This window comes from Marmota flaviventris, chromosome 4 (assembly GCF_047511675.1).
Source record: "Marmota flaviventris isolate mMarFla1 chromosome 4, mMarFla1.hap1, whole genome shotgun sequence".
NCBI classification, from domain to species: domain Eukaryota; kingdom Metazoa; phylum Chordata; class Mammalia; order Rodentia; family Sciuridae; genus Marmota; species Marmota flaviventris.
In genome coordinates this window covers 82,667,401-82,934,385 of record NC_092501.1, presented here as the reverse complement: position 1 = coordinate 82,934,385, position 266,985 = coordinate 82,667,401, and the positions used below count along the sequence as shown (strand labels likewise).

Below are 266,985 nucleotides of genomic sequence, written 5' to 3'. Positions count from 1 at the left end.
TAGAAGCACCTCTGTTAATAAAGATCTTGCTGCTATTCTCTGGGTCTCTGAAGTAATTAAGCATGCCATCTCTTACTGCTGAATGTATGGATTATACCATGAACCAAGCTACTGCAAATTTAAGATGCAAGTAGACTTGCACAACCCCCGCCTCTCACACACACCTGGAAAAAAAAAAAAAAAAAAAAAAAAAAACCATGTATTTTAGCCAAATAAGCTGAAATAACATTTGTCTCCACTTTTTATTTTTATGCCTCAAATTACAGATTATTCTTCTGTGCAAGAGATGTTTTTGAGCCTGATTTTCCAAGCTTAGCCACCCTAAGAACCAAGTGAGATAATTTAGTGAAATCTCTAAGAAACCAAATAAGTTCCTTTGTTTAAGCACATTTTTTGCTTCTTTCATTTATTCATAGGAATACATGATCTTACATGTTTGTATCAAGGGACAGAATAAATCATAATAAAAGCAATAGTTTCATTTAAAAATTGTTGTAGTGGATACAGAGCATGAGAAAACATATAAGATAAGCACTCTTTCATACTTTTTTCTCCCAATCATGGCTAGTTACTGAAGTTTGTATTATCTTTTATTATTATTTCCAACATAACTTCCAATGTATAATTTAACTTGCAAAATAACATTAATAATAAACCTTAGGTATTTGGGGATTTTTTTTTACTCCATCATGACCTTTGCAAGGTGTCTTTTTAAATGGCAATGGTAAAGGCATACAATTTTTCAAATAGTGAAGTACAGGTCCTACTGAAAATTCATTATAAGCTAGAACTATATTAATAAGTATATATTGAACAAAGTGAAAGTTCTAAAAGCAAGAACTGGTAAAGGTATGAGGTGGACACTACTCCTGCTGGTTGAGTCTCTCTTTTTATGTACTTGAGTGGTGGGCACCCATGCATATAAATATATTTATTACATAAATACAGCTTTGCACTTTCAAATACACATGAATACACTCCCAAATATGCTGATACATGTATACGTAAATATACATGACTAAATCTAAGCTATTTCCATATGAGAGCAGAGATGACCTTGTTTTCCTGACTACAAATTATGTTCCTGAGCAAAATGAAAGTGGAAGTGAGTCTCCAAGGAGGACAGTTTAAAGAAAACTTGGGACAAAAAAAAATTTTTAAAAAGGTGAATTCCTAAGTCAAACCAAGGAAAGGAAGCTCAAAGCACAAAGATAGGGACATTTTCTCCAATTTGTGGGCAAAAAGTTTATAGAAATGTGAGATCTGAGGGGAACAGAGGGACATTTGAGCTCCTAGGGGGTTTTCAGCTTTGGGAAAATGGGAAGCAGACCCCTGGGCAGGTGCAGCATCACTCCAGGAGGCTGTGCAGAAACAAAGAAGGAACTGGAGAGTGCCCAGCACTCCGGGTAGATACACAGACTTGGCCAAGCAGCAACAGCAAGCAGCTGATGCAGACTGAGTAAATTCCATGGGGGGCAGCAAGGACCTAGAGAATGCATAAGTTCAGATGTGTTTTGGGGAAGCAATCTCAACCTCTATGATAGCTAATTTTATGTCAGCTGGACTGACTACAGGGTGCCCAAATACTGGCCTGAACATTATTCTGATGATGTCTGTGTGAGGGTGTTAAGACTGAGTAAAGCAGATTGCCTTTCCCAGTGTGAGTGGGCCTCATCTAATCTGTTGAAAATCTAAATACAACAAAAGACTGAGAAAAGGAGAACTGTTTTTGAGTTGAGACATCAGTCTTCTACTGCCTTCAGGATTGGATTTGGACTAGAACTCATGCCACAGGCTTACCTGGGTCTCCAACTGGCCAACTTCAGGCCTTAGGTCTTCTCAGCCTCTATAACCACAGGGCCAGTTCTTTACAATAAACCTCTTTTTTCCTCCCTCCCTCCTTCTACTCCTGTTCCTCCTCCTCTTTCCCCCTTTGTATCTATGTCTGCGTGTATACATATCTTATACAAATTGTTTCCCTGAGGAATTCTGAATCAGTTATGACATATTTTATCACATTATTATCTATACTTTTGTAAACTTTTTAAATTATGCTAATAATGCAGGAATATATGCTTCTCTAGAAAGTATCTAAAAATTAGAAACAGATACAATCCCATCTGTTATCACCCTGAAACCTACTTCCCTCCCTTTCTCCAGCAATAACTGAGATTCATTCCTGCTATGTTAAGTGATATTTTTCCAGTAGAAAAATTATTGACTGGAAATCACTGAGAATACAAATTCTCTCTCTCCCTCACTCTCTTTAAAGAGAACCACTGGAAATGTTAAGAACTTAATAAAAAAACAGGGCAAAAAAGAGCTTCAGGTGAGATGCTGGAAATACTTACCTCAGTAACCCTAGATTAATTCATGCAGGTTTTTTTAATAGAAGGAAAATGCAGTGAAAGATTTGGGCTTAAATGACCAGTTGATATACTATTTTGAAGTGAAGGAAGGAAGGAAAATAGAACAGAAGGGAAGGAAGAGAGAAATTCACATTCCTGAGGTTTCCTCCATATAAGGCAAATCTCTGCTGATAATGATTAATTACTTTTTTTCTAAATGCAGTTTTTTTTTTTTGCCCCACATTGATAATTTAAGGCATTTAAGGAAAAAAGGATGGACTGTCTGTCATGTGTGGCTCATTAACAGTTTATTAGGAGATGGATGTTTGAAAAAAAATCTAAAACATTTAAAAAAGCCTGTCTAAAAAGTTTCACAGAGTAGAATTCATTCCTAAGACACAGACATACTCAAGGCCTTCATGTGTGTTTTAATTCCTTCTTCACATGTTGTAGTGTAGCCACATGGTTATCATTTCATTGGATGCATCTGGTGCTCTGATTGTTCTGAAATAGTAATCTGGTAATGAAAGAATAAGTGTAGCTTCAAAAATGCCAGATGTACTCCTAAGGGCCCCCATGCCCAGGGAGATTCTTTCTGGCTTCTTGTCCAGGGCATAGTCCTTGAGACCAGGACTTTTAGGGCTTTTTACCTAGTCATATGGCACATGACCAAATCAATGACTTCACAATTCTATGAAATATCAAGTAGAGAGGAATTTCTTCACATATATGGGAGATAAGTCAAAGATGAATTACCTGAATACCAGTGGCAGAGAAATCCCTAGTTATAGAGAGTCTTCTGCTTTTACAGTATCTGCAGAGAAATTTATAGGTCACACTTGGATAATCAAGTCATAATCTGTTATGTGTTTTCCTTCCTGCAAGAGAAGTCTCTAGAGGCTCTAAAGGAGACCATTTGTATTAGACAGCTTCATGTGACTATAATGAAATACCTGAGGCAAGTAACTTGTAAAATGAAAAGGTTTATATTATTGTTTTGAAGATTTTAATCCAAGATCAGGCAGCCTCCATTGCCTTGGGCCTCTGGGAAGGGTGGCATATCATGGCAGGAATGCCTGATGGAGCTAACGACTTACATCATGATCCAGGAAAACAGAAAGACTGAGAGTGAAATCCCACAATCCCCCCTTGAGAGCATGTGCCCAATGACCTAAGGACCTCCCAAAGATTCCACCACCTCCAGTAATGCCCTCTGGGGACTAAGATGACACAATGAGGGGGTATACTTATCCAAACCACAGTACTACCCTTGCTCTCTCTGTTTCCCAAACTCAGGCAAATGTGTCTTATGACAAGTTTGAGCACAGAATTTCTTAAACACTATCTGGAAGCCAGATTATTTTCCAACTTATATAATTTTCAAAGTATTCATTAGAATATATAATTATTTGGGGATTATGATAATGACACGCCTGGACAGGAGAAATAGTGTCAAGTCCTTTGTCTCAATTCCAGAACATTACAAAGGATTTGGTGAGATGAAGAACTCTCCTCTTGAGAAATCTACAGAGCTGGGGAGAGGATCCCTTAATGGTTGAACCTAAACATTATATTACATATAATATTTATATAATATATAATATTTCCTAAACATTAATTCCATATATTATTATATATTATAATTATATAATTTATAATATATATAATATTTCCTAAACATTAATTCCATATAATATATTATTATATATTATATTTATATATATATAATTTCCTAAACATTAATCCCAGGCTGAGAATCAGGCCCATCTATTCAATGACTGAAGAACCATGTAGCAAGAGAGACAGCAACAAAATAGTCCCTGTCCTGGGGGGAATGATAGTCATGTGCATAAACAGACACAGAAAACTTGATCCCCTTGCTATCACATGTGCATCACTCAGGGCCTGGTGCACAGCAGGTGCTCAGAGTGCAATGGAGGCAGGACAGAAAAAGGCAGATGGTGCATGCATATGTGTGTATGACGTAGGGGCCAAGAAAGGTTTAAGGAAGGATTCATGCAGATAAAGTCTGAGTGGTATTTTGAGCATGCTGGCTTTAGAGTCAAGCCAGTCTGTTTCAAATTTTGACTGCAACTCATTAGCTATGTGGTTGTGAACAAATTCCTGAATTTTTTGATAGAATTTTTTACAGTTTTATTCATGCATTTTAATTATACAGAATGATTAGTTTCATGGTGGCAAGCAAATAAAATACCTTCACCATATGCAGCCTCTCTTGCCATATACTCTCCCTGCTCCCAATGACCCACTTTTAAGAATATATATATATTTTTTAAAGAGAGAGTGAGAAACACAGAGAGAGAGAGAGATAGTGAGAGAGAATTTTTTTTAATATTTATTTATTTTTTTTAGTTTTCGGCGGGCACAACATCTTTGTTTGTATGTGGTGCTGAGGATCGAACCTGGGCCGCACGCATGCCAGGCAAGCGTGCTACCGCTTGAGCCACATCCCCAGCCCCTAAAAATATATATTTTTTAATTGTTAGTGGATCTTAATTTTTATTTCTTATATGCAGTGCTGAGAATCAAATCCAGCACTTCACACATGCTAGGCAAGCGCTGTACCACTGATCTACAATCCCAGACATACTGCCTCGCTTTTTTTTTTTTTTTTTCTTTTTCTTTTTGGTACCAGGAATTGAACCAGGAAGCACTTAGCTGCTGAGCCACATCCCCAGGCCTTGCCTTTTTATTTTTATTTTTTTATTTTGAGATAGGATCTCACTAAGTTGCTTAGGGTCTTGCTACTTTTTTCTTTTCTAATAGTCTCCTGGTTACTTTCATGTAATTGTTTCTCCCACTAGATTCCACATACGTGGGAAAACATGTAACACTTGTATTTCTGAGTCTGGCTTATCTTGTTTAACATTATGATCTCCAGTTCCATCCATTTTCCTGAAAATTACATGATAAATTCCAGAATATTTCTAAACCTCAGTTTTCTTATCTTTAAAATGGGATTGATAATATCTACTTTGAAGAATTCCTCTAAGAAATGAGATAATAGCGATCATGCATGCCTGTAATCCCAGTGGCTTGGGAGGCTGAGGTAGGAGGATTCCAAGTTCAAAGCCATCCTCAGCAACTTAGTGAGGCTCTAAGCAACTTAACGAGAACCTGTCTCAGAATAAAAAATAAAAAGGGCTGGGGATGGGGATAGGGCTCAGTGGTTAAGTGTCCCTGGTTCAATCTCTTGTACCAAAAAAAAAAAAAAAAAAAGGAAGAAAACAACATATGTTAAACCCTTAACATGTGTGTGCCTGGTACACTGGGTAAATAGAGGTGATTATTATTATTTGAAAGAAAGGTGAGCTTAGGCAACTACAAGTAACTTAATAAGGGTGGAATGGGCCACATGTGTACGATTCAAGGGAGAAGAAGCTGGAAGGGCAGGATCACCTTTTAAAGGGCCTTACAGATTAGGATTTAAGCTCTGGTAAATCCCAAGAGAGCCAGTAAAGAGCTTAAGTAGGATAGAAGAGAAGGGTGGGGAAGAGAGGAAGGGAAGAAGTCTACTTTTCTCAGTATATATTGATGTATATATATATGGTCAACATACCTACTTGCTGTAGAGTCCTCGCATGATTGAAAGAGAGACCATGAGTTCAGAAATCCTTACTTTCTAAACCATTGACAGTGGAATGAGATCTTGCATACTTTAATTAACTTTAACAAAAAGAGGCACTTTCTGCTAAGTTTAGATGCTTAGTTTAAGCCCACAGGAAGCAGGTCTGGAGTTAGGCACACAGTAGGCTCCAATTAGGCTCTTTTACTCACTCCCATTTTCCCACTTGCTACCAAAAAAATACATGAACACATTTATGTACTATTTTCAAGTTTTCTGTCATTTTCTGAGGTGAATAAAGAAAATCTGAGAACACAAGTACCGATCCTAAGTTGGAAGAGAACTTGTGAAAATAGGAATTCTCTACCTATCAGCCCTTGAATCCTGGAAGAGTTACTGTTCTTCAGTTTTTCCATCTGTCAAGTCGGGGTGATATCACCTATCCTCATTAGGGTTGTTGTGACTAGTGATAGAACTGCTCGGGTTGCCTGACACCATAGAGGGCATTAAATAAATGGTAACTAAGCAGGCTGCTGCTTCTCTTGAACTGGATAGTGATGGTAAAAGAGATCCTAACACCTATCAAAGAGGTCTCAGAAATGGGAACTCCAGAAAAAAAAGTAGCCCCTAAACACATCCCTCTGTCTGTCTCTTAAAAAAAACAAAAACCAAATCAAACAAAACAACAATAAAAGCCCAACTTCATTCAAGGTCTGTTCTGCACAATTTCAAAATAGGCAAATTTTATTTTTCACTTTCACTATCCTTAGCTTTAAAAATCTTAAGGTTAAACATACATAGCATAACACTTATCATTTAAACATTTAAGTTTACAGTTGAGTGTGTTAAGTACATTTACACTGATGTACATCCAACATCCAAAATTCTTCATCACACCCAACAGAAACTCTCTCTTTCTCTCCTGTGGAACCAATGGTCCTGATGCTTTCACTTTTACTCAACACATACCATCAGGAAAGGGGAGAGCTGAGAATCATTAACACATTGGTGCAAATGTGCTTACTGTGTTATTTCTAAATGAGAGTTTCTGCATTTTAAAATTAAGACCAAAGGGAAAGGAATACAAGGATGTGATGTGAATATTAAATTGTCCAGTTTCCAGCTGAGGTCCCTGAGTGTGATGCCATGGAGGCCTAGGGACCTCCAAGAGCATCTCAGAGCTATGGAGATCTTTGCCCAAAAGCACAACTTTGCTCCTATCAGACTAGAACTTCTTCATCTTATGTGCCAATTCCAAAATCAGCCCATGTTAACCATTACACACATATAGGAAATATAAAAATTAATCATACATGCATATCAAACTACTATCATTTAGTTTTCCACTGGGAGGGAAAACTCTTATACTAGAGAAGTCTTTTTCAGTTCAAATTATGGTTCAAGACAAACTCCAGCACACATTTTCACAGCTTCTTGTTCAGTTCTAATCCTCCTGCTGTGGATTTACTAACATTTCTATTATCTTTTTCTTATGACAGGCTGCTGCTCTGCCTTGCCACATCTGCCAATTCATTCTCCTCTTGTTAGTAGTTAACCAACATGATTACATTATTACCTGAAATGCAATCATCCTACAGGGAAAGACATGCAACCTAGCAAGTAATTTTTCTTCCTAAAAATCATATACACTGTATTCTCAGAAGCTGTTAATAAACTACAAGGATTCTTTATTGCTCAATGGAATATCACATTTATCCAGTGGTAATGTTACAGTTTCAGCCTGTCACATCCAGTGACCCAAACTGATGCTTTCTCTTTGCAGTGCCTTTCATATCCCTCTCCATTACTCCTAATCTAACCAGTCTTGCTGGGGTTGGTATCAGGAAAATGATGGATAAACATCAAGTCTGGAAGAATGTGGGAACTATAGCCAAGGTTAGTTATTGAGTGTTGGGGTGACAGGCAAGAAGCTGGGGATGGGGCAGGGGGCTGGAGGAGGAGTAGAGAATGGTTGTAGGAGGGATGGAATGCCAGAATGGTGGACCCAAATTCAGAAAGTGATGTAAAAATGGGAGGGGAGAAACCAGAGACCAAAGTGGGAAATAGGAAGGGGGAAATTTAAATAGTTTCTTCTGACTGCTTTAAATACTTAAAGGTAAGACTTTTATGGTGTTTAAAAATATCTTCTTCAGGGGGCTATGTGTGTAGCTTAGTAGTAGAGCATGTGTGAGTCCCTGGGTTCAATCTCCAGCACAAGAAAATATTTCAAATAAGTAACTAAACAAATAAATAAAGAAAATTTCCCTTAAACCAGTTGAAATCAGGTACTGAAGGTGGGATGGTGGCATTAAATTACAAAAACAAAACAAAACTTCCCTGGTGGTGATAAGAAAGTTGCCAGAATTAACCATTGCTTCAGCCCTTCTCTACACATGCACATCCATCTACTACACTACTTCTAGATAAGTCTTCATGAGTCTGATGCTTTAGAACCCTTCAGTGCTTGCTGGCATCTCTCTTATTGCTTTGCTGGGGTTTCTGCCATGTCTTTGGACACAGTTGGGTATCACTTGGTTAACTTCTGCATTATGAGGGTAAGGGCCAGGTATAGGTGTTAGAAGGAAATGAGGTATCTGGGAGGCATGAAAGCAGACACAAATGAAAACCCTGTGCAGGGATTGGAGGTATCCTGTAAAACAGGGGTAGGGCTATTCTGAGATTCTAGTACATAGAAGACCATAGTCATGGGCTTGCAGTCTAGGGAATGGTGCCCTGGAAGGAATGATTGTCAAGGGTCGGGGAGCAATGAGAACAAGACATAACATCAATCCCTGCCTGCATCCTGCTCCATCTCGAATTTTCATACTAAGCCCTCAGAAAACTACAATTCATGCCCCTTCTCCCAAGGCCACAGGATCTGCCCAGGCATGTAGCAATTAATGTGGCCCCATGATCAGTGGGGTTGGAACACTGCTTGGTTATTAGACCCTCAAGAACCAGATGGTTATATACTCAATCTCCAAAAGCTAGGCCACCTGTCCAGGCTCTGGAGAACACTGGAGTCTGGGCCTGTTTTCTGCTTTCCTGCAGTTCCACTTCTGCATTGTCTGGATGCACTTAGATGACTTACCTCTGTGCCTGTCCCTCCAATCCCTCTCCTCTACTCTTCTGAGGCCAGGTCTTAGCATTAGTTCCTGACAGGGCCCTTCTTGGATCCTGCCAGTAGCTTAGAGTTCAGTTGGATTAGCCATGGCCCCTCTAGTCCTAGGTGGACAAGATTTATATTTGGGAAACTTTCTCCAAGGCCATAGCCTCTGCTTCTACTTCATCCTGTGCTTGGTCAAGTCCAAGGCTTTCATCCATAGTTCAGATTCCAAATAACCCTCCCTTTACTCGCACACTTCACAGCTGGCCTAATATGATTCCCTGTTAGGAGACAAAACTTAGAAGGAACTGTTTAAAATTAGACCATAGATAAAGATTTTGTGACATGGAGAAGTGTTTGTGTTGTGCTAAGTGGAAAAGGCAGATTGCAAGATAGTTTATGTTTGTATGTGTTCAGTCCAAGTAGGTGCACACACGAAGACAGCTTGGAAGGACATTTGGCAATGTATTTACTGTGTTTTCTCTGGGAGATGGAATTATGGAAGTCTTTTAATTGTCTTCTTTTTATTTATCACTATCATCGAATTATTCTACAGTAAATTACTACTGCTTTTTAATAAGAAAAACAATAAAAAGAAGTTGTTAATTTTACAAATATACAATGTAAGATATCTCTAGGTTTCCCAGTTCCCAGAAACAAAGAAGAGGTCCAACTGAGAGCATGGGCCCAAGAGTGGAGTCAGATTTAGCAGCAAGAGGTTGTAGACAAGTGCCAGAGTGTTGGTTCAAGCTCCAGAGGATAGGGGAAGATACTTAAGACTTTAACTTTAAGCAGCTTGCTTGAGTTTGCATTCCAGCCACAATTAATAGCTGTGCTACCCAGGGAAAGTTGCTTCACCTTTCTATGCCTTGTTTTTTTGATATGAAAAAAATGGAACAGGGCTGTTTTATGGATAATCTCATAGGAATATTTTGAGGATTAAACGGATCTTATTATGTAAGCAGCACTTTGAATGCTGACTGGTTCACAGTAAGTAGTCAAGCAGCTATTATAGGAAAAGGCAAGCAGGACTGGGTAGAGAGCTTACTCAGCCCTCAGCACTCTCAGCCTAAGCCCTTTTGGGTTCCCTCTTTCTACATCCCTGAAGTCCACCCATTCTTTCAACTCCATCTCAAATGCCATATGCTCTATTTAAGCCTTTGTTTTCTGAGACTCCAATCAGGAGAAGTATAACTTTTCTCTGAATCTATCTGTCACTATGTACATTTTGCCTGGTCCTGAACATACCAGGTATACACCTTCTCTGCAATTGTGCACTTGTCTCATTCCCTCTGTGGAGCCACTCATGAGGGAACTGTATTGTTCTTTACATGCTCTGGAATATGATAATTACTTGAGTTGAATCACATGTTTTCAAGATGATTCATTTGCCTTTAAAAAAAACTGAAATATCCACCTAGGTACCTTCAGCATGCTAGGATTTATTGCTATAATGGAACTGTGTTTAACTTATTGTTTTATATGCATAAGGAAGATTAATTGCACACTTAAAATTATGATCTTTGGTTATATGTGAAGGCTAAATGTGGTAATGAGTACAAATCTTAATACTTTTGTTATTTGCCAAGTGGGTTCAAAATAAGATTGTAGGTTGTTTGAATAAAACAATATCTGGCCACAAACTAGCAAATGTTTGTAATGGCATTTCATTTGCCAATTTTAATGTGAGGAGCTGTGTGAAGCTGTGCTTTTGGCCTGCAGTCAGCAGCATTATATTTGGAGTAGGAAAATGCTAAACTTGCTAGAGTTTTGTTTTGTATTTACCTCTTGAATGTCTTGGCAAATAAACTATAAATAGTTTGTTATTCTCCATCTAAACCATTCTCCCTTTTCAATTTTTTTTAATTCTATTTGCTAGAGAACCACAGAATCTTAATTGTGGTACTGCATTAAAATCTGTCAGTGAGAAGTGGCCAGAGTAATAAGCACCTATTCACATAAGGCTATATGTTTAGACACATATATTGAAGTGACTTATCTGAAAATGAGGGTTCAATGCCATGTACCTAACACATTTTATCTGGGTTAAACAGCACTCTGCATCACCTCTTGCCTGAATCCCACTATAAATTTATTAGCAAGTACCACTTTGCCCTGGGCATGGAACAGGTACTCAATAAATGCTTACTGATTGATTGATTATGTTGTGACTTTTATTAATGTCACTTTTTGAAAGGCAGTGAATGGAGCATACAAAATAGTGTCTACATGTAAGGAGACTGCAGTTTTAATGCGCCAAAGGATTTATGAACATGAGCTAAAATGTAGGAGTATGTAAATTAGGCAAAGAAAATTAAAGTGTGATGGCAGGCACTGCAGGCTTTGGGACATGGTGGCCTGTTGGTGTCTATGTTGAAATGCTGAATCGTATTTCAGAGCAGCAGGATGTTGGGGTGATGTGGAAGTGGTGGGAATGTGTCTGCTCTGACTCTGACCCCTGAGTCTTTGTTTATCCATAAGCATTTTTTGCTTTTCTACTTGGCTGTTGGGCTTCCTCTGCACAAGAGGGAGGGAGTCAAGCACAGACGGATGGATAGATATCTGCTAAGTTTGAAAATAAACCTTTAAAACTGGGAAAAAATGTGGGTAAAAATGGGTAAAGATCTGGGGAATTAAAATGTATTGTTTATTGATTGTGAAAGGCTTTTAGCTTTCCTTATAATTCCTAAAATAAAATGAGTATAATTTAAAAAGAAAAAAATGACATCCTTTTGAATGATTTAAATAAGTATCACTATTAGTATGGCCATACCTTGTGATGATGTGGGGAGAGTAACAGATCATTGCTGTTAAATTTCAGAATAGTAGGCAAAGGAAGAGAGGAGGAAAGTGGACCAATGGTGAGAAGAAGGGACAATACTTTAATTAGCATTTCATTATCACTCCCAAATGTCTGTGAACATAAGTTTTATGTCATTTGCCTTAAGTTTATCTGAAGAACCAGAAGTGCAGAAAGATTGTGGGGCATTACTAGCTTCCCCTGCCTCAGCTTGACCTCTCCTGGTCTCCACTGGAAATTTAGTGGGAAACTGCTTTTAGCAGAGCTTCACTGCAATAATCAATAAGTCATTAGCTGTGGTTATATTTAAAACTACAAGAATCCAATCTTTTAAGATCCTGACAATTGTTATTGACATATAGGCAGTCCCTCAAAAAATCATTAAGAAACAATAATTCCAGATCTGAGGGTGGATGGATGGTGATGGATGGATGGATGGATAGAAGTTTTGTGTCTATGAATGCCTAGATGTCATTGCTCCCTTCCAATAACATGATTATTAAATTTTTTATTTGTTTTAATTAGTTATACATGACAATACAATAACTTTGACATATCATACATTTGAATCAGATGGGATATAATTTCTCATTTTTCTGAGTGTACAGGTTGCAGAATCATATTGGTCATGCAATCACATATATACACCAGTAATCTTAAGACTCCTAAGCCAGGTCAGAAATTAAATCCTGATGGGGATATCTAGGAGCTGTCTTGCCAAGTAATAAGGCAAAAAAGAGAGTGAGAGAAAAGAGTAATATTAAGAATGGATTCAATATATGAGGTGATTTTTAGCTTTTGATTTTCTTTTCAAAATGGGAACCATTAATAGTTACATTCTTACCCACTCTTCATCCTTAAAAGGCTTCTCTGAGTATATAAGATGCATAATGAGAGGGAAGCCTTGAATTATTTTTATACCATGGATTAGGGGAAAATCTTAAAGTGTTGTTGGTGGGCCAGCAGTTGTGCTTTTCCTTCAGCTCTCTCCTTTTGGCACAGGAAGGGGGGTCAGTAAAAACAGGACCCACAAGGATGCTTTCTACTATTATCAAGAGAGTTAAATGAATCTCAAATCTCATCAAAAACACCAAAATGTGACTACTAATAATAGAAATGAAGCTTAGAGCTAATTAGTTTCAATACGTCTAAGGAATGTCATAACACAAGTTGTTTTTTCACCATCTACATAACAAGAATCAGAGTGAACCATTGTTTAGTAGCAAGTAAACAAGTGGACTGCAGGATAGCACTTGGTTAAGTGAGCTGATGAATGAGATGCCCTAAACTTGTTAAGGTGAAGTCCACACTGTGGACCAGGGGGTTCCTGCCACATTATGGACATCCAGTGAAGCTACACACTGCCTGTTTGCATTTCACAAGGACAAACCTGTCTATGCACAGATTCCAGCCAGTGTATGCTAAGCAATCTGTCTTCCACTGACAAGGGGAAACCACTGAAGGGCATTTCCTCAGGCTGGATAGGTTACCCCTAGATGTGTGAATTAGAGACACAAAGCACCCCTGAGTTCAGGCACCAGATGAAAAGCATCCAGATTGTCAGAGATAGGATATGCATTGCTGGAGGCGAAAGGCACAGCATTGCTCTCAGCATTACATTTCTCTTCATTCCTGACTCTCTGCTGCTCTGAAGAATGGGATGGACATGAAGGAAGACAGAGACAACTCAGGACTTGGTTCAGACCTCTGCCACTGCTTCCTTTTTGTTGGTCTTCTTTCATTCTCTTCCATTTTAATAAAGAAGTTGAAGTTTTCTTCACAGGTTTAGCTGTGTGCCTCAAGATTATGTGAGAGCATACTATGTAGTTTTCATTGTCCCTTTTCATATTTTTAATCTTTCCCCTTTCTTAGTTTGAACATGCTTAGATTTATTTTCTTTACAATGTTTTCCTGTGTAATTCCCTCGATTTTTACTTTTGAGTTGCTAAGTCACCATAATGCAGTTTAGCTTTTATATATTTTTATTACAGTAAATTTACCTTTTTATTTTCCTCCTTTATATTTTCTACTTTTGTTTTAATGTCTTACTTTTCTAGAATTTTATCTCTTTTATCCTAAATTGTGTTTATTCTATTTTATTATTTAAACTTTTAAAAAAATTAATCTTAATGTACTTATTGTCTTACTTAAAATGTTTCCTTGACCAGGTGACTTGAAAGACTTGAGGCAGGAAGAATACAAGTTAGAGGCCAGCCTCAGCAACTTAGGGAGACCTCATCCCCAAATGAAAAATAGAAAGAGATGGGATAAAGCACCCTGCATTCAATCTCTAATACTGTAAAAAAAAATTGATGTTTTAAAGTACCATTAATTAATTGTAACTTGTAGATTTATCTTCCCCTTGACTGACTACCTTCACTTCTATGCTTTTCTTTCTTTTCATATTTTATTTACTTGGTGATTTAATTTTAAACATCATACATACTTTACGATTTTATTTGGGGGATCTCAAGCATCAGGTAGGACATGGTGAGCGGAGCCAGATACAAGGCATAAAGGAAAAGGTAGCACAGGGCATCTGGAAATAGCATCCTGCTAGAAGATCCAGGTGAATAATATTGAAGCAAACAGATGTGTGATAAAATAGATGTGGGATAAAAAGTGGATATTAACAATGATCAATAAAAATGAGATTATATGTACTCTTTCTGGTCTTCTGTCTTTTCAAAGTCTTTTACAAATGTATTGCTTTTGTAATAATTGGAAGAAAAATAAAAACAAAAGTAAGAGACAATGACAAAAAAACTGTACCTTATCTCAGCTGGATGTGGCTTGCTGGTTCCTGTGTGTGACCTTGATTTATTTCCACAAAGACATGGAAGAAGCCTGCACTGCAGAGGAGCTGCAGGCCGGGTTCCTTAAGGTTTTCCTTAAGCCATCCTGTCCTCTCAATCAAGCTATGACTCCTTCCTTCCCTCCCTTCCCCTCCCACATTCCCTCCTTTTCTTCTTTCTTTTTTTTTAATATTTATTTTTTAGTTGTAGATGGACACAACATTTTTATTTTATTTATTTATCTTTATGTGGTGTTGAGGATGGAACCCAGGGCCTCGCAAGTGCTAGGTGAGCACTCTACCACTGAGCCAGAACCTCAGCCCCTTCTTTTCTTCTTTCCTTCCTTTGTTGTTGCTGTACTTCAGGCTGGCCTTAAACTTGTGATTCTCCTGCCTCAGCATCCCAGTAGTGGGGATTACAGGCTTGCACCACCATACTCAGCTCAAGCATATGATTTTCAAGTATAGTTCTCCCTAAATCGTTACTTATCAAAACTCCTGTCTGCAAAATCACTTACAAGTGAAAGTGAGGGTGAACGCTATATCCCACGGGCTGCTTTTTCTTCAGAGCATCTGGATTCTTTAATAGTTACTGACAGTCATGTTTTCTTCTCTGGGTTGGTAGCTCAGTACAACATAGGTGACCTGCTTTGAATTATATTCATGACTTCAGCATTATTTCACAAATGTCCAACCTATGTTTGTTTTTTCTTTGGTTCCTTTACTAAGTTTTATTGAATATATTTCATGAAACACACTTATTGAATATATATTATGTATGGAAAAAATAAATTTTATTGAATATAATCTGTCTCAGTTTAACCTCTCATTCCTATTTCTGTATAGTCTTTCCATAACTTTCTCCTAATCTCACCAAAATACCCTCTCTGTTTCTCTCTTTAGTCCACTTTCTCTCTCTCCCTTTCTCTTGGGGCTGTCTATCCAGAATGATTAATGAGACTTACCTGAATTTATGGCATTTTCTTCATGCCTTGGCCTTCCTGATTTCCACCCATTATTGAGGTGTGAACTTTGAATTTCCTCAAGAAGACTTCATCAATTAGTTTTCTTTTCTTCTACTTTTTGCTTACACTGTTTCTCCCTGCTCTCACAGAACCCTCTAGGATATTGTGTATCCAAATTGCAGTTTCCTGTTTGCTTCTCTTGAAGCCCACTTTGAAACCAGGGACAAGGCATAACTTAGAAACTAGTGAGAGTACTTTCAGAGACATGGGGCCTTGTTTTGTTGAATTAATATACTCTATGTAGATTTTAATCTAGTAATTCAATTAGACAATAATGGCCATGAGTGAAATTGCCTAAATCATTTCTCCTGCAGAGTAAGGTTTCACTCTATTAATATATGTCAGGATGAATATTTTATGTTGATATGGTTTGATCTTATGTTAAATTTTGTAAAGAGATGCAGTTCAGGTTTTCAGATTCTAAAAAGGAAACCTCTACATTGATATATTTTTGACTGTGGCATTTCTATCTTTTCATTTATATAGCATGCAATAAATTTCTTTAGTATTCACTACAAAATTTTGGATTTTCTTCAAATTTGCTTCTTCTCCTGTTTATAATAACCTCATCCTCTTCCTCAGAAACTTTAAAACTTGAAAAAATATCTGACATTTTAAGCTTCTTTTCTTCATACATCTAATGGCCATATCCCCTAGATTGCCACTGGGATGACATATTCCATTTCTGCACTTTCTTTCCCTTTTGTTTGCCAGTTTTTTCAGTTGAGGCTTTAACTACCTATTACTTGTTTAAGAACTCTATAACTCTTCTTCCTGCCTTTTGTGTTAGTCAGCTTTCTGGTACTATAACAAAATACCCAAGATAGTCAACTTATAAAGAGAAAAGATGATTTTGGCTCAAATTTTAGAAAGTTTAAGTCCATTGTCCTGTTGACCCTGTTGCTTTGGGGCCTGTGGTAAGGAAGCACATTACAGAAGGAACTCTTGGTGTAGCAAAACCACTTACCTCATGTCAGAGGAGAGAGAGAGAGAGAGAGAGAGAGAGAGAGAGAGAGAGAGAGAGAGAGAGAGAGAGAACCAGAGAGACAGACACATGGTGGGTGGGGGAGGAAGGGACCAGGGTCTCATGATCCTTTTGGGGAACACCTTCAATGACCTGAAGACCTCCCATCAGGTCCCACCTCTTTGTTTCTAGAACTTCCCAACAGCAACATGATGGAAACAAGTCTTTACCACATGGATCTTTTGGGGATACTTAAGATCTAAACTATAGCACCTTCTATCTCTTTTGTCCAATGCACTATACTTGTAAGACAGAACTCATCACACAGCAACTCATTTCACTCTTCTTTCCATTCAGCTGAGCCTGATCTGAGGGCTTTATATACTTTGTTGGATGGATAAACTACCTTCAGAGGCTCCTTGTTGTACATGCAATTATATCAGAATTTTCTTTTAAGATATTGATAACCCTTGTGCAGTTAAGCCCTAACCTCTTCTTTCTTCTCCTCCACAACTTTGTTCAGCTTTCCCCCAGCTCTCCAACTTCTCCTGAACAATGCCATTTCTTGTACTGGAATGCCCTTGTGTAGCCATAACTGCTTGGCAAAATGAGATCTAATCTCTTCAGGGTTCAATTTGAATGCTACCTTTTCCATGGTTCCACTGGGATAGAGATATTGTCCCTCTCTATGAAGCTCTGGTGGAATTTAACTTATAATCTACGTTTGTCCTAGAACTCACTATGTTTTTTTTTTGTTGTTGTTGTTGTTTTCTTGACTTACAATTGTTGCATTTGATCACAAGCTTGAGTTTCCCTCCTTGCTGTGGGGGTTCTGCTTGATGGCAGAAAGAATTATTTTACTTAGTTTGGCATTACACAGAGCACCTAGCAGCCTATTTCCCCTTTTATAAATGTTTTCTAAATATAATTAACACTTTGTAATAACAAAAAAAGCCTTGATATTCTCTTCTGGGTAGGTACAGCTAGTGGATCTAAACTGAGGATTGCTAACTTGAATCCATCCTATCAAGAGGGACTCAAACTGGGAACTAAGTAGTTAGGAATATTTGTTAAAATATAAATCCTCTGTGATCCCAGGCAAGTCATTTCATTTCCTTATGTCTTAGATGACTCATCTGTTAATTACCATCTATTCAAGGACTTTTCTAAGGAAAAATAAATTTCAAAAAATATCTCTTTACATGTTATAGAAAAGGCCATTGCATAGTATAACCCATGTGGTATATAAACTTGGAATGGTTAATAAGGCAAAAAACTCAGGCTCCTGTGGTCAAGGGGAACTCTGATAATGAAAGCAAGTTTTTCAGGCAGCATCCATCTGAGAGTTATTTTCTTCCTGCCAAAAGCTCGGGTGGCTTATATAACTCTACTTCACCACAGTACAGAGATAAAAGCCAGTCCTAGGCAACTGCAGCAGGTAATTTTGCAGAGTATGCATTGCAAGAGAGAGTTGTACATTTCTTTTAGGAGCAAATTAGGATTAGTAATAACACAAGCAATAAAATGAAGACTCCATAGTTTAATAGCTGAATTGGAGCAATAACTCTTCAATTTTTTTAACAATATAAAAACAAGGTACATGTGTGTATTAAAAAGAACTCTACGTCCCAGAGGAAGATGAACAATTTGGAGGAGGGTCTGTATGGGGCCAATATAAGGTCATTGCCCTTAGATACATCAGGCTACAGGGTATAATTTTTAAAAATAATTCTTTATTGGGAAATACAGGCTCATCATATAATCTATTTGCCATTTGTTCAAATATATACAGCAACTTTATTTGGCCTTATATGCTCTGATTCAGTCATTTCCAGGTAACCCTTTGGTACTGTTTGTAAAATACCAACTTAACACCTTTCCTTCACATAGTTTTGTCAGTCAGATTTCCAACACTATAATACTTATTTAGCTTATGAAGCGAAAAGGCTTATTTTGGCTCACAGTCTGTAATAGGTTAAATCCAATTGCTCTGGGCCTGTGGTGAGGTGTCAAGTCATGGTGGGAACACAGTGGAGCAAAACTCCTTATCTCATGGCCAAGAAGACACAGAGAGCAAAGAAGCCTGGTTCTTGGAAAAAGCCTGGTTCCCACAATTGCTTTTGAAAGCATGTCCCTTATCACCTGAAGACCTCCCTCTAAACCCCACCTCTTAAGTTTCAACTACCTTCTAATATTGCCATCCTGGGGACTAAGCCTATAACACATGGGCTTTTGGGGACATTTAAGGTTCAAATTATAGCAGTCATAAAGGTAACATATCTTATAAATGAACAAATGCAGTGTGGGGGGAGGTGAAGAAGAGAAATACTTCATATTTATTGGTTACTACATAGTTAATTTTATGCTTATTTTGTACAAGAAAAATGGGAGTTGGTGGCATTGGAGATATTAAGTTACTTTCCCAAGTAAGCCATGGAAGATCCAGGTTGGGTTAATTGGAGATACTCTCTGTATCCCATCTCCTGCCTCCCAATATTCTGGGGTCCAGAGGAAGCAATGAGTGGTGTCTAATTATGGTCTGTGTTCGTCTTGTTGTAGTAGAAGCCAGTAAACTTAGATTCAGCAGTTGGGCATGGTGGCATGCATCTATAATCATAAGTTGTGGGACTGAGGTAAGATATTTGCTTGAGCCTGTGAGTTTGATGCCAGCCAGGGCAATATCAGGACTATCTCAAAAATGAAAAAAAACAAACAAAAAAATGAAAGAAAACTAAACAACAACAACAAAAAATAAACAGGCCAAACTTAGTGGCATATGCCTATAAATCCCAGCAGCTCAGAGCCTGAGGCAGGCAGATTAAGAGTTCAAAGCAAGCCTCAGCAACTTATCGAGGGCCTAAGCAATTTAGTGAGAAATGTTTTAAAAAAGGGGTAGACTTTGGCTTAGTGTTTGAGTGCCCCTTTGCTTAATTCCCAGTACAAATAACAACAACAACAATAACAAATCAGAAAAGGAACCTAAAGGACAGGAAAGAAAGAAGTTGCATTGTACCCAGTGGGGCTGGGCAATGTGGGAGCAGGAACAGGTAGCAAGCATTGGCCAGTGTACATGGAACATCATGCACTGCTGGCCAACAGTCACATGGGGGTACATTAACTTTTCCTGAGACCATCATCATCATCGTTATGACCTTCTTGGGGGATGAAAACCTGTTCACATTCTCACCAAGGAAATTTCTAAGTCTGATGCCTTGGAGTCCTGTTTTTAAGTGTTATTTGAATTGCTTGGACATCAGTTATTCCTAGGGTATCATGAAAATTCATTCAAAAAATGTGAACTGGATGCATAGTATGTTAAGGAATAGGTATTCAAGATTGATATGAAATAGTTTCTTCTTTAAGGAATTCACAGTCTGGTAGGGGACAATGGAGTAATAGTGGCAATAAAGACATTAGAAATAGCTCAGGAGAAGTAACAGAGGTGGACATGAGTAACTGAGCCCAGGAAGGTTCCAGAGAATAGTGGAATTTGAGCTCTGTGGTGAATGTTGAGCTTCCCAGTTGAGGAAGGAAGGGAAATCAATAGATAGAAAATGTACAAGGCATATGGGGAGATAGTTAGTGGTATAGGGTACATTGGTAAAACTGTGTATAACAGATTATTATTAAGGACTTCACTTATCTTGTAGACAGTGGGAACTTCCTCTGAAGACTTATGAACATGGGACAGATGCAAGCAGATCTATATTTTAAAAATAACCCATCACATGGTGTGAACATGGAATGAAAGAAGATGAAAGCTTGTTAATTTGTTAGAAATACTGTCACAACACAGAAAGTGAAGACAGTGACCTTGGTTAGGTAATGGTAATGAGAAAGGAGAGTGGGAAAAAAGGAGACAAGAATTGACCATGTACTTGTCAGAATATTGTGCATATTTCGTTCTGCTCTTTAAACAAGAATAGTGATTTTTATGGTTGTCCTCCTGGGTCATTGTAAAAAAACAGGTTGGCTATTAAAATATCTTCTCTGGGTATCATTGGTAAAATAACAGTTTCTCTGAGTTTATCTGTAAAATGGGCATAAGAACACATGTCCAGTAGATGCTATTGTGTTATTTGGCTTTTTATTGCTATAACTGAAATACCTGACATAAACTACTTAAAAGAGGAAGTATTTATTTTTGCTTATAGTTGCAGAGGTTCAGTCCATGCTCACCTGCATCCAAGGTAGAAAAATCATGGAGAAGGGCATGGCAGAGGGAAGCTACTCACCTCATGGCTGCCTAGAAGCAGAGGAGAAAATGAGGAAAGGCCCCAGGGATAAAATACTTCCTCCAAGTAGGATCCCTACTTATAGTTTCTGACACCTCCCACTAATGTCACTGCATTATTAACCCATCAATGGATTAATTCACTGACAAGGTCAGAGCCCCATCTCTGAATATTGCTGTCCTGGGAACCAAGACTTCAACACATGAATCTTTGGGTGATAATTCATATCAAAACCATAACTGTAATGAAGGATAAATATGACCAGCAGACTATACTCTTTTTCACATAGTGAATTCTCAATAAATGTTTGTTATTTTCACTATTAGCTGCTTCACTCATAGCTGTTCAGCTGCCATAATTTTCCTCACCCAATAGTGTTGATATCAATATACTGCCCTGCTTTCATGAGGCAGTTTAAAATTAAAATTTTAGATGTAATTCCGTATGTTTCTGGGGAAGACTTTATTCTTATGAGATGTGGGTATGGATAAGGGCATATTTATATTACTCTAATGTGAAGACAAAAAAAAAAAAAGAAAGCTAGAGTAAGTGAAGTGTGTTTATAAAGATTTTTGTATGGAGCTAAGTTATTTCCTGAGAGCTAAGGTAGTTGTAGACATTATTTCATTTCATTCTGGAACAAGTACAAATGAACATGTCAAAAATGATGACAATGAATATATTTTATAATTTGATATCTTACATATTCTAATTCAATTCTTTTAATTAGTAATCATGCTTTGTTCTTTAGTTTCCCCAAAGTGTGATTAAACTCAGTTCTTAATGCAAAACAGTTTGTAATTTTTATATAATATGACATGCTATTAAGTAAAAGGAATGACTACTAAGGACTACATAATGACAAAAGAGAACATAAGCAAATTACTGAGTAAACATTTAATTTATAAAGTGTCTTGAAAAAGTTATTGTCATCACTATCAGATTCCAAGTCAAGACACCAGAGCTGCCTAAATTTTAACTTTGGATATTTAAACAAGATTTTGACCAGGCAAGGAACAAAACAAATATGGCACAGTTCAAGAGGTTTTAGAAATGTCATGGTGAAGATCTTATTAGGATTTTACTTTAAACCTGTGCATTTATCATAATAGTGTTTGATAGCTGCATCCTACTCACTCATGGTCCCAAGTATGGCTGCAGCAAATGCTGCATATGCATGATTTCTTGGAGTGCTAATGGTCTCTCATATCATCAGAATTTCTCCATACTGTGATACCGTGGCTCTACCTGCACTGCTCCCAAATTTAGTTTTGCTACTATAACTCAAGGGAATAAGGGCATTATCTATCAGGTTGGTCAAGTTTTTGCAGGAAAAACAATAATAAAAGAGGGAGTTGTAGCAAGGTTTTAAATAATTGCAGGTAGCTGGTCTCCATGGTTTCAATTATAGGTCCTACATGGCTATTCTTAAATACTAATCAAGAAACTTTTGCTCTTGGAAATACATGTGGAAGTATTAAGGGTTAAGTATTTTGCTGTTTGTAATATACCTTCAAGTGGTTCTGTTAAAAATGTGGAAAGCAGGAGAAGAGAAACATTGAGACAGGGAGGAAGGGAAGGTGAAGGTGAAGTGTGAGATGTTAGATGTGTGTATGTGTGTATGGTGTATGTGTGTGGTGTATGTGTATGTGTGAGAGAGAGTGAGAGCAAGAGAAAGTGTGTGTGTGTGTGTGTGTGTGTGTGTGTGTGAGAGAGAGAGAGAGAGAGAGAGAGAGAGAGAGAAAGAGAGAGACAGACAGAGTGGGAGGAAGCCAGTGCAGCCATGATTGTAGTAGAATGTATACAATGGTAAACCAAGATAAAAAGCTTATAGATATTCACTGTACCAATTCTTTCAATTTTTCTTCATGTTCAAACATTTTAAACATAAAAATCTTTATAGAAACTTCTTTAAAAAGTATAAGTGATGAAGAAATTTTAAAGATTTACTGTAGCTCACAAGAATTTGTGAACACAACAGAAGTCCATAAATTACAAATAAAGCAAAGAAGACCTCTCATTAAAAACAGAAAAGGAAAATTTCTCTTAATTATGTTAATATGGTTCCTATTGGCTTGTTTGTTGTAAATGATTAAGGAATTCTATTTTTTTCGCAGTTTTGCAATATAATAGAGCAGGTAGTATAGAGTTCAATATATCATTCCTCCCTCTTGGTTTTTCCTATTATAAACATCTTGCATTAGTGTAGTTCACTTTTTACAATTAATGAACCAATGTAGATGTATTTTTATTAACTAAAATCCATGGTTTACATTGGAGTTCTCTCTCTATTTTGTCCATTATATGAGCTATTATAAATGTATGACATGTTTTCACCCTTATAGCATCACACAGAGTATTTTCATGCCCTAAATCTTGTGATCCATTTTTCCATTTCTCCTTCCTTGTCTTCCCCTTCCCCCAGGTAACTAAAGATCTCTTTATCATCTTCATATTTTTGCCTTTTCCAGAATGTCATAATTTGGCATCATAAAATATGTAGCCTTTCAAATAGGCTTCTTTTAAGAGAATGCATTTAAGGTTCCTTCATGTCTTTTTGTGGCCTGATAGCTCATGTTTTTTCAATCACTAAATGATATTCTATTGTATGGATGTACCAGTTTGTTTATCCATTCACTTAGTGAAGAACATCTTAGTTTTTTCCAGTCATTAGTGTTAATGAATAAACATTCAGATGTAAGTTTATGAGTAGAAAAATGTTTTCAACTTTCTTGGCTTTCCTAAGACGGCAGAATAGAGAAGATTGCATTCCTGGCTGCTCCGTGGAATGAAACCAAGAAAGCAGACAGGAAGCTTCTGCACAAAGTGCGTGGAAAAAAGGGAGGCTTTTCTGGGATTTAATAATGGACATTCGGCCTGCCAGGTAGGGGAAGGGTGACCACCGACAGAAAAGGCCCAGTGGCCCGCGGCGGGACAGAGCTTCCAATCACTCCTGCAAGGTGGGCCTGCGACCCACCGGCAGAAGAGGAGCAGCCGCCTGCTGAGAGGCTGAGCCGCCCCCTCCCCCTGCGCCGGCATAGTAGAGGGAACTGTGACCAAACACAGAGCAGGCCCAGCGGCCTGCTGAGGGGCAGAGCCGCCCCCCACCCCCCTCGCCTGCCAGGTAGGGGAAGGGGGACCACCGACAGAAAAGGCCCAGTGGCCCGCGGCGGGACAGAGCTTCCAATCACTCCTGCAAGGTAGGCGGGCCTGCGACCCACTGGCAGAAGAGGAGCAGCGGCCTGCTGAGAGGCAGAGCCGCCCCCTCCCCCCCGCGCCTGCAAGGTAGTTGGAACTGTGACCACTATCAGAACAGGTCAGACCTGCAACCGAGAGACAGAACAGGCCCAGTGGCCTGAGGAAGGGTAGAGCCGCCCCCCCCCACGCCTGCAAAGTAGGCAGACCTGCGACCCACTGGCAGTACAGCCCCAGAGGCCTGCAGAGGGGCAGTGCCGCTGCCTGCGCCTGCAAAGTAGGCAGAACTGCGACCACCGACAGAACAAGCCTAGCGGCCCGCAGAGGGACAGAGCCGCCGCCCGCGCCTGCAAGGTCGGCGGACCTGCTACCGACTGGCAGAGCAGGCCCAGCGGCCTGCCGGCGTGGTAGGCACATTGCCCCAATTGGAGGAGGGGCAGAGCCGCCGCCCGCGCCTGCGAGGGAGACTTTGCAACTATACAAGACCAATATAAATATATAGGGGGAAAATTCAATAGCACAACAGTTTCACCAAGTAGAAAGGAACGCGAACAGTATGAAGAGACAAGGAAAGAAAGGACCACAAGCATTGCAGGTCAACTCAACGTTAGAAGAGGTAATAGCTGCAGCTGATGGAATGTCAGATAAAGAATTCAGGATATACATGCTTCAGATGATCTGGAGTCTCAAGGAAGACATCAGACAGCAAAATCAGACAATGAAAGATCACTTCAACAATGAATTACATAAACAAATCCAAGAAGCAAAAGATCAACTATACAGGGAAATAGAGGTTATAAAAAACAAACAAACAGAAATCCTAGAAATGCAGGAAGCAATAAGCCAACTTAAAAACTCAATTGAGAATACTACCAGCAGAGTAGAACACTTAGAAGACAGAACATCAGACAATGAAGATAAAGTATTTCAACTTGAAAAGAACATAGACAGCTCAGCAAGACTGTTAAGAAACCATGAGCAGAACATCCAAGAAATATGGGATAACATCAAGAGACCAAATTTAAGAGTCATTGGGATACAGGAAGGAACAGAGTTTCAAACCAAAGGAATGAGCAATCTATTCAATGAAATAATACGAGAAAACTTCCCAGACTTGAAGAATGAGACAGAACCCCAAATCCTAGAAGCCTACAGGACGCCGAATGTGCAAAATCATAAGAGACCCACACCTAGACACATTATAATGAAGATGCCCAACATACAGAATAAGGAGAGAATTTTAAAAGCTACAAGAGAAAGGAAGCAGATCACATTTAGGGGTAAGCCAATCAGGATAACAGCTGATCTTTCAACACAGACTCTGAAAGCTAGAAGATCCTGGAATAACATATTTCAAACACTGAAAGAAAATGGGTTCCAACCAAGAATTGTGTTTCCAGCGAAATTAAGCTTCAGGATGGAAGATGAAATTAAAACCTTCCACGATAAACAAAAGTAAAAGAATTTGCAGCTAGAAAACCATCTCTTCAAAACATCCTTGGCAAAACATTACAGGAAGAGGAAATGGAAAATAACAATGAAAACCAACAATGGGAGGTAGGACACTAAAGGGGGGAAAATAATCAAAGTGGAAAACAAACCATGTTTAGTAACATAAATAAACAAATATGGCTGGAAGAACAACCCATATCTCAATAATAACCCTAAATGTTAATGGCTTAAACTCACCAATCAAGAGACACAGGCTAGTAGAATGGATCACAAAACAAGACCCAACAATATGCTGCCTACAGGAGACGCATTTGATAGGAAAAGACATACATAGGCTGAAGGTGAAAGGTTGGGAAAAATCATATCACTCATATGGACTTCGGAAACAAGCAGGAGTATCCATACTCATATCAAATAAAATAGATTTCAAGCCAAAGTTAATCAAAAGGGATAAAGAGGGACACTACATAGTGCTCAAGGGAACCATACACCAACAAGACATAACAATCATAAATATATATGCCCCAAACAATGGTGCAGCTATGTTCATCAAACAAACTCTTCTCAAGTTCAAGAGTCTAATAGACCACCATACAATAATCATGGGAGACTTCAACACACCTCTATCACCACTGGACAGATCTTCCAAACAAAAGTTGAATAAGGAAACTATAGAACTCAATAACACAATTAATAACCTAGACCTAATTGACATATATAGAATATACCACCCAACATCAAGCAGTTACACTTTTTTCTCAGCAGCACATGGATCCTTCTCAAAAATAGATCATATATTATGTCACAGGGAAACTCTTAGACAATATAAAGGAGTAGAGATAATACCATGCATCCTATCTGATCATAATGGAATGGAACTGAAAATCAACGATAAAAGAAGGAAGGAAAAAGAATACATCACTTGGAGAATGAACAATAGGTTACTGAATGATCAATGGGTTATAGAAGACATCAAGGAGGAAATTAAAAAATTCTTAGAGATTAATGAAAACACAGACACAACATATCGGAATCTATGGGACACATTGAAAGCAGTTCTAAGAGGAAAATTCATTGCTTGGAGTTCATTCCTTAAAAAAAGAAAAAACCAACAAATAAATGATCTCATACTTCATCTCAAAATCCTAGAAAAAGAAGAGCAAAACAACAGCAAAAGAAGTAGAAGGCAAGAAATAATTAAAATCAGAGCTGAAATTAATGAAATCGAAACAAAAGAAACAATTGAAAAAATTGACAAAACTAAAAGTTGGTTCTTTGAAAAAATAAACAAAATCGACAGACCCTTAGCCATGCTAGCGAAGAGAAGAAGAGAGAGAACTCAAATCACTAACATACGGGATGAAAGAGGCAATATCACAACAGACACTTCAGAAATACAGAAGATAATCAAAAATTATTTTGAATCCTTATACTCCAATAAATTAGAAGATAGTGAAGGCATAGATAAATTTCTTAAGTCATATGATCTGCTCAGATTGAGTCAGGAGGATATAGACAACCTAAACAGACCAATATCAATTGAGGAAATAGAAGAAACCATCAAAAGACTACCAACTAAGAAAAGCCCAGGACCGGATGGGTATACAGCAGAGTTTTACAAAACCTTTAAAGAGGAACTAATACCAATACTTTTCAAGCTACTTCGGGAAATAGAAAAAGAGGGAGAACTTCCAAATTCATTCTACGAGGCCAACATCACCCTGATACCTAAACCAGACAAAGACACTTCAAAGAAAGAAAACTACAGACCAATATCTCTAATGAACCTAGATGCAAAAATCCTCAATAAAATTCTGGCCACTCGGATACAAAAACATATCAAAAAAATTGTGCACCATGATCAAGTAGGATTCATCCCTGGGATGCAAGGCTGGTTCAATATACGGAAATCAATAAATGTTATTCACCACATCAATAGACTTAAAAATAAGAACCATATGATCATCTCGATAGATGCGGAAAAAGCATTCGACAAAGTACAGCATCCCTTTATGTTCAAAACTCTAGAAAAACTAGGGATAACAGGAACATACCTCAATATTGTAAAAGCAATCTATGCTAAGCCTCAGGCTAGCATCATTCTGAATGGAGAAAAATTGAAGGCATTCCCTCTAAAATCTGGAACAAGACAGGGATGCCCTCTCTCACCACTTCTGTTCAACATAGTTCTCGAAACACTGGCCAGAGCAATTAGACAGACGAAAGAAATTAAAGGCATCAAAATAGGAAAAGAAGAACTTAAATTATCACTATTTGCAGATGACATGATTCTATACCTAGCAGACCCAAAAGGGTCTACAAAGAAACTATTAGAGCTAATAAATGAATTCAGCAAAGTGGCAGGATATAAAATCAACACGCATAAATCAAAGGCATTCCTGTATATCAGCGACAAATCCTCTGAAATGGAAATGAGGACAACCACTCCATTCACAATATCTTCAAAAAAAATAAAATACTTGGGAATCAACCTAACAAAAGAGGTGAAAGACTTATACAATGAAAACTACAGAACCCTAAAGAGAGAAATAGAAGAAGATCTTAGAAGATGGAAAAATATACCCTGTTCATGGATAGGCAGAACTAACATCATCAAAATGGCGATATTACCAAAAGTTCTCTATTGGTTTAATGCAATGCCAATCAAAATCCCAACGGCATTTCTTGTAGAAATAGAGAAAGCAATCATGAAATTCATATGGAAAAATAAAAGACCCAGAATAGCAAAAACAATGCTAAGCAGGAAGTGTGAATCAGGCGGTATAGTGATACCAGACTTCAAACTATATTACAGAGCAATAGTAACAAAAACAGCATGGTACTGGTACCAAAACAGGCGGGTGGACCAATGGTACAGAATAGAGGACACAGAAACCAATCCACAAAACTACAACTATCTTATATTTGATAAAGGGGCTAAAAGCATGCAATGGAGGAAGGATAGCATCTTCAACAAATGGTGCTGGGAAAACTGGAAATCCATATGCAACAAAATGAAACTGAATCCCTTTCTCTCGCCATGCACAAAAGTTAATTCAAAATGGATCAAGGAGCTTGATATCAAATCAGAGACACGCCGTCTGATAGAAGAAAAAGTTGGCTAAGATCTACATACTGTGGGGTCGGGCTCCAAATTCCTCAATAGGACACCCATAGCACAAAAGTTAATAACTAGAATCAACAAATGGGACTTACTCAAACTAAAAAGTTTTTTCTCAGCAAAAGATACAATAAGAGAGGTAAATAGAGAGCCTACATCCTGGGAACAAATCTTTACTCCTCACACTTCAGATAGAGCCCTAATATCCAGAGTATACAAAGAACTCAAAAAATTAGACAATAAGAGAACAAACAACCCAATCAACAAATGGGCCAAGGACCTGAACAGACACTTCTCAGAGGAGGACATACAATCAATCAACAAGTACATGAAAAAATGCTCACCATCTCTAGCAGTCAGAGAAATGCAAATCAAAACCACCCTAAGATACCATCTCACTCCAGTTAGATTGGCAGCCATTATGAAGTCAAACAACAACAAGTGCTGGCGAGGATGTGGGGAAAAGGGTACACTTGTACATTGCTGGTGGGACTGCAAATTGGTGCAGCCAATTTGGAAAGCAGTATGGAGATTTCTTGGAAAGCTGGGAATGGAGCCACCATTTGACCCAGCTATTCCCCTTCTCGGTCTATTCCCTAAAGACCTAAATAGAGCATGCTACAGGGACACTGCTACATCGATGTTCATAGCAGCACAATTCACAATAGCTAGACTGTGGAACCAAACTACATGCCCTTCAATGGATGAATGGATAAAAAAAATGTGGCATTTATACACAATGGAGTATTACTCTGCATTAAAAAATGACAAAATCATAGAATTTACAGGGAAATGGATGGCTTTAGAGCAGATTATGCTAAGTGAAGCTAGCCAATCCCTAAAAAACAAATGCCAAATGTCTTCTTTGATATAAGGAGAGTAACTAAGAACAGAGTAGGGTCGAAGAGCATGAGAAGAAGATTAACATTAAACAGGGATGAGAGGTGGGAGGGAAAGGGAGAGAGAAGGGAAAATGCATGGAAATGGAAGGAGACCCTCAGAGTTATACAAAAGTACATACAAGAGGAAGTTAGGGGAAGGGGAAAAATAATACAAGGGGGACAAACGAATGTCAGTAGAGGGGGCAGAGAGAGAAGAGGGGAGGTGAGGGGAGGGGAGGGGGGATAGTAGAGGATAGGAAAGGCAGCAGAATACAACAGACACTAGTATGGCAATATGTAAATCAATGGATGTGTAACTGATGTGATTCTGCAATCTGTATATGGGGTAAAAATGGGAGCTCATAACCCACTTGAATCAAATTGTGAAATATGATATATCAAGTACTATGTAATGTTTTGAACAGCCAACAATAAAAAAAAATGGACATTCAAAGCAGATCAGGGACTTAGGTGTTTAAATAAAATAAAATAAGGAAGATATCCCCAATTGTGGTCACTGCCACAATCGGAGGCAACTTCCAGACCAGTGTCTTCACAGGCAAAGTGGAGGGATCAGAAAATGAAAGGAACACACATTTTTAGGAGTCCTGAGGTGTGTCTGGGTACAGAAAGACTAGGGATCAAAGACACTGCCTAAGTCAACTGAAAGTCATGCTGCACAATATCGTTGTGTGGGAAAGAAGCTGTATCTCTACCAGCTTCCTAGGAGCTGGGAAACCAATTCCTGGCAAACCTTAGTTTGGCCCAAAACACAGGCCTGGAAAACCCACCCAGCATGACATAGAGTGTACCTAAGTGACCAGGATAAAATCAAACATGGAGAAGGTTTTACACAGGGGAATACTGGTTGGGGAAACCCACCTGACTCTTCTCCACTGCCTCTAATTCAGCTTGTAGGATAGGCTGGGACAGACATGCCCGGCTGGGATTCAAAAGATAAAGGGGCAGGAGAGATTGAGTTTTGAGACAGAACCAAGAGACCAGGAAATGTGGGGTCCATGGGCGATGGAGGAAACTAAGAATTGGCTCCACCATGGCTCAAATAGAACCCAGGGGAGACCTCTGGGGTGCAGTTTTCTAGCATGAACCAGCTGATGGCCCTAAAGGTGTGCTGATTTAAAATCTTCAGACCAATTGCCATTCAAAAAAGAACCTAGATTCTACCTAGGCTTAAACCCCAACTCCAGGAGCCCCTCCTACAGGCTTTCCTCTCACATTGAGCAACTCTACCCTGAGGGTGGAACAAGTATCACACTCCAGCCCACCTCACATAACAAGCTGAGAATCTTTTGACCTCCAATGGAAATAACTCTTTAACTTTTTGAGATCTTTTTATTTAAATTTTTATATCTTTTTCTTTCTTTTTTTGTTTGTGACCTGAATGCTTCATGGATGCTTATACATGTTCATATTTGTTTTTTCCTCATTTCCAGCATTTTATAAGCCAGTATTTTTCATGGATCAGTGTTTTCAGGAGTAGGATGTTTGATTAGTATATGTCAGCTTTGTCTTATATTCTTTTATTTTTATTTATTTAAATTTTTCCTGTATATATTTTTTCTCTAACTTCTGTTTCACTTCATTTTCTTTCTCTCTTTTTTCCTAATAACCAATCTCTATTGTTCTCTCTTTCATTCTTTCTTTAATTTTTTACTTCTATTTTCTCTCCTCCTCCCTCATAATCATCACATCCTATATCACTTCTGTTTTCTTGCTGTCCACCATTCAAAATTGTAAATCCATTTGCAAACCTTACTGTTTTTACTGAAGGCAATAACTGATTGCATCATTTCTGTTTATTGTGACAATTAACATTGTAGATGTCACAGTGGGAGCTATTTGGTTTAACGTATTTGTTCATGTTGGTTGTTATTATTTGTCTCCCCCCAAATGGTGAGATACTGGAAATCTTTAGGGACACTATAAGTTCACAGGGTAGAAACTCTACTGCCTCAGATCCATACTGTTAGATGGGTAGACACATAAACAACATGAAAAAGCAAGGGAACAGATAGCCCCAAACAAGCCACAATACTTAACAGAATCCATGGATACTACAATGGAAGAAACATCAGAGAAAGAGTTTAGAATGTTCATAATTAAACTGATCTGGGAGGAAAAGGATGATGTATGCAGTGAAATCAGAGAAAACATAGGTAGTAAAAGGTCGCTTCAGTAAAGACATAGGGATTCTGAAAAAAAAATCAAGCAGAAATCCTCAAAATTGAAGGGATCAATAAACCCAGTTAAGAATTCAATGGAAAGCATCATCAGCAGACTAGATCACTTGGAAGACAGAGTTTCAGGAAATGAAGACAAAATATATGATCTTGAAAATGAAGTTGACCATGGAGGAAAAATGTTAAGAGACCATGAACATAAGTTCCAAGAAATATGGGATAACATGAAAAGACCAAATATAAGATTTATTGGGATAGATGAAGGGTCAGAGTATAAACCAAATGAATGCACAATCTTTTCAGTGAAATAATATCAGAAATTTCCCCAAACTTAAGAATGAAATGGAAAATCAAATATGAGAAGCTTATATGAACCCCAAATATACAAAATTATAACACATCCTCACCAAGGCACATTATTATGAAAATGCCTAATATACAGAATAAGGATAGAAATTTTGCCATAGAAAAACAACCAGTCACAGTTAGAAGGAAACCAATATGGATCTCATGTGATTTCTCAACCCAGACCCTCAAAGCTAGGAGGTCTTGGAATATATACCAAGCTCTGAAAAAAAAAAAATGAATGCCAGCCAAGAATTCTATATGCAGCAAAATTTAGCTTCAGAATTGATGACGATATAAAAACCTTCCAAGATAAAAAAAGTTAAAAAAATTCACAATTAGAAAGCCTGTACTACAAAACATAATAAAATATTTCATGAAAAAATGAAAAATAGATTTGAAAACCAGCAAAGGAAGGAAATATACTAGAATCATAGTCAATAAAAGGATAAACTAATTCAAATTAAAAACCAGAAATAAATTAAAATGACAGGGAATAAAAATCATTTATCAATAATAACACTGAATACAAATGGCCTAAACTAATCAATCAAAAGACATAAACTGGCAGGGCTAGGGATGTGGCTCAGTGGTAGAGTATCTGCCTAGCATGTGTGAGGCGCTGGATTTGATCCTCAGCACCACATAATAAATAAATAAATAAACAAACAAACAAATAAATAAATAAATGTATTGTGTCTATCTACAACTAGACAAAATATAAAGAAAAAAAGACAGATTGGCAAATTGGATTAAAAAACAAGACCCAACAGTATGCTGTCTTCAAGAGACTTCACCTCATAGACAACGACACCCACAGACTAAAAGTAAAAGGATGGGAAAAACATATCATCCACATGGATCTTGTAGCCAAGCACGGATCTCCATCCTCATATAGGATAAAGTGGACTTCAAGCTTAAAGTTAATCAGAAGAGACAAAGAAGGTCATTTTGTACTGCGTAAGGGAATTATACATCAACAAGTCATAACTATCATAAATATTTATGCCCCAAACAATGGAGCATCTAGGTATATGATACCAACCCTTCTCAATTTCAAGAATCAAATAGACTTCAGCACAATAATACTGGGTGACTTTAACATGCCTTTCTCATCATTAGTTAGATCCTCCAAACCAAAACTAAATAAAGAAGCTATACAACTAAAAATATAATTAATAATTTAGACATAACAGTCATATATAGAATATTTCCTCCATCAATGACTTTCTTTTTTTAAATAAATAAATTATCAAAATCTCTGGGACACTATGAAGGTAGTTCTAAGAGGAAAGGTCATTGCATTTAGCTCATTTGTTAAAAGAATAGAAAGTCACCAAATAAATAATCTAACATTATATCTCAAAGCCCTAGAAAAAGAAGAACAAATCAACACCAAAAAGCAGAAGACAGGAAATAATTAAAATAAGGGTCAAAATTAATGAAATTTAAACAAACAAAAAGCAGTTTAACAAATCAATGAAACAAAAAGTTGGTTCTTTGAAAAAAATAAGTAAAACTGATAAAACCTTATCCAAGTTGACAAAGAGAAAAACTCAGATTACAGAAATTTGTGATTTAAATATCATCATGAACACTACTGAAATGCAAAAATTAATCCAAAATTATTTTGGAAATTTATACTCCAATAAAAATAGAAAATCTTGAAGACGTGAAGAATTTCTAGACATATAGCCTACCCAGATTGAATAGAGAGGACACAGAAAATTTAAACAAAAGCCTACCACCACCACCAACAACAAAATTCTGGGATCAGATAAATTCTCAGCCGAGTTTTCAACTCATCCTCCTTTAACACTCATCCTCCTCAAATAATTCCATGAAATAGAAAAGAAGCAAATCCTTCCAACTCATTCTATGAAGCTAGTATTATTCTGATAGCAACGCTGGACAAAGACAGGAAAGAAAACTTCAGACCAAAAGAAAACTTCCCTAATGAACATAGATGCAACAATTCTTAATAAAATACTGGCAAATCACATACAAAACATATTAAGTGTGATCAAGTGTGGTTCATTCCAAGGATGCAAGGCTGGTTCAATATATGGAAATGATAAATGTAATTCATCACATCACTAGACTTACAGAAAAGAATCACATGATTATCTCAATGGATGCAGAAAAACATTTGACAAAATTCAGCATACACTCATGTTCAAAACACTAGAAAAACTTGGGAAAGTATGAATATACCTCAACATTGTAAAAGCTATATATGCTAAACCCAAGGCCAACATCATTCTAAATGGAGAAAAATTGAAATCATGCCCTCTAAAAACTGAAACAAAACAGGCATGCCCTCTTTCACCATTTCTGTTCAACACAGTCCTTGAAACTCTTGCCAGAGCAATTAGACCAAAGAAAGAAAATAAAGAGATAACAATAGGAAAAGAAGAGCTCAAATTATCCCTATTTGCTGATGATATGGTTCTATATTTAGAAGACCCAAAAAAACTCCATCAGAAAACTTCTAGAACTCATAAATGAATTTAGCAAAGTAGAAGGGTACAAAATTAACACCCATAAATCAATTGTGTTCCTATACACCAAAGAGGAATCAGCTAAAAGAGACATTAGGAAAACTTCCCATTCACAATAACCTAAAATAAAATAAAATAAAATACGTGGGAATCAATCTAACTACGAGGTGAAAGACCTCCACAAGAAGAACAAATCAACTCCCAAATCAGTAGAAGACAGGAAATAATTACAGAGTTATGAAAACTACAAAACACTAAAGTAAGAAATTAAAGAAGGCCTTAGAAAATGAAAAGGCCTCCCATGTTCTTGGACAGGCAGAATTAATATTGTCATAATATCAAAGGTGCCACACAGATTTAATGCAATTCCTTTTAAAATTCCAATGATATTCTTCACAGAAATAGAAAAAAGCAATCATGAAATTCATTTGGAAATATATGAGGCCCAGAAGAGCTTAAGCAATCTTTCACAAAAAAGCGTAGCAGTATGCATCACAATACCAGACCTTAAATTGTATTACATAGTTATAGTAACAAAAACATCATGATATTGGTACAAAAACAGACAATGGAACAGGATAGAAGACACAGAGTCAAACCCACATAAATATAGTTATCTCATAGTAGACTAAGGGAACATAAACATACATTGGAAAAAAGATAGCCTGTTTAACAAGAGGTGCTTGTAAAACTGTATATCCACATGTAGCAAAATAAAATTAAACCCCTAACTCACCCTGCACAAAATTCAACTCCAAGTGGTTCCAGAGACCCTTTGACTGACAGTAAAAAATGTAGGCCTAATACTACATCATGTCAGTTTAGGGACGTCCTTCCTCAACAAGACTCCTAAAGCACAAGAAGTAAAATCAAGAATCAATAAATGGGATGGACTCAAACTGAAAAGCTTCTTCAGAGCAAAGGAAACAATACAGAATGTGATGATAGTCTACAGAATGGGAGAAAATCTTTACCACATGCATTGAAAATAGAGAATTAATCTCCAGGATGTATAAAGAATTAAAAAAGTTAACACCAAAAAAAAATTTTTTTAAAAAGCCCAATAAGTAAGAGGGCAAAGAACTTAACAGGCACTTCACAGAAAAAAATGTTCAACATCTCTAGCAATTAGAAAATGCAAATCAAAACTACACTGAGATTCCATCTCACTCCATTCAGAATGGCAAGAATATGATAACAATAAATGTTGGTGAGAATGTGGGGGCGGGGAAGGGACACTCAAACATTGCTGGTGGGACTGCAAATTGATGCAACCACTCTGAAAAGCAGTATGGAGATTCCTTTGAAAACTTTTGAGTTGAGCCACCTTGGAATTTGACCCAGTTATTCCACTCCTCAGTTTATATTCAAAGGACTTAAAATCAACATGCTACAGTGACACTGCCACATCAATGTTTACAGTAGGTCAATTCACAATAGCTAAGTTATGGATCCAAGCTAGGTGCCCTTCAACAGATGAATGGATAACAAAAATGTGCCATATATACACAATGGAATATTACTCCGCCATAAAGAAGAATCAAATCATGGCATTTGCTGGTAAATAAATGGAACTGGAGAATATCATGCTAAGTGAAATAAGACAATTCCCAAAAGCAAAGGCCTACTATTCTTTCTCATATATGGATGCTAACACACAATGGGGTGGGTGAAGAATTTAAATTCATTGGATTAGACAGGGGGAAAGAATGGAAGGAAGGGGGGCTAGGAATAAGAGGGGGCGATGGGAATAGGAAAGATGTTAGAATGAATTGGACATCACTGTCCTATGTTCCTATATGAATACATGACCAATGAAACTCCACATCATGTACAATGAGATCCTAGAGTAAGTTATACTCCAGGTATCTATAATATGTGAAAATACACTCTACATTTGTGTATACCTGAAAAGAACAAATGAATAAAAAGGTAAAAAACATTTTCAACTCAATTGGGCAAATATTTAGAAATGTGATTGCTGGGTCCTATGGTAAAACTATACCTGGCTTTATATGAAACTGTCAAACTGTTTTCCAAAGTGATTGCATCTTTCCCAGCGGCAATGAATGAGCGTTCCTATTGCTCTGCATCACTGCCTGCATTTGGCTTGTTTTTTTAGTCCTTAGTAGGTATGTTATGATATTTTATTGTTTCAGTTTGCAATTGCCAAATGACATGTGTTGTTGAGCATATGCTTATTTGTCACCTGTATATCACCTTACCTACTTTTTGAATTGTCGGTTCAGATCTTTTGCTCATTTTAAAATCAGATGGTTAGTTTTTTTATTTTTTTATTTTTTAGGTGTAGATGGACACAATACAATGCCTTTATTTTTATGTGGTGCTGAGGATCGAAACCGGGTCCCGCCGGTGCTAGGCGAGTGCTCTATCACTGAGCCACAATCCCAGCCCAGATGGTTAGTTTTTTCATTGAAAATTCATTGGCATTTTTAAAAAGTAGTTTTTCTCATGAATAAATTAAATAGAGCTCAATCACAAATTCACTTATTAAGTAACTATAGCAGGTGCTACTATTTCCACACCTAGTATCTGCATTCCTCTGTTCTTTTACAAACAAAATCCTGTTTAAAATAGTATTTCTGATTCCTTTGCAGACAGGGATAGTCATGTGACATGGGTCTTGATAATCAGAGACAAAGAGAGGAAAGACTGTTAAATGGGCAGACTTAATTGGCATGAATATTTTTGATCTTTTCCTTTTTGCCTGTCTCCCAATACTGCCCACAGCATTTTCCCTGCATGTGACAAAATGCCTAGAAGAGGAATAGCCATCATCAGAGGTTGAAGGCAAAAGCCCCATGACAAGGACAGTACAGCCAATGGCTAAAAGGAGCCTGAGACTTGGGGCACCATGAAGATGCTGCAGAAGGCCTGGGACTCTCTCCAGTCTTCTTGTTTTGGGAAAAGATGTGCCCCTGATAAGCACTTTAGTCAAGTTTCTAGACAGACAACCAATAAACTCTGATTCATTTACACTTTTTCAAGCTCTAAGGGGGAGACACCCTTCAGTGGTAGGCACTAGCCCCCTAACAAGAATACTCTAAGTAATTTTTATGTAAAGGACTGGTTCATAGGAGCACTATATTTGAAACAATCTTTTATTGTAGACACAATAGTAAGGGTAGAATTCTATGTACTACATGTCTAGTATTGAACTAGCCATTTTGAGGGGAGGAAAGAGGAGTTCAAAATAAGGACCTTACTTTCAGGGAACTGATAATCTAATTGGAGAGGATCTGTAGGAAAAAAACAGGACCATGTGACTAAAAGTTAATAGGGGTGCCAACTAATCCTAGCAGCAATTCATGTAAGGCAGGGTTACTGAGGAAAGGAGGGGCCAGGGAAATGTAACTAGCAACTCTGAAAACACACTCTGGGCATCCCATGGCTTCATATTTTTCAATCAATGACCTAAATACAGACATGGCAGCTATTCCCCTGGGTAAATGAAGAGGAAAGGAAGTAAAGTCATTTTTATTTGAATGTCAATGCATCTTTGAATTCTACTGCAATTTATCATGTATCAATATTTCAAGTACTAGGACATTGTAATCATTCATTAAAATCCTACTTTCCTTATTATCAGTACATTTCATGTTGGTATGATATACAAACTCAGTATATGTCATCTTCAAATAGACCTTTAAAAATCTTTGAAACTGCTGTAGATTAATAGAATGGCATGAGGAGGTGTTTTATTTTTTTCTACTGTCCTTCTGATACTTTGAATTTTGCTATAATTATCAATTGCTACGTATTGCCCCCAGCTTTTACTTTGTAACTAGCTGGAACAGATGTGGACCTTTATCATACCTATCATACCTCTGGTGAAGACAAGAGCAAGATAAGATGAATTAGGTTTTCTTGGATTCTTTCTTGGGATTTGAAATTCTTTTCCTAAGAGTGCTTTTTCATATTGTGATGGTATTTGTAAATAATTTAAAAGACACATGCATGTAAAATAAATATAACATTACTGTAAGATATTTTAAAACTAATTTTCTTCCAGACCTAGGAAAGCATACTTTTTTTTCTTTCTTCCTTGCCTTTCCTCTTTCCTCCTTTTTCTTAAGTCTATTTTTGCCTCAGTCATCTGGCACCACCTGGCTATGTTTCCCTTGGCCAGGGCTTACTTAGGTTGGTAGCTTCAGGAATATATTTTAATAGGTACTGAGGCTTTTCTCATGCAAGGCGGACAGAAATTAGAAATGGGACGAATATAAAAGGAAGAAGAGTCTGCAGAGGGAAAGAGGGGAAGATTTTGAAGGCAGAAGGCTAACAGATTTGGGCAGGGTATAAAGCCAACTGGCAAGAGGGCTAAAATCCTTTCAGGGTTAATTGAAACCTCAACTGGGCAGGATGTGTGACAACCTAGATAGACCTGTTTCCAGGAGCCCTCAAAATTCAGCTAAGATTAGGGAATTGTGGAAACTCAAGGGACTTTATTGGGTACCTGGCAACCAGAGGAAACATAAGGGCACTTGCGGTGAACTCGGCCCAAACTATCCTCACCTTTCCACAAGGAAGAAGATATGGCTAAAAACTCATTCCCAAGCTGAGGACTATGGATGAGAGCCACCTCCTCCGCAATCCCCCGCCCGCCGGCGCCGACGCTCCGCACTCCTACTGGCTCCCCATTGGCCCAGACGCTCGCCAATCCTCATGAAGCGGCCCTGTGAGTGGTCTCTGGTTGGTGGGGCCGGCGCTGAGCCCCCCTCCGGCTCCAGCCGGGCCCCCCGCCGGGAGGGGGCGTGGCCGCGGCCGTGGCCGGGCCGGAGGCGGCGTCGCTCGCGCCGCTGCGTGCGGTGTGTTGCGGGAGGTGGCGCGTGGCGGCCGCGGCGCGGCGGGACGATGGAGCTCCGAGCGCAGCTCCGGCGCCGGCGGTGGGACCGTGGACCGGTGAGTGCGGGCTGCGGCCGGCTGGACTCCCTGGTCCGGGCTGCCCGTTGCTTCTCGGCTCCGGGCCAGGCAGCCTCTTAGGGAGGGGCGGGCGCGGGGCCGGGCCCCCAGCGGCCCCGCGGTCCAGTGAAGTTGCTGCATAGCGCCGCGCGCGCTCCAGCCGGGCGGCGGGGCCCACTGCGGGCCGCGCCTCGCCGGGCCGCCCAGCTGCGTCCTCTTGTCTGGTTCCCGCGTCAGCCGGGGCTTCCCGGCGTAGCGGCCCGGCAGCCCTCCTCTCCCGCGCCCTAGGTCTTCTCCGACCCCCACGATGGTCCATGCGCGTTACCCGAACGCGGGAGAGCTGTCCGCATTCCTGGCCGCAGGTTGCGAACGGGCCTTTACTCGTGACCCACGCACGACGTTCCGGGCCGCTTTGCGTCCCGGACCTTCTCATCCATCCATCCCTCTTGGTTCCGCGTGTGGTTGCTCCTATGTGGCCCAGCCCCCGCGTGCCCACCGCCGATGGGGTCGGGTCCTACTGGACCTCGGCGCGCCCTCGTGGTGCCCTCGTGTGTGGCAGCTATGGGCCTCCTCCCTCGGGCAGTGGGGACTCGAGGTCCCCGGCCTCGGAGGCCAGGCCGTGCTCTCCTTGTGCTGGGAGAGAGGTCGGGGCAGCTAGCCAGTGGCGCGCTGCAGGACTAGAGGAGAGGACTCAGCGACCTGGAACCGCTCGACTTGGATGGATCATCCCCGGGGCTGCCCCTGCGCTGGGAAAGGGCCATGGCGTCTGACCCTCGCGCTGCCTGGGCGAGCTTCAAGGAATGCACAAGGGTTCCCTCTCGTCTTTGGTACTTAGGGGACAATGGCGATTTCCTCTTCGTTTGGCCTTTGCAAGGAATAGTTCCCTAATGATGAGCAGAGTTCTTAATTATTAAGAAACTATGCCAAGGTTTAGGGATGAATGGGAGCATGTCATTTTCTTGGTCGCTATTGGGTGGAATAGGAATCTTTTCTTATTTGAGGGTTAATTTTTAATTTGGTGGTTTACTTCCAGCAATGAATCTGAGTTTTCAAAAACTGAAAATTAGAAAGGCTTGTTTTTGCGTCGGTGCTCTTAAAATTAAATGCAGAATAGAACGTGATATTTTTGACTGTCAGGGAGAGGCTAGCCATTTGATATATTTTGATTTTAAAAGTTAGGTTTATCTAAAACTGTTCAAAGGCCTGCGACTCCATCAAAAACTGAGTTCAAACTATTAGAATTGACTTATTTTTCTGTCACTTCTAGGGTAAATTCTATTGAATTCCAGCTGTTTCTTTTTGTATATCCTTTACCAAACTTTCCTTTTCTATCACTGGAACAATACTGTGATTCTTATAGCTAGTTCTTTTATCTACTTGAGAGGTTAAACAGGACAAAGCTGGTTTGACCTTTCCCAAAGGCACTTTTCAGTGCTTTTCCTTCTCCCAGGGTTCTAATGGCTTCCTTATAGTATTCATTTTTCTTTACTTTTAAAGGATCATTGGAATTAATATTTTTGAAAGTTCTATTTTTTCAAATGTTTAAAGCTCACTAGGTTGGAAAGTTTGGCTGACTTTTTTTTTTTTTTTAATATATTTACCGCCTGAACCAGTATTTTGTGTTCACTTAAACAGTGAGAAGAAGTTTGTTCTAGAACTATCTCTATATAAAAATTACTCTTAAGTTTCCAGTTGATTATGTGAAGTTGCTTGATAGCATTGTTTTATCTGTTTGCTTAAAATGTCTGACCTAATTGTTGATGTGCTACACTAATTGCAAAAATTCTGAAAATAGAAAATAAAAATAATTTTGCCAACATTGTAGCCCCAGTTCATCATCAGTGTGTCTCTGTACACATTTTCCATAGAAACTTGCATGTGGCAAGTAATCTTTTGGCTCTTGGGATCCATATTTATACTACTAAAAGAATTGTTTGTACTCCTGGGCCAGAATTTAGGGTTTTCTTTATATTTCAGGGACTTTTATTTGAAGAACACTCATAGGTTATGTTTTTACCCCGGGAGTGGCTCAGTATTGCTATATAGACCTTAAATTGCTCATCCTCTCTTCTCAGTCCTTTTTCTTTGTACTTCAACTTTTTTATTTTTTTGCTTTGTTTGGGTGTTTGGAATCACATTCTGCTTAGTCTGTACATTTTTCAGGACTGGTCCTTTACCTATGACTGAATTTAATCTGGAAATTCAAACATATTTTACACAGTAATACATAAATAATGCACATTGTAAAATAAACTTAACATTGATAAAGAGAGAAGTGGGGTGAACACATCAGTTTTCTTTCCCCTTCTTATTGTCATCCTAATCCTATATCTTTTTTCAGCCGCAATCGTACTATGAGGTATCCTCCCAGATATTTTTCAATAACTTTTTATATTAAAAAGGCCATGTAGTGAATGCCTAACTAAATACCAGGCACTATTTTAATCACTGAGGTTCTAGAAATAAGAGATTAGAGTATTCAAGATATTCATAACCTACCTCAGTTATTGTACAGTGTGATATGTACCATGATACAGTCCATAATGAGTGAGGGACTGGTGAGCCTCATGTGAATGACCTAATTCATCCATTCACTTGTTTTAATCCTTTGGTACACCTTAATAGTTTGTCATGTGTGCTAGGGTTACAGTGATAAATAGGGCAAACATCTCTGTTGGTCCCTGATGGGCTTGCTGTTCCAGCTCTCAGACCCTCTAACCATTGGTAGCAGTGCTGGCTCTGAAATGGGCCAAGCTACGAGAAGTGTGAGGAGAACCACAGATCTGAGCTTAGGAAATGTTCAGAGAGACCTTGTCTTCCTTGTCTTCTTCCCAGAGGAAGTGTATGAAAAGGAATTGGTGAAAGTCTGGATTGAGGAAAAAGTGTCAGGGAGGTGGCACCTTGGAGCAACTGAAAACAGCACAGATTTAGTGTGGTGGTTCAAGGGCCGAAAAGTGGCAAGAAGTGAGACAGGAGAAAAACTAGAACCATACCATGGAGATGATTCCTGTTATATAGAGTTGGGACTCATCTATGGGCAGTAGAGGATGGTTGAGGAATTCTGAGCCAAAAAAGGACAAGGTTAGATATGCCCTTTGGGCAATGAATTAGAAGGGGGAAGGCTAGAAGGAGGGATTTGAGAGGGTAGGGTGGTTGGGACTTGGTGCTTGTTTGAGTGTGTGTGTTGGGGGGCGGCAAGGGAGCTGGGAGAGGAAGGCTTTTAGGGCAGTGCCTGGTTGTCACTGGGTATTTGGGTACTCAGATGGGGACAGCAGTATTTGAGGGGAGAAGGTAATTAAGTGGCAGGCCTGTGGTATATAGAGTGGTGAGTTAGCTACATTAGGGAGTCTAGATATTTGCAGATCTTTGTGCAAGAGAATTATGCAGAATCTAGATATCTGCAGATCTTAGTACAGAATTGAGAATTGTTAGCACCATAGTTCCCAGACTGACTGACGTGCTGAATTGAGCTCACAGGGGACAGAGATATATTTTAAATTGTTGAGGAAAATGCAGTGATAAAATGCAGATCCATCCAATTCTGGGAAAACTACCATCTGAAGTTAAGTTTCTCAACTAGATCATACTCCATTCCTTTTAATGGCCTTATTTCTGTAAAGAGTGGTTTGTGGTTTTTGCTGAACTATGTAAAAATCAGCAGGGAACAGGAAATGAAGGAGGGAGTGTCCAACTTGACTCCAAAATTTGAGAAATTGGGGCTGGGATTGTGGCTCAGCAGTTGAGTGCTAGCCTGGCATGTGTGAAGCCCTGGGTTAGATCCTCAGCACCACATTAAAAAAAGTAAATAAAATAAAGGTATTGTGTCCAACTACAACTAAAAATAAATAAATATTAAAAAAGATTTGAGAAATTGTGCAGTGCTCAACAGTATTTATCATTAATAAATGCTTACCATTACTTAAGAATGAAATAAAAACTCATTTGTTCTCTCAGTTTAAGTGTACTTTTTCCAAATGGTCACTAAATTGTTAGGACATAAATATTTAAGTTGTTAATGCTTTTGTGATTCAATGGGCATTTCTTTTGACTCCAAGACACTCAGGATGCAGTGCACAGAGAAAGCTTCAGAACCCGCCTTTGCCTATAATTATGAGAAGCTGTTCAAGTAGATAGGTTATTCAAGGAGTATGTATACAGTAAAAAAAAAGGAATGGGACAGAATGTTGTTTGAGGAACTCTTGTGTTTGAAAGACAGACACACTGAGGAGGAGGAGATACTCTAGGGAACCTCATCCAGGAGGGAGTGGTTGGCAGCCAGGAGGTCCTTGCTAATATCGCAATGCCAAGGGCAACTTGGCCTCAGTGGCCCTGGTCTGGCTGGGCAACTTGGTAATGGGAACTGTAGCCAGAGGACTAGTTTGGTTTAATAGTGAGTGGGTTCAGGTCAGTAGTAAGTGGGAGTCAGTCAGGGTGTGGAGACAGCTTTGCTCAAGAAATTTGGTGGTGGTAGTTAATGGTGGTTACCAGAAGGGTGGGTAAAGGGGGAGCCTACTTTTTTGTTTTTACATGAAAGGCGTTGAGCATGTTTGAATGTCAGTAGTAAGGAACCAAGAGGTAAAAGGTGTTGGAAAGAGATTCCTCTAGACAGCAATTTAAAGGTTTCCATTGGATTTAGCCCTGAGATATAATTAGTGATCTTGGTGAGAGGTCTTGAGGAGCTTGTTGCTATGATTTGAGAGAAGGAGGTTAAAGGAAGGAAGTCTGTCAGGGCAGGCAGTTTATTCTAAAACTTGATGATGAAGAAGAAGGGCATTTACTAGAGAGGGCATCTGGTGCAGGGTTATTATTATTTTTTTTTTTAAAAAAGCAGTGTCTTTATTAAAAAACATTTTAAGAACAGTTTTTTATTTCTTTCTCCAGAAAGAAGAACTGTTGTCTTAGAACTGTTTGGTCCTTCTCGGGGTTCCTCTGGCCTGGCCTGGCCTTTCCCTGGATGTGCATGCTCCTTTAGGTCATATTGTCCTTGTGGGCTCCAGTTGCTTCTTGCTATTCTGTTTTTCTGAAGAATACTCTTTGACATCAGCGTCAACACCTTTTCAATGCTGGCTTTATTTGTTTTGTGTCAGGACCAGTCCTCCTGTGTTGGTAGCTGCTTCTAGATGAGCATATTTTCCATACTCATGTTTCAGTTTTCCTCTTTGAAGCTAGCCTTACTCTTCCTTCTCTTTCCATGGACCTTTGGAGGTTAGCGTTTTCTTTCTTTGGTGTGTCTGTCTGTCTCTCTCTCTTTGAAAATTTAGACATACCAAACATCCCAAAATGTTTTCTCCTCCTTTGGGTTGAACTTCTAGGCCTTGGCTTTGATCTAAGTATTTGGGATAATTTCTCAACTTAGTGCTTTTGGGAATTTCTCCTGGTGCCTGTTTTAGGGTACCCCCCAGCCTCCTGGAATGGTGGTCTTGAAATTGATCAAAAGATCTCTTGTGTTATATATTCTTGATTTCATCTTTTATTTTACTTTATTTATTTTAGTTTTTTTAAAAAATCTTTATTTTTTAATTGGTGCATTATAATTATACATAATAGAGGGATTGATTGTGCCTTTTATGTACATGCACATAAGTTAATCAGTTTTATTCCCCAATACCTCCACATTCCCTCCTTTCTTTCCCTTATCTCCTAACTCTACTAATTTCCCTTATTATTTTTTTTTAAAATTAGTTCTTTGTAATTATATATAAAAGCAGGATTTATTGTGGTATATTTGCACTTGGACATAGCATAATTTGGTAGATTTTGTTCTCCAGTATTTCATCATGCCCTCTCTTCCCTCCTTCTCTTTTCTCTGTCTCCCTTCTGTTTTCATAAGATCTCCCCAACCCTACTTTTTCCATCTTGCTTTCACATATGAGAGGAAACATTAGATCCTTGACAGATTTCTTTGTCTGCTTTATTTTACTTAGTGTGATGTTCTCCGTTTCCATCCATTTACCAGCAGATGACATCATTAACATTCTTCTTTATGGCTGTTCATGTACCAGGTTTTCATTGTTCATTCATCTGTTGATGGATACCTAGTTTGGTTCCTCACCTTGGCTATTGTGAATGTTTTCATTTAGTTTGTTAGTCATTTTTCTTTCCATTGCTGTGACAAGTATCTCAGGTAATTAATTTATAACGAGAAAAAGTTTATTTGGGCTGACAATGTTTGAGGTTTTAGTCCATGATCAATTGGGCCCATTGCTTTTGTGTCTCTGGCAAGACAACACATCACGGCAGGAACACATGGTGGAGCAAAACTGGTCACCTCATGGCTGGGATGCAAAGGGGAGAAATAAAAAGAGATTAAGGACCCTTTGAAGGCATATCCTTAATGACCTAAAACCTTCCATTATGCCTTATTGCCTAGAAGGTTCCACTGTTTTCCAGTAGCCGTATTCTGGAGACCAAGCCTTTAATGCATGGATTTTTGGGGGGGCGAGGGAGGGGGCTACCCAGGATTGAACCCAGGTGCGCTTAACCACAGAGCCACATTGCTAGCCCTTTTTTTTTTTTTTGTATTTTATTTAGAGGGTCTCACTGAGTTACTTAGGACCTCGCTAAGTTGCTGGACTGGCTTTGAACTTGTGATTCTCCCTGCCTCAGCTTCCCAAGCCACTGGGATTACAGGCGTGCACCACTGCACCTGGCTTCATGCATGAATCTTGGGGACATTCCAGAAGTAAACTATAGCAGTCAGTCCATAAATGTTTGAATGCCTACTATGTCTCAGACACTGTTCTAGTTTCTGGTAATAAGAATGTTTAAACAATCAAGCTTCTGCTCTCAGAAAGCTTGACAGGTTGACTATCCCTTATCCAAAATGCTTGGGACCAGAAGTGTTTTGGATTTTGAAATATATACACATAAAGAGTTCTCTTGGGGATAAGACCCAAGTTTACACACACAATTCATTTGTTTTATATATACCTTATGCACATAGCCTTAAGGTAAGTAACTTCATACAATATTTTAAATAAATTTGTGTGCAAATTTAGAATCCATATGGCCGTATTTTATCAGCTAAGTTTCATGATGGAGAATTTTCTACTTGTGGCCTCATGTTGATGAGGGATGCTGGACCTGTATTCTGATGAACCAAAAAACAGGATAGGTGGTCTTGCTAATTAGTTTAGCCTCCTGGGGGCAGGAACCAGATAGCAGGATGCCTCCTACTTATCAGTGCTTTGTGTTGTTTGTTTTTTTTTCCTGTTTGTCTGATAACCTCTTCTACATTGTGATCATGTAAAGAAAGACCTTTATTTAGGTCTTCACCTTGGTTCACAGTGATAATACTCAGTGCCTTTCCATGGGGGTCTTTCCACAACCTTTGCTATATTTGGATCTTGACTATCTCAGTTTTCTAGCAGTTGAAACCCTGTTGGATTTTTTAAAAGTTGCTCTAGTTCATGCTGAAGATTTTATTGCCTTGCTGCAGCAGTTCCATTTTGGTTCGTCTCACAGAGTCTTCATTGAGGGCGGTAATCCATTTTGTGTACACAGACAGCTCAGTGAAATTATGTTGCAGTATGAAAGCATGGATGCCATTGACTGTGAACTAGAATCCAGGTGGCCATGTATTACCAGTTAAGTGGATGAAATGATGTTCTTTGTCCACAGTAGACACCCAACAATTTTTTTATTGATTGAAAATATCATCTATTTTGACTTACGATTATATAATAATCAGGACATTATCATGACTGTTTAATTTACAAAATCTTGTCTTTTTTCCCTACTAATAATCACAGTTATCTTTTAGCCCCATCAAAAATATACACATGACAAGGTGTTTTTTTTTTTTTCTTTTTCCCTGTTATATAATCCTGTGTTAGAATAATACCTAGACAGGGTTTAACTCTGAACTGGCCTTGTAATTCATTGCTGGGCCACATTCTATCCTGAGTTTAGAGTTCATGTTTATGGAGAAGCTCATGGATTTAAGTTGATTCTTTGATGCATGACATTAACTCTAGTCCACATTGAGGGATGATGATACTCAGCAGAAAGGGGGTAAAGAGATAGCAACTTATGCTTTATGTTTGTATCCTTCAAGATAGGCTGTTAAATAGCTTAGAATGAGGGGGAAGAGCCATATTTCCTATCTCTTCAAAAGCAAGAGCTTACTTTTGGAGAGAAAATTGTAATTTTTCAATATAGAATTCACATCCATTTTCAGTATAAATGGACAAATGCATTGAATGTTATAAACAACCCCAGTAGAATTTAATAACATATCTCCATTCTTAGTTTTCCATAGAATTTGTCTCCATTTTTGTACATCTTTTAGATTTAAGTACTTTGGTTTTTGATTTAAAAATCAGAAATACACAGAAATCCCCTAGTTCCCTAGTTACCTGTCCTCAGATTTTAATTACACAGTGCAAACAATGTTGTTTCACAAAGCTTCAATAAAATTGAATTGTTCTTTGAGATATTCCAAAGAGGAAGATTATTAAAATGTTACTCCTTTTCAAAAGTTGGCAGTGTAATTTATAGTGGTTGCAAGATTTATCAATGATAATGATGTTCATACCTGAGCTGTAATTAAAATTTTCATAGCTTTTCTGCTGTTTGCCCATTGCGTTACATAAGCCTAATTAGTTGACATGTCCAGTTCCCTCTGTACACCCCCCGCCCCAGCCAAAAATAAAAATGTGGAAACCACAGAACTTCAGGACCTTTAGGACATCGTCTGAAACAATTGTATAGGGATTAGGTACTGAAGGGTTTAGGAAAGCTGTGTTACAGGAAGCTACAATTATGGTTACTTTCTCTTCAGACTGGAGTTTAAAAGTTTGTGGTTTTATTTCTTAGTCTGTATGGTTTCTAATGATTGTCAAACTTAATTTTGACAAAATATATTGTCCTGCATTTTGATATTTACTCAGCATTCTTTCCCTGTTTTGGAAAGTGTTATAACTTAGGTCAGTGTATGATAAGTGAGAGTTACAAATAAAGTTTTGTTTAAATGTAATATATACGTATTTATCTAGATGTTTATTGTCTGAGATGATTATGATTTTATTGACCATAATCAGTGAAGGCTTGGCTAGCTTGTCTTTGATTAAGTGAAGACCAGATTTTGCTTCTAGGAAGTACTCATGATAATAAAAAGGCTAAATATAAATAGTGAGATTCAGAAGTATGTGAGGCAAGCATGTGGCCCTGGGTTCCATCCATAGTAGAGCAAAAAAGCAAACAAAGTATATGAAAACCAGGAATAAAAACAGACCTCTAGCTCTAACAAGATTCAAGTCTTCATGCCATAGTCTAGATTCAAGGACTGTTTCTGCAACTGCAAGATTACAGTGACTTGGCAGAAGAAACCTTAGTTGCTCACTTCTGTGAGGTATACATCAGGATCCTCCTGGGATGGGCCTCTGTATGGCTCCTGTAGTCAGCCTTTTTCCACCTTGTGATTCAGCCTTCTATAAGGACTGGGAACTTGCTGGTGGGTGGGGAAGAGTAGAGTCTTGTGGGAGGTTTTTATAGGTTGGCACACATCATCTCTTTTCCCATTGGCTGTGCTAAGATATTTCCTCATTTAATCTACTTTATGCTAGAAATGTAGTATAGCTGTGAACCTCCTGAGGAGAGAGGTCATAAGTACTTGGAACTTGACTGAGTATCCTAGTGGACATAGTGAAAGGGAATCATCCTCAGCTTTATCCTACAGCTTTAACCATCCATAAAAAGCACATCAGTTTCCTTTCCTAAATATCCCCTGATTTTGCACTGTAGTTTGGTATTATAGATGTTAATCCAGAGATGTAGCATAGTTTAATAGCACATAGAGCAGTGGTTTTTCTTTTAATTGATTTTAAAAAAATGACAGTGAAATGCATTATAATTCTTATTACATGTATATAGCACAATTTTTCCTATCTCTGGTTGGATATAAAGTATGTTGACACCAATTCATGTCTTCATACATGTACTTTGGATGATGATATCTATCATATTCCACCATCCTTGCTAATCCCCTGCTCCATCCCTTTCCCTCCCACCCCTCTGCCCTATCTAGAATTCATCTATTCCTTCCATGTTCCCCCTCCCTACCCCACTATGAGTCAGCCTCCTTCTATCAGAGAAAACATTTGACATTTGTTTTTTGGGGATTGGCTAACTCCACTTAGCATTATCTTCTCCAGTGCCATCCATTTACCTGCAAATGCCATGATTTTATTCTCTTTTATTGCTGAGTAAAATTCCATTGGATAAAAAAAATGTGGCATATATATACATTCATCCATTTAAGGGCATGTAGGTTGGCTCCACAGTTTAGCTATTGTGAATTGTGCTGCTATAAACATTGATGTGGCTGTGTCCCTGCAGTATGCTGTTAAGTCTTTTGGGTATAAACTGAGGAGAGGGATAGCTGGGTTAAATGGTGGTTCCATTCCCAGTTTTCCAAGGAATCTTCATACTAGAGCAGTGGTTTTGTAAGGCTTATTATGTAATGTTCTTAAATGAAGTAAAAATGCAACTTAATTAAAGATGGTTATGCAGAGGGTTAAACAAACCTGGTTTATATACCCAATAGTGGAAATAATGAACACATTGCATATCCTTCAGTCATTCAGCAATATAATTGATCTCAAATGGACGATATATGCAAGAGTGATGTTATTATTTCTGATGAGCTCGGAGTACTGGTGTTTTGTGTTGTTAATTAAAGGTAGCTTTAGAGACCAAAGAGGAGAGGTTGATTAATTTGAAGTCAGTATGCTGTGTATCAGGCCTGTTTTAGAGCAGAGGTTAGCAAACTAAAGCCTATGGGCCATACCTAACTTTTTGCTTGATTTTTGTATAAAAACTGTTCAAATACAGACATTCCTGTTTGTTTATGTACTGTGTGTGGCTGTTTCAGGGCTCCAGGGGAGAGGTGAGTATTGGAGATGGAGACCTAATTCACCAAATATAAAATATTTACTATGCTGATTCTTTACAGTGAAAATTCCTGGCCGCTGATTTGGAAGCAGATTTTTTTTTTTTTTTTGCCTTTTCTTATAGGACTCACATTCTCTAGTGGGGCATAAAGCATAAGTAAATAAACAACGCATAAGTATATATAGTAGTAATAACTATAAGGGACTTAAAGCAAGTGAGGGCAGAGAATGTCATAGACTGCTAGTTTAGACAGAATGGTCAGTAAAGGCCTCTCTGAGATGAACTTTAAGCAAAGACATGAATGAAGGTGAAGGAATGAGCTACCAAACATTTTGGGAAAGAGCCTTGTGGGGGAGTATACCTTTCAGGTGCTTGAGTAGCAGCAGGGAGGGCAGTGTGAATATGGGGGTTGAATAATGTCAGGTAGTACTAGGGGACAGATCATGTAGGGCCAGGTAGACTGTGATGACAATTTGGATTTTACTCAGAATCAGATGAAGGCCATTGCAGGGTTTTGATCAAGGAAAGGATATCATTTGATTTTGATTATAAAGCATCGCTAGGACTGTTGTATAGAGGATGGTTTGCAGGGGGCAAGAGTAGAAGGAGGATGTGTACATGTGAGGCATGGCTAGTTGCTGTGGCTATCTGGATGAATCACACATTCCTGTCCTCGAGGGGCTTGTTGGTGTAATAGCATAGTAAAGAGATTATTATAATGTTCTGCCCTTTGTGGAGAAGCAAAGGTTATCTTGAAAGTGAGACTGATCTAAATTGGGAGACAATGCCTCATTGAGAACTTGGAGGGTGCCACTTAAGGCTGATTCTATACCTGAGTTTTGAGATTCTTATTTGCATATGAGCATTTGCCCCAACTATTTGACTGTGAGAATAGGTACTCAGCCAGATCCTCCAAGATTCTGCTAGAGCAGAGATGGTAGTCTTTTAGGTCAGGTGTCAGTGCCTGTGGTGGCTCTGCGGAGTATGAGGAGAGTGATTCTGAAGCAGTGTCTCAGCTCAGTAAGATATAATAGCACAGATACTGATGGAAAGGATGAAATTTACCCTACTTGCCAGAGAGCAGGACCAAGGTATTTTGATTTGAAAAAATCAGTATCACGGGACTATAGAAAAGTCATGGTAATTTGTCTGTGGAATGTAGAACATTGTTGTTTTCCCCTTGTACCCAGTGGTATGAATTAGTTGCAAAATGTACCTCAGTAATTAAATTGGTGTGGTGTCTGGAGTTATGGATATGGCCCAATTAAACTCTGGAGAATGTTTATAAAAGTGATTATATTTTTGAGATAAATGCTATTAAACCATTTTTGATAATAATAATTTGAAACAGTTGCTGCCATTTTTATAAGTGTAGAGGAAGGAGGTCTATTACCTTTCTCTTCTCTAATAGGAAGTCCAAACCATCTAGAAAGAATTTTCATGATTATAATATAGGTTTCAAAAAGAAATGGAGGGAGAAAATAAAATCGCAATTACTCAGGGAGATTTTTATTTTATTTTGTTTTATATTGTCTCTAAAGCTGATAGGACAAAATTTAGTAAGGACTTGAATGCCACAATTAATAAGCTTGCCTGCACTGTCTAGATGCTTCACTTAACAACTGTGACTATACATTAACATGGACATTAACCTAAGCTATCAGCTTCTTGGGGCAAGCAAGTTTCAGTATATTAGAAACTATTGAAATAAAATAGTGTTCTCTAAATTAAACTAATTAAACTAAAATCAATAGCAAAAGGTACCTGGAAAATATTTTCTAAATAACCCATGGTGCAAGAAGATATTACAGTGGGAATTAGAAAATATTTTGGATAGAATTCATATGAAAACATTCTGTATCGGTATTTGTGGAGTAGAGGTGAAGTCATGCTTGGAGGTAAGTTCATAGCATTAAATGCAGATGTTAAGAAGGAGAAAACCATAAACATTTTTAGTGATCTAAGCATTAGTCATAAGAAGTTAGAAAAGAGCAGCAAATTAAATCCAGGGGAAGGAGATGGACATTAACAAAAGGAGAAATTAGTAAACTAGAAAACAGATGTGTAATAGAGAACAACTACGGTGCTAGTCATTCTTTTGAAAAGACTGATGACTTTAATACATTTGGTGAGATTAAAGAATTTCAAAGAGACAGAAGGGCCAAATAACTAATACCAGTGGTGAAAAAAGGGAAAGTCACAAAAGATGTTTTAGGTAGTAAAAGGTATATGAACATTTATACTGATTGATTTTAATTTTAGATTAAACGGATAATTCTTCCAAATTTTAAGTTAAATGTATAAATTCCTCCCTTGAATGTGTTTTAGTTATCCACTTACAATAAATCAATTGTATTTAAGGGTCCCATTCCAGTCCTTTGAGTTTTTAACATAATCAAATTTTAACATAATTTAACATGTTCCCCAAAGTAAAAAATGCACAACAATATTATAGTTTCAGAGGAACTCTTTCTTTGGCTTTCCCCTTTCACCCCCTTGTGTGTAACCAACCATATTGTTTGCTGTTGTCTTTTGTGGGGAGTATTACAGGTATGTTATTTCCTTTTCTTTCAATACCAGAAGATTACATAATAGTATATTATTTTGTATTTTGCATTTTTCACTTCAAAATGAACCCTTAAAATTCCTTTGTACAATTATTAAAGCTTTTCCTTATTAATTAATTAATTAATTTTACAATTGCCTAGTACATTTCCACATAATGGACATAATATAGTTTGTTCACTCATTTTTCTATGTTTGGGCATTTAGGTAGTTTCCAATATTGTGCAATTACAAATAGTATTTTACTGAATAAACTTGTACATGCATATTTTTGTATTGTGGGTTTTAAACTTGGGGGTAAAGTCCTCAAAGTTATATTTCTGTATTGAAGGATAAAAGCATAGGTAATTTTGTTAGAACTGACAAATTCCTCTTCCTAGAGACTGCCCCATTTTGTCCCCCAGGCTCATTCATGTTGTCACAGATGATAGGTTAGTCACCTTTGTCATTGTGACCAAAATACCTGACTGACAAGAACAACTTAGAGGAGGAAAAATTATTTTGGCTTATGATTCCAGAGATTCATTCCGTGGTCTGCCAACTCCGGCTCTGGGCCTGAGGTGAACATCAAGGCTGAAGGGGGTGGAGGAGTGCTTCATCTTTGGAAGCAGAGAGAGAGGAAAGGGAAGGGACAGCAGGGAAGATGAACCCTTTTAAGGACATGCCTCTAGTGAACCACCTCTTCTAGCCACACCCCACTTGCCTCTAGTTACCAAACAGTGCATTTAACTAGGTTACAACTCTGAGTCTAATTATTTCATCTTTGAATATTCATGTATTAATAGGAGTCTTTTGGGACACATCATATCCAAACAGCACCAACAGGATTCCTCCACCTCTTTTTTTTTTTTTGTACCAGGAATTAAACCCAGGGGCACTTAACCACTGAGCCACATCCCCAGCCCTTTTATATTGTATTTGAGACATGGTCTTGCTAAGTTGCCTAGAGCCTCACTAAGTTGCTGAGACTGGCTTTGAATTTGTGATCTTCCTGTCTCAGCCTCCCAAGTTACAGGCTTGTAACTTGCTAGGGTTACAGGCTTGCACCAATGTGCCCAGCCAGGATTTTCCCCTTTTTATGGGAATAGTATTCCATTGTGTATATCACATTTTCTTTATCTATTCTTTTGATGATGTTTCCCTAGGCTGCTTCCATATCTTAGCTGTTGTGAACATGGAACTCAGATATCTCTTCTGTATACTAATTTCATTTCCCTTGGATATATAACCAGAAGTGAGGCTGCTGGATCCATATATAATTCTTCGTTTAGTTTTCTGAGGATCCCCTTACAAACTACATTTTCATGATGTTGTATTAAGTTTTCATCAGTTCACATAGGTTCTCTGTTATCCATACCTTTGCTAGTGTTTGTTATCCTTGTTTTTTTTTTTTTGATAATAGCCCTTTTAACACATGGGCTATTAGTATTAATATGATTTTAATATGCATTTCCCTGGTGGTTAGTGATGACGAGCATTTTTTACAATCTTTTGGCTATTTGCATTCTTTTTGCTATGTAATACTCCATTGGTCTTTTTTTTACCACAGTTCAGCCACTCTCCTTTTAACGAATTATTTCTATTATTTTTAGTTTTTAATATTTGTAATCCTTTTTTTTTTAATTTATATTGTGATGGAAGGATACTGTTAGTGATACTTTTATTTTAAGACTATATTAATGATTTTGTGCACTATAGTGAATTTTTCTGTGAATTTTCAAAATACTGAGTTTATATTTTTATCAGAGTGTAGTGATGAGTATATACCCCTCTCCCAACTACCTTATTGGTTATATTGTTTAGATTATTTACATTTTTGTTTTATCCCTATGAGTCTATTATGTAGATAATTTAATTTTTACTTACTTTTTTCCTCTTGATCTGTTTTGTACTGAGTAATGCATAGGTCTTTCATTTCTAATATTTTTCTGTTTATTTCCCCTTGAATCCACTGTAGTTATATCATTTGGTTCATAGATATTAATAACTTATTTTTCATTATGAAATATAGTTTTTAATGCTTAAAAGTTCATTCATTATGTGTTTGCCTTGAGTTGCAAGTGGTGAGATTAGATATTCTTGTTTGTTATTGATTTTAGGGGGAAGGCATTCATCCTTTCACCATTAGGTGTGATACTAGTAGTAGTAGGATATTTTTTTATGCCCTTTATCAGGTTAATAAGTTTTCCTCTATTCTTGCTCTGTAAGTCTTTAAAAATATATTTTCTGTTTATAATTGACAAATATCAATTGTTTGACACATAATAATTGTACGTATTAATGGGATTTAGGGTGCCATTTCAGTAGATATGTACAATGAGTAATGATCAGGGCAATTGCCATATCCATCACCCCAGACTCTAGCATTTTACACTACTGTCATAAGGTTAATATGGTTGCTGCTTCAGCATCCATTTTAGGCTTTATGTTAGGCTGTGTTTGTTGCTCACTCAAGTCCTGTCACATTTCTTCTACTTTAAACTTCCTCTCATTTAAACTTCCCCTGTTAGTATGTTGCTTGTAATACAGCTTTCTTGTGCTCAATGAGGATGAGCCCAAACCCAACACACCCTACAGCCCTGACTGTGATAAAACCTAACAGGCAAACCATAGTCAGAGCATAAGCTCTCCTCTGTGCATGTGTTTTTTAAACTATCCAATGTAGAACTCCCGAGGAATGTGTAAAGTGTAGCATCACCCCTTGATAAAGACATAGTCCCAGAGATCCTCATCATTTCTGTTTCATGCTCCACCTGTTCCTCATTCAGCTATCCCTGGATCTCTTGTGAGCACCCCTAACCTCTCTTGTACCTAAGAGTAACAATCTAAGAATAACCTTTTTCATTTCATGCATTTTGCCTTTGTTTCCTCAGTGTGTCTTACCTGATGTTATGTACTGTAGTGTTCTCAACATTGTTTAACTTCTTTAATGAACAATAATAATCATGAATCGGTATTGAATTTTAAGAAATGTTTTTTTTGCATTTATTGAGATGGTCATGTGGTTTCATTCTTTATTGATATTATATATTGTATTAATTGACTTTTTGGAGGTTAAACCAACCTTGTATTCCTAAAATGAATTCCACTTGTTTTATGGTGTATATTCTTTCTGTATGTTCCTAGATTTTGTTGGTTAATATTTTGTTGAGGATTTTTTCATTAGTATTGATGAGGGAAACTAAATTGTAGTTTTCTTGTGCTGCTTATAAACTTTGGCATTGGTAAGATTGGCTTCCTGGAATGAATTGGGAAGTGTTTTATCTTTTATTTTCTGGAAAGATTGTGAAGGATGTTTATTCTTTAAATACTCGTCTGTGAAGCCATTTGAACCTAAACTTTTCTATATAGGAAGGTTTTTAATTACTATAATTCAATCTCTTGTTACAGATTTATTAACCCTTTTTCTTTCTTTTCTAGTCAGTTGTTTAAATTTATAATTTCCAGAAATTTTCTTTTTCATTGCCTAGTTTGGTGGCATAATTTAAAAATTCATTATATTTTCTTACAACTCTTGTAAATTTTTTTATTATTGGTAGTGTAGTGATCAGTGTCTCCACCCCTGCCCCCCCCCACCCCATTTTGCCAATTTGTGTCTTTCCTCTCTGTCTGTCTAGCCAAAGATTGGTTTGTCAGTTTTGTTTATCTTAAACCATCTAAGTAGAATTTGACCTTAAAATTTTGGAAAAAAATTATAATTCCTGTAAAAACAGCAAAAAGAGACAAACTAGATTCAATAAAAAAAGTAAAATATTCCAGCAAGAAAAGGGAAAAGAGGGTGTTGAGCAAATTAATTATGGTAATTATATTTTTGTTTACCATTAATTAATTTTGGGATAGTAGACAAATACATTTAAACATTTTAATATTCCATGGCCTGTATAGGTGGGTAATCTTATTTATTCCAGACAAATGTTAAATTGTAGTGCCAGTATAGGAAATAAGATTGAAAATAATAGCATTCTTCTACTAAGAAGATCTTTTTTTTTTTGTTTCCCTCTCCTTTTTGGTGTTTTGCAAAATCTCACATACATTGTAACTTTGTCTAGTTTATTTATTTTTTTGTTGAACTTCATTTTTTGGTGTTGTGGGGAAGAACATGAGTTCAGCATTATGTAGACATGGTATAGACCCTTGCAATTACCCTTTTCCACCAGAAGGTAACATTCCTGCTAGTTAGTGTGAGCATGGATTATGCAAGGGAAACAAATGAATGAGCCCTGTGGGAGGCACATGACCAGTGTTTGCTTCCTCTCTTGATCCCTGTGTCCATCACCCTGTGATCTGGTTGCTTAAGTAACCGAAGATGGTAGCCCAGGTCCTTAGGGTAGAGAAAATGCAAATGTGTCTTCATGCATGGGTGTGCCTTCCTACATCCCCAGGGATCCAGTTACCTTACCTGTCCTTGTGTCCCTGCCCCCCTTGACTTTCATTGGATGGAAATTTCTAGAGTCCCCCCAATAAATGTCCACTCTGAAACGTGCTCATTCTCTCTCACCAGCCTCTAGTGAGATTTCTCACTCTCCCATTTGGGGAGCTTGAGGCCGAGGGCAGAGGAGCCATCCCGGGGCTTGATTTCAAGGTAAATTGTGTCTTCTGTGTTTTATTTTGATGCCTTAGGAATTTCACTCCAGAAACCTATAGTTTAGCTGTCTGCGCGAAGATGTAGATGGCAGAGCCCAGAAAAAAATGAAACTGAAACATAATAAAAAATAGATGATTTACAGGTTGTGACTGTTTATGAAATTTAATGTTGAAAACTGGAAGCACCTGTATTTTTAGTAATTAGCAGTTCTTACTGTGCAGTTTTGGCTTTCTAGTATACATTTTTAAAAATTAAAATACAAGTATGTCCAACGGTTGGTTTTTGTAGTTTTCTTATCTCAGAAATGCTTTTCCTTTTCTCAGAAATGCTTTAGTATAACACAACTTAAAAACACATGTAGTTTTCTGTTTCTCTTAAGATATTCATTAAAAAAAAAAAACTTGAAAGAAACACCTAAATCTAATTGACGATTCTTTCCATGGGCTTTGTACAAAACTAACCAAGCATTAAGTTCATATTTTCTTTCAGGCTTGATTAGCATTCAGTTATTACTTCTGAAGTGTTAGATTTCATATTTTCTGTTTTGTTGCTTGTTGATTGATTTTGGTAGGTGCCTAATTCCAGTATAAACCTCAATTTATTTCTAGTGATTTTGGAATTTCTATTTTTATTTATTTATATTTTAGAGTAGTGTGGATTGAATCCAGGGGCATTCTACCACTGAGCCAAACCCCCAACCCTTTTTATTTTTTTATTTTGAGGCAAGGTCTTACTAAGTTGCTGAGGATGGCCTCAAACTTGTGATCCTCCTGCCTCACTCTCCAAGTTGCTGGGATTATAGCTGTGTACCACTTCACCTGGCTCTGGGATTACTATTTTTGAAGGTGTCTTGCTGTTATTGATTATTGATAAATTGAGGAATCTCAGTGGATAGAATATCTGAATAGATGGAATGGAATTTCTTTTCCTAAACTGAATAGAATTTGATTAAATGAACAATCTCATGAAAGTACTCAAATAAATCAAAAGATTTACCAAATTTCATGAAATTTATGTTCACAGAATTTTTGAGTTAAAAGTTTAATCATTAAATATTTAAAGAGATTGAAATCCAGCAACATTTGAGTTGACCAAAGCATTTTGATCTGTTGCCTTTTCCTCCTCCTCAAAGAATTTTATGGGAAAACATACCCATGTTCGCAAGCCAGGCTTATTTTAGCTGGTGAGCATTTTGTTTAAAATTTTATTTTTAAAAAGGATCAGCTATTGGAAAGAAAGTCATAAATCACTTCTTTTCCGGGGAAGGATTTCCAAATATAAATATTATTAGTGAAGATAATCAGAATTTCTTTTTTTTTAGTTTATTGATTTTATTTGTTTTAAACACATGACAGCAGAATGCATTACAGTTCTTATTACACATATAGAGTACAGTTTTTCATTTCTTTGTATATAGAGTATGTTCATGCTAATTCATGCCTTTATACATGTTTTGTTTTGCATTACAATTCTTATTATACATATATATATCACAATTTTTCATATCTGTTTATATATAAAGTATGTTGACACCCAATTCAGAATTTCTTGACTTAAAAAATTAGCATCTAATAAAGATTCTTTCCTTTACAGTTATTTGCTATAAATTGCTTTGGTATCATCAGAAGAGAAGACATCATTTTAAATATTGAGTACAGAGGAAAATATAGTGAGCCAATATGGACTTACCTCTGTTTGCTGAGATTACTTTCTAATCTTAGATTCAGGAATACAGGCCCTCACTTTGAGCAGTTGATAGTTTGTGGTTTGTAGACACTGAATTCTGTATTAGCTTCCTGTGTAGAAGTTCTGGAACCAAATTTATGGTATATATGAAGCCATGTTTAGACTAAAAGGGATGCTTTTTTTTTTTTTGCATGAATCTCATTTTGAGATTCTTGTTTGATGCTTCTGTTTTCTCTTTTCTTTTTCACTTATTTCCAATGAATGTTTTCTTGCTTTCTCAACATAGCAAGTTATTGTAAATGCAATCATATGTATATAGTGCCTGACTAGACCTATATCCCTGTGTAGGTTTAGACTCTAGATCTGATGGGACAGCCTCATCAGGAGCAGGGGTTTGGGGGCCAGACTGATTGGGGTTCTCATCTTGGCTTTGCTGTTTATTAGCTGTGTGATTTAGGGGATCCTTCTTAACTTTTGTGAGACTTGATTTTCTCATCTAAAAGAGAATGCCTACCCCACAGGCTTATTTTAAGACTACAATTAAGTAAGAGAATGTAAATAATAAATAAAGGACCAACTACTGTATAGATAAAATTGCTCAGCAACTGACAAAGTACAATAGCAATAGCAAGAAAATCCCTAAGAAATCTTCAGTCTCTGTGTGAGCGTGTGTGTGTGTGTTGAGACCACACTTTAGAAAAGAAGGGTCAAAATCCTAGAAACCTTTTTTTTTTTTTAAAGTTATTATGTATCTTCTGGTATGATTGATACCTTGAAAGCATTATTAGTAAGAAAAACAATGACAGGTGCTCTGTTAATGCTAAAAATGGGGGTAGAAGGAAATTAATACTAAGGTAGTAATTTGAAGCCTGGGTCTTTCTTAGTGAAAAGAGAATAATAGCTATGGCAAAGTGGCTTAAACAGAGTTGGCATGGATAATGTATATTAGTTTCCATAGGAATGTGTTTTTGTATAATGTTTATGGTGTTAAGTGTCTTTAATTATATGATCACATTGATGATATTTACAGCATGCTGTAAGGTAACTTTATCAGATGTTCCAGTTCACCTGGGAGCACATTCCAAAGGGAGTTAGTAAAGATGAGAAAGAATGTTTTTATATTCCTTAATGGGTGAGAAATGGAAAGGTTCTCATGGTCACATGACAAGTGAACAGTAAAACTAGTCTGAGAATTGCCGATTCTAGTGTAGGGCTCTTTCTCTTACAGTGTGCTTGTTGTTATTTTGCTTTTGCTCAAAATAGCAGTACTCGCAGATGCAGAGTAGTTTTAGCATTGGCAGGATGGGTGTCAAACTAGAGCCAGTACTCTTTTACTGCTACAGGTGGTGCTCTTCCATTGAAAATTCCTTATTTAATTGAAAGTTGGTTTGAAATTATCAATGTGTTAGTCAAAATAACAAAATACTGAGATAATTAACTTATAAGTAGCTTAGTATGATTTGCACTACAGAAGCAAAGGGTTCCCCATGGATATGATCCATTCTGAAAAGTGCTGCAGGATTACTGTGGAAGTGTTTGGGTTCAGTGCACTGGATCTGTGACATCTGTAAGATTGTACGTATCTGCCTAATGTTTATTTAACCCCCTAAGTTTCAAGTGGACTCCTTTCCCCCCAAAAGCACACAATTGGTTTTGTAGGATTATTGAGATCAAGCAATGATCATAACAAAAACATTGCTTCCTGATGCCTCTTTTTCTCTCGTCATGGATTAGTTATTTAGTAGCATGGGACTAGTAGATTAACAGAATGGTGGCCCCTTTCCTCTTGCTTTTTCTTGGTGGCTAGTGGTTTCTGCTAAAACATCAATGAAAAATCACAGGGTTTTAAGATTTTGATAACTCTGGCAAATGAGGCTTTCTAAAATTCCTGGGAAACATTTAACAAGAATACTTCTCTATAATGCTCGTTTATAAAGTGAAAAGTGTGACTCTAATTGCTAGTACAATGTAGTGAGCACAGTGTAGTGTGCAGACCATAGGATTTGGATTAAAGAATATATTGGTTAAAAAGTCATGTGAGTGGGAGTGCTGTTAAGAATGGTGCTGAGGGAAATTTAATTCATAACCTAGGCAAGAAAGACTTAAAGTTGTTATCATTCGATTACATTGCTTGAGTTTTATGGTTTTTTAAAAGCTTCCCTCCAAGTGATTTGAGATTGCTGAATTTAAATACTATAGAACCTGGATAGAATTATAAGGCCCTGATGGGGCCTCATTCAATACATAGTCTTGATTTTGTTTATGAACTTTTTATAATGAAGTGATAGTCATTTTTTTTCAAATAGTTTAATGTTGGCCTCTATTGTTTTTTAATCTTATTTTTTAAAAAATATTTTTACTAGTTGTTGATGGACCTTTATTTTATTTACTTATTTATATGTGGTGCTGAGATTTGAACCCAGTGCCTCATGCATGCTAGGCAAGTGCTCTACCACTGAGCCACAACCCCAGCCTTTAATCTTATTTTGAAAGACCGTTTCCTTTACGCGATTGTTTTAAAATTTTTTTCTTTGTAAGTCTTTAGTGGTTTCATTTCATGCATTCTTGGTGTATTTGAACTTCTTTTGGTTTAAAGGATGAGGTCAGAACTTAATTTTTTCCACTCCTAATTGTTATCCAGTTGTAGTTATTTAAAATGCTACATCCATTTTTATCCTGAATCTTTATGTTTGTACAAATCGATTTCTACATTTTCTTATGTGTCCCAATATAGATTTATTTATACAGATCATGTTAACACACATGGTATTTTAGTTATGATAGCTTTTTAATGTTTTAATATCTGATAGGGGATGCTCTTTACTCTTTATTCTTCTTTTTCAGATTTGTCTTTGTTTTTCTTTAAGAATTTTAAAGTCAGATTTTCTGGTTCTCAAGAAAATTGTCAGAGATACTTATGAAGTCTTTCCTCCAGTGATGAATTCTTAGTGCCCCGTTTGTATTACAAATCTGGAGATCTAGTTTTAGATTTTGTTCTGACATTGGCTTTGTAATAAAACATTAGACTCATGTTTTATTATTTGTACAGGTGTTTGCAGGTGCTTTAAAAAGAATTACTGTATATTTGCAACTTTTTTTGTCTGTATTTTTATTAGTCACTAGCTAGAGCTATTGTAAAAATCCTTACAATTTTTTAGCACTTTAGAGGGGTACTTATACTTGCAAAAATTGGGAACAGAGTTCCCTGAGCTCATTTTTGTTTTAAAATTCAGTTGTGAATAAATAAAAGGTGATATATCATCAGTCCAATCAAGGATTGAATTTAAATCTTTGTAGCCACTGAAAGGGCTACTCTACCAAGAGAGACTACAGAAATGGTTCTTGGCAAGATCATTTGTCTGTTTCTTTCTTTTCCTCTGAGACCAGTTGGTGTTTTGAAAGGAAGCATATTGTCTAGATTTTCAGAGTTCTCCAAAAACAGGATGAGGGAGTATGTTATTTTTGAAGCATGTAACATGATTGCATCTTCAGCAGAATAAAGTGCTTTGAAAGCTTGAATTCTTTGTGTTGTCATAGTTGGCTATTATGATTGAAATAAGTATCTGTATATCTTCTTCCCTTTCTGAGTGTTCATTGTTAGGCAAGAGCTGCTTTACAGAATGGTTGATGTATAGAAGACAATCAAGGCTGTGATAATTCTCGAAAGACAAACTCTACATTTTGAAGGGCAAATCAAATCTATAGTTTGTATAATTCTGTAGCAGATTGGGAAATGATGGAACAAATGATGAGAGAAAATTGACCTTCAGCTGTTGGTGAATGACAGTCACCATTAAATTGACTTTTTAAAATGAAGAGACCAGAAGTTTTTTTTGTCCTTTAGGAAAATTGCTTTGGGGATTCACTGATTGCCACAGGAACTAAAAACAAAACAGAAAACTTCTAAGAAAAGCCTAATAGCAGTCATATAATTTCATCAAAATAATATCCTTAGGTAGAGGGTAAGATGTTAAAATTGTTGAGTCTGGTTACAATAGTCAGTCTGTTAAGGAACTGAGGAACTGTTAGTAATGTTCTTACGTGAAAATAAGTATGATAATCAGATAAGTTGATATAAATTGTCATTGAAATTAGAAAGAGGAAAGAAGGGAGTTTAGGGAAAACGAGAATATAAATAGAAAACAGTGCTGGAGAATCAATTTAAAAAAATTGAAGTGGAAATCAGTTTACTGAATCGTCAAATGATGTTTATTTTGTACAAAGTAGATAGAAATAGGCTATGCCAGGTTGTGGGGCTCCTTAAAGCATAGCACTTAGTGTACATTTTCACTGCCCCAGAGCATGTGTGACCAGAGAAAATCAGAACCACATAGTGGGATAAACAGTCCTGGGTTTCTAAAGTTACATAGTAGTCCCAATTAGACTTCCTGTATTCTGTTGTCAACACTGATTATCTTTTGGGAAGTGTTCTTTCCTCTAGAGCCTCATTTGGTCTTGTGGCCTCTTTGCATATTTAAAATGCTTAATTGACAGTCTACACTTCCACCAGTAGAGTGTGAGGGTATTTGTGTCCTCAAATCCTGGCCAACAGTGGGATTTTTCACATTTTAATTTTTTTCTTTTTTTTGGTATGGGAACTGAACTCAGGGACACTCGACCATTGAGCCACATCGCCAGCCCTATTTTGTATTTTATTAGAGACAGGGTCTCACTGAGTTGCTTAGCGTCTCACTAAATTGCTGAGGCTGGCTTTGAACTTGTGATCCTCCTGCCTCTGCCTCCCAAGCTGCTGGGATTACGGGCCTGTGCCACCACACCTGGCTTCATGTTTTTATTTTGTTAATCTAATAAATAAAAAGTCATTGAATTTTGGCTCTAATTTGCATTTCTTTATGCTGCATGAGGTTGAACATTTTTTGATGTCTACTTTTCAAATAATTAGTAAATGGATCATTCCTTGGTTCCTTCCTGTTTTTATTGAGCCAATTTGGTGGATTACATAGGGAATCTTATTTTGTGAGACTTACTAGTTTGGAAAAGGTTTTAACTTCCTATAAAGCCTGAAGTTTAATGATAAAAGTAGTTAATTTCAGGATTGGCTAAGGTGGGGTAGAGGGAGCAAGTTCCTGCCTGGAAAGTAATAAGGAAAATGGTCCCTGATAGGTGGGACCTCTTGTTATTGGTAGATATCAAATCTTTGCTACAGATTGAGCCCAGCAGGGATGAACAGTTGTGTGGTGTAGAAAGTGATTTATATATGCAAGCAATAAGGTCCTACTAAGAGAGGACCTTATTACTAGAGATTTCAGTGTGCTGTGGCATGATTGATAAATGTATTTGTATAAGAGGTCTTGCTGTTTTGGCATAGTCGAATGTTAACAATAAAATAGGATACCCTGTTAATAACTTTTAGAAAAACTTTGCCTTTATCTAGTTTTAAAATCTTTTCTTTCTTTACTTCTCCTAAGCCCAACTGAGTTTGAAGATTTACATATGCAAAAACCTTAAAATTAAATTAAAAATAATAGTGTAGTTTGGGATATACCACAACTTCTGCCTTGGAGGGAATGTCCTATATCATGCTTGGATTATCTTGAACACGTAAATATTCTCAGTTTGGCTAAATATAGCTGTAGATTTTTTGGTACTAGAGGTTGAACCCAGGGGCGCTCAACCACTGAGCCACATCCCCAGCCTTTTTTTTTTTTTTTTTTTTTTGTATTTTATTGAAAGATAGGGTCTCACTGAGTTGCTTAGAACCTCTCTAAATTGCTGAGGCTGCCTTTAAACTTTCCATCCTCTTGCTTCAATCCCAGGAGCCACTAGGATTTCAGGACTCCACCACCATGCCCAGCCTATCTGTAGATTTTAATATTAGTGAGCATAATTGTCCTGCTTCTTAACATTGGATTAAAACCAAGACAGTGCTATCTAAGTCATTTTCACTTTCATTTTCATTTTCTTTTGCATTGGTTTCTTTACTGGCTATCCCTCTATTCCTGGACATATGTGAGGGCAAATGAAGGTTCACCTCCTCTAAGATCAGGTGTATGGGAATGGGTGGAAAATATGAACATGCTTTAGCTTTTGTTTGTGTAACTTCCCCTTTGGAACTCATTCTTTTGGGGAAGCTGAAACTGAAGACCCATATCTGAGTAGCATTCTAACAGTATCTCTCATTAATATGCTTTGTGAGTCCTCTGTTTGCAAGGCATTGTCAGGATGTTCTTTGGGTTTGAAGTGTCTATGCTTTTATTTCTATCCTGTTAATTTCTTATCCTTGACCTTCTGTTAAGATAGTTCTTTTTCTTGTTTAATCACGCTCAGGAAAATTTGTGACATTGTTTTTAGTTGTTTCAGTACTAGTGAGATTGCTGTATCTTAATTTCCGTGTAAAGATGTAATATGGCATTTACTTTTGCTTCTGTAATGTTTTTGAATTTTGACCTATTTTATTAAAAAGGGGAAAAATCTAAAAGAAGGTAGAAAATTGTTGCTTGTTCTCTGTATTTTTTTTCCTTTTTCTTTAAATTCCTTTAAATATCCTTCTCCCCATAGATGTCATCTTTAAATGTGGTCTTAAATCAGAGGATACCCTACTCACAGAAAGTAATTTGGGTAAGATTTAAGTGAAGACAGATCTAGTTGATATTGTTAGGTAAGATTATCAAGGAAGGGTGTACAAAGAAGAGGCCTAAATAAAACATCACACACTAGTGTTAGAGGGGGATTGATTCCAGGACCCTCTTGGATGCTCAAGTCCCTTAGGTTATAAACTATGCACATCTGTCCATATACTTTAAGTCATCTCTAGATACTTATAATAATCTAATACAATGTTGAATGCTTTGTATATAGTTGTTATAAGAAAAAAGTCTGTAAATGTTCAATACAGATACAAATTTTTTTTCTGAATATTTTTGACCCGTGGTTGTTGAATCTGCAGATGTGGAACCTGCAGATATAGAAGGTCAGGTATATATCCAAAGCTGGATAATCTTATAATTCTCTAGTTTTTTCTGTATAACCTATTAGAATAAAATGTCACATAAATTTTCCATTCTTTTATCAAGTAGTCATTGAACACCTACTGTATGCCATGCCCACTTCAGGGCACTGGACATGAGTGAACAAAATATTAAAAAAATTCCTGCTGTGCCCTTCCCTCACAGAGCTGAAATTCTCATGGGAGAATAGGCAGTAAAGGAGATAAGTTAGTAAATTATAATGCACACAGATCAGAAAATGGTCGTGCTATTGAAGAAGGAGGCATCATTGAAGAGAGTCAGGAAATTTGGGGTTACAATTTTATTGGAGTAGGGTCAGAGGATGTAATGTTTGAGTAGAGATTTAAAGGAGGTGTGTAGCACAAACCATTTCGAGGTGGGGTGGGTAAAGAAGAACATTCCAGGACAGATGGTAGGAGAAGCAAAGGACTTCTGGTGGTTTCTTTCCATGTAAAGAACAGAGAGGAGGGCTAAAATAGAATAAAGGAGGTAGGAGGGAGAGAGAGAGAGAGAATAAGAGGTAGGGGAGGGAAGGAGGCAGATCTAGTGGCTCTCTTAGGTCATTAGAAGGGTTTTGGCTTCCATGTAGAGTAGGAAAACATGATATTGGAGAGTAAACAGTTGTTGACCAGTTGGAGAACAGGTTAGGATGGAAGCAATATAAGGAAGTGGTTTTATTTTGATCTATTTATAAAGTAAACAGCTAGTAGAATTTGCTGGTGGATCTGATGTAAGGAGAGTGAGGGAGAGAATATATAAATATTCCAGGTTTTTGACATGAGCAGTTAAGATATGTAGTTGCCATGAACTGAGATGGAGAAGCCTTTGAACACCAGATTACAAGTCAGGAGTTGCAAGCTGGGGATGTTAAATTAGGGTGTATGTCAGATATCTGCATGAAGCTGTTGAGTTGGCTGTCGGTGTATAACTTCAGAATTCAAGGTAGTAGTCTGGGCTAAATATGTGAATTTGAGGGTTGTCATTGAAAATGTGACATTTGAAAACTTGAGGCTGGATGAAATCAGGAAGAAAAGAGTGTGGAGAGAGAAGAGAAAGGTCCAGGGCCCAAATTGTGAGAATGTTAGGAACAACTGGTGTTGGTGGCTTAAATCCTTGAGGTACTTCCTTGCATCTCAGTTGGCTTACTGTTGTGTGTTAATCTTAGTACACTCAGCTGTCACTTCAGAATGGACATCTTATTTACTGGAGAACATATTAGGTAGTAATTAAAAGGACATCAGAAGGAAGGGGGATTTGTTTTTCTCATGCTTTTTATATCAGAATAATTCAAATTTTTCTGCGCTTCATTTATTCTCTGTACCAATAAGGTTTGCTGTACTGTAGGTTTTTGTTTGTTTGGGTTTTTTGTTTGTTTTTGTTTTTTTGGAACCAGGAATAGAATTCAGGGGAACTTTATTGCTGAGTCATATTCCTAGCCCTTTTTTATTTTATTTTTTAAATTTTGAGACAGAGTCTTGTTAAGTTGCTTAGGACCTCACTAAGTTGCTGAGGCTGGCTTTGAACTTGTAATCCTTCTACTTCAGCCTCCTGAGCTACTGGAATTATAGTCATGTGCCACTGTACCTGACTGCAGTTTTAATGAAGTTTATGATGTTATCAACCTCTGCAAACTGTTTTATTTAACTGATTAATTGCCAACAATAACATTATTCTGACAATTGACTGTTTAAAATATTTTTTTTAGTTGTCAATGGATCTTTATTTTTTTCAATTTTTTAAAAAAATTATTTATATGTGGTTCTGAGAATCAAACCCACTGCCTCACACATGCTAAGCAAGCACTCTGCCACTGAGCCCCAACTCCAGCCCCACAGTTGACTTTTTAAGAAGATAATTTACATTAATTTGAAACATTTTATTTTCAGGACAGATTCCAGAATATTATATTAGGGGTGTGTGTGTGTGTGTGTGTGTGTGTGTGTGTGTGTTTTGAGTGCATTCTAGTAGGTTTTTTTTCCTTCTTGTAACTGCTGTGACAAAATACCAGAGACTATGTGGCTTAAATAGTAGACATTGCTATGTCAAAATACTGTAGGCTGTGTGGCCTTTTCAAAGAGTGGGAGAAGCCTAAAGTCAAGGCTCTGGCAGAGTTTGGTTCCTGGCAAGGAATCTTCTCCTCACTTGCATATGAATATTTTGACCTCACATGGCCCTTCCTCTGAGAAAATGCAGAGAATAAACTTTGGTACCTCTTCTTCTTCTTATAAGAGCACCAATCCTCTTGGCTTTGACCATTTTAGCCTTAATAAAGGTCCTTTCTCTAACCACAATTATATTAGGAGTTGGAGCTTCAATATATGAATTGGTTTTAGGGGTGAGAGACATAATTCAGTATGTAATACAATATTTTCTTAATTTTTATACCTCTAACAGGATATTCTTATCAGTTTCTTGAGAATTGTATGTTCAGGATTTTATTTATTTATTTACTTAGTTAGTTGTTGTAGTTGGACATAATACCTTTATTTTGTGGTGCTGAGGATGAAACCCAGCGCTTCACATGTGCTAGGCAAGCAGGCTACGACTGAGCCACAACTCCAGCCCTCAGGAAATTTTTTCTAAAAGATAATTTTTTTTTTTGTTGTTTTTGCCTGTGTTTATTAACTATCATTGGGTTATTTTTAAAGGGAGTTTCTGTAGTGTTACACAACTCGGTACAGCAGTTTTTTTTTTTTTTGTTTTGTTTTGTTTTTTGTTTTTGTGCTTTTCTGCAGTTTAGTCTTTTCACAAACATTTAAACAGTCTAACATTTTGCATTTTAGGAATTGATCTTTACATTTCTGTAGCATATTGAGTACTGTTTCTAGGTGATGTTGTGATTTGTGGTTTGAAGGGAGTCCCTACCATGCAGTATATTGGTAGGTTCAACAAATGAATGAACAAATTTAAGAGAGAGAGAGAGAGAGAGAGAGACAGAGAATATGAGAATATAACAAAAATGGAAATGCAACAAACCCCCCAACCTCTCTAAAAAACAATCAATGAATCAATCAGCTTGTTATGGAAGGATCATTTATCTTGTGAATTTTTTACCTGTATGTAGTGTTACTGAGGAGTTGATTTTGGTCCATACCAGCTCCGTGGAAGCATGGGTCTCCCTAAGCATGTTGTTTTTGCCTATTGAGTGGTAAAGGTTGGTTGGGAATGAGAAAGACTAGAGGTTATGAAAGTTCTGCCTCATAACCATGCTGAGGAAAAATTATAAAGGGCCCAAATACTTTTTGTTTCACAACTTCACCTTTATTTTCTAGACTATTTACTAAACCACATGAAGTTTGCTTTGTTTTTAGTTTTTATTTATTTTTTTACTATTAATCATATATTTTATTTCTTTGAAGCCAATTTTAGGTATTTTTATAAAATTGATAATGTTCTCTTATTATATCCTGTTATGTGTGCCTTAGCATTTTCTTTATATAAGATTTTCTTACGGATTTATGTGTTTACTATTTTTTAATCACTTTTCAGTAGAATCCTGTACTCCATAAAAGCTAATGTTTGTTTTTGACTTTTTTTTTTATCCCCAGTACCTAGGTACTAATACATAGTGGGTATTTGTTAAATATTCTTGCATAAATTAAGTACTGTAAATACTGCTTTGTATGCTTTTCCATTTAATATCATAAGAATTTTTTCACATAAATAAAAATATTTAAAAATACTACATAAGTGGTTATGTAACAACTTACTTTATAAAGCTAGTGTGATTTGCTTTAAGTGAATTTTTTGTTTGTCATATTTAATTGTGTGTTTTATATATAAATCTTTATTTCTTTAGGATATGTTATTAGAATTATTAGTTGTAATTATTTAAATAATGTATAGCTCAATATGTTATTGAAAACAAAATTTGTTACAAACAATTTATATTTTTTAAAGTATAAATTTTAAAAGAGCCCTGTTTTCCTAGAATTGGATCCCTAATGATATTTTCCTCTCATTTTGTATTCTCTGCCTTTGGCAATCCATCTATTGCTAGTCTCTTCTAGACCTTTGATTACAGCCTGGGCAGATGATTTGTGATTTCTGCTTAAGGCTCTAGCTCTGCATTTGCTAAATATCTGGGGGTTATTTCTGCATCTCAAGTTCATCATCTCCAAAAAATGTAGTTGTTATCTTTCCATCAAAACCTGCTTCCTACTGCTTTATTTCCTTTTGAGATAAGTGAAGGTAAAATCTTTTCTGCACCCAGGTGGAATTTTGGGAATAGTTCTCAGATCTTCCTCTTTTTCCTTTTATTTTTATGTTCCTTGATGCTGCCTTGGTTTAACTTTCTGACCATCTTTTTCCTGGACTATTTAATTATTGCTTTGTCATGCTTTTTGTGTCACTTTTCTCCAGTGCATCATTCACACTGTGAGTTATCTCCCTAAAACTTACTTTACTAAGTGAATTGTTTCTTCAAATCTTCTCACTTCCTTGTAGTGTGACATCTGAAATTCTTACTTAACAGAGGCTTTGTGTCTTGCCTTTTTACTCCCTACTCCTATTTGCTTTTGTCATTTCCTATGGATTTTTTCCTCCACAGTCCTGGGTATCTTGAATTTTTGGCATTTTATTTATTTGTTGTCTTTCTTTATACTTTGTGACTAAGCTCTGGTCACCCTTTACATAGAATACTGTCCATCATCTTGACTTAACATTCATTTTCAGATTCAAAATGACAATTTTCTTTCTTGTACAACCACCAATATAAGTATTTAGATGACAGTGTCTTTATTATTATTTTTTGTTAATAATTACATAGATTTATGTTAGATTGTATGATTTAGTGTTATTTATCTTTGATTCCATGGTGCTTACAATACTAGTTATTGTAGAATATATATATATATATATATATATATATATATATATATATATATATACACACACACACACACACACACACACACATACATACACATAATATGTATCTCTCACAAATATTAATTGAACTAATGAATATCTCAGTAGAAACATGCTGCACTTTGAGTCTGATGTTCTTCCTTACTTCTTGCTTCTCTCAGGTACTGTTTCCATTCAGTTTGAAGAACTCCAGCATCTTTTGTCATATGGATCTGTTCAGCTTTGGCTTATTGTAAAATGTCTTTATTTTTCCTTTAAAAAGTAAAAATTGAAAACAATAAAAATTAAAAAGTAAACATTGTATTTTAGAATAGTTATTGTCTCATAGGATATTGAAAAAACAAAACATAAAAAAACTCATAGAATTCTAGGAACCTTTTGTCAGCTTCCCCAGTGGTGGCATCTTTTATGGCTTATAGTGTAGTAAAAACTAGGAAGTTGATATCTATCAGTACATTATTGTTAACATCTTAAGGATCTATTTAGCATTTCCTATATTTTAAGATACATCCATGTGTGTTTGTTTGTATAAAGCTCTGTGCGATTTTATCATGTGTATATTTGAATGATTGCCACAAGTGCTGTTTCATTACCACGAAGATCTCCTTCATGCCATTTCTTTGTATTCTTTTCCATCTCGTTCTCTATCCCTGTTCCCTGTTCTCCATTTGTTAGTCATGTCATTTTTCATACAATATGTAACCTTTTAAGATTTACTTATGTTAAGCAAATGCTGGTAGAATTCTTTCCACGTTGGTGTATATATCAGTAGTTCTTTCCTTTTTATTGCTGACTCATGTATACCATTGTGTGGATATAGCAGAGTTTGTCCAGCTATTCACCCAAACAATATTTGCATTGTTTCCAGTATTTTGGTATTATAAATAGAGCTGCTATGAACATTGTGTACAGGATTTTAGATGAATGTTTCCATTTCTCTAGGATAAATACCTGTGAGTATGATCACTGGGTTGAATGGCAAGTGTATGCTTAATTTTATAAGAAACTGATGAGCCATTTTCCAGTAGCCATACCATTTTTTATTTCTAAGCAGCAGTGTTAGGAGTGATTTATTTTCTTTTTATCCTTACCAGAATTGGGTATTGTCTTAATTTTTATTTTAATTGTTCTAACAGAGTAATCATATTTCATCATGGCTTTTATTTGCATTTTCCTTTTGGCTCTGATGATACTGACTACCTTTTTATCTGCTTATTTTACTATTCATCTCTCTTGTTTGGCGAAATGTATCTTGTCTTTTGTATGTTTCATAATTGGATTGTTTGTTTTCATTTTTGTACTTAGTTGTGGGAATTCTTTGTATATACATTTTGCTGGATAAAGAATCCTGTGCAACAGTTGTTTTTCTTTTCCCTCAAAATTTAAACATACCAGACCACTGTATTCTGACTTTGATTATTTTTGACAAAAGGTAGCCTTCTTTAATGTTGCTCTTCTTGCATAATATAAGTAGTATGTCTTTTTTTTCTTCAGATTGCTTTGAAATTTTTCTTTGTCTTTAGTTTTTAGCAGGTTGACTGTGATATGCCTAGATATGGTTTTCTTTGTGTTTTTCTTCCTTGGGGTTGACTGATTTTCTTGGATCTGTGAGTTAATGTCTTTTAGCACATTTGGAAAATTTATAGACATTATTTCTTTGAGTAATATTTCTGCCACACTCTTTTCCTTGTTGGCTTCTGGATTCACCCCCCCCCCCCTTTTTTTTTAATCATAGAACTTTTGTATCCAGGTTTCTGGTAAGCTAATTGAATGTGTTCTTTTATTTTCAAAGTTAAAATTTTTCATTTATAGTTTTTCTGTATGATTTTTAGTTCCTGTTTAATTCTCTTGTAATTCTTTACTTGTTCTTGTTTATCTGCTCATCTTTTCACTAGATTCTTTAGTACACTTATCATAGTTTCATCTATTTTTTAATTGCAATATCAAGGTCAAGTATGAGTCTACCTCTGTTGATTGTTTTCTAATGGATCATGTTTTTATTGTGATTTATTATGTTTTATGGTGTGTCGGATGTTGTATACTAAAGAATAATGAAGGGCTGGGGATGTGGCTCAAGCGGTAGCATGCTCACCTGGCATGTGTGTGGCCCGGGTTTGATCCTCAGCACCATATACAAACAAAGATGTTGTGTCCACTGAAAACTAAAAAATAAATGTTAAAAAAAAAGAATAATAAACTCTGAGGAATATCTACTTCCCCCAAAAGGGCCTGTCTTTTCTTTGTCACCCTGTTAATGTGGAGTTCTGAGCTAGGGCAGAGCTTTGTAGTAATATTAGATACTGGTCACCACTGGCTTTCTATTGCTTTAAGATTGGGATCAGGACTTTGATTTTAATGGAGCTTTGAATCTGAGCCCCAGTAGGACACTGGTGATCTCCTATGCTTAAGAGCCTAGCTGCCATCTTTCTGAAGAGTGGGAGATTCTTTGTTTTATAGCTTGATTACTAGTTTTTTGGACACTGTTGAGTTCTTTACTTTCTAGTCTGTGGTTTTCTCCTGCTCAGGAAATCTCTTTTTGTCCTGTTCTTTAGAGGAATTTCTCTCAGTTCTTCTGACTTCCTCCAGATTTCAGCCAGGGGTGTTCACCGGTGCCAGAGAAAGATGATCTCTCAGTTCTCCTGCCCCATACCTTATGCACTATCCATATGTGTTGCCAGGAAAGACTTGGCAGATGGATGCAGACTTGGCTGTGTGTTAGGGGCTCCTGGTGATTTTAATCCATCATTTTAGCTCACATATGAAGGTTAAAAGTTTGTTATCAGATAAGCTTGTATCTTTTTATCCCTGCCATTGACAGATTCCTTGTTACTCTGCCAGGATTGAAACAGCTATGGATTACTCCTTTCCTCGGAAGATATTGTTGATATCTGATATTTACTTTGTTTAAGTTTCTTTGTGTTCTGAGCTTTAAACCATTCCTGTGTAATCTTATATAAAATGGAGGTTATAGTCACCCCATGAAATTTGATTCATTTGGACAAAGAGGACAGAATATTTCCAAACGTGTCATTTATGAATGAACTGAGCCTTTGCCACTTAGAAGTTTTGTGGTGGTATTCATTTACTGACTCTGGAAGATACTCATTTGTTAGTTGGATGTTTTAATACCCACCTATCCCATCCTCTTTGGGATCTGAAGATTATGTGATATAATGTATACAGAAATACACAGTACACTTCCCACGGCTCTAGTGGCTTGCCTAGAGTTTCTGTAGAGAGATTTTGAAATTTATCTTTTAATAGTGTAATAGAATGGGTACCTGATAATCCCTTTACATTTTAAGAGTTGTCTTTACAGTGAGATTATCTCATTTCAAATAAAAGAAGGACTGGCTAGTGGTTGAAAGTATATTATCTGGAAACATATTTTTGTTTTGTTTTGAATGTCAACTTCATTTTTTCTTCCTGTCCTTGGACAAGGCTCTTGACTCTTCCCTAGTTTCTTCATCTATAAAATGGGAATACTCATAGGGTTGTTATGAGGATTTAGAGAAATATGTTGTACGTAGAGCATGGAAACAGAGTGCCAGGAGCAGTACCATAGGCTCAGCCAGGGGTAGTGACCATGTTCCTCATTTGTTCTCTTTCAAGTGCCTTATGTTGGGGTAGATACAGTCCTGCTTAGCTTTTCAGCTTAGCAAATTCATGCTACAAATCCCAACTAAAAAGATGTTTTAAATAAGAAGCCTTACAGTGCTCATAGGAGCTGGGTTCTCTTCCTTTGTCAGTTGGTAGATATTGGAGATCAGATGTTTCGGTTTCTGTTTTCTCCTTATGCTGGGTCATCAGCAAAGAGGGACAGGAGTTTCTGCTCTGTATCACTTATTATCTTTAGGAAGAAGTAATACCACAGAGAATCAGTGTAACTCCTGCCCAGGTCTTCTGTCCACCTCCCTACTTCTTTCTTTCCTCCTTCCCTTCCTTGTTGGAAGGCTGGTATATATAGTGGAGGGATTGCCTTCTTTGTGACAGGGTAGAGATGACCAGCTTATAGTTCTCTTAGGTTGCGAATGCTGAAGTTTAAAAGGTATGCAGGAGAGAGGGCTGTGATATGTTGAAATCTCACAATTTTGTTGGTTTCTATAATGACGCTTTTGTATTTTTATGTGCAGTAACTCATTCAGATGCTGTGAAATGTATCTTTAAAATTGCTAATCACTTTTATATTATAAAAAGATTTGAGGTCATTAAATTTAAACATTGAGATTAATAAAAATGGTACTAAAATCTGTATTTGTAATACACAATGACATAATTATATATTTTTGGTATCTGAATTATACAGTATTTATTTTAGGAAATTTCCATGGAATTTATTCATCCAGCAGTTGTGAAAGGAGATGGTGAAATAGTGTGTGTGACTTGCTGGGGTGCTTTTTGAGTTCAAGCCTGTTGTCTGTCTTTGTGTAAGTTAGTTGCCATTGTAATTTCTTCAGTGCACTATATAAGTGGAAGGTTCTACAGAGATGAGATCTTCCTTTGGGAGAGACGGCTCCTCAAGATTTTGTAAGAAGAATGCTGTTAAGTAAGGGGAATGATGATGGGTGACAGAATCAGGATCTTGGTGTCTTTGTCCTTCAGGGTTGTCAGATTTGGCTGGTATCTTATACAGAATTCAAGCTATTCACAGACTACTTTGCAAAAGTAAATTAAACTTTAAGAAATAAACCTGAGGACCTCAAACATCAAAAATCTACTATCTGTAATATTCACTTTTCTTTGTCCTTTTGGTAGGTAAATTGGTCATTGTTATCTTTATTATAAAAATAAAAAAAGGAGCAGGGATATCTACTATATCAATCTCTTGTCTAAGCATCCATTACTGTTATTTGTAGATAGACCATTCCTACCTGTGTAACCTCAGAGAGGGAGAAGGGGCATGCCATCTGTGCACATATGGGATGGTATGAGTACTTGGTCCTAGTAATGCTGCTTAGTATGGTAGTTGTCCTTTTTGACATCCCTCCCTGTATCTTCACAGGATTAATGTTTTGCTGTCTGCAGTAGAGCAATATTGACCAAATGCCTCTGCCACCTTGCTGTGTTCCTTACCATGATAGCTCATCATTCCCCATCTTCTCACTCTGGGGGAGATGTTATTGGCTTTATTTTTATAGGTGGGGATTCTGTGGCTCAGACAGTAATAACTGTCCCAAGGCCCAGAGATTTTGGTGGGGGATCCAGGAATGGAACTCAGATCTCTTAAGTCCTGTACCTCTGATCTTTCCCCCTTTTTCATGCAGTCTCTGGTTCACAGAAAATGTTTCCTCCAAGATTATATTGGATGCCACTAATTAAATGATTACTGCCACTCAACTAATCAGAGATGAGATTTAATGCTAGCGATATTTTTGAGTTACTTTCTAGGCAACTAAAGTTTAATGTTCCTTTCTAAGAGGTGATTTTTTTTATTCCTTCTATTTATCTTGTTTTGTGAACTGTAGCATTCTTGTAACATGGTGGTAAGTCATTTAGCTTTCATTACTTTAGATATAGTGTGTGTTAGAGTTTGACTAGAGGCTCAGGAGAATTGAATGTAGACATGTTGTCAGATGTTATTGCTATGTTTGTCAGTCTATTTGAACACAAGAGAGTCCCCTCTGGGTGGAAGTTTATGGACCCATTTGTTATAGTGGCTGTTACTATACTTGATCCTCAGGGAATAAGAAAAAAACACCTGAAGTTAGTTGTTGGGTTGCACATGAAATCTTTATGTCAGGTTTAGTGTTACAGCTTGCTGTGAAATATAGATTGATTCTGGGATATGTAAAAATTGTTATGGTAAGAATGAAAAAAGCCACCTCTGCAGTGCAGCATTAATGTTTTACTATTTTCTTCTGGTATTGTACACATTTCCTAAGTATTTTTGTGAATTTATATAGTACTTTTCTTTATTTTCTTTTGTCCAAATTTCAGAGTCAGCATATTTAATGAAATTAAATACAAATCCTGTTTGGGTTGTGCTCTAAAGCATGGGTATCCAAAAGTTAGCTCACTGCACCATGATATTATAGTAGGGCAGGGCATCTGCCACCATTTCAGAGTATGAGCTTGAAGAAAATAAGGGTCAGAGAGAGGTGAGAGTAACTATCATCAGAACTGTTGTTACATTTATCCTTCTCCTAAAACAGCAGTGGAAGTTTTGCATGCAATAAACAGCATGCTTCCTCTTTTCACCAGTTGTAGAAGGCTCCCCTGAGTAGGTGATGAACTGTTGTACATGTGAGGACAGGTTAGAAAGTCAGGTTTGAGAGTCAAGGTTGGTCTGGCAGATAAAGGTGAGGTTCTGGCACCAGAATAGAAGCCAGGAGATTATTTAGGAATCAAGGTAGTCAAAATAAGTGAATAAAAACATGAGCAGGTACTCCTGAAGCAACATGCAGTCAGAATCCAGGGATGGTATTTAGTAGGTGTGGAAGAGGGGCAGAAACCCAGCCAGTAAGATGTGAGGCAATTTTGACCCAGTTAAGAAATTCTCTTTTTGTAAAAAGCAGAAAGAAAATAACAACAAATCAGAATAAGAAATCCTCTTTTTAGCTTATTTATAAGGGTACATGAAAGAGATTTTCTGGAAGGAGCCAAAGCTAAGAAGGCTATGGCTTGGGTTCTTCATTTTCTTTTTATTGAGGATTGCACCCAGGGATGCTTAACCACTGAGCCACATCCCCAGCTCTGTTTGTATTTTATTTAGAGACAAGATCTCTCTCGCTGAGTTGCTTAGGGCCTCACTGAGTTGCTTAGGGCCTCACTAAGTTGCTGAGACTGACATTGAACTCAAGATCCTCCTTCCTCAGACTCCTAAGGCGCCGGGATTGCAGGCATGCACCACCATGACCAGCTCATGGCTTGGTTTCTGAAGTTAGGGAATGAGACCTTGTCTACTGGACTGCTCATTGACATGTGGCATCATAAACAGAAATCTCTGTGTAGGTTAGTTGCCATTGTAATTTCTTCAGTGCATTATATAAGTGGAGTGCTATAGTCATTTAATCATTGCTGGAAGGTTCTACAGAGATGAGGTCTTCCTTTGGGAGAGACAGCTCCTCAAGATTTTGAAAGAAGAATGCTGTTAAGTAAGGGGAATGATGATGGGTGACAGATTCAGGATATTGGTGTCTTTGTGTTTCAAGGTTGACAGATTTGGCTGGTATCTTATGCAGAATTCAAGCTATTTACAGACTACTTTGCAAAAGTAAATCAAGCTTTAAGAAATAAACCTGAGGACCTCAAACATCAAAAATCTACTATCTGTAATATTCACTTTTCTTTGCCTTTTTGGTAGGTAAATTGGCCATTGTTATCTTTATTGTAAAAATAAAAAAGGAGCTAGGATATCTACTACATCAATCTCTTGTCTAAGCATCCATTACTGTTATTTGGAGATAGACCATTCCTACCTGTGTAACCTCAGAGTGGGAGAAGGGGCATGCCATCTGTACACATATGGGATGGCATGAGCACTTGGTCCTGGTAATGCTGCTAGGTATGGTAGTTGTGCTTTTTGACCTCCCTCCCTGTCTCTTCACAGGATTCATGTTTTACTGTCTGTAGTAGAGCAATATTGACTAAATGCCTCTGCCACCTTGCTGTGTTCCTTACCATGATAGCTCATCATTCCCCATCTTCTCACTCTGGGGGAGATATTATTGGCTTTATTTTTATAGGTGGGGAGATTGCGGCTCAGACAGTAATAACTGTCCCAAGGTCCAGAGCTTTTGGTGGGGGATCCAGGAAAGGAACTAGAATCTCTTAAGTCCTGTACCTCTGATCTTTCCCCTTTTACCATCCAGTCTCTGGTTCACAGAAAATGTTTCCTCCAAGATCATATTGGATGCCACTAATTAAATGATTACTGCCACTCAGCTAATCAGAGATGAGATTTAATGCTAGCGATATTTTTGAGTTACTTTCTAGGCAACTAAAGTTTAATGTTCCTTTCTAGGAGGTGATTTTTTTCCTTGTTTTTATCTTGTTTTGTGAACTGTAGTATTCTTGTAACATGGTGGTAAGCCATTTAGCTTTCATTACTTTAGATATAGTGTGTGTTAGAATTTGACTAGAGGCTCAGGAGAATTGAATGTAGACATGTTGTCAGATGTTATTGCTATGTTTGTCAGTCTATTTGAACACAAGAGAGTCCCCTCTGGGTGGAAGTTTATGGACCCATTTGTTATAGTGGCTGTTACTAAACTTGATCCTCAGGGAATAAGAAAAAAAAACAAAAAACACCTGAAGTTACTTGTTGGATTGCACATGAAATCTTTATGTCAGGTTTAGTGTTATAGTTTGCTGTGAAATATAGATTGATTCTGGAATATGTAAAAATTGTTATGGTAATAATGAAAAAAAAAAACCTCTGCAATGCAGCATTAATGTTTTACTATTTCCTTCTGGTATTGTACACATTTCCTAAGTTTTTTTTGTGAACTTATATAGTACTTTTCTTTATTTTCTTTTGTCCAAATTTCAGAGTCAGCATATTTAATGAAATTAAATAAAAATCCTGATTGGGTTGTGCTCTAACGCATGGGTATCCAAAAGTTAGCTCACTGCGCTGTGGTATTGTAGTAGGCCAGGGCATCTGTCACTTTTCAGAGTGTGAGCCTGAAGAAAATAAGGGTCAAAGAGAGGTGAGAGTAACCATAATTTATTCTTCTCCTAAAACAGCAGTGGAAGTTTTGCATGCAATTAACAGCACACTTTCTTTTCGGACCAGTTGTAGAAGGCTCCCCTGAGTAGGTGATGAACTGTTGTACATGTGAGGACAGGTTAGAAAGTCAGGTTTGAGAGTCAAGGTTGGTCTGGCAGATAAAAGTAAGGTTCTAGCACCAGAATAGAAGCCAGGAGAATATTTAGGAATCAAGGTAGTCAAAATAAGTGAATAAAAACATAAGCGGGTACTCCTGAAGCAACATGCAGTCAGAATCCAGGGATGGTATTTAGTAGGTGTGGAAGAGGGGCAGAAACCCAGCCAGTAAGATGTGAGGCAATTTTGACCCAGTTAAGAAATTCTCTTTTGTAAAATGCAAAAAGAAAACAACAACAAATCAGAATAAGAAATCTTCTTTTTGGCTTATTTATAAGGGTACATGAATGAGATTTTCTGGATGGAGCCAAAGCTAAGAAGGCCATGCCTTGGGTTCTTCATTTTCTTTTTATTGAGGATTGCACCCAGGGATGCTTAACCACTGAGCCACATCCCCAGCCCTTTTTGTATTTTATTTAGAGACAAGGTCTCTCTCACTGAGTTGCTTAGGGCCTCACTAAGTTGCTGAGACTGACACTGAATTCAAGATCCTCCTTCCTCAGACTCCTAAGGCACTGGGATTGCAGGCGTGTACCACCATGCCCAGCTGATGGCTTGGTTTCTGAAGTTAGGGAATGAGACCTTGTCTACTGGACTGCTCGTTGACATGTGGCATCATAAACAGAAATTTAGTGTGTGCCTATTACATACACTGAATTGGCTCTGGACATTACACAAACACAATTCCTGTCCTCTCAGGGATCCTGATTGAATTGAGGAGGCAAAGCATAGGTCTCCAAAGGCTAGCCACAGTATACAGCAGCATAAGTTGGCTGGCACATGGGTGATATTCCTTCTATAGAAGTTTGTAGGGAGGGGTGATTCACCCAGGCTAGGAGATGGTCCCACCAACAACTAAAAAAGATAGAGGGAGTGTTTGGGTCCACTTTTTTGTTGCTGCAAATAAAAGATCTGCCCAGAACAATTTTAGGGAAGGAAAAGTTTATTTAGGAGTGCCTGGTTTCAGAGGTCTCAATCCCCAGACAGCAGACCCTGTTCCTCAAGGCTCAAGGTGAGGAAGAGTGTGGAAGAGGGATGCAGCTGACATGATGATCAGGAAGCAGAGAGAGCTCAAGCTCCACTTGCCAGATACAAATATATACTCCAAAGCCACCTCCCCACAATGCCCCATCTGCTCCTGCCACACTCCCTTCAGTTATCACTAAATCCCATCAGGTGATTAATTCACTGATTGGGTTAGGGCTCCCATAACTCAATCATTTCTTCTCTGAACATTCTTGCATTGTCTCACATGTGACCTTTTGGCGGACACCTTACATCCAAACCATAATTGGGAGTCAAAGATGGAGTTGACTTTTGATACGTGAATGTCTCCCACCTTTACTTGGCTATATGATTTTTTTGAATGAGTCTTTTCTTTCTATGAGCCTGTTTCCTAAATTTTTAGGTGGTTAAAGTGATTTCTGTCTTGTTGGAGTCAGGGTTGTTGTGGATTAAATGAGATGATTTATGTGAAGGCTTTTTGTAAATGGCACTGTGGATTCAAATGTAAGTTGTTATTAATAATTTGTCATTTGCAATGAAGAGCCTGTTGTATAACAGCTTTAATTCATTCATCATATGCAAATGAGGTGATACTCTTGCAATCAAAGGTGTTTAATGAAGGTCATGATTAGAAATAGAGGGAACAAGTCAGGAGACTCTTTTAAGTCAGGTTAGTATATGCCTGAAATTTCACTTATAAATAAACTAATAAATATAATTAGTATTGATAATTAATGTTTAATGTGTCTCTGAAGTGTTTTACAGTTTTTGATTAATAAAAAAGAGGAAATGTATTTGAAGAGTATGTTACTGAGCAGTGAAACACTAAGAGACCACTTAGTAACAAAATTACATGATGTGTCTCATTCTGTATTCTAAAACACACTATTTTTAGCATCTCTTTGAATCAGGGATGAATTCCAGTTATAGGATTCAGTAATTAAAGCAGAGAAAAATAGATTAGGCAAGGAAATCTTTTCACTTGGGTTGGATCTGTTTCAAGATTTAATCTGTTACCTTTAAGGGTGTCCCTGATAGACATTGGTTTGTAGTCTTTTTGGGGTCAAGAGTAACAGAAGATCAGCCAAGGACAGTGTGTCCCACTTTTAAAAATGGGGAGTTTTAAAAAAATTTGAAATTTTGGAATCTTCTAGCTGGTAAACTTGTTGTATATGTTTTCTACACAATTCTGGACAGAGGATCAAGGACCCTCTAGCCTCACCTTGCTTTTCCTGTTCATGAGCCCTGTTCATCACTTTCTGTCCACCTTGTAAAATGTCCAGTTCTCTGTCTGCTCCTACTACCCTGCCTGCCCCTTTCTTTTCTGCAGTGTTCAGGCTGCCTCTGAGTATTCCAAAGAAAATGGCTTATTGATGCCAAGTGGTGCTAGTCCACATTTGTATTTAATGATTGTGGATTGTTCCGGAATGTTGCTTAAAAGTTTTTTTTTTTACTTGATTCTAGACAGCAGTCTTTCCTCAAGCTGAAAGCCTTATTTTACCATAAACAAGTTGTTATTATTTTATCTTTTTATACCCATTGCAAAGAAGCTCATTAACTGTATGGTTGAAAGGAAACAACTGTTCTGTTGACTCAAATTCTCATGCATATTATGCATATTGCCTGTGCAGCATTTAAAAGTGGTGGTCACAGAGCAAGCATGAAATCATTGTGTACAAGGCATGTCTAGCTTTCTCTGGTTGAAGTAGGTGAGGAACACACGTCATGATTTATTTTATTACCTAGGCATTGGGGAAATTCATTTATTTGATAAAAGTTTTTTTTTTTCCTTTAATATTATCTATGTACCAAGAAAGAAGGAGAATAAGAGAAAATAATAAGAGAGAATTGTTATAGTGAAAAGTTGGATTTTCAGCAATTTCGTTCTTTTTGTTGTGGTAATCAATAAATGAGCAAATTTAAGACTAGAACAAAACCTGAACTTGTGAAATCATCTTGGTTCTACGTTTTTCCTGTGCTTATTTGTTTTGTTCTGGGCCACACTGATCAGGAAATTACTGTAAACTCCTGTCTGTGTAAAGGCCTGGAATGACATGGTAGTTTCCTACTCTGGCATATCGCATGATCTGGTGGGCTAAGCCCCAGGGGCAGGTGGGGTAGTGTCATCATATTGCCAAGATCAACTCTTCCAGTACATTATTAGCTCGTAATAATACTTCTCCCAGTCTCATCTTTGTAGTTAGGGAAACTTCGGTTTAAATCAACTGCCTTAAGTCTCCTACTGTGTAAGCAGAGAAGCCAGCATGACTTGGAGTCTGGCTCAAGAGTCTGTAGCATTCTGTGGTGGGCACAGAGAAGGGGAAAAGTGGTAGCTACCAGGGTAGCTTGAGCAGTATCTTGCAGCAGAAATTACCATTGAGTTTCACTAGTTAGAAAGGGGCTAAGGCCTAGCAGTGGATACAGAAAATGCCAGCATTGGGCAGGCTGAGGGTAGGGTGTTCTGATGAAAAGTAGGGGGAACCTGTCTTAGAAAGGTAACTGGCAAGTGGAAGTAATGCCCCTATATCTTGTTCCCAGGAATTGCGTATTGTTGCCCCATAGTGCTACAGGACAGGGTGTGTCACATGTGGTGGCAGTGTGAAGAGATGAAAATAAAATTAGTCAGACATTCACTGAGGGAGAGATGGGTCAGGGCAGAGAGAGACTGAGAAGGGTGAGGGCTTTTCCTGCAGGCCTGTGTGGTAAGTGTGGCTCTGAGCAGCATCTTATGGGACCAGCTGGAGAGCACTGGGCACCTTCAGCCCTGCCTCAGATCCCAGGAAACTGGTAAAGTTGTAGGGCTCCACATACTCTTGGAGATCAAGAAGTGCTGGTTTGAAGTTATAAGGATGTAGGCTTTCACTGAGTACAAAGGAAGCCTTATTTCAGATAGTGACGTTTAATGACTGTGGCTACAGATCATGAACTTCCTCTGCCTCCACAGTGTTCAAGCAGAAGTAGGTGGGCTGTTATGGAGGGGAGCCCTCACTACATGGGGTGTATGGTTCTCAGTCTCTTTCACTACATGACATTGCTTCAGTCAAATATATGAGCCTGTGCATTTCCTTGGGGATGGATGGACAATACAAGCACTATTTTAAGAGCAAGCTCTGCATCTGTCACTTGATAGCACTGTATTTACATGGTGATGAGCATTTATCTTTACATTAACTTTGCATAATCTGTGCATCTGAAAGGACAGAAATTAGTCTCTTGGTGTCACTGTTCTACATGCAAATTTTAGATCTTTCTTGTTTATTGCAGATGGAATCAGTCTCTGCATGCCTGTTCCTGACCTCGCACTTCACACACTCAGGTCTGTGTGGTATCTTCCTGTACATAGCTTCATCTTTGTGAGAGTCATGGCTACATTCTGCAGCATAGTAGGAGGCTGGTGTCAAAGAGCAGAATTATAACAAATTTAAAGATCTAACTGGATTTTATTTGTGATTCTAGAATCAGGCAACATTTCATTGTATAAAGACAAAATGACTGTTTTCATGAGCTGAGCAGAGGAGGCAGTCTTATGGACAAAAGTGGGTTGAAGACTATAGAAATAAGAACGGAAGAATGGGTTGATTGCTTCAGTTACTTTCCTTGTAGAGTTAAAACAGATGGAACTTTATTTTATCGTGCCAGCCCAAGTAAACTGGGCCTTTTTTGATTGGTTTCTGTGAATCTGTATTTAGAAAACTGGAACATTTCAGAGTTCAGTTTGATCACATGGCACCTAGCATGAGTGACTCAGTTCTCAGATTCTCATTTGGTTTGATAAGCTGGAGCCTACTGTAGGAGCTCAGTTCAAAATAATGATCTCCCATAAATTTTGTTTAACACTACTAAACATTTGAATGAATCAGTGCCCAGAACTTTATCTGGGCTATTAGATTATCTGTCCAGGAACTGTTAACCCAAAGATATGAGGCAGTCATAATACATCTTTGCAGAGTTATATTACATCAGGAATTGATTGCCCTTTCTTCACATCTTTCCTAGGCATTTATTGTTCTTTAAATGAAAGAGGAAGAAAATGTTGTTGACCCTTGTATTTAGGTCTGTGATAGGCAAGTTTTAAATGCATAAAATACTCAAAACTGGGAGAATTATGTGGTTTTATTAATAAAATAAAAGTGCACATAGTGGTTTAGTAAATGTCAGCTAACATTTTTATTTTAATTGATAGTGGTGTTCCTTCTGTTACTTATTTTATTTGTATTTGTGTTTGTTTGCCACTAATTAAATAAAGGGTTCTAAGGGCAAGGACCTTGACTTATTACTTAGGATTGTTTTTGACTCACTTTCTCTTAAAAGTTTATGTATGTGTTGATTAGGGTGGTGGGGTCTGTTACATGTCTTCATGTGGCTCTGCTGTAAAGATTCAGGACTGTTCTTGGAATGGGAAGTTGAAGCTAAGATAATCAAAGAGGGGTGGGGTGGGGGAATTGCTGTTATTTGTGCTACTCATATGCTTTATACCAAAATTTTGTATTTAACATTTTAATGAGATATGTTTCTCTGAAGCTCATAGTGGCTACATGTTCTATACAGTTTGAGAGTCTTGTAAGTAAATAGAACTTAATGTGTGAATAGTTAGGGTTTGAAGAGAATGTAGAATTTGAGCCTGGTTAAAGAGGTGGTGCTAGGGAATGAAGTACGGAACAGTCTTTCTATATAGAGCCTGTGTAAACTCTGTATGTGCTAGCTTCTGATTTCTGGAAAATTCAGAGGCTTAAGAGAGATGGCAAGGACCAAAATAGTAAACAAATCCAAATACAATCAGATTAGGAGAATATCGGCAGATTAACAGTCCTTTTGACACTACCTATTCTCAGGTTAAACGTTTTCACATCACAAGATTCTTTATTTCATATTGACTCTAAATGTAGTGGATAAGTAAGACTATGGGCTTATTACTAGGGAAAACCTTAATATCATTGACCTTGTAAAATGCCTTCTAGAACAAAATTAAATATTTTATGAGAAAAATTCAGTTGTCTTTTGTGTCACTGTGCAGAGAAACATAACCAGAAAGTAATTTGTATGCTTTGGAGGCGAATAGTCTGTAATGTAATTGAAATTTCCTGAACTCATGTTATTATTACAAACTGTCTGGTCCTCCTTCCACCTTATTTTTAGAATTTTTTTTTTAATCAGGTGGTATTATCCTGGCTTGACTTTGGTCTATGGTTGTTCCCTAAATTATGATTTAAGGTTAGGGTTAGTTGATAGCATTGTGCAAAAAATATAAGTACATCTTTGGTGGGATTTTTGAGGGAGGGTTTCCTTAAAGATAAGTTTGTTCCTTCGTTCATTCTTCTAATCAACAAATAGCTAGAAGGGAGGTGGGCATTCCTGTCTGATAGAGCATCATAAACACAAGACCAATTTGGAAATTACAGGGCAGGTGTGTTCTTGCTCCATAGGGGGGCACTGCCAGCAAAATATAGAGATTAAACCACAGATGTGAATAGAATTGGAATGATGGTGTTTCATCGAAATGTGCACCTCTGAGCTGGCAGTATTGCACCTCTTAATAGAGATGTTGTGTTTAATACTTTATAGCCTTGACCTATAACTTCAAAGGACTGATGCTTGTCACTTGGCAATGAGGCTACACACTTAAAAAGGGAAGTTAAATTCTTCAAGACCTTTGTGTTGCCTGACTTAGGTATGTTAGCAGCTGGATAAGAAAGGGGAGGGGAGCATCTTTATTTATCCAAAAGGAGACAGCCCAGTATAGTTAAAAACAGTGACTCTAGTTGGACAAACTTGCCCCGACACTTATTTATCCCCCTGGCTGTGTGATCCTGGGCAAATCACCTTCTGGTCCCCAAGTTCTTCATTTTTAATGGAAGAACTTGCCTCTCAAGACTTAAGTTAAATGTATGTGAAATATTAGTATTATGATTGATCCTGACTACAGCATTTACCAAATAATAGCTAATAACAAAAGTAATAATTCTAATAATAATAACAATCCAATAACAATAATAATAATCTAATAATATTATGTATTTATTATTATATTATAATATTATAATAATCTAATAATAATAATAACAACAACAACAACAACAAAAGTAATAATGGAAGAATTCCTAAACATCCAGAAAACATAGCCGGTGTTGAACACTTTCCTCACTCTTAGGCACTGTTAGCTAGTTGTAGCCACATTAGCTAGATAAAACCATCTCTAAAATAGGTTTTAATAGGGCTTATAGTGCTGGTTACTTTCAGAATCATCAAATCAGATCATCTGATTGATGGAAGACAAATGAGGCCTGAGTAATCTAAGACCGAGTATTATTCTGTATTTATAAATAAGGTGATGATTTAATGCAGATTACCTAGGGAAGAGGTCACTTTTTTCTTTTACTCTGTGTAATCAAGAGCATGCTGTACAGCTGCTCCTAAGTATGAGAAAGAAAGATGTGTGATGCCTTTTGATTTTAAATAAGCAAAATAGGATACGTGTAAAACAGAGTAGAATTGAACAAATGGCATTCTGAATCATCAAGATACTTTTGAAAGGATAGTGGCAGTCTGAACTATGTTCTCAAAATCTGTTGAACTATAAATAATTCATACATGTTCTTATAATTATTTCTAGTAGACTCAGGAGTGTATTAGGCTCTTTTTTTTTTCTCCCTATGGAAATGGCAGTTACTACTTTTTCTTGCCTGGCCTGCCTTTCCCAAACCTCAATCCTCCCTATCCTTAGATTCCCTGAAGCTATTTGACATATTCCCATACATTATTATTAGGCTGTCATGTTATCACTCTTCTGCATCTACCTTATAACATTAAAATTGCTTGCATGTATCTGTCAGTTTTTCTTTTTTAAAAAATATCTTTTATTTATTTATTTTTATGTGGTGCTGAGGATTGAAGCCAGTGCCTTGCACATGCTAGGCAAGCACTCTACCGCTGAGCCACAACCCCAGTCCCCTGTCAGTTATTTTCTTACTCAATTTTGTTTAAAGGGGCTGACTTATACAAGATGCTTGATTAAAGTTTTGCTGAATGAATTAATGCCTATTCACTAAATTTTTCTTATTTGTATTCATTCCAAGTAAACTATAACTCTGAGTAGAAAACCGCACTTTACTGTTCATTACCTAATACTATAGCACATAGTTAAACACTATTTGCCAGATTGCTGCATAACCTGGTTGCTAATATCCAGTATCCTGGAAATATTTTTTTGGGTTCATTCAGCAGTTATAAAATCTTTACTGCTTTATCCTTAGGTGTACTATTAAATATTTATGATATGATCCCCAAGGTGTTTATTAAGTTTAAATCTTATTGTGGGAAAAATTACTACAAAGGCTCTCATCAGGTACAGGTCTTCCATCAGTGATCAATATTTGATTGATTCTGTAGGCAGTAACAAACCCTAAAATGCATGTTGTGGTTGAATAAACGAATTGATTGGTTCAGTTGAATGTACCTATAATATACCTTTAGCTCTTATTAACTATGAGTGCCTGAAGTTAATTTCAGAGTTTATTCCAGGATAGGGAGTTGAAATTATATGGGAATTCATATACCATATCAGCTTCTTGCTTAAACCAATTAGAAAAGAACTGGTTCTGGGATTAAGACTCTTGTTAAAATTACTGAAATATAAAATTTTAATTTAAGGCTTTTTTGAAGACTTGAAAGCTTTTGCCTATTGGCATTTAATTTTGTTTTTATTTTTTTCCTTTAGTTTTAATTTTGGTTGCTGTTACTACTGATATCTGAGCCAAAGTGGTGCTGCTAACTGAGGGAATCTCTGCAACCTGTAAGTCAACAATTACATGGTAAGAATGCGTGTCTTTACCTTTAAAGCCATTTCATTTCTATAACATTATAGTTTAGAAATTTTGTTGGAAATAGGATGGCATAAAATAATGTTTTTGAATATTTACTATTCAATTTTAACATATTTTAATATAATAACATAATATTTTAGAGCTTTTTATCCTAATCGATAATTAGGACATTAAAAGAGAAAATATATAACTTGATATATTTGTTTCATGTTAATTTTTTATGGCCTAGTAAACTGAGATCTCATTTACTTTCCTATGTTCGTTGCTAGTTTGCTTTTTCTTTTCTGCAGTTTAGCCAATTATTTGTTGTCTGAATCTTGCTAATAATGAATCTGTTTTAGAAGTGAAGATTTGGGCTGGGGATATGGCTCAAGTGGCATGCGTGCGGCCCGGGTTCGATCCTCAGCACCACATACAAAGATGTTGTGTCCGCCGAAAACTAAAAAATAAATATCAAAAAATTCTCTCTTTCTCTCTCTCTCTCTCTCTCTCTCAAAAAAAAAAAAAAAGTCAAGATTTAAAAACAAACTAGTCAATTTTACTTTAATTCACTCTGAACTGAGGTTGTGGTAATTCCAACTATAGCTAAAATGAGATTTTTTAAAAATTATTTGTGGATTTCATTGATCTATATTGCTGTATTAATTTATTTTATTTATTTATTGTACCAGTAATTGAACCAGGGGCGCTTAACCACTGAGCCACATCCCAAGCCTTTTCTTATTTTTTATTTTGAGATGAGGTCTCAACAGGTTGATTAGGGCCTTGATAAATTGCTGACGCTGGCTTTGGACTTGGGATTCTTCACCCTTACCTCCCAAGTCACTGATTACAGGTGTGCACATCCACACCCAGCTATATTGCTCCATCTTTGAGAGCAATATCTTTGAGATATAATTGAGGAGTAATGAGACATTTGAGAATAGTAGGGCAAGTCATTCCCTTCAGCTCCAACTTCTCCATGTGCAAAATAATATCATTTGTCTTGCCTACATATAGAGTTGTAGTAATCAAATGAGATGCTACATGTGGAATACTTTTATTTTTTTTTCTTTTTAAAGTGAAGGGAACGAATAACAAGTCTTTTGTTTTGAGACAGTATTGAGAAAAAACATGTTAATAGAAAGGATGCCATACAAGAAGCTGGATGACTCTAATTTGGGCATGTCATTATAGTTATTTAACATAGGAAAATTGAGTTTGATTTCTCTTCTTTCTCTTTAGAGGTAATTTTTTTTTTAAGGAATATATCTATGTTCTCTACTACAGTAGAATTAAGCTAGAAATCAGATTCAGATAATTGGGAAATCCCCAGGTATTTCAAAATAATCATCATATTCTGAAAACTCATAGGCCAAAGAATAAGTCATAAGGGAATAAAAAAAATGAAAATGAAAACACAGCATATCAAAATCTGAGAGATACACCTAAAGGACTACTCTTAGGTGAAATTTATAGTGTTAAATGCTCATATTAGAAAACAAAAGGTTTGAAGCAGTCATCTAAGCTTTTACCTTAAGAAACTAGAAACTAAAGAACAAATTAGACCCAGAAAAAGAAGAGGAAGGAACTGGCAGAGAGTAAAGTCAATGATATGGAAAACAACAACAAAAAATGTGGATTTAAAAAAATTCAGTGAGAGGCTGGGGTTATAATTCAGTGGTAGAGCACTTTCCTAGCACGAGTGAGGTACTGGGTTCGATCCTCAGTACCACATGAAAATAAATAAATAAGGGGCTAGGATTGTCGCTTAGTGGTACAGCGCTCACCTAGAACATGCAAGGCCTTGCGTTTGATCCTCAGCACCACATAAAAACAAATTTGGGGCTGGGGTTGTGGCTCAGTGGTAAAGTGCTCACCTAGCACACGCGAGACGCTGGGTTTGATCCTCAGCACCACATAAAAATAAATAAAATAAAGGTATTGTGTTCATCTATAACTAAAAAATTATATTTAAAAAAGGAGTTTTTTAAAAAAGGTAGTGAAACCAAACTGGTTATTTAATACAGAGTAAAATTGATAAGCCTCTAATCAGACTAATAAGGAACAAAGAAACAGAAAACAGAAATTCCTATTACCAGAAAAGAAAGTGACACATCACTACAGATTCTATAGATATTAAAAGGACAATGAAGGGATATTATCTTGTAATGCATTTGATAACTTAGATAAATGGGCAGATTCCATCAAAGACACAAACTTCCGGGACTGGGGTGGTGCCTCAGTGGTAGAGCTCTTGCCTAGCATGTGTGAGGCACTGAGTTTGATTCTCAGCACCACATATAAAAAAATAAAAAATTATTGGGAGAAAAAAAAAGACACAAACTTCCAAATTGCTGTTAAGAAAACATGGATAAATCTCTATTAAGTAAGTTGAACTTGTACTTTAAAACTCTCCTACAAAGAAAGCTCTAAGCTTACATGGCTTAACTGGTGAATTCTGCCCACCTTTGATACTAGTTAAGCACAAACTCTTCAAAAAAATGGAAGGGAGAGAACATGATGTTATTTTAGAAGACCAGTATTACCCTGATACAAAAAAAGATGTTATTTAATAAAATATTAGTAAATTGAATACAGTTAATGTTACTAAACTAAGTCTAGCTGCTCACCTAACAGCAGGGTAGTTAAGTCAAGAGACAAAGTGTTAACGCAAGGAAAGTGAATTTATTTTGAAAGTCAGCTAAAGGAGAAGATAGAAGACTCTTGTCACAAAGCCCATCTGTATAGAAGCTGATTTAGGGTGCTTTTTGCAGGTGGTTTATAGGTATCTTCCCATAGAGGGTGAGCCAGATACTTGCTATCTGATCCTTCTTGCCTAGTCATGAAATGTTTTTAAGTTCTTCAGATCTCAAAAACAGAGATCATTTTTTCCTCAGGCTAATTCTGTCACCAATTATTTATGTGTTACACATTGTATAAGCTAGAGGCTGGGTAGTTTCCTAAAGGCCATCTTGTTCATTGCCAAATTCCCAATAATGAAAGAAAACATCCTTAATGCTTGGTCTCATTAGTTATGTACTACAAACTTCTGGTAATGAATGAAACATCCTGAATGCTCAATTTCATTAATATGAAAAGGATAATCCATCCTGGGTAAGTGCCATTTATTTTATAAGTGAAAGATTGGTTCAGTATTTGAAAATTATAGTTCAAAATATTAACAGAATGAACAACAGAATTTTAAAAAACCGTATGGTCATCTTCATATATGCAAGGGAAAAGGCATATAACAATACTCATTATCCATTCATGATAAAGCTTAGAAAGATAGGAATAGAAGGCAAACTCTCAAAAAATTAGAAATAGGAGCTTTCTCAACTTGATATATCAAGATATCTATGTAAAACTGTAGCTAATATTGTAATTATTGGTAAAAGACTAATGCTTTCACCTAACATTAGGTGCAAAGCAAGGGTGGTCACTGTCATTAATATTCAATATAGTACTGTTAATATAATAAAGCAAGAGAAAGAATTGGCATTCTGTTAAGGAAAGAAAAATAATAAACCAAATTCACAATTCACTTAGCAAGGAAGTCTAGGAAATGTTGATTTAGACTTTAAGCTTCATGTAAGGAGGAGCACAGAAGGAGTTGGGAATTGATGCTGAATGCTTCACTTACCAATCAGCCAGGGGTTCTTTTGCTTGGTTTGGATGGAAATCATGAAAAGGTAAAGTGCATCTCCCTTAGTGTTAGCAGCTCTGAGTGTCAGCATCCCTTTACCCTTAGAGTAATCCTATGCTCAAGGTGTTAACAGTTCTCCCAGCCACTCCTGGCAGTGCCTTTGCAACCAGGGTAGTATCCCCTGGCAGCTTTCAGGAGCACATCTAGTGATCAGAGCTAGCAGCTTCTAGCTGTTTTTTCTCACCTCCTCCACAGCTTTCCATTGCTTTCTAGAGCTTTAAGCAGCTTTCTGGCTCTTAGGCATTCTATAGGGCTAGTAGACCTTGTTACCAGCTTTTAATGCAAGCAGTTCAATCTATTTTTTACCCCAAATAGAAATCATGCACAGTAGTAGAACCATCTCAACAAGGCTTTATTGGAAACTGTACTCCAGCATAGGGGGTCCATACACAGGATGCAGGTCTCAGACTGGCCTGATGAGGAAGTTTGCTTTTTAGCCAAACAGGGGTAGTCTCCTGTTGGCTAAACTCAGGCTTTCTGCTTAGTCAGGCCAGCCTGCACAGGTATATTAGGCTCACTTGTTCTGGCTGTTGTGGGCTGGGGAGGTCTCGCTCCTTTTCTGCCAGTATGGGGGCAGCTGAAGGTCGGTGGAGGCATCCAAAGTGGCTACAGGTTGGAGACCTCCTGGGTGACTGAGTGTAGGTTGTCTGAAGCTGCTATAGCTGAAGCCAAATCTCCTGGAGCCACTTTAGGACAGCTGTAGCCTATAGCCATTCTGATGATAGCTGGGTTGGACCACTGAAGAAGTAGTTGCTTGATTGACATCCCCGTGGCTTATGTGGTAGTGGTGGGGCTGAAAGTCTGATGGGACCTCAGGAGCAGTGGCAGCATTCATTATAACCCAGCTAGATGAATCAGCAGCCCCCAATCTCTACCTTACCAAGCCAACCATCTGTCCTGCTTCCAGGGCAGTGACAGTCCAGAGGCTGGGCTACTGTAGCTGTCATTGGAACAGACCCAGTGGGGCATGATGGTTTCCCTGGTAACCAGGAGAGCTGTGACAGCTTTTCTGGCAGTTGCATAATTGGGTTAGATTGTGCTTTCATGGCTAGTCATGCCTCCATTTGATGGACAGGCCCTGTTGCATTTGCAGAAGCTTTGGTGCTAAGTCCTAGTAACTCCCTCTGATGAGAATCCAGGATTGGGGCCATTGATACTAGTTCACCTGGGCTTGGCGGCCCCATCTGTGCCCACCCAGTATGGCCCTATCTGTACCCAACCTAGGGCTGCTGCCTGGTTGTGTACCAGTGTAGCAGCAGCTGCAGTTATGCACAGGGCAAGGACTTAACAGTTGTCAGACAAATACCTGGGTAGTTGTTTACTTCTACCAGCTCAGGGTTTGTCTGTCATTAACAAAAAGTCAAGTCAGAAAGGAAGTTCCTTTGGGGAGGGTCAGTTGCGCTTATTCTTGCTCTCCAGCAGACCCTTCCCACTTTTTTTTTTTAAGATGGACACTATCTATCTTTATTTTATTTATTTTTATGTGATGATGAGGATTGAACCCAGTGCCTCACTTGTGGGAGGCAAGATCTCTACCACTGAGTTGTAACCCCAGCCCCCTCCTGACTTTTGATCTGAATCTGAAAGTCCTAAAAGCACTGCAACATTTTTATCACTGTGGTTTTAAATTGGTATTTCCTTTAAAGTTAAAAGTGGGCATCATCTGGAGGAAAAGTTTCATTTAGCATTTTCTTCTTTATGGTAATATAACTAAGAAAATTGTGTATAGTCCTTCAAAGGTATGCATTGGTTTAAATTCCATTAAATAGCTTTTGCTTTTAACTTAAAAGAGGTTTGCTAAAACAATGTTAAAATGTCCTCTTAAATTGTAAGATGGCAAAAAATTTGTTAAATATATTACAGTCATCATTTAGCTTCAGATGAGTTAAAATTTAATGAAGGTTTTGTAGCTGAGTAGAATGCTTAGAAATTTAAACAAATACATGTTTTAATAATTGTGTGACTTTCTTTCTTTTTTCTTTTTTTGGTACTGGGAATTGAACCCAGAGGAATGTAATCACTGAACCACATCCCCAGTCCTTTTTAATATTTTATTTAGAGACAGGGTCTTACTGAGTTGCTTAGCGCCTTGCTACATTGATGAGGCTGGCTTTGAACTCATGATCCTCCTGCCTCAGCTTCCTGAGCCGTTAGGATTACAGGTGTGTGCCACCACACCTGGGTATGACTTACTTTTTTAATGACATATTATATACCTTACCCTTATTCCAAGAAGATCTTTGCTGCAGAAACAGCATAAGACTTTGATGTTTGATAGAGCTGATTTTGAATATAGGTTCTTTAATTTACTAGTTACATTAATTTGGGTAAGCTATGTAACCTATTTGAGTTTTGTTTCTTTATCTGTTAAATGGGTGCAATACCAGACTAAAGTTGTAGTGAGATATAAATGATACAATGTATATAAAATGTTTATGTGAAATGTTCTCCTATTTCATTATTTAACTAATTCATTACCATTAGCTTTATGATTTACTGACTTTTTATAGTTAGCCCCCTTGAATAATGCTTTTTAATGGTGATCCCACTGTTATTCAGTGGAATTTGTTCAGAAGAATGGGAGCTGATCGGATGCTAAAGTTGGATGTTTGAGAAGAAGTACATAGTTTGTACACTTGACATATTTTATGGTTTAGTATTTCTCTTCCTGCTTTTGATGGCTTAGAGAATTAGGAATATTTATTTAAAATAACCATTTAATTATTTTAAAAACTTTATTTCATGAGTGCAGTTTTAGTTGCTAGAAATTATGCTATCATAAAGCTTTTTGTTATAAAAAACAGAAACTCAAGGTTGGTAGCATTCACACTGGGAACTGCCAAGTGAATTACACAAATTTACTACTTTTTTAACCTTATCCTGTTTTATTTTGTCCATGCATATAAAATTGTAAATTTTTGACCAACATTAATGAACAACAGTGGTGATTTGGGGGTTGGGGTGTAGTTCAGTGGTAGAGCATGTATGTAGCATGTCTAAGGCCCTCATTTTAATCCTACCACTGAAAGAAAAGTCATCTCCTATGATTCAGCTTCATAATTGGGGTATGGTGACAATGTTTTCTTTACCTACTTGGCAAACCGTCCAATTTTGTATTTTATAATTCTTTGTTTTCCTTTGGAATTCAGATTTATTTTGGGTTTTGGATTTTTGGCATTTTGGGTTTTCTTTTGTGATTTACATTGTCAATGTCATTTTCAAGTAATTGATACCCAAAAGTTAGAGAAAAATATGTGATAAATATATCATTCTTAACCAAAAGAGTTAATGCTAATGACAAGACTTATATTTTTATGGTTAACTACCTGATTAAAAACAAAAATTAGATGTTTTTGAGAATTAATTAGATTGGAAGAGGTCATAGGGCTTTATAAGTCTGAATATCTAAATATCTAATAAAAATTGGGAATTTTTCAAATTCTTTGAGGTAAGTATTTTTCAGAAAGTCAGATCTCTCTAGCAAGTGTTAAAATACTTTCAATGGTTTTAGCATTAGAATATTTATTGATGTTTTTTAATTATAAAAATAATGCAGCTCTAGCTAAATTTTGTGTTTGTAAAATGCTTGTTAGTCGTGTTTTTATTATATCTTGAATAAGGAGCTAATGATTTTATTTAAAAGCATTAATCTGACAAATATTTAGTGTACATTGTAAATAATAATAATGTAGAAATGAATCACTTATGAGCTTTTCATATACTTCACAGTATGATTACAGACTGATTATAATGTTGATAAGTAGCTTCTTCCTTTTCCTATGCTATTAATAAGAAAAGGGAGGTAGTTAAAAATTTTAGTTTGTAAGGCAGACATTTATTTTTTAATATGAATACCATATAGTATTTATATTCCACTTTATAACTTTTAGGGGGATTTTAGATGTTTTATCTTATTGCAGACCTTTCAGATAGCCAGATAAATTATTGCTTCTATATTTTAAATAAGGACTTGAGGTTCATCAGGGTCTTAAATAGCTTACCCCAGGCAATTATAGCTCCTGAAGAATCTTGAGGCTTCTTCCTGTATTACCATTTGCTTACTTGACCACTGGGCTGGATTTCCAGGCCTCTTGCAGAAGAGCTGTTTAGGGGTCAGGCTGTTTTAAGACATATATTCTGTAAATTGGTAGAACAAATTCTTTTCAGATGAGGGAATTCTGTATAAAGAGGAAGACTTCTGTTAGGAATTTGGTTAGCATTTCTTTTTATTGTTCTTGTCATATCCTTTAACTGTGGCCCCATGTATGTACTCTTGGAGATGTGCCTAATTGCTAAATTTATCTTTCAGGTTTTTTTTTTTGTATTAAAATCATAATATCTAGTGTGGTGTCTGGCGAATAGTAACCTTTTTACTTGGCCTTCATGTTAGCATGGAAAAATTAAATAAATGTACATTTATCTTCTAATTTTCACTCAGGAATACCTCCACTGATTGAATTTTAAGACTTTTTATTGAGGCATAATTGATTTACAATAAACTGTGCTTATTTAAAATGTACCATTTGATAAGCTTTGAAATGTATATACATTGCCAGTCTGACTAGGGGTCTTTGCTCAGTTAATGACAGAAATCAAGAAAAGGCAAAGTACACAGCTCTTTAGTATTGCCATCTCTGAACTCTTAGAGTTACCAGCTGAGCTTTTGGGCCCTTTTGCTCAATTTGAGATAGAAATGAAGAAAAGGCAAAGCAGTACCACCCAAAAGAGGCTTTTCAGGGGCTTATGCTTTTTGAGCACAAGGAAAACAGTACATGGCATAGGGCTTTGGGACTGGCTTCCTGAGGATGTAGTCAGTGAAGCGTATATAGCCAAAAAGGATGGTCTCACAGAGGCACACAGTCTGTTGTTACACATTTCTACACTTGTTTAGTCGGTTCTTTGCTGTGGGTACCAGGAGTTGTACTTGACATGGTGATCTATTCATGTGCACTTGGCTCCCAAGAGATGATGGAGGTGCTTACTACTGTTATCCCTGGAGGCTGCAGGAAAATCCCTTTATGATTCATGTGCTGGGTCTTAGCAGTGGTAGCAGAAGCTCTCTAAGTAGCAGCAGTTTGGCTTGAAGGGAGACTGTGGAGGGTGAGGGGCTGCCTTCCAGAGTCCATTGTCCAAGCTTGGCTGGACGCAGGTGCACTGGGACTTGTCCAGTTCTGGACAGACATGCTCTGTGGGGCAAAAGGGACTTGTGATCGTTACCTTCCTCTGCACTTGCTGGCACCAGTTGTTGCCACAACTGGTTTCTGAGCAGGAAGATGGTGCCTGTGGTGGTCAGGACCCCACTGCAGGTCCATAGGAAGAACAAACTTTTCCAAAGTGATTGCATGGCATATAAGAGTACCATTTTCTACACATCCTCATCAATATTTGATATGGTCATTATTTTTAAGTTTGGTTATTCTAATAGTTATACAGTGATATCTTGTGACTTTGATTTTCTCTGTGTGAGGACTATTACTGGCATTGAGCATCTTTCATATGTTTATGTGCTGCCTATGTGTCCTCTTTGGAAAAGCATCTGTTCAAAGCTTTTGCTCACTTAAAAAGTAGTTTTTAAAATTGAGCTTTGACAGCTCTTATGTATTTTTGGTATAAGACTATTTCAAGATTTATGATTTTCACTTTTCATTTTATTACCCCCGCCCCCACACCAACCTTCTTACCTCAGAAAGGAATTCTTGGGAGAGAGATGGTTAAAAAAAAAAAGTTAGAATTAACTCCTTGTCTTTTTCTTTCCTATCCTGTCTTTTCTATCCTTTTTTCAGGATATTTGGTCTGCATTCTCTTTTCTTCATGCTAGCTTCTCACCTGACTGTACATGAATTAATCCCTGTGAGAGTTGTCCACTCTTCAAGACACATGTGATCCGAATTAGTGAATGTTTTTGTTTCTTGAGTCTGGGGATGTGCTATTCCAGCTATGATCAGTGTTGACCTAGCTTCCCTGGGCACAGTTGGGCAGTTTAAGCCTAATCTCAAGTACCCTAAAAGCTACTTGTCAGAAGCCAGAACATAGATTCAGATTTAATAATGACAGTGTTGAAGACAACTTATCAACATCCCACAATTAATTTATTAATTGTTGTTTCGTTCTAATTTGATCATACTTACTGTGTAATTTCTATTCTTTGCAATTTGTTGACTTTTTCGTATGCGACCTAATTCATGGTCATATTTTACAACTTTTACTTGCATTTTTAAAAACAATGTGCATTTTCACATTTACTTACAGCACTTAAAAGTAAATATAAACCCTGGTTGTCTTATTTAACTTTTTTTTTTCTTTTTTTGGTATTGTGGAGTAAACCCAGGGATACTTAATCACTGAGCTATATCCACAGGCTTTTATTTATTTATTTGAGACAGTGTCTTGCTAAGTTACGTAGGACCACGCCAAGTTGCTGAGGCTGGCTTTGAACCTGTGGTCCTCCTGCTTCAAGTCTCCCAAGTTACTGGGATTATAGGTGTGTGCCACCATACCTGACTCAACACACTCCCCCACCCCTTTATTGTTTCTGAGAAAAATATGTTGGATCTTCTACAAAGAAGATCATGTAGGTTCATGGTTTTCATTTTTAATGGATTTTTATCCATTAAATGTGAAATGTATTTTTGCTTCGTCTGTTTTGTTGCTTTTCACTTTAATTTTCAATTATGTCTTATATTAATATTGCTGAACCTGTCCCTTCTGTTGTTATTCTGATATATCTTTGTATTCCCTTATTTTTCTCCTTCCCTATTGCTTCATTTTAGATGTGCTCTTGAATACTTTTTTTCCCCTTAGCTTTCAAATGTTTGCATGTTGCTTTCTCTTAATGTAGAGATATTTGGTGTGGTGGGTAAGAACATGGGTTCTAGGTCCAGTCTGCCTGGGTTTGAATTCAGGCTTTGCCACAAACTACCTATGTTCTGTTGGCTATTCTTCATGTGGTACCTCAGTTTATTTTTTCCCTATAAAATGGAAATATTCATAGTTTTTATCTCACTTTGTAAAAATTTAGAGAGTTATTTTATGTAAAATGTTTGGTACTATTTGGCATATTGTTTAAGTCTTATCTATTAATATGTGAATTTACCCACTGACATTTATTATAATAATAAAAATTATTTGGAAGATATACCAAATATCCCAAAATCATAACATAATTATATGATATGATTATATCATAATATCCCCAAATCATAACATAATCATAATCTTATCTATTAATGTGAATTTACCCACTGACATTTATTGTAATAATAAAAAATTATTTGGAAGGCCACTGTTAGTATCCCTCCTTTTTATTTAAAAAATCCTTTTCTTACCCATTATTGTCTTTATTACAGTTTTTTCTTGTAATCATTTGTTATTGATATATCTAATATCTTCTAGTTGTTTGTACTAAATTAAAGCATTATTTATACAATTAATACTTAAATATATTTTTCTTTAGAACCTTGTATAACATAGTTGAGGTTCAAATTCTCCTTGAGTCTTTTGCTTCCACTCACTCCCAGTAGAGATTACTCATTGTTATGATTTTGAGATATTTTATTCCAGAGGTTTGATATGTTTATACACATACATACTACAGGAGTGTGCAATGCTTTTTACTTGATTGTATAGGTTATTCTGAATCTTTTTATTGTCAGTCATCACTCTTTTGGAAATCACCCTATTTTTTTTTCATCTTGTTGCTGCCTTTTCCTGTTGATAGTCATTTCTACTTTTTCAGTATGTCAGTCAGTGTTGCAGTTACCATTCTTGTACATGAATCCTTGTGCACAGTGAGAATGTTACTCTCAGAATAAGAAGTGTAATTGCTAGATCAATAATATGCAGGTGTTTTGTTTTATTAGGTATGGCTCTTTGGAACGCTCTGATTCCCTACAGTTTTTCTAAGACTTCATAGAGCCACACATACATTTTTACTGGTCTGTGAAGGGAAATGCAGTATTTTATTGTTATCTTCTGTCCTGATTTATGAAGGAGATGGGGCGTCATCTTATTTCTTGATTGGGTGTCATGTTTGTTTCTTGGGTGGGACTTGCCTCATTCTTCTGTTATGTTCTACAGCCATGCTTGCTGATGGTCACAGTCTTCTTGTCATATTTTTGGCTGGTGGTTTCATCCTTTGATCTTTTGGGAGTTATTATTCATATTCCTGCAGCATTGTATAGATATTTGAAATATTTTCTTCATCACTACTATGGATTTGAAACCAAAGGGGAAACCTAGACTAGGTATTCTGTTTATTGTCCTTGTTTGTTTTTTCAGTCTGCCAGTTCAGATTATGTAATTTATGAAGTGATTGCCTGTAAGTGAACTATTACCATTCACAGATATATGCTGGCATACATACCATACAAACCCTAATTATAAATGTCCCATTTTAGTTGAGAAATATGCCTAGCATGTGTTAGGTCCCCAAAGAACAGTAGAGTTAGGCATAGTGGTTCATGCTTGTAATTCCAGTGACTCAGAAGGATGAGGCAGGAGTATTGCAAATTCAAGGCTACCCTTAGCAACTTAGCAAAACGCTGTCTGAAAATAAAAACTACTGGTGATGTAGCTCAGTGGTAAAGCATGCCTGGGTTCACTTCCCAGTATAAAATAAAATAAGAGTAGACAAGATGCAGTCCCAAATTGAGGAAAAAAGAGATTATCCTTCCTTGTCCTGGAATTTGTATTTTTTTAATCTTACCCAATACAACAGTGTTTTTCTGTGTCTCCTTAGAGGCTAAGTATCTATCCTAGTCTTATACATACAACTTCTTGTCCAGATGTCAAATGGAATTTGAGTTACCAAGAACCACACTGAATCCTGGTCTGAGTCTGAGAGGTCTAGGTAGACTTCTTCCCTGGCCTGGGAAGTTTTGAGAGTACACAAATATCTGGGTCTGTACAGTGGTTAACCCAGGACCAATCATGTTATAAAAAGCCATATATTGTAAGCACAAGCCAGAATAAAATAGGGGGTCTAAAACTTATGCATAAATCAGCAGCAAAGTAGTATGAGGAGTTCAGGGATCCGACAAAATCATCAGTTTAATAAAATGTCTGATAAAAATGGAAACTTGGAGATATAGACCAACTCTTTCTTTTTTATAATCACAGATGAAATGGTCAGGTACTTAGAGTTAAAAATGGGAGGGACTTTTAGGCATAGAGGGAAGGAGAATGAATAGAAGCATTAATTAGAAATTCATGATTATTTGTATATTGGGACAGTTTTATTTACCTTGACTGCCTTTATATCCTGGTAAGATAGCCTCAGCTTATTGGCATATTTACAAATTGAGCTCTGAGTCATGGTAGGCAGAGCGCCAGTGGAAGTTGAAGACTGGGATTATGATCTGCGAGATTTTGAGTCTCATGGTTTCAGTCTTTGTAAGATAAAGAAATTGGTCTAGATATCCAGGGTTCCATTTATCTTTCAAAGTATTTGGCTTTCTCTGGGTGGTTAAAACACAATAGGAAAATAGTTCCTGGTAAAACTATCTTACACTGTACTGTAACTTATTTATCTTTGTCTCTCACTAAACCATTAACTCCTCGAGGAGAGGAATTTCTTTTTACTATTTTCATCTGTTTATGCTTTTTTATTTCTACCAGCTTGAGCAGTGCTTGAAGAGTAAGTGAATCCACTATGGTAGTTTCTGAAATTCAGTTGAATATATGACTGAAAGAGGGGTGGGGGGAAGCATAACAAAACTAGAGTGAACCCAGGAAAGCAAATATATTTTTAGAAGGGAAAACAAGCCCACTCTAATTAAGAAGCTTGCACAATGTCATGCAGTATTAGGGCAGAACTAGAACTAGACCCTAGATCCCCCAGTTCTGTATCCAGTGTTGTTTAATGGAACCTTTCTGTCTCTAACCCCACAGAAACATACAAATCACAGTCCAAATTGCAAGAGTAACATTTATCTCCATGAAATTATTCTGATTAAATTTCTGTGATAAGTCTTTTCCCCTTCCTCCCAAATGATAATAATGTGGCTCTATAAGATAAATGAACACTTTGGGAGTTCAGAAAGCCCAAGCCCTTGTTTTGGCAGTGGGAATGTAATGTAATTAGTGACTGTCTGCTTGGAAATGTCAGTAGGCACTTGACTTCTTGCAGGGTAGCATTAAACTGAGGTAGGCTGAGGCAGTCTTTGCCCTTGAAAATAAAAAGGCACAGTAAAATGGAAAGGCAGAGGAACTGTTCAGCCAGGATCATGTTACTCTACATGGGCATTTGCACAGGACTACTTCTGCCTGAATGACTTTTATTCTGAGGTGAGCACAAGTAAATCTGATTAAAAAGTCAAACATCTGTGGCCATTTAGTTCTCTATGTATAATGTAGTCTGTATTGCCTGATTTAGCTCTCCCATGTGCTATACTCTTAATTGCCTGGCACACAGCAATCAGAGCAAAGGTTACTGGCACATTGGGAATAGAAAAGACAGAATCATTAATAATCATTAATAATCATTCTGCTAACTGTGGATTCTAAAAATTTGCAGGGCAGGCTTTGTGACTGTGTAGTGGAGAAGAAATATGCATCACAGATCTATTCAGTTGATCTTATACACTCATCCATTTCTAGCTGTTAGTAAAACAATTTTGAAACATGTCACAATAATTTAATGAAGTTGATAGGTTACTGCAACCCTTTCTGCAATGGCAGAGGATCACAGACGTGGGTTTCAATTTAGTTTATTCAGCCCATTGCAGTACAGTTTATGTGTGAAAACTCTTATCTGTGCTAATCTAGCAGTGGTATTTTTTTTAAACAGTTTGCTCACTTTGGGGTCTGCACACATGAAAACTGAATATACTCGGTGTTCACACATCAAGAATGCCAGTTTGCTGTTTTTTTTTTCTTCGTGAATATAATTAGCACTTTAAAGTCTTAAAAGAAAAAGCTGGTATGTTAATTTTGTTCTTACTGTGATGGCAGAGTGTTTCTCTTACAATTAGGATGTAAAAAATTTGGGACAGAACATTGCTTTTATTGAAAAAAAAAAGCCAGATGATCCTCAAAGTAATAATATTTCTTAAATCTCCAGAAATGACAACCCCTCCTGAGGAGATATAGGACATTTGGCTGTTTCACTGAATAGCAGAGCACAAGAAAAACATGTGACCACTATAGAAATGAGTAAGAAGGTATCAGTTGAAATTTTAGTGAAATAATGAATTCTTACAGATTGAATGTTGGCTTATACTCAGTTTAGAGTAAGTGGGAACTTCAGATACAAGGGCAATTTGCACCTACAGGATCTTTTCTACAGGCCTCCTTTGGGCAGGATATTTATAGGAAAGATTAGGGGCAAGCTTGGACAGAATGGCCATGATGGTTCAGCTCTGCAGAAGGGTATAATCAGCTGCCATTGAGGTCAGACATGATGTAAAGTCTGCTTACTGAGAGGCTTATCTTCTATGACATAAAAGTTACTGGGAAGACACAAACCTTGTAGCCCATAGGACCCAGCAACAGTCTACTGTTTTGAGATGAAACAAATAATAAGCAGCAGACTCAGAAATGCCTTAGATATGGGAACTATCAGACATGAACTTTAAAATCACTATGATTAGTATGATAAAGAATGTTGGAAAAGTGAACAACATGCATGAACTTATGGAAAATATCAACAGAGAGATGAAAACCAAAAATTCTTTTTTAAATTTGGATGAAGCCAGGCCTGGTGGTGTACGCCTGTAATCCCAGTGACTTGGGAGGCTGAGGCAGGAGGATTACAAGTTTGAAGCAAGTCTCAGCAATTTAATGAGGCCCTAGGCAACTTAGTTGCCTACAAAGAGGGTTGGGGAGGTAGCTCAGTGGTAAAATACCTGTGGGTTCAGTCACCATTCTCCTCCCCTCCAGAAATGTTAAATGGAAACTACTGCATTGGATTTATCAACAAACTTAGATTTAGCTGAAGGAAGAATCAACTTATTAAAGCTAAATCAACAGAACATAAAAAGAAATAAAGCATTAAAAGAACTGAGAGGAAAGTTTAAAAATAAGGGAGAAAAAAGAGGGAAGACAGAATAGAGCCTCTTAGAGCTGTGGAGCTGTATCAGTACTCTAATATGAATATAATTTGAAACCTAGAAGTAAAAGAATTGTCCAGAAGAAATTCCTGAAGGGACAGTTGCTGCAAATTATCCAAAAATTAATAAAATACAGTAAGCAACTAATAAAAGACAAATAGATCCATGTATCTCAGAGAATCTGAGTGGGGTTAACAACAACAAAAATGAACTTCCCCAATTCTAGAAACACCAGAGTCAAGCTGCAGAAATACTAGAGATATAGGAGTCTTTATGGCAGGTGCTAGCTGTAATTTAAGCCAATAACATTACAGATATAAGAAAAGAGCAGACTTCTTGTCAGAGATTATGAAGTCATGAAACAGCGGAACAACATCTTTACCAAAAGACTAAGGGATGGGGTTGGGGGGGACACATTAAACACAATGCAAAGTTTCATACCCATCAAAGTATCCTTCAAAAATAGCACAAAATAAAGAACTTTGCAGACAATAAATAACTGAGGGAATTTACTGTCAGGAAATCTACACTCTAGGAAATGTTAAAGGATGCTTAGGCAAAGGATTGTGAAATGGCAGTTTGGATCCACACAAAGAAATGAAGGAACTATGAAATGGTGAAACTTAAGTTAAATGCAAGTCATATTGATGCAAACCAGGTACCCCTCACCATAATTGTAACATACAAGCTTCTCCAGGAACCCCCACCATAATTAAGCTTCTTGTCATCAAGATCTTACAAGGGGTATCAGTGGGATTTCACAGGAGTTCTGTGGAGAGCTCAATGTGGTTTGAAGCTTCCTCTTTCTTATAAATGCCAGGTTTGCAGACAAAAGATATGCAGATTCTGTCTCAAAGAGAGCTTGTTATAAAAAAATTTACTATCTCTGTTTTTAAATTTTTTTTGTAGTTTTAGGTGGACAGAATGCCTTTATTTTATTTTATTTATTTTTATATGGTGCTGAGGATCAAACCCAGTGCCTTATGCATGCTAGGCAAGTGCTCTGCTGCTAAGCTATAGCCCCAGCCCCCCATCTCTGTTTTCCTTGGCAAAAACGTTTGAAACCTCTGTCTGACCTGAAATATGGGACAAAGAGTAACTGTAATATACCCACCCACTGTCACGTAACCACTCCATAGAGTATAAATCTAAAAGAATTTCCAGACCTGGGGTGCAGAGAATTTTAGGCCTTAGCCCCTCTGGACTGCTACAGTGTAATTAAACCTGCTTCATGAAAATTCCTCTGGTATCCAGCCTCATCTGTCCTACATCAATAATTTCACTTATTTTTAATTAATTCAAATGGTAATTAATATTCAAAAACAGTAACTATTTATTATGGGTTTATAATATAAGAAGTAAAATATATGGTAGCATAATACCAAACATGGAGGGAGAAAATAAAAATATAATGTGTGTATTAGTAAGGATTCTCGAGAACAAAAGAACCAATAGGATATATAGTTATTTATAATGGGAATTGTCTCATATGATTTATGCAAGCCAAGGAGTCCCATAACTAACCTGAGGTGAGAAGGCGGTTGTTGGTCTAAGCCTTGTAGTTTGAAGGTCTGAGGGCCAGGAGCTTCAGTGTCTGAGGGCAGGAGAAGATGGTTGTCTCATGTCAAGAAGAGAGAATTTATCCTTCTTTCACCTTTTTGATGTATTTGAGCTCTCAAAGAATTGGATGATGACCACCCACTATTGGTGAAGGCATATCTTCTTATACTGTTCTGATTTCAGTGTTGCTCTCCCCATATACCCACACACACATTCACCTGTAAGTAACAGCTTATCAGTCATGTGTGAACCCCTTAAATCTACCAAGTTGGCATATAAAATTAATCACCAAACTCAAATTATGCTAGTAGTTCAGTATCATTTGAGGGTAGATGTGACAAGTTAAAAATGTTGATTTTAAATTCTAAGGAGCCACTTTGGGAAAAAAAAAAGTGAAGAAAAGTCATAAAGTGACATCATGAAAATAAATAAATAAATAAGGCAGAAAAATAGCTTTTGGAACAAAGAACAGATGGCCTTAATAAAGAACCAATAGCAAAATGAAAGGTTCAAATTCAGTTGTATTAATAATTACATTGAATGTTAATGACATAAGTACTCCAGATAAAAGTTAGAGATTAGAAGATTGGATTGCTATCTCAATTAAACTTAATTGAAATATAAGATTAAAATAAAGAAAAAGTTATACACTACAAACACCAATCAAAAGGACTGATTATATTAATATCAAAGTAGACTTCAGGATAAGAATTACTATCAGAGTAAGTGGGACATCACCTCATTATAGTGGGATTCTTTCACATAATCTTAAGTGTGTGGATACTTCAAAAACAGAGCTTGGAATACATAAACAGAAACTGCTAGAACTTAGAGAAGTTGATGAATACACAATTATTATTGACATCTTCATCTATTCTCTTAATAATTCATAGAATATGCACCCTGAATATGAATTAAGGACCTAGAAGATATCAGTGACACTGTCAGCAAAACGAAATGCATATTCTCTTGAAGGGCATGTGGAATTCATCAAGATTTTCTGGGCCATAAAGCAAATCTCAGCAGATTTAAAATAATTTAAATCATACAAAGCATGTCCTTTAAACACAATGAAATTAAAATGATAGTCAGTAACAGTAATATATTTGTAAAAAATCACTGATTATTTGGGTTACCAAGATGAACAACATATCACAGGATCTTCTGGATGGTTCATTGTGGACAAGAGTAGACATGGAAAAGGACATTTAGAGAACTTCATACTGTTATAAACATCTTAGATACATGTTGGATTTTTTTTAACCTTTTCAGGGAAAAACAGTTGCAATTAAATCATGCTATAATAGAATTGAAAAGTTTCACTCCTGGGATTTTTAAAAAAGGATAAATAGCCAGGTGCAGGGTCACATGCCTATAATCTCTGTGGCTCAAAAGGCTGAGGCAGGAAGATAGCGAATTCAAAGCTAGCCTCAGCAAAGTAGTGAGGCCTTGGACAAGTCAGTAAGATCCTATCTCTAAATAAAATATAAAAAAGGACTGGGGATGTGGCTCAGTAGTTAAGTGCCCCTGGGTTCAATACCTGGTATCAAAAGAAAAAAAAAAGGATAAATAAATTATTGGGAGATAGGATAGTTGACTTAGAAGTAGAAAGCACATTGATATTATTTTCATATTCTGTAATCATTTGACTTTAATTATAAGAGTATCACTTGGAGAAGTGAAATGCCAATCTTTAGGCAGTTAGTTGCATAACACATAACATTAAAGGAAAAATTTGGGTTTAATTGTGCAATAAGAATTACAGGGAAAATATTAGTATTTTGTTTTAGTAATGAATGATATTAATTAAATTAGTAACATCAGTGTCTTTTTAAAATTTTTTTTGTTTGGTTTTTTAGTTGTAGATGGACACAATACCTTTATTTAGTATTTTTTATGTGGTGCTGGGATTGAGCCCAGTGCCTCAGGCGTGCTCTACCACTGAGCCACAACCCCAGCCCAATATCAGTGTCTTATAGTGAACATTTTTCTTGGCCCAGCACACATTTTCTTTTGTGCGGGATCAGGGAAAATACTGGAGATTGTACCCAGAGGCACTCTACCATTGGGCTACATTGCCACTTCTTTTTATTTTTTATTTTGAGACTGAATATCATGGCTTCAAACTTGAGATCTTTCTGCTTCAGCTTCCTGAGTAGCTGGCATTACAAGCATGCACTATGATGCTGGACCTAGCACCCATTTTCATATGAGTGTCTCCATAACCTATAAAGAAGATAGATGTGTAAGTGATATTACTCAGAGGGATTTGTTGGGGGTATTTTGAGTAGACATTTTCTGATTTATATTCAACACTGTCTACCACATTTTCTGTGACTAATATCCTCAATATCTTTCTCATTCTCTGTTCGTTACCTTTTCTTCTTTAAGGTTTTTTGCCTATACTGAGTCAACTATTGATATGTGTCACTATTTCTTCATTCAGAATACATTTCATGAGACTGTAACTTGTGGTGGTTGTTCTAGTAAGGAAGAGATGGCAAGAACCAAAGCTAGAAATTCTTCAGATTCCTCCCAAGTGACAATAAAAATTAGCTATTCAAGTTACTATAAATACATGAATATTGGATAAAGTATATCAAAATATATGTGTGTATCTGAGTATATTTTAAAACATTGCCATTCTTAAAAAAAATCAGGATGCTGATCCATAATATGCTGGGGGGTGGGGATAGGAGGATTAAATGAACTTTAGATAGGGCAAAGGGGAAAAGGGCAAAGGGGAAAATGGGAGGGCGGGGAAAGGAGGGGATTAGGGGTTGGAAAGATGGTGGAATGTGATGCTTATCATTACCCTAAGTACATGTAAGACACAAAGGATGTGACTCTACTTTGTGTACAACCAGAGATATGAAAAAGTGTGCTCTATATGGGTAGTATAAGTTGTAATGCATTCTGTTGTCATATACAACAAATCAAAATTTAAAATTAATTAATTAATTAAGGAAAAAACAGCAATCTGTCCATAGGTGTTAGGAGCTAAAGGAGTAGAAGGGATGCATACTGAACTGGGACTGGAAAGCAGGGTCATACAGAAATGGGTGTTGGAGCAACCTAAGGCAGTGAGCTAGTATTGAGTCCTTAGAATAAATGCTGGGATTTTTAAAGGGAAAGCTGAATAGGAAAAAATGTGCTCAGCAACCTAGAGAAATAACTTGGCCATTTGCTGCCTGGGACTCCAAATAGTAAGAAACAAACAAGCACCCCGCCCCCGGGAAAAAAAAAGAGTTTTTAAAGGAGAAATGAGAAACTCAACTCTGTGCCAGAGTCTCTGAAGATGAAAACAAAATTGTTCTGTGAGAAAGCCTTCATTAAAAAGGTACAGAGAACATGAGAAAGGGTATATTATTTATTAGGTACTTATTATTTATTAGGTCATTTAGGAAGTATCAGCAAATGCAGTCCCTATCTCATATGCCAACATGTGCAATACACACACACACACACACACACACAGACAGCAAGTACCGGAGTAAGTTATCTTAGTCCTTTCAGGAGCAGACTCCAAGGTGTGTAAGGGTAGCCAAACATCTGTGTTCCTCCCTGCTGCTTCTTACCCTTTTGTGTGATAGCAGCCCTGAAGCCTCTTGCTGGTCAGAGTCAGTTTCCTCTGCCATTATCGGACTCATTTTCATTTTCTATCCCTTGGTAAAATGAGTCCAAGTGTCATGGCATCATCCAGAATTCACAGTTCAGTGGGACCCTTTTGCTTTTTTCCCTGACAAGAATGAGCCATGTTTGAGAACCCCCAGTCTGCAAAATCCAGTAATGCTGGACTGGGAACCACAGAGTACCCTGGTGGGCTGTTGGCAGTAATGGCAAGTGGGATCATTCCTGTTTCCACCCCTCAGCTCCTAAACCCATCTACACTTCTTGGGGGACACAGTGCCATATGTACTGCATCCATCCTTTCAGGGTGCCTTTTAGCTGGTGTTTAGTGTGTCTTGAGGCAGCCTCAGCTTTTATTGATCCAGTTTGCTTCTGGATGGTCTTAGGCCTTATATGGACATTGGCTCATACCGTGATGGTTTCTGTCAGCTTTGCATGACTGTAACAAATAACTGAGATAAGGAGAAAAGTTTATTTTGGCTTATGGTTTTTTAGTTTCAGTCCATGGTTGGTTGACCCATTGTTTTGGGGCCTGTTGTGAGGTAGCACATCATGGCAAGAGCATGTATTGGAAGAAATTGCTCACTTCATGACAGCCAGGAAACAAAAAGAAGGGGTTAGGTCCCAATATTCTCTTCAGAGGCATGCCCTTAGTTATCAGACTTCTTCCACTAAGCCCTACTTCCTAAAGGTTTCACCACTATCCAATAGGTCTTTAGCATATGGGCCTTTGGGGCACACCTACCAAACCATAGCACAATCCCACTCCCAACCCTTTTCTTTTCTAAGGTGGGTCAGATGTTATGTGTGTGAATCCATCAGGTCAGTTCTGAGGATACCAGTGAAACTCAGGTTGGAAATTTTGTCTACATTTTTGTTTAGTGGGGATTAATTTGTCCTATAGAAGTCTTTACACTAGTCAGACTCTCGAATTTTGACCCATCTGCCTTTTATGAAGTTTCCTATTTCCTACCTCATAGTCCCCTGGCCACACAACTAGGCTGTTGGTCACTGCTCAGGCATCTATACAGGTCTTCAGCTCCAGATACTTCTCTGTAGGCCCAAAGTGGATACATTAGTTACTCTCTACAGCACCCTACCTATTGTAAAGATTTTCCCTTATTGTCTCCAAGAACCTTTCTGAATGCTGCTGTACTAGTACCCCAGTTGTTTTTGATAGGTACCTACATGCCATTCTCACTCATCTGAAAACCAAGCTTGGACTTTTCTTACTTTTCTAACTAGATGTGTGGGGCCTATACCACCCCTCTGGGTAGGAGAGGGGGCACAGTAGCAGTACTCATGTGACTTACTTGTGGCCCACATTTCTATTCTGTTTTGATCACAGATGTTCCATTTTTATGTCATGATAGATTTCTGCTGGTTCAAATTAATAGCTTGACAGAACTCAGTTAATTATGGAGAGCCTTGGATGCCTATGTCCTTGTATTCTGTGGTCTCTGGGGTCCCAGTAATACAACTGTTTTTTTTCAATGGCCTGTAATTCTCTGAGAGGGTGGCAGAATCCCAGTGGCATCATGATTCTCCTGGTGGAGTTCACCACAAATTCCATACTGTGTCTTTTCTCTCCTTTGCACCATACAGAATCTGCTGGATCATATAGCCCCCACCTGTCTGCCTGAACCTGCTATAGGGGCCACTCTCCAGGTCCCACTCAAAGCTGACAGTGTGTGGGCCAGAGTAGTAATGCCAGGTGTATTGTTCCCAGAACAGATAATGGGCTTTCTTCTTAGTAGTACTGAGTACATGATGCATAATTTGTTTTTTGTTTAATAGGAGGTATCCCAATGTGCTTCTGAGTACTTAGTCCCTCAAACTTTACTATAGTTGCCAGATCCTGAATCTTCATAGTGTTATTTGCCAACCTCTGTAGCCATGTACCACCAAGGCTTCAGCATACCAGCCACCATGGGCTTGTCTCATCAACATGATGTTGATAAATCTCGTTCTTTCTTACATAGCCCATCATTTCCCAAGCTGAGTTATGCTGACATTTGTCCCTTGGTTATGAACATGACATACAGGAAGAAGAGATGTGAGTAGTGCCTTCAGGGGACACCTGTTGCCTTGTAGGGGAGAAGCTTCTGCTGCATCTTGTAGCTCATTCAAGAGCAAGCCAAGAAAGTCCTGGAGGGGGTTGTAGGCAGGTGTTTGGATTTACTAGTGCATGGGCATCCTTTTGGACGTCCTCATATTAGTCTCCAGGCTGCCAGTTTTTCTCTACCAGGGCTCAGCCAGCATACACCTGCTTTGGCTTAGCATGCAAAATTTCCATCTTACTCTCACAGTTCATCTCTTTCTTCAACCCACAGTTCCCCATTGTATCTGCCCTTCCAGTACAGGTCCCTAATAGGACTACTTTGTACCCACCAGTAATGCCCTATGGTTCTTACACTTAGCTTACAGTCTCTCATTATCCTTATGCTGGGTATCAGTACAGTTTTGCAGTTACTACTCAACCTTGCTGTATTTTAGGTCAAAACTCTGAAACTTCTGCAACAAGTGTCTGCACTGTTGTACCTGCTAATGGTACATACTCCTTTCAGCTCACCAACAGTGCACTCTTCAGCAATTGACAGCAATTGAACCATGAAGTGTGCCATGGACTTTTTGGCCGCCATGCCTCAGTCAGGATAGCATTTTCTTACCTACAGTAATATGTGGGCAAGTCTTAATTCCCCATCTTACCACCTACTTCTTCAGATCATTTCTTGGGTCATTTGTGTTTGTCTGGGTCAGAGAAACAAATGCCAAGATGGAATCACAGGTGAAAGGATTTGGTTCTTCTTAATCAAAAGAAAGAATATAGAGTGGGGGCTGAGGAAGCTTAATTGAAAGGAAACACAATGCAAGCCTGGTCCCTTGAAGGAAGAGGGGAGAACACTGAGCAGACCATTCTCTGCTAGTTTGCCATGAGATCTAAAAGGAGACTCCACAAAGCCATGGGAGTCCTTGTTTTTGTCTTTGCCATTTGCTCAATTATTTCACTCTAATTTCTCACAGCAGACTAACTTTATCAATCTATTTCATGTGGCCATAGAGATGTGCATCTTCACTTTTAAAGAAAGCAGCCAGACCACGCTGGACATTGTGGTTCCACTTCTAAATTCCCAGGGAAAGACCCTGGCCCAGTTTCAGATGTGTCTGGAATCTAGTTCACAGTTTTGTGAACCCGATTGTTTCTCACTAAATTGAGACATTTCCCAGAAAAGTGGGAAAAACTTCAGACCTAATACTAATACCTTATACAGACTTTAATAATCCTTAAACTTTTTTTAGCAATCTTTGTTTCATTTTTATAGACTGACTTGGAATAACGATTTTGATGGGTCATAGTTCTTCTAATAAAGGAATGGAGAGGCATGCTCAAGTGTTCATTGGTGAAAATTAGAATAGTTTATTGCATGTTTGTGTTTGTCATTGCAAAGTATTTTCAAGAGCAATGACTGACCCAACATTTTTTCCTTTACCTTGTTCTTGCTCTTCAATTCACTTAAAACTGAATTAGTGTCAGATTAAATTAAGGCTGTCTGGGGAAAAAATACATCTGTGTATGTAAAATACTCCAAGAGTAGTTTTCACACTGAATGGGAAAGACATAAAAAAGCATTGCTAGGTGATTGGAACTTTAAAAATGAGCTGCAAAACCCATTTTCTAAAATGATAGACAGGTGGCATGTCCCCTCTCTGTTGTCATTTGTATTTAGACATGTTATAATAAAGTTATAATAAGAAATGAAAGCTGGGATTATTCAAGGGTGAAATACTGAACAATAATAGGCAGAGTGCTCCAAGTGAAGGCCAAAAAGAAATATGTATGTGTATGTGCTCATGGGTACTCCTGTACTAATGTCTGCTGTTGGGCCGGTTATTTACTGTTTCTAGGAGTTGGTAACTCTGGGAGGGGCAGGCTCTCTCTTCACTGTCAGCAAGACTGAGATATGAAAGTATCAGAAAAAAAGAAGATAAAAGACAGTTACTACAACATTAAGGGACTGAACTTTATAATTTGTGCCCCAATAATATCTTTTTTTTTTTATTGTTGGTTGTTCAAAACATTACATAGTTCTTGATATATCATCTTTCACACTTTGCTTCAAGTGGGTTATGAACTCCCATTTTTAGCCCATATACAGATTGCAGAATCACATCAATTACACATCCATTGATTTACATATTGCCATACTAGTGACTGTCGTGTTCTGCTACCTTTCCTATCCTCTACTTTCCCCCTCCCCTCCCCTCCCCTCCCCTCTTCTCTCTCTACCCCCTCTACTGACCTTCATTTCTCCCCCTTGTATTATTTTTCCCTTTCCCCTCATTTCCTCTTGTATATTCTTTTGTATAACCCTGAGGGTCTCCTTCCATTTCCGTGCAATTTCCCTTTTCTCTCCCTTTCCCTCCCACCTCTCATCTCTGTTTAATGTTAATCTTCTTCTCATGCTCTTCGTCCCTACTCTGTTCTTAGTTACTCTCCTTATATCAAAGAAGACATTTGGCATTTGGTTTTTAGGGATTGGCTAGCTTCACTTAGCATAATCTGCTCTAGTGCCATCCATTTCCCTGCAAATTCTATGATTTTGTCATTTTTTAATGCAGAGTAATACTCCATTGTGTATAAATGCCACATTTTTTTAATCCATTCGTCTATTGAAGGGCATCTGGGTTGGTTCCACAGTCTTGCTATTGTGAATTGAGCTGCTATGAACATCGATGTAGCAGTGTCCCTGTAGCATGCTCTTTTTAGGTCTTTAGGGAATAGACCAAGAAGGGGAATAGGTGGGTCAAATGGTGGCTCCATTCCCAGCTTTCCAAGGAATCTCCATACTGCTTTCCAAATTGGCAGCACCAATTTGCAGTCCCACCAGCAATGTACAAGTGTACCCTTTTCCCCACATCCTCGCCAGCATTTGTTGTTGTTTGACTTCATAATGGCTGCCAATCTTACTGGAGTGAGATGGTATCTTAGGGTGGTTTTGATTTGCATTTCTCTGACTGCTAGAGATGGTGAGCATTTTTTCATGTACTTGTTGATTGATTGTATATCCTCCTCTGAGAAGTGTCTGTTCAGGTCCTTGGCCCTTTTGTTGATTGGGTTATTTGTTTTCTTATTGCTTAATTTTTTGAGTTCTTTGTATACTCTGGATATTAGGGCTCTATCTGAAATGTGAGGAGTAAAGATTTGTTCCCAGAATGTAGGCTCCCTATTTACCTCTCTTATTGTTTCTTTAGCTGAGAAAAAACTTTTTAGTTTGAGTAAGTCCCATTTGTTGATTCTAGTTATTAACTTTTGTGCTATGGGTGTCCTATTGAGGAATTTGGAGCCCGACCCCACCGACTGCAGATCGTAGCCAACATTTTCTTCTCTCAAAAGGCGCGTCTCTGATTTGATATCAAGCTCCTTGATCCATTTTGAATTAACTTTTGTGCATGGCGAGAGAAAGGGATTCAGTTTCATTTTGTTGCATATGGATTTCCAGTTTTCCCAGCACCATTTGTTGAAGATGCTATCCTTCCTCCATTGCATGCTTTTAGCCCCTTTATCAAATATAAGATAGTTGTAGTTTTGTGGATTGGTTTCTGTGTCCTCTATTCTGTACCATTGGTCCACCCGCCTGTTTTGGTACCAGTACCATGCTGTTTTTGTTACTATTGCTCTGTAGTATAGTTTGAAGTCTGGTATCGCTATACCGCCTGATTCACACTTCCTGCTTAGCATTGTTTTTGCTATTCTGGGTCTTTTATTTTTCCATATGAATTTCATGATTGCTTTCTCTATTTCTACAAGAAATGCCGTTGGGATTTTGATTGGCATTGCATTAAACCTATAGAGAACTTTTGGTAATATCGCCATTTTGATGATGTTAGTTCTGCCTCTCCATGAACAGGGTATATTTTTCCATCTTCTAAGATCTTCTTCTATTTCTCTCTTCAGGGTTCTGTAGTTTTCATTGTATAAGTCTTTCACCTCTTTTGTTAGGTTGATTCCCAAGTATTTTATTTTTTTTGAAGATATTTTGAATGGAGTGGTTGTCCTCATTTCCATTTCAGAGGATTTGTCGCTGATATACAAGAATGCCTTTGATTTATGCGTGTTGATTTTATATCCTGCCACTTTGCTGAATTCATTTATTAGCTCTAATAGTTTCCTTGTAGAGCCTTTTGGGTCTGCTAGGTATAGAATCATATCATCTGCAAATAGTGATAATTTAAGTTCTTCTTTTCCTATTTTTATGCCTTTAATTTCTTTCGTCTGTCTAATTGCTCTGGCCAGCGTTTCGAGAACTATGTTGAACAGAAGTGGTGAAAGAGGGCATCCCTGTCTTGTTCCAGATTTTAGAGGGAATGCCTTCAATTTTTCTCCATTCAGAATGATGCTAGCCTGAGGCTTAGCATAGATTGCTTTTACAATATTGAGGTATGTTCCAGTTATCCCTAGTTTTTCTAGAGTTTTGAACATAAAGGGATGCTGTACTTTGTCGAATGCTTTTTCCGCATCTATCAAGATGATCATATGGTTCTTATTTTTAAGTCTATTGATGTGGTGAATAACATATATTGATTTCCGTATATTGAACCAGCCTTGCATCCCAGGGATGAATCCTACTTGATCATGGTGCACAATTTTTTTGATATGTTTTTGTATCCGATTCGCCAGAATTTTATTGAGGATTTTTGCATCTAGGTTCATTAGAGATATTGGTCTGAAGTTTTCATTCTTTGAAGTGTCTTTGTCTGGTTTAGGTATCAGGGTGATGTTGGCCTCGTAGAATGAATTTGGAAGTTCGCCCTCCTTTTCTATTTCCTGAAGTAGCTTGAAAAGTATTGGTATTAGTTCCTCTTTAAAGGTTTTGTAAAATTCTGCTGTATACCCATCCGGTCCTGGGCTTTTCTTAGTTGGTAGTCTTTTGATGGTTTCTTCTATTTCCTCGATTGATATTGGTCTGTTTAGGTTGTCTATATCCTCCTGACTCAATCTGGGCAGATCATATGACTTAAGAAATTTATCGATGCCTTCACTATCTTCTAATTTATTGGAGTATAAGGATTCAAAATAATTTTTGATTATCTTCTGTATTTCTGAAGTGTCTGTTGTGATATTGCCTTTTTCATCCTGTATGCTAATAATTTGAGTTCTCTCTCTTCTTCTCTTCGCTAGCATGGCTGAGGGTCTGTCGATTTTGTTTATTTTTTCAAAGAACCAACTTTTAGTTTTGTCAATTTTTTCAATTGTTTCTTTTGTTTCGATTTCATTAATTTCAGCTCTGATTTTCATTATTTCTTGCCTTCTACTTCTTTTGCTGTTGTTTTGCTCTTCTTTTTCTAGGATTTTGAGATGAAGTATGAGATCATTTATTTGTTGGTTTTTTCTTTTTTTAAGGAATGAACTCCAAGCAATGAATTTTCCTCTTAGAACTGCTTTCAATATGTCCCATAGATTCCGATATGTTGTGTCTGTGTTTTCATTTATCTCTAAGAATTTTTTAATTTCCTCCTTGATGTCTTCTATAACCCATTGATCATTCAGTAACCTATTGTTCATTCTCCAAGTGATGTATGCCTTTTCCTTCCTTCTTTTATCATTGATTTTCAGTTTCATTCCATTATGATCAGATAGGATGCATGGTATTATCTCTACTCCTTTATATTGTCTAAGAGTTGCCCTGTGACATAATATATGATCTATTTTTGAGAAGGATCCATGTGCTGCTGAGAAAAAAGTGTAACTGCTTGATGTTGGGTGGTATATTCTATATATGTCAATTAAGTCTAGGTTATTAATTGTGTTATTGAGTTCTATAGTTTCCTTATTCAACTTTTGTTTGGAAGATCTGTCCAGTGGCGAGAGAGGTGTGTTGAAGTCTCCCATGATTATTGTATGGTGGTCTATTAGACTCTTGAACTTGAGAAGAGTTTGTTTGATGAACATAGCTGCACCATTGTTTGGGGCATATATATTTATGATTGTTATGTCTTGTTGGTGTATGGTTCCCTTAAGCAGTATGTAGTGTCCCTCTTTATCCCTTTTGATTAACTTTGGCTTGAAATCTATTTTATTTGATATGAGTATGGACACTCCTGCTTGTTTCCGAAGTCCATATGAGTGATATGATTTTTCCCAACCTTTCACCTTCAGCCTATGTATGTCTTTTCCTATGAAATGCGTCTCCTGTAGGCAGCATATTGTTGGGTCTTGTTTTGTGATCCATTCTACTAGCCTGTGTCTGTTAATTGGTGAGTTTAAGCCATTAACATTTAGGGTTATTATTGAGATATGGGTTGTTCTTCCAGCCATATTTGTTTATTTCTGTTACTAAACATGGTTTGTTTTCCTCTTTGATTATTTCCCCCCCTTTACTGTCCTACCTCCCACTGTTGGTTTTCATTGTTATTTTCCATTTCCTCTTCCTGTAATGTTTTGCCAAGGATGTTTTGAAGAGATGGTTTTCTAGCTGCAAATTCTTTTAACTTTTGTTTATCGTGGAAGGTTTTAATTTCATCTTCCATCCTGAAGCTTAATTTCGCTGGATACACAATTCTTGGTTGGAACCCATTTTCTTTCAGTGTTTGAAATATGTTATTCCAGGATCTTCTAGCTTTCAGAGTCTGTGTTGAAAGATCAGCTGTTATCCTGATTGGCTTACCCCTAAATGTACTCTGCTTCCTTTCTCTTCCTTTCTCTCCTTATTCTGTATGTTTGTCATCTTCATTATAATGTGTCTAGGTGTGGATCTCTTATAATTTTGCACATTCGGCGTCCTGTAGGCTTCTAGAATTTGGGATTCTGTCTCATTCTTCAAGTCTGGGAAGTTTTCTCGTATTATTTCATTGAATAAATTGCTCATTCCTTTGGTATGGAGTTCTATACCTTCCTGTATCCCAATGACTCTTAAGTTTGGTCTCTTAATGTTATCCCATATTTCTTGGATGTTCTGCTCATGGTTTCTTAACAGTCTTGCTGAGCTGTCTATGTTCTTTTCCAGTTGAAATACTTTGTCTTCATTGTCTGATGTTCTATCTTCTAAGTGTTCTACTCTGCTGGTAGTGTTCTTAATTGAGTTTTTAAGTTGGTTTATTGCTTCCTGCATTTCTAGGATTTCTGTTTGTTTGTTTTTTATAACCTCTATCTCCCTGTATAGTTGATCCTTTGCTTCCTGGATTTGTTTGTGTAATTCCTTGTCGAAGTGATCTTTCATTGTCTGATTTTGCTGTCTAATTTCTTCCCTGATACTCCAGATCATCTGAAGCATATATATCCTGAATTCTTTATCTGACATTCCATCTGCTGCAGCTGTTACCTCTTCTAAAGTTGAGTTGACCTGCATTGCTTGTAGTCCTTTCTTTCCTTGTCTTTTCATACTGCTTGCGTTTCTTTCTTCTTGGTGAAACTGTTGTGTTTTGAAATTTTTCCCCCCCTATATATTTATATTGCTCTTGTATAGTTGAAAAGTCTCCCTTGCAGGTGCGGGCGGGGGCTCTGTTCTGCCCCTACTCCAGTTGGGGTGAAGTGTGTACCACGCTGGCAGGCCGCTGGTCCTGATCCGCTGGTCTGTCGCAGGTCTGCTTACCTTGCCGGCGCGGGCGGCGGCTCTGCCCTGCCCCTCCTACCACGCCCGCAGACCGCTGGGCCTGATCTGCAGGTTGGTCGCAGGTCTGCCTACCTTGCGGGCGCGGGCGTCGGCCCCGCTCCTCCCCTCTGGCTCGACGACAAAGCGAGAGAGACTCGGGTATCTGTGACTCACCCTCCCTACCAGGAGACCAACTGTTTCCGTCGCTGCTGGCACCGATGAAGTTCTCTCCTCGGCCGCTCTCCGATGACATCAGATCTCTGCCATGCTGGCATCCCCTGTTCTATGGCTGAATCCCATTTTCTTCTCTTCCAATAGGGCGGAGCTGTGCCCTCCGAGCCGAGCTTCTGCCCTCTATGTGCTGACAGAAATCCCTGTAATGTGGCTCCTGGGAGTCTCTCAATCCTGTTAGTCCAGAGCCCTTTCACTTATCCGGCCCCTCCCCCTGTTCCTCCTCCCAGCCAGCCAGCCAGGTCCTGTTCACCGGAGGCGGTTCCCCAAGGGTCTGATTACACTTGCAGCCCCACCGCGTGTCCTATATTCCGAACGATGAACACCCTCTCTGTCATTCATCTAAGCCCCAGTGCTGTGGTGGGGTGATCTGGGAACCAACAGTTTAATTTTTCTGGACCCCTTTGGTGGGCACGCCCCCAGAAACTGGCAGCTAAGATCTTGGGTGTCGCCGCTGGTGTTAAGGGGAGGTGGGGATCTGGAATCCCCTCTGCTTCCCTACAGACACGCCCCCGGAGAGATTCCCGAGGTTTCCTGGCTGCTTGTATCTGTAGGGGGTGGGAGTCACACACCTGCTAACGTGGATTCCGCTGGGAAGGAATTCTGTCGGCGGAACTCTGGTGATGTCACCTCTCTGCTATGGCGGGCCCCAGGCTCCTTGCCGGAGTGTCCGAAGGGAGGGGTGGGACTGGTCTGTCTCTGGTTGGTTTCAGCTCCCGGTTCGCTATTTCATGAAGGCTTGGCGAGAGACCTCTTCCTAGAGTCCCTGCACCGCTCCTGCTGCGCTGCGCCTTGGAGGCTATCCGCCCTGACGCGGGGGCCGCCTGCAGGCAGCTGACAGTCGCCGAGTCGCGCGGGCAGCGGCTGGCGGGTCTGGACCTCTGCGCTGCGTGGCGGAGATTCACTCGTCTAGGGCAAACTGTCACCTCCAAAAATCCTACCAATTCCCGGCCGGTCTCTCTTTAGTGGAATTTTGCTAGGAGTTTCTCAGCAGGTCGAATCTAAGCGTATTCATGCGTCTCTCTGACCCCGTTGTTGAGGAGGTACTGAAAGCGCTGCCTCCCCACTCGCCGCCATGTTGGATCCCTCCCCAGTAATATCTTGAGCAAGTGTTTAGGCCAGCACTCATAGCAGCTCTACTAAGCATACTGTGAACCTGCCAGTATTGCCATATTGTTTAGTGAGCAGTCTAGTGGAATAGAGAAAGGGATGTCTTACAGGCAGAAACAAAAGCCTTTGGAAGTGATGAGGTGAGTATCACAGGACATGGACTTGGAGAGATGAATGACAGGAACAGACATTCCCTACTTGGGAATTAGCCTGAGCTAGCTCCCAAGTAAGCCAAAATGACTGGCATATTTGATATTGGGGAGCTACTCAGCTCAGGAGAAAATGGAGGAGAGTATTTAACTTGCTTTGGGGATATATTCTAGACATGTCAGTAGGACATCAGAGTGATTAGTGTGTGAATCTCCAAATAGTTATAGGTCTACAAAAAATAGGAGTGGTAATTGGGGAGAAGCTGTACATTTTGGGTCAGTGCAGAGGTTTAAAAATAGGAGGAGGCAGCAGACATTTAATCCTGAATAAAGGCAGAATAAATGTGGAGGAGGAGAACATTGTACACCAAACTGTCATGAAACCTTTTTGATAAATTGTTTAGAGCATAAAGAAATTGCTTTCTTCATAACAATTTGGAAATTGTTATGGTTTCAATGTGAGTTGTCCCTGAAAAGCTCACATGGGAGAAAATGCAAGATGATTCAAAGGAAAAATGATTGGGTTGTAAGAGTCTTAACCTAATCAGTGAATTCATCCCCTGTCAGGGATTAACTGAGTAGTAACTGAGTTGTAGCATGGGCTGGAGGAGGTGGGAATTAGTGCATGGCTTTGGTGTATATATTTTGTATCTAGAGAATAGAATTTCTCTTTCTACTTCCTGATCACTGTGATGTGAGCTGCTTCCTTCTGCCACCCTCTCCCACCATGATGTTCAGCCTCACCTTGAGCTCAGAGGAATGGAGCGAGCCTTCTATGGACTGTGAACCCTCAAATAAACTCTTCCTCCTCTACAGCTGTTCTGGTCAGATCCTTTAGTCACAGCTGTGAAAAAGCTGACTTAAACAGAAATCGTCTTTTTTGTTGCTTGATTTCCTTCTAGTTCTCATGCACTAGGTCCCTATTGATCTGTTCATTACTTTTCTTTGCTGTGCTTTATGTTTTATTAAGCTTATAATAATCGGTCTTCTTTTTTATCTTTCATGAGGAATCCTAGTTTTCTGGGTTATTTTATTGTGATAAATTATTGTCCAGTTACTTGAAATAAACCTCTGAGAAAGCAGTAACAACACATAATAAATCTTTTTTACACTTTTACTTAGAAACCTCCCTATCTAGAATTTTCATAACACCCTTCCTTGGGTGTGTGTTCTTCTTCCTTTAATGATTTTTGTGTGTTACTGTCTTATAGGTTAGACTTTACCCTCAAACCACAAATGACACACTGTTCTTGTTTTATTATTACAAATGGAATCATTAGCATTATAGAATTAACATATAAGATAAATACAACAGGCTAGGGGATGTATGTAGCTCAGTGGTAGAGTGCTTGCCTAGCATGCATGAGACCCTGGGTTCAATCTCCCCAATCCCCCCAAAAGACAATTAATATACAAAAAAGATACAATTACTATAATTAGTCACTTTTTTAAAGTGTTACTGTATACCAGGCCCTATTCTAAATAACTTATGCATATAGTAGCTGAGAGGTTGGTACCTCCCCATTGTCAGTGGGGGAAATTTTATTATCCCCCATTTTACAGGGAGGCAGCTGAGGCACACAAAGGTAAAGTGATGAGCCATTGGTGATGCACCTCTCAATGGATGAGCCAGTGGTGTGGGAATCTGAAAATGTGGTCATTGTGTTCAACCACCATTCAGCAAACACAAGGAACAAAATAGCAAATAAAGAATTGGGATTCAACTGAACTTTTCCTTGATAAATCTGCTGTTTTTGCCCTCCTCCATTTCATTCCCCATGTTCCCTCTACCACAGACCCTTTTGTGAACTGACTCATGTGCGTCTCTGAGGTTTCAGTTCAGTTAAGTCTAAGAGTGTGTGCCCCTGACTCCTGAGACAGATCAGCACCCTACCCCTACATGGTTTCAGAATCTCCAAGTTACTCTTCATAGCACTGATCAAGTGGAAGGTGAGAGAACCTCAGTGACTTGCTCAGAGTTCTTCTTTCTGCTAGAGTACAGTGCCTTGTGGGAGGTGTCTTATCCACATTCATTCACCATTGCATCCACATCACTTTCCACACCACTGGCTATGAAGTAGGTGCTCAGTATTTAATTCATTTATTGAATGAATGAAGCAAAGGTTAAGAAGAAAGGAGGAAGAAAAGCAAAGATTATATTCTTACTTCATTCCAGGTTCTCTTAAGCGCAGTTTGTCATTCAGTAAATGTACTAGCTAGAAATAGGTTATATTTCACACAACAGAAAACCAGCTGTGGTCACTTTAACAAATAGGATATTAATTTATTTATAACAAGAATTATGGTATTTTAGTGCTACTTTGTTCACTAACACGTGTCATTCAGGTACTAGACCTTTCTTCTGTGTTTCTGTTGCTACAAGTTGGGTGGTGGGATAAGCTTGGCAAAATAAAAAGTACATCCCAGTCAGATATTCTGGTGTTACATGAGGAGTGGGTTTGTTGTTTGAGTAGACGGCTTGAAATTCCATATACCTCCTTAAATAAAAGTTGAGGTTTTATTTTATTTATAACGTACTTTTTGAGGAGAGAGGTGAAAAGGAATCCTGTCATGGTGGACTGGTCTTTCCTGATGTGCCTGTTTTTGTTTGTTTGTTGGTTGGTTGGTTGGTTTTTGTGATTCCAAAGCACTAAAAGCTGATGCCAGCAATTACAGTAGGGAGAAGTCACTTCTCCAATGCCCATGTTTGTAGACCTTTTCTCTTCAAACATTCCCCAGGGAGGAAGCAAGTCTTTGGGTAGAGAGTAAAATTCCTGGCTGCTGCTGATTTGGAAACCAGTGGAGGAGGGAGCTGAGCTCTGTGTGTGTGTGTGTGTGTGTGTGTGTGTATGCGCTTGCGCACATGTGTGTGCGTGTGGGGGTACTGAGGTCCGTCTAGCTCTCCAGTCAGTGTTAGACTTCTATTTAAGACTCCTACCACTCCTACCACTCCTACCACTGTTCCCAGCTATACCTACTGTCCTAAGTTTGCATTCTCTAATCCAGCTTTTCCATAGGTGGAGGAGGGGCAGCCCAGAAATGGAAAAGGATTTCTTTTTTCTTGTAGATATACATGACAGTAAGTGTATTTTGACACATTATACATACATAGCTTATTCTAATTAGGATCCCATTCTTGTGCTTAAACATGATGTGGAGTTTCACTGGTGGTGTATTCATAAATGAACATAGGACAGTTATGTCTTTTATGTTCCTGTCACACCTCTTTCCCTTCATTCCTCCTTTGTCTAAATCAGTGAACTTCTGTTCTTCCCCTCCCTCCTGCCTTGTGTTAAATCCACATACCAAAAGAAAACATTCAACCTTTGGTTTTTTGGGATTGGCTTATTTTACTCATATCCATCCATTTACTGGCAAAAGCCAGTAATTCCATTCTTCTTTATGGCTGAGTAATATTTCATTGTGTATATATATACAAATTTTCTTTATTCATTCATCTGTTGAAGGGCATCTAGGTTGTTTCCCTAGCTTAGCTGTTGTTAATTGAGCTGCTATAAACTATAGTAAGTTGATTTTAAGACCTTTGGGTGTATACTGAGGAGTGGGATAACAGGGTCATGTTTTCTGAGGAATCTCCTTATTGCTTTTCAGAGTGGTTGTACAAATTTGCAGTCCTACTAGCAATGTATGCGTGTGCCTTTTTCCCCATATCTTCTCCAACATTTATTGTTGCTTGTATTCTTGACGGCAGTAGCCGTTCTGACTGCAGTGAGATGAAATTTCATTGTAGTTTTAATTTGCATTTCTCTGATTGCTAGAGATGTTGAACATTTTCACATATATTTGTTGATTGATCTTATAAATTCTTCTAAGAAGTGTCTGGTCAGTTCCTTAGCCCATTTATTGATTGGGTTATTTGGGGAGGGTTTTCGTGTTAAATTTTTTGAGTTCTACGTATATCCTGGAGATTAATGCTCTATCTGAGGTGCATGTGGTAAAGATTTTCTCCCATTCTGTAGGCTTGCTCTTCATGTTCTTAAAGAATGAAGTTCCTAAGCTGACATGATATAGTGTTGGGCCTACATATTCTTCTGTTAGGCACAGGGTCTCTGGTCTAATGCCTAGGTCCTTGATCCACTTTGAGTTTTGTGCAGGGTGAGAGATAGAGGTTAAATTTTATTCTGCTACTTGTGGATATCCAGCAGGAAAAGGATTTCTTAAATGGATTTTTAAAAGCCATTTCTCCTATTTTATTCCACTCCACTCCTGTTTCACAGATACTTAAGTCTTTAGTAGGGAAAGTGGGGAAGTTCTGGAGCTTGGTGGACTTATTTTCTGTCACCCCTTATTTGCAGTCTAGATAAAGCCATTTCTGTCTTATAATCTGGTTATACTTTCTCCATAGTTTTAGAACTATTTCTCCTCTCCTGCTCTTAGTGGTTGTGTTAGTCAGCTTCCTATCATTATAACAAAGTGCTAGAGATAATTAACTTATAAAGGATAAAGTTCTATTTGGCTCAGAGTTTTGGAGGTTCCAGTGCGTGATTGCATGGCCCTGTTGCTTTTTTTTGCCTTTGGCAAGACACCATTCATGACAGAAGCATGTGGTAGAGCTGAACTGCTTACTCATTTCCAGGAAACAGATAGGAGGGGTCAAGGTCTCACACTCCCCTTTAAGGGGATTTCCCCAATGACCTTAAAGATCATTGACCTCTTACTAGGCCTTACCTCTTAATGGTTCCACCATCTCTCAATATCATCCCATAGGGACTAAGACGTTAACACACAGGACTTTAGGGGATGTTTAGGTTCCAAACTATAGCAATACTTGTGGACTTGCCTTTTCTATCCTGTCATCAGAGAGGGAAAGATGTAAAAATGCACTATTCAGTCTCATGCTTTGGTGGAGATTTAGCATGTATTATTTTTCTAGAAAAGGAGAATTATACTATCCATATATCTGAAATCTATAAAATTAATTGAAATAATTAAATATTCACTGCATGTTGCATTTTATCTGTTCTCTCATGTAGAAATAATAGGATAATGAAATTCCTAGGGCAAATTGAATTTTCAAAAGAACTAAAATTCTGTAGATTTTTTAAAATGCAAATATGAGCTTTTCAAAAATTATCTTTTTAATTTTCAGATTGTGAGCCATGCCTTTAGTGAAGAGGAACATTGAACCCCGGCACTTGTGCCGGGGAGCTCTGCCAGAAGGAATTACCAGTGAACTTGAATGTGTAACCAACAGTACTCTTGCTGCAATCATACGCCAGCTAAGCAGTCTGAGTAAGTCACTTCTTTTTTTTTTCTGGTTACTGATGACACATTATTAACTTTAAATTATCAAATTGATTTCAATTCAATAGTTATGGTATTACAGATGTAAAGGAAAGAACCCTTCTCCCTTCACATTTTCCAGTGTGCAACTAATTGTTTTGTCCACTGGGCTTGTGATATCCATCACTATACAATGAAGATATAATGCTACAATTACCAGCTCACAAATTATTAGGTAAGATCAAACATGTAGACTCAAAATAGTGTTAATTTATTAAAGCTTTTTCAAATAGTCTTAATTTTTTTAACTTTAGTAAGTTATTTTGTTGAACTTGAGTGGGAGCAATCATTTTTTTAAAATGTAATAGATTGAAAACTAATTAATACTCGTAATATTTCTGGTACATATGAGGTGCTCACTAAATATTTTTGATTGACTTATGTTCCAAATGAGTCACAGAATAAAATCCAAAGCAGTAAAATTTGCTGGTTTTAACCTACTTAAAATTAAAATGCAGGTATTGGCTTCCATATTGATAAGTTAACTATACATGTACCATATTTATTTTCGTATGTGTAGATTTATGGCAAATACAAGCATAAGGAAGAAAAGACTTTTTATTATTCTAGTTTTGACTGTTAATTTTTAAAACCCAAGAAAGATTCTATTTCCTCAAATATGCATAAAAATGCTTTTCCTTTCAAAGCTTTTTGAAGTTGAACTATTTTTTGCCTAACTTACATTTATATCGTGATCTTGTTTTCTCACTTCATCCCACTCCTTTTCTGTTGAGATGGTTGAGGTAGCATTTCTGGTGACAGGTTTTCACAGTTAAATTTTTCAAAAACTCTGCTAATGACCAGAAAGTCCTTCATGAAATTCCACATACTGGTAGTCTCAAGCATAGGAAGGTTTTTTAAATTTTATTTTGAAGAAGAAATGCTGCAGATAAATATTTCTTTTAAAGAATTGTATTATACTGTGCTATTATTGGTGTATTTTTAGTAGATCTGCATTCATTGACCAAGGAAAAAGTTCAATCCTCAGCACCACATAAAAATAAATAAATAAATAAAGAAAGAAAGATAGATATTGTGCCCAACTACAAGTAAAAATAAATAAATATTAAAAAAGAATGTTTCATGTTACTTTCTATTTTCATAATCATTGAGGTATTTTAAGTTTTAAGACTGCATGAATCTGTTATGTTAAAAGTCTTTTTTTACTGACTGTTCATTCCTATGATAAAGTCAAAACAGAATCTTTAAATTTTCTTGTGCACCTAACCGTTATTCAGTTGGTCCAGATTAAAATGGACTATCTTTTAAGTCTCACTTCTGTGCCCCACAACACCTCGTCCCCATCTTTCAGCATCTACGCTCACACATCAGAGACTCATTTTCAGGTGTGGTGATAGGTGATAGAGAGTTATCTGGATTTCTTGCAAGCAATATACAGAGGCTGGACTTTGTCCTTCTGTACCATCTTAGGAGCCGAGTTTAGGGGAACTTAAGGACCTTCCTTGAGCCTGAATGGTCCTGCCCACCTGAGAATGGCTTGCTTCAAGAGACTCAGGGTGACAAATTGTCTGGCAGTTCTAGGGAAGACAAAACAGATCAGGACTCCAGAAGGAATTTCTTTGCTCTTTTCCAGTAAGGAAGACTAGCAGTTGACATCCTCATTCATCAGGTTATTTTGCTTCTCATCACATTTATTAGGACAATTCAAGAGTCATGAAGATATAAATGACTTTGCATAAGGCAAGAAAAGAATCTGGTTCTGGATGCTAATTAGTCCTCTGTAAAAGCCCTGTAACTAACTACACACCTGTTGGAAAAACTGGGTTTTAAAAAAACATATTGCCATGTTCCCATTACATCCAAATCAGACACCTGACTTCAAGGCTCAGTAATTTGGCAGCAATGGATTCTTAACAGGCTTTACAGAAAACTGAAATTTTTTCAATGAGAATATACTGATTATTGGTATTGAGTTTAGGGATAGTTGTAGAAATGAAAGAGAGGAAATTTGTAACCTGGCAGTCTTACAGTTAAAGGATCAGAGGCTTTCAGAACTTCATCCAGTAAAATAAAAAAAAAATATATCTTTATTAGCTTTCAGATTTTTCTCATTATTTTTGACTATCTAATATGAAAGATCAGAGAAATGGCATGGTGGAGAAAAGCCACATGCTTTTTATTTTTTATTATATTTTTGGTAATTTTGATTAATAGTGTGTCACTTGGTTTCCATCTAGGGGATATTGATATTTTTCTTCAATTAATGACAGTTTAGTGCAGCAATTAACACTAAATCAGGATTGCTTTTTCATCATTTCCTTGATTAATAATCTGAGTGCTCTTACTCCTGTCAGCTAGTTGCTCAATTAAAATTATAGTATATTGCAATCAAATTCTTACAGATATTCTAATGTAATTTTAATATACTTTGCTTTGAAAAGGAGATAAGAAGATAGGACATTTGTGCCAAGGATGACACAAATTATTTTTATACCTCATAGGTTGGTTTTATTACTTTTCTTTGTTCTTGAGATAATAGCTATCTTCCCCTTCTCCTCAAAATATGATGTCACAAAGAAAGCAGTAAGAGCCACACATGCCAAATCCCAGCGGCTCCTCCCTCCGGCTCCTCTGATGCAGGAGGACCAAATGTTCACAGCCAGCTTCAGCAATTTAGCAAGGCCCTAAGCAAGTTAGTGAGGTACTGTTTCAAAATAAAATATATAAGAAAGGGCTGGGCTATGGCTCAGTGGTGAAGTACCTCTAGATACAGTCCCTGGTACAAAAAACAAAACAAGAAAGGAGTAAGAATTAGCATGTCCCTCTCTACACAAAGTTATTGGTTATATTTGATGATATTAATAAGGTGATATAGAAAATTTAATATAAAAATATGCAAAGGAAAAGATGAATAAATTGCAATCATCAGAGAAAATTATTGATAATATTTTATCTGTGTGTATTATATATGCACACACACATACATTTATCTTTATAAAAATGGTATCAAGGTAGAAATGGCATTGTAGCCCATTCACTATATAGTATATATTTTTTATTGATTCTTTTAAGACACAGTTTTTAATAACTGGAGATTATTATATTGATATGCCATATTGTTTAGACATTTTTGTCTCTTTTTTTTTGTTTTCAAATGAAGTTTATTTCAGTCATTTTATAAACTGAACGCATGATGTTGTTGTTTTTTTTTAAGATACAAAATCACAGAGAACAAACAGAAAAGCCTGCTAATAGTTCATAATTCCCCTAACCTAAAATCCCTATTGTTGATATTTTGGGGTTTTTTAATTTGTTTATTTTTTAAAACAATTTTATGAGAATATTTATTTTGCATTTGCATCATATTATTAGTGTACTATTCTGCTTTTGTCACTTGTGGGTTTTTACTTGGTTCAGTCTTTTAATAGAATAGGAATTTGATGAAACTTTGTGGAATCTGATTTGTTTTTTTTTTGTAATTTGTGTATAGTGGGTGTATATGCTGGTGAGATTCATTGCAGTATACTCAAATATATAAATAAGAATGTTAGGTCAGATTCATTTCACCTTCTTTCCCTGTCCATCCCTCCTCCCTTTCCTTCATTCATCCTTGTCTGCTCAACTGGTATTCTCTTCTCTTTTTTTATGCCTCCTTTTTATGTTGGATTAACTCCTGCTTATCAGAGAAAACATTTGACCTTTGACTTTTGGGACTGGCTTATTTCACTTGGCATGATAATCTCCAGTTTCATCCATTTACTAACAAATGCCATGAAGTCATTCTTTATGATTTAGTCTTTTTTTTCTACTCTTGAACATAGAAGTTATTTCTTTGTCAGAGGCAGGGGCACTTATAAATTATTGTATAAAATAGCTGCATATGTTTTGGTTGTTTATGGTGTTTTAATATACTTGTCTTGTATCTTAATAATCCAGACTTCTCATAATGAACAAAAAGAATCTCCAAAAATTGCCTAAAATTCTATAAGTCTTTTAATTTTAAATTTGCCTCTCTTTTTGGAATCATTGCAAAATCGATTTTTCCCTCATTTCCATGTTTGGTGTAATTATATAAATGAGAAAGGAGTCTATTTTCTTCTCCTATACTTTAAAAAGTGATTGTTTTTATTAATTCTCCTGAAGGTACACAATATATTTCATACCAAATTGAATGCTAAATTGACATAAATATTCTTTCTTAAGGGCTCACACTCTTATTTCTTAAGGGTTTGTACTTTGATTTCATAGGCTTGCACTCTCATGCATTTGCTCTTTTTTTGGATCTGAAATTTGGACCTAATTCCATTAAGTGCAGTACTACTGAGAATAGAGGTTTAAATATTTTGAAGGCATGCACTTTATACATTTCTTAGATGTTTTTATCCACAGGATTTTTGTGGGGGGAGGAAAAGGATAAAACACACTTTATAAAGGTTAAAGATCACAAGTGTTTTTCTGTGTAGGTTAAGGCTAAGGGTAAGGGTAAGTTAGGATATTGATATATCTGCACAGAAGTTGATGTAAGAAGCACAACAAGAATTTATGAAGTTTTTTTTAATTATTCTAATTACTTATATATGACACATGGTACACAAATGGAACACAACTTCCCATTCCTCTGGCTGTACATGGTGCAGAGTCACACCAGTCCTATAATCATACCTGTATATAGGGTAATAATGTCTATCATACTTCACCATTTTTTCCCACCCACAGGCCCCCTACCCTCTGCTCACTCCCCTCTGCCAATCCAGAGTTCCTCCATTCTTCCCTACCTGCTCCACCCCCGTTATGGATCAGCACCCGCTTATTAGAGAAAACATTCAGCCTTTGTTTTGGGGGGGTTTGGCTTATTTTGCTTACCATGATATTCTCCAGCTCCATACATTTACCTGCAAATGCCATAATTTCAGTCATCTTTAAGGCTGAGTAATATTCCATTGTGTATATATACCACAGTTGCTTTATCCATTCATCTATTGAAGGGCATCTAGGTTGGTTCCATAGTTTAGCTATTATGAATTGAGCTGCTATGAACATTGATGTGGCCGCATCACTGTAGTATGCTGATTTTAAGTCATTTGGATAAAGACCAAGGGCTGGGATAACTTGGTCAAATGGTGCTTCCATTCTAAGTTTTCTAAGGAATTTCTGTACTGCTTTCCAGAGTGGTTGTACCAATTTGTAGTCCCAACAGCAATGTATGAGTGTATCTTCCCCTGCATCCTCGCTAACACTTATTATTGCTTGTATTCTTGATAATTGCCATTCTGACTGGAGTGATATGAAATCTTTGAGTAGTTTTGATTTTCATTTTTCTGATTGCTAGATAAATTGAACATTTTTCATATATTTGTTGATCAATTGTATATCTTCTTCTGAGAAGTGTGTGTTCAGTACCTTAGCCCATTTATTGATTGGGTTATTTACTTTTTGGTGTTAAGTTTTTTGAGTTCTTTATATATCCTGGAAATTAGTGCTCTATTTGATGTGCATGTAGTAAAGATTTTCTCCCACTCTGTGGGCTGTCTCTTCACATTATTCATTGTTTCTTTTGCTCTTTAGTTTGAACCCATCCCATTTATTAATGCTTGATTTTATTTCTTATGCTTTAGGAGTCTGGTTAAGGAAATCAGGACCCAATCTGACATTATGAAAATTTGGATCTACTTTTTCTTGTATTAGGCGCAGGGGTCTCTGGTCTCATTCCTAGGTCCTTGATCCACTTTGAGTTGAGCGTTGTGTAGGATAAGAGATAATGATTTAATTTCGTTTTGCTGAGCATCGGTTTCCAGTTTTCCCAGCACCATTTGTGGCAGAGGTGATCTTTTTGCCAAGGTATGTTTTCGGCACCTTTGTCTAGTACAAGATAATGGTATATATGTGGGTTTTTCTCTGTGTCTTCTATTCTGTTCCGTTGGTCTATATGTCTATTTTGGTGCCAATACCATGTCATTTTTATTACTATATCTCTGTAGTTTAGTTTAAGGTCTGGTATTCTAATGCCTCCTGCTTCACTCTTCTTGCCAGGGATTACTTTGGCTATTCTGGGTCTCTTATTTTTTCAAATTTATTTCATGATTGCTTTTTCTATTTCTATGAGGAATGTTTTTGGGATTTTAACTGTAATTGCAGTAAATCTGTATAACGTTTATGGTAGTATGGCCATTTTGACAATATTAATTCTTCCAATTCAAGAACATAGGAGATCTTTCCATCTTCTAAGGTCTTCTTCAATTTTTTTCTTTCGTGTTCTGTAGTTTTCATTTTAAAGGTCTTTCACCTCTTGTTAGATTTCTTCCCAAGTTTTTTTTAAGGCTATTGTGCTTAGGGTAGTTTTCCAAATTTCTCTTTTAGTGATGAAACCACTGATGTATAGAAATGCACTTGATTTTTGGGTATTGATTTTATATTCTGATACTTTGCTGAATTCATTTATTAGTTTTAGAAATTTTCTGGTGGATTTTTTGGATCTTCTGAATATAGAATTGTCATCTGTAAATAGTGATAGTTTGAATTCTTCTTTTCCTGTTTGTATCCCTTTTAATTTCTTTCATCTGTCTAATTGCTCTGGATAGAATTTAAAGGACTGTATTGATTAAAAATAGTGAAAGTGGGCATCCCTATCTTGTTCAAGTTTTTAGAGGGAATGCTTTCAGTTTTTCTCCATGTGGAATGATGTTGACTTTGAGCTTAGTATAGATAGCTTTTACAATGTTGAGATGTGTTCCTACTATCTCTAGTCTTTCTAGTGTTTTGAACATGAAGGTGTGCTGTATTTTGTCAAATGCTTTCTCTGTATCTTTTGAGATGATCATATGATTCTTTTCTGTAAGTCTATAGATGTGATAAATTATGTTATTGATTTCCATATGTTGAACCAAGCTTCCATCCCTGGGATGAACCCCACTTGATCATGGTACACTATCTTTTTAGAATGTTTTTGTATACAATTTTCCAGAATTTTATTGAGAATTTGTGCATTTATGTACAGGACATTGGTCTGAAGTTTTCTTTCCTTGATATGTGTTTGTCTGGTTTTGGTATCAGGGTGATACTAGCCTAATGGAATGAGTTTGGAAGAGTTCCCTACTTTTCTATTTCATGGAATGATTTGAGGAGTATTGGTGTTAATTCTTCTTTGAAAGTCTTATAGAACTTGGCTGTGAATCCATCTGGTCCTGGGCTTTTCTTTGTTGGTAGGCTTTTGATGGCATCTTCAATCTCATTTCTTGAAATTGATCTGTTTAATTTGTATACGCCCTCCTGATTCAGTTCTCATTATAATGTGCCTTGGTGTGGATCTGCTCTAATTTTGTACTTTTGGGGTCCTATAAGCCTCTTGTGGTTGATTTTCTATTTCATTATTCATATTTGGGGAATTTTCTGATATTATATCATTGAAAAGATTGTGCATTCCTTTGGTTTGTATCTCTGTGTCTTCATCTGTCCCTATAAATCTTAAAAAGAATTTTTGAAGTTCTAATGCTTCAAGACTTACATAAGTGTTGGCGTTTCTCATGAATAAGGTAGAAGGTTATTGAAGGGAAGGAGGATACACCATATATTTAGGAGACTACAGGTTGAATTTTCCTTGGGAATTCAGAAGTATTTCAGATTTCAGATTTTTTAATATTTGCCTATCCATAATGAGGTAACCTTGGGGATAGCACTAAGTCTAAACAGGAATTTCATTTATGTTTCATATATACATCACCTGCAGGTACGTTTATACAGGTATTTTTAGTACATTTACACTTCAATTATGACCCATCACTTGAAGTCAGCTGTGGACTTTTTCATGTGTGGCATCATTTGGCACTCAAAAAATTTCAGGTTTGGGGGCATTTCAGATTTTCAGATTAATAATTCTCACCCTATTTAAGATAAAAAGACCCATTAGCCATAGAATTGGAGGGCAGTGTAAGATGAGTTCCCCTAGCCTTACGAGAGGTAGGATTATATGGGAACTAGTCAAATCTATTGATCTACCATTTGACCTAGAATATTGGAAATACTTTCTTTGGGGCATTATAGAAATAATTATTAAGTTACTTTTAACTTATCCTTTCCCTGTATAATTTTCAATAAAATAAGTGTTAATCCTGCATTGTTCTTAAGAGCACAAGTTAGAGAGTCAGCCAAACCTGAACCTTTATTCCTGGCGATCACTCTGGTTATGTCATCTATATTCTTTATATTTCATGAGTTTCAAGGCTTATGGTAAAGCATCTCAAGTGATTTATAGATGTTCCTCTAATTGGTTTGATTTACTCTTATCAAAGCATATCACCTAAAACTTTGAGGGAAGATTTTTAAGGTTTACTTTTTTAAAAAAATTTTTACTATAGCCACTGTCATCAGATATATGATTGTAATTATGAGCATCCTAAACTAGTATTCTTCCTTAATGGATGCCCTTTTTATGGGAATAACCATTCACCATTCTCTATCTTTCATATTCTGTACTTCATCTTTTGTCCATCAAGAGAGAGTGAGAGACACACAGAAAGGGAAAAGGGAAAAAGAAGCAGAAACCAAAGATGACCCCATTTTTTGGAATTAACTGATCTGTACTTTAAAATATTTAGCTTTTCTGAGCATGGTGCATGCCTGCAATCTCAGCAGCATGGGAGACTGAGGCAGGAGGATTGAAAGTTCAAAGCCATCTCTAAGCAACTTATGGAGTTCCTGACTCTAAATATAAATAAAAAGGGCTAGCTACTTGGTTGAGTGGATTAAACACCTCTGGATTTAGTCCCTGGTACCAAAAAAATATAAAAATAAATAAAAGGATGTAAGCATATATAAATATTAAAATTTTAAAAGTGTTATATGACATATATGCAATATATACATGTATTTTATATATAATGTTTCGTATATATATTTGCCTTTGAAAAATATATTGAAGGAATTTTCAGTTTCTGGTCTAGCTTTTAAGGGACTTGGAAGTCACTCCTATCATCCAATAAGAGGAAAAAACTGAACAAAATAAAAACACCTTTCTTAGATCATCAGAGAACTATGGTCAAAGGACAAACTGATGCCCCAAATCAGCGAGATGCAGATACAGAGAATCATGCAGAAACTCACACATAGAAGCAAAGGAGGACCATTCCAGGCTGAAAAGTCTGTGCTATGATTGCTGAGTTGTTGGAGACTTAGGACAAATGAGAGATTTAAAAGATCCCAGGGTGCCCAGTCTTTTTTTTAATATTAATTTTTTAAATTTATATATGACAGCGGGATGGATTACAATTCATATCACACATATAGAACACAATTTTTTGTATCTCTGGTTGTATACAAAGTATATTTACACCAATTCATGTCTTCATACATGTACTTTGGATAATGATGACCATCACATACCACCATCATTTCTAACCCCATGCCCCCTCCCTTCCCCTCTCACCCCTCTGCCCTATCTGGAGTTTGTCTATTTCTCCCATGTTCCCCCTCCCTACCCCACTATGAATCAGTCTCCTTATGTCAGAGAAACATTAGGCATTTGTTTTTTTTAGGATTGGCTAACTTCACTTAGCATTATCTCCTCCAACTCCATCCATTTACCTGCAAATGCCATGATTTTATTCTCTTTTATTGCTGAGTAATATTTCATTGTATTATAAAATGCCACATTTTTTTTTCCATTCATCCATTGAAGGGCATCTAGTTTGGTTCCACAGTTTAGCTATTGTGAATTGTGGTGCTATAAACATTGATGTGGCTGTGTACTTGTAATATGCGTTTTTTTTTTTAATTTTTTTTTTTAGTTGTTGATAGACCACATAAAAATAAATAAATAAAATATGCTGTTTTTAAGTCTTTTGGATATAGACTGAGTAGAGGGACAGCTGGGTCAATTAGTGATTCCATTTCCAATTTTCCAAGGAATCTCCATGCTGATTTCCATAATGACTGTACCAATTTACAATCCCACCAGCAGTGTATGAATATACCTTTTCCCCCCACATCCTCGCCAACACTTATTGTTGTTTGTATTCATAATAGCTGCCATTCTGACTGGAGTGAGATGAAATTTTAGAGTAGTTTTGATTTGCATTTCTCTAATTGCTAGCAATGATGAACATTTTTTATATATTTGTTGATTGTGTATCATCTGAGAAATGTTTCTTCAGATCATTGGCCCATTTATTGATTTTTTTTTTTTTGGTGTTTAGCTTTTTGAGTTCTTTATATACCCTAGAGATTAGTGCTCTATCTGATGTATGAGGGGTAAAAATTTGTTCCCAAGATGTAAGCTCTCTATTCACCTCACAAATTGTTTCTTTTGCTAAGAAGAAACTTTTTAGTTTGAGTCCATCCCATTTATTGATTCTTGGTTTTAATTCTTGTACTATAGGAGTCTTTTTAAGGAAGTTGGGGCCTAATCCCACATGACAGAGATTAGGGCCTACTTTTTCTTCCAATAGACGCAGCGTCTCTGGTTTTATTCCTAGGTCCTTGACCATTTTGAGTTGAGTTTTGTGCATGGTGAGAGATAGGGGTTTAATTTCATTTTGTTGCATATGGATTTCCAGTTTTCCCAGCACCATTTCTTAAAGAGGCTCTTTTCTCCAATGCATGTTTTTTGTACCTTTGTCCAAGTATTGTAGTTTTGTCTCTGTGTCCTCTATTCTATACCATTGGTTTACCAATGTATTGGCACTGTACTGGTGCCAATACAGTGCTGTTTTTGTTATTATTGCTCTGTAGTATAGTTTGACGTCTGGTATAGTGATGCCACCTGCTTCACTCTTCCTGCTAAGGATTGTTTTAGCTATTCTGGGTCTCTTATTTTTCCAGATGAATTTCATGACTGCTTTTTTTTTTTTTTTCCTGTGAGGAATGCCATAAGGTTTGATTGGAATTGCATTACATCTGTACAGTGCTTTTGGTAGTATGGTCATTTTGACAATATTAATTTGTCCTATCCACGAGCAAGGTAGATCTTTCCATCTTTTAAGGTCTTTTTTGATTTCTTTTTTTAGGGTTCTATAGTTTTCATTGTATAGATCTTTCAACTCTTTCATTAAGTTAATTCCCAAATATTTTATTTTTTTAAGGCTATTGTAAATGGGACAGTTTTCCTTCTGAGGATTTGTCACTGATATACAGAAATGCCTTTGACTTATGGTGTTGATTTTATATCCTGCTACTTTGCTGAATTCATTGAGTTCATTTACTAGTTCTAGAAGTTTTCTGGTGGAATTTTTTGGGGGTTTTCTAGGTATAGAATCATATCATCAGCAAATAGTGCTAATTTCAGTTCTTCTTTTTCTATGTATATCACTTTAATCTCTTTCATCTGTCTGATTTCTCTGGCCAGTGTTTCCAGACCTATATTAAATAGAAGTGGTGAAAGAGGGCATCCCTGTCTTGTTCCAGTTTTTAGAGGGAATGCCTTCAATTTTTCTCCATTTAGAATTATTTTGGCCTGGGGCTTAGCATAGGTAGCCTTTACGATATTGAGATATGCTCTTGTTATTCCTAATTTTTCTAGTGTTTTGAACACGAAGGGGTGCTGTATTTTGTCAAATGCTTTTTCTGTCTCTATTGAGATGATCCTATAATTCTTATCTTTAAGTCTTTTGATGTGATGAATTACATTTATTGATTTCCACATGTTGAACCACACTTGCATCCCTGGGATGAATCCCACTTGATCGTGGTGCACTATCTCTTTGATATATTTTTGTATTCTAATTTTATTGAGAATTTTTGCATCTATGTTCATTAGAGATATTGGTTTGAAGTTTTCTTTTTTTGATGTATCTTTGCCTGGTTTTGGAATCAGGGTAATATTGGCCTCATAGAATGAGTTTGGAAGTGCTGCCTCTTTTTCTATTTCCTGAAATAAATTGAAAAGCATTGGTATTAGTTCTTCTTTAAAGGTCTTGTAGAACTCGGCCGTGTATCCACTGGGTCCTGGGCTTTTCTTGGTTGGTACACTTCTGGGATGGCATCTTGTATTTTCTTGCTTGAAATTGATCTGTTTAAATTATGTATATCATCCTGATTCAATCTGAGCAAATCATATGTATCTAAAAATTTGTCAATGCCTTCAATATTTTCTATTTTATTGTAGTACAAGTTTTTTTTTTAATTTTTTTATTGTTGGTTGTTCAAAACATTACAAATTTCTTGATATATCATATTTCACACTTTGATTCAAGTGGGTTATGAACTCCCATTTTTACCCCATATACAGATTGCAGAATCACATCAGTTACACATCCATTGATTTACATATTGCCATACTAGTGTCTGTTGTGTTCTGCTGCCTTTCCTATCCTCTACTATCCCCCCTCCCCTCCCCTCCCCTCCCCTCTTCTCTCTCTACCCCCTCTACTGTCATTCATTTCTCCCCCTTGTATTATTTTTCCCTTTCCCCTCACTTCCTCTTGTATGTACTTTTGTATAACCCTGAGGGTCTCCTTCCATTTCCATGCAATTTCCCTTCTCTCTCCCTTTCCCTCCCACCTCTCATCCCTATTTAATGTTAATCTTCTTCTCCTGCTCTTTGTCCCTACTCTGTTCTTAGTTACTCTCCTTATATCAAAGAAGACATTTGGCATTTGTTTTTTAGGGATTGGCTAGCTTCACTTAACATAATCTGCTCTAATGCCATCCATTTCCCTGCAAGTTTTTGAAATAATTTCTGATTATCTTCTGTATTTCTGTAGTGTCTGTTGTGATATTTCCTTTTTCATTACATATGTTAGTAATTTGAGTTTTCTCTCTCCTTCTCTTCATAAGAATGGCTAAGGGCCTGTCAGTTTTATTTATTTTTCAAAGAACCAACTTTTTGTTCTGTCAATTTTTTCAGTGGTTTTTTGTTTGTTTGTTTGTTTCAATTTCATTGATTTCAGCTCTGTTTTTAATTATTTCCTATCTTCTACTGCTTGTGGTGTTGATTTGTTTTTTCTTTTTTCTAGGGCTTTGAGATGTAATGTTAAATCATTTATTCGTTGACTTTTTTCTTCTTTTAAGCTATGAATTCCATGTAATGAACTTTCTTCTTAGAACTGCCTTCGTAGTGTCCCAGAGACTTCGATATGTTGTATCTGTGTTCTCATTCACTTCTAAAATTTTTTAAATCTCCTCCTTGATGTCTTCTGCAACCCATTGTTCATTCCATAGCATATTATTTAGTCTCTAGGTATTGGAGTAGCTTTTATTTCTTATTTTATCATTGATTTCTAATTTCATTCCATTAAGATGTGATAGAATGCAAGGTAGTATCTCTACTTTTTTATATTTGCTAAGAGTTGCTTTGTGGTATAATATATGGTCTGTTTTAGAGAAGGACCCATGTGCTGCTGAAAAGAAAGTGTATCTGCTTGTTGTAGGATGAAATATTCTATATATGTCAAGTAAGTCTCTGTTATTGATTCTATTATTGAGTTTATAGTTTCTTTGTTCAGCTTTTGTTTGGAATATCTATCCAGTCATGAAAGAGGTGTTTTAAAGTCACCCAAAATTATTGTGTGGGTCTGTTTTACTCTTGAACTTGATAAGAATTTGTTTGTTTGAACTTATGCTCTATTGTTTGGGGGATATATATATATATATATATATATATATATATATATATATATATATATATATATATAATTTTCTGATATTATCTCATTGAAGAGATTGTGCATTCCTTTGGTTTGAAACTCTGTGCCTTCCTCTGTCCCAAGAACTCTTAGATTTGGTCTTTTGATGCTGTCCCATAATTCTTGGATGTTCTGTCATCACTGTATGATGAACTTTATTTTCCAGATTGTATATTTTGTCTTCATTATCTGATGTTCTTTCTTCTAAGTGATCTAGTCTGTTGGTTATGCTTTCTATTGAAATGTTTATTTGGTTTAGTGTAGCCTTCATTTGAAGGATGTCTGACTGTTTTTTTCTTTTTCAGAGTCTCTATCTCTTTCCTGAAGTAATATTTTGCTACCTATATTTGTTCTCTTATCTCCTGTTGGAGTGATCATTTTTTTCTTGTATTTGCTCATTTAGGTCATTCTTTAGTTTACAGATTATTTTAATTATGAACCTTCTGAACTCCTTCTCTGACATTTCATCAACTTTGCTGTCCATGGGTTCTGTTATTGTAGTATCCTAGTTTGGGGCACTTTCCTCCCTTGTTTTTTCATATTCTCTATGTGTCTTCCTTTCTTACAGTGTGGATCTTGGACCTAGGTCCCTCGCAGGCTGGTGTGGGCAGATCTGGGCTGTTTCTACCCTCCTGCTACAGTCTGCTGGTCAGAAGGAGTGGTCCCATGCCAGAGGCTGGGCTTCGGCAGGTGTCTGCAGGTTATGAGATGGACCGGGGCTTACTATGAGCCTGGGTCCTGCACAGGCCGGTGTAGGCAGATGAGTGCCTTCTTAGAGGGGATACGAATTGATCTCCCCCTATATGCGATCTGATTCCTCTCTCTCTCTCTCGAAGCTTTTAAGATTCTATCCTTGCTGTATATGCTAGGTATGTTCATTATAATGTGCCTTGGTTTAGATTTGTTGAAACTTTGTACATTTGGTGTCCTGTAAGCCTCTTGTATTAGGTTTTCCAATTCATACTTCATGCTTGGGAAATTTTCTGAGATGCAAATTGGTCTCCCCCTATATATGATCTCATTCCTCTGTCTCGCAGCCTTTTTTGTGGTTCTGTGTGTTTTCCTGTTGGGAGCCTTACCATGTTCTCATGATAAAAGCTGAAAGAAAATACCCCAAGTCTTCAATAGTGAAAGGGGCAAAGCAACCATTTTGAAATAAGCCCAGAACATTTTTTCCTCTTAGCATGTCAGCCCTCAGAAGAAGCTATTTTTATACAGCCTAAGAGATCAAGGTTTTGCTAGAGCTTAACAGTTTTGGGGGAGAGAAATAACCAACTCCAGCCCCCTGTAATCTTCCTGTCTCACCTGAGAGGGAAGAGAAGTGAGACCCAGGGGCCCAGGCTCACTAGAAGACTGAAACCTAACTATAGACTGTAAAACACTTCTCTTTCCCAACAACTTACCAATATATCACTGGTCTGTGTACTCCCGTTTTTGTTTTGTTTTGTTTACCAGTGTGTCATGTCTGGCTTTTATCAAAAAATTACAAAGCATGTTAAATGGCAAAAAACACAGTTTGAAGAGACAAAGCCAAACATCAGAATCAGGGAAGTTCGAATTTTCAGACTTGGAATTTTAAATAACTATGATCATTATGCTATGGGCTGTAAAGAAAATGTAGACAACTTGCTAAGGGTTAAGGAGAGGTAAAGTAATCAATAGAAATGGAAATTCTAAATTAAAAAAATTATTGAAGAGCATGTGAGCAGACAACTTGTATGGGAAAATGTGAATTTCAACAGAAAAAAAATGAAATTATTTTTTAAAATGCTAGACTGGAGAATACTGTATCAGAAAGAAAGAATTCAATTGATGGGTATGGGAACAGACTGCACAGTGATCAGTGAAATTGAAGAGAATTCAATAGAAATTGTTCAGACTGATCATCAACAGAAAGTGAATTTACAAAAATCAGCTTAGAGCCTCCAAAATACAGGTCTAGTACATATGTAATTGGAGCCATGGAAGACAAGAGAGAAAGAATAAAGCAGAAAAAATAATGGATGATAATTCTTGACTCCTGATGATATCTGTCAACCAACAAATATAAGAAGCTTGGCAAATTCCAGAACTTATAAATTATAGAAAAACACATCATAGTAACATAGAACAAAGATAAAGAAAAACATTGGAAGGAGCAAGAGGAAGGATGTATATTGTATATAGGGAGGTGTTATGGTTTGGATGTGAGGTGTCCCCCCCCCCAAAGCTTACCTGTGGGAAACTGTATGATGATGAATTAATCCCCTGATAGGAATTAACTGAGTGGTAACTGAAGGGGCAGGGTGTGGGTAGAGGAGGTGGGAATTGGGGGCATGGCTTTGGGGTAGATATTTGTAACTGGCAAGAGGAGACCTCTCTCTGGTTCCTGATCATCATGAAAGCTGCTTCCCCTTACTACACTCTTCCACCATGGTTCTACCTCACCTGGAGCCCTGAGGAATAGAGCCTGCTGCCGCAGTCTGGCTGGGCACAATCAGGAGCCACTTGTCAAAAGAAACTAACTTTATTTTTAGAACCACACACGCCAAACAAAACAGCCTCTCAGGAAAAACCCTCAGAGCCTCAACTGCCACCACCGGCTTTCCACAAGCCTCTCTCTCCCCCACAAGCTTCTCCCCACCTCCCACAATCCTCCTGCTCTTGAGGCCGATTGGCTGGGTCACGTGGGCGGAGCCAAAAAAGTCCCCCAATGAGCAGCTCCGTGGTCTGAAAGGGCAGGGAAACAGTCCAATGAGCATCACCGCAGAGGAGCCAATCAGCTAGATGTTGCTGGGGCCGAGGAGCCAATCAGCTAGATGTTGCTGGGGCCGCTGTGAGCCAATCATCAGCCGGCAGCTGGAAGTTTGCTGGCAGCTGGAAGTTTGCTGGGGCCCCTTCGGCTGTGGCTCTCAACAGCCTGCTATCTGAGAATTGAGTCCTCTGAAATTGTGAGCCCCCAAATAAACTTGTCCTCTTCTGAAGTTGTTCTGGTTGGGTCTTTTAGTCACAGCAGCAAAAAAGCTGAGTAAGGTAGGAGGAACAGTATTAAGAATGACATCTGATTTTTCCTTAGAAACAGTTGAGACCAGAAAACAATGGATAAAGTCTTGAAGGGGAAAAAAATGTTCTATAATCTCTAATCAATGAAATATCCTTTGAAAATACAAAGAAAATGATGACACATTTTACACAGAATCTGAAAGAATTAGTCTCCCAGTAGACCTTCACTACAAAAAATATATTTAAAAAGTTCTTTAGACCAAAGGGAAATGATACTAGATAGAAATGCAAGAAGGAATAAAGATTATCAAAAAAGTAAATATGGACCTGGGTATGGTGGTACACACCTACAGTCCCAGGGGCTCAGCAGGCTAAGGCAGGAGGATCACGAGTTCAAAGCCAGCCTCAGACCGTAAGCAACTTAGTAAGACCCTCTCTAAATAAAATATATAAAAAGGCTGGGGATGTGGCTTAGTGGTAAAGCGCCCCTGGGTTCAATCCCCAGTATCATAAAAAATAAGTAAATATGGAAATAAATAAAAATATTATTAAAATTTATGTCTATTGTACATATAAGAGACTATTGTTTAAAAGTTATTGTGGAGTTTATAATCTGTGTGACAAGAAACTAAGTGACAATAAGAACTCTGAAGGTACAAGGGAGTGAATGGAATTATACTCTTGTATTTTATATTGTTTGTTAATACTGTATTATTTGAAAGTTGATTGTGATGAGTTAAGGATGCATATTGTAATTTCCAGTAACTATTAAGCATAACATATAAAAGAGATAAAATGGAATCCTAAAATAATTATTTTATTACCCCAGAAGAAGGCAGGAAAGGAGGAACAAGGAACAGAAGGGACAAATAGAAAACAAATGCCCAGGTGATAGAATTAAATCCAGCAATAGGCAATACATTCTTTAAATAGAAACATTTTGACACTCCTCTTAAAAGGCAGAGATTACCAGTCTAAATAAAACAGCAAGACCAAAATATATGTATTTTAAGAATAATGATAGAGACTTAAAGAAAATAATGAGAAAAATATGCCATGTAAATATAAAGCATAAGAAAACTGGTTTGGTGGCGATAAGATAGACTGTAAAAGAGATGAAGGACATTTTGTCACAATAAAAATCAGGAACACTGAACACCAGTCTTAAATATATATGCGTATAATAAGAGGACTCCAAGGGTACATAGAATAAAAGTAAACAGAACTAAGGGAAAAACTAGACAAGCCCAAAATCCTGGTTGGAAATTTTAATGGGAAACCCTCAGTAATTGAAAGCACATGTAGACCATAAATAAATAAATACTTGCATGCATGAATGAATGATGTAGAAGGTTTGAACACTACCAACAATTTAACTTAGTTGATCTGTATATACTGAACTCCCAAACTGTGGAATGCACATTCTTTTAATTTCCCATGGAACTTCACCGATATGGAACATATGCTAGGCTGTAAAAGAATAAGTTTTAAAAAGATTACTATATAGAATGTGATGATAATGGAATAATAATAATAGTTTTAGATAATTCTCAATTATTAGAAAGTCAAGCAGTGTCTTTTTACTCACTGGATCAATGAAGAATTCAAAACAGAAATTAGATATTATTTCTAGTGGTAATTAAGCACAAAATATCAGTGTATTGTGAGATTTAGCTAAATGTTTAGAGGGAAATTTGTAGCTTTAGAGGCTTATATTCGAAAATAAAGATCTAAAATCGTATGCACTTTGTTCATGTGAACTCTTAGTGTTGCTCAACAATACTGATATAATTTCTTAGTTTTGGTATTCTTATCAGAATGCTTATTTCATATCTTCTCCTTAATCCTGTACTACGCCACTCTGATGGCCACTATGCTTATTTTATTGGTAAAATAAAAGCAATCAGGAAATCTTGACATCTGTGTTCTGACATATCAACCCACTATGAGGGCTGTGTACTGGTGTATCCTGCTCACCCTCCTTTAATATGATAACTTGTTCCTACTCCTATCCAAACCATCTCTTCCACTTGAGCACTGGATCCCACCCCCTTGTGCTCACTCTAGGACTACATTTACCTTCCTTCCTTCTTCTCTGCATCTTCCCCCAACCCCCATTTATATATATCCTTCCTATTAAATATAACATGTAGGGAAATCTCCCAGCTTAAACCGAAGATTGTCCTATCCCTGTTGTCCTATTTCTTGCTTCCTTTCACAGCAATAGTCCTTCAAAGAACTATTTATTTCTCCAATATCTCTGCTTTCGTTATTGTCTTTGTCCCAGTTAAAGTTTTATCCTTCCCACTCTTTTGAAACTGTGCTTGTCAACATTATCAGTGCCTTTCAAGTTGCTGACTCTAGCGATCAATTGCAGTCCTATGACTTAATCTGTTAGTAGCAATGGACTATTGATAACTTCCTGCTTTGAAGAGACTTTTTCATCTGGCTTCTGGACTACCTCACTTTGGTGTTTATTGTGCCTTACAGCTATTTGTTATTACTTTCCTTTGTTGGTCTTCCCAACCCCTGTAAGTTGGTGTGCTCCAGAGGTCAGTCATTGAAATTCCTCTCTGCCTGTTCCCATTCAACTAGGCAAGCTCTTCCAATGTCATGGCTTGAAATACCATCTTTATGCTATGACTTCCAAATGTATGTGTTCATTTCTGATCTCTCCCATAGACTTCAAACTCACATATACAGCTACCCATAGCATCTTGGATTTCTAATGGGCATCTCAGATTCAACTTGTCTAAAACTAAATTTATCATTCTTTTCCTTTCCTTTTCCCCAACCCCTCTGTCTTAGCAAATGAGCACTCTACTCTACCAGTTGCTTTTGGATTATCTCTTCTGTCTCTTATAACAGATATCCAATCCAATAGCAAATGAAGTTAGTTATATTCAAAATATTTGCCAATCTGTACACCTGCTGCCTGTCTCACTGCTACTATTCTAGTCTAAGTCACCATCACCTCTCACCTGCTAGTCAGGATCCTCCCAGATGGTCTCTTTACTCCCACTGTAGTCACCCACCCCTCAAAGGGGAGGGCATTTATTTTTCTTCTCCACCACTCACTGGCTTCCAGCCACATTGGCCTCCTTGATATTGCTCAGGCACACCAAGCATGTTTCTGTCTTCTGCCTGGAATATTCTTCCCCTGTATACTCCTATAGAATATCTTCTACCACTCTCTAGTCTCCTACTGTTTTCTTCAGGGTGTTTGTTATCAGCTGTCACATGATCTGTTTAATTGTCCGTTTCCCCCAACTGTAATATGTGCTTCATGAGACTTTGACTGTGTTCACTGCTGTGTTTCTTCTGTCCACTGAGACAATACCTCTCACATACTGTGTGCTTGATGAATGTTTGCTGAATAATTGAGTATGCTTAATAACCAGTGTTCATTCCCTTCTTATAAAATGCTTAGAAAGAATATTGTTGAAATCTATGCAAAATTTTTATGTGGGGGTAATTTGAACATAGATTTCTCAAGCTGGAAACAAGTTCATATGGTATGAATAAGTCCAGAATTGTAACCTTTGCCAGTAATGAATGAGTAAATCACATTTCCCTCAGAATGGTTGCTAATTCAATCCAGAATTATTTTAGTTTAACTACTAATGAACTTGCCATTGAAAGAGTGAGTTAGGATTCTGCTTTTAAAATCTGTCGCTGTTTGCAAAACTGAAGACTATAATTGCAACACTTTATTCTTGTTCATCAAAAAATGCAACTCCTTCCATTTCCTTCCTCTTAGTCACTTGTCAGCTTTCAGCAGCTGGCAAAATATTAATTATACAAGTGTTTAATTTCTGTGTTTCTCTATAAATCAAGAGCTTCCAAGTGGAACTATATAATCAATTGCTTGCTTTTCAAATAGAGCTATGCATTGATAGGAGAGGGTACATGTTACTTATCCTTTTCTGCTTATATAGCATCTAGCAGAGAGTACAGAGAGTTTTTCTCAATAATAGTCACAATGCTTTGCAAATGCTGCTATAACTTTTGCAAGAGGCTGTGGCATACACTCCCATCTTTTTGGAGATCTATGTTCTCCCTCTAAATTAGTCTTCTGTGTAGCTAACGGGGAAAGGATAGGAGATTGTGAGATTGCACTGGAATATATATGTATATATTTATATAAAATATGTAATTAATTATGAATTGTCAAATAGGAAAACAAAAATTAGTTTCACCTGACTATGTCACATATTCAGAAATAAAGAACTAACCACTGGGTATGAAAGCATTTGGAACATGTGCTCATCTGCAAGGCACCCAGCATTTACCAAGAGAGTGTTATAAAACAGCAGTTCTGAAAGATATGACTAGGTGTTTCTAAGCCAGGTCACTTTGAAAGCATGATATGCTAGAATCCTCTTGCAGATTCCCAGCACATACACATATTAGCCTGTTAAAGATTTTGCGATCCCCTAAGGGATAGGAACATGTTTAATCTGTTTAGCTCAGCATTTTCCAAACTTCAAGCAAAGAACATTAGCTGGCAGTGTACTTGTTAACAAGAAGACACTGGTTTAGATCACTGTTTTTGCTCAGTGACAGACAGTTTTTGCTCAGCAAAAGCAATATAGAGGTCAAAAGCTTAACTAATGCCCTCAAAGAGCTTAGGGAAATAAAGACTAGAGTTATGAGAGTCATGGGATTGAGGTAGGATGAGGGTATTGTGGGAGCACAGAGAGGACATCTATTCTTACAGACCCTAGTCTGCATCCTGAAGGGTCAGTTTTAAATTAACCGGGTGATGACTCAGTCAATGCATTTTTATTCATATATTCCAAAATATTTTCTGACAACCTATAATCAAGGTGTTCTGTAGCCACAGGGGATTGATAGAGCAGTGCGCAAAACTGAGGAGAATTCTTGTCTTCATGGATCATATGTTTTAGACAGATGATAAATTGTGAGAACACATAAAAGTACCATACTTGATTGCATGGTAATAAGCACTAAAGAGAAAACTCCAGCAGTGAGGAGATGAGGGAGGGTGTGTGATGATGTATGTGATGAGGTGATACAGTTAGCTAGGGTTGCTAAAAGGTCTCACTTAGAAGATGACATTTGAACATAGAACTGGATGAAGTGAGAGAGCTAAACAGAAATGACCTGGGCAGAAGGAATAGGAAATGCAAAAGACTGGGGAGAAGGAGTACACTGGCATGTCTGAGAAGCAGTGAGGAAGCCAGTGTATAGGAATGGAATGTGCACGCAAAGGGGTATGAGAGATGAGGCCAGGAGAGTAAGTGGAGCCAGATCATGGAGAACTGTATGTCATTTTCTGGTCTTTGGCTTCTAGTCTAAGTGAGATGGCAAGGAACAGAAGGGACTTAAGAATGCAGAAAAGAACCAGGATCTAACTTAAGGTTGATAAGATGACTCTGCTGCTCTATAGGAAGTGATCTGAAGGGGGCATGTGTCTGAGTGAATAATGGGAAGTGAATTCCTTGGCAGTAAGGGATATCCAGGGGAAAAGTGAGTGTGACTTGGATCAGGGCGGGATTCAGGGAGGTGGTGCAGGATGGTCAGGTTCTGGGTCTATTCTGCAAAAGTATGCTTGGGGAGGGTTTGCTGGAGAGTCAACAGATGGGAGAGAACAAGATGAGTCAAGGATGACCCCTAGGGCTGTGGCATGAGTAACAAGAAGGATGCAGTTGTCACTTTTCAAGCATAGAAGATGATGAAAGGAGCAGGCTTGGGAAGGAAAATGAGGAATTCTGTTCTGGAACATGAGTTTGGATTGTTCATTAGACACCCAGGTGATGTTGTTCAGTAGAAGTGTAATATATGAGTGTGCCTTTCAGGCGGAGGGCACCCTGAAATAAAAGTGAGGAGTTATAAGCACTGAGAGAGTATTTGAAGCCATTAGACTGGATTAGATGCCCAAGCGAATGTTGACAGGAAAGGGAGGAGATTGAAATATTTGACATGGAGGTCTATTTTTGTCAGTAGTTTTTTTTTCCCATATTTTTTGGTAGTTGTAGATGGACATAATCCCTTTATTTTATTTGTTTATTTTTATGTGGTGCTGAGGATCGAACCTAGTGTCTCATGCAGAGTCAAGCACTCTGCCACTGAGCTATAGCCCTAGCCCGTCAGTAGTTTTTAAGAGCAAAGTTCTTGGAAATATTGAAACACTAGGTTTAAGCACAAATAACTTTTTTTTTTCTTTTGCCAAATAGCAAAAGAACTTCTATTAAATAAAAGTAAAACGCCAAGACCCTGAGCCGTGGGTTTATATGAATAAGTTTCTAGTCTGGGCAGGGGAGGAAGCTGAGGAGGAGCCAACAGATAGGATTTAGGTGTGAGGCAGGCAAGTGAGCAGACTTGGCAAAGGGGGACATGGCAACCATGGACCAGATAAGGCCCAGAGTTGGCCCTTGACTTAAAAAGGAAGTGGTCTTCTGAGGCAGGAGAACTGTTTCATAGAGTGGTAGGGCAAAAATGCCAGGAAGAATGGGGAAAGGGACTTGGATAGAACATAAGCTTCTCAGTATCATCTGGCAAGTCCTATGACCAAATTTCTGCTTGATATTTGTTCTATCAATACAACATTGTTCTTACAGTCCCTAAACCCATTTGCTTCCTCCCACCATATCTGTGCCTTTTGTGCAAGCCCCCTTGTCAACTACCTTCACTCTCTTTCTTAAACTAATCACTAACATTACAGTGCACACAGTGGCAGCCCAAAATCTAAGCACTTTACCTGCTTTTTCTTTTCTTACAAATCTGCTGTGATTTTAGTCATCTTAAAAATAACTGGAATCTCTCTCACCACCTTATACCCTACTATCAAACTAAATAAACAAGAGCTGGGGTTGTAGCTCATTGGTGAAGTGCTTGCCTAGCACGTGAGAGACATTGTCTTTGATCCTCAGCACCACATAAAAAAAAAAAAAAGAAATAAAAAACATAATGTTTGGGTTGTTATTTGGAATCTTTACTGAAGAAGAAATAGAGAAAGAGGCTGTTAACAGTTCAGAGTAAAGAGGGGAAGAGAGGTTTGTTTCAGTGTAGAATCCTTAATTTTTATGATTTTCTTCTGAAACTTTTAAAATTTTCATCTAAAAATTTTTTTTAGTTGTCAATGGACCTTTATTTTATTTATTTATATGCAGTGCTGAGAATCAAACCCAGGGCCTCACACATGGCTAGGCAAGCGCTCTACCACTGAGCCACAACCCCAGCCCAAATTTTCATTTTTAATAGTGATAAAATATGCATAACTCAAAATTTACCATCTTAATAATTTTTAGGTGTACAGTTCAATACTGTGGGAATGTTCAAATTGTGCAGTAGATCTTGAGAATTTTTTTATCTTGTGGAAGAACTGAACTCTGTTCCCATTAAACAACTCCCATTCCCTTCTTCCCCCAACCCCTAGCAAGTACCATTCTACTTTCTGGTTGTAAGAATTTAACTTCTCTAAGTACTTCATCTGAGTAAAATCACTGTATTTATCTTTTTGTGACTATTTCCCTTGTTATCACGGTTCATCCATGTTGTATCATGTGTCAGAATTTCTGCCTTTTGAATGCTGAATATTTGATTTGTTTATCCTTTCACCTGTTGATGGTCATATGGGTTGCTTCCACCTCTTGGTTGTTGTGACTAACACTTCAATGAACCTAAGTGTACAAGTATTTCTCAAGTCACTGTTTTGGATATGTACCCAGAATTGAAATTGCTGGATCATACTGGTATTCTATGTTTAATGTTTTGAGGATCTGCCATACTCTTCTGTATTTTGTGGCCAAGGAGATTCAGTGAAGTAAATGATAAAAGCATAGAACTAAAAGTTAGTAGACCATGATTTTGTTTCATCTGCTTTTGCCATTTGCCAGTCAGGAGATTTAGAAAGATTACTTTTCTGATCCTCAGTTTAATTACCTGGAAAATGAAAAACAGTAATTCCCTGATAGTCTCTGGGCCTCACTCATTTACTTATTGAAGGAATATGTGTGTTGGAAGCCTTGCTCTAGGACTGGGGCTGCAACATTGAGCAGACAGACAAGGTTCTTGCTCTTTGGAAGTTCACAGTCTGATGGATTTTAGCACTGAGAACAGAAACTGGCTATGAGAGTGCTTAGTAAACAGTAAATCACCAAGAAAATATTAGTGTTATGCTTGCTCCATTGAAGTTTTCTTCTGGAATGTTTGGGTTGTTATTTGAGCAATAAATTGATGGAAAAAGAAAATAAAAAGAAATGATAGGTATCTCTGTCATAGAAGTTAAGTCCTTACATGAAATAGGCAGATATTAAATATTTGTTGAGTGTGTAAGGGAAGGTATTGGGATTTGGAAATTCAGTGTAAGTAGATCTAAGTTTTATGTCTCTTTGTTAAGTCTTCAGAATTGTTAAATCCATTTTAAGAAAAGTTGGGAGTTATATCTAGCACTCAAAGGAACATAGAGTTGACCATACAGAAAAAAATTAACTCAAAATTTAAAATACCCTTTAGAGAGTGTAAAATCACACATCACTGTCTCTAGATTTCCAAATATAAATTAGAAGAACTTAATGCCATTGTAAAGAGCCAACCAGGGCTGGGGTTATAGCTTAGTAGTGCAATGCTGCCTAGCATGTGAGAGGCACTGAGTTTGGTCCCAGCAAGCACCACATAAAAAATAAAATAAAGGCATTGTGTCCATCTAAAACTAAAAATATTTTTTTAAAAAAACAACAGGACCAAATATCTAATGTTTCTCATTGTGAATGAGGTAAATTTAAGGTCAAATATGATTTATTGAATTATTTTGAGGGGTAAAAGGGAAGTTTAGTTCCTGAAATTGTATTTATACTTAAAACATACAAAATGAGAATTTTTTTCTTCCTTAAAGAAGTCACATTTAGCAGGACACAACTTGAGTGATCACGCATGCAGTGATGAAGATTCTGTATTATCTATTTTAGAATTTTGCCACTTTTCATCAACTTTTCAATTATATAAATATCTAATAAATTCCAAAAGTTCTAAGGCCGTGGACTGTGATACTTCATTTTTACACTCATTTGCACAGGACCCTGGGTGTTGACACTAATAAGCACTGGTGTGGCTGTGCCGGGGCAGCTCAACAGCTCCTTAGCAGATGGCTTTCTCCATTTCTTCTCCTCTACAGGCAAACATGCTGAAGACATATTTGGTGAGTTGTTTAATGAGGCTAACAACTTCTACATCAGAGCAAATTCTCTTCAAGACAGAATTGATCGCCTTGCTGTCAAAGTTACCCAGCTGGATTCCACAGTTGAAGAGGGTAGGTAATTGCATGAAAGCAGTGAGCTAGAAGTGATGTTGACAAGACGGTAGTAATTAATTGCATTGTAATTACTACTTTTTCCTTGGGGTAGTATGTTGACATTTCATCTCATCGTTTCCTAGAAGAATAGTGAGGAAAACCCTACAACATTGGGTTAATTAGTGATGAAAAGATTCATGTCTTGTTTATCTCATACACCATGCATTTTCTATTTTATATATATATATATATATATAAATACTACAATTATATATAAACATAGTATTTGTTCTAAAGGATTCTTCAAATATATTCAGTAGTAGAAGTCCTAATATAGGTTAATGGTAGTTATTTTGAAAATACATTCTTGCCTAAAACAGAACCATCCAAAGAGATAGTCCAACCAAGAGGGAGGGTCATAGGTGTATCAAGCCAAAGAGCAAAACCTTTAGCCTAATTGTTAGGATTGATGCTTATGAATAATCTTGGTGATTCTGCCAATTTAAAAAATGTTATTAATCTCAGAAATAGCAGTTACCAAAGGCCTTTAAGCTCAAGTTTTAAAATAACATTAACGAAACACTGTGTAAGTTAACTGAAAATCATTTTGATTATATTTCCTAAAATTGTGGCAGTTGCAATAAAATTTAGGCCATCAGTAATTCCATTTTAAAAATTTCATTTTCAGTATTTTTTGAATGAAAGTCTGAGATTAGACTGGAATAAATTTGCTAAAAAATTGCAAGATACACCATTCATATTTGCTTTGAGAAAAACATTCAAGTTATGAATTATTTTTAGAATTTCTAGATTATTTTAGAATTTCTCTCATTGTTTTAAAATGATCCCAGCATTTGATTTTTGTATTATACCTATTTATAGTAGTATCAATAAAAATAAGCTGTAAATTAAAAAAAAAACATAGTTTATTTGTGAAATTTATCCCTCATTATTTTAAAAAGTATATTTGTTCGTGCTCAAAGGTAAAATTAAATTAGTATCAATATCCATTATGAATGTTCTGACTTTTCCAACAATAGGAAGCTAAAAACATGCTCTTTTAAATCAGATATTTTGAATTTTATTTTCTAGTTAAAAATAAAAATTTAGGGCTGGGGTTATGGCTCAGTGGTAGAGTGCTTGCCTAGCATGTGTGAGGCACTGGATTCAGTTCTCAGCAGCACATATAAATAAGTAAATAAAATAAAGGTCTATCAACAACTAATAAAAATATTAAAAAAATAAAAATTTAAATGGCAATTTTGTCAGTTGAGATAAGGAATTCATAACATCTTAAATCTATTATTTAGTTTTAAAATTGATAGCACAAGTGATTGTTTGGTTTTTTTTTTTTTTTTAATTAGCTTTAGTCGGACACAATACCTTTATTTCATTTATTAATCTTTATGTGGTACTGAGGATTGAACCCAGTGCCTAACACATGCCAGGCAGTATTCTACCACTGAGCTCCAGCCCAGCACAGGTAATTTTTAATATTCAACTTTATTAGGTTTTTATCTTGGCTTTTTGAATTGAAATGATTATGATAAACCTTATGCTGGAAAAGGTTAATCTCTAGATGAAATTTTATGACATTTTATAGTACGTGTCATGTCTTTACAATCCCTTTTCAATTAAGATTTTACCTTATTATTTTCCTTGATATGGATATGAGAGTGGAAGAGATATTTGACTGAAATATAGGAAATATAGCTCACCTTTTTTTTTCTCAGGGGGTGAAGGCTGGAAGATGTTTTAAGTGTCACATAACAACCTGAATTAGTTTCAGTGGCCAAGCTGGTGTGTTAATAGGACCAGTGTACTCTCCACAAAAAGTTTATATCAAGGTCAGATGAGTGAACAAATAAAATGTAAATGCTGTACAGACACAAGAAAGAAATATATCTAGCACTGATATTTTGGCTCCTTTGTATAGTTTTGTTTCATAAGTCAAGCAACTCAATTTCTAGGACTTTATGTTAAGAAACTTTTGTTGTCTTTCCTTAATGTCAGTGTTGTAAAAGCTTAATGTGTTATTTACACTTGTGCGATTTTTGCACAAGTATAAGGTATTATACTTAAACTACTATTAACTGAGGTTTTCCCCTAGGATGCCGAAATCTATGTATTTACATGCCTTTTATACTCATAACTATATTCCCATGTGGTTTCTGAGAAGGACTGTTTAAATAATCTGAAGCTGTACTACTTAGGTCCAGTGAAAAATTTGATCTCTACAGAGGAAGAAAAGCCATAATTTGACCATATTTTAGAGAAAACTGTTACCTCTAAGCGAGGAGGGATGGTCATTTTCTTTAAGCATGGTTTTAAATGAACAATTTAAAAAAACCATCATTTGGTTATTACAGGAGATGTTTACTATAGTGGGTCAATTGATACTTATTCCTAAATGGTTAAAAATTCTGTATAATTTATATATATATATATATATATATATATATATATATATATATATATATATATTCATATTTGTATATAATTTAACTTGGGGGACTTTTCTCTATACAGTGTCACTACAGGACATCAACATGAAAAAAGCTTTCAAAAGTTCCACAGTTCAAGATCAGCAGGTGGTTTCAAAGAACAGCATTCCTAATCCTGTTGCTGACATTTACAACCAGAGTGATAAACCTCCACCTCTGAACATCCTGACACCTTACAGGTATGGCTTCCCACATCCTCAAAGTGTTTTTAGTCATTGTGGATGGAGAGTTAGACAGTGTTGGAAACACACTTATGTACTGGATGTATCCTGGATAGCTCATTTGGGTTAAAAGAATTCTTTCAAACTTTGAAAACAATAATGCTGTTGAAATTAGTCCCTGGTGCTGGATTACTAAAGTTCTGGTATTTCAGGATACATATCACTTACCAGGAGAAGTTTGAACTCTGATTTTAACTGTTAGACTTGGATGTTTTAAGTGGAAGTGGGCATTTTATATAATGGCTTTATGTGTGATTATCTTGTTGTTACTTATGTTCAAAGCCAATTCAAAAGGAGCAGCACAGTTTATTTATAATGCAGCAAAATATCTGTCTCAGTGCTTTAGCACTGCAGAGACATTTATTATTAATTCAGAAAAATGTATGCTACAGTGTTAGGGGTTTTTAAGGGTGAAAATAGAGTCACAAAATTAACTTTCTGTTATTGTTAAAATGGTAAAATACTTTATAAGGACCAAATTTCTAAGAAAAAGGACAGAAAATTTTTAAAGGCTTCTTCCTCTGTCCATCTTTGTTCCCTGTGTTAGTCAGCTTTTTGTTGTAGTGACCAAAATAATTGATAAGAACAAGTTAGAGGAGGAAAGATTTATTTCGGCTCATGGTTTCAGAGGTTTGAGTCCATGATCAGCCTTCCATTTCGTTGGACCTGAAGTGAGGCAGAGGATTGTGGTGGAAGGGCATGGCAGAGGAATGCTGCTCAGTTCATGGATACCAGGAAGCAAAGAGAGAAAGGAAGGGACTGGGGGAAGATAAAACCTTTTAGGGCACACCCACAATGACCTGCTTCCTCCAACTAGGTACTACCTCCCAAAAGTTCATTTAACCATCAGTGGATTAGTCCCACCTATGTGGTTAGACCCCTCATGATCCAGTCACTTCTCAAAAACCCCACCTCTGAATACTGCTATATTGGAAACACAAGACACTGGGGGACAGTCTGGATTCAAACTACAACACTCTCCTCTTTGGAGGCCACTTATTTCACCTCTGCCCAGCACAGATTGTGGAAATCAGTGGCCCTAGAGTCAGTGCTGCCAGCTGTGCTCCCACAAGGGCCTTGGAGAATACTGTGTGTTCTTTGTATGTGTCACTGCCTTGACATTCCTGCCTGCAGGGCCCTGCTCAGGGAGAGCTTAGAGTTTCCCGAGTCTCATTTTCCATCCTTTCTGGGATCAACAAGGCTTGGAAATACCTTTTATCACAGCTATATCAGGAAAGGGCAGTTGAAACTGAGTCCCTTTTTTCCTGCATAGACAGAAAAGATTCTCTCAAAACAAATATAAGAGCTCCCTTTAAACTGATGGGAGATGAGCAGGATTCCCCCCTAAGAAGTTTGTATAAAAATGGAACAAGTATACTTGCTGGAGGTTATAGAGCACAAATTTTAAAAATATATGATACATATGAATAAAAGCATGGTAATCCTGGTGTATTGGTCAACTTTTGCATTCCTGTGACTAAAAGACTGGACAGGAAAAACTTAAGTGGAGGAGCCATTTACTTTGGCTCATGATTTCTGAGCTTTAATCCATGGTCAGCCAACTGCATAGCTCTGGGCCCAAGATGAAGCAGAACATCATGGCATAATGGCATGGTGGAGGGACATGGAAACCAGGAAAGAGAGAGAACTGTACTCACCAAGGACAAAAATATAAACCCCAAAGGTACACTCCCAGTGACCTACATCTTCCAGTCACACCCTACTTGCCTACAGTTACTGCCTAGTTAATCCATGCCAGTGGATTAATCCATGATTAGGTTATGTCTCCCATAACCCTAAACATTCTTGCATATTTTCACCTAGTATTTTTGTGACTGCTTTCATTTTTTAAAATTATTTTTTGTAGTTAAGATGGGCAGAATGCCTTTATTTGTTTATTTTTATGTGGTGCTAAGTATCAAACCCAGTGCCTCACACATGCTAGGCAAGTCCTCTTCCACTGAGCTATAACCCTTGTGACTGCTTTCATTTGATAAATGTTTTTTCAGGACAATTTCAGTTTTATTTAGTGCTGGCAGCCCCACTATAAACACTGTAGTGTGAGGGCCTGCTTATTAGAATTCTCCTACCTGATATTATTAAGGAAGCTCACTAAAAATTCTATGTTAAAGGAAATAATCCAGAATATCCAGTGAACCACATGTATTTGACTAATCAAGATCATGATTAAATATCTGTAGTGATTTAAATTTTAATTGCATAAAATGATTTTATATATTATTTTAATGTACATAATATATATAATGTGTACATATTCAGTCTTTTGGAAAATAAAGCATGTCTTTGGTTTTTTAATAATGTGTTTTAAGATTAGCAGTGGCAGCCCAAATCTACTTTTTATTCATAAAACAATAATTGAGATACATAAAACATAAAATTATGCATTTGAATTAAATGTGTCACTGTGACATGATGAAAAGTGGTCAGATGATGATAAACATTAGACATATCTGCTTTTAGTCTTATGTCAGGATTGGCATTTGTTTACTTCATTGAGCTTCTATCTTCATTAGAGTATTAACTGCATTTTTAAAAGCAAGAATGTGCATTTTAGATATCTTCAACTTTTCAGCAAGTTCCTCAGTTTTCCTATAATTCTATATTCAATTCCTTAGTGTCTTAGGGAACCAAATTTGCTTTTTCACAATTATGTTACTAATAAAATCTCTATCATGCAAGCTGCTTACAAGTTGGGAAACTAGAAGAAAGGAAGGATGTTAAATAATCCAAGGTTAAAGTATATATAGAAAGAGTTGCACTGGTTTGTTAGTGATCTTCAGACACAGTGACTAGAATAGCCATGGTAGGAATATGGGCCTTAGCGTTTTATAGTGAGAAGCCTGCAAGAGATGACGTAGCAGGAACTTTAAGGATAGACCTTTTCCATTTTTTCTTCCTGTGTTAGCTTTCTTTTCTTGGGCATAAGCTCTTTCCTGTCTATACTCATTTAACTGATTTTGCATCTCAGTACCTTAAATGACTTGTTGAAATATTAGTATGAAGTATGAATGTACTGCTTCCTCTTGGGAAGTCTACAGGCCACATGGTTTTTAAAAACGTTAGTATTATAGAGAGTTTACTTTGCATCATGATTTTTTTGAACATTCCTATTGATTTATATTACACTTTGGATTCATATTGGCTACATTGTTCTTGGTTGCATGATAAATGAGTAATTTTTTATGAGGCCTTTGAAATATTCCTAAGACCACAGTATTTGAAGAAGTACTTGACACTAAAATGACCACAAGTGAATGAACTTGCTTTGAAAATATATAGTTTATTGCTTTTTTTCCTAGTTACAATTATATCCATGAAAATTTTCTTTGCTGATTGAATTTACAGATATTGGGCAACCTGGTTGAGAAGAAGAGACAGCACTTTATAGTTTTTATTCTAATAATATTGAAGCTCAGAGTAGAAGTAAATGTATCTGTATAAGAGTCCATTCATCCCTGTGTATACCTCCTTGTTGGAATAAACAAAATATTTCCTGAAATATTAACACTCAGTAGTCATGAGCTTCATTGTGATTTTTACAGAGCAATTTTCTATTCTTAATTCTGAGTGTGCAAGAATACTTTCGTTATTCTGGAACAAGTTGCTGTTTGTACATTTTTCCACATTTTTTCAAAAGGAAATTTAGAGAATTAATAAAGTATAGGATAGTTAAGATGTCCTCTGCAAATGTTACAATGCCATGAGTTAAAATTAAATTCACATTAAGATGTCCTCTGCAAATGTTACAATGCCATGAGTTAAAATTAAATTCACATTAACATGCATATGAAAGTATCTAATAATCTTTTTCCCCTTACTTATAATACATTGATTCGTAGAGATGATAAGAAGGATGGGCTGAAGTTCTATACTGATCCTTCCTATTTCTTTGACCTATGGAAAGAAAAAATGCTACAGGATACAGAAGACAAAAGGAAAGAGAAACGGCGTCAAAAGGTAAGTAATCCCACTGTGGGAAAGCTGCATATCACTGTGGATTTGGGATTCTTGTTTAGAAGTAAGTAAATCACTAAGTGCTTTATTTAAATGGTTGAGTTGTTTGATTTAGTACTCAAGGTTTTTATAGAGGGTAAAAAAGATCCTGACAATTCAATGTAACACAGTCATACTATTTTTCTATAACTACTGATTTATTCTCCAGCACTGGCTTTGCTTTAATAATAGTAGTGACTAAAATTTCAGTTTTCTTGGTAACCATGTTTTATAGCTTCTCTCCTTCTGATCCCTCAATTTTTCATAAAGCGGTCAGCCTTCCATATCAGATACAAGGATGTACTTCTGTCTATTTAACTTTTTTGGTGTCATAAATGTGACACCTTGGTGAAATGTGCATAGTGGATTGGGAAGCATGTGTAATCTGGGTTCAGGGATGGTATTTACTGAAAATGAGCTTCTGTTTGTGGGTAGCCATAGGCAAGAGAATTGCAAGTCAGACTGATGAGAAACACCTGCCTTACAGGCAGTCATGCAAGCATAATTCTGCTTGCTCAAGTTAAGGAACTTCTGCTTTGAAAATTACCTCTTTGGGGCCCAGAACTCAGACTAAGCCACCTAGAAGAGTACTTCTTTGAGGACAAGATTTTGCTAATATTTTTATATGTAACCTGTGTTTAAAAGTGATGTATAATAAGAATTGTAACGCATTTCATTGTCATTTATTTTTTTAAAAAAATCAGTTAAAAAAAGTGACCACCCAGTTTTGTTGACAAATATTACAGTGCATTATTTAGGAGAAACATTTAGCATTCTGTGGATTGGCCTTTAGGTTTTGGCACATTCAGGTATATTTGTTCAGTTGGAGAAAGAAGAATTTGAGGTTTGAAAACAGGATTTTTAAAAGAGAAGATATGGAGCTGAGGATGTAGTTCAGTGGTAGAGTGCTTGCCTAGCATGTGGAGGTCCTGGGTACCAGCCCCAGTACTACAAAAGAACAGAGGGAGAGAGCAGGGGGAAAAGGAGGAAAGGAAAGAAACTGGTCTCTGGAAAAAGATTTAAAAGCTGTGGATTATTTGAATACTCAATTTCAGTTAATTTTGCTCATGGCTTAGAAAGATTTAATTGGGAATTTTGAAAGAACTGCTGAAGTTCTTCAAAGTATTCAACCAAAGAATAAATGGAAAAGAAACAAGTATGTGTTTATTTCAATCCCTATACTTTTTGACAGTAACTGGACAAAACCCTAGGACTTTTGAGAGTACCTTTTTTTAAAACTTTCTGTCCTTTTAAAAGGCAGTTTACCTTCTCAGTGATTCTTTGGGGAAGAATATTTAATTTTGTGACCTTTTTATTTTGAAGGGAAAATCATCTTTTATGTAAGATTATTGTGTCTTCAAAATCATTTGTCATTTCATTAGTTATTTTTTCTCATTTTATATTCCTCAAACACAATTCTGATAAAAATTCCTGATTCATTCATTTATGTAATAATTTTTGTTAAATGCTGGGTAAGCAGTGATGGAGAAAACAAGACTGTCACACACCTGGTTTATAACACAGTGAGGATCCCTGGCCTTATGCTGTCATGAGCCTGGAGCTCATACAGAGAGAAAAGTTCAACAGTGTCAATGCCAAAGTGCTTCATAGTGGAATAAAAAGAAAATGAAGCATGGTAGCCTTCATTTCCAAGGACTTTAGACACCAAGTCATGTTCTATTTTCTTTTGACAAACTTGAAGGAAGAAACTAATTTAGAAAATTTGTGAATAAAAGAATCCATTGTTTCTGTATTTCAAGTTTCCTCTATTTTTTGATACTTTTAAACCCTAAAAAATTCTGTAAATAAATAAGAAGTGTTTTGTTTTGTTTTGTTTTGAGGGTACCAGGGATTAAACCCAGAGGGGCATTAATACACCCCCAGCCTCCTTTTTAAAATTTTTTATTTTGAGACAGATTCTTGTTAAATTGTTGAAGCTGTCTTTGAACTTGTGATCCTCCTGTCTCAGCCTCTCAGATTGTTGGGATTAAAGGCATCCACCACCATTCCTGACCAAATATGAAGTTGTTTTGTTTGTTTGTTTATACCAGGGATTGAACTCAGGGGTGCTTAATCACCAAGCCACATCCCCAGCCCTTTTTATTTTTTTATTTTGAGAGAGGGTCTCACTAAGTTGCTGAGTCTGGCTTTGTATTTTGGATCCTCCTGCCTCAGGCTTCAGAGCTACTGGGATTACAAGTATGTGCCACCATATCTGTACATAGTTACACTGCTGCCAAGTATTATAAAGTACAGAGTTTTGTGGGTGAGATGACAAGTAAGGTGGCAGCATACATGCAGAGGAGTGTCAAGGAAGACCTTTGTAAGGAAGTGTTACTCAAGCTGAGGTCTAAAGGATAGATAGCTTTGTAGAGTAAGGGTATGGGTGAGGCATAGATAGTATGGAGGGACAGAGGGCAGATGAGGCCAGTGTATTTTAGAATCAAGGGACCTGCTAGGCAGAAATAAGAGTATCCTGGAGTAGGGAACAGGATTTTATTGTAGGCCAGTGTTGTTAATATTTATGGTTGATTCTTGTGCGTGTGTGTATGTTTGTGTGTGTCCATCTTGCATGCATCTTAGGTAGAATTTAAGACATTTGAAGAGGGCTGGAGATGTGGCTCAAGCGGTAGCACGCTCGCCTGGCATACGTGCGGCCCGGGTTCGATCCTCAGCACCACATACAAACAAAGATGTTGTGTCCGCCGAGAACTAAAAAATAAATATTAAAAAAAAATTCTCTCTCTCTCTCTCTCTCTCTCTCTCTCTCTCTCTCTCCCTCCCCCTCCCACTCTCTCTTTAAAAAAAAAAAAAAAGACATTTGAAGAAAGTAACACACTTAATTCCTGAATATTTCAGCATACATCTCTTAAAAAATAAGAGTAGTAGTTATTAGTTATTTTAACACAGTGGTTCCTCATTGGAATAACATTGAAACCCCCACACACACATATTTTTTTTTAATATGTAGACAATATATGCTGGCTATAAAATGCTCAACTAGCACTGAAGGAAATAAAGGCATGCCCTTCCCTGAGAGGAGCTAACTACTGTTTACAGTTTGGTGTGCATTTTTCAAATCTTGTAAGCACATATAAATACATGCATACACATTTAATAGTATTCTGTATACATAAAATTGTGCCACATGATTTGTACACACCACTGACATTGTTAAAAATGTACTTTATTCTCAATAGTTGTGTAGTATTCTGAAATATAAATGCTCTATCAGTTATTGACTCATTACTATATTAACAAATGCAAAAAGTTTCTAAATTGTTGCTTTAATTTAAAAATACTGCAGTGAGTAATCCAGTATCCATGTGCAGGTATTTCTTTAAATTTGTAGAAGTCAAATTGATGTTAATGAAAAGAATGTTAGTTTTGAGATTTGAAAGATGCTATCGTATTGCCCCTGACCCTTAAAAGACAGAAGAACTAGTTTGTACTAACAGGTCCCCAGTCGCAAATATTATTTTGTTGAATGAGCGCCCATTCCCTATCACCTATAGTATGCATCTTTTCATATTCTTATTTGCCATTTCAGTATCTTCTGTGAAATTCATGTGTATATACTATGCCACTACATTGCCAAAGTTTTTTGGTCCCCCCCATCCTCCTCCCAGGGATTGAACTCAGGGGTGCTCAACCACTGAGCCACACCTCTAGCCCTTTTTACTTTTTGTTTTGAGACAGGATCTCACTAAGTTGCTGAGGCTGGCTTTGAACTTAGGATCCTTGAATAACACTAAAAATAACCCAGTTCTCTAACTTGAGCCACCTGCCATCATCTAACTTCAGCCACCTTAGTAGCTTTCTAACCCATGCTCCTGTATTTCTTTTTAATCTGTTCTCCACAATATAGAGGTCTTTTCAAATGCCTCCTCAAGTCAGCCCCTGCCTTCTCGTTTTTTGGAGATTTCAGTTTAACTTCTTTTTTTTCTCCTAATGCAGTGCTCTCGCTCCTCCTCAGTGGCCTCTTTTGCTGTGCAGTGGCCTCTTTTGCTGTGTAGTGGCCCATGATGTCTGTAGAATTAATGTCTACTCATGCTGCAAATCTGATCCCTAAGTCCCTGCAGGACACCTCCTGTCTTTCAGACTAGAAGGTGTTAGAGATATATGTACATATATTTAAACATATAAATACCTGTATATATCAAAATATAAGTATGTAAATATAAAATATGTATATGTAATATGCATTTTATATAAAATACGTTTTAAAAAATATATACACATTTATATTTTATCATATTTTATAATGATACATTTATTTGTGTCATCTTGTAGGCTTTCTTGCTGGACTGCAAGCTCCTTGAGAGCAGAGACCCTTATTGTTCTTTCTTTCTTTGCCATTTGTGTCAGTAGAGCCTGGCACAGTGCCTGGGATGCAGTAAGCTCTAGAAGCTCATTCTTAAAGCATGGATTTGATCATTTAGCCAGTATTTATTGAGTGTGTACTCATATGTTGAGGTCCCTAAGAGGGAAGCATAGGAGGTAAGAGCACATGGTTCTTGTCCTTAAAGATCATATAATCTTATGAGGGAAGCAGCAGGAACTCATAGATATATACATAGAAGTAACTGTCCTCACAACTTAAAGAAGGACCTGCATAGGACTTAAGTGTTTAGTCAGTACATTTTGCTGTCAGGTAGGGATTGAGCAAGAATGACTCTATGGGCAGGTAAGTTTTTATTTTATTTTGTTTTGTGTTAAGCTAGTTTCAGTGTTAAATATTCTATATTAATCTTTTAGGAATTGGGAATAGAAAATTCTGAATTGTTTTCTTTGAAAGATAATTGCATGTTAACAATCTAAGCGAACTTGTTTAGTTGTGGGAAGTGATTTTTCTGAAGGGTATTGCCAGTATTTTATGTGTGTGGTACATTTAAAACAGGCTACCAGCCTAGTGAAGTGCACATTCTTTACCAAAAATCATGGTAAGCAACTCTAGCAGTTGTAGCACAGTAACATTTTTTTAAAATTTAGATTAAAGAACTAAGTCTCAGTTACTTTCTGTTGAGTCTGTTGGGAACAAGTATGATGCTTTAGAATTTTCTTAACAGTAGGGTAATCAAAATGTGAATGTCTCTTGTGTGTGCGCCAAGCTTGTTTCCTATGCATTGTAACTGCATTTAACCTGCTGTTTTCCTTTCCCTTCTGTCTTGGCATGCTTTCTTTCTTTTCCTGGACGTCAGGAGCAAAAGCGTATAGATGGCACCACCCGTGAGGTGAAAAAGGTTAGAAAAGCCAGAAACAGGCGCCAGGAGTGGAATATGATGGCATATGACAAAGAGCTTAGACCCGACAACAGGTTGTCTCAGAGTGTGCACCACGGAGCATCTTCCGAGGGATCTCTGTCCCCAGACACTAGGTGTGTGTGTGTCACAGCCCCCTACCCCATGCTTGGGGCCACTGTATGCTACCTGGTTTTGTTACAATTGGAAATATACCAGCAGTTTGGGGTTTATATGACCCACAATATGTTTCACAACTCTCCTTAAAACTTACTTATGTATATTTTGATTATTATTACCTTAAGGCAGTATTAATTTAAATTGGGTTGCTTTATCTGATTTTTAAAAAAATCTCTTTGATTTAAACTTACTCTTCAGTTAATCTAGAAATAGTTAACATTAATTCAAAATTTGGAGTAACTGCCAATGACTTCAATTTTACTTTAATAATTACTTAGTCCTTTATTTTTGGCTTTGAGTTTTGAATTTCCTTTGGTAACTTGTTATCTAAAACTGATCTGAAACTGATCAGGTATTCCTGTGACTCAGGAATACCTTCTTGAGCATTTTGATAATCCTCTGGAAGAATGATGAAGAAAAAATGATTTCTTACTTTAGATAACTAATTTTGTATATTCTAATTTCAGGAGAAATTTTCTGGTGGAGTTTATTTTAAAATTTTAGTGATTAAGAACAAATGTTTCTTTCAGGTGTGAATTAGTAGGTCACATTTGTCACAAAAGGGAGTCATTGGAAGAGATGATAAAAACTGATTAGCCAATTTTAACCTTCTGACTTAATTTCCTCCTTCTGGTTTTGTTGTTGTTTTCCATTTGCATAGACTCTCAAAGTCATCAACATTTAAAGTTTTGAATAGAGAATTCTTATGTGATTCAAGAATACATCAAAAACAGCAGTAACCTGGATCTTGTGTTTTATCTGTGTCCTTTTTCTTCTTCTTTTTACCTTTGTGGCTTGTCTTAGCAGACTTTAACATGTAGAAGGTGCTAACTGAATATTTGCTGCCGAGATTTATTTGGTAGATAGAGTGGCGTAAATATTCCTACTGAAGTAGATCTGTGTTTCATTGGTAGGATGTGAGGAAAGATTGAGGTCCCCCCCTTTTCTCCCCCTCCCCCTCCCTCTCCCCCCCCCCCCCCCCGTTTTTGGTCCTGGGAATTAAACCCAGTACCAAATCATTTAGACGAGCCCTTTTTTATATATTTTATTTTGAGAAATGAAGTTGCTTAAGCCCACACTAAGTTGCTGAGTCTGGCTTTGAACTTGAGATCCTCCTGCCTCAGCTTCCTAAGTCTTCGGGGATTATAGGCATGTAGCTTTTACAGCTGGCATCTATTAAATATTAGAGAATTATTGGAGCTTTCACTGACTTCTAGCCCTATATTTAAATATTTATGTGTTTATTTCTGTCAAAAGTTAAAATGATGCTATAGTTCTGCTTCTAGTTCTTTGGGGTAGGGAAGAATATGTGAATTTCATATCTCCCATTGATGTCAGTTTGCTTTTTTCATTTCCCAAATAATACAGTTGTTATTATTTATTCATGAAGAATTTATACTTTGTTTTTTCCCACATATAATCTTTTTTTAACAAATGCAAATAGAAAAATGATGAATTTTTTAAAAATCCTCAGTTGAATGATTGATACTCATTCTGGCATCTGAGATGAGATTATTCCAAAGATTATTATTCTTTGTTAGGCACAAAGCTGATGGTTATTTAAATTATTTAGTATCTGCCTTTATATTTGTGTTGCTTAGATAAGTCTTCATTTCTCTTATTTTTCAAAAAGCAAATAGAATTGTTCATTTTGTTTCTTCAGAATTTCGTTTTGTCTCATACTATTTCCCATGGCTCTCACTTTTTGTATACATTATTTACTAAGAGATAAATGTTATGTAATTCATCATTGAACTTGAAATATCTCTCTTAAATTAATTTTAAAAGTTTTATATTTTTATTTTACTGAGTGTTAATCTTTCTCCTTATTATGAAATGAGATACACTAATTATACCTGGAAATTATGGAAAAGATATTAAAATTATAAATAACCATAATTCCATCAGCCAGAAAAAACACTGCTTCCATTTTGGTGTGTCTCTCCTTAGTCGTCTTTTGTCCTGGTGCATATTTTTTTTTCTTTTACAAAATTGGAATCCCCATTTTTTAACTTTTAAAAAATGATATTTTATGTCTTAAGTGTTATTTAGAAACATGACTTTTTAATTGTTGTATCCTCATCAATGTATTTAAGATATTGAAGAAAATTTAATATCAAGTTTCATGATGTGTATGAGACATTATTGTAACTAATATACTTTAACCTAGTTCACATAAGCTGATCTTAAGTTTTTGCCCTCTCTCTGAACAATGTCAGACATGTTTTATTTTTAAGTATGAATTTAAGATCTGAGCATTGATGAAATGCTTGCACTCCTGATAACCAGCTTTCTTTCCTTTCTTTCAGTGTACTCAGGAAGCATTACACCTCCATGTGTAACATCCTTGTTTTCTCTCATCAATTCTGGGCCCTGTTATTGGTGCTCTGACCCTGCGTACCTTAAAAACCCTGGAAATTTATTGGATTTTTCCCACCATGCTGGACTGACTTCTTCCTGTTTCTTTATTGTCTTCACCCATCTGTTTTCTTTTCTGCAGCAGATGGTTACTGATGATCAGAGAGCTTCAGGACCACCCGACTCACCTCCACATTGACATCATAGCTCCTAGCCGACTTCCACCTTCCCACCTGAGTTAGTCTCCTATTCCTCCAGGCTACTGTCATCTCCCTGTTCCCAATCTTTCACTCTTCAGCTGACCAATCCCTTCTGCTCCTCTCATCCTGTCCTTGCAGTGACCATTCTTCACCGAAGTCCTGCCCTGTAGAAATCTTCTGCTCTCATTTCTCCTTCAAACATTTGTTTCTTCTGCTTTTATGTCTGTCCATCTGGTTAACCCCTTTTTCTTGGCTTCATTTGGCTCTACATTGCAAAACAACTTTACCAGAATAGCACTTTCAATTATGCCACAACATTTACAATTTCTTGCCATGCATCTCATAAGAAGCACTTACACTCCATGTTTTTATTTTTATTTTTTTTGCTGGATGACTATTTCCTTTAAAAAAACGGTGCACATAGTCATTGACACAGTTCCTTAGCATGAATCATCAATGACCCCAGAATTTTAGGTATTTATGTTTTTTAAATGTACTAAGTCTAAATATAGGCCAGATCCCTCTCCCATTAAAAATATTTTTAATGCATTTGCTTGAAGTTTGCAGAGTTCAGAAGACATCCTCACGTGCACACCATAATCTAGAATTCATTCTGCAATTAAGGAAGGAAAATGAGTTGTTGGTTATTATTATACCACAATTAGGGAAGGAAAGCTGGGGCAGACTTTTTGATTTAGCAAGTTTTTCTATGTCACACAGAATTCCAGTTAGCAGAAGCTTCTGTCTAAAATCCTAGAGATGGAAATTCAGCTTGTATCGTCTTCCCTTTTTCCTTCACATTCCCAATGTGTTTGCCTGTTTCCTTCAGAGAGAGAAACACAAGCTGAATCCTAACAGGAACCAGCAAGTACATGTGAGAAAAGTCAGAACAAGAAAAGAAGAGTGGGAGAGAAGGAAAATGGGCATTGAATTTATGAGTGACGCAAGGAAACTGGAACAGGCAGGGAGCACGAAAGAGGACAGGATGCCCAGAGGGTTTGTCATTTTCTTTCTTTGGATTCCCAGTTCCAGGCCACCCCCTGCTTCAGTGTCATGAGAGGATGTGCAGTCCCTACTCACGTGTCCAGTAACCCAGGCCAGGAGTGTGTGACTGTTACTAATGCCTGTGGCCAAGCTGCTGCCATACATGCAAGTCCATCCTCTCCTTCTGGGGCTTAGCCAGCGTCCAGCACCTGGCATCTTTCTGAACTCTTTTCACTAATATGTGATTTCCATTTTCAGAGTTTTACACTTGACTATGTGTTCAAAGAAAGCAAGAAGGCCTTTCCATAGTGTACCACATTGCTTCTTTGTCTTTGGGTTAAATAATTGCTTCTGTTATGAAACACATGGTTCACTCTGTTATACATTCTGCATTTCTCTTTCTGTTCTTATTGTTAATATTTACCCAGTTCACCTGCCATTTTGTATTTTCTAATTATATACTGTCAGTTTCATTGCCACCGAAATCCTGTCTGAGATGCTGTTTCTAAATGAAATGAGATTCATCTTGTAGTCTTGTCTCTTAGAAAAGAAGTACATGAAATACTGTGAAAATGAGGCTCTGCTGGTTCCTGCTTGCTGGTCTGTCTGACTTATTCACTTCAAAGCTGTGAATCTGAATCCATGTAACACTGGGGCTTGCCGCTAAGATAGTAATTATGTTGTTGCTTGGAAGCTCTCATGGGACTAGACCTAGTAGATAGTTAAAGAAATAAATTTCTGATTTCTGTGCCTTGGCAATGTTGTTATTCATATATATGCTTCTGCCTGATAAGGGAAATTTTTTAAACAATTTAAATTTCTTTCATTCCTTTTTCTCCAACATCAGATCCCATGCATCAGATGTTACAGATTACTCTTATCCAGCTACACCCAACCATTCTCTGCATCCCCAGCCGGTCACCCCTTCCTACACTGCCGGTGATGCACCACCACATGGGGCTGCAAACCAGGCCCCTGAACACGAGTACCGGCCCCCCTCTGCCTCGGTGAGGCACATGGCCCTAAACAGACCTCAGCAGCCGCCACCACCACCACCACCCCAGGCCCCAGAGGGGTCCCAGGCCTCTGCACCAATGGCTCCAGCAGATTATGGGTAAATCAGTATTCCTTGTACTTTAGTTGCTACTTGTTTTTGCATTTGAATCTTAATGTATTGTGGAAGAAGTTTAACCTCGATATCTTAGATACCAGAATATAGTCAAGACTAATTGGATGTAGACACTTCAGTGGTGTCCTACTCTATGTTAAATAAAGTAGGTGTGCTACTGACCCTACCTTATTACAGCTAAATTCCAGGTTGACAGCTGTGTTCCTGTATATGTGTTCTCTTTGCATACATACTTACAAGTGTTTGAAAGGATCTTTAAATCAGGCATTGATAAAGGATGACATGCTGTTTTGTGAAACTGTTTAAATTCTCAAATTTCTCTACACGTCCTGGGTGAACCATAGAGAATGCTTATCACAGATGACTGAATCCTGTAACATCACTTCTCACACTTGGCTCTATAAACTTTCTTGACCTCTGGGCCCTTAGATTGTTCTTCCCCCAGGCCCTCTCCTTTTCTGTCTGGGTTAGAATTCTAATACCTCTTTAAAAAGACCTTCCTTTTCACATGTTCATCAAATCAAGCTCCCTCCTTGACTTTAATAGGGTTTCTTTAGCTCTGTTTTTGTCTTAACCCTCAGAGTCAGTACCCAGAGAAGTTGAATATATGCTTCTGTAATGTGTGTTCTTTACCCAGAGCACTGGTGTCACTTTCTAAATGTATGTTCTCAGCCCTCAAAGGAGAGACCACACAGACTTGGCTATTCTTTTTGTGCCCTGGTGGAACCAGGATTCCCAGAGTGCTGCTTTCAGTCACAGAGAGGGCCTGTGGTCCAGTTGACTGGGAAAACCCTTGACTGAGCAGAAATCAGCTGATTTATTGGCTTAGAACTTTTCAAAGCCTTTGACACGCTACTGGGTGCTGTGGTGCCAGGGCTTCCATGAAACTGGGCTAGAGAATATAGGATTTTCCTCATCTGGTTGGCCACGCAGCCCTCAGGAGACAAGTTTCTAAGCCCTTTGAGATGCCCAGGATGAAGGATGCCATTGCTCTTCTGCAGCCAACTACATTATTTTAGTATTCACAGAAGTTGCTTTCCTCTTCAGTGATTGTGTGTTTGTGTGTGTATGTGTGTGTGTTTCAATAAGTCTTGCATTCATCATAATGAATAATGTAGGACTGTAAAATGACAGAACCACAGAGTGGGCATGTGCATCCTTCAGTGACTGAAGTCTGGCTGGTAGGGGGCATTGTGTCTGGGGGAACTTCTTTGATTAGGCATATTAGAACTCGGGGACATGGCCCTTTATTGTTACATTGGTGACTCTGTTTCATCTCTTTATTAGGATGCTCCCGGCACAGATAATTGAGTATTACAACCCTTCAGGACCACCTCCTCCTCCACCTCCACCCATGATTCCTTCAGCACAAACTGCTTTTGTCAGCCCTCTCCAGATCCCCATGCAGCCCCCCTTTCCTGCATCAGCTGGTTCCACATACGCAGCTCCTCCTCATCCACCCTCAGCTGGGCTCCTCATCACAGCACCACCGCCTCCAGGTCCACCACCTCCTCCACCAGGCCCTCCTGGCCCCGGCTCTTCTCTTTCATCCTCCCCAATGCATGGCCCCCCTGTAGCTGAGGCAAAGCGTCCTGAGCTGGCACAGCCCCCAATAAGTGATGCTCGAAGTGACCTCCTTGCTGCCATCAGGATGGGTAAGTGGAGCACCCCACATATACACAGCCTTCCTTATAGAGAGATTTCTTTAGGTCTCTAGCAAACTTCAACCTTGTTGCCTTCAAATGATAGCTCTACACATTAAATGATTTTTTGGAGTCAAAGAATGCTTGTTTGATTTTTTTTTAATATTAGGAGTTTTTTTTGTAGTTGTCAGGTATGCATATCATGTTAAAGAATTGAGAAGAGACTATATGAAAGCTATATGAGACTATATAAGAGCAGGCATATGGGACAGTGTGGCTCTAGAACGTTCCATTGAGGTGTTCATTTGCACCTTAGTCACAACTAATCTTCTTAGAATGGACTTTGCACACTCTTTTCTCCCCTCAAATTTCTAAAACCCTTTGTCCTTAAACTTAGAAAAACCAAGTCCAGTAGTCCTGTTCAGTCTTCTTTCCTTTTGGAGCAATCAGAACATTTTAATTCTCACCCCTATGTCGTGTCTCTAGGAATTCAGCTGAAAAAGGTGCAGGAGCAACGTGAGCAAGAGGCCAAGCGGGAGCCTGTTGGAAACGACGTGGCCACAATCCTGTCCAGACGCATTGCTGTAGAGTACAGCGACTCCGATGACGACTCTGAGTTTGATGAGAATGACTGGTCTGACTAAGGCCATACAGGGACGGTGGCAGGTGGACCACCAGTACAGTGTGTGTGGAAGTTCACTGGGGATTTCAGATGGTTTCAGCACCCAAATAGTGGTATTATAATCCTGTAGCTTAGCACCTTTTGTATTAATAATGTGATATCGCTTCTGCACATCCAAAATTTCTGGGTTTTTTCAGTATTTACTGTGTAATACTTAAGTGCCACTAAATATAGCACATCGTGCTGCACACAAGGAGATATGCTGTAACTATTGCATTGTTCTGAAAACAGCATCTTGCTTCCCTCTTGGCCATGAAAGTATTTACTTTACCCTTATTGATCATTAAGATTCTGTAGACTTGCTGTGTGTCTGTGAGCTGCCTGGTGTTAGGTCTTGGCAAGATTAATGACTGTGTCAAGAGTGATGTCTTCCAATCAGTAAGTGTCACTGTTTTGCCTTTTTTTTTTCATTTTTACTATGTGTTTCAGAAGAAGTTGGTTGTAGAGGGAAAGGTCTAACAACAGGAGAATCAAATGTTTCTGCATTCAGTTTCTTGATTTGGTAGCTACTGAGTGAATTCAAATGTTCTACTGAATAATTTCATTGCCTTTTCATGCACTTGTCAAATGTGAAATTGGAAGGGCCCTTTTCAGGCAGGTTTCCTGTGGATATTCACTTAATAAATGCTTGTTGGTGATTTTTGTATGAAGTTTCAGTGGCTCAGTAGTATTGCAAATGAACACAAGGTCCTTTTCCCTTTTAGGGACCATTGGGTTCACACTTAAAATATTGGCTAGCCCTGATGGCTTGGGCACCAGGCAGCCAGAACAGCTGTGAGCCATCTAGGAGTATAGCCCCCAGCTAGACAGAGCTACCACATGTGGCCCTGCATGCAAAGGCAACCCACTCCATTTGGTCAGAATTTTAAAAGCTTACATTTAAGTGAAAAATAGTGACAGCTATTTACTTCTCACGGTGCTGTGGCAGATTGGGGGTTAGCCCCATGCAGGGCCTTTGCCCTGTCCTAGAAGCACACAGTTCTCTTCTTTCATATTGTTGTTAGCACATTAAATTTTTAAAAATGTACCTCACAAGATTACCTTGATTTGATCCCTAGTGGTGGCAAAGCACCTTGCTTTCACCTCCACTCACCCTGTTCCCCTTTCCACATGGTGATCCCATAGACCTGGCTCAGGCATTCTACCGGGGAGACTCAAGAATGACAGCTTCTACTTTGTAATTCTAGATAAGGACAAATGCTTGTTTAGAATAAATAATTGTCCCAGGCTTGGGTTGTAGATAGGAAAAATATGCTAAGGTCCTTCACTTGCTGTGGAGTCTGTGCCTATCTGCAGTACTTCCAATAGGTTGCAGGTGCTAGGAACTCTCAGCTCCAACAAAGGAAAGAATCTTGAGCTGAGGATGAGATGTGTGAGTTGATGGGAGAATGTTGTAACAAATGATTTTTGTTCATGAATTCTGGGGAAATCAGCCAGCTGCCCACATCACCCTGTGTCTCCGTGTAACTTGGGGCAGCTATTGTATGATGCCTGCCTGCTCACTGGGTTTTGGTCACATAGATTTTGAAACTGCAAAGTCTAGTGTCTATACCCACTTTCCAAGGCCCTCCTTTGGCTGTGCATTCAAGTCCTCTCTGCTGCACAGCTGCTTGGTGTGTGCCTCCTGAGCAGGCCCTACTTGGCTGTCACTATGATTTTTTTTTAATATTAGTAACTATTAGTGAATTTATAAGTTTCTCTTTTTTCCAATGCAGAGACCTACTGTGTTGGCATTACTCTTGGTACTTTTACCAGTTTTAGTCTTATTTTGTGTTTATTGTAATAGTTTGCCTTCATTGTTACTGTTGGGTTAGGAGTATTCTGTATAATCAGAAACCTGGATTTAGCAATGCTTCTTTGTTTTCTGGCCGTTCTCTTCTCTGGATGGAGGGAGCACCGTCAGCTACTATTCACTTCAGAATTTCTTCTATTTATATCCTACTACAATAAAATTAGTGGCACTTTATTCATAAATATTCATGAGCCTATTAATTACTAGTTGTCTTCCTGTAGTTTAAATAAAAAAGTTATTTTTAATTTGTTTTTATGGCTAGTGAGATAGCTTTTGCCCTCTTGTGTTCTGTTACCTATAAGAGAATGGAAAATGACTAAAATCCAGTCTAGATTATTTTAGAGTATCTTCAACAAATCTGATTTGGTCTAAATTTAAATCTTCTAATAAGGTATTCCCTACAAAGAACAAAGTGAAGAGTTTGAATTTTCCTTTTCCATTTTTAAAAAGTATTTACCAAAACAAATGGAGAAAATATTTAACAGTATATTTTATTTCTATAAATTTTACATTTTAAATTATAGTTACAATTTTAAGATTATTTTAAATTCTCCCCAGTTGTATTGCTCCATGTGTGTTAAGTTGAATATCTCATAAGCATTTTCCTCATGGCACAGACTCAGGCAGACAGGCTGGAAAGATGCCTGAATCCACATGTCACTGCACAAGCATGATGTGGCTGAACAGCAGGCAAATGATTTTTGCATTGTTAGCCCCAAACCATAAGATTTGGTACACTTATGATTTTCTTTACATAGGATCCTATTAGAAAATTAATGTTTTCATTTCAGTAAATTTTTAGCACATCGAAATCTTTTATGAGCACCAAGTGGCTAGGTTGTAAAAGTTTTGTAATGATTTGCAACTAAAATACATGATACATTTTAATCCATTACAGATTAGTGGGAATGTATCAGCCAGAGTAGCAAGTAATTTTTGTTTTATGAAGCAGAGTATCTGTCATCTTGCAGTATTACCAATGCTGTTGTAAATTGAATTTAAAGTGGTATTAAAAAGATCCTGTCAAACAATTTTTATCTGTTTGTATATCTTACTATAGATTATGTACAAGTAACATCTAAATAAAATTACACTTTTAACCCTACAAGGTTCTGTTGTATGTTTGACTCTTAGGAGGAAGTTGGAAGTTTTATATTTATTTAGCATGTTCATTATCAGATAACAGAAGATTCTACAATGATTCCACTTAAATTTCTGCATAATTTTTGTGTGACTGTAAGTCCAGATTGAATTCTGTGAGTGCCACAAGGAAGCACTAGTATAGTTAGGAGAAGCCATTCTGGGAACAGAAGCAACATGTTCAGAAGTTAAAGGCTGGGGCAACGAGGGTCTTGGCCATATTTGGTCTGATAATAATAATGACTAGTACTCTGTAGTATCCATTGCTTATGAATATTCATTGCTTACTCCTTAAAATCTTTTAAGATGGGCATTCTATTTCACATATGAGAAAACTAGGGGACCATGCATGATATGAAACTCAACCTGGGGAAGGAATTTCATGTTGGGAGTAATGAGAATCCAGATTGGGTAGGTATGTTTGGTCTTGTTAGGAAAGACAGACTGGAACTTAACTCTGTAACAACTGCCTTGGACTGCTGATGCAAGCAGTAGATATGTTTGCCCTAACACACGTCACATGATCTTGTTAGTTCTTTGTGTAACCTCCTGCCAGACTGTGTGCTTTGTGTCATCCTTATTTGTCTTGCATCTGAGAGCCCCAGCACAGTGCCCAGTTAACTAGGCAATCAGCAACTCCTTGTTAAGTGATAAGATAATGGATAGATTTCCAAGTTACTTTTTAAACAAAAGGTAAATTGTGTGCAAATTTTAAGAACAGGGAGTATTTTACCACATACCTCGCATATCCTCTCTGTATTAGGACTTGTTATTTGACATGACTTTCTCTTTATTTGGGTGCATGGCCCACCAGACTGAGCTGGGTGAAGAAGGCAGAGAACTCCGATTTACTCTGTTCTGTTTATTGCATGCAGTGCCTGGCATTCAATATTAACAAATATTTTTTGAGTAATTGTCATTTCTAGAACAAAATCAAAGGCTTCAACAAATATTTGAGGGACTAATAGGAGTTGAAATGCATGAATCTGTAAAAGCACTCAGAAGAGTGCCTTACATCTAGCACACTCAGTGAATGTGAGCTGTTACTATCATCTGCAGGTCACTTGCTGAGGAAGAGTGAGCAGGCCAGTCCCTGCCTTTGTGGAGCTTCTTGTCTCATGAGAAGCATAGTCACAAAATTGTGAATGCTCCCTGACTTACAATGAGGTTATATGCCAGTAAACCCATCATAAATTGAAAATGCATTAATCATCCTAACTACTGCACATCCCAGTTTAGCAACACAGCATACTATAGGCTATCAGTTCTTGCCTGTTGTGATTGCAAGGCAGGCCACTGCTATGGCCAGCATCAAGAGAGGGAATTGGATTACATATTACTAGCCTGGGAAAAGATCCAAATACAAATTTTGAAGGATGATTTCTACTTAATGAGGATTGTTTTTGCACCAATATAAGGTTAGATAAAAAAAATCTTAAGTTGAAGTATATCATAAGGACTTTCCATATTGCTAAATAAATAATGTAGATCACTTTACATGTACTCTAATTGGGAGTGAGGTAGAAAGTGGACGAAGTCTAGTCTGTGGACCAATGGAAGCTAAGATTTAAGAATGAGCAGAAGTTAGGGGCAAAGAGAAGGGAAAGGAGTTTCTCAATAGAGGGATGGCATTTACTTTCCTTAAGAAGGAAAGGGCAATGTATAGTGATCATGCAAAAATATTAAAATATGAATGAGATGGAAGGACCCAGAGGAAGAAGGTACCACAAGAGGGACAGAAACGAGATGGTGGGAACCTCTACTGCCCCTTAGTTAAGCCAATGAATGCTGCCACAATAATATGTCTACCATAACTGAAATGTACAGCAAATCTATTTATAGCCTGTTGACTTTTCATTAATCTCAATATCTTGATGCTTTAGACAATACTCATATATAGAAAGGATCTTAGGTATATTGTGTTCATATATTTAGAAGACATCTTAGTGCTAGTCCAGCTGCTTCATATTAAAGATGGGAAAAGGCCATTGCTTGCATGGCTAGTTGCTCAAAGCTCTTCGGTCTCTTAACTCTTATATTTTCAAACTGGTCCTCCTGTTTCACAATGGGCCTTCAAGAATTACTTAACATTCTTCTTTACCCAACGTTTTATTGTGCAAAAATTGAAACCTACTAGAAAGATGTTCAATAAATTTCCATCTGTTCATATCTATTCATCTCATGGTTTTTTTTTTTTTTTGGGCGGGGGGGTGCTTGGGATTGAACTCAGGACCTTGTGCATGTGAGGCAAGCACTCTACCAACTGAGCTATATCCCCAGCCCTATTCATCTCATTTTGTATGCATTTCAAGGTAACTTACAGTTTGCTCCTGAACACTTAAGTGTACATATCATTATATTAGGGTTTAATGTTTTTATTTAATATGTTTTAGTAAAACATACTTCAGAGTAAAATGAACACATCTTCATATATACCATTCAGTGAATGTTAGCAGTGGCATAGTTACATAATGCAAATCGAGATGCTCAGTATTACTGTGGCCTCAGCAAACTCCTTCGTACCCTTTTGAAGCTGGTTCTCCATCTCCGGTGTCAGGACAACCGACTGAATTTTTTTACTGTAGATTAATTTAGTCTGCTTTAGATTTTCATATAGAGGAAAAAGTGGCATGTACTCTTTTGCATTTGGATGCTTTGAATGATAATGTTTTTGATATTCATGTTTTACTTGTATAAATAGTTATAATTTTTATCACTTAGTCATGTTCTAGTGTAGGAACACAATGAGTTTATCTGTTCTCTTGGGTAAGATTTATATAAGTCTTTTCTGGACCTCCCCATCATATATCTTGGATAAATATATTATACCATGTAATTGTCACTTTTTTTTTTTTCAAAAAAGTGAAATGTGACCATTATGTGAAGCTTTCAAAAAAATTGTGCTAGAATTACTTTAAAATGATTTATTACTTCACAATTTTGGGTGCAAGATTAGGATACAAAGAATACTTATAAATACATGTTAATGCAGTGGTAATGATTATGATGTGAAATATAGTACTAACAGTGAAATTGCTTGTTGTGTTGGGTGTTGAGTTTTATAACAACTAGATTTTTTTTCCCCTGCTATATACTAGCAGTGTTGCTCCACATCTATAAATGTGGTTTGTGTGTTTGGGGGGGGGGTCTGCTTGAGGTTCACTGAACTTTAATCTGTAAATCAGTGTGTCTTACATAAAATTTAGGAAATATTTGGACATTTTTAATTCAAATTTGTGTCCCATTCTTTCTGTCCTCTCCTTATATTCCTGTTTCATGTTTGTTAAACCTTTTGATATTCGCTCAAGTACTTGAGGCTCTTTCAATTTAATTGTTTTCTCTCTGTTCTGCAGATTGGGTAATTTTTATTAATATTTCTTTAGGCTCACTGACTATTATCTACAATTTAGTCCTTTTTTTTTTTTTAATGGTGCTGGAGATTGAACCCAGGGACTTGTGCATGCAGGGCAAGCACTCCACCAACTGAACTATATCTCTCGCCCTACAATTTGATCTTAAGCACATCTAGTAAATTTGTTATTTCAAACATTGTTCTTTTTCTACTCTAGGATTTCTTATTGGTTCTTCTTTTTTTTTAATAGTTCTCTGCTGAGATTTCCTACTTGTTCATTTATTATAAACTTATTTTCCATTACATCTTTCAGCACAGGCTAGCTCTTTTAAAATTATTGCCTGATAATTCCAACATTTGGTCATTTTTAGGTTCAATATGTTTATTGGTTCTTCTCTTGAGTGCATGCCTAGTAGTTTGGGGCTATATTTAGAATTTAGATGCATTTTAGAGACTCTGGATTCTGTTATATTCCTTTGAAACATGCTTATTTTTCTTTAAGGAAGTCAGTTAACATGGCCAGAATTAAGCACTGACCTCTTTGTCCTTATACACCCTGCTAGGGATAGCAGCAGAAAGTTTTCAAGTACTTTTAGTCTTAAGCTGCTAGGATTTGGCCTTGGAAGAGTTGTACGCAGAACTTTTGGATCACCCCTTATAGTTCTCTTTTCTAAGGTCCTCAATCACTTTATATCTGCTCTAGTCCCTCCAAACTTGGTCTTGTTTATTTTTGGTTGTTTGTTTTGTTGTTAGTTTTTAAGCCAGCAAAACGTGGGTTAAGCCAGAAAGACTGAAGATTTTCTATTCAAGCTTAGCCATCTTGCTTGGCAGAATGAGATTTGCCTTCAGTCAAAAAGCAACCCAAATCTGGAAACACACCTGAAGATTTTCCTCCTTCCAAGCATCAACTCCCCTCTAGTGTCTATTTTTACTTCTATTTAATACCACCAGTAGTTATGAAGTATATTTTGTTCAGTTTATAACTGTAGAGAGTTGGTTTGGAATAGATTAGACCTCAGTCCCAGAAAGCTCATTTCATATATACTGTATGCAATGTTTACTTTTAAATGTAAATTTTAAAATGCAGGCTGGTGTTGAATACAAATCATAAAAGATAACTAGCAGTTTAATTTTTCTGCCGGGTGATCTTGTTTCTGCAAGGACCCCAAATAAAGCTTATAAGATTAAGTGGTATCCAAGGGTAGCATGGTGTACTGTGAAACACTTGCTGTTTGTATCTTCTTATTTCTGTGAATCAGAATGTTTTCTGATACATGCAAGTAAAACCATGTATATTAATAATCAGAGAGTTGAGACATTTTTAAAAAGTGTCAGCTTTAACCCCAGTCTCAATTTTTATGTTCACCGAATAATCATTAATATTTTCACTGAGTGCTATAAATTTAGATTCAGGAACATAAGTTATACAAATAAAATACTTCCCTTTTTTTCATTTTCTTTTCTTTTGAAACTGTTAGGGGATGGAACTCAGAACCATGCGTGTTAGGTAGGTGCTCTACCACTGAGCTACACTACCCTCACCCCTAAAATACTTAAATTTTCTTATTAGGGTTAATTTGCAAAAAAGGGTTCCACTACCTAAAAGCTTGAAAAGCACTATGTGATGTCCTTGCTACATGATTCTTTTAGCTTTAGAGTAGAAAGAATTCACATGGTTACAGCACCTCATACTATATAATTTTGTATTCTGAAAATAGTGCTAACAGGTGTGTCAAAGCTTGAGATGCTATATTTAATTTGGAGTGTATGGGTAACTTGTAGAGGGACCCCAATAGGGATTTCAGTGCTAAAGATATTTTCCTTCAAAACATACTCTTCCCCCCCTCCCCCTGCCCCATAGCTGACACCTGTAACATATATTTGCCAAACACAATAGGGCTGTCCTGTGAATATTTGCATATGTAGCCTTTTAAGTTCCCCACTGCATTTACCCTGTGCATCTGGGATTTGAATAATTAGCTTCAAATACAGCACTATGATTAGCTAGGGGTGGGTAGGTTGATAGATGATTTACCATGAGGAAAAATTAAGAAAATACGACAGTTGAGAGTGGTACATACCACAAAGTGACATTTAAAGTATTTAATATTCTAAGATGTGCTTCAGCTGTGCTGGCCTAAAACCAATTCAAATAGAAGCCAAACAGTTTAAGTATATGTTGCATACATGTCCTAAAAGTGTGAATGCCTTTGGCATTACAAGACAGTGCCATTTGTGATGTATGTGACAGTGGCTCAAAATGCACCTTCAACCCTTTGAAAATCCAGATAGGAGGATCTTGATCATTCACCCTCAGCTCATTTCAAAGACTTGGGCATTGATTTGGTGCAATTTAGTTCTAGTGAGATGTGTGCTGAGGTCTAGGTCAGAGAATAGCACAGTGAATCACCCTAGACAATTTGCCATCAAGGGCCCTTGGATTGTTCCCCATCTGGGGGCACCCATGTTGTTGGCAACCATTCTGTATCAATGCAGTTCACTGTGTTGCATTTGAATGAGGTCACAGCTCTAGCAACCCTGTGTCCCTCTTTTCCCCATTTCTGAGTGGCTCACCATGTCACTCTATAAGCCTCCCTCCACCTGCACATCGCTCATTATACAGGCTCTATCCTCACTCTGGCCAGTGGTCCTTATGGTCTCTGCACATCACCATGGCTCCTGCTATACTTCAATTCTCCTGAGTTATCAGTGTGTGGCTCCATATTCTCTCCTCCCAAGCCTTCCATTTCAATTCTGGTGCAACTTTGGGGGTACAGAAACCCTAGAAAATAACTAAAGGACCAAACCTTCCCTGAAGTGGTTATAATGTTGTGTTTGAGCTGAGATGCTGCTGAATACCAGGGAAGGAGCCAGGTCCTCTTTGATGCTAAGCTGAAACTTGAGTTTTCTCCAAGGCTGGTTTCCACAACCCCTACATCAAAATTACCTGGGATATGGGTTAAAATGCAGAATTCTGAGCCCCATCTCAAAATTATTAGTCAAAACCTTGCACATGGGACCCTGGCAGTCACAGTGTATCCAGTACCCCAGAGTGATACTTATTAGATGCTCTGAAGTTCAAGAGACTCTGCTGTTCAATAATAGGAGCCCAAGGGTGCCACCAGTGGTGACCTGAGATGTGGGCAGATGACTGATGGTGCCACATGGACTTGGGGCTGGTCCAGCATCCTCACTCCCCCCAGGTCCATCAGACTGTCCAGAGGTAGGCTTCCTGCTTGGTGGAAGACAGGGCCTTCCCCACATGGTTGAGCTAATGACTTGTTCATTTTCACCTTCAGACCTCAGGTGCAGGGGTGCAGAACTGCCATTCTAATGCCACATCTGGTTTTCCAATTTAATACTTTTTCAAAACAACTCATGCTTCTCATATGTTTTCGGGTTTTTTTTGTTTTGTTTTGTTTTTTATTTTGGGTTTTCTTGTTTTGTTTTTGATGAGTCTTGGCTTCACAAAACACATGGGAGAGTTCATGGTCCTTTTCTTAATTAATTTTGTGCAGCTATTACGAGATACCCGAGATGGGGTATTTATCATGAACAGAAAACGTACTGGCTTACAGTTTTAGGGGCCACAAAGTCCAACATCAGAGTGCAGACATTTGGTGAAGACCTACTTGCTGCATCATCCCTTGGTGGAAGGCAGAAGGACAAAGGGAGGATGAGAGATTTAAAAAGGGCCTGAACTTTTTGTTTATTTCCTTTTGTAATAAACCAGCTCCTACAATAATGAGATCACTGCCATTATGGATAACATGGATAATAGCAATAATCCACTCATTCTGCCCTCATAGCTTACTCACCTCTCAACACTGTTCTATTGGAGATTACATTTCCAACACAAGTTCTTTGGGGAATACATTTCAAACCATAGCAGACCTGGAACAAATCATTTAGGAAGTCATTTCATCTCTGGTCATCCTACCTGGGGAAAAGAGTTGTGACCTTTGCCCAAGGGCTGGGCCCATCAGTGTCAATCACTGGATGGGCCTTCCCTAACTGGAGCATTATTCTCTACTCTATTTCTATCACTGTGGTTCTTGCAGCAGAAATATTGGCTGGTGTGCCTCAGACAGGCAGTTGCAAGTCAGTACCATTTTCCAGTCTCCCAGGGCTTCTCTCATGAACTCCCTGACCACAACACTCTCACGCCTTCTTTGTCTTCTATCCTGGCCCATATTTCCTTCCCCCTGATTTCTTCCCTCTTCTATTCATTTCATGGATCTCCCTCCCCATGCAGTCAGCTCCCCACTGCATGAAAGTTCCCTCTTGCAGCAAGCCGTGGAGATAGGAGAGGCAATGAATAACAGTGGCAGGAACTCCAGCCCTCGGCCCCTACTGGGACAGCAGCATCAAAGGACACATTAAATGAAACAGAGGCCTGCATTGATTTTCTCTGGGTCAGGCATTTCACAAAGATGCTTTTGTTGGGGGCTGGCTATGGTCTGTCACACTGAGCAGGGAGGTGGAAAGGAGAGTTTTTCTCTCCTTCAAGTGCAATCAGACTGTTCCTGACCCTGCTTCCCTGGGCATCAACTGAAAGGTACTGAAGGGGCCCTACCCAGGGATTGGCTTTCCCATTCAGCTCATTGATTTAAAATGGGAAATGGAATAATTGTTCTTGATTATCTGCCCTCTGCTAAGACAAATGGCAGAGACTAATTTACACCCTGATGGGCCCTCGACCTCGCTCTGAAAAAGGCCCTCATCTTTGTTCACCCTGGTGGCCCAGGATGTTACAGGGAGTTGGTGGCCAAGCAGACTGAAGCTAGAGCCTGCCCCCTCCCCATCTCCTGCTGGACTCATTCCCAGCCATGTGCTGAAAGGGAGCAGCCTGTTTGTTCTGAGGCCTTTGGAAGGAAGAGATTGTGAAAGTAGGTTAGGGCAAATGTCTCCCTCCAGGACTGGAGAGAACAGGGGGTGGAGTTTCCTGTACTTAGCTCCTCAGTGGATATTTTCAGGGAGCAGTGACAAGTATAGCCCGAGTGAGGAAATGGGGACAAGCCCACCTTTCTGGGGTCTGGGGCCTCATCCGGGGATGAGGGAATGAGCCAGAGTCCCCTGCAATCCAGCATGTCTTGGCTTGGTGATTGGGCCCTATAAGTGCAGATCACTGTATGCTGGATCTTCAAACTACTGCCCTGGACGGACACATGGAACATAAAAATTGATCACTGCATCCCCAGGGGCTTTCAGATGTACGCATAGCAGGGCAGGAAAAGAAGTGTAGATGGGGCTGCTGGAAGGAGATCTGTGGCCCCCAGAGAGTAAGTCTGCAGGGAGTGTGATCAAAATGCTCGCTTGTGTGCCTTGTGTGGAAGAAGGAGTGTTTTGCAGGGTAGTGTTCTAGCTATGGGCTGTGAAGTCAGAAAAGGGCCAGAAGAGTGTGGATAGTGGCCACATGCTATCCTGTTATGCCCAGCACCTGGCTATGACTTATGCATTTTCTATCTCATTGAGCACAGAAACCATTTCAATGAAATGGCAACTGTCATCCATCTTACAGGCAGAAAACAGGGGACAAGTCATTTGCCCAGGGTCAGAGAGTTGAGATTCCAAGCCAGGACTTCCTAATGCCAGACAAGAGCTCCCTGTGCTCAGACCCCACCCCATGCCATCCCAGCTGTCTGGACTCTGAAGAAGGAAGTTGGTGTCGGCCTGAGACCTTAGCTGCTTTGCTGCAGCTTCCTGGAAACTCTGAGCTATGCTGCTACATTGAAGGTGACAGGCTGAGACCCCACTGGAATCCCAGAAGTGGTGTACTCCAAGAAGGGGACAACATAGCCTCTTTCAATGTCAGGCTGCTGAGCTAGCTCAAGAGGCCATCCTGCTCCAAATCTGGCCTCAAAACCGATTGTTCAGCTTCCAGAGTGTGGTGTTGCTACCCTGGCCTGACTTTTGGTCCTTCCAGGAGTTTCACCCTGATCGCAATGGTTGACTTTAAACATCCCAGACAAAGACAGGTCGGGGATATCGGTCCTTCTCACTTGATCTTTTAGAAATCGTGCAGGATGGAATCCTCCTGCCATTAAGTTGCACTGTGGAAGTGCCCTGCTTTGCTCTGACAGGCGCGTCTGAACCCCCTGGGGGAATACCTGGAGCATAGGAGAGTGAAGTGTTGGAGAACAGGCTGTCAAGAGACAGGCAGCAGTGGACAGAGATGCTCCATGGGTCAGCCAGGTGGGAGCCCTGAGGATGGGGAAATCTTGCTTGATCCCTCCCCCCACCCCTGGGATGTCCCACTCAGGCTCCACTGACCTCCCAGGACAGGGAGGAGGAGTTGGTCCAGCTTTGGGAGTGTGGCAGGGGCTGATGAAGAAGGGGCTGCCACTCAAAGACCACCAGACCCACCTCCTCTCCCCCTGCAGAGCAGCCAGCATCTCTGGTTTTCCCAGGGCTGTGGTGGAGTGTGGGCATTCATGGGCTTAAAACTAAAACCGTCTGGAGACCTACCTTTGAAAGAATTGCAGCAGGGCCTCCCAGCCACTGCTTGACTAACAGGTCGCCTGTGGTTTCCCCAAAAAAGGATTTTATCCAAGGGGCAAGGGCCCACTGTCAAATGCAAAAGAAATGGTAAGCTGCCATTTCTGCCTTCCCTTTAATAGTATATTAAGGGCATCCAAGTTGGATAATGATCCCTAACTCGGATGTTGGGAAGTTTTTGTTTTTATTTTTCTTCCTTCCCCTCCAAAGTCACTGATGTGCTTCAAGCCTTTCAGAGGAGGGACTCCCTGCGCTTCCGTAGGGCAACATTGCCCTCCCGTGTCCAGGTGACAGAAGTGCGTCCTCAGAAGAACAGCTTCATAATTAGTCATTCAACTTGTTCCCTCGCCCAGTCCTCTCTGTCCAGTCCTCCTTTGTGCCTTCATTATTTCTCATACGTTGCTGTTGGAAGTGAATTGGTATAATTTAATTGGAGGGAAGTTTAGGAAACCTCTATTAACATTAAAACTGTACATATCCAAGACCACGCAATTTCATTTCTAGAAATATACCCGAGGTGGACTGGATTGTTCCAAAATGGTGACAGCAGTATTCTTGGACTTATGTTCTCTTCCAGAATCTTGTTTCTCCTTATCAAGACGTGGACTCTGTTTCCCTCTCCTGGAAACCTTTTGAACTGCTTGCTGAACAGCTGAAACCCTGAAAGAACAGGAAGCTTCTCCTTTTGGAATGCCATTTCTGCACTGCAGCCCTTGCCTGTCTAGGAAGAGAAGGCCACCATAATTTAGTAACATATGAGGGTCTCCTGCCAGCTAAGGTCTTGGATGGGGAGCCAGCCAGCATCACCTGCTAAACCAGTGGTAAGCAAGCTTCAGGGTCAGAGACCACTCAGCTCACTGAGTTCTGCTGGTGGAAGTGGAAGATCCATGAGCAGAAATAAGTGTGGTTAACTGTAACAGATATGTATTTGCACATGCACAAAATGACATTCACCTCAGCATTATTTGAAATAACAAGACTGGAAACATTCCACTGTTCTAGCAGCAGAATATTGATTAAATAATACTCTACACAGTGGGATTGCAATTGTAAAAAGAACAAGGAGGTTTTCAATTAATCAGCATGATCTTCAGGATTTATTTTATTTTACTTTATTGGTATCAGGGATTGAATCCAGGGGTGCTTAACCACTGAACCACTTCCCCAGCCCTTTTTATTTTTTTTATTTTGAGACAGCATCTTGCCAAGTTGCTTAGGGCCTTGATAAATTGCTGAGGCTGGTTTTGAACTCGATCCTCCTACCTTAGCCTCCTGAGTGATTGGGATTACAGGCATGCATCCCCATAACCTGGCTCAGAATATAGTTTTAAAGTGGAAAATATGTTTATATGCTCTTTGGTTTTTTTAAAGAACATAGTAACCAGATATATATTCTGAAAATTGTGTTATTAAGTAATATCTTTGTTGTGTGAATATCCTAGGGTGAATTTACACAAACCTAGATGTTCTAGGTCAATCATAAGACCAAGACATAACCTCTGAATGTAATCAAGACACAAGTTGTGAAGTATTGTTGCTCAGTAGAGTTCTGTGGATGATAATTATGTAGTGCACATTTCAAAAAGCCAGAAGAAAGAACTTTGGAAGTTTTCACCACAAGAAATGATAAATGTTTGAGGAGATAAATATGTTTAATCTGGTTCAAACTTGCAATGTATACAAGTACCCCATTAATATGTACAATTTTTATGTAATGTGTATTATTTAAAATAAAAAGACAGAATAAACAGGATGCATATGAGCCTGTTGTTGGAGTAACTCAGCATATATTGTTTTCAGTAACATTTTTTAAAAGTAGAAGTAGTATATTCTAAAATAATGATAAAAGGTTTAGGTTATCAAATACTTAGAACAGTAATACTATCACTCATGATTATCAAGTATTATGTTCATAGCTGTATATTCTACACTTTTAAAAGACTGGCAGCAAAGTTGGTATGTTTACCTCTGCATGACCACAAATACATGAAGAAAATCTTGCTCTGGGACATCATGATGGTAGCAATGTCACTAGGCAATGGGGACTTTTCGGCTCCACTGGAATCTTTTGGAACTGCTGTTGCACACACAAACAATGACCAAAATGTCATTTTGTGGCATGTAACCTCAAGGGAGGCCACCTATGTATCTCAGGGGACAAGACTGAAGGAAAATCTCTCCTGAAGGCCTTTTCAGTACCTTTAACCTTGTGAATTTTTACTTATCTGAATGTTTTTCTAATTACTTTTAAATGTAAAAAGTTTCTTTAATTTACTCAAAATGGTAATATAGAGATGAAGAACATAGTTCCTGCTCACCATCATATCCTGTTTCCCCATGGGGACTGTATTACTAAGGGTTCTCCAGAGACACAGACAATATATCTACATATCTATATCTCCATGTCTATCATCTATCTATCTATAGGTTTATACAAGGAATTAGGTCATACAATTTTATGGAGACTGAGAAGCCCCATGTTCTGCTGTCTGCAAGCTGGAGACACAGGAATATAATGTAATTCCAGTCCCAAGGGCAGGAGAAGATGAAGTGAGTTCTATATCCCTGTGCAAACAAGCAGGCAAGAAGCAAATAGGGCAACTTTCTCCTTTTTCTCTACTCATGCCTTCATCCTATTAGACAATGCCCACTAACATTGAGAAGGGCCATTTGCCTTGCTAAGTCCACCAGTTTAAGTGGATTGCTCTGTGGACATACCCAGCAAGTGTTTAGCCTGGTATCTTAGTCTGTTTCCTGTTGCCATAAAGAAATTCTGGAGAAGTTCTTTATAAAGAACAGACGTTCATTTGGTTTCCAGTTCTGGAGGCTGGAAGTCCAAGAGCATGATGCTGCTCTCCAGCGAGGGCCTTCTTGGAGCATCATAACATGGTGCAGGGTACTATATGTGAGACAACACACATGCTAGCTCAGGTCTCTCTTCCTCTTCTTATAAAGGCACTAATGCAACATTGTGACCCACCCTCATGGCCTCACCTTCCTAAAGGTCTCACCTCTCCAAAAGCCATTCACATGTGAATTTGAGGATTAAGTTTCCAACACATGTACATTTGGGGAACATATTCAATAGTGTTGATCCTTTGAATATATTGAGCCTTCCTTCTTAGTTTTATATACAAACCATATTTGTGAATGTTTTGTGTGTACTTGAAGGCAATGGATGTTTTTGTCTAATTAAATGGGCTTATTAGGCATATTATTCAAAACTTCCATGCCTTTCATTATTATTTGCTTGCTTGATTAACAGTTACAAAAAGAATACATTAAAATCTCTAACTCAATTTTAATTTTCTTTTTAAAAATAATATTCTCTTATTTCTGATTTTTCAAATTTTGGGCTTAAAATTATCTTGATACTAAAATGATGTACAGTTTTCTCTTGGTTTATATTTGCCTGGGTTATGTTCAAACACATTTTTTTAAAAATTTTTTTCTATATTCTTTTATGTTAAATATTCTTTACATACTCATGTACATGTATCCACACTCATATATGTATGGTGAATAATTCTATATCTTTTGAAATGTTTCTTCTTTTTAGTGTTTATTTTAAAACCTTCATAATGTTAATAAAGTTCCCTTATGTTTTTTAATCATAAATAGATGTTGAATTTTGTAAATGTAGCTCTGTGTTTACTTACATGTTCATGTGATCTTTCCCCTTAATCTGTCAACTACAGACTGCATTATTTTGTTAATATTTTTCTTAGAAATTTTGTATTCATGCCCATGTATGAGATTAGTCTACAATTTTTCTTTCTTAAATTATTATCAGATTTTGAAGTTCTAAATTTAAGGTTTGGAGGAACTCAAGAGTGAAGCCCTCTAAGTTCAGACTTTTCTTTGTAGAAAGGTTTTTTTTGATGCTGATTGGATTTCTTTAGTATTATAGGAGACCTCAGGTTTTCTATTTCTTCTTGACTCATTTCTGGTAAGTTACAGTTCTCTAGACATTAGATGGCTTGTGATAGTCTCCAAAATTTAGTTGAAACCTATCTGGATTGCAGCAATGTTTAGGTGGAGCCTGTGGGGGAGTGATTAAGTCCTGATGGCTGAATAGGATTAGTTCTTATAGATAGGAGCTGCCTTCTCCCCTCTGCCTCATGAGGCTACAGCATCTGCATCTTCAGTCATAAGAGGACCCAGAAACAAGGCCCCAACTGTGGAGCAAAGAGCAGCCCTTGATGGCACCAAATCATGCTTGAACTTTCCAGTCTCCAGAACTTTGAGACATAAATTTCTATTATTTATAAATTGCTCAGCTATTTCTTCCAAATTTTGGCAGGGGCAGAGGAGTTGTTCATAATACCTTCTAAATTTTAATGCCAGCAACAACTCTAGTGACCTCTGTTTGTTTCATTACTGAAAAAGGTTTGTTTCTTCTCTTTCTCCCTAATCAGTCTTACTGGAAGCTTCTCAATTTTATTAGTGATTTTTTTTTTTGCCAAAAAAAGTTTTGGCTTTGTTGATTTCTGTTATATTTGTTTTAAATTTCATTTATTTCTGTTCAGAATTTTATTATTTCCTTTTTCAGGTTTATTTTTCCATTCTTTTTCTAATTTCATGAGATGGAGGCTTGGTTCATTATTTTTAATTTTTCTTTTTCTCTTCAAGTATGTACATTTTATGACTATAACGTTCAAAAATTTCTGCTTAATTGAATTCTGTAAGTTGTAACATGCAGTGTTTTAATTCATATTCAGTTCAAGATAGTTTCTAATTTGCATCTGTGAATTATTTATTCAGAAGCATGTTCTTACTTTCCAAATATGAGGATTTTCTGCTTATGTCTTTATTTTTTATTTCTAGCTTTATTGCAGTGAATAACATGCTTGACATCATTTCAAACATGTGTTGTATGAAATTTGATGAGATTTACTTTAATATCCAGTATATGGCCAGTTTTAGAAAATAGTGTAAGTGGAATTTTTGGATGTACTGTTTTATATCAGTGTATTTATTAGGGTCTTGTTTTTTTTTTTTTTTTTTGTATTGCTATCTTTTAAATCCTTACTGATTTTTTTAAAAATCACTAAAAGAATGTATCCAAACACATGCACACACATTAAGAATTTTGACAAGTATTTCTTCATATGTATATTCTGTCAACCTTTGCCTCACATATTTTGTTGTTTGTTATTAGCCTTGTTAATTAATGACCTATTTATATGATGCATATGCTATATATACATACTAAACCCTAATTGTTATGCTTACTGTGTCGATCAGCTTTCAGTTACTGTAACAAAATAACTAAGTCAATCAGCTTATAAGAAGGAAAGCTTTATTTTGGCTCATGGTGTCAGAGGTTTCAATCCACGGTAACTTGCTCTCATTATTCTGAACCTATAGCAAGGAGGAACATCATGATTGCAACATGGGTAGAGGAAGTGCTCACCTGATATAGGTCAGGAATTAAAAAGAAAGAAGGAACAGGGTTCCACAATCCCCTTCAAGGCCATTCCCTCCAGTAACTTAACTTCCTCCCACTAGGCCCCACCTCCTAAAAGTTCCACCAATTCCCAATAGCAACACAGACTGACAACCAGGCCTTTAGCACACAGGCCTTTGGGGAACATTCAAGATTCAAGCCATAACATCCATGCAAATATTTACTGGGTCTAATTTATGAAATGCTCACTGTGTACACATACCAGGCATTGTTCTGATAACCTTCAATACGTATTAACTCAGTTATATCCTCACAACCAGCCTAAAAAGTAGGTACTATCATTTTCCTTTTTTACATGTAAGGAATTTGTTGAAGATATCAAATACTATAAGCAAAGCTGGGATTTGAACAGCTAGGCCGTCTGAAGTCTGTTCTTTTAACCCAATTAGTACATATTTCTGGTGGATAACCTTTTATCATGATGACATTAGTTTCTTTCTAGTACTTTCCCTTTCTTAAATCTATTTTGTCTAATGTTATTAATGTACCCTCTTTCTCTTAATTAACATTATCTTGGTGTGTTTTTCTTTTCTGGTACTTTTAACACTCTGTGTCCATATGTTTTAGATATGTCTCTTGTTAACAACTATTCAGATTTGTTCTTCATTTTGACAGCTTTTATGTTTTCGTGGGAAATATTCAAGTTTAATATGAAATATTATATATGTTTTTCTCAGATAACAATTTAGGCTGTGCTTTCTCTTTGCTTCATCATTTTCTTTCCTTTTTTTTGTATCGATTTTAAAAATCCATGCAAATTCTTCTTTCAGAAAATCAGGACCTTATACAATGCTTCTTCTTTTTTTTTTTTACTCAGAGGTTTTCAACACATTTTATTTTGCAGACCACTGGCATGCAGCTTTTGAGTACTGACATCTATATAAATTCCCATAAAACATCTGTATTGACAGTATAATGCTTCTTTTTAAAAAATCTTTAAAAATTACAGTATGGAAACTTAATTTATCAAAGTCTAAAGTTAATCAATTATTTACTCTGGGGCAATTAAAAATGTTTGTTGATAGCCAGTGTAGCTCACACATGAACCAACTGGAACACATACTGCCACTTCTGTGATATATGAGACATCCTGCTTGGATAATATGAGGGCCTTCACTTCCTTTGCCTCTGTCTTAGTCTGCTCAGGCTGCCAAGACAACATACCACAGCCTGGGACTTAAGCAACCCAAGCATATTTTTTTCACAGTTATAAAAGTTAGAATCCTGTAAACAAAGTGCAGATAATTCCATGTCTGGTGAGGACTCTCTTACTGGCTTGTAGACATCTACTTTCCCTCTATGTCCTCACCTGCCAGAGAGTGTGAGCACTCTCTGATGTCTCCTCTTATAAGGACTCTAATTTCATCATAGAGGTCCTACCTAACCCCTTCCAAAGGCCCCATGGTGAAAACTTCAATATCGTTTTTGTGGCTTTTTGAAACATGCAGTACATTGTTGTTATTCATATCATTCACTGGGCAATAGCACACTGGAGCTTCTTGCTCTTAATTGTAACTCAGGACCCATTGATCAACCTCTCCTGTTATGTTTGGATCTGAAATGTCCCCCAAAGGCTCATGTCCCCAGTGCAGAAAGGTTTAGAGTTGGACTTTTGGGAAGGGATGAATCATGAGGACTCTGACCCCACAGTGGATTAATCCATTGATAGCTGAATGCACCATAGGGAAGTGGTGGAAAACTCTAGGTAGGTGGGGCCTAGTTGGAGGTAGTAGATCACTGGGGACCTGCCCTTGGGGACTGTATCTTGCCTCTGCCCCTTTCTTCTCTCCCTCTCTCTCTGTTTCCTGGCTACCATGAGCTGAGCAGCTATTCTCCACAGCATCCTTTTGCCATGATATTTCTGTTTTACAGTAAGTCAATCATGACAGAACCTCCAAAACAATGAGCCCAAATAATATTTCCCTCCTTTAAGTTGTTCTTAATAGGTATTTTGGTCACGGTGACAAATAGCTCACTAATAAAATTCCTCACCTCTCCTTCTGACTTCATGTTTATTTTTTGTTGTTGTTGTTGACTTCATAAGATAGAACTGTTTCATGCAGTCAATATTCTTTTATATTTAGCCCAATATTTATCATTATTTTTGCTAAATGTTTCTGTGGTTCTCATACCTCCCATTTAGGATCATTTTCTTTTCTCATGAAGTATTTTATTCTGAAATTTTCTATAGTAGAGTTCTGCTGATAGCGAACTCCTGTTCATCTGAATTATCCTCATCAATCCTCTATTATCAGTCCTCAAGATAGTGATTATCTCTCAGCTCCAAATGCACCTTTCCACATTCTGCTTTATATACCAGACCTGGGACTCCAGCAGCTGCATTCCTGGTGTACTCAGCATCTCCTTGTTCTGCTAAACTAATAGGAAGCTTGAACAGTCAGGGTCTAATGAAGAGACAGAAACTACACAAGTTATTTGAATAGGAATATGTATGTATGTAGGATACATATGAATATATTAATATCTGTGCAGGTATATATATATATCTATATGCATACACACACACACACACACACACACACACACATATATATATATATATATATATATATATATAATTTTAGGGCTATTTATTTATTTATTTTTAGTTGTAGTTGGACACAATACCTTTATTTTATTTTATTTATTTTTACGTGGTGCTGAGGATCGAACCCAGGGTCTCGCACGTGCGAGGTGAGTGCTTTACCACTGAGCCACAACCCAAGCCCTAATTTTAGGTTTTTATTGAATCATAGTAGTTGTACATATTAGTGAGAAACAGTGTGATATTTCAAAACATTTATACAATGATCCAGTCATATTTTCAAATGTTATGATCATCCAATTAGGTTAACTGGCATATCAGTCACCTCAAACATTTATCATATCTTGGTGTTGGGAACTGTGTTAGCTTTCTGTTGCTGTGTCAAAATACCTTAGAAAATCAACTTAACAAAGGAAAGATATATTCCAGCTCACAGTTTTAGTCCATGATTACTGGGCTTTGTTGATTCTGGGCCTCAAGTAAGATTAAACATCATGGTGTGGAGCACAAGTCACAGATAGGAGAATAAAAACCTCCCAAACATGCATCTGATGAAGGAATTGTGAGATATTGGGCAGTTATACTTGCAATGTGTATTAGTGCAGTATTTAAAACTCTGTTTTCCATGGTGGCCACTGGTTCAGGGACATTGCTGGTTAGACTTCAGCTTCTGTGATGTATGGCACCAAAGTTTCATTGTTGTTCTTCTTTCACTTGGATTTTGGGGCTTTTCTCCCAGGTGTTCTGCCTGCCTGCCTTCCACAAACTTCTTTTCAGTGTTTGCTATGTTCCTGACACTATGTTAAGCAGGATGGATACTCCCATGAGCAGGGCTTACAGAGGGCTATGAATGATCTTGCATTGTGGGGAAGATGATTAGGACTCTGCACTCTCTCCCAGGGCTGATGAAGGTTTGGGGAGCCTTGATGATCCAGCACAGAGGGAAGGGCAGTCTTTTACCACTGCTGCACAGCTTCTCCTGAAGGTAAGGAAGCTGTATGACAGTGTTATCAGTCATTTCCATTTTGACAGCTACTGGCAAAAGTTTGCATTGGCTTTCATGCTCTGGGTCATAAATTTGCTAGAGAGAAAAAGTCATATTTCCTAGGGGAGAAAATAGGCTTCTGGGGCCTGGCACAAGGCCACCCAGAGAGAAGAGTTCAAAGACTCAAGTTCAATAAATAAATGTGTAAGCCTTGAATGCATGCGTGTTTGTGAATATGTGTATGTATGCATATGTGTGAGCCTATGGGCAGGTATGTGGTTCCTGTATGTGTGTGCATATATGTGACTGTGTGTGTGTATTGGTGCATACACATACATGTGTGTGTTCCAGCCATTTGTCACTTAGCACAGAGGCTCAGCCTGCATTCTGAGACAGAGGCTGTGGAGGTAGTATGAGAGAAAAAAGGGACCCTGACTGGTCATGTGTGTGCTCCTCTGCGTGGCCCTGTGTCCCCACTATTTCTTTTTGGGTGTCTTATCTGTTCAGTGGTGAAAAAATTATCTATCCCCTTATGTGGTCGTGAACATTAATGAACCTAAATTTAATGACAAATGAGGCCTCCTCCTGGGCTAAATGGGGGGCTACAGAGCAAATACAGGCATGGTTTTGTTACCATGATGCTAGTTACTGTGAGGTTAGATCACAGTGCCAGCCCTTCTGGGAAGTTTACAGAGAAGTTCAAAGACTTTCCACAAGGTGTCAGTGGTACTTCAGGGAGGCTTGGAGGCATCCCTGTGTCTAAATATGACTGCAAGGACTAACATGAGGGACTACAGGTATTAGGGACCAGGACACAGGTCTTCCGGGACCAGGCCTCTTCAACACTCTGTGCCACTTCACCTGCCTCTCCAGCTCCTGCCTTCAAGTTACCTGGTGGCCTAAATCCTCAGGTGGACACCAACACTGAAAACCCCAGGGCCTCTATTCACCTATCACCTCATTGAAGGGCACATAATTAGAGCGATTCTGCCTCAAACTGTTGCTCCGCCAAGCCCATCTCTTTAAAAAGCAGGTGCTTCCTTCCAATGGAATGTTTATTTTTTTTATGTGGCGCTGGGGGTACAACCTAGGGCCTCACACATGCAAGACAAGCCCTCTACCACTGAGCCACAACCCCAGCCCCCCCCCCCCCAAATGGAATAAATTTGGTGGAACCTGGGAAAGGGAAGTTGGGTGGAGTTGGGGTGGGTGGGGTAGGGAATAAACTCTGGTTCCAGGTACTTCTGTTGTTGTGGGCCAGGCTGTATGGGCAATGATCAAACAGTCTCCATTTTGCTCTGAGACTCCACGTCATATAAGAAATACGTCTTCCATGGAAAGCCCCACTTCTGTACCAATCAACAGTTGCTTAGCATAGCACGTTTGGCAACACAAAATGGCAATTCTTATAAATGTGAACATGTTCTGTCTTTGGTTCCCGTTTTTCTTGGACAATGTACCCTGTCAGAGAATGACTGGCTAGATGTTAGTGACCCTTCTCTAATTTGTACTCAACTAGGGACATTTTGGCCCACTTCCTTTTCTTCTTATGATTTTAGATATCATGATGTTTGTTTATGGTTTGGATCATAGCAATAGCAACTTATGCTTTAACATGATTAGAGGGAGTGAAGATGGTTTTGGACTATAAAAGGTGTACTCAAATCCTGGGAGAGGGTCGAAGGGTGTAGACTTGCAGTCTGCCCCTTGGCCTGTCAGCTGGTGGATCTGGTCCGCCAGCTGGTGAATAAAGTTTCTATCTCCTGCTTTAAGATCAACTCTGATTTATTGCAACCTTACCTTAACACTATTCTACCTGGCTCTTCACTCCAAAGGAACAGGTGTTTAACTCATTGTCCCCTTCCCTCTGAAAGGTGCTTCCTTTTAGGTTTAGATGCAGCCTAACAGGCTGGGATCCAATGCCTTGACCTCCTCCACAAAGTGCCCATCTAGAGTCAAATGCAGTTTTTTTCACTGGGTGGCCCTGGCAAATTGGCCTCAGAGGTGTGACCAAAGATATTTAGTGCCACGTCTTAAGTAGAAACAAAGAATTACAAAATCCTTGAATTGTAATGCTCATCAATTTGTATAATGTTAAGACTCCATGGTGACAGATTTCCTGCCATTTACAAATGTGGAATGCAATAGACAGGCATTCAGTGGACCTGATGCTGCCTTGATTTCCTCATGATGAAAATGGAAATAAGTCATACCTTGTCCTCAAGGTGAGTGTGAAGAGGAAAGTGTTTATTCATATAAAGTGCCTGGCACAATACTGGGAAGTTATTAATTGCAGAGTAAATGTTGACTGTTGTTTCTAAACTTACCACTACCACTTCCACCTCTGCTCTAGTCCTGGGTAGAGTTTCTCCTCATCCCACCCCTCTTTTCTTTCCATCTTTGTCTTCCATCCTTGTTTGCAGGATCATCTCTTGCCCATGTCAGGGTAGGTAAGGGTGATGCTCTCTGGAGCCAGGATCGCCTGGGTTTGGACCCAGCTCTGCCACGGACTATTTGGGTAAAGTTGGGAAGTTACTCAACCCTTATGTCTTCATTCTGCAAAATGAGCATATGTAGCATGCGCTTAATAGTGCTGCTATGAGAATCACAAGTGCCACATCTACAATAATTAGAATTAAGGCAAGTGTAACTAGACTGTAGACGACACTTCAGAAGCAGGAGGTGGTCCCCCAAACCCCACCAGGGTATTATGTGGCACTCAGTCAGTGTCCTCTAAGGCTTTCGGACTAAACAAAAGCACAAACTGCAAAATCTTGGAGATGTAGGGATTGAGTGGGATCCCAGGCATGGCTCTCTGACAATAGGTAAGTGAATAAGCAGACCCAGCATGAGAGGGTAAGATCACAAAGGGCTTCAACTCCAGCTTCTTTGAAAAACAACCCACGGGAAACCTTGCTGGTTGCCTTCTTTCCTGAACATAAAATTCTGATTTCTTCCAGGTATGGAAGTTATATGCTCAGAGAATGGTGCTCCTTCTTGGAGCTTCAAGGAATGAAGCCCATTACTTATACCAGTGGTAGTATGGCATTGGAGCAAAGGTTTAGCACCAGAGGTATGAATTAACTTTGAAACAAAGGTTTAGAGTTAGAGTGATGGTTTAGCAAATGGAATCTGGAAGAAGTGGTCTTGGAGCTTTCAGGGATAAGGCTATAAAATGAGTGAGTAGTGGCAGACATTTCAAGTCTACGCTGATTTGACAGTAGAGGTCTGATGCTTGGTCACCTGATAAAAAGCATTGAGTTGCTTGAAGAGAGATATTAATAATTCATGTACTTTGTCATTACCCAAAACTATATATAAGTTCTTCAGCTCTGTATCACTAGTAGTCTGTCTTCCTTCAACTTTAGATATCATTTGAAGGCAGGAGCTCAGGCAACCAGCATCCATGAAAATGTGTCAGACTAACCAATGAAATTGCAAGTAGGATAAAGTATCAGACCCTCTGCAGTACTCAACAGGAAGTTGGTGTTTATGGAACCACTGAATTCACAAATCCTCTCTCTGCATTCCTTACTATGCATAATGACAAATGTTCTTACAATTTAAGCCTCTCTCATCTGGGGGATTTTCTTTATCTGCAGCCAAAACACATCTGTGGAAAATATAGCAGATACACTCAGCTGCCTCCATGTCTGATCCCTGGACACTTTTACAGAAACTGGAAAACTAAAGCCTGCACTTGCCTAGAGGTCAGATTTTGTATCTCCAAGAGCAAACTGTTACTTAACCTCTCACCCCCAAAGGGAATAACAATGGATCTGATGGTACCTACGACTTTGGTTTTTCATGGCTGTGGGGTGAAGTGGGAGTGGAGGTGGTGAAGTGACCAGGACATCTCGCTCCATCCTTCACTTTAACTCCATATCTGAATGTTATATCCCCCATACTGATATACTGGTCAGTATTTAGTTGCAAACAACAGAATCCACTCTCACTTCCTACCAGTCAGTGGTACCCTTCAGAGCTAAGATAAGGGCCCACTCTGGCAGGGAGCCCAACACCTCCTCAGGCTGCATAACCACCTAAAGTCCACGTGTGGCCAGAGGGTCTTGCCTAGGGTGGGTCTAACACTAACATCTTGTTGATCCTTGACCAGGAGAGTATCTATGTGTCTTTCCCAGTCTCTCCACTCCTGAGGAACATTTTATACAAAGAGCTTTGATGTATCCTCTGAAATCTGTCATTGGCTACTCCCATCATGAGTATCAGATGGGTCTGTGAGTGTCAAGGTGCCAGCTGTAGATGAAGACTGAGACTATGCTCCACCTACTACATCCAGTGAAACACATTCCACAATCCAGGGCTTTAGAGGAAAATGATGCAGGAAACAAATCACATCAGGAACAAGGAGGCAACCCCATTAGTATCAGACTTAGTATCTAGAATGTTGTAATCACTAGACAATTGTATTGAAATTAGATAATACGAAAAATCTAAAATGAAGAATTTCATTAGTTATATGGGCCAGTTGTTCTAACTAACACAAAGTTTTTTTTTTTTTTTAGGCCAGACAAAAACACAACATGGCTATATGGTTTTCAGAAGAGACACATCTAAAATAGGGAAGGGACAGAAAATTTTATATAAAGAAATTCAAAAGATGTAGCATAAAAACACCAAAAGTAAACTAATGTTGCTCTATTAATATTAGAAATATTATTCTTTAAGATGAAATGCATAATCAATACTATCATCAAGAGCAACACTTCATAACATAAAAGGTTTAACTTTCCAGGAAGATATAATAATGCTTAAATTAGGCACAGAAAACAACATAGCTTAAAAATAGATAAAGCAAAATTTTATGGACTGAAATGGAGAAAAGAACAAGATCACAGCTGTTTTGGGAGATTTTAACATTCTTTTCTCAGATATTGGTAAAACAAAGAGATTTTAAAATTAGTAAGAATATAGAAAGTGTGAACAACAATTAGCCAAATTGTTCTAAAAATCATGTGGAGCATTGCACACTCAACAACTGTGGAACATACCATCTTATTGAGGACTCAGTGACACATTGATGATATGCTGAAGTATCCAAAATTTCAAAGTATTAAAATCAAACAGGGGAAATTTTTCACCTCAATATAATTGTGCTAAAATCACCAATAAACAGATAAGCAGAAACTTTCATTTGTTTGAAAATTAAGTAGTATTTTTCAGGGCAACAGAGAAATCATAATGGAAATTAGTAAATACTTAAAAATTAACTATGATGAAATATTTTGTACCAAACCTTTAGATCTCAGCTAGTCATGCTTGGAAAAAATTTGATAACCTTGAAAGCTTAAATCAGAAAAGAATAAAGACTATAAATCAATGAGCTGAGTCTCTCTAAAGAGGTTTAAAAATGAACAGGAAAAGAAAGCCAAAGAAGCTGGGAAGGAAGATGGCGGCGAGGGGAGTGCATTGCCCCCGTGTGCTGCTTCACTGTGTGGGAGTATGACAAGTCAGGACGGCTAAAGGATATCTTGTTAGGAATTTCCAGCAATAGTGGGGTGCTCCGGAACCTGGAGGAAGGATTTCCATAGCACGAGGATCAGCTACGGGGACTCAAACGCGAGAGGTTTGTCGCACGGAGGGTAACGCTGCTTATTCAGCAAATCGCCCCGCGGCTAGAGTCTGCAGCGCGCGCTGGGATAGAGACGCAGGGTTACAGCGCTGCAGTTTCTGCCAGCCGCGCAAGCACCGTACTCAGGGCTGAATTCTGGGTTCCAGACGGGGGAAGGAAGCGGTCAATCTCGGTTCTCCACACCGGTCAGACCACAGAGGAGGCCAGCAGCCACCATGTTGGTAAACTGACGTCACCACCCCTGTTTTCGACTGACCGCAGCTCATTCAGCCATAGAACAGGTAATTTCAGGCTGCAATTCGCCTGCGGCTTGCAGACAGATTGCTAGGGTTCAGCGCCTGGGTGCTTCTTAGAACCTGATCTTATCGGAGTGAACACCGAGCACGGGGCGGCCGAGTTCCGGCTCCCGGAACCGTCCCGGAACCGCCCTGGCCCAGGGCTGCTGAGCCTGCGGAGGCTGCTTCTTGGACCCTGCTCCTATCAGAGCATACAACAAGCACTAAGCAGCAGAATTCAGGCTCCCAGGACTGAGCCCGCGGGGACTGCTTCTTGGAGCTTACACTTATAGGAGCTTACACCGAGCACGGAGCGGCCGAGTTCCGGCTCCCGGAACTTCCCTGGCACGGGGCTAGGAGCCCACGGAAACTGCTTCTCGGTCCGGGTCCTGCTGAGGGCCGGTCAGGACTCACCCGGTGCTTTGGTTGCCCGGCAAGGGGAACAAAATGCTGCCATTCGCATAGGATACCAACATGGCAGAGATCTGATGTCTGCAGAAAGCGGTGGAGGAGGGAACTTCATCAATACCAGCAGTGACATAAGCAGTTGGTCTCCTGGTAGGGGGTGTGAGGCACAGTCACCCGAGTCTCCTCAATTTGTCGTGGAGCCAGAGGGGAGGAGCCGGGCCGCCGCCAGCGCCCGGAGCAGGCCCAGCGGCTCGCCAGCGTGGTGACCGCGTGACCCCAATTGGAGAGGGGGCGGAGCGGAGCCGCCACCTGCACCCGCAAGGTGGGCAGACCCGCGACCCAGTGGTACATGGGCGTGGTAGGAGGGGCAGGGCAGAGCCGCCGTTCGCGCTTGCAAGGTAAACAGACCTGTGACAGCCTGGCGGGTCAGGCCCAGTGGCCTGCCAGTGTGGTACACACGTCACCCCAACTGGAGTAGGGGCAGAGCAGATCCTTCTCCCATGCCCGGATCAGGCCCTGCCGGTGTGGTGGTCACGTGACCCCAATTGGAGTGGGGGTGGAGCGGAACCACCACCCGTGCCCGCAGGGTGAGCAGACCAGTGATCAACCTGCAGATCAGGCCCAGGGGTCCGCAGGCGTGGTAGGAGGGGCAGGGCAGATCCGCCGCCCGCGCCTCCAAGGTAGGCAGACCTACAACAGACCAGTGGATCAGGCCCAGGAGCCTGCCGGCTTGGTACAAACACCACCCTAATTGGAGTAGTGGCCGAGCAGAGTCGCCGCCCATGCCAGGAACAGGCCCAGCGTCCTGCAGGCGGGGTAGTCACGACACCCCAATTGGAGTAGGGGCAGAGCAGAGCCTCCACCCGTGCCCGAAAGGTGGGCAGATCTGCGACCGACCAGCGGGACAGGCCCAGTGGCCTGCCGGTACGACAGACACGTCACCCCATTTGGACTAGGGGCAGAGTAGAGCCGCCGCCCGCGCCTGCAGGGTAGGCAAACCTGCAACGGACCGGCGGATCAGGCCCGGTGGCCTGCCGGCGTGGTACACTCGTCACCCCAATTGCAGTAGGGGCAGAACAGAGCCGCCACCAGCTCCCAGAACAGGCCCAGTGACCTGCCGGCATGGTAGCCACGACACCCCAATTGGAATAAGGAGAGAGCAGAGCCGCCGCCCGCGCCTGCAGGAAAGATACGCAAGCAGTATGAAAAGACAAGGAAAGAAAGGACCACAAGCAATGCAGGTCAACGCAACTTTAGAAGAGGTAACAGCTGCAGCAGATGGAATGTCAGATAAAGAATTCAGGATATACATGCTTCAGATGATCTGGAGTATCAAGGAAGACATTAAACAGCAAAATCAGACAATGAAAGATCACTTCGACAACGAATTACACAAACAAATCCAGGAAGCAAAGGATCAACTATACAGGGAGATAGAGGTTATAAAAAACAAACAAACAGAAATCCTAGAAATGCAGGAAGCAATAAACCAACTTAAAAACTCAATGGAGAATACTACCAGCAGAGTAGAACACTTAGAAGATAGAACTTCAGACAATGAAGACAAAGTATTTCAACTGGAAAAGAACATAGACAGCTCAGCAAGACTGTTAAGAAACCATGAGCAGAACATCCAAGAAATATGGGATAACATTAAGAGACCAAACTTAAGAGTCATTGGGATACAGGAAGGTACAGAGCTCCAAACCAAAGGAATGAGCAGTCTATTCAATGAAATAATACAAGAAAACTTCCCAGACTTGAAGAATGAGACAGAATCCCAAATCCTAGAAGCCTACAGGACGCCGAATGTGCAAAATCATAAGAGATCCACACCTAGACACATTATAATGAAGATGCCCAACATACAGAATAAGGAGAGAATTTTAAAAGCTACAAGAGAAAGGAAGCAGATTACATTTAGGGGTAAGCCAATCAGGATAACAGCTGATCTTTCAACACAGACTCTGAAAGCTAGAAGATCCTGGAATAACATATTTCAAACACTGAAAGAAAATGGGTTCCAACCAAGAATTGTGTATCCAGCGAAATTAAGCTTCAGGATGGAGGATGAAATTAAAACCTTCCACGATAAACAAAAGTTTAAAGAATTCGCAGCTAGAAAACCATCTCTTCAAAACATCCTCGCCAAAGCATTACAGGAAGAGGAAATGGAAAATAACAATGAAAACCAACAGTGGGAGGTAGGACAGTAAAGGGGGGGGGGATAATCAAAGAGGAAAACAAACCATGTTTAGTAACAGAAATAAACAAATATGGCTGGAAGAACAACCCATATCTCAATAATAACCCTAAATGTTAATGGCTTAAACTCACCAATTAAGAGACACAGGCTAGTAGAATGGATCACAAAACAAGACCCAACAATATGCTGCCTACAGGAGATGCATTTCATAGGAAAAGACATACATAGGCTGAAGGTGAAAGGTTGGGAAAAATCATATCACTCATATGGACTTTGGAAACAAGCAGGAGTGTCCATACTCATATCAAATAAAATAGATTTCAAGCCAAAGTTAATCAAAAGAGATAAAGAGGGACACTACATACTGCTTAAGGGAACCATACACCAACAAGACATAACAATCATAAATATTTATGCCCCAAACAATGGTGCAGCTATGTTTGTCAAACAAACCCTTCTCAAGTTCAAGAGTCTAAAAGACCACCATACCATAATCATGGGAGACTTCAACACACCTCTCTCGCCACTGGACAGATATTCCAAACAAAAGTTGAATAAGGAAACTATAGAACTCAATAACACTATTAATAACCTAGACCTAATTGACATATATAGAGTATACCACCCAACATCAAGCAGTTACACTTTTTTCTCAGCAGCACATGGATCCTTCTCAAAAATAGATCATATATTATGTCACAGGGCAACTCTTAGACAATATAAAGGAGTAGAGATAATACCATGCATCTTATCTGATCATAATGGAATGAAACTGAAAATCAACGATAAAAGAAGGAAGGAAAAAGCATACGTCACTTGGAGAATAAACAATAGGTTACTGAATGATCAATGGGTTATAGAAGACATCAAGGAGGAAATTAAAAAATTCTTAGAGATAAATGAAAACACAGACACAACATATCGTAATCTATGGGACACATTGAAAGCAGTTCTAAGAGGAAAATTCATTGCTTGGAGTTCATTCCTTAAAAAAAGAAAAAACCAACAAATAAATGATCTCATACTTCATCTCAAAATCCTAGAAAAAGAAGAGCAAAACAACAGCAAAAGAAGTAGAAGGCAAGAAATAATTGAAATCAGAGCTGAAATTAATGAAATCGAAACAAAAGAAACAATTGAAAAAATTGACAAAACTAAAAGTTGGTTCTTTGAAAAAATAAACAAAATCGACAGACCCTTAGCGATGCTAGCGAAGAGAAGAAGAGAGAGAACTCAAATTACTAGCATACGGGTTGAAAAAGGCAATATCACAACAGACACTTCAGAAATACAGAAGATAATCAAAAACTATTTTGAATACTTATACTCCAACAAATTAGAAGATAGTGAAGGCATAGATAAATTTCTTAAGTCATATGATCTGCCCAGATTGAGTCAGGAGGATATAGAAAACCTAAACAGACCAATATCAATTGAGGAAATAGAAGAAACCATAAAAAGACTACCAACTAAGAAAAGCCCAGGACCGGATGGGTATACAGCAGAATTTTACAAAACCTTTAAAGAAGAACTAATACCAATACTTTTCAAGCTACTTCAGGAAATAGAAAAGGAGGGAGAACTTCCAAATTCATTCTACGAGGCCAACATCACCCTGATACCTAAACCAGACAAAGACACTTCAAAGAAAGAAAACTACAGACCAATATCTCTAATGAACCTAGATGCAAAAATCCTCAATAAAATTCTGGCGAATCGGATACAAAAACATATCAAAAAAATTGTGCACCATGATCAAGTAGGATTCATCCCTGGGATGCAAGGCTGGTTCAATATACGGAAATCAATAAATGTTATTCACCACATCAATAGACTTAAAAATAAGAACCATATGATCATCTCGATAGATGCGGAAAAAGCATTCGACAAAGTACAGCATCCCTTTATGTTCAAAACTCTAGAAAAACTAGGGATAACAGGAACATACCTCAATATTGTAAAAGCAATCTATGCTAAGCCTCAGGCTAGCATCATTCTGAATGGAGAAAAACTGAAGGCATTCCCTCTAAAATCTGGAACAAGACAGGGATGCCCTCTCTCTCCACTTCTGTTCAACATAGTTCTCGAAACACTGGCCAGAGCAATTAGACAGACAAAAGAAATTAAAGGCATAAAAATAGGAAAAGAAGAACTTAAATTATCACTATTTGCAGATGATATGATTCTATACCTAGCAGACCCAAAAGGCTATACAAAGAAACTATTAGAGCTAATAAATGAATTCAGCAAAGTGGCAGGATATAAAATCAACACGCATAAATCAAAGGCATTCCTGTATATCAGCGACAAATCCTCTGAAATGGAAATGAGGACAACCACTCCATTCACAATATCTTCAAAAAAAATAAAATACTTGGGAATCAACCTAACAAAAGAGGTGAAAGACTTATACAATGAAAACTACAGAACCCTAAAGAGAGAAATAGAAGAAGATCTTAGAAGATGGAAAAATATACCCTGTTCATGGATAGGCAGAACTAACATCATCAAAATGGCGATATTACCAAAAGTTCTCTATTGGTTTAATGCAATGCCAATCAAAATCCCAACAGCATTTCTTGTAGAAATAGAGAAAGCAATCATGAAATTCATATGGAAAAATAAAAGACCCAGAATAGCAAAAACAATGCTAAGCAGGAAGTGTGAATCAGGCGGTATAGAGATACCAGACTTCAAACTATACTACAGAGCAATAGTAACAAAAACAGCATGGTACTGGTACCAAAACAGGCGGGTGGACCAATGGTACAGAATAGAGGACACAGAAACCAATCCACAAAACTACAACTATCTTATATTTGATAAAGGGGCTAAAAGCATGCAATGGAGGAAGGATAGCATCTTCAACAAATGGTGCTGGGAAAACTGGAAATCCATATGCAACAAAATGAAACTTAATCCCTTTCTCTCGCCATGCACAAAAGTGAATTCAAAATGGATCAAGGAGCTTGATATCAAATCAGAGACCCGCTGTCTGATAGAAGAAAAAGTTGGCTACGATCTTCAGTTGGTGGGGTCGGGCTCCAAATTCCTCAATAGGACACCCATAGCACAAAAGTTAATTACTAGAATCAACAAATGGGACTTACTCAAACTAAAAAGTTTTTTCTCAGCAAAAGAAACAATAAGAGAGGTAAATAGGGAGCCTACACCCTGGGAACAAATCTTTACTCCTCACACTTCAGATAGAGCCCTAATATCCAGAGTATACAAAGAATCTCAAAAAATTAGACAACAAGAGAACAAACAACCCAATCAACAAATGGGCCAAGGACCTGAACAGACACTTCTCAGAGGAGGACATACAGTCAATCAACAAGTACATGAAAAAATGCTCACCATCTCTAGCAGTCAGAGAAATGCAAATCAAAACCACCCTAAGATACCATCTCACTCCAGTAAGATTGGCAGCCATTAGGAAGTCAAACAACAACAAGTGCTGGCGAGGATGTGGGGAAAAGGGTACACTTGTACATTGCTGGTGGGACTGCAGATTGGTGCAGCCAATTTGGAAAGCAGTATGGAGATTTCTTGGAAAGTTGGGAATGGAGCCACCATTTGACCCAGCTATTCCCCTTCTTGGTCTATTCCCTAAAGACCTAAAAAGAGCATGCTACAGGGACACTGCTACATCGATGTTCATAGCAGCACAGTTCACAATAGCAAGACTGTAGAACCAACCTTGATGCCCTTCAATAGACGAATGGATAAAAAAAATGTGGCATTTATACACAGTGGAGTATTACTCTGCATTAAAAAATGATCCGCGGGCGGCGGATCTGCCCTGCCCCTCCTACCACGCCTGCGGACCCCTGGGCCTGATCTGCAGGTTGGTCACAGGTCTGCTCACCCTGCGGGCACGGGTGGCGGTTCCGCTCCGCCCCCACTCCAATTGGGGTCACGTGACCACCACACCGGCAGGGCCTGATCCGGGCGTGGGAGAAGGATCTGCTCTGCCCCTACTCTAGTTGGGGTGACGTGTGTACCACACTGGCAGGCCACTGGGCCTGACCCGCCAGGCTGTCACAGGTCTGTTTACCTTGCAAGCGCGAACGGCGGCTCTGCCCTGCCCCTCCTACCACGCCCATGTACCACTGGGTCGCGGGTCTGCCCACCTTGCGGGTGCGGGTGGCGGCTCCACTCCGCCCCCTCTCCAATTGGGGTCACGCGGTCACCACGCTGGCGAGCCGCTGGGCCTGCTCCTGGTGCTGGCGGCGGCCCGGCTCCTCCCCTCTGGCTCCACGACAAATTGAGGAGACTCGGGTGTCTATGCCTCACCCCCCCTACCAGGAGACCAACTGTTTATGTCGCCGCTGGTATTGATGAAGTTCTCTCCTCCGCCGCTTTCTGATGACATCAGATCTCTGCCATGTTGGTATCCTATGCGAATGGCAGCATTTCGTTCCCCTTGCCGGGCAACCAAAGCAACGGGTGAGTCCTGACCGGCCCTCAGCAGGACCCGGACCGAGAAGCAGTTTCCGCGGGCTCCTAGCCCCGGGCCAGGGAAGTTCCAGGAGCCGGAACTCGGTCGCTCCGTGCTCGGTGTAAGCTCCTACAAGAGTAGGCTCCAAGAAGCAGTCCCCGCGGGCTCAGTTCCGGGAGCCGGAATTTGGCAGCTTAGTGCTTGGTGTATGCTCTGATAGGAGCAGGGTCCAAGAAGCAGCCTCCGCAGGCTCAGCAGCCCTGGGCCAGGGCGGTTCCGGGACGGTTCCGGGAGCCGGAACTCGGCCGCCCCGCGCTCGGTGTTCACTCCGATCCCATTTGTTGAAGGCCCTGCCTCTATAACATAAACAAAACAAAACAAAAGAAACCCACCTCTGCTCTCAACTTCCCCCACCTTCTAGAAGAAGAGGACAAAGGCAACAAGGAGACTGAGAAGAAGGTCTTGCGCCAGACTGCGGGTAGGTAAGTCATTTGACAATACTATGTGCGCAGTGGCAAGTTGGAGTCCTTATTGAAAATATCTAGTGTTTTTAGATGTTCAGAAGTGTACAAAGTATGTTAATATAGAGCATTTTATAGATAAAAAAGAAATTTGATCATAAATATGGCATTTATTCAACATATTTAGGCATTTGTTTTATCTGAGGAACATTTTATGGTTTTTCTTACATAAATCATTCCCGTTTTATAAATGCATTCCCCGTATATTATTATAAAAGGTGTTTCTTATTTTAGTTTGTGAATTTCATCGCTACTCAATAATAAAATTATTTTATGTATATGGATCACACATCTTTCGATATTATGAATTGCACGTAGATTTTATAACTTTTTGTAGGATGCTAAAAATTTTCTACTGAGTCAATTATGTTTTGTTTGTCTGTTTTAAAACTTATTTGCCTTTATTATTGTGTTTTTGGCTAATCCCTACATCAGAGATGTTGGATAGAAGTAGGGTAGATAGCTTTGCTTTGTTTCTGAGCTTAAGGGGAAATTGTCTATTCCTTCACCACAAAATATGTTGTTAGTGTCATGTTCTCTTGAGGCACAATATGGTTCAAATTTTTCCAAGTTTTGTATGCCAAGAGTTTTAAATATGACTTGACATGAGATTTTTGTCATTATATTGCCTTCATGGAGATTATTTGTTGGTTTCTTTTCATAAACATCTTAATATTGTGAATTACTTTGACTGATTTTCAAATGTTAAATCAACATTGCATTCCAGGCTAAATTCCCAGCTGTTCTGGTGCATTATTTGTACACATTATTAAGATAGGCTTTCCAAAATTGTATGAAGAATTTTTGCATCCATTTTCATTTGGGTGTTGATCTGCATATTTCTTACATTGTTTTATAGACATTTTGATAAACATGATAATTATGATTTCAGATTTGAGAGTTTTTCACATCTCTTTAATTTTCTGGAAATGTTTGCATGGAATTCTGATATATTTTTCTTTAAGTGTGATTTTTACCAATGAAACTATCTCAGCTTCCTAAAAAAATGCCTTTGAAGTACCATTACATATTGCAATGTAATTCCAAACTTTTATGTTCCAGATCATAATCCTGTATCAGATTAATCCCTTGCCATGTTATTTCTGTTGCATTTTAATAGACTGTGATATTTATTTCATAAAATAACTCCATTTACTCTCACCTTGGTCATCAAATGCAACTTTGATATTTGTTTCCATTGTGTGTGTGTGTGTGTGTGTGTTTTTTTTTCCCACATTTGTTATTGGTGCATTATAGTGATGGGATTTGTTATGTAATTGTGCATGCATACAATGTAACAGTATAATTTGAACATTATCATTCCCCAGTATTTCTCTTTTTCCTCCTCACCTTCCTTCCCTGCTCCCTTTTTTTTCGACTCTATTGATCTTCCTTTGATTCTCACGATATTCCTGCACAACACTCCCCGCCCCTGCTTTTCTTTTTCTTTTGCTTCAATAGCTTCCACATTTGAAAGAAAACTTGAAGTACTGAGTTTGGCTTATTTCCTTTAACATAATAGTCTCAACCTATCCATTTTCTTGCAAATGACATACTTTTTGTTTTTCTTTATGGCTGAATGAAACTCCATTTTGTGTGTGTGTGTGTATCACATTTTTTTTTCTTAGTAGGATCATTGTTTTCTTTTTTCTTATTGATTTTATTTTTTTAAATACACGATAGCGGAATTCATTACAATTTTATTACACAGATAGAACACAATTTTTCATATTTTTGTATATAAAGTATGTTCACACCAACTCATGTTTTTATACATGTACTTTTTTGCATTACAATTCTTATTACACATATATACCGCAATTTTTTGTATTTCTGTATATAAAGTAGGTTGACACCCAATTTGTGTCTTCATACATGAACTTTGGATAATGATGTCCATCACATTCCACCATCCTTGCTAATCCCCTGCCTCCTCCCTTTCCCTCCCACCTCTCTTCCTTATCTAGAATTCATCTATTCCTCCCATGTTCCCTCTCCCTACCCTCACCATGAGTCAGCCTCCTTATATCAGAGAAAACATTCAACATTTGTTTTTTTGGGTTGGCTAACTTCACTTAGCATTATCTTCTCCAACGCCATCCATTTACCAAATGATTTTATTTTCTTTTATTGCTGAGTAATATTCCATTGTGTATATATGCAACATTTTTTTTAATCCTTTCATCTACTGAAGGGCATCTAGGTTGGATCCACATTTTAGCTATTGTGAATTGTGCTGCTATAAACATTGATGTAGGTGTGTCCCTGTAGTATGCTGTTTTTAAATCCTTTGGTATAGTCAAAGGAGAGGGATAGTTGGGTCAAATGGTGGTTCCATTCCCATATTTCCAAGGAATATCCATACTACTTTCCAATTGGCTGCACCAATTTACAGCAATGTATGAGTGTACTTTTTCCTCCACATCCTTGCCAACATTTATTGTTGTTTGTCTCATAATAGCTGCCATTCTGACTGGAGTGAGATGATATCTTGGAGTGATTTTGATTTGCATTTCTCTGATTGCTAGAGACGGTGAGCCTTTTTCATATATTTGTTGATTAATTGTAAATCTTCTTCTGTGAAGTGTCTGTTCAAGTCCTTGGCCTATTTGTTGATTGGGTTATTTATTATTATTTTTTTTGGTGCTTAGCTTTCTGTGTTCAATATATACCCTAGAGATTTGTGCTCTATCTGATGTGTGAGGGGTAAAGATTTGCTCCCAGGAAGTTTCTTTTCCTGAGAAGAAACTTTTTAGTTTGATTCCATCCCATTTATTGATTCTTGATTTTAATTCTTGCACTATAGGAGTCTTATTAAGGAAGTTGGGGCCTAATCTCACATGATGAAGATTAAGGCCTACTTTTTCTTCTATTAGACGCAGAGTCTCTGGTTTAATTCCTATGTCCTTGATCCATTTTGAGTTAAGTTTTGTGCATGGGGAGAGATATGGGTTTAATTTCATTTTGTTGCATATGGACTTCCAGTTTTCATAGCACCATTTGTTGAAGATGCTATCTTTTTTCCAATGCATGTTTTTGGCATCTTTGTCTAATGTAAGATAATTGTAATTTTGTGGGTTAGTCTCTGTGTCCTCTATTCTGTACCTTGATCTACCAGTCTGTCTTGCTGCCAATACCATGCTGTTTTTGTTACTATTGCTCTGTAGTATTGTTTAAGGTCTGGTATAGTGATCTCACTTGCTTCACTCTTCCTGCTTTAACTATTCTGGGTCTCTTATTTTTCCAGATGAATTTCATGATTGCATTTTCTATTTCTATGAAGAATGCCATTGGGATTTTGATCAGAATTCCATTAAATATGTAGAGTGCTTTTGGTAGTATGGTCATTTTGATAATATTAATTTGTCCTATCCAAGAGCAAGGTAGATCTTTCCATCTTCTAAGGTCTTATTTGATTTCTCTCTTTAAGGTTATGTAGTTTTCATTGTAGAGATATTTCATCTCTTTTCTAAATTGATTCCCAGGTATCTCATTTTTTTTGAGGTTATTGTGAATGGGTTAGTTTTCCTCATTTCCTTCCCAGAGGCTTTGTCACTGATATACAGAATGCTTTGATTTATGGGTGTGGATTTTATATCCTGTACCTTGATGAATTCAATTACTAGTTCTAGAAGTTTTCTGGTGAAGTTTTTTGGGTCTTCTAGGTATAGAATCATATTGGCAACAGATAGTGCTAATTTAAGTTCTTCTTTTACTACACATATTCCTTTGATTTCTTTCTTCTGTCTAATTGCTCTGGCCAGTGTTTCAAGAACTATGTTGAATAGAAGTGGTGAAAGAGGGCATCTCTGTCTTTTTCCAGTTTTTAGAGGGAATGCCTTCAATTTTCTCCATTTAGAATGATGTTGGTCTGAGGCTTAACATAGATAGCCTTTACAATGTTGAGATATGTTCCTGTTATCCCTAGTTTTTCCAGTGTTTTGAACATAAAGGGGTGCTGCATTTTGTCAAATGCCTTTTCTGTGTCTATTGAATTTATCATATGATTCTTATCTTTAAGTCTATTGATGTGATGAGTTACATTTATTGATTTTGTTATGTTGAACCAACCTTGCATCCCTGGGATGAATCCCACTTGATCATGGGGCACAATCATTTTGATGTGTTTTTGTATTCGATTTTCCAGAAATTTATTGAGAAGTTTTGCATTACATTCATTAGAGATATTGGTCTGAAGTTTTCTTTCTTTGATGTGTCTTTGCCTGGTTTTGGTATCAGGGTGATGTTGGCCTCGTGGAATGAGTTTGGAATAACTGCCTCTTTTTCTATCTCCTGAAATAAATTGAAGAGTGTTGGTATTAGTTCTTCTTTAAAGGTCTTGTAGAACTCAGCTGTGTATCCATCCAGGCTTGGCCTTTTCTTGGTTGGTGGTCTTTTCATGGCTCCTTGTATTTTCTCACTTGATGTTGGTCTGTTTAAATTGTGTATATCTTTCTGACTTAATTTGGGCAAACTGTATAATATAAGAAATTTGTCGATGCCTTCAATGTCTTCTATTGGAGTATAAGATTTCAAAATAATTTATAATTATCCTCTGTATTTCTGTAGTGTCTGTTGTGATATTACCTTTTTCATCACATATGCTGGTAATTTGAGTTCTCTCTCTCTCCTTATCTTCATTGGCGTGGCTAAGGGTCTGTCAATTTTATTTTTTCAAAAAAATAACTTTTTGATTTGTCAATTTTTTCAATTGTTTTTTGTTTTGTTTCAATTTCATTGATTTCAGCTCTAATTTTTATTATTACTTGCCTTCTACTGCTTTTGCTTCTGGTTTGTTCTTTTTCTAGGACTTTGAGATGTAGTGTGAGGTCATTTATTTGTTGACTTTTTCTTCTTTTAAGGAGTGAACTCCATACAATGAATTTTCCTCTTAGTACTGCTTTCATAGTGGCCCAGAGATTTTGATATGTTGTGTCTATGTTCTCATTTTCCTCTAAGTATTTTTTAATCTCCTCATTGATGTCTTCTGTGACCCATTGTTCATTCAGTAGCATATTTAGTCTCCAGGTGATGGAGAAATTTTTATTTTTTATTTTGTCATTGATTTCCAATTTCATTCCATTATGATCTGATAAAATGCGTGGTAGTGTCTTTACTTTTTTGTATTTACTAACAGTTGCTTTGTGGAATAGTATATGATCTATTTTAGAGAAGGATCCATGTGCTGCTGAGAAGAAAGTGTATCTGCTTCATGCAGGTTGAAATATTCTATATATGTCAGTTAAGTCTAAGTTATTGATTGTGTTATTGAGTTCTATAGTTTCTTTATTCATCTTTTCTTTGGAAGATGTATCCAGTGGTGATAGAGGTGTGTTAAAGTCACCCAAGATTATTGTGTCCTGGTCAATTTGACTCTTGAACTTGAGAAGAGTTTGTTTGATGAACGTAGTTGCACCATTGTTTGGGGCATATATATTAATGATTGTTATGTCTTGTTGGTGTATGGTTCCCTTGAGCAGTATATAATGTCCATCTTTATCCCTTTTGATTAGTCTTGGCTTGAAGTCTATTTTATTTGATATGAGTATGGAAATCCCTGCTTGCTTCCACAGTCCATGAGAGTGGTATGATTTTTCCCAACCTTTTACCTTCAGTCTGTATAAGTCTTTTCCTATCAGATGAGTCTCCTGAAGGGAGCATATTTTGGGATCTTTTTTAAAATCCAATCTGCTGTCTTATGTCTTTTGATTGGTGAGTTTAATCCATTAATATTTAGGGTTACTGTTGAGACAGGGTTTGTATTTCCAGCCATATTTATTTTTTTAAATTTTACTTGAATTTGTTTTCCTCTTTGATTAGTTTTTCCTTCAGTGTACTACCTCCCTCTACTGATTTTCATTGCTATTTTTCATTTCCTCTTAATGAAATATTTTGCCAAGGATGTTTTGTAGTGCCTGTTTTTTAGCTATAAATTCCTCCAAATTTGTTTGTCATGGAAGGTTTTTATTTCATCTTCAAATCTGAAGCTTAATTTTTCTGGATACAAGATTCTTGGTTGGTGCCCATTATCTTTCAGAGCTTGATATATGTTGTTTCAGGGTCTGTGTTGAAAAATTTGCTGTTATCCTAATTGGCTTTCCCTTATATGTAATCTGATTCCTTTCTCTTGTGGCTTTTAAAATTCTCTTCTTATTCTGTATGTTGGGCATTTTCATTATAATGTGCCTTGGTGTGGGTCTGTTATGATTTTGTACATTTGGCGTCCTGTAGGCTTCTTGAATTTGGATTTTTTTTTTTTTTAGTAGGTGTTTCTGTTAAGCAGCTTGTGAGCTGTGCGTGACCTAGGACTGCAGCAGGCTTTGGGTCCAGAGTCTGGAGATTTACTCGAGCCCAGAAGCTCTCATTTCTTCACATTTTTTCTTCCTTCCTTCCTTCCTTCCTTTGTTTCTTCCTTCCTTCCTTCCTTGGTGCTGGGGATTGAACTCAGGGCCTTGTGGATGCAAAGTAAGCACTCTACCATCTGAGCTATATCCTCACCCTTTACACCACATTTTCTTTAACCGTTCATTTGTTTATGGACACCTAGGCTGGTCCATGTTTGCCTATTGTGAATCAAGCTTCTATAAACATGGGCATGCATGCATCACCATAGTATAATGATTGTTCTTTAGGATAAATACCAGGGAGTGATAAAGTTGGGTGATATGGTGGTTTCATGCCTAGTCTTTTAAGGGGCCTCCATACTGATTTCCATAGTGGTCATACTAATTTATAATCCCACGAGAGTGCAAAAGCCTTCCTTTTATTCACATTCTCTCTAGCATTTGTTATTGTTTATAGGTGACTTCCATTCTGACCAGTGTGAGATGGAATCTGAGTGTTTGCATTTCCTTACTTGCTAATGACGGTGAACATTTTTCATATATTTGTTGGCCATTTGTATTTCTACTTTTGAGAAATTTAATTCATTTTTCCATTTATAAATTGGGTTATTTGAGTTTTTAATTTGTTCTAATTAGTTATACATGGCAGCAGAATATAATATGGCTAGGAATATAATATACACATACAAATATATGTGTATGACCTGTCATCCATCATCAAAACATATGCTAATCTCTATTTGCCTATAGGTTTAAATTTAATGATTCAATATACAATGTGATCTAATTTAAATTATACAATTAGAAGATGAATAGGATTATCATCATTTAATATTTTAGTGAACACTTTTAAATAAAGCTGGATCATGAAAATAATAATATTCAATGTCAAAGAATCATTATATTATTGTTTTACATTTTAAAATATTTTAGTTAAATATTATTTTTTCAACTAAAACATTAAAGAATACAATACTGCTTAAAAGAAGAAGTCTTTCCCCACTGCTTATATTTTCCATGTTATTTATTTTTTATAAATAAGATAATTATTACCAGGTTCCCATTTAACTCTCAAGGTGTCTGGAATGTGTCTTGTCTTGGGATTTTGTCTTATTGTTGTGGTGCTAAGTATTTTTTTAGAATAGGATTTGTATAATGAGGGTTAACATTCATGGAACAGCAGAGCTCTCTCATCATGTGCAATAACTTCTGGCCTTATAAAACAAAAAAAAGCTTTCACTATTTAAAAAGAAAATATCATCTATGATAGAATGAATGATGTCCTTGTATGATTATGCTCTTAACCATCTTTCAGGTGATTTATTTATTCATTAATTCATTTATCACATAACACTTAGCATCTGAGTCTTTTAGTTACCAGGCACTGTTTAGATGCTAGGAGAGGCATCAAAACAACATACAAAATCCCTTACTTTTGTAGTCTCCAGATTTCTAAATCACAAATAAGATCCCTAACTCTAGATTCTGCAAGGATGCCTTGTATACTCAACTCAAGCTCTGATGCCCCACAACATGCTGCCCCCACCAGTGTCTGGCATCTCACACTGAATTATGATGTCCTTTTCCATATGGATACTGTCAAGGAAAGGCAGTGCAAGTCAAATGAAAGTTAAAATCTTACTTAGGGGCTGGGGATGTGGCTCAAGCGGTAGTGCACTCGCCTGGCATGCGTGTGGCCCGGGTTCGATCCTCAGCACCACATACAAACAAAGATGTTGTGTCCGCCGAAAACTAAAAATAAATATTAAAAATTCTCTCTCTCTTTTTTTTTTTTTTAAATCTTATGTAGCTGGTGTATATCAGGAAAGACTTGAAGATCAAGTAACTCCTCTCACAAAGCAGGATAGGAGTTTTAGGGTGCAAGGGAAGGAGAGGTGTATTGTACTTGTGAGTCTAGCCCAGCTTGAGGTAATCTTCATCTTTAACTTCTGCCTAACTTCCAGGCAAGTTGATTGGAGATTGTCCTCACTTTTATGCTTCTTGCTTGGGATGGACCTTAAAAAAATTCTATCCCTCCTGACAACTGTCAGAACACTGCTTTCAAGAGCTTTTTTTTTTTTTTTTTTTAATCTTTGCTGTTTTTCAAGGTTGGTTGGGCAGCAAGGAGATAGCTAAACAGTGGAGGAAGGAAAAAGGAAAAGAGGAAGAGAAAACAGCAGATGAGGTTGAAGCAAGCAAAGCAGGGGTCTGTTTTTATTCTCTTACCAGCTCTCTTCACCCTGGTGAAGATACAGTTTGGAATATTACTCAACAATAAAAGAGAATAAAACCATGGCATTTGCAGTTAAATGGATGGAGTTAGAGAAGTTAATGTAAGTGAAGTTAGCCAATCTCAAAAAATCAAATGCTGAATGAATGTTTTCCCTAATATAAGGAGGCTGATTCATAGTAGGGTATGGAGAAGTAGCATGGGAGGAATAGACGAACTCTAGATAGGGCAGAGGGGTAGGAGAGGAAGGAAGGAGGCATGGGGTTAGAAATGATGGTGGAATGTGATGGACATTATTACCCAAAGTACATGTATAAAGACACGAATTGGTGTGAATATACTATGTATATATCCAGAGATATGAAAAGTTGTGCTGTATATGTGTAATAAGAATTGTAATGCATTCCACTGTCATATATAAATAAAAAGTTTATTAAAAATGTGATTGTAACAAAACACATGTATGAAACCTTTTTATATATGAAACCCAATTTTTATATTTAAATAACAACTTCTTTCTTAAAAAAAATCACAGAAAGAATAATAGTTTTAAGGACAGCATTTGATAAGTAGCTGTCCTGTAATTCTAGGACATTTTAGACTTTTCTCATATTGAAATGTTGAATGTAATAACTACCAAGTGGGGATAAATTTAGAAGATGATCTTAATTTATAAACAAATATTGTGAATTTCATAGGACATCCCTCTATAAAAATGGTGTAGTGCACAGTAAAATATATTTTCTATGAAAAGGTCAATGACATGCCAACAGTGTACCACTGAAGAGGAATTGTATCAGGGGCACCTTGGATCATTGAAGGATCATTGAATTAGTACCCAGAACAAAAATACAACTAATAGCCTGTTTTTGTCAATAGTGTGTCTGTTTTTGTTTTGCAGTGCTGGGGTTGAACCCCAGGCTTTATTAATGCTAAGTGAGCACTCTACCACTGAGCACTCTACCACTATCCCCTGGCAGATAGCACTTAACAAGAGAATCAAATTCAGTATCAGCCAGGTATGGAATCAAGTAATAATATACACTTCATATCTGTGTGCCTGAGGCCCCCAGTTTTGCTCACTCTTGGCTGGAGGTTAACTCTAGGTCTTAGGGAAAGCCTGCCTTCCTAGAGGCTGTTCACCCAGTTCTTAGTCTGTGGACTTCCTCCATGTCAAGCCAGGAGGGTCTGTCAGTGCAGCTGAAATCTACTGCATTGGAAGAACTCAGTATCATATACATGACTTTCCTGCCAATGGCATATCCTGCACCCAGTCATGAGGCAACATCACCTGATCCCAAACTGAAGACAAAGCTACAAAACTGACATGTACCATTCAACAACTTAAATGTCAGCAACAAGTTAGAAGCACAGCAAGACTCAGGAACTGTCCCAGACTAGAGGAGACTAAAGAAACAGGACCACTGGACACAATGAATTATGGATTTAAAAACAGCCCCAAGCTAGGTTTTATTTTGGTTATAAAGGGCATTGTTGAAATAATTAGCAAATTATGAATAAGTTTTGTAGATTACATATTAACATTTAACACAATTTGATGTTTTTGATTTTGGTCTTTATGCTATAGTTACATAAAGTAATTTTGTTTTTAGGAAATACAAGCATTTTGTCATAAAGAGGTATCATGTCTCCAACTCACAAATGGTTGAGAGAAAATTATCTTTGTTATATACTTATATTTATCTAGAAAGACAGGAGGACAAGGGTTAAAGCAAAGCTAGTAAAATGTTAACATTTTGGGAATGTTTTCTAGGAATTCTTTGTACTAACATTACAAAACATTTAAGAAGTTTGAAATTATCAAAATAGAATATTTCTAAGAGAAACATAAAATTTTAAAATCAACAAGTAACATTACACTCAATAAAATAAGCCATAGATCTATATAGATACTATTAATTGAATAAAGGGAAAGTTGGATGAGGCATAGGGATATATGTAACAGTCTCAAATTATCTTCATATAAAATGCTAAATAACTACAAAGAGTGAAGGCAACATTACAGAACAGAAACCCTACCACCTTTAGGGATCAATGCTAACATCATCAGTAATGGGATTCAAGGGGAAAGTCATAGAAGCATTTCGGCAATACTCTTGCCAAATAACATGTAATCTGGTTCCAGTCATAAAAATACAGAAAAGTATATCTGAGGCACATTATATGAGCATTCTTCCTTATCAGATTCACGATCATGAAGGTCAAGGAAGAGACTGAGGAATGTTTGACCCTGAAGGAGTCAACAAAATGCGACAATTGGGTACATTTCATGAATCTGAATGGTACACTGTTGTTATGAAGCACATTATTAGGAAAGTAGCAAAACTGGAAAGAATCTGATGATGGTAGAATATATTATAATAGAATGTATTAGTATTAATGTATCATTTATGAAAGCTGTATTGCATTTTTGTAGCATATTCTGAATTGTAGGAAATACTAAAGTAATCATGAATGGTGGTGTATGTCAGCAATTTAATTCCAAATGGTTCAGGGTGGAAATGGTTCTTATACTAGAGCCTGGAACTTTTCTTGAATATTAAGAGTATTTACAAAACATCAAAATTGTATAAATGAACAAAGAGAAAAGGTGAAAAGCCCTAAGCGCATTTTGTTTCTCACCAGGAAAGGGATATAAGTTAATGCATAAACCATTAAAAGTATGTAAGTTTGATGACAGTATAATAATTGTAATACTTTAAAGTAGTACTGGCCCACCAAAATGCTGTCTGTCTAAATCTCTAGGTCCATATGTGGTGATACAATTTGTATCATATGAATAATTCATCGTTAATATTATATTTAGATACATGGAGGTAATATTGATCCCTTGATTGTTTAGGTGCCTTTTAAATATCTGGCATTTAGACAGTTTGATGACATTAATATCTGAGATACTAGTTCACACTTGTACTTCAAATTTAGTGATACGTGCAAAGAAATTTCAAATATTGTGTGAATTCCCTCATATATCTGTGTGACAAACATATTTTCCTTCAATAAATTTTCCACATCACACATTTAGTGGGAAACAATTAAAATGCCAATGGTCTGACAGATATGATGCTATCATTAATATCAAATATTTTCCCCTTAAAACTTCTGTGTATTCCTGTGATGCTTCCCAAAGTAGATCTTTTCTTGGCTTATCAGTAGATCTTAAGGCAGAAGTTCTAGTGGGTCAAGAACAAATTCTGTAGCAAGTGGAAAGAAAAATAATTATATTCTTCATCTCAAACACTTCATAGTTAACTAAGCAAGAATTAGTAAACAAAAACTTAATAACTTTTCCATGTTAATATAGTGAAAACCATGTGTGCATGACTACAAGGTAACTCTGAAATATAATTTGCCCAGAGTTGCCCACTGATTTATCAATGTGGCTGAGGATCAGAGCTTCAGGTTTTCCACCCTGCATTCAGGAATTCAACAGCCTTATATGTTAAAGCATTTGGCAAGCTCTGAGTGACAAGATGAAGATGATGAAAGCCATCATCATCTTCATCTTGTCACCAATCAGACCCCCTAAGTTTAAAAACACAAGGACAGGATACTTCCTTAGAGTGGTGGGTGCTATGAGAGGTATAAAACAAGGGTATACTATTGGAACACAGAAGTGACTTCTGTCCCCATTTTAGGTCAATAGTACAGGTTGTGGGTTGAGGTGACACCTGAAGGATAAAAAGGAAGTATGACAGAGAGAGAGAAGAGGTGCCTGCAAAGAGTGAGAGGTGAGGAATACAAGTATCACAGCGTGACTTGAAGCTAGAGCAGAGGGGCAGAGTAGGGTGTGTGCAAGAGATAAGCTGAATGACCTGATGGAATTCAATTGATTTGGATATCTGAATTCCTTGCTAGGAAAGCTGGAACTTTTCTTGAGAGCAAAACCAATGACAAAGTCAATGTCAGGGCATTTGAAATGCTTGACCAAGTGTTCCTAGATGAGTCTGGGCTTTTGGCCACAACCAGATAGAAGTGGGTGATGCCTTTGTTTTCATAGTGGTGGCAGAAGTGAAAAAAAAAGTCAATCCAGAAAAAGGTATGTACAGACAGTCTGAGCCTTTACAGGCCATGAATGTGAGTAAATGATAAATGAGTTTATTCTTCATTGGTATTTTTTTTTCCAAAATTTTCATTTGATGTTTGTTTTTAAGAAAAACAATTGAATTCACGTAGAAATCTATTCACCAATCCAAGGAAAGCCATGCCATCTGCTGTGTATTGTGTTTTTCAGAAATCAACTAATAAATCCAAATTCAACCATAGTTTGGCAACATACCTGCTCTAGCTTTTCTAGATAAAGCCTCTGGCCAACTTCTCATTCATCTGAAATAAGGCAATTATTATTTACATTGCTTAGTTTAAACAGAGATTATCATGAATATGATACATTACTTAGAAAATGTAGCTTTTTCAAAAGAACTTTAAGGGACTAGAACTAACTTGAATATGGCTTAAAATAATCACACAAACAAAATAAAAGTCCACTTATTTTAAGTTTATATAGAGAATAAGTATGTACAATGCTGTTAAACTTCCGAATCCCCACTGGTCTATTAAATGTAAGTCATTTCAGATGGTGCTGCTTTAGCTAACTAACGGGCAACAATTGGACTCCTATTTTTAGATGGCAATAGAGTGTGATTCTTAGGAAAACTCTGCCCTTTAGAAACTTCTTATCAAATTTTTCACTTCAATGTCATTTTCCTTAAAATAAATTTTCCATTATCTACTTTCAGAAAATTAAACATTTAACATCTTCTCAATGCTATCAAATTTTCAGCCCATTAAATTAAATACATATGTGAAGAAAGAGGTATTATCATAGCCTCATGTGAAAATCTGGTCAAAGTTTCAAAATATTGTTATGTGGAATATGACTAACCATCTTTTATTAACATGGTACACAAAGATTCCAGAAAATTCTATTGAGAGACAGAATAATGCCACGTGCTATATGGCACATGCCTGTAATTCCCAGTGACCCAGGAGGCTGAAGCAGGAGGATGGCAAGTTTGAGGCCAGCCACAAAACAAAAATTATAAAGGAGTAGGGATGTTGCTGGGGGTGGGGTAGAGCATCCCTGAGTTCAGTCACTATAAACACATACACACACACGCACATGCAGTATAAATATTACTTAGAGCCAGTTTAAACTTATGTTTCTTTGATTTGTGACTTTCCAGATTTGTAAACAATATGTAGCTGTTTAACTGTAACTGATTTCTTCCCTGGATTTGGGACCAAAGTTTTTGAAACATTTTTGCTAATTACACTTATGTGTTTACAAACATGTGGAAAAGCTTCAAACTGTACCCCATCTAGACTGTTCTTCATAAAAACGGTATTCTCTTACTGATTCCTCAAACAAGGTCCAAAAAGTAAGAGAATACTGAACATACTAAGTACTTTGAGGTGATAGAAATACTGTGATGTCCAAAGCCTTTATACAGTTTAAATGTGAAGGTAAGTAATTGGACTGACAGGGTTCTCAGGCTTTTCTTCTCTTTTTCAAAATGAAATGACTTGAGTACTAACTTTGGGTGAATTATAGTCATAGATATTAGTGGAATGTATAATGACATAGTCAAACATGCAGATAAAATAATTTGATCAACCTTCTTCCTCAGTATCTTTCTTTTCCCTCTCCTCCCTTCCCCATTGAAGGCATTCTGCAGGGATGACAGAGACCTGACTTTGCATCTTGATAGAACAGTGCTTTTTTACTCCTGTTAAAGTCGGCCTGCTTTGGCAAACTAATGCTCTGCAAGGATATCTAGAGGAAGTACTAGAGTAACTTTCAAGTATTCTTCAACCTATTTATAAGCACTAAAAAATAAACATGTCTTTCTCCCAGAAAAATTAATGGAAAATGTTCCCCTCCCCCAAAAATATTCCTTTGCATTGTGTCTCCATTTACACATTCATTCATCAATGTCTTATTAAATGATACACTGCCTGATATTTTCTGGTATGAATGAATGAGAACATCTTGTATTCATATCATCTTTAACAATTTACAGAAATATTTCACAATTTTTTTGGTGCATAATATTCTAATTTCATGGTTGAGAGAGACTTCAATCCTGGGCCTTTCAGTTTTTTTTTTTTTTTCAGAAAAATATGCATGTAAGCCAACAAGCTGATGGACAAAAAATATCAGCTAGCTAGGATCTTATAATTACATACTAAAAGTTATGTAATTTGTTCCCCATTTCAGCACCTTTTACTACATGGATTTTTATAAATCTTAGATTTGCTCTTCTCTTGATTTCACTAGAATGCAAAGGCAAAAGAAAACATCATATTGAGGCCTGACTTAACATAGACCTGCACTATTTTTCTGTGAGTTAAGAAGATCATGAAAACTCCTTCAGAGCCCTAAACCAAGGTTTATTAATTTCAAATATTCAATTCAATAAAAAAATCTACTTTAAGTTAAAGGACAGTTAAAAATATCATTTAACTTGAATAAAGTTAACAAGTGTCTTTTAAAAATAAGACCTCCAGATACTTTATAAAAATTGAAAATCTGTTTGTAATTCATTATAGTTATAGATTATCATGACCTTCAGTTAATATTCATAAGTCAACTAAACAACTCAGTATTTCAACAAAGTCAAAACAAGACAAATCAGAAATCTGAAACCCAAAAGATAAACAAAGCATAACTCACCTCAGCCAGATAGTCCTCAAGGGTTTGACATGAAGGCTGTGGGTTGGAAGTAGCACCTGCTATGTTTTCTCCCAGGTTAAAACTTCTGTTGTGTACCCAGTTGTCCCTTTTAAGTCTGACACAAGGACACCCTGGGACTGGCCTCCCACAGTGAGCACAGGGTAAACAACCTCTCTGTGTTTTCACCAGGAATCTGCTACTAACCTCCTGAAGCCTCTTACTGATTCTGTGAGGATTTCAAAAGGCAAATTCTTGGTATTTCATTTTTTTCCCCTCCACTTGCATTAAAAAAAATGCCATAGGAATAAATAGAATTTCTCAGTGAAAAGAATCTTAACATTGAAAATCCATCAAAATAGAGTAGGGCATATAATTACAAGTTTTAAAGAGTTTTGAAGATATATCCATATTTCTTGGGGCCTCCTAACAAGAAATTCAAACAATACATGTGGAGAGTAATGGCAGGCAGAGATGTGTGACTTAAAGGGTAACACTTCTGCCTTCTTGAAAGGCTCTCCTTCAGGGTTTCTTGAGGACACCATTAGAAATACTGGTATTTGAACAGTAACCGTGTGAGATGATGGATATCTTAGTTTATTTGACTACAAAGACATTTCACTCTGCTAAATTGTATTAAAGCATCATGTACTCCTTAAACATATACAACTAGAAAATAAGAGTGAAGCTAAACTAGAAATACTTGTATTATTAGACCAATTGAAGAATTTAAAAACCATCCCTTAAAGAGATTTTCAAGCATTTGCTCTCACCATCTACATATTCTAATTATCACCTGGAGAAATCAAGCATTGGGCACTGAGAAATAATTCACAGCAACAACCACAGGGGCAGAACAAGATAGATGAGTTGATGATTAAGAATTCAAGACAATCAGCTCATAATTTTGTTACTGAGATATCAGAGGTGGGACCTGTCAATTCTCATTTTAATTGCCCCCAACACTGACCATGGAATTATTTTTAACCACATTGCAAAGTAAACTTCCTTTGAGCCCTGTGATATTCTTTCCCTGTATCAAAAGAAGACCTTACATAGAGAGGAAACACTGCAAAGGTCATTTTGTCTCTAGGTAACATCTGGGGTAATATCAAGTATCACAATAAAAAATGGTTAATTTACCGAGTATCAGAATGTGCTAAGAGGGTAGAACTAGCAATCCAATACCCTTAGGGTTTAAGTTGAACACTTTCAACCAATAATTAAATTTTTACTATTCTATGTAAAGAAAGGCCTGTAAGTAACTTGGTCACAATATAACTGTCTGAATTATAAAGCTTCAAAAGTGCTGAGGTGAAAGTCTGGTAGAAATAGAAAATAGGAGAGAAAGCCATACAGACACAAAAAAGTGTGAGGGATATAAACTTCCTGGACCAATATTTCAAAAGTAAGTTCATTTAATAAAATTACTTCTGAAAATTGTATTGTCTGATTAGATTTTGCATCCTACTAATCTCATATTTTTTTCTCACTAAAAGTTATGCATTGGAGACAAATTAAGGAGATTAAGCTATTTTTTGTTGGTGTACATGTGGACATACTTCTGGATTTTGTGTTCTTCTACACAGAGTTCATTATATTCTTACCTTGGTGTTTTATCAGAAATTTCATTTTTAATTTCAGACACTTGAGATTCTAGCTTTTCAATTCTGAATTGCATCAACTTCATTAATGAAACCTTATTATTTTCATTTGAAGCTCTATCAAATGTCTAAAGGAAATTGAAAGAACATATTTAAAAAGATATTTTTATAGTAGATGAACACAATATCTTTATTTTAATTTTATGTTGTGCTGAGGATTGAACCCTGTGCCTCACATGTGCTAGGTACTCCAGCCATAAATGACATATTTTTTAAAATAATTATTACCCAAATAATTATTTGTATATTTTGTTACTTTAATTTAGAATCAGTAACTCAGAGAGCAATTTTAAACATGTGGACAAAAGATGGTGGAGTTTTATCATCAAAGTCAATTGCTTTTTTTTTTTTTTCTCTATTCTTTAGGGTTGGAACCCAGGGCCTTGCAAAGGCTACACAAACTACCACTGAAGTAGGACCTCAGCCATAAATCATTCTCATGTTAGCATCAGTAATGTGAAAAATAAAAAAGTATAAAATCATTTAATAATTGAAAAAAATCAAGAGAATGGTACACTCTGACTTCACATTTTTTTTTTTTGTTTCCTGCTAATTGTCTTATTAATACAACTACCCTTAAATATTGAATGATTCTCTGATAAAGTTATTTTTTCTGAAAGATGAAGTCAGTTTTTACAATGATGGGAAAATGAGATATTTAAAAATGACATCTTACTCTGAAAAATCTATAAAAGAAGTTTTCTCAAGGAATGTAGATGACCCACATAAAATGGAAATTTCCAAAATAAAATTTTCAGTGAAATTAATTAAAACACATTACAGATAAATAAAATAACCTCTGAAAATGGAGATGCTTGTTTTTGGTTTTCCTCTAAAATCTCTCTTGTTCTTTGTTCAATCTCCCATCTATGAGGCTCTCCTTGACCATTTTTTATTTTATTGTCCTGCACATAAATTTTGAGGTTTGCTACATCTTCTTCCAACTTCTTTTGATTGTTCTGTACTTTTTCACATGTATATTGTAGGCTTTCCAAAGCAAGTTCAAATTGTTCATCCAAATGTGAATATTTTGAAGCTGTAGCTTCTAGTTTTATATTGCTTAGGGCCTTACTAAGTTGCTGAGACTGGCCTTAAACTTGTGATCTTCCTGCCTTTGTCTTCCAAGTCACTGGATTGCAAGTGAGAAAACATGCATGATATTACAAAAAATGTAAAAATAAAACTCAGAATTTATAAAAAATGCACTATAAAGAAAGTGTAATAAAATTAATTATAATAAAAATACAAATAACACTGTCCACTGACGTTTTTATCCTTAAACATTTAACATAATTGAAATAGGTGCAGAGCAATGGTTGACAAATACAATTAATACATACTTTACAATTGATTTGATCTAGTTTCTTCTTCAAACCCTGTGCCTCATATTCTACTTCAAGGTGATTACTGGATGAATGTTCTAGTGAAGCCTCTGACATAGGTTGCTCTGTCAGGTTATCAGCCAGTTCTTGTGGAAGTTGTCTCACAACTACCTGAGGAGATATGTCTGTTAAAGATTTTGTAAATAACTTCACTTTTTGTTAATAATGTTTAAAACTGAAATGTTATCATTAATTCATCTTCTTTTCCTCATGTGTAAATTCTGTTTATTTCTGAATTCTAACAAGGACACGGAAGGTGCTTTCTTCTTGCCTAGTTACCATCATATCCCTTAGACAATAGATTCAGCCCTGTATCGACTTCACATTTGATGAAATGCATCACAACCTACCAAATTCTCAAACAGAAATGGTTATGCAGGTCTGCTAGGAGTAGTGAAAACTGTACAGAAAATCATCCCTTTTTTAACAGAGGCTCAACTAAAAAACTGAGCTCTAACTACATTCAATCCTCTGTGTGAATCCAATAGATTCCCACCTCCTAAAAAAGTGAGGTCCCACTCAACCTGACCTTTACCTTCTTCACTCTCTTCAACTCCTTCAACTCTCTCCCCTCCTCACCCCATTCTCACTGTACAAAAATCTACTTGTTTAAATTGGAATTTAAATTACTTTGTTGAAAATGGGAATTTAATGCCAAATTAATGAATCAGGGAGCTGCAATTATCTTTGTACTAGAATAGTTCCTATCTGTTACATGATAGCAATTGAACCTTGAAATGAAAAGTATTAGCAAGTTATCTGTGAAGATAGGCAATAAATTCCAGAGTCAGCAGGAAAATTAAATCCACAAATTGCATTTGTCCCAAATTATATTAATGATAGTACATTTTTTTATAGTGTTGGTAGGAGATGAGAATAAAAAAATTGAGCCAGTTATTTTCAGAATTAAGTCAAACTTATGTGAATAAAATCAAATTATCAGTTAGAAATGTATAAAATGCTAGTGAAGGAAGTCTATTAAAAACTATATTATCTACATTTCACTTCAGCTTGGAAACTTGGAATGGATTATTAAAGTAATCCACTTAATTTAATCTACATATGAGCATTCCCATTTATCTGTCTCATCATGGTCTTAAAAAGTATGGCAACATGAAGACTTTCAAGTTAGTATTGAGGGCTGGAGTGTAGGCCTGGTGTTAGAACATGGGCATAGATTGCACAAGACCATGGATTCCATCCCCAACAGCAAAAACAGATATTGTTTCAGCAATGTTAATTCTGTATTATTAATATCAGCATATCTCTACTAAAAATCTATGACTTATTCTCTTGAAACTTCATTCCTATGTAAAGAAATAATTCCTGGTAAATACACAATGTCTTTACTCAAAATAAAGCATCTGCAGTTCTAAAGCTTTAAATGTTTCTTCCATTTTTAAATGTTAAAATCAGTTTCACATAAGGCGAAACTTTTTCCTTTTAATTGGCCCACATTTTACTATTCATCAGATAGGGTGTGTTACTCTAAAACATGTATACAATGTGTAACCATCATTGGCAGATTTATTACTTCAAACATGAATCATTTCATTGTGTTGGAAATCAGGTTTGCCATCATCAAATTTCACTGAATTCTCCTTCAAACACAATCCATATATTTTGCTTAATACTTACTTTTCTCTCAGAGTTCTTTTTATATTTATCTGATTTTTCTTTTAAGTGACAATTTCTATTCATTAACTCCATATGTCTGTTTTGTAGCTTGTGACTGGAGTTTTCATCCTCATCCTGACTTAGTTTTATGGTATCCCATTGCTCTTGGGTATAAACAGGCAAGCCTTCTGTATCATCAACTTTGTTGTTAAAGTCATGGAACTGCTGTCTTAGAAATATAATTTCACTTTCCATTTGAGATAATCTCTCATCTATAGGTTCCAGTTCTTTGTAGTTTTGACTCTGTTCATTTTGATACATGTGCTTCATTTCATTCATTTTGTAGTTTTGACTCTGTTCATTTTGATACATGTGCTTCATTTCATTCATTTGGCACTGGTTTTGTTTTAGGTCTCTTTGTACCTGGTTCAATACCATAGTCACTTTTCTAAGATCATGCTTTGTTTGAATATAGAGGCCTTTTTCTTGGTCTCTGAATTTTATTCCAGGCTTGGAAAACTTTGGGGACTGAATCAGCCTCCTAACATTTCGTTTTGATATTTTGAAATTACTCTTGTCCTCTAAATCAGGGCACCCATCTCTTGCTGTCTGGGAAAGAAGTTCTTGTTTTCTTTGTGATGTCTGACTTTCATCACAAGGGTGTGGAGCAACAGCCTGACTGGCAGGGTATGATTTGGCTTCTGTTTCCTGTCTATTGGTATTTTGTTCTTTATTTTTCAGCTTAATATTTAGCTTTGTAATTTCAGTTTTCAGAGAATTAATCTGTTTATTATATTGCAATGTTGTTTTCCTAAATGTTTCCTCCATTAATTTGATTCTCCTATGAAGGTCATGACACTCTGCTCTTGAAATATCAAGATATTTCTTTTTGTTTTCCTCATTCTGACATTTCATTTGGTTCATTTCCAGACTCAGCATATCACATTTATCCTTCAACATGTGGAATTCATGCAAGGGCACTTTCTCTGTTTCATTCCTGGTAGAAACCTAAGGAAAATCAAGGAGACCTTTAGCTAGCACTCAATGAAATTAGATGTCACTATACCTCTGAAACTAAAGTTTGAACATGTACATTTATGCAATGAAAGGGTTGCAATACATGGATATCCAAGTGGAGAAAAATTAGATGTGAATTTCAGAGGTTAGAGAAGCAAAACTTTCTAAGAGTTCACAAGGTGTATTGAAGAAAATCAATCTATGAGTGTAAAAAATGATTATAGAATTTCAAAACTGAAGAAGCCTTTTTCTAAATTACAACAGATTGAAGACATCAGGTAAGTGATTAGGAACTTTGACCATGTTAAAGCATGAAGTTTGTGGGCTGGGTTTGTGGATCAATAGTAGAGTGCTTGCCTTGCATGTGTGAGGCACTAGGCTCAATCCTAGGCACCACACATAAATAAATGAATAAAATAAAGGTCCTTCAACAACTAAAATAAATAAATTAATAAAGTTTGCACTCTGATACTGATACCTCATGTATACAGCCAGCCAATCCATAATAAGGGCCTTAGCTCTACACACATTTGGACAGATGAAATTTCCCAAAGTTCTTTAAGTTCCCTATTTCTGAAAATATTCTATATGTATTCTATTTTTTCAACATTTTTGCAATCAATTCTTATAATTGTAGCTATTGGTAAATGATAAATCCAGGCACTGTACTTAATTAAGCATTTTACATACACCAATTAACTTTTTATCACAATCTGAAACAAGGAATAATATAAATGTAAGCAAGCTGCTTCTAGTGCTCTTTCATCAAACTAGTCATTTCTCTGCTGTAAAAATAAAATCACAAAAGAAGGTTTGTGTTTTATAATATTAATCATAAATAAGATCCTATTTGGTGTGTTCTCAGAAAATCATGAGATTGCTGCTCATTAAGATTTGTTTCTTTTTTTGTAAAGTCTGGAACACGAGTAAATGTGAAATAAAGGAAATGAACTGATCTCATTTATCAGGGAAGACATCCTTATCAATTACTAAATAAAATATTATGAAATATCATAGTCTCCAAAAGTTTTTTTTGTACTGAAATAGGAGATTACTTGGAGAAAACTGTTTCTCTTCTCCTACATGAGGAAATGCTATCTTAACTAGGGTCTCTGCTGGCTGTGCTTTGCCTGCTTACTGAATGGTGGGAATAATAAACTAACCTCCATATTAATATACCAAGAGGGTGAAATCACTGCCCCAAACTAGAACTTTATGTTAGTAACAAGGGTTTTGAGATTATGAAAGTCATCAATTCCTATGGAAATTATTATTGGATGTGGCCAATGTGAAAGTCACTATTGGACTGCTGCTGACAAATGGAGTTGAATTAAGAGCATTAATTAGGCCAATGCGACCAAAATGCCACCCTCAACCCCAGAATAGATACATTAAAAATATACATATATGGCTTTAAAATTATCTATACTTTTACACGATGGATCTAGATACTGTTCTATGTATGTTCACAGATGCATGCAACACATTCACACAAAGAGACAAGCACTTGAAAACAACACAAAATAGTTTAAGAAAAAAAATTTCTTTTTATTTTTTGCCATGCCTCTCTCCTTTTATTTGCAAAGATGATTTGACAGAATTCTATCTTATAAATTCTGACATTATATTCTTAAGAATATATTGCCTCTGGGAGTCCTTAGGTTTGGCTAACACCTAAAGATTCATTTCAGTAAGGTATTGGTCTCATATTAGCAGTGGGGAGAAAGTCTAAAATCTTAATCAAGAGCAGTATCTGCAAATTTAAAAAAAAACTACTAAAAACAAGGAATCTATTAAACTATACAGACCTTTATCTCAAATAAATTACTCAAATTTTAACTGTAAAAATGACAGGTAAATTTGTCACATAGAAAAAATTGTCTTTAAAACATAAAACAGAATTATAAAAAACAATTTTTTAAAAACTCAGTTAACTTGTCCCATGATATTTTCAAAGCCTTTATCCTGTATCTGAACATAACATTCCCTAAGTTAACATTTATGCTACTGATTGAACTCAACTCACCTTTTCAAAACATATGCTGAGCATCTATATGATGCCAAGATAAGCAATAAATGAATTTAGCTATAAATGTTATGATTTCATCTTAGGGAGAGACGACATTTTGGTTTAAACCCAAATAATAGAGAGTCACATACTGTGTAACAACAGCATATTTCAATAGTGGTCCCAGAAGTTTGTGGAAGATATAGGCATTTTGTATAAACACATGCCTACAATGATTGCATAATGAATGCCAACAACACATTTCTCAGATCATGTCCCCATAATTAAGTGAAACATGACCACACATATTATGTTAAAGGGATATTATGAATAGAGTAAGAAATATGAAGCTATACTGAAGACTAATTTACCTGATTTGAGTTACTTTCTTACAGTCTTTAATTCTGTTTTTAATGTCCCAGAAGACAGTTGAAATTCTTTGTTCAATTCAATTTTTTTATTATGTTCCTCATCTTTTTCTCTTAACTGGTTATTCATTTTTTCAAAAAGCTGGTCAAAATCTCTTAACTTCTTCTATTTTCCTTTTAAATCATGCCTGCAGTTCAATATGGTTATCTTAAAATTCATTTTATCAGAAAACAAATGTGCATTTTGTGTTCTGGTTCTTCATAGGTTGATTCATTAGGCTAATAAAAATTCTATGTTCTAAGATTCTTTTCCTTTCTAGCTCACCTTTTTAAATTTCTCCTTCAAACTTTTAAAAAACATATAAGTTAATAACGAAAGATCTTTCTGTCAGTTGGGAAATGGCTGTTACTAGTAACTCCAGTAGATACTATGGAAAGGGACTTTTGATATGGATCCATAAATTGAGTGTTTGAAATGATTTGGGGTGGGGAATCTGGGATGTGGATCAATGGCAGAGTGCTTGCCTGCTGGGGGCCCTGTGTTTCATCCCCAGCATTGCCAAAACAAACAAACAAACAAACAAACAAAACAAAGATCATTTTTGCACTTCCTTAGGCAAAAGAGTTTTAAAGACTAATTCACTAGTACTTAGCCTTTATATTCTTGAAATAAAACAGCAAGCACTGCAATTGAATGCCATTGTAACATGCCAGTTTCAGAAGTTGTTCACATAGCATATGTCTGCATATTAGCAAGACCAATTTAAAGAGTCCAGTTCCTGTTGTTACAACTTTTAATGTTTCTTTTAGATAACACTTTCAATTTAGCTTGTTTATCATTATGTATTTTATAAACAATTCAAAATCCCCTTTGGAATAAGGCACAACCTAATATTTAGTCCAATGATAACGAATATATGTCCTTTCAACATAGAAATTTGACCAAATTTTGTTTACATATGAGGGAGAAATTTTAAAAAAATAATAATTATTTTCCATTTCACATTTGGTTTAATGGATGTTAGGATTCAAACCATAACCCAGGGTGTAATTCCACAGGAGCATACTTACTTAGTTGCACTAACCCTTGGGTTTGATCCCAAGCACCAGAAAAAAGGAAAAAAAAAAACCCTGCATAAATATTTAAAAACACATTTTGGGGTGCACAAAAATGGCTATTTTATAGGACAAACCCCCAAGACAAAAGGCCAAATGTTTTCTCTGTTAAGTGGATGTTATTCCATAATGGGGGATGGATGTGTGGGGAAGAATGAAGGGACTTTAGATTGTATAGAAGTAAGTGAAAAAAGGAGAGGGTTTGTGGGGTTGGGAATAATGGTGGAATCAGATGGACTTTCTTACTCCATATACATGTATGATTACATTACTGGCATGACTCTATACCATGTTCAGCCATAGGAAGAACTTGTGCTCCATTTGTGTATAATGTGTCAAAATGCATTCTATTGTCATGTATAACTTAGAACAAATTTTTTAAAAATGGCCATTTTATCCTCTTTGGTGGAATTATAAATCAATATAAACTGTCTTGAGAACAATTTAGAAATATTGATGAAATGTCTTTTCATGAAGTTACTCTTCTTTAAACAAATAATTCTATATTGACAAAATTATTCAAACTAAGCAGAAATATAAATTAATTTCCATGAAATTATGTCATTTGCAGGAAATGGATGGAAACTGAGCAATTTTTTAATCAAAATAAGTCACATTTGTAAGGTTAAGTTTCATATGTTTTCTCTCATGTGGAAACTAGAAAGGCAAAGGAAAAGAAAGGTGTGGGGTGGTCTCAGGGAGATCAAAGGAACTCATTGGAGTAGAGGGAGAAGGGGAGGGAAAGAAAAAAAGGGAATAATACAGACCAAATTATATTATTATATAGTGTGTACACATGAATATGTAATAAAATCCCACCATTTAAACATGTATAATGCATCAATAAAAATGTGGAATAATTTTTGTAAATGAGGTTCTGTGAAGTATTGATTGTAATACCAAAAAAAATGAATGAAAAATAATCCCAAATTCCACTTGTTAAATCAATAGTGTGATCCTTCTGATAGTGAGATTTCTATATAGCCATTGAAATTATGATTGAAAATAACGTGAATTTAGTTATTAGAAAGAATCATAGTTTGCATATGTTTCCTTTTTTAAGGATTTCAGATTCTACAAGTATAAGTAGTTTTCTCCCTTGCAAAATACCAGCAGGTAAGTCAGCAATTAAAAAATTCCCTATGTATCTTCAGTGTGAAGAAAAGAGTTCAAACCTTCTTTCAATCTAGGGTATCATACCTCAAGTGGCAGAGTTCTTGTTTCCATTTTATTTCTCTCTGCTCTAACTTAGAGTTTGCATTTTCCATTTCTGATAACTCCTCTTTCATTCCACAAAGTTTATTTTCCAGTTTTGCTACTTCTTGTGTATGTAATAAACACTGTGAACAGTGACTTTTTTCAAGTTCTATTATTCTTTGACATGAATCAACTGCATTTTGGATTTTTGGTAGGCTATGAGAATCTGCATCATAGAGAAAACAAGATAGAAATAAAATATTTGAGTATTTTCATCCGTGAAGGATTCTACATTTTTCCATGTACTCCCTCACACACTGAACAAATGTGTAAAGAGTACCTATGACATGGAAGCCATTATACTAAGTTCTACAGATAAAACACATGAGAACTCTGCTCTCCTTTAGTTTAAAGTCTAGTAGAGATGACTTACAGTGGAAGATTCAGCCTAGACAGATGACCTAATAAAGCATTAAAACAAGATCAAGGGTCAAGCTGTTTATATGTAGCCTAACTGAATTCCAAAACATAATGAAAAAGCAGAAGAGGCCTGAAAGATATTTTTCAAAACAAATTACACTTTTAGGAGGCAAACTGAAAGTAACCAAAGAGCATGGTGACCCGTTCATTCACAGGTTTGAACTCTGTGGGTTGTCACATAGAAGAGCAATCAACTACTGGAAGTCAAGACAAAATAAAATATAGCAAAGAAAAAGGCAGAAAGTAGCAAACCTTTAACCATAACTCCAGATGTAAATATTCTCAACTCCCCAGTTAAAAGACACTTATTGGTAGAATGGATTCAAAAACAAGATCCAACTGATGTTGTTTTTGAGAAACTCATCTCATATGCAAAGCTACTGTATTAGTTTGCTTTTCTGCTGCTCTGACTAAATGACCTGACCGGCACAACTGTAGAGGAGGAAGAGTTTATTGAAGGGCTTACAGATTTGGAAATTTTAGACCATAGAAGGCCAGATCCATTCCTTGGGGCTTGGGGCAAGGCTGAATATCATGGTGGGAGAATGTGTTGAAGAGAATCAGCTCAAGTTATGATCAGGAAGCAGAAAGAGTTCACTTGTTGATTGCCAATATATACCCAAAGCCACTCCCCAATTCTCATGTCCTCCACCCTACCAGTTTTCAGTTACCACACAGTTAATCCCAATCAGGGGATTAAATCATGGATTGTGTTAAGACTCTTAAACTCAATCTTGTCTTCTGAACCTTCTTGCCCTGTATCACACATGAGCTTGTGGGAGACACCTCATATCCAAACCATGACAGACACTCATAGACTGAATGTAAACTACTGGAAAATTTTTCCATTCTTAAATTCCTAAAAGAAGCAGGAGTAGCTATTCTCATCTGACAAAGCAGATTTGGAGCAAAATTCATAAAAGACAAGGAATGCTTTACATACTAGTAAAATTTCAATTCAACAAGAAAATATAACAATAGAAATTATGTATACCCCAAATGATAGTGAACCTAATTACATAAAACAATGCTTCTTTAAATCAGCAGAGTATAGTAAAGCAGCCACATCAATATTTATAGCAACTCAATTCACAATAGCTTAACTATGGCACCAACCTAGATAGATGAATGTATAAAGAAATTGTGGTATACATACACAATAGAATATTACTCCTCATTAAAAGAGAATAAAATTATGGCATTTGCAGGTAAATGGATGGAGTTGGAGAATACCATGCTAAGCAAAGTAAGCCAATCCTAAAAAACCAAAGGCTGAATGTTCTCTCTGATAAGTGAATGCTGATCCTTAATGGGGGGTGGGGAGGTGTATGGGAAAAATGGAGGAATTTTGGGCAAATGGGAGGGAGGGAAGGTGAGGGGGCATGGGATAATGAGATGGACATCGTCACCCTAGGTACATGTATGACTGCACCTATGTTGCGATGCTACATCACGTACAACCAGAGAAATGAAAAGTCATACTGCGATTGTGTACAATGAATTAAAATGCATTCTGTTGTCATATATACCTAAATAAATAAATAATGCTTCTTGACATTAAATATCAGATAGACCCCAATAACACTAGGGAATTTCAAAACATCCTTGTCACCAATAGATAGGACATACAAGGGTAAAAATAGACATTTTGACATAAATAATAGTATAATTGAAATGTACCTAATAACTACAGAATATTTCACCACAAAATAGCTGAATTTCACTATCTTCCCAGAAGTGCATGGAATCTTTCAATGAATCTTTGTAATTCATTGCAAATATATAAAATCCTCATATAATTCTATGCATTCTATGAGATCACAATGAAATGAAACAATAGCAAGAAAAATAAGAGAAATCACATAAATAGAACAAATACTCTTTTAAAAGAGGAGTAGATTATAAAAGAAAAGAAAGAATAAACAAAGAAATATTTGGAAACAAATCAGAATAGAAATACAACATATCAAAATCTCTGGGACATCATGAAGTTGGTTTTGAAAAAATTCATAGTACTGAGTGCCTTCACTAACAAAATAGAAAGTTTCCAAATAAATAATCTAATATTCCAACTTTCAAGGTCTTAGAAAAGGAAGAACAAACTAATTCCCAAGTAAGTAGCATATAGGAAATAATCAAGATTAGACTAAGATTAATTGAGAATAAAAAAGACATAGGACCAATGAAACAAAGTCAGCTTTTTCAAAAGATAAATAAGGCCAATAAACCATTAGCCAAACTGACAAAAAAAGGAGACAAATCAACAAAATTGTAGATGAAAAATGAGATACCATTAGCAATATTTCTGAAATCCAGAGGATCATTAGGAACTATTTTTAAAGTTTGTACTGTAATAAACTGGAAGATCTAGAAACCTTGACAAATTTCTAGACATATATGAGCTGCCAAAATTACACCAGGAAGACATCAGAACCCAAAACAGATCAATATAAAGTAATGAAATTGAAACAGCAATGAATAGCCTTCCAACAAAGAAAAACCCAGGACCAGATAGAATCCTGGCTGAGTTCTAACAGACCTTTAGTGAAGAACTAACACCAATCTTTGTCAGCCTCTTCTACAAAACTTAAAGGGGAAGGGAATACTCCCAAATATCTATGGAGCCAGTATAATCCTGACATATTCAGGAAAGAAAATTACAGAACAATATCCCTGATGAAAATACATGTAAAAATTCTTAATGAAATATTAGCAAACAACATTCAAAAACACATCAAGAAGTTAACATACCATGAAAAAGTTGCTTTTATCCCAGGAATGTAAGGTTGGTTCAACATAGGCAAATCAATAAATGTAATTCGTCACATAAATAGAATGAAGGATAAGAATCATATGAATATCTCAACAGATGCAGAAAAGGCTTTGATAAAATTTAGCACCTATTCATATTAAAAATGTTAGAGAAACTAGGCATAGAGAAAACTTACTACAACATTATAAAGGTCATAAATCACAAAACCAAAGCCAACATTATACTGTAGAAAAAAATGGAAAGCATTTTCTCTAAAATCAGGATCAAAGAAAATATGTCTAATTTTATCAATCCTATTCTATATACTTTTTGAAACTAAGGCAGAAAATCAGGCAAGAGAAGGACATTACAGGGCTATTAATAGGAAAAGAAGAATTCAAATTATCTTTTTGCTATTGACATCATCCTATATCTAGAAAACCCCAAAAAACTTCACCAGAGGACTTCTAGAGCTGGTAACAAGATCCACAATCATTAATCAACAGCTTTCCTGTACACGAAACATAATTCTGCTAAGAAAGAAATCATGAAAACTATCCCATTAAAATTAAAAAAATTAAAATGCCTGGGAATTGTTTTACTTAGCTTTTCTCACTGTGACACAAAGTGACCTGAACAATGTAGAGAAGGGAAAATGTATTTGGGGCTCAGGGTTTCAGAAGTCACAGTCCATACCCAGCTGACTCCACAGCTCTGGGCCCAAGGTGAGGCAGAACATCATGGCAGAAAGACTTGGTAAAGGAAAGTAGTTCAGAACATGGCCACACACCAGGAAGCGGTGAGAGCGCCACTCAACAGGGAGTCCCCAAGTGACCTACCTTCTCCAAGCACACCCTACTTGACTATGATTACCACCCCACTAATCCATGTTGATGAGCATGGAAATGGTACAAATATGTTGAAAAATAATTTGGCAGTATCTTATTAAGGGCATATAAAGGGACATGTGAAGACTTTTACAGGATTTCTTAACTATCTGGATTATGGTGATTCAACATGTGTTTAATATACAGGTCAAAACTTGTCAAGTTGCACATTTTTATATGTGCAGTTTACCTTATGTCAATAATGCCTCATTAAATCTTTTGAAAACAAAAATCTGTATTGTAAGAAGAAACACTTTAGTGATTGGGATCCAGACACAGGAGAAAGCTAGAGGCTTGAGATCTTTAATCTTATAGCAAAGAGAAGTAGTACTTGGGTTTTAAGAAAGGGGTAAGCAATATCAGAACTGAATTTTTAAAAAGTATGATTTGGTTGCAGAGAAGAACACAGTTTTAGGAAGTGTGTAGCAGGGAAAGGAGATCTAAGGTTACTACAGAACTCAGGGAGAGATAATGGTAAGCTGATCTGATCATCCTCCAGGCACCAGGGAACAATGGAGCCAAAAAAGGAGTGGGGTGCCATTCACAAAGAAAAGTGCAGTGGGGATGATCCAGGGGTGTACTTGAGAGTGTATCACACTTCTCATTATATTTTAATGCAAAGCACCTTTCTGAAATGAACAATACTGGAACACATCAGTGTTCTATGGTTCAGTGCTAAGTAATGTGTGCATCTATTACTATAGTATACATCATTATGCAAAGGTTCTACCTTCATATGACCTGCTTGGTTTTTCAACATATGCCCAAATATCCTTATAATTAGGGCCCGTCACTTGAAAAGCTGTTGAGGCTATTACAGTTGGCTGTGGTTCATCAAGGTCTTCCATAGCATTTATTTCTTTTTTGACCTATAAAACAATAATCCAATATCAAAATTTACACCAAACACATATAACATATACTCAATACATACAGGTGACAATTATCTACCACATGTAGTTTTTCAAAGAACTGATTTCTGACAAAAGAAAACCTTTATCAAAGTTTATTTTGTCTCACTCATTTTCAAAGTCTGTACATAACAAAAAAATGTTCTATTCTTTCACTTTATCTTTTACAATATATTTTTAATTTATATTTTCGTATTGTATCACTTAATAATGCACTTTATCAATAAAATATTATCTCGTGTTATTTGTAACAATACCTTGCTCTTTTCATTAGATGTTTTCTCTGTGTGCCTAAATGAGAAAAAGAAAGAATGAAACACATAATATTCTTTCAAACACCAAATATGTAAAATGCAATAAGACTATTATTTTTTTAATACACAAAATCTCTATATTTTTAATTTACTTCATGTACCCATAAATTTTATGATCAGTTTCCACAATGGGTATTCAAGTGTAAACAAAAAGAACAGCATTAGTAAATCAAGAACACTACTATTAATAGTCTCAAAACAAATAATTAAATTTAGATCACACCTTCTGACAGTAAAAGCAAAATGAATAATAGCACTTGCCTTATTTGATAGAAATGTGATAGTGTTTTGTTATTGTCATTTTCAAAAAATAAAACTCATATAACTTACTAAACCCCATTTGTAAAAGATGATTTAAATCCTTGTAGGAGGGGAACCCTGTTGCAATAATTATAGGTTCTTATTTCAGGACATACAGTGAAATGACTGTACATAATTCTAAGCAATGTACATAAGCCAAACTTGGTATAATTCTCATTCTCCCAACAATTCTCTGAGGTAGATAACATTAGGTATTTTATAAAAAAGAAACTAGTCAAAGAAAGGCCAAATAACTTCCCCAAATCCATGCATCTGGTTAGTGGCAAATTATGAAAGCAATATTCCTCATCAAGTGTTTGAAAGAAATAATAAAAGACAATCTATATTATCACACATATATCATATAGATAATCTATATTATCTATATAAATAAAATGACTATATACCTTGGCAATTTTGGAAATCTAGTTTCAATAAATTAAAGGTTTATTTTTTCTTCATCAAATTCATCATCATGCATCATGCATCATTCATCTATTCAATGATTTACTCAAGCATGCAACCAAGAGAGCACATAATGCACATTCAATTGTGTTGTTGGAACAGGGAAACAAGGTTCTGATACTTTAAAACTTCATAATCCAAAAGGAATAATCTGAACTCTTTGGTCAATATTTTACTTTTGTATTGTACACAAACACAGCACACAGATTCTAAGTACTTACTATTTTGATACCCATGATATTTTAGAGTACTATAAAAAAATCATAGCAATGCCTGATGGTACTGTCAAGGCAGAAGGCATGATTACACTTTCTTGAGTATGACCTATATTTCCTATATATCTATATTTGGATGTTTTCTACTACATAAGTTTTTAAAACTCTATGATAGTTGAAATTTTGGGTCATCATTTGCATGTTCAATTACATTAGGATATCCAATATTGAACCAAAACTCAATGAATAACCACCCTTATTATAGAAAATGTACAAGTAAATAGAAATTCTAAGGACCATTAGAATTTACAATTTTATAGTTGAATTGTATAGATAATTCATAGATATTTGTAAGACAATTTACTATAAATCTTCAATGGAACCCTATGAAGCTTTCTAATATTGGATATGCAAACTCAGTTAACTGAATAAGCCTGTCCTCTAATGAATCATTTCTAAGGGCATATGAAATACATTGAAATCTTGTAATTTTTTTTAACTCTCTAATTCGACTTCTTCTTTAGTCATTGTTCACTTTTCCATTTTTTCTAGAAAAATTCTCTAAGGAGTTTCCTACAATTATCATTTGAAGTCCGGGTTTCATGGTGACTATGTATTGAAACTATTCCATGTTAAAGTCACTTGTTTTCATCTTTGTCAAACTGTTAGCAGCACTGATATTCAGAGCATTCCCTTTCTTTGTCCTAAACTACATTATTCTCTCTTCTTTACACAAGAAGTATTGACTGACTGAGAGCATGATGAGAAGTGGAGCCCAGTAAGCTCCTGAGCCCTCTGGGCTCCTCAGGCACCAAGCCAGAGGATGCTGGGGGCCCCATTGGGACAAGCCTCTGTCTCTACCTGGCAGACACCTGGAGCTCCCACAGCGACTTCCCACTGGCTCACCCAGGATGTGAGGGACCAAGCACCCGCCTCTCCCCATGCCTGGATGACCTGATGGTGGGCGGCACCCGTCCTGGCTCAATCCTATCTGTCCTAGTCAAAGATACTGCAGAAGATGGCAGTGGGCTTGTTGTGGTGAGAAGAATGACATATCTGGTACATATTAGGAAGAGTTTTTACATGGATTCCAAGTGAAATGGGGGCCTCTAAAATGCTGTGAGCAGATAAATCACAATCTAACTTGGTCTAACTAGTCCACTGTGATAAGAATCAATGGAAAGAGGATTTACAAAGAGACAAGGAGACCCATTAGCTGAGTATTTAGAGAAACAAATAAACAGACTAGGCTGGAGGGTCACAAAAGGTGGGAGAAAACCCAGGGGGATGAGTCACATCCTGAAAGTCAGGTGAAAAAAGTGTGCTAGAGGAGGTTTCCAAGGGGTCCAATATTGCTAATAGGGTAAATAAGATTGTATGGAAGAAATTGTTTCTAGATATATGCAAGGGAAAATTGGGAAAAACAATTTTGGAGGAAAGGCTGGGTGAAAATATTGGAGTTCAAACACGAATGGAGGTCTGGGGATGTAGCACAACGGTAGAGGGCTTGCCTAGTATGCTCAAAGTCCTGGGCTCTATTCCTGGAATTACAGAGAACAAATAATATAGAAAAAAATAAACAAAGGGAAAAGGAATGTAGCTCAGTGAGTTCAGATACTTCTTTCTATAACCTACTAGCTAAGTGGCATAGTTGGCTATGAACTATTTAATTTAAGTGCATTTTTCAATCCTCACATAATGATTTCATAGTATGTTTGTGACTCATTAATTTTTTTCATTTACGTATGTGCCATCAAAACACACTGTTATTAAATCATTAGTTCATAAAACTATAAACTAAACTAAAATAACCCTTAATATATTTTAGAAATATATTATATAAGCTGATTACCATTTGCTCATACAGATAGATAATCACCACAGAAAAAGACAAAATATTTCAAGGGCACTAATTCTTGCTTAAAGCAAATCTATTTCTAGGATATTTTGTAGTATGCAAATACAAAGTTATTATGTATATTATAATATTTAATATAAAGTAATAAAATATAAGTAATAAAAAGATAGCAAAATTTAATGTATAAACTCAAACATTTTAAGTTGTATGTTAAGTCTCTGTTGAAAAATGTGGTGGGATGCATGCTCCAATATATTATCTTTAAAAAAGATAATGGCATAGATGCAATTGACATTTACAAGGAAGATTCACTTCATTAGCTAATCTTGAATTTAGCACAAAAGTCAACAAATTAGTGCCTGTGGGCCCAATCCATCATTTTGCATATTTTTCTAAAGAAAGTTCTGTTGTTTTGTTTTTGTTTTTGTGGTGCTGGGAATAAAACCCAGAGTCAAGGGCATGCTGAACAAATACTTCCCATAGACATATTTCCATTCTCTTATTAAAAAAAAAATTAGTGAAATGCGCTCCATACCCATCCAGATGTGACTATAATGTGTTTCAGACTATAGTCACAAAGACGCTCTTGTCCACAAAGACTAAAATATTTACTGTCTCTTTGCAGAAAAAGTTTGCCAACTCCTACTTCAGTATATTGAAGATTTGATAGAAGTTTTAATAGATTTTACCCAATATAATAAAGTATTGATGAAACATTGACCCCCATGTGCAATGCATTCACAATATTCAGATTAATCTGATGATTCATTATTTGAGCACTTGGGCATTGGGAACAGGTACCCCAAATCTACTGGTGAGTAGCACTACTGTAACAAGGCAGAGTGCCAGTGCAGCAGGCAGCTTCTTTTTGTAACTCAAAGTGAGTACAAAAACAAAATTAGGATTAAGAAGTGTCATTAAAATAACTGCCTTAAATATACTTTACTTGTGAAATAAACAGTACACTAGAGAGCTAGTCTCATTTTAAGTGCTTGTGTGGTTCATTATTTTATAGATATGACAATTTAACTGTTTCATTATTGAAGACAATTTAAACTAACCCCTATTTGATATGACAATGCCACACTGAATGCTCTTAATACACATTTAATATATACTGTTTCCATAAATGTTCTCAGCATATGCATTGCATGTCTTCAATGGACACGTTGCATATATCAGATACATTCACCTTTGTACATTTTGTATGATTTAGAATTCATATCTTCAACAAATGTGTTCATGTACATTGGTAAATCATGTTTTCTTGTTCCAGAAAGATAAGTAACAGAAGTGAAGCTGGTAGATTTATGGAATAATATTTGAAATTTTGGTGCATGTAAATAAATCACCCTTGCAAAAGTACTGACAAATTTCATTTATCAACAGGACAGAAGAATGTATTTACCCTCATAATTGCCAAACTTGGTTATCATTTTAAAATAAATGTGTCAATATATATATGAAAAATGGCATCTAATGGCTTAATTTACTACTGGGAGTATTTGCCTTACCCATCATGTTCTTCATTTTTCTTAAGAAAATACCTTTGGTGATCAGCATTTCTGTTCTTTCTTTGTTCAATGAATTCATCACCATTGTTATCAGTGTCCTCCTCACTATGATGCAGGATTTGTGACACTTCCATCTGATTAATTTTATACTTCTTACTTGTTATTTCCACCTTTAATGAAAGACCAAGGATAATAGTTACTTTTTAGTAAGAAGAATTAAGATTTTGTTCTCATCACTGATTTCATTAATCAATTTAGTTTGGTCGTCATGACATTAGTTCTTAATAATCTTTTTGGTTTTTAATTTTATACAACATCATTGAATTTTTGTCATTTCTGTTTGAGTTGAACAAACAACTTTTTTCAAAACTACAAAAAGAACAATTCTTCATTCTGTCCACTCTTTGCTACCTAATATTTGCATACCCTACATGACTGGAAGAAATTAATAAAAGTTGACACAAGATGTGCTCTGTTCAATATTTACTCCTTGGATTTTATATTAAACAGCCAGGATTAGGGATGTGGCATTCTTGGCCTCAGTAACAGTAGGAAGATTTCCCCTTGTTGCATTGAGCACTTTCTCCCTCATTGTCATTGGATGTTCTTTTCTCATTTGGATCCTGGGATATCAAGAGTGAAGGAGCTCACTCAAATACAGATTTCACTTTCCATAACTATAGCAGGATATATTAGCAATTAGCCCCATTATCTAGGTGGGAGTAAAACTAATGTATACATGGGAAATTGGAAAGTCTCTTCCACTTTGATTTTTCCCCCACACTTTTTATTGGTGTACTATAGTTGTATATAATGATGGGATTTGTTACACAATCATACATATGTCAAATATAACAATATAATTTGATCAGTATTGCTCCCCAGCACTTCTCCTCTCCCTCCTCACCTACCTTTTTCCTCTAAGGATCTTTCTTTAATTTCCATGAGATTTTCCCCTCACTTTTCTTTTCCTTTTTTCTCTCTAGCTTTCATACATGAGAGCAAAAATATACCCCTTGATTTTCTGAGAGTAACTTATTTCACTTAACATAATGGTCACTAGCTTGTTAATTTTCCTGCAAATGACATGATTTTATTTGTCTTTATGGCTGAATCAAATGCCATTGTGTATGTGCACCACATTCTCTTCACCCATTCATCCGCTGATGGAAACCTAGGCTGGTTCCATAGTTTGATTATTATGAATTGTGTTGCTATAAACATGGCATGTATGCATCACTGTAGTGTGGTGATTTTAATTCTTTAGAAAAAATACCGAGGAGTAGTATAGCAGTGTCACATGGTGGCTCCAGGCCTAGTCTTTTGAAGAGCCTCCATATTAATTTTTGTAGTATGTGTGTGTGGCAGATAGCTATGCTGCTTCCAAAGTGTGAACCATTGCGACTTGTGCTCATCAGTACAGTATGATATTTTGGTTCCTTTAGGACATAAACCTAGGAATGGTATAGCTTTGTTATGTGGTGATTATATTCCTATTCTTTGGAGAAGCTTCCATACTGATTTTATAAAGGTTGTAGTAATTTACAATCCCCCCCCCCCCAAAAAAAATAAAGTGTTCCTTTTCTCCACATACTCTCCAGCACTTATTATTATTTATATTATTGACAGCTGCCATTCTGACTGGTATGAAATAAAATCTCAGTGTAGTTTTGATTTGCATTTCCCTTATTACTATGTTGGACATTTGTTCATATATTTGTCAGCCATTTTATTTCTTCTTTTGAGAAGTGTCTGTTTAATTCATTGGCCATTTATTAATTGGGCTCTTCTAATTTTGTGGAGTAAATTCTTTTTGAGTTTTTTTTCTATATTCTAGGTATTAATCCTCTGTCAGAAGAGTAGCTAGCAAAGATTTTCTCCCATTCTGTAGGTTTTCTTTCACATTCCTCATTGTTTTCTTTGCTGTGCAGAATCTTTTTAATTTGAGGCCATCCCCTTGATTAATTCTGGGCATTATTTTATGAGCTTTAGGGGTCCTAGTGAGAAAGCAGTTGCCTGTGCCTAAATCTTGGAGTGTTGACCTGATGTTTTCTTTCAGAAGTTACATAGGTTTTGTTCTAATTCCTAGGTCTTTGATCCACTATTGAGTTGATCTGGGGGAGAGGCTGTGAGACAAGTTTCTAGTCACATTCTTCTACGCTTGGAAAAACAATTTTCCCAGCACCTTTTGTTTAAAAGGCTGTCTTTTCTCAGAGGTTGTAGTAATTTACAACCTCTGAGATGCAGGATCAGATTCCTGCATGGGTGTGGGTTTATCTGTGTCTTCTCCTCTGTACCATTCATCTATGTGTCTTTTTTATGCCAATATGATTATTTTTTGTTAACTATAGCTCTGTAGTGTAATTTGAAGTCAGGTATTGTGATGTCTCCAGCATTGCTTTTTTAACTTGGAATTGCTTTGGCCATTTTGAGTCCTTTTTTCTTCCAAATGAATTTTAGAACTGTTTTTTCTAATTCTGTGAAAAACATGATTGGTGTTTTGATTGGTATCACATTGAATTGTATTGAATTTTTGACAGTATGGCTAACTTAAGAATCAATTTCTTTTTTTAATATTCTAGAGTTTTCATTCACCTTAGGATACTAAAAGATTATTCTGAAAGACAATTTCATTTGGATTCATCTAAATTGTTGAAGCAAGGAAAATAGCATGAAAAATGGGTTTGAAGTTTACATGATTGCATACCTTTGGCTGCTTATTTTCAGGGTCATCAAGCACGCTTTTCTTTTCTTCTGTTTTCACTATTAAAGATGGTTCTGCCAACAAATGTATTAGTCTATTTACACTACTTTAAATAGTTAGAAGAACAATCATAGAGTAAAATGAAAATGCCTAGTACTAATAATAACAATAACATTTATTTTATCAATTAGAAATTGAATTTAAACATTACCTGCATAATTATTATTTATAATGTGGTGCTTTGTACTAAAATCAATGACTTGTGCATACTTTTTTTTGACAGGCAAATTGATTTTAGTATTATTATATAATCATATGGGCTATATCTTATTCTAATCAGGATGCCATTTTTGTGGATGTACACAGTGGTGAGATTCACCATGGTGTTTTCACATATATGCACAGGAAAACTATGTCACATTTATTCCACTGCATTCTTAGCACACTCTCAACTGCTGAGAGTAATTTTGATTTTCTTTTGAGATGGGGTCTCATTAAGGTGCCCAGAATAGCCTGACACCAATTGTCCACCAAGCCTCAGCCACCTGAACACCTAGGCTATACAGATATGTTCTGCTGACTTCTTTAGAAAATACTTCTACTGACCCAAACAAACCACTTGGGGAGAATTGGATGTTGTTAGCTTCAGTGCAAACAAATACCCCAAAAATTCATCTACAAATTCACCCACTGAACATAAAATGACAAATCCTCAGAAAAAAGAAAACAACTTTTCAATACCATAGAAACATAAAAATCCGCACACTACATTATTCTCTACTTCCTAATAGTAAGTTTCAATCAGGCCCTGTGCATCTTTAATGGTTTCCAAAGTTCCTGTTACTTTACTCCTTTACAATGAACACTCTGCCCCTTTTGTTTGTCCACACTTCTGACAAATTTCTTTTCTACTCTAAAGATGTGGTGTTCTCTGAATTGTTCCTTGATTTGGGCTGTTGGTGTCTTAATAAAAATAAATAAATAAAAGTTTCTTTCCTTAGGGCACACTTAAGCGTGTTTCTACACCTTTATGGCTTAAATTGTAAATTATTTCTCTACATGTAAATTTCTTTTACTTGTGAACAGGAGAAAATCTTTTTAGTCATCTTTGTGTACCCAGTCTTTATTTCTTTGACCCCATAATTATATTTTGAGTCCCTGGTAAGTGCTAATGTAGATAAATGGTGTGGGGGATGATTTTGCTTGAATTAGTCCTAAGCTGAGAGTTAAAGCATACTAGCCAGAGAGAAATAAAGGAAGAGAACATGAAAGCCGTTACAAGAGAGGGTGGCACCTCTTAAGTAGGGTCTGTGTTTGTCAAAAATATTGGGATTGTGAGGAGGAATGGCAGAGGACAGGGAAAAATGAAGAAAAGGATAAAAATAGTTGAACAGAACTCATTCTATCAACGTTTTCTAGGTGAGTTTAAGGTGATTGACATGAGTATTCTCAAGAGTGGTGGTTCATAGGTATACATGCATCAAAACAAAATCACTCTAATGTTGTGGGCAGGATGGAAATGAGGGGTATAAGCATAAATGGAGGGAGATAAATAAGTATAAGACAATAGAGCAAAATAAAGATGACAGGGGCCTAAATGGAGGGAACATCCTCAGGATCACATAGGATCCTACATTTTCTGTCCTCAGGAAGATTATGTTTCACTAAATTATTAAAAGTACAAATCAAAGTCTGTGGAAAATGAGACTCTACTCATGACTATTAATAGAGCTGGGAATGAAATGCCCTTTGACCTGGCCCAGGGTTCCCTTATTATGGTGATATTGTGTTGTGTGCATACCCCACAAGCCCAGGGAGCAGGCTACATTTGTGTTGTGATCCCCTGGCTCTGAATGGCTTCTCAGGATGAACCCCATCAGTGGCCAGGCCTAGAAGCCCTTTCATGATGGTGACTCATGGAGTCAGCTCATCCCCAAAGAGGGAGGGACACATGCTCCACTCCAGCAGTCTTGGGGTCCTGGTGGATGAGGGTTTGTGAACACAGGAAGCCAGCCCAGTGCTCCCCAGTTGTGTATATATATCACATTTCCTTAACATTCATCTCTTGAAGGTTACCTTGGTTTATTCCCCATAGCTTGGCTATTACAAACTGTGCTTGGCTATTACAAACTTGGCTATTATACTGTGAGCCTATTTCCCTATGGTGTGCTGAATTTAGATCTTTTGGATATATTCCAAAGTGTGGGAAGCTGGATCATATGCCATTCATAGTGTTTTTTGAGAAACCTTCATAGTTTCATGAGAGGCTGTGCTAATTTGCAATTCCAACAACAGTGTTTGAGTGTACCTCCCCCCTCCCATATTCTTCCCCAAACTTATTATTATTTGTATGCTTGATGATGTCAATTTTAACAGAAGTGAGATGAAATCTCAGTGTAATTTTGACTTGCATCTCCCTTATTGCTAGAGATGTTGAGCATGTGTTCATATATTTGTTGGCCACTTAAATGTCTTCATTTGAGAAGTATATGTTTAGATCTTTTGCCCATTAGCTGATTGGGTTATTCCTAAAGAAAATGTAGTAACTAAACATAACAGAGTATTAGTAAGCCATAAAGAACAACAAAATTATGGCATTTTCTGGTAAGTGGACGGAACTGGAGACTATCATGCTAGGTGAAATAAACTAGGTTTGAAAAGTCAAAGGTCAAAAGTTTTCTCTGATATGTGAAAGCTAGTCCAAAATAATAGGGAAAAAAAGGGAAAGTGAGAAAGAAAGGAAAAAGGTGTGGGTGGGGGGGGGGAGGAGGATTCCATTAAAGTAGAAGAAAGACCCATGGATTAGATGAAGGGGGCTAGGGGTAAGGGAGAAGAGATAGGATAAGGGAAGAAAAGCAGAATGAATCTGACATAAGTTTTTCATGTCCATATATGAATATACCACAGGGAATCTCTCCATTATGTATATTCGCAAGACTCTAATACAAACAAACAAACAAACATAATCAGGTGTGTTAGTGCATGCCTGTCATCCCAATGGCTCAGGAATAGGAAGTGGAAGGATGGCACTTTTGAAACCAGCCTGAGCAACTTAGTGAGAGTATAAGCAACCTAGTGAGATCCTGTCTCAAAATAAAAAATAAAAAATGCTGGGAATGCGGCAATCCCTAGTACCACAAATAAATAAATAGACAAGATAAATACAAATACACAAAATAATAGAATAGAGGGGAAAAAGAAGACCTAGTAACAGGGAAGAAAGTCAAGAAGGAAAAGTCAAATACTGGGATCCGAACTAGAGCAACAAATATTCCATAATTTCATAATTGTGTCCAAATGAATCCTAATTTATGAAAAAATAAAACCAGCCAATTAAAAAAAAGGATAGAAGACTGGTGGTGAATCTTAGTGGCAAAGAGCTGTTTAGTTTGAAAAATAAATGGGATTCAATCCCCACCATAGAAATAAAACAAAACAAAACAAAACAAAGGAATAGTGACAAAAATGAGAGGAAAAACATCAGTGGTACATATAAGTAACTTTGAATTTATCACTTGTGGTCACTATTCAATGACATGAATGATTGTTCTCTATAAAATACAATACAATTCTAAAGGTCTGAGAAAATTAAATAGATTGAAAATCAAACAATATATTTGATTTTCTAAGTGCAGTCCTGATCACATGAGTGTTGTGGGCATCACATAAAGTGTGACACAATATACAACATTTTCAGTGCAATTTCTCAATAGGCTGGATGTCATAATGGAAATAAAATGAATTATTTGAAGAAATGAGTTTTCCTATTTCCCAGACTGGCATTGAAATCCTGCCTCAATCTCATAAGAAGCTGGAATTATACAAGGTCTCACTGCCTACCTCACTGCAGTAAAAATATTTCAATATTGGGGAAAAATTATGGCCCAATAATCCACCTCTGTGAAGCCCTAAAAAGTGTAGTGACTCCAATAGCAGAGCTTAAAACAGAAATATTTGAGATAAATGTTACAACTTAAAAATCTTTCTTATTAATATATACTTTTAATCATGGGTGCCAAGATTGACACTGGCCATGATTGTGCAAAATCATCATTTCAAATGAAGGGAAAAAAGAATTAGGAATAGGAAGAGCATACTAATTCACAAGTTTTAATATAATATAATTCATTTTAGAGAATTTGTACTGTGAAATTTACCAGGTTTGAGTGTCCTTATGGCCTTGATCCCTCCTGCTTCATTTGGAAAAGAATCTTTCATGGTAGTGGTAGGCTGGATGTATTTGGAAAAGAAAATAAATATTACATTTTTCATACCATGTGCAATCACTAATTCAAGATACAAATAAAAATCAAATTACTTTTACCTTAGGAAATTTCTCTTGAGACACTGAAAAGCAAAAGGGACATATATCATTAACCATTAAAATAGGACAAAAACCACTCATCCATTCCTGCTGAATTAGTATGGAGCTGAATCACTGTGCTTAGCTTTGATAATGATTATTATACTTTTGGGTGTGTCTCCTTTTTGTGGTTGGTAGAGTCACATGACCAAAATGTACTGAAGAACACCAGGAATATGTAGTTATGTTTCCAAAATGAGATTATGTTTCCAATGACCAAAATAAATTAGGAATGTGAATTTACAATCCTAAACATGCAGACTGATGGAGAAAAATGTGACCTCTAATCAGAGGACAAAAGCAGGACCTTGACAGGCTAAATGTGAAAGTTGATTTCAGAATGTAACAGTGTGTATCTTTAATATAATTAAAAAATATTTAATCCATCACATTATATTTGTGTGTCATATCCCTCCATTTCTTCTACAAGTTTAATAGTACAAAGCTGTCATAAGGGCCCAGATAATTGTACAATTTGTTGCTCATTAAAAGAAGTTCTCTGCACTGGTCAGCTCAGACATACTTTTAGAATGACAGCTAATGAAAATATTCTTGTTTTTCCATACCTATGGGAGACATAGGTACACTGATAATTCTTATTTCCTCTGGTTTAGCCATGTTATCATTTCTTGATCCACTCATGAGAGAAGACATAGGAAGCTAAGGAGAGCAACTAAGAACAGAATAGGGAGGAAGAGCATGAGAAGAAGATCACCATTAAACAGGGACGAGAGGGGGGAGGGAAAGAGAGAGAGAAGGGGAATTGCATGGTAAAGGAAGGAGACCCTCATTGTTATACAAAATTACATATAAGAGGAAGTGAGGGGAAAGGGGAAAAAACAAGAGAGAGAAATGAACTACAGTAGATGGGGTAGAGAGAGAAGATGGGAGGAGAGGGGAGGGAAGGGGAGGGGGGATAGTAGAGGATAGGAAGGGCAGCAGAATACAACAGACACTAATATGGCAGTATGTAAAAAAGTGGATGTGGAACCGATGTGAATCTGCAATATGTATATGGGGTAAAAATGGGAGTTCATAATCTGCTTGAATCAAATGTATAAAATATGATATGTCAATAGCTTTGTAATGTTTTGAACAACTAATAATAAAAAAAGTAAAAAAATTACTAAAATGTGGTAATCACAAAGAAGAAAGCATGTGTCAGAGTTATCACATATCAAGAACAATTATAATTCAAAATAATTATATTTAAAATAAAAATTGTGTTCAAGGAATTAACTCTACAAAGTCTTCTGCTTAAAAAACTAAACTCTTTTGATATATCATGTTAGTCTTTAAAGGATCTTATCAGAAAATTAGCTATCTAAGAATGAGACTGTCACTCACAAAAGAGTATAACCATAGCAGGCCCAAGACCATGGGGTCAATTCATAGTACCATCACTCCCCTAAATGAAAAAATTTTAGAAACTTTAATAAGATAACCAAAGTTTCTAAAATGATATATATCTCAGGTGAACAAATACATGATGCAACACCCATTCCCAATGCCTGGTTGTTGTTAAGGATAGGAGAAATGAGTAGCTGTAGATTACACAATATTAGCAGCCCTACATCTTCCAATAAACTCAGGACCAAGAAAATATCATTTTTTACTGATGCAAATATACTGAAGCCAAATGAAATTCATCCTCTCAGTTTCTTAATTTCTGCTTCCTTCTTACCTGTCAAGAGACATACTCAAATTATAAACAAGAGTGATGTTTCCCTATGATCTAGTTATAGCCTGAACTATGATCCAATGGTCTTCACTGACATTTCTCTCAATTCTTTTTTTATAGAGAGGTTTGTTCCCTTGCTACCCAGTATGTGGTCTAGGGAGCAGGAACATTGGAATCACCTTTGATTTTATTAGAAAGGTAGAATCAAAGAACTGCTGAATTTGAATGTGCATTCTGGACATTAGAATGACTGATGACTCATTAAATGTTGAGATTCTTGGGCTATACTGATTCATTTCTAAGTTCTCTACCTCAACTTCCTATTTGGAGTTAGCCCCAGACTCCTCCTGTTCACATCCCTGTTGTAAGCTGTATACAAATCACACTTTTCAGTAGACATTTGAACAAATGACGACTTTGCATTCACCCAAAAAGCAATCTGTTTTTTCTCTTTCGCATTTTGTTTCTCTCTGCTATTTTCTGTTCTAGGAAGTAGTAACATTTTAGATGATGATGTTAAATCATATACATACATAGCGGACTATATGGGTTTATATGTAGTTATGGTAAACAAAACATTGCTCTGTGTGATCAGAATCAATTCAATGGGTTTGCAACAGTAAGAGGCAGTGAAAGTATCAAAAATCCTCCTACCTGCCAGACAAATTGATGCTATAAAACTTCTGTTTTTTTTCCTCAATACAATTTCAATAGTACATTTATTCAACTATTAGAATATACTGGTGGTCAGGTTGAAAATAAACATCTCATATCATGAATTATTTTCATATATAATTCTTACCTTCTATATGTTCTTTTACTTTGTGTTTTTCTCTTTGATTTGCATCATCATCATTTTCAGATGAATGAATATGAAACATCTTCAGAAGCCTCCCAAAACAACCCTGGTAAAGTGAATATCAATAATGAGTGGCATAAAGATTTCTAATCACAATCTAATAAGACATCGAAATTTATAGTTTTGAGATCAATGAGTAAAAATTAGACTAGTGCCTAATGAAAATCGAAATATTTCAAACCAGAACCTCATATACACTCTCCAGATTAAGCTGCACTTTTATCTCCATATGGAAACTGACACTGTAAAACCAAAATGAAGCACAAAGAGACATATTTACTGACAATACAATAGATGATGTGCATATTCCCACAAGGAACAAACTTCAGTGTACCTGATCCAACACTTCATTTCCCACCAAAAGAGGATATTTAATAAAAACTGATTTTAAAAAAATTCTTACAAATACACATGCTGTTATTCAGCATTGAATATTGAATTCATTCCAGTGACTGACTTATTTTAGTGTATGAATAAGAAACTGGTTTTGATAAAAGAGTCTGGATTATGTCATATTAAAAAGAAATAATATAGTATTGATGTTGCTTCTTTTAGATCAGCAAGAGTTTACAAAGTCTAATTATCTTTTGTTAAAATTTTTCCTGATAAAAAATTATTTGAAAAAATGGCATAGTACTAAGAAATAGGTTTCTATCTATTCCCTTTAACCAACAGTACATAACCATCAGGTTGAGCATGAAATGATTTCCAGTTAAGGAAGAACAACAAAACATTTACCAAGGAGGGCTGGGGTTGTGGCTCAGTGATAGAGCACTTGCCTGGCACATGTGAGGTACTGGGTTAGATTCTCAGTACCATGTAAAAATAAATAAATAAATAAAATAAAGGTATTGTGTCCATCTAAAACTAAAAAATATTTTTAAAAAAAGTTCCCCAAGGAAGGAAAGAGGTACACAGACAGACACAAAACTGACTGATACCTGAGTGGTGTGCAGCTATGCCAAGATATAGTGTGGCTATGGGATAACCAGAGTGCAATTAGAGGGAACCAGTGAATAACAAAGGCATTCCTAAGACAAATGGACTGCAGCAGCGCCAGGCAAAACCTGGCTGAGTTGAAGAGGAAAGCTGCACTCTGGTGATCTCAATGGGAGAATCCCAGCAATCCTAACAAAAGCCAAGTCCAGTACAGTCAACCAATCATTTTCAGCAAAGGAGAGACTTGGATTCTGCCTGATGTGTCAAGGGAAGATAAGTGTACTGGGATTCTTTCCTGCAGCTTCTCAGAGTGCCTGCCTGTGAGGCTTCATTTACTAGGGCTCCTATTCTCAGATTTCTTCATGAGAGATCAGAAATCACAAACTTTTTATTTTGACTTCAAGGCTCAACTCTGACATGAATTCACTGTGTCATGAGGTATTCACAAGAGTCATGCTGGGTTATAGGAGAGAAACCTAAGGTGCACATGTGCTGGGAGCTCTGAGCAGCTGAAGAAATGCACATATAGTCTACCCAAGGAAAAAAAAGACGGACTTTCATTTCAATGTGATGTTTGTAGCTATGGATAGACCATCGTCTGGTAAGAATCACTGTTCACACAGGTGAGCAGATATCCCAATTATGGACATACTTAAATTTCAGAGGCACCTGGGGGGATTGCCCTCATTTCCACCACTAACATTGGTTCAGGGATGTCCTTGGGGTCTCTGATGGATCCCAGAGAGGGAAACCTAGTTAGAAATGCTCTTTAGCTGAGTGTGTCTGTGTCAGAGGTCAAGAACACTTGCATCTCCAACACAAAGCGGCCATCTCTATGACTTTAGAAGAGAGAATGACTGGGGTGTAAGGGCAGTAAGAGTTTTGGTAAGCTATTTGGCCAGTCTATGGAGTGCAGAGCAGTGGGGCCACGGCCCATTGCAAATTAGTGCTTTCAGTTTAGTGACAGGGAAAACAGCTTTCTGTGCTTTCAAGAGGGAGAAGATTCCAAGAGTGCTGAGACAGAGTCTGGTGGAAAGCTTCATTCCTGCAGTACGCTACCCAAGCACAGATGTGCAAGGAAGCCAACTTTGTCCTAATCAGAGAGAGAGAGGGAGGAAATCCTACAGGGACTTGAGAATTGCATACTCCTGAGCACATTTGCTAAAAGGATTCCAGAAGTGGGGATTGCAATACAGATCAGTCCCCAGGATCCGTGTTGTGGCAGGGTTTTCCAGGCAGTTCCAGTTTTTCCCAGACTCACATCCCTGGATATAAAACAAGTATGACTATTCCTCTGTAAATGAAAACTTTCCCTCAGCACCCCTTGAGAGTGAGAGAGATCTGTCTTCATACTTCACCACCAGGATTGTTCTATCTGGACTTGAGCTCAGGAGAACAAGCAGAACTACATTTCCTTACAAGAATCCCCTAAAGTTATTGGATTCTAAAATTATAATTCCTAGGCAGAGACACATTTATGTGAATTGCATCAGCACATTGAAATCTAAAATAGTTTTTCTCTTCTGTTACTTGAGGCATGGAGATCATTTTGTAAAGTATTTCATTGGTAGTTGATTTTTTTTCTAAGTTGTAGTTGTTGCTGGTAATTATTCTCTACTTTGAACAGATGTTGATGGGTAAACCTAGCACTTTGGTCAATCTCAGTGGGGTCATCTCTAGTTGTCTTGCAACTTATACCCAACCCTCCTCCCCAACTGTACATAGTGGAACTAACAGTCCACTGGGTACAGAGTCTCAGAGACAAAATTTGCCCACTGCCCACAACAGTGATGAATTATCTGCTGTTCCTTTGGGATGTGCAGTCCTCCACAAACCTGCCATGGATCTCAGGTAAGCAGGCACCAGGTCTTGCTTCTAACAATGGGGCTAAAGCAATCCACAGGAAAATCTCTTTTGTTGTTTTATTTACTACTGAACTTTCATTTGAAAAATTTCATGTCTTTCAAACATTTGAAGCATGCACATTTAATTTTCAGAAAATCTGGGCCTTTTTTATTGGAGTTATGGGGTGGGGAGTGGGAGGAACCAGACCAGAAGCTTCCCTGGAATCTTTGCTATGCTTATCTGGACTCCCTAAATATGATTTTGATATGAATAAACTGCTTTTTTTTTAAATTTTAAATCCTACTTAGGTGTTGTTTCCAAACATTGAGGGAAAGTGCAGTCTCTTGGTTAGTACCTCATGCTGCACATCTTTGATGTTTTTTTTTTTTTTTGGAAAAGAAGTCAAAATGTGTTATTGCATATAAAAGGTTAAGAAAATTTTCTGTCTCCTAGGTATTATTATTAAAAGAATTTTATTTTTTTTTAATTTTCTCACCAGCCCCTCCTAGACAGGGTAAACTTCAAATGTACTCTCCAGAGCTCACTGTCATGACTAAATTCTATGTTCAATTTTTTATTCATAAAGAAAATTGTACTTTGCTCCATAAGACAGAATTCAAAATGCCTGTAATTAGGGACAACTGTACTTCTCATATTAAAAACACTTCAAAAAAAGAAAAAAAAAGAAAGATTTCAACCAGGCATTGTTTAATGGTGAGGATTGGTTCAGAGAAACATATGAGAAGATTTTTGTTGTGTGGACATCGTAGGGTGCACTTACATAAACTAATATAACTCGGATGGCAATAGTGCTCTGAGGTATCACCATCATATATCCGGTCCATCCTTGACCACACATTGTTACTTGTTGCATGACTAAGAAGGAATAGCTCTGGTCTCATTCTGACTTGCATGGAGTCAATGTTGAACCCCCTGAAGTTCTTGTGTGAAAAAACTTAACCCAGATGGAACAGTATTGTCTCCTTTGTTCTACTGCGTTGACTTGGGTTTTTATCTTTCTTTTTGATAGTGGCATGTTTTGACATTCTTCTCATTTCCTTTTGTGCCAATTCTGTAGCTATTTTTCTTACTGGAAATAAAATTAAAGTTACAATATTTTGTTTTCATGTTACTACTAACAACTTCAATCTCATAAATATACTATCCTTTACACTTCTATCCACCATTTTATGTTCTAATTTTTATTTATTTATTTGTTGTTGTGCTGGGGATTGAATCCAAGGGTTTTCTACCACTGAGCTACATCCCCAGCTTCCTAGCTTTTTCTATTTTGAGTGTGACCCAGTGGTAGAGGGTTTACCTACCATTCCACAGGCCCTTGCTTCAATACTCATTACAACCAAACAAACACACCCTCCATATAAACCCTTGACTCTTTTGTCCAGTGGTTTTTTTATTTTATTTTATTTTTAGTTGTAGATGGACACAATACCTTTATTTTGTTTAGTTTTTTTATGTGGTGCTGGGGATCAAACCCAGTGCCTTGTGCATGCTAGGCAAGCACTCTACCACTAAGCCACAACCCCAACCCTCTGTCCAGTGTTTTAAGACTTCCATCCCATTGGAGGGGGGTTAGGAAAGAGTCATGTTACATGCTCCAAAAACTTGAAGTATCCTTTATTTGGTTGCTATTTGAAGGATAAGTTCACTCTGATTGTCATTATAGAGAGCAAAACCAACGTCTTCATAATAATCAATACTTGTAACATTCCAATATTCCTCTCTATTTTATTTATTGTTATTCCTCTCCTACTCTACCCCAATGATTTTAACTGTTGGCTATGAGATTAAGAAGAGCTGGTTTATTTGTATATTCTCAATTACTGTTATGGATGAGCATTTTTTATTTGCCTCTTTATATTTTTGAGTTTTTTTAAACTGACTAATTTTTTTCTACCCTGTAGATCATAATCTCATACTTTTAAGATTGGCCTTTAACCCATTGTTTAGCATATCTCTTTGTACATGATACAGGAAGTACAAAGATTATTTGAAAAAGTTTTATGCCATTTCTTCACATAGGACAATTTTGATATTGTCATTAATTCATTTTAGTGTGTTTGTGAGTGTGTGTGTGTGTGTGTGTGTGTGTATGTATCCTATGATTTTTTTATGGAAAAATCAACTATTGTGAGGCAAGTTTGAGAATAGGCACCAATTAAAACGCTCTTGCAAATATTCAGGATAGGAATTGTGCAGTCTCTGATCAGCTATTGAATTCTACAGAACTAGAAAGATTGAATATTTTGAAGGTGGACCTGATAGTTTGCCGAGGTGTTGGGTATTCAGTGAGGAAAGTTAAAGATGGCTGTACAATTTTTGTCCTGAGCAGTTGTATGCCAGAGACATTAGCAGTTTTTTACTTTAGATATATGAAGTTTGGTATGCCAGTCAAACTCCAAGAGATGATGGCCTAAGTGCAGAGGAAAGGGCTTGGTTCAATTATGTCCCATATATGGCATTAGTAGGTACATTTTAGCCATTTGTTACATAAGCCAATATTTTGTCTTAGAAATTTCTGGTGTATTTGTTTTCATAAATTATTTTTAAAGCAGCCCCCAAATTTTACTACATTAGGATTGCTCTAATATACACTGAGGAGTGTATTTCTATATTTCTATTCTGTCATCATCCATGGGTCAGTAAATATGTTGGTTGTTTGCCACTAGGAGGACATTTTGGAGAAAATAAGAAAGGGAATATAGGAACAGCTTTGGAAAATACAGGAATCACAAAATCAATGAAGTTATTGTGTTATAAAAATTCTGTGAAGTGGAAGCATTTCAAATGTCTTGCAAATCAATGATGTTTTGCAAATAAGTAAAAAATATCTGAACAAGTTAATGACTTGGAAAGAAATTTGGATTGAAATGAGTTACATGTGCTTAGAGAAAAAAAAAAAAAAACAAACAAACATGTGATCAGAAGTCAGCTTGATCAGAGAGAGGATCCTAAGAGTTTTGGTTGTGAGAAAAGCAGCACCTGCATTTTGTTTAATTTTTTTGTAACCTACTTGCTCAAAGCTGTGTAACTGCTGACAAATTATGGTCTCTTGCACAACATCTTTCTGTTTTTAATTATGCTGAAAAGAGAAAATGAGAGTGTGTTCTTAGAGGTACCAGTTTTGTTATGTACTTTGACAATTTTAACAATCCTAAGTATGCATAGAAGATACTTCCATCTCTAAACCTAAATCTATATCTAAACCTAAAGAAAAATATCTAAAGGCTTCCACTCTTGCCTGTTCCCCTCTACAACCCTAGCTAATTGGGTTGTGTAGTCTAAAAAGCATTTTCTCATTTCCATATATCCACTTCAAGGCCTTGGGGACTATGGCTGGCATTGCAGTTATCCTCAATTGATGCAGGAGAACAACATGAAGACTAGAGTTGTTCAGTGCAGTTGTTAGTTGTTAGAATCACATGTACAATGCACTGCCCAGTTGTGACAAATTCTTGTTTGTTCTGTATGTGCCTTTCAAATACAACAAATTTTAAAATGTTCTTACAATACACTGAGTCATGGCTATACCTTGATGAAGCGACTTGAAAAAATACAAAAGTTGTGGGAATGTGTGGAGGACAGCTAGGGTTCTGATCATTCTCAAACAGAGGTTGCAGAGAGGTTGCTGGGAGACTTTGAAAATCCTGGGTTCTCATAGACAGAAGGCAGTTGCAGACTGTGGAGATAGTTTGGAATTTGGAGTTGGGCACCATTCACAACCTCCGTTATATGGAGAACCTAGAAGGATTACCTTTTTTGTGTCTATTCAAGGTCAAGAACCACATCAGTGATAATGCTGAAATTGAACAACCAAAAAAAAAAAATAAAGAAAAATAAAAAAAATAAAGTATACAGGAAGATATGCAGAGGTAAAAAATGTATAAAATATTTGATTAAAAATAATTTCTCTTTATTTTTAGAATTGGTTCCAAAAAAAAAAAAAATCACACTACAACATAAAGCAAAACAGAAAATGTTTGATGCCAGGAGACAACATGAGTTCCATGATCAAAGTCATCCTGTTTTAGGTCATCAGGATGCCCAGATGCAATGTGACAATAGCACCACTGCACAGCCCCCTCCACCCCCAGCAGGCTCCACTAAACGAAACTGGCTACTTTCCTATGGAGACATGGGGACTTCCCACTGAATAGTATAGCTCATGTGTCTCATGTTCCCAGGCATTAGAAAGGAGCCAAGTTGTACTTTGCTGGATCAAGGGGCCAGAGGAAGTGGACCTTCTCCCAGCTTCATTTCAGCCACCTATAGTCATCCTGCTTCATCTTTGCAGCATTTTCAGAGGGCCATGTTCATGACAGAGGAAAGTTAGCACAGAAGCCCTTGCCTTTGCCCAATGGTAACATTGTGCAGGGAAAGATGCAGCAGCAGGAGGAGCAGGAGCTCTCTGGTCTGTGTGAAAGACAGCAGTAGAGTGACTGGGGATATTATAATCCACAGTTGCAACAACCCCAGAATTACCAAGAGAAGCTGCCATTTCAGGCCCACTTCTAATGTCCCAGAAGCATGGGAACTTAAGACATCAGGTGCCCTCCTTCTACAACATCAGGATGCACGTTGTCAAAGAATGGAAAGACCCTGATATCTGAGATGCAGTTTACATCTCCTCCACAAATGGAGGTCAGTTCTCTTCAGTGCTGTTAGGGCAAGATGGACAGCAATGTGCTGCAGAGCAGCCCAGGTTCCCAACCCAGCATCTCTGGGATGTGGGGTCTGAAGAGGCTATGACTGGACTTAAATTATAACTGAAAAACATGACATTCAATTTAGAAAGGTATCATCCTAGGACATTCTGTATTCAACCACAAAGTCTCAGAGAAAAGGACTATTTTGAATTTGTACATATGCATGCTGTGGCTGGGGCTCAGTGGTAGAATGCTGGCCTAGACTGTGTGAGGAACTGGGTTCAATCCTCAGTATCATATAATAATAAATAAATGAAATAAAGATATTGTATCCATCTACAACTAAAAATATTTTTTAAAAAATAAAAGATGGTGAGTTCAGGATATCTCCATGAAAAATACCAAAAACAAAACAAAACAAAACAAAACAAAAAAACATAAAATCAAAAAAGAACCCAAAAAGCAACAAAAACAATAAAAAACAGACAAAAATTTTAAAAAACCCAAACTCCCCAAATCCTTCATGTAATCCCCAGCCCCCCAGCAAACATAAACACACACACACACACACACACACACACACACACACCTTTCTAAATTGTCAGTGTCTGAGATGGGACAGCAGTATCCACCAGTGCTAGATCTCTGATTGTTCATCTTCTAGTACCCTGGAGAAAGTAGGACTTATGCAGGCACTTCTAAACCAACAAGCAAGAAGACAGCACTTGCCATATTCAAATCAGTGTGTGTTTTAGGTAGACACATTTGACACAGCCCTGCCTCACAAGTTATCTCATCCTTGGAAGTAAGATCCTCTAGTGTACCTTTGTATGGAAGAGTCCACAGGCTGTTGCTCTCCTCCATGGACCAGGACAGCATCTTCAGGACACAGCATAGCCTTCCAGGACAGCCTGGACTCTCTGAAAGTAGTCAGGGTCATTGCTATAAAAATGGATTTATTTATGTATCAATCCAAAAAAAAAAAAATCTAGCATGTTATGAAGGAAGCCATCCCACCTGGTATTGCCTGATAAGAATACTCAAGATTCTGCCAGAATTCAGCCTTCTATGAACAGGCTTCTGTAAGGATGTCTGCCCAGGCATTGTCTTATGAACTTTTCTTATGAACCATTATTGCCAAGACTTATTACTAGGAAATATCTGTTTTACTTCTTTTTTACTTTTGCTTTAAAAAATCTCCCCCAGCCCTAAACTCTCCCACTGTGCTCATAGTGAATGTGCCTGGAGTGTAGTGTGCCAGGCATGTGCCTATTGAAGTGTTGTTCCATTTCCAATTCCATTATTGGCAGAATCTTTCTCTAACCATTATTCAGATGGACACTTCCATCCAACTAAAAGACACAATGCTACCTGAGTTTTCCACACTGAAGGCAGGGCTTCCACTGAAATCACAGCTCCAGCTTCTGCAATCACAAGAACATATGAGGCACTTGCACTGGCCTGAAAACCCCTCTTTGGGAATCCAGAATGTTCTGACAGTCACCTGGGCATGTGGGGCAAAAATATCTGAAGGGTGCCCAGTTGAATATTTGGGTACTGTTGGTCTGAATTTTTGATACAAGACTTCAAAGTGGGAGGTATCTGGGAAACTCCCACTTTTGAAAACATTTTCATAATTTTGGGCTTTAGGACTTGGAACATTTAAAGCATTCCAGAGTGTCCCATCTCTCCCACAGCTCCTTCCAACACAGCTCTGCAGGATACATCTCTCAGGCCACTGGGGGCACCATTGACACAAAGTGGAAGAGAGGAGCAACTCCTCCTGAATTCCGAGTTGATTGCTGTGGTGTTTGTATACAAGCAGGCAAAGGCTAGAGCATTCTTGGGTAGCTCTTTCCATTTTTCTCTGACAATATTTAATTACAAAACAGTGTATACTGGTTATGATCATTTAAACAACACCTAGAGTAGTGAAGAAAGCTTGCACTTGTTGTTCTTGCACTTTGCCCACCCTGTTGGAACCATTGTGAAGACTCTCATATGCTATGTTTGTCATGTGTCTCCTATTTTTCTGAGTGTGACATTATGAAATACTAATTATATTGCATAGGAAAGCATGTTTTCCATGAAGTTCCAAGGTGTGTAACATACAAACTTAATTTTGTAAATATCTTTCTTCCTATAATGAGACTGAGAGCAGGTGGGGAAACAGCAACTCTCTAATATGAAAAAAGGAAAAAAGTTTGCACAATCACTTTGGACAGTCTGTGGTAATGTTTATTGAACTTGAAAATGCCTAGCGATTCTACTACTAGATGTTTCCAAAAAAAAACCTTTTTTATCTCTTCTTGCAGAACACTGAATCCCCAGATAAGATAAGTAATCCCCAGATTACTCATAAAGTAATCAAGCTCTCTGTTTCTGTCAGCTGTCCAGCACTATAATTAATACCTGAGAGAAGGGTTATTTTTCTTTATTTTCTTTCTTTATTTTTTGTTGTCTAGGGGTTGAATCCAGGAGTCCTCTCCACTAAGCTACTTTATCAGCCCTTTTTATTTTCTGAGACATGTTTTCACTAAGTTGCTCAGGTAGGCATTCACTTTGTGACCCTCCTGCCTGGGCCTCCTGAGTTGCTGGGATTATAGTTGTTGTCCACCACTTCAGGCTTGGTATATGTATTTGGAGGTTTCACTTCCTAGTAAGTTGTCCCCTTGCTTTGGGCCTAAGGGGAGACAGAACATCAAGGTAGATTAAAACAGTCAACCACATGACCAGGAAGTTGGGGGAAGAAAAATGAGGGGCCAGTGCCCCACAATCCCTTTCAAGGCCTGTCTGTAATGACCTAAAGTTCTCCCACTAGGCCCAAACTTTTAAATATCCCACCATGTCCAAGTGTCATTACAGTAGAGACTAAACCTTTGCCCCATGTAGCTTTAAGGGACATTTATGATCTAAGCTACAACTAGAGCATAATTAAAAATAATATACTAGTACTACATTATTATGAGCATCTTCTATGTGATACTATGTAGTGAAATATGATGTTTCCAGACCACTTTTATAGTATGATGACTGTAAAAAGGAAACAGGGGTTGAAACTGTAATGATTATACTGAATTCACATATATGCATTCATCTGGTAAAAATACAAAAACATGGATTGGATTTTTATACACTAAATTAGTGAAAGTTACATTTGGACATAAATGAAAGAATTTTTTTTTCTCTAATATAAGACATTCTTAACTGAATTTCTTTATACCTTCCCTCCCTTTAGATTTTAAATTTTAAAATGCAGTTTTCATTGACTGCAAGAATATAACCTATTCACATACTGATTTGCAGAGATTTTTTCTTACAGATCATAGTGTTCTTGGAGAAACCCAGGTAGGTCATGATACATGTATCCTATTTATGTGTTGCTAGGTTAAGGTCCTTAATATTTCTATTAAAATTTTTGTATCTATTTCAGGAATTACCTCAAACTCAGGTTTTTGCTGGCACTATGTTCAGGGATTTGGGTCATGCTAACTTAGCCTTAGTATGAATCAGGTATGTTGCTTTACTTAGTATTTTCTAAAATCTTGTGCAAAATGACATGTACACCACTATTAAATTTTTGAATTTTCCAGTGACTGATTCTGACCTTTATAAGAAGATTTTTACTACTGATTTCATATTTTTCAATGATTACACCTGGTTCTTTTTGAGCCATTTTTGGGAAGTTGAATTTTTTCAAGAATATGTTTATGGAAAATGTCAAATCTACTGTCATAAAGTTGTTCCAAATATCCTGATAATTTTCCTACCTAGAAAATGTGTAGTGGTGTGTTATTTCCTTGTTATATGTTTGTAACATGCATGTTCTTTTGCACAGGTTGGTTTCTCAGGCCAGCATCTGTGATAGGACCTGGGATTCTGCTGGGAAGGGATTCCTGAGGCAGGGGCAGTGCTAAGGATTAGGGCCGGTTTCCATCAGGGGATCTCTGTGTGTCAAGGTGGGGATTTGTCAAAAGTATCTTGAACTAAAAGGAGGCAGCTCTGGACTCGGCCTTAGGTTTCCTAGGTGGAAGTGGTTGGTGGCCAGCATAGCCCAGATTGGTGTCCAGGGTTTTTCATGTTTCTGCAAAGTCATCCTCCCACAATAGAGGTTATTAAGTGACCCCATGATATGTTCCCTGTTACTACTTCTGACTGAGAACTTCAAAGATAATGTAGGAAAACTCAGAAATCTTTTGTTGGCCCAGTTCTGCCCCAGATGAGCCTCGGATGTTTTATTGATGTTTCTGCTAAATAAAGAAGAGCTTGCTGATCCCATGTGGGCTTCCTGATTCCAATCTCTGTGCTTACATTTTCTGCTTCCCTAACTGGGAACTAACTTGAATCCCCTTTGTGCTTACAAAGTTTACTTTTCATGGTAGAGAGTAATACATTTTTATAACTTATTGAATTACAAAATATTAAATGACCTAATTAAACATCTAATTGATTTGTTATTTTTTATATAATTCTGTAAGAAAGCACTGTTGTAGGAAACTTTAGATTGGAAACATCAGCTTAGCAGGATTTCTTACCAATCTTATGTCTTAAAAAATATATACTTGGGAAATAAAAACTTATTTAGTAAATGTAGAAGTCAATCAAAGTATCACAATTGCACTTATATTTTTATATTAACTAAGTTTAGCTTTTAAAGAAAAATTTGTGTAAGCACAAAGAGTCTTTTGGTGGATTCTCAGTAAGGGAACCAGAAACTGTAAGGACAAAAAATGGAGGCAGGAAGCCAACCTGGGATCAGAAAGCTCTTTATTCATCAAGGAGTCAATAAAACACCCAAAGCCCATATCCTGGGCAGAAAAAACCAAACTGCTACAAGACAAGGTTCTGAAATGTTACAGGCCTCATTTAGGGTGGGGCAGAAAGGTAATTCCTGGGGTTTATCAGGGTCAGCTGATCCATTAGGGTGGGACAGAAGGTCAAATAGGGAAGTGTCTAAGGTTTACTAATCTTTGGGATCAGCAGATCCATTAGGGTAGGGAGTTAAGGGCCAGTCAGGTGCAAGTTCTTTCCTGTTCTTCCATTTTTCTTTTCTCCCTTTCCTCAGGCTTAACAAAAGCTCCAATTACCATAAACAAGGCCAGTGGGGAAACAAGTGTAGATTAGAGAAATGTCCTAAGGCCTATTTTCCATATCCTTCAATTTGAAATCTGGAATGTAATAAGATACTTTAAAAAAACAGTTACTATTTAGTACAAACCTTAATTTCTTCAAGACTAGTATTTTTGTGTGTTTTTAATAAAATTTAATAGACACTAAAAACTATTTTATTAGAATGTGAGTGTACTATTGTTTTAGCATTTCTCTCTTCTTTCATTTTTAAAAACCCCAATTAACAGGGGTCTAAGAAAAGAGCTTATCTATACATGTAAAAAAGCCTTATCACAAAACCAAACTTGTCTTTTTAAAAGAGGGAAAAGCTTTAAACAACTTTAACTAATTGTGCTAATTATATATAAGCAGTATAATTACATGCAAACTGTTTGAAATTTGTTTTGTTCAAATTTTGTTTTAATTTACCCAGACATTCACAGCATTTTACTTTACCAGTAGAAAAATTTCTTATACCCTTGTCCATAAATCACACCTAAAAGAGACTGAACTCCTAGCAAGTCCTTTATCAGTGAAAACCTAAGGAACAAAAGAATTTTAGACCATTTTATATTAACAAAATTATAAGCATTGTAACATTTAAGTATCTTTTAGTTAAGATTGCTTGATATTTCTATATTTAATAGATGATATCTAGCACTTTAACTTTTTAAATTAATAAGTATCTTCTTTAATAAAGACATGTAAAATTAATCTCATTTATCTTAAATATATCTTATTCTTAAAAAGTAAATGCCAAGACATTAAACAAACGTTGATAATAATATTCAACTTCTCTTTCCTGTTGAAGAAAATTGTTGGATGCAATGTATATTATATATTAGATATTTCATATTAATCAGCAGTTTAATAATTATCTGACTACCTGGGAAAACTTGTGAGTCAGTAATGTTAAAGCCATCTTTACATTTATCTGTTTACCCATGTTAAATGGAAATTATTTGTAATTTACTTGAATTAATTAAAATATATCTGGATATATTTGTATTTTAATTTTAATTTATGAGCACTCATGTATCTATATGCCAATTTTTAATCTCACATACATACAAACATAGCACAAATACAAGATATTATGTTCATGCATACACAAAATACACAAATACATAAAAAAAATTATAACTTTTTCAGGTAGAGCTCCATAGGTTGGAAGTAATGGTATAGATTTTTATCAATGCTTGTCTTTGTTTTAGAAATTAAAATAAAGCCAATCAAACTTTTACATTATTACCTTAAAAAGGAATTAAATTTACAGATGGAAATATCAGGTTTGAAATCTGGCAATCATGGGAACACTGAAATACAAGATTTAAGGTTTGCTAGCTTTGTCCCCAAGACTGCCAGACATACTTCCCAGCATCATGCTCTCTTGAAATTGGCCTTTAAACAAAGAGAGTACAAAACCCCTCCATAGTTTGATAAAATAAAACTGATTAGAAATATACAATAATTTTTAAAAAAACAGACATCCAAGAAATGCAAAAGGCTATAAAAAATTTTCTTTAAAAAAATTGTACATTTAGAATCTTTCCATTTCTCTCTCCTGAAGCTGTAGAATTAGAAAGGGGCTTATTAACAAACCAGTATACTTGTCAATTCTGCAGGATCAAGGCAGAAGCTCTGGATGCTTTTTGTTGCTGTTGATGACGATGATAATGATGAACCTTTATTTTATTTATTCGTATGTGGTGCTGAGAATCAAACCCAGGGCCTCACACATGCCAGGCAAGTGCTCTCCCACTGAGTTGCAACCCCAGCCCTCTGGTTTGTTTTGACAACCAGCCATCACCCAGCAGTTTCTGGCCAAATCACCATTAAAATATTTCCTTCTGGAGTTTTATCTCCAGAAAGGTTGAAAATTTCTCTTCTAAAACAACATTGCCAGAATTTTATATTTTTCCTCCTCTTTCTCCTGTACACTCTCAGAAGACAAAGACTGTTGCTGTGAAGGAGAGGGGGTAGAGAAATTACCAGAGGCTGAAGAGCCTTTCAAATCAGAAACTGAGATAGAAACCAAATATTGTATTCCCTTACAAGGGGGGTGAAGATAGTTTCTATACCACAAGATAAATGACCACAAGATAAACTCTCCCATGTGGATTTTTGTCCAGTCACTTGGCCAGTGGTACCAAGTGCCTCCCAAGGATCTGCATCTACTGCTTGTTTCTTAAAGAAACAAAGACAAGTTTGAAAATCAAATTGTAAAAGCTGCAACAACTGTGCCTTCTTAATCCTAAGCAAAAAAAGAGCTTTCTGTTCTTAGTTATAGTTTCAGAAGATATTGCAAGTTTTATACAAGGCTGACTAAACAATTTACTCCACCCCTCTCTATATTTCAAAAGTGATGTGGCATCCCTTTTAGGAGGACTGGCCAAGCTCACCTGAAATTTCTCCTTCTGAATTGCCTCAAGGACAGATCCCTGTTCAGGCACCATATTGTCACTGGGTCTTGAAAAATGAAGGAACATATAACTACCTGGAGGAAGGAGCTGGGTGGGAAATTAGCAATCTGAAATAATATTTAGAAATGATGACAAAATACAATGAAAATACTTTCACAGTGGATGCCTGGTGAGTGGATCAGATCTGATGAGTCCAATCTCTAAGAAAGAGTAAGGCTCTGCATGGTTTATTTAAGGTGAAGCATATCAAAGGGACATATTGAAAGAAAGGGTTCTTCAAGGTAAAAAGAAAAAAAAAGTGGGCAGCAACAAGCGAATTGGGAAATATATATTTATGTGATATATTCTTCTTCCTCTGGACAACTGGCACCTCAAGACTATTGAGCTGTGCCAATATTTCTTTCACTGCAGAGCAGCAGGCATCTGAATACAAAATAATCAAACTCAAAAATCTCATGCCATGCATGGAATCTTCACAGTTAACAGCGGCCACCTGCAACTGGTGGGAGCCTTGTGAGTGGATGAGATCTGATGAGTCCAATCTCTTAGAAAGAGTAGGGCTCTGTGTGGTTTATTTAAGGGGAAGCACATCAAAGGGATATATTGTCAGGAAATATTCTTCAAGGTAAACAAAGTGGGCAGCAACAGGTGAATTGGGACTTATATATTTATGCGATATATTCTTCTTCCTCTGGACAGCTGGCACCTCAAGGAGATTGAGCTGTGACAATATTTCTTTCGCTGAAGAGCAGTAGGCATCTGAATACAAAATAATCAAACCCATAAATCCCATGCCATGAATGGAATCTGCACCATTAACAGCAGCCACCTTCAACTGGTCATGTCTTTCAGCACCATTGTA

General features: G+C 37.2%; 1 protein-coding gene and 2 long non-coding RNA genes across 7 annotated transcripts; 1 reads left to right on the top strand and 2 right to left on the bottom strand.

Moving 5' to 3' along the window:
• The first annotated feature begins 39,340 nt into the window (after positions 1-39,340).
• Positions 39,341-173,848, top strand: Wasf3 (WASP family member 3). Of its 5 annotated transcripts, none has more exons than XM_071611311.1 (11): positions 39,341-39,477; positions 84,140-84,191; positions 88,590-88,664; positions 125,811-125,953; positions 151,700-151,834; positions 154,346-154,499; positions 158,402-158,519; positions 163,757-163,932; positions 168,365-168,631; positions 169,934-170,301; positions 170,776-173,848. In XM_071611311.1, exons 4-11 carry the CDS (start codon positions 125,821-125,823, stop codon positions 170,931-170,933), a joined length of 1,509 nt encoding a protein of 502 aa, XP_071467412.1. In that variant the 5' UTR covers positions 39,341-39,477; positions 84,140-84,191; positions 88,590-88,664; positions 125,811-125,820; the 3' UTR covers positions 170,934-173,848. The 5 variants fall into 5 exon arrangements, with proteins under 5 accessions (XP_071467412.1, XP_071467410.1, XP_034492222.1 ...); XM_071611309.1 differs by having other exon boundaries at positions 88,590-88,683; XM_034636331.2 differs by lacking the exons at positions 84,140-84,191; positions 163,757-163,932 and adding an exon at positions 167,363-167,529 and having other exon boundaries at positions 88,590-88,683.
• A 62,896-nt stretch (positions 173,849-236,744) lies between these two features.
• LOC139705370 (uncharacterized) lies at positions 236,745-241,634 on the bottom strand. Its single transcript, XR_011707240.1, has 3 exons — positions 241,567-241,634; positions 237,125-237,158; positions 236,745-236,825 (listed from the first exon to the last, which is right to left on the bottom strand). It is a non-coding gene; the product is annotated as an uncharacterized lncRNA (long non-coding RNA).
• A 2,604-nt stretch (positions 241,635-244,238) lies between these two features.
• Positions 244,239-251,167, bottom strand: LOC139705369 (uncharacterized). Its single transcript, XR_011707239.1, has 4 exons — positions 251,084-251,167; positions 248,562-248,584; positions 248,395-248,467; positions 244,239-244,311 (listed from the first exon to the last, which is right to left on the bottom strand). It is a non-coding gene; the product is annotated as an uncharacterized lncRNA (long non-coding RNA).
• Between the last annotated feature and the right edge of the window lie 15,818 nt (positions 251,168-266,985).

Excerpts from the sequence above, each read along its gene's own strand:
- Wasf3 (XM_034636330.2), top strand. The coding sequence starts at position 125,821 with ATGCCTTTAGTGAAGAGGAACATTGAACCCCGGCACTTGTGCCGGGGA. Across the intron at positions 125,954-151,699 it reads ACGCCAGCTAAGCAGTCTGA|GCAAACATGCTGAAGACATA; the intron begins GTAAGTCACTTC and ends TCTCCTCTACAG. Across the intron at positions 158,520-163,756 it reads AAGAGAAACGGCGTCAAAAG|GAGCAAAAGCGTATAGATGG; the intron begins GTAAGTAATCCC and ends CCTGGACGTCAG.